The sequence below is a fragment of the Buteo buteo genome, chromosome 12 (assembly GCF_964188355.1).
Source record: "Buteo buteo chromosome 12, bButBut1.hap1.1, whole genome shotgun sequence".
NCBI lineage: Eukaryota > Metazoa > Chordata > Aves > Accipitriformes > Accipitridae > Buteo > Buteo buteo.
This window is the reverse complement of record NC_134182.1, coordinates 21,816,421-22,050,551: the sequence shown is the minus strand read 5'-3', so window position 1 is coordinate 22,050,551 and position 234,131 is coordinate 21,816,421. Positions and strand designations below refer to the sequence as shown.

Here is a 234,131-nt window from a genome sequence, read left to right as displayed (position 1 = left end):
GGAGTCCCTTGCTGCTCATGGGGACAGTGCTGGAGTTGAGCTAGCAAATACCTTCAGGTCAGTTTTCTTTTCCTGAGACAGGAGGAAAAAAAATGTTTATAAGTAAGATTTCTCTCTGGATAGGAAGGTTTTGCCAAATAACCAGTAGAGTCAATTCTTCTTTTTAACTTAGAATGTTTGGGGGATGGGGTGGGTGTGTGTCAAAAATTTTTTCTTTAAATCTACATTTAAATTAAAAAGGTATCCCATCCCAACCTGGCAGACAACCTATTTTTTTGTTTGGGGTTTGTTTTTTTTTTTGACCAAAGAAAAAAATCCATTCCATTTTCAGTCTGTCAGCAGATGGTGGGGGCAGACATTTGGGGGAATTTTTAGTGGCAAGATGAAGGGCTGTGAGGCTGCACAGGCACTTTCAAGAGCTCGGAGCTAGGAAGGGAGCACAGGTAAAAATGCTGGAGAGCTAAGTGCTCTGAAGCCTGGTGGGCTGTGCTCAGCACCGTGTTATCCCTGCTGTTATCCTCAGCACTGTGATAAGCAGCTCCAAGCCCTAGTCTCCTCTTGTAGCACTCGACTCTCCCCTTTCTCTAGCTCTGTTAGGCCAAGGTCCTGTCTCTGACCCTGGACCTCACTATGACTAGATTGCATAGGCCTACAGACAAGGTTTTTCACCAGGCCTCCCATATGTACCAGTAGTGAGATGTACCATTGACACCCCAAGCCTCCCCTGGCTCTGGTGTGGGGCCTGTGGAGCTCATGTTGGTGCAGATGTACCCCATAAAAGATGGGCTCTTCCAGGGCTTTGCTACAGCACTGGTACCCTTGGCTGGCAGGTGCTCAGCAGGCCTCTGCACTATCTCTTTCTAGCTATGCAGGCTGTAGATACACCCACTGGGGCTGCCCAAGCTGCACCATACAGGGAACCCAGGAACCAAACCAGAATCGGCTTAACAGCGCCTCCATCTGCCCACCAGCATAAGCAGTGGTCCAAACCTGGCTGTGCTCCCCAGTTGTGTGTGCAAGGATCTCATGTCAGGCCTTGCAGCTTTGAGTCCAATGCTGGCTGATGATACCTGCCTAGGCAGAGGCACCTGTGTGTGTTTGGAAAGGAAAGACAGCTTTGCTGTCCCAGAGAGACTAGTGACATAGGAAAGGCCAGCAACTCCTTCCCCTCCTTCCAGGTACATGGAAAAAAAAATTAACGAGAACATTTACCTCCAGCGCACTATATGCAGCATATTTTTAATTTAATAAAATAAAAAGAGAAAAAAAGTTGCCTTTCAAAAGTACCAAAACCTGCTGGTTTGTCAGTCAGGTTGTGTTGAGGAGAAAAGGATTAACCAGTAAAACCCAGGCTCGTGGGGAAAAGCAGCTTCCACTGCTCCATCCCCTGCTGCCTGGGGAGCAGGTGCCAGCTCACTCCATCCCCTGCTGCCTGGGGAGCAGGAACAAGGCACCGCAAGCAGACTCTGCCCTCTCAGGCCTCCAGGCACAGTGGGGCTCTGGCCAGGCCCCAGGAAAGCCAGGGCCAATGCCTCCAGTTGGCAGAAAGAAGAGGGGCTGTTTGTGCTTCTCCGAATGGCAACTACAAAGCCCAGAAACCGTGGCACTGAGACACCCAAGGCGATGCTGGGGCTTCTGGGCAGCGCAGCCTTTGGCCTGTGACAGCAGCAGATGTAACCAAAAAAGCAACCTAGAACAACTCAAAATCAGCCTGGGCTGAGGAGAGCAAAGAAAACTGTCTCAAAGCAGGGGCAAGAAGCTGATAAAAACCAAACTGGGAGGTATCGCCTTTCACTGCAGTGTGCCCTCCCAGAGCAGATCCCAGGCCTAGGGTAGGACAAGCTGGGAGTCCTTCCCTTAGCTGTGCCTGTCCTACCTGGAGCACCTCCTGGGAGGGCAGCTGAGAGCTCCCCCTCCTTGGCACAGGCTCAGGACTTACCTCACGTGGAGGTGTTTCAAAAAGAAAGCTAGTGTTTTGCTTGTCCTTTCCTCCTGCCGAGCTCTGTAGTAGTGACAGAAATGGAGGAGCATTAGCCAGAGGCAAGACAGTGTCAGAGAAAAAAGAGCTCCCTTGTTCATCAGTGACTTTGGAGAGAAGCCACAAGAGGTGGGGCAGGAGTACCAGCAGCCCCATGCTGGTTTTCCCCCAGTATGTGAGCCCCTAGGCTGGTGCCTTGGCTGGAAGTCTTTGACCCATTAAGGCAAACGGAAAGGTTTGGAGCTGCGGCAGCCTGGAGCATTCCCTGGGCTTGTTCCAGCCCCTTCCCCAGGAAAAGCAGGTGGAAAAGTGAGTCACTGGTCCAGCCTATCCATAGCCCACCCTGCTCCTCAGCAGGTTCTGAGAAATCAAGCAAGTACCCCCGAGCGGAGGCAGGACAGCAGGCATGGCGTAAATGCCATGGCCCCAGCTCCTTAGACCTTTTGTACAGGGGTCTCGCCTGGCGGGATCTTCTTACTACGCTTCTTCATGCGGCTGCGGGCATAGACACGGAGGAAGAGGGCCATGAAGACAACAGCTACGCCCAGCCCACCCACAACAGTGACAGTGTGCCCATAGATGAGGCAGGAGAGGAGGATGGCAAAGGCCTGGCGCAGCGTCATGATGATGGTGAAGACGGCTGCCCCAAACTGGTTGATGGTGTAGAAGATGAAAAGCTGGCCGCAGGCGGAACACACTGAGAGCAGCACAGCATGGGCCGTAAACTCCGAGTGGCGGGCCATGAAGCGTAATGATTCCAGCAAGGCACCCTGCTCCAACAGTGAGCCCACCGTGAAAAGGCAGGAGAAGACGTTGACGCCAAACATCATCTGCACGGGAGACATCTTGTAGGTGAAGAGGGCGTCCTGCCAGTTGGACGTGAAGCTGTCGAAGATTATGTAGCCGGCCAGGAGGACTATGCCTGAGAAAGTGGTGACAGTGGACACGTGCCTGTTGGGAGCACTGGAGAGAAGAAACATGCTGACCCCCACAGAGATGAGGGCAGCAGTCAGGTACTCCCAGTACTCATAACTCTTGCGTGATACCAGTTTGCCCATCATCATCACTGGGATCACTTTGGAGGCCTTGGCCAGCACTTGGGTGGGGAAGCTGATGTATTTGAGTGCCTCATACTGGCACCAGCTACTAAGGATGTTGGAGAGGGAGGCAAAGGAGTATTTGTACATAGGAGCCCCGTGACGTGGCTGCTTGGTCAGGGCGCAGTAGAGACCAGCCACCGTGAACGCTAGGATGCGGTTCATGAACACTAGGAACTGGGAGTCCTTGAACTTCTCACCAGGGTCTGTTTCAGTGGCACCGTACGTTCTCGTCATCACACGCTCCTGGAGGACACCCCACGTGAGGTAGGAGGCCTGCAAAGCAGGAGGAGCACAGGGAGAGTCAGGATCTGCATTGGCAGCTGCAAGAAACCACGGGAAAAACAGACCCCAGGAGATCCTTGCTTGTCCCAGCGTTGCCTCATCCTCTGCACGGCCAATGCTTCTCTGAGACACTGGGAGATGGGGCCACCCCCCACTCCACCCATCTGAGGGAACCCACTGTCCCATGTGGTTACAACCAGGAACATGCCGTCCCAAACAAACCCTGCTCGGTTTACAGCCTCTTCAAGGGGAGAGAAGCCTGCAAAGCAAACATCCTGGCGTACACCAAGCAGTTATGCTTTAAGCTGCCTGTTGAACCAGACCTACAGGATCAGGGAATGTTACTGATGCACAGTTGCAGTTTTGGTGCCAGCTCCCTGCAGCAGGTCCTGGCAGTTTTCCCAGTGGCCTCTGCATTGGTTTTCACTTCCAGCTCCCTAGGCCCAGTTCTTCCATCCAAATCAATTCTAGTCTCAAAACCCATCAGATGAAATTGTTCTCCAGGGATGATTGCTGTTCTGGCTGTCACCTCTACTACTTCTGGTGCAACAGTACCAAGCCCCTCACAAAAGTAACACAGACTTCCTCTCACCACACATCCCCTCCCAAGAAACTGAGGCACAGAGAGAGGTAAGGACTTCCTGGTGACCCGCAGCAAGTCTGAAAGGGCTGGCATAGTAGGCTAGAGAGTGCGTGTCTTCTGCTGGCTGTGGGATGTGTAGGTTTTTCTATCACAATGCCCACATTTCTATTTTAAGTCCTCACAGACCCAAAAAGCTGCCCTTCCTAATGATGCTCAGGCTGTAGCAGAGACTTGGGGAAACCAAGATTAAAATTTCCTGTTTATCTGTAGCTGAATTCAGTACTTCTCTCCAGTATTCAAATGCAATCCATCAAGGCAGGATGCATCAGCCCTAGAAGGTGACCCAGAGGAGAGCCTGGGAGAAAAAAGGGCTCAAACTATCTGCTGCTCTGACATGAGGGCCATAACAAGAGCAGCCCTAACAATCTGTTGAATCACAGAATTTTCCCTATCCATGGCTGCAGAGGACTGCAATCAGATGGACAGGAGGTCCCAACCCTGGCGACACCAGCTAAACAGACCTCCACAGCCCTTAGAGGTGACACAGCAGCTCTGGTGGACTATCCTGGTTGAGAGGCTGTGTCCCAGCCTCCAACCTTGCCCCGATCAAAGACAAGCACTGCATCCTTGGTCTTCAAGGAACTGATGGCCACAAACCCACTGCCCGCCTCCTCCTCCCAGAGTGGGATGGCCACACATGCATGCACAGGGGCCCTACCTGTAGACCAGCAGCGCAGAAGAGCAGCTTGAAGACCTGTCGGGCTGTAGAGGACTCTGTGGGCTCTGCTCGGGGTGGCAGAGAGCCATCCTCCTGGTGTACAGACTTCACCTCGGAGCCGAACACGCATGATTTGATGACAGGGAAGCAAATGCCTCGGCCTGAACAGGGTAAGAGAACACGGCGACAAAATTAACCACAGCCTGGGCACCACAAGCTGCACCAGCTTGAGAGGTGAAGCCTCCCTCCTTACTAGCCTCCACATCTGCTGGCACAGGGGCCTCTGAGAACTTTCAGGGTAGCACCTAGACAGCTCTGGGATGCAGCTCTGCGAGTGGCTCAAGCCTGGTCTAATAAAGCAGGTTGGGGAAACATCCTGTCAGCACTGAATGGGGTTGACCAAGGGGGTGCGGAGAGCTCACAGGGAGGCAGGATGTGGAAGGGAAGCTCCTGCCCTTACCTGTCTCCAGGTAATTCCTTCTCTTGAAGTACTGGATGAGGAGGAATCCCGGTATCACAATACTCGCGTAGCCAGCAGCATTAACAAAGAAACGGAAGAGCCAGAAGTCCCCCCACGAGCCCTGCAGGGCAGGTGTGATCTCTTCACCAGTAGCCATTGTAGGGAGGGAAGCCAGCACGAGGGGAAGGCAAAATCTGTGCAGAGAGGAAGAGGTGGGTGGTGGGCTACTGGTACATGGCCAGCTTCGCTCCGCATGCCTGCGCCACCCACCGCCCGGCCTGCTCCACCAGGAGGCAGCACCCAGGTTCCACCCCAGCAACAACAGTGATGACGGCAGGCAGCACGTGGAGTAGGAAATGCCCTCTGGAGTTGAAAAGCACGTGCCAGACATTTATGTTTGCTTCTGTTAAGGGTGTTTGCTCTGGCATAGGAACATGTGGACTTAGAAACTTGGATTTCCAGGATTAGAGAGAACGTTTGAACAATGTTGTAGCCATCTGGTTTTGACAACGCCCTTACTCCAAATCCAAGAAGCACCTCACCTTTTTAGGTAAAACTTTAGTGCACCTCCTGAGTGGAAAAGGTGACTGAATGGAAAAAGTGACTCCTACCTAGCAGCTTGTGTTCCAAGCGTGTGGCCAGAGTGGCCTTCCTCTGAGAGCAAACGGTTCAGAGCTTCCCACTCCGGCTCCACCAGGTGAGTGGAGGAGAGACGGGGAGGGTTTAGGCTGCCAGCCTCCCCCACTTCCCCACACAGCCCTGGAAGGGAGCTTGCTAAGGCATTCCCCACAGCTCAGAGGAAATTACCAGGGCTCACCCACTTGGCAAGACACAGCCAGAGAGCAAGGTTGGGAAGGAACTTTATTACCAACTGGCTGGTTGGGATTTTACCAGGATACCCGAGAAGGTATAGCTGATATTCTTCAGCTATAGCCCTAGGTGGTGATCTAGCCAGCTTTAAAACAGCTTTAATACTCCCGAAGGGGTTCTTCCCTCCACTGTCCCATCCCTCAGAGGCAAACCTGCGCTATTCAGGGACTATGCAAAGAACAAGAGCACCAAGTACACAACAAAATGAGCAAGCTGGCAAGGACTTCCTACATCCAAGGCCATCTGCATCCTGCTCTCGCACAGCAAGCTGTGGCTTCCAGCATCAGGGTAGGAGGTTTCCTTGGTCCATGCTCCATCCCTGCCTCAGTCTCTTCAGTAGAAAAAGCCTCCTGATTTGGGAGCCAGGTGAGGGTCCTGTGGGGCTGGCTACATAAACACGCACCAGAAAAAGTTCTGGGCTCCTGTGACAGAAAGGGCCAGAGATGTTAATCCCCTGTCCACCAAAAACAACTGAGTCATAGGAATTTAGGCCCTGTGAGGTGTACCTGGTCCCAGCATAATATAGCTGTGACCTCTAGTAGCCCTCACATGAAACTCAGAGACTTACAAACTTAGAGCTTTAAAGGCAAGAAAGTCCCCTGCAATTTCATGAACAAGCCCTCCCCACCAACCTCTCATCCCCTTGGGAAAGGCCTGAGGGGCTTTTCTTATCCTCAGTTGCCGTGGCCAGGACCCCAGAGTCCAACAACCTGACCTAAGCTGAGGCTGTGTTTCACCCTGAAATCTCCCTTCTGTGACTTAAACAACCCAGAAGCTCCCAGCCCAGGGAGAAATGCAAACAGCTGGGGGTGGGTTTCTGTGCCTGCTTCCTATTTTCCCCCTAGCCCGCTCTCCCCCGTAGAAAAGGCAGTTTGACACCTCCACTCCATCATCTCTCCTGCTGCAGGGGCATCATTGCAGTCTGTAGGCGTGCTGCAGGATACAAGAACAGGGCTTGGTGCAGGCAGCTGGGGCTGAAGCTGCCCATATGCTCCTAGGTTTGCCCATATTAAGTAACCCTGGTTGATGGCAGCAGCCTTCTTGCTGGGTGCAGAAATGCTGTTTGCTTTTGCAGAAGTCAGATATAAACAGTAGGGTCGGTTGCTGCACTCATGGGCCACATCTCCCTTCAACTCGACAGAGACCAAAAGCCAGCCAGCTCTGTTCAGTGTGACTTTGCCTGCTGTTACCCCGCTGGCCCCCTCGGCGCCACCACGGGAGAAGAATCAGCTCTGCCCTCCCACAGTGACCATGAAGAGAGGTCTATGGAGGGACAATGGCTCTCTCTATGCCTGCGCTAGCAATTCCCAGGCCCCGAGAGCTGACTCAGTGCAGCAGGCCCTGCCCTCCCTGCTGAGGCCGAGAAGGAACAGGGACACCAGTGTTACAGGTAGAAAGGGGGGGCCCGCACAGGGCAAGCAGGCGGCACACTGAGGCATGAAAGGAGCCTTAGTCTGGGGCCTGCAAAACAGCCAGAGAGCCGAGACGACAGACTCGGCTACCATTCCCCTCGGCCCAGGAGAGGCAGCTTTCAAACACACCGCTTCAGAGCCAGGCAGGGCCACAGCCCTCTGCGTGTGATGCAAAATTTGGGTCCCGGGCCAGAGGTCTGAAAAAAAAAAAAAAAAATCCCTGCCTGCAGTCCTGCTACTCTCGAGCACACCTCTAGCGCCTGGAAGGGCTGAGGTCAAATGCAAGCCTGGAGCTTACAAGTCCACGGCACCCCGCTAACAGCTCGGGATCTTACGCCTCCTCCCCGCCCCTGCCCCGCAGCCGGCTCAAAGCCGGGCCGCAGGGATGGCCTGCGATTGTCCCCCCAGGGCCAACCGCCGCCTCTGCCCAGGGGCTGCAAGCCGGGGCGGCCGGGCCGCCGGATCCACCCTCCGCGCCCCGCGCCGCGGGCAGGGCCTGGCCGGCCCCGGGGGGTCCCCGGGCGGGGGAAGAGGCGTGCGGGGAGCCCGCCTCCCGCTCGAGGGCTTTACTGCCCCGAGGCTCCGAGCGCCAGCGGCCTCTGTCCGGGGACCCGGCCCGCGGGCCCAGGCACGGGCAGAGGCGGCGCCCGGCCGGGTACGGGCCGAGCGGGGCCTCGGAGACGCCATCCCGCCCGGCGGCCACGTCCGCAGGGAGCGGGCCGGCAGCGCGGCGGCGGCGGCGGCCCGTCGCCCACCCTTGCCGAGCAGAGCGGCTGCCTGCCGCGGCCCCACCCGCCTGCCGCGCCCACCCCGGCACTCGCTACCCACCTGCGACCCGGCCCCGGTCCCGGCCGGCTCCCCTCGGCTCCGCTCCCGGCGGCAGCGGCGGCGGAACCCCCGCCCGGCGGGCGCGCAGCGGCGCCCCACAGCGCCCCCTGCCGGCCCGGAGGGGCCCCGGCCCCGGCCCCGGCCCCGGCCCCGGCCCCGGCCCCGGCCCCGGCCCCGGCCCCGGCCCCGGCCCCGGCCCCGGCCCCGGCCCCGGCCCCGGCCCCGGCCCCGGGGAGGCTCGGCGGCTGGAGGGGGCGGAACGGGCTGGCGCGGGCGGTCGCTTACCCCCGCGCGCCGGAGCGGAAAACAGAGTCAGGGAGGGGAAGTCACCGGCCCGCGGAGGCGCCGGCTGCAGGCCGAGCACCAGAAGACGTTTCGAGGCCTGGGCCCGAGAGCCGCGCCCGGCCCTCGCCACCGGCCCGCGCCGACCCCACAGCCTCGGCCCCAGACGCGCTGAACCCGCGCTTGGCGCTCAGCTCCAGCCGAGCCTGAGGCAGGGAAAAAAAACCCGCTTGCGGTGCAGAAGGCCTCGGACCTCGCCCCGGGGCTCGGGGCCGCCGGCGCCGAGCTCCCAGCCCTGCCCCGGGCACACACCACAGCCGCTGCCAGCGGCGGGCGCTGCCCGGGGGGGGCTGCAGTGAAGGATGAGGCCTTCTCTGTCCCCGGCCTCACGCTCCCCCGGCCCAGCAGCCCCGCAGCCCCTTGCCGGCCCGAGGGCCTGCTGCAGCCATCAGGTGGCCACCCAGTAACGTTTTACAAGTCATCTTTTTAAAAAAATCTGTTTTATTTAAAAATAAAATAATACTGCAGATCGCTCCCTTCTGCCTTTTGCCTCCCCTTCCCACCCAGCTGCAGCCCTGGCCCCACCATGCCGCTCTGTCCTGCAGCGCCGGTTGCTCCTGCTCTGGGCCAGCTGGGAGTGCCCCACGTCCCCTGTGAAAGTGGCACCAGGGCAGCCCCGTGGGGCACCCACTCCTGGCAGGTGCTGGCTGAGGCCCATGAGCAAAATCTGGCTTGTTTGCAGAAGGGTTGAGGCCCTGCCAGAAGGTGAGAGGCAAAGATTCAAAAGAAATGGAGCAATCCATTCCAGGGCTGCTGAAGAGACTAGGCAAGCTCCAGAGAGGCCTGGGGGGTGCCCATGCTGCTTTCCTGGCAGCATTCCCTTGCTAGCTGTCTTTCCAAGAAGGGAGGAGGAAGACCACGGCTCACTCCAGGAGCATCTCAGGCGATTGCGCCATCCAGGATTTGCCCCAAACAATAGCAGCTGCTCCCAAGCAGCAAGTGGGGAATTTCCCTGGCTGAGGGGGGGTCGGGCACGCTCCATGTCTCCATTCCCACAGCACCTTTGGCTGCTGGTTCCCTAATGCCTCCCACGTGCTCCTCTGGCTTGGAGAGGGGGCAGGGAAGGGTGGCGAGCTGAACAACAGAAGGGATGTGGAGATAACACTGTCGTCTCCTCCACTTTCAGCCTGGGGTAATGTAAAACCCAGGGAAGACCCATGCCCTAAGTTTTTTAACACCCTCCCAAGCCAGGAGATGGGGCAGCATCTTTCTGTCCTCTTTGCAGAAGAGGAAACCACAGCACGGTAAGGCAGCAAGATGTCAGGCACGACAGAAAGAAGCAGGGATCCACAGCCTGGCCTTCTGGGTCTTCTGGCCCCTCCTACGCTCCTTCTTCAGCTCCGAAGCCAGACGCTCGGCAGGACAGCACGGGAATGGAGCGCCAGGCTGGGATCCCCCAGCCTCAGCCTTGAGCACTCTAAAGGCTCTGCAAGCGGGGAAGCCCCTGCGTTCCCACTCACCTTTGCTGTGTGAAGGACCTGAGGGAGTGGGCAGGCTGGGGAAGCCCCTTGCAGCCCTCATGTGCCCGGACACCCAGGGTAATGCTCAGCCTCCTGATGCTGCAGGGGAGCGGGGTGAGTTAGATCACATGAGACCTCAGGTGCCCGCAGCAAAACCAAATATTTATTAGAGTGAGTGTTAACTCTCCTCACCCCACATTTATTCCAATGGCGTTTGAGGGTGCTGGAGGATGCTCCGTCCACTGTACAGTGTGAAAAGGAGTCCTCTCCTGCTCCTTCCCTGGGTAAGCTGGAGACCCCCACAAGTCAGACCCATGGCAGGGAGGGGAAATTCAGTCCTGCTGCTGGGCACAAATACTAAAAGAAAAGACTCCCCTGTGTAGTGCTCACCTTCTTCCCTCTGGGAAGGCAGCCTGAGGCCAACAAAACTTTTCCAAAGAGGAGGCGGGGGGATAAGTCTCCCACAGTGGCTCTGCTCCCATGGAACTGCAGGCAGGCAAGGTCCCAGTGGGCAGCAGGGCAGCAGCGCAGAGCGAGGAGGCAGCCCAACGGGCCAAAGGAGTCCAGCCACTCATTCAGAGCACACAACAGGCTTCCCTGAGATCTTCAGGTCATCGAAGGGCAGCAAGGCAAGGAGCTGCAAAGGCCAAGGGTGTGGATGTGTAAGGATCCAGGGTTATGTCTCCATCGGGCTGGGGTAGGGGCCCAGACCTGCCCTCCCCAGTCCTGCAGCCTCCCACCTCCTCAGGGAAGTGCCAAGAAACCCTGGCTGGGCTTTCCCTAGGGCTCGAGGCGACAGGCACCCACGCAACCCCAGAGCCGATCCTTGCACTCTATGGGGGAGGATGGGCACAGATAGAAACTCCTCCTAGGAGGTCCCCCCAAATCATCTGACTCCTGCACCCCCTGACACGCTTGCAGAGCCACAGGCCTCCCCCCTCGCAGACTCACGTCGTCGTTGCCGTCAGCCAGGTCCTGGGCTGTCTCATTCTCCATGTTCCTCAGCAGGGTGTCAGCCCCGGAGTGTGAAAGGATGGCAGCAATGGCAGCATCCTTGCGGCCCACGGCCAGGTGGAGCGGGGTACACCCATTGTACATCTGGGCGTCCACGTATGCCCCGTTGCGCAGTAGGAACTGGACAGCCCTGCGGTTGTGGCACTCCACAGCCAGGTGCAATGGGGTCTTTCCACTCGTGCCCTCCTGCAACCCGCAGACCAAAAGAGCGTGGGTGCGGGTCCCCTCAGATGGGCCCCACAGCACCCACCCACACCCCCTTGACAGGGTGCAGAGGGGACGGTCCCCACCCTGACTGCTGTCACAGCACCCAACAGCCTCTCCAGGACTTTTTTGTTCTGCTCCCTCAGAATTCAGTGCCTCCCAGCACTACAGCAGTGCTGTAGGCTGGAGGCAGTGCCCCAGGGAGCCACGGCACCGTGCCTGGCCTTGCCCAAACATCGCACCATGCCCAGCCTTACCCGAACATCGATGTTGGCACCGCTCTCCAGCAGCAGAGACATCATCTGGATGTTCCCTTTCAAGGTGCTGATGTGCAGACAAGCCAAGCCTGGGGCGGGGGGGCAGGGAAGCAGGAGGGAGAGCCACAGTCAGCCTAGACCACCCTGAGGCACGCCAACCCTGGCCCCGCGCCTGCCCTACTGCACTCCCGGATCCCTGCATACACAATGCACGGTCTCTGCCCCAACCCAGCCACCGGCTCTGCACCAGGCTGCCCCCAGGTCTCACCTTGCCAGTTCTGGAGCTGCAGGTCCTGGTGATGACCGTGGGGCTGGGCAGGGTCCTCCGTCAGGGCTGTGCCCTGCAGCAGCTGCTGGGCGCACTGCAGGCGCTGCTGCTCGCAGGCTAGGTGCAGCGGGGTGTTGCCGTTGCGGTCCTGCAGCCCGGGGTTGACTCCCTTGTGGATCAGCGCCTGGATCACGCTGGGCTGCTCCAGGTACACGGCAAGGTGGAGCGGGGTCTAGAGAGGAGGTGGGGACAGAAATTAGGAAAGGAGTGGATGCCCCGCAGGACACCAGGCGTGATGAGCCATGCCAGCCTACAGGAGCCCGTCCCTGTCCCATGTCAGCATGGCTGACACTGGGGGGGTGCAAACAGCTTGCTGCCCCCCCCCCCCCTCAGCTCAGGGATCATCCATGGGGGCAGATCTCACTCTCCCAGGTTATCTTCCTTGCCACATTCAAGCCGTGACTGCTCCACCCTCTGGGGCTGTCTGTAACATCCTGGGGCCTCATAAAGGACCCCTTCACCCTGTGGTGCTAGAAGCTGTCACACCTCTCTCAGGGTATCTCCCACACCCTTCTTCCCCTCCCTGAAAAGGGGCTGCTCACATGGGACCTTCACCATGCTCTGGAGGAGGCAGATAGGGGGTCCTGGGGAAAGGGCAGATGGATTGGGTATCTATCCAGGCAGCAGCCTGAAGAACCTGCCTTCCATCTTCTGCCTATCACATCCGCATACCTGGAAAAGATCATTTTGGATCTCCAGCACCTCTCTGGGCAGCTGAGCGATGCAGCAGAGTGCCACAGCTGGGACACAGTGGATAATGGCCAGGTGAACCAAGCTACAGAGGTGATAAAGGGAACAGGAGAGGAAAAAAAAAGAAAAATGAGTCCCAAGTGCCATGCTCAGGAGCGGAGATCCTCCACTGCCGCATGGAGGAATAGCCTCCCTGCCTCCCCCAGTCCCTTTCCCTTCCCACCATTTCAGAGCAACTCCATCCTGCCCCCTCCCTGGGGAAGCTCAGCAGCAGGGCAAGGCAGGAACATGGCCTGAGGCTCCCCAGGGCAGTCCTTCACTCTGATGCCCACGGGGAATGGACCTTCCTGTCCCTGCTAAGCACCAGAGGGTCCTCCCTCAGATCTCACAGCATTGCACGGAGCTTGGAGTTGGCACTGCCCAAAGCCAGGTCTCCAACTGGTGCAGATCCGAAGAGCAATTTCGCAGAGCCCACGGGCCAGGTTTCGTGGCTGCAGGGGGAGGTCTGGGCTCTGACAGCTGCCTGGGGAATTCCAGTTCCCCACTGCCGGCTGTGCACCGCACTTCTGCTTTCCCCTCCACGAAGGCAGGCAGCCAAAGCCAGGCAGGAGCCCGGCACCAGTCCAAGATCACCTGCACGGCACAGTCCCCGTGCCAGCAGATCTGCTGGCCCACAGTGATTTCCTCTTCTCTCCCCCACATCCTTCCCTTTCGGCACTGCCACGGCAGGGCTGGCATGCAGCCCACCAGTGCAGAGAGACACCGGAGGTTCGGCCGTCAGAGCTTGGTGGCCAGCAGGGAGCCACGTCCTCAGGATCATGGCCCCCAGGGCCACGGGGTGGCTAGGAAGCCTGGAGTCCCCCAGCCCAAGGAAAGGTCTGATGCCAGCCCCCGTGCATTCAGAACAGAAGTGAGAGTGCAATGGAGGCAGAGATGAGAGGGAATTTCCAGTGCCCTCCACTGACCTGCTGCGCTCCCGGGTGCCCCTGCATAGAGGGACTTGCCCCCACCACAGGGTAGCTCCCCTGGGCCAGCCCTGGCCATGGCGGGCAGCAGCGAGGAGCAGGCAGCAGCTCCTGCTCTGCAGAGCATGGTGTGCATGAGCTGAGTCTCCTGCCACCTCCTTGCCGTGGCGCTGGGGCCCCTGGGTGGCTTTTATCTCTGGCAGGAATCAGCTCCTAACCGAAGGCTGGGCTCTAAGCAGGCTCCTGCTTCCCACACCGCTTGGCAGAGGCAGGCAGGGATGAGGGACCAAGGGTGAGAGCTGTGCCAGTCCCAGCAAGACACCCCACTCACTGGACAGCCCAGCTTTGGGAAGCCACCTGCAATGTGAGGGATGGACAGCATTCCTCTGCAGACAGGAAGGCAAGACCTGGCCCTAAAGCATTGCAGCAAAGAAGCAGGGCTGGAGTTGCCTTCTCGCCAGCTGCAGGGGGGACATGAGTGTGCTGAGAAGCCCAGAGGCCAGTCCCCCAAAGTCCTCTATCCACCTCCTCCCAAGCGCTGCCTGAGGGTCAAGCCAGCATCTGGGACCCCAGGCACCCTCAGCTGAGCCCCATTTTTGGTGGTGAAACAAGGCCGGTTCCTCTTCGCACTGCCACCAGGGAAGAGACTGTGCCGGACGGGAGAGGCTGCGTCCCTGGGGAAGCCCCGGGTCACGCTGCGGCAGGGAATTCCCCGCTGGAAGGAGAGGCCACCCACATTTGCCTCCGCACCGCCATGGCGTGCCCCCTCGCTGCCGGCACTCCCTGGGAGAGGGGAGGGGGCTGCAAGCCAGGGCCGAGCAGCCGCACGGGCAGGGTCTGGCCACCCTCGGTAGACCATGGGGCAGAGGCACAGCCAAGGGCCGCAGGCCAGGCTAGCAGGGGGCAGGAGCGAGGGGCTGAGCTGGGGGACCAGCTGGAAGAATACCCCTCCCCTCGGCAGGCTCTCGCTGGCCCCAGCCCGGGTATGATCTGGGCAGGGAGATTCCCTGCTGGGTTTCGCATCAGGCCCCCGGTCCCTGCAGCGGCACTTGCACCGAGGTGTCCTTTGCCCGTTTCAGGGACAGCCCCCGTTTCTCTAAACCTGCTCCCAGGCGCCACGTGCAGGAGGAGGCTGCGGGATCTGCCTTTTTCAGGTACAGCAGAGATAAGACTGCTCAGACAGGGGACTTTCCAAGGCAATTCGGCTTGAACTTTAAACCTCTGCAGCTTTCACTTTCCAGAGCCACACTGGGCTCCCGGGGAAGAGAGTAGCGCCTGGGGTCGTGCCCCGCTGCAGCCAGCCCCCGCACCCCCAGGAATCCCCCCAGCCCCTCTGCCACGACCCACGCGATGCTGCGCCGTCACGTGGGGACAAGTGGAGCAGGCCCCCGGGGGAGGTGGAAACCCCGGGCAGCCCTCTGCAACCACCGGCACCTCGCTCTTCCTGGCTTGGGTGGCTTTGCAGCTCAACGAGGTGGCAGAGCCACTCGGGGCTCAGCTGACGCCAAACAACTTTGGGCATCTGTGCTGCGGAGGCAATGGGGGTGACCATCCCCACCCAGCGAGAGCTCAGGCTTTCACCCTGAAGCTGGGACATGCCTGCTTTGAAGAACTGCTTTTCCCCCCTCCCTCTTCCTTCTCCACCCGAGTGCAGCCTCCTCCTGTGCTTTCATTTCTGCATTCATTCCTGCCTTTCCTCATTGCCAGCTCTCAACTTCCTGAAATGGCTGCAAGAGCCATGAGCTACTTAGGGGAATCGTGGAGAGGCCACCGGGCTGGGATGAGCGCCCCGAGAGTGTGTGTGCACTGAGGCACTCTGTGCCACGGACAGCAATGCCAACCAGGAATCGGGATTGTCTTCTGCTAAGCTGGGAGATGTCCTGTGCACAGGAGACCTAAGGTGAAGGCACGGTGCAAATCTCCGCTTTCTTCCAGCCAAGGCCACAGGCGTGGCACGGCCATGGCAGCCGTGCGGTCCAGCTGCTGACAGGCTGCTACATGCTGGCATGCAGCGCTCATAGCTGAGCCCCAGTGCCAGGGTGCAGCAATGGAGATACCCGCTTGCTGCCAGACACCCCTCCTCACCCAGCCACGGCCCCGTGCCTTTGCCAGAAGAAGCTCTCCATCCCGCCATGCTCAGACCCTTGCCGTTCTCGTGGCTGCCTGCACAATTCTCCTCTCCCTTCCTCTGCTTGCCTGCTCCTTCCCTCCCCACGCTCCTGCCTGCAGCGATCCTGCCTGCAGCCACGGGGGTGGGTGCCCAGTGGGGACTTTTGGAAAGGGCAACAGGGAATTTTGGAAAGGGCAGGGGATGGAGGAACTGTGGGCAGGGGAATTGTGGCGAGCCTAGGTGTACAGACTGCTGGGCTCGATCTCAGCTTTTCCACTTGCTCACCAGCTCCATCTGAATTGCAAAGGTCCCACGGGTACAGGGCATTCCTGGCACAAGGTGATTTACCCATCATCAGAGAGATAATGATCCTGGAGCAGAGGCGTCAGGGCCATCCCTGGGGATGTCCCCAGGTCTGAGCACACCATGCCCAAGGTGGTCCTAGTTTAGGCACAGGAAAGCATCCATTTGCACAGTGCTGTCCACCTCCCAGGCTTCTGAATGACCTCAAGCACCTGGGAGGAAAAGTGTCCACATATGAGGACTGGAAGCAGGAGAACAAGTTAAGGGTGACACCCAGCTCTGACACACAAACAGAACTGATGAAGTCCCACCAGTTCTCCAGCTATCCTCCTCCCTCCCTCTAGAAAATAGGCTGACCATGCAGATCCCCCCATCTGTGGAACAAGACACCTTGTCCTCAAAGCAGCCTCTCCCTTCACCATCTCACCCCTGAAGCACCTAGGACAAGGAATCCAGCATTCAGTAGAATTTGCTTTGACAAATGTTTCTCCCTCTCTAGATAAGGTCCCTGTTTGCAGCAGGAACAGTTCACTCCCAGCTCCTTATTTTGGCTGAGCGGAGCAGTAGGAAATCATGCAAACAATTCACACAAGAGAAACTTGTTCAGGGGAGGAAATGGCCCCAGCAGCAATAGAGGAGAGCGAGGGAGGAGGAAAACAGCAGGGGAATTCCATGCTTACCCTGGTCTCCTGTTCCAGCCCTGCAACCTGCACTCTAACCGCTTCCTCAGGCATCAGCATGAACCTCTGTCAGCAGGCTCAGCAAGCACAGCTCCATCCTGCCCTACAGCCCTCTGCCAGCCCAGCTCCTTTCCTCCCCACATACTAATGTGATGCTGCCTGGCTCCATAAAACCATGACAGCTGCCCTCTGGCAGCTCCAGGGGAGCAGCAGATCCCAGCCAGCTGTAGGCTCATCCCTCTGCTCCTGCCCTGGGTCTCCTGTTCTGCAGTTTTCTTCTCCCCCTCCCTTCTTCCCTTCAGCCATTGGGTTCAGCCCCCCTGATCTTCAGCCTGGGCAGTAGCTGATTCCCAGCCTGCTGCTCCTGGGGCCAAAGGGAGGGGTGGGAAGCAATGGGTGAGCAGGGGAGACAAACTCTGCCTTTCCTGTGGTGCTCTGCAGAGGGTCTGGTCCCGGTGCTGGCAGATGAGGGGTGCTGGAGGTTGACTGGCAGGGGAGGCATCGCTAGAGGGCTGTGGGCACCTTGTTTTTCAGTGAGGTGGGGTTGGAGGAGGAGGTGGGGAGATGAAGGTGTCCCTGTTCACCCACATACAGAACCCCTGGCCTCACATCCTCTAGACTCTGCACCCACACTTTTGATCAGTTTGCTCCATTTCTGAGCAGCAAACATCCCAAATGGTCCACTGGCCATGGCAACTCCATTTCAAAGGCAGCAAATTCCCATTCTCACTCATCAGGAGGCAAATACACTCTCCTACAGTTTCTGTATGCACAGAGATATGTTGAGGTCAGAACAGGACAGTGCCTGGACTTTGCCAGAGGCTGTACAACACACCCTAGCAAGCCTTCACAGCCCTGCAAGTATCCTCACTGCCTCAGGATTTTCTTGTAATGAGGCACCAGCCATGCATCTAGGATATCTCAGTGCCCCCCTTCAGCCCTGCATCTGCCCCAGTCAGAGGGGCTTCCCATCTCCAGGATGGAGAGAGCATCCCAGGCAGCTCACTGAGGTGCACAGTAACCACTCTCACAGCTCAGACCCCATGGCCTCTCCTCCTACACAGTCATGTCTGACTTGTCTTTTATCCACATTGTATTAAAAAAACCCCACACCAATAAACATCAAAACTTTCTTTGTTAATTTAGCTGAGCTCAACCCTTTCCCAGCAGCAGCCAAACCTGCCTGCAGAATGCAAGGACCTGAAGCCCTCCCCACCTCGACTGATCTATTACAGCCAGGCAACAGGCTTCTGCAACCCAGGACATGGAAATTTCCAGACATTCTTTCCCTTCCTCTGTGCTGAAGTTCCCTGTACCTCTCTCCATCTCCAAGGCAAACCTATGCAGGCGGAAAGTCTGAAGAAACTTCCTCCAGGCCAGGCTGAAGTCATCTGAGCAGGGAAAAAAAAAATCTCTTCTTGCCTGCATGATCTCAGAGGGCTGCCAGGACTTACCCACCTTATACCAAGGCTGTACGTGACCCCTGTGGCAGCCAGCAACTTCTGGGGCATCCTAAGAAGCCTGTGCAGAGCTGCCTGCCCTTGCTTGGAGGGCACCAAGCTTGCCCTTGCTCACTGAACTCCTGAGCATGCACAGAGGAAGAGCTGAGAGTCCAGGCACAGGGAGCTGGACACAGCAGGTTACCTTCTCGCTCCGGCCAGCCCCACAGTAGGACTCATTTTCTTCTCTGCCTCACAACAGCGGTGTGCTAGGGAACAACCTGGGATGGACTCAAACTCCCTGGCAATCAGGCAAGGAGCTTCCCAAAGCCCCTCTGGAAAAACCAAGAGCATCCCTGCTTCCCATTAACTATGGCCATCCCACTGCTGGGCAGCTAGCAACAGCCCAGCCCAGCCGAGCAGAGGGAGTCCCAGCCCGACAAGCAACCAGGTGTGCTCTCTGCATGGGACTTCTTTAATCCTTCTCCTAAAACTGTGTCTCTCTAGTCCTCTCCTTAATTCTTTCACAGCTGTTTCCCTTTGCTGTCACATGCCGAGCATTTCCCCAGGCATGCACACTGGGGTACGGGGGTTCAGTAGGGCAAGCGCCAAGCAAGCAGCCACGCTGGAGCAGGCAGCCTGAATGGGGACAACCTCTATTCCCCTGCACAGGGAAGAGCTCTAGCACAGGCCTACGTGAGATGGGAGGGTTATGACTGGCACATGCCAGTGAACAGTTAGAAGTGGCTCTTTGCCCTGTTATACGAGCCTTTGCACTCAATGCCTACCCACGCAGGCGAGGGCTTAGTGGGGAAGGCCCCTTTGCTACCATCACGCGGAGGAGAGCTCAGAACATCAGCTCCCGTGGGGCCCCAATTTTACTCTATTAACTGTCCCGGAGCCCTTGTTAAGGCATCTCAACCCGCAAGTCACTGGCACGTGATTTCTTATCAGCAGACGGGGCAGCACTTGTCTCTGTTGGAAGGAGGAAGTCAGGCTTCCTCCACTCCCCTCCCTCCCCAAAACAGGCACTCGACCAAAATCACTCGGTCCCATTTTCCATCTGAAGGAGGCCAAGATCTCTCTCCTGTGATTGAGCTGGAGTCCCTCAACCTTCACCCCTGCAGAGAAGCCACACTGCTTTGCATACGGAGCCCAGTAGAGAAGACAGCCACCCTCCCACGGAGGTGCAGCCCCCAGCCTTTTGCAGCACGGCATGGCCAGAGGGCCCCGAGTAAGACTACACGTGCTTTACTCAGCTGCCCAAGGGCCCTGTCACCGTGGCATCAGCTACCGACAGCATAAGCTGGTGCGTGGCCCCAGGACTAGCATGGGCAAAAAGGGAAGCATGTTTTTAAGTTTAAGACAGAATATATAGTCCTAGAGATTGGAAGCTCTGCCTGATTTCCCACACTGATGAATCAACTCTGCCTCTCCAGAGTTGGCAGAGGCTGCCAAAAGCCCATGCGAATGGGGAGGTTTTCCCTTGTGCTGGAACACAACAGGCGATCCCATCACACACCATCCCACCCCAAAGGAGCTGGTCCCACACCCACCCCTTTCCCAGGACACTGGACTCATGCATCTGCCTGGCGAGGCCAGGAAGGAGGGGGTTTCCTCAGTGAACCCTAACAAAGGTTGAGCTTGTCTGGAGGCCGGAGCACAGCGACAAAGCTGCCTGAAGCCTGCTCTGACCTAGCCATGCCTGCAGCTGGAAAGCCCCTCTCTTCATTTCCATGCAGAGCAGTTCCATTGGGACTCAATTCAGCAGAAAAAGAGCTAGTTTACAAGGAAGACACAGATGCTTGGAGGAGACCGCTTGTTTCACAAGGAAAAGATGGATGCTTGGAGGAAACTGCTCAAGCTTGAGCGCACAGGGCTTGCTCTCTACCCGGCTGTAGAATAAGCAGGATGTGTATCAACGCCCTAAGTGCACCCACCATCTTCTGCCTGTTGCCCTGTTCCTCATCCTTGACGTTTCCTGCCATGCCAGCTCTGCTGCTCTCTCTCGGGGACTGATGTGCCGGTGCCTGATTACTGCAGCTCTGACTTCCCCGAGGCAGAGGGACTGCCAGTGGCACTGGGGAAGTGTCGCGGGGGGGGGGGCTGATGCTTGGGCAAATGATTCTTGGAAGACAGCACCCACACATTTCACTGGCCATCACACCCACATCTCCCCTGTTGGCCAATTTCCTTCCTGCAGAAGTGGGACCCCTTCTAATTTTGAGTGTGGGAAGAGGCAGTTTTAGTCCCATTGCTTCACCCTGCCCGGGTTAACGCTCCTCTCCCGCGGAGGCGGGCAGGAAGGTATCCAAGGAGGATCCTGCTGATGCTCTAACTGCCCAAGCACATGCTCCTCGCCTCTGCCTCCACCTCCTATACTTACCCCACAAGCACCAGGCTGACAAACACAGCCCCCTCGCAGGCACACCTCGAGGTGGCATGGGTGGGCGAGCCTTGGGGAGATATGGACAGCAAAGACTTCTGCCAGCTCCCTTTGTGCAAGCCCGGTGTTCCTCTCTGCTTGGTACCAGCCAGGGCATCTGGGGAAACAGGAACTACTTGGCCAAAGCCCCTGAACTTTTTATATTTTCAGAATTACAATTACAGGAAAGTGTTGTTGCCCAAGTCTTCTGAAATAGAATGGTAGTATGATTTTAATTCTTGGCCTGGAGCTGTTTTGTGGTAGACATTCAAGCAAGGCACACAAGGAAATGTGCCGCTGATGGAGATGAAAAGAAGGCAAAGAAGTCAATGGTTTTGTCTGGCTGGATGAAAGGGATGCAGCCTGTGGCCATCTGATCCCTTTTCTCTGGGGACCTTCTGTCACCGGATGAGCAATTGCTCCATAGACTTTAGTATTACTGTCAGCCCCAACTCGTTTTTGCATACAAAACTGGTGGCAGCTCAGTGAGTCTCTGGGTGCTCACAGTCCCCATTTGCATGGACCCAGCAGTGAATGTTCAGCATTTCTAAATATAAATGCCGCCTACCTCTGCCGCAGGGTCAGGAGGAGAGACAGGACTAGCAGAGGCAGAAATCCACAGCCTTGCCGCTCCAACCACAAGAATAGTTTTTTTCCCAGCGCTGGGAGCGGATCCCAGGAAAGCCAGCTCCTGCGCGGACATGGCCAGCCCGGAGCTGTATGAGCTGCACCACCAGCAGATTTTTTGCTCCCTCCCTCGCTCTTTACAGATTTCCTGTTCTGAACTGCACTGTGAGTGAGAGAAAACAGAAGAGCAACTGCAACCGTTTGGAGAGCCTCTCCTGCCTACAGTAACCAAGGCACCACCGATTAATGTTTCCCTAGTTAATGAGATTCTTGAGTTAGGCTCTGGCCAAGCAAGTCTGACAAGCAAAGGGCTCAGCCACCTTACAAGACAGCCCCAAGCCACAAAAGTGTCTCCAAGCAGCTGCATCTACTGGGCTTACTAAACAACAGCAAGCAGGGAGCCCTGGGCATACTGTGACGGACTAGCCCGGGGGGCTTTTCTGAGGTGTTACTTCTACAGCTCTGCTTAAAAGACCCCTGGCTCACTCTGTGGGCACCTTGGCTCTAGCATTACAGCTGGGAAAAGTGGCAAAGCTCCTCCATGCCAAGGAGTCCCAGAGCCAGCCTGTAGATAGGACAGGTCTAGAAAGCACTACCCAGGCGCCCAGCTGGGGAGCGTGGGAGGCTGGGTTTAGTGTAACCTCCCTTGCCATGAGACTTCCAGCCAATCCTTGGAGCAGATCCCACAGTGAGCATTGATGAACTAATTAGCAGATGCACAGGCTCCTTTCTAGCAGAGAAGTAAACACTCAGGCTGCCTCCCAGCTCATCTTCAGCTTCAGAACCAGATGTGTTCTGCCAGGCGAGGACAGAGCCTCCTTGCTGCTCCTGCTACTGAAGACATTTGCTTGCTCGTGTCAGTGCCTCTTAGTTTCTCTTCCTCTTGCACCATTAATCAGTATTAAACTCTAGCCTGGGTTTGGGGCAAAGCATGCCCTTCTCAGCTGCTGGCACACTTTGCTCATGCTCTGTGTGTGCACTCATGATGAAAACCTTCCATCGAAGGAACGTACGCCAGGAAAGAGCCGTGATTAGCTGACGGCAGTTACCAGAAGCCAAACTAAATAACTCCAGTGTGATACTTCTGCCCTTGAGAGGGCATTACGGATGTGGGAAGCCCCCCCTCATTAAGAGAAACACTCATCTCTGTCACAGAGGCTCAGGAGGGCAGCCCCATAGCAAGGCATGCGTCACAACTGTGCTGAAAGCTGTGGCTGTGCAGGTGGGTTGGCAAAGCAAGGCGATTTCCACCTGAGAACAAATAGTTCTTGGGTTGCTTGATTGAGCAGCATCTGTGGCCCTAACACAGACATCTCAGGGTCTTGCCCCGCATAGCCAATCTCGTTTTGGGTCTTGCTTACACGCCATCTTATGCAGCCAAGCCTTCCCCATTGCAGAGGAAACGTTGCATTCTCTGGGGAGGAGACAGCGGGGGGGCTTGGTTTGCTCCCACACCACCTTCTAGTCGCTAGTGGCCCCATAGCAAGTGGAAGTTGGCTTCCTGCGGCGGGCCTGTTCTGTGCCACGTTGCCGGGGCTGCCTCTCCCTGCTCACTCTGCTTGGACCCGGCTTGGATGCCCCACCGGGCGCCCACCTAAACCCACGCCAGCACGCCAAGCACCCGCGCGCAGTGCGAGGCTCTCAGGATGGGGGCTCGAGGAGTCCTTCACAGCCCGGCTGAGCGGGCGCTCCCCGGGAGAGGGCTGGGGACCACTGCAGACGAAGCCCGGCTTCTCTCCAGGCACCGGCTCCCGGCCGGCTGCGAGGGGCGAAGCGCGGGGCTGGGGCCGGGGAGGCCGGCGCTCACAAGCCGCCCCCGGGAAGGTGGGGAGGGCAAGGGGCCGCGGTCACTCACGTGTCTCCGTCCTCCGAGACGTAGGTGAGCGCCTCCAGCTGCTGCCGGCTGAGCCCCTCGGGCGGCGGCGGCGGCTCCTCGGCGCGGCAGGCGGCCGGCAGCCCGGGCAGAGGCTCGGGCAGGGCGCCGGAGCCGTAGCTGGAGTCGAGTCGCTCCTCGGCGGCGGTCTCGGCGAGGGTCTCGGCGGCGGCCGGGGGGATGTCGGCGGCGGCGGGGGTCTCCCGCCCGCCCGGCAGGGAGCGCAGCGACTCGATGCCCGAGTCGCACTGCCCGTCCTCGCCCTCCCAGCCCGCCGCCTCCTTGCGGCACTCGCCGCCCGCCGCCCGCGACATCGCTCAGCGCCCGCCGCCCGCCCGCCCCGGCCCCGGCCCCGGCGCCGGGGGGCTCATGGCCGGAAAGCCACCGAGCGGCGGCCGGCGCGGAGGCTAAGGCTCCGCGGCTCCTCCTCCTCCTCCTGCCCCTGCCCGCACTGACTCAGCCGCGCCCGGCCCCGCCTGCCCGGGATTTCCCCCCCCCCCCCGCCGCCGCCCCGCCGCGCTGCCCCGGCACCCCCCAAACGGGGGGCTGCCTCTCCCTGCCCGCTTTGTGCGGGGGGTGGCGCAGGAGCGCTAGGAGGGAGAAAACCCACCCGTGGGCACGGCACGCGTGGGCGAGGGCCGGCAGCCCGGGGTGCGCAGGGGAGGTGGCCACACCGTCCTTCCCTACGCCGGGCAGTCCGTGCCGGTGTACCCTGGATCCGCCTCCTCCCCTGCCCTGTTTTTCTGGGTTCTTTAAATAGCAGGCTGGGAGAGGGACCCTGTCAAGCTGGGCGGTGTGGGGGTGAGGATGCTGTTGCGTGCGCAGGTGCTGACTGGAGCCGCAGGCTCTGGGGGAAACGGTATGGTGGATGTCACTTACTGGTAGCAGATATAGGTGCGAACAAGACGCTTGCTTTTCCCGTGTGTGTGGTTTAACCTGTTTCACCCACGGAGACACCTTCTTGTCTGTCCTGCCTGTACAGGCAAAGGGAAAGGCCAGGTGGTCGCTACAGTTGGCTGTACAAGTCGCTTGGTCCAGCCGCTTCCCACCGCTTTTCTGTGTTGCGAATAGAAAGCCCAAAGCCCAGAGCGGCTGCCAGGGCTCGCACAAGAGCAGCCCAGGCACACAGATCAAAGCCGAAAACAGAAGCTCAAATGAAGGCCCAGCTCTCTGCCTGTGAATGGTTGACCAGGCTTCATTTCAGTGCTCTCCTTCCTAGACCAAACCTATCCAGTTGTGTTCCTCATGGATCTGCGCAGACACCATCTAGTTACTTCCCAGTGTCCCAAGCAGTGGGCTTTCCTCAGAAGACAACCTAGATAACTCTGAATACAGGTGGTGCTTTAAAATCAGTTTCCCTTGTTGCTTTTATTGCTTGGCCTCTCCACCTCCGCAGGGTGCCCATCTTTACAGTTCAGCCCAGCAGGAGGAAAAGGATCTATCCGTGCCACACACCTGCAAGGGAGCTCACCTGGGAAGAGCTTGGTGGTGGGTACGGGACCAAGTTCACAAAAACCACATGCAAAGCACCAATGACTTCCTCCTACTGCACTGCAGCTGCCGCTTCAGATTTGCGTCACTCCCCCAGCACTGGCTGCCAGGCCTTTATTCACAGCCTTGCTGCAGGCGAGCTACCCAAGAAAAGTGCCTCTGACCAGGCAGGAAGAAAGGTTTTGGGGTGTGAGGGCAGCAGGAGGCAGGCAGGGGAAGTCTCTGTTGGCATCAATAACTTTGAGTCGCAAGATTTCCTCCCATGCTTGGGATCTGTTTCAATATCTCCAGCTGTGTCCCTGGCACTGCCTGGCTGCAAGACTACAACTGCTAATGGAAAGGAGCTTCTCCCATATCTTAGCAGCTCTGTCCAACACAGGGCAGGGATCTGGGCCATATATTCATGTCACTTCCTCTCACACCCTGGCAGTGGCTGCATCCCAGCTCCATGTGCATCCACAGCTGATGTTCCTGACCCTCCACCCAGAATTTCTACTCTTTCAGCTTTCTGTACCCAACTGCTACAAGGTTACCCATCAAATACCTTCGAAAATGCCTTTGCCTTTTTCTCTAGTAACATACTAGATGTTACTAGAGATGCAGCTCCATCATGGAATGGTTCCTTATACACTTTGCATGGATAAAATCAGGTATTGGGAGAAATCCACTTTGGTCAAATCAGCACAAACCTGCCTGGTGATGCACAAAGATTTTGCTTCTCTGTGAATTAGTTGCTGCTTGGCTTTGCAGCATGTGGCAGTCACCCTTTGATTATCTTGCGATGTTCTGTTCCAGTTGGGGCATAGGCGTGGAACCTGCTTCCAGAGCTAGCGCAGGTTCAGGAGCGATTCAGGAAAAGCACAAAGCCTGAGGTAATAAGCCCTGGACCAGCTCTGCAGGGATGCAACTTGAGATCCACCACTTGGGACTCTACAGTTCAGTCCACTGCAAGCTGTCTACACCTCTGGCTACCAAGCAGCCCCTGAAGGTGGCCTTCCTCCGCTGCTGATGGGAGCTTAGCAGGAGCTAGTGATCTTGCAGCTTCCCTGAGGTGAGCCTTGAACTTTCTTGAGCTGGCTAGAGCTCTCCCAGGGCTGTGTGGTGGTGATATGCTTCAGCTGAGCTGTGGAGACCAGGCACTCCCCATTAAAATCAGCTATGCCACCCAGGCACCGAGGTCCAGCCACTCTGTGCTCTGACCTTCCAGCTACACCCACTAATACACAGCTCAGGCACCATCTCCTTACCACCTCTCTTCTGGTTGGGTGTGCTTATACTAACCCTTTGGACAATTTGACTGGAAAGTCTGAAAGATGAACTTGGCCACTCTGCCCTGTTATTTGCCTTCTGTCACTCATTCAGCAAGGCTTGGGGTCCGTTTCATGCTGACTTCCTAACAGAGAGCTTTTCTGCCTGGCTGTGCGGGTTTTGGACTTACTTTATTTTCAGAGACTTTAAATGTAGAGAGATATACATATGCACATGCACACTCATATATATAATGTAATGGCAGGTAGTGGTAGAGGGAGTAAAAACATTTAAATGTAAGATGAGGCCAATCTTGATGTTCTGATTTGCTTTTGAGGATTTTAAAACGGAAACTTTAATTCTGGGCTCTCTCCAGTCCCCCTTAAGATGTGTCACTTAAAACGATTAAAATTGCAGGGAAAAACCAAAGAGGAAGGGATCTGTTCCCACTAGAGGTCAGTGTCAACACACGCTGCTCCAAGGCACCCAGCGCTACTCAACCTCTCTGGCAGGAAACTCGGCTCAGAACGGCTCTCCCTCCCACCACACTGCGCTGCCAGGAGCACCAGGGCAGACAGAGCCTGGGCATGGGAAGGACTCCCCAGGCGACCTGTGACCCCCGGTACTGTCCCTGATAATGTCCTGTCCCCAAATGCAGCCCTCATTTCCTAAGTGAAACCCAGCTTTCTGCACCTGACTTCCTGAACCCAAGCTCTGCCCACCTTAGTTGCAGCCTGGCCTGGCACCAGCATCTTCTCCACCGTTCCTCAAGCTGTTAACTGGGTGAGATGCGGCTGACAGAGATGGCAAAATGGAGTTTATGCCCAGTCTGTGCCTGGCCAGAGGAAAAATAATGGTACTTTAATTCCCAGCTGTGGTCCTCTGCCATGTTTAAGCAACCTAGGTTACCCAAAATTGTTACAAGCAGTTATTGCCGCAGTAATTCACACCAGGCAATGTGACTGGTGCTAGGTTCCCCCACGCAGACTGTCCACCACACAGCTTTGGTCCCATGGGAGCACTGGACTGCCCTGCTCCGTGGGGATGCAGCCCTTTCCCACCGTCCCCCGCAACAGAAGTACTGACCCCATTAGAAAGGTGCTAGATCCCCATCTGAGGAAGCTCCCACTGCATTTTTCCACACCAGAGATGTCTCTGGGTGCCCTGAACAGCAACCCAGACCTCCGCCTGGGGCTCCAGCTCCAGCTTAGGGAGCTCAGCCGAGAATCCATGTGTGCTGGGCTCTTGACTGGGAGCAGAGGCCCTGGGAAAATGAGGAAAGCTGCAGGGAAGATGACAGGCTCTCTCCTCTGACTGCTGTTCCATATATCTGACAGCAAATCAGCTCTATGGTGCACCAAACTGGGTCACTTCACTTTCTGGCCTAACAGAGTGAAGCAGGAACATGTCTTTGAAAGCTTCAATGCCCAGAAGCAAGGCTCAGCTTTCTAACAGGCCAGGGCAAAGCAGGTCCTCCTCAGACACCCTTTTTTTTTTTTTTTTTGGGGCGGGGGGGGGGGTTGGGATCAGCCTAGAAAACGCTGGCTGCCCTCTTGTGGTAAGTTTGGCTGAAATCACAGGGTCAATGAATTTCTTCAAGGATGCTGCTCTGGGTACCTGCTTGCTTTTGCAGTAAGGGATTATTTCCAGTTGGACTTGTCCTCCTTGCAGCCCATGCTGGATGCCTCTCGTCCTTCTGCTGTGCTCTCCCATAACGTTACAGGACCCATCATGTCAATCCAGAGCAGATCAGGTTTGTCTACGTGTGGTAGGTGGTCAGGAAGTTGCCAGCTAATGCCCTCCCTGAGACCCACGATTCCCCCTGTTGCCCATAGTCCCGCAGTGGACAGGGCAGTTTCTAGCTCCTTCTGTCGTTCACTGCTGTGTGTCTGTTGTGTAGGATATTGGACAAGGGGATCAATTAATTCTTTAAATGGGGATCACACCTAAATCACCCTGCTCTCCGCCAGGGCATTTACTTCCAAAAGCAGAATGTTATTGATATAAAGGTGTACTAAAAGTCCTTGAGCTTACAAAGTGAATGAACAAAGCCCCCAGATATTTCAAAAAAATTTCATTCTAAATTAGATCCTCCTTGTGTAACTCCGGTCAGCTCAGTGGCTACAGTGCTCTCTACTCTCATCTGGGCAAATGAATGGCTGATAAGGCTTTGGTATGTATTTATTTATGTGGATGTGTGTGCAGCTGCGTATGCTCAGAGCTCTCCCAAAGGAGATGGCAGATGTGGTTACGAACGGGGAGGGGATGGCAGATGGTCTTGGAGAACTAATAATAAAACCATGCTTAAATAGATGGTGAAACTGTGCCCTAGGTGAGAAATCTCATCACCTGGGGCTCCCTTTATAGCTAGTGGATAGATAGACTTGCTTCCAGAGGGTGGCTCTGATAACCCCTGTCTGGCCACACTGCTTTAACTAAGAGCGCTCCTCCCTCCCGACAGAATAGCTGTGGAAGGCAGTGCTCCATTGCCATTCTATCATTTATTCATGACTCTCTAAGCACAGTTTATCTGGCAGCAACTGTCCAAGACAAAACAAAACCCTCAACTCGCCCAACCATCCCTCAGCTGACCTTGCCAGAGAGCACAGGATGGATGCTGCTGATGCTGCATCCTGGGCTTCAGCATCACCACTATGGACCTGATGGCCTTTAGAAAGGAGGACTGGCTAACTTCCATTTTTGAGTTGCTTCTGCTTGAGCTGCTTCCTACTTCACCTCAGCCCCTCACTGCAGCCCTGCAGCCCCCTGCTAGCCCAGTCCTTACCTCCTAACAGTGCTCCGAGTGGCTACTCTGCTGGTCCCTAGCAAGCTGCACAGTGCTGCCAGAAGTATTACTCATGCAAGCTCGGCTCTGCTCTCAGGAGAGTTAAACCTCCCAGCTGCCAGACTGAATTAGAGCTTGTGTCTCTCCACGCTTGCATCAGAGTGATCTGGGAACAGGCCTGGTGGAGCCACACTACTGTAAGCAAGTGAGGAGCCCAGGCAGGGGTTAGGAGAGAGGGGTGAGCAGGTTGGCTGGCTCAGGGTGGCCGGGAGGGGAGGTGGGGGTGAGCAAGCTGTTTGAAATATTCAGGTGCTGAGCAGGAGCACAGGGCATGCAGAGGGCAGGTGGCCATCCCCAGGGATGGAGGAGTCCCGGCGCCATGAATAAGTGATGAATAAGTCCGTGTTGCCCAGTTAAGGGGTGCTCATGGCACACCAAATGTGGGATCACAGCCATTCCCCAAGGTGGGATCGCAGACATTCCCCCAGACGTTGGCCTCACCGTCAGCCCCAGCCTGTGCAATGGCCCCTAAGTGATGCAGACAGTCATGTGGTGGGCTTTTCGCCCCTACCCAGAACAGCCTTTTCTCCCTGTCTGTCCAGGTCCATGGGGACAGTTGGGTGGAGAAGGGATGCTACCCCATACCAGAATTTGTCAGCTCCAACTGCTCAGTGCGAGGAAGGCAAATTGCAACAGAAACCTATTTTCTGCTTTTAGGGAGGTGACTCCCAGGACTGTAAGTAGGGATAGGCTAAATTCTCTGAGCCATTAGTTTCCGTGGCTTATTCCTTTCTGGGGGTGAAGGGCCAAAAAACTCAGGCAGAACAAAACATTTGCCAGGGGAAGATTTGGCCCAGTTTCTGAGAACTTGGGGTGGTCGCTGCTGCTCTGGAGCTGTATTGGACAAGATGTCCCGAGGGCTGTCAAACAGCATCTGGGCAGCTCTGAATCCCCTTTTTATTTCCAGGGGGATGCGAGGGAGGGCCCTGGGTGTCCTGCTGGGCTGCTGCAGAGAGAAAAGCAATTTAACCCGAGTCAGAAACTTCTGTGGAGCCTCACAAATAACTGTGGTGATGAAGAAATAGACTCTTATGAGGCGGGATGGAAAATAAGCAAACCGCACAGGCAGCCTGTTGTTGGAAAGGGAAGGATCAGAGCAGGGATCAAAGAGTTTCCAATGAATGCAATTCTCATCCGTGAAATGCACCCTAGAAGCAGGAGCTACAAACCCACCTACTTCACGAGGTTTAAGACTTTGCTCATTTGGGGACCGCTGGCATCTTGCCCATGGAGATGCAGACTCCTATGTGGTGATGCAGTACAGAAACTAGTTCCCCAGTCACAAATTAGTGACCCCTATGGGTTTCCTTCCCACAATAAAAAAGGGGACACCTGGATCCCTTCCCAGCAGACATGGAGTCTTAGTGCAGCAGAGGAAAACATAACTAATGGCACAGATTTCCTTGAGGACAATGATTGCAGAGGTAAATGGCACCCGTGCAGTCAACACCACTGACCAGAAATGGCAAAGGGATATTGTTTAACTGGAGCAAGTGGCATGTTCCTTCACGCACACTCCCCTTGTCGCATTAATAAGGAGTAATTTAATTGGAGGAATGCATTCTGGAAGGCTCAGGCAGCCAGCACAAAATATCATTGAAATTTCTAAATTTAATAGGCATTAGTTTCCAAGCTTGGAAAATCCTGCATCCTAACACAAGGGGATTCTCTGCTACACCTCTTCTTAAGAGACAAAAAGCAGCAGACTGCTAGGAGTCATTGATTGCTTTGGAACAAAAGGCTAAGTTTTGATAACACTTGGCCTATTGGACAAAATAAAGCTAAACCCAATGTTATATATATACACGATGCTGCAAAATCCAGTTTTATATTTAGGCTACAAGTACCAGCACAAGGATAGGTATCTATGGTCATCTGGCTTAAAATGAAGCCGCTGTCAACATTTTTCCAGAAATTAAATGCAAATTTACTGCATGGGTAACAACCAAAAACATATTTAACCAGGAATGAAAAGGCTGTTTTCTGTAATTACCAGAGGCAGAAGTGTGAGACCTTTTCTGGCTTGATGCATAATGGAAAATGAATGAATACTGCTAATATGACCTAGTGCTTTATGTCTGCTTGAAACAGAGATGAACGTCTCTGCAGGGTGGCAGATACAGAGTATGTGGAGAACAAACCTACTGATATCCCAGTAAGGGCACTACCTCTACTTCAGTTGCCATGTCCTCTTAAAAGCCTCCCTGCTTCTTTCAACCATTTTGTGGCATCAGAAATGCCCCTGTACCAGAAATGTCCCACTCTCCAATATGGTCTTCCAGTAGAGCATCCCAAAACCTACAGGAATAACTGGGGGGCATTCTCACATATTAGAGCAAAGATATTTTTATCTCTTGCCCTCAAGAGGAGGGTTGAGTGGTTAGGGCAGTGTGCTACAATTAGGACTGCTGGGTTCTCCCTCTGATGGTGACACAGAACACAATCTTGGACATTGCCTGTCATGCTTAATTTCCAAAAGGCCTATGCATCATATAACCTTATTTCTCCGATTCTTGGGGGGGTCCTGTGCTCTTTGTAACACATTGTCAGCCATGCCCTTGGGTTCCTATCTGAGGGTTGAAACCTGCCACGTGCCTGTTTCCCACAGAAAATGGCTGAGAACTTGTACAACTTCAGTTCAGATGGAGCAGGGTACAGGGCTTCTTTGTGACTTCTCAGCTCAAAACCAGTATAGCCAGTGATGTGTTTGACAGCTCCACGACACAGAAAACATGCTGCCAGGACCAGCATCCAAGATGCCTCATACAAAACCCCCTACTTCTGGCTCACCAGTATCTACTGAATTCACTGGTGGAGGATGAATTCACTGGCGGAGGATAAATTGCAGGGCTCTGTGTGGGTGGCTCCACAGGGGTGGCAGCAGCCCGCTTCCCAAGGGTTAGTCCTAGCACATAATGAGCCCAAAATGGGCACACCAAAGGAAGCTGCTCCTTGAGTCTGTGGGTGTGCTGTGGAATTCCTTGCCACAGAATGCACACAGCATCTACAAGTCCAAAGTTAACATGAATTCAAAAGTGAATGGACAAATTCCCTGGGCTATTCCACCGTGGGCTATTAAATGCAAAGACATAAACTCATATCACTTTTTTTTCCCCTCCACCCTTCTGCTTTGCTCTTTTTGGGTGACATTCCCATCTTTGAGAGAAAACCAGAGCTGTTCCTGGAGGGTGACCATCCCAGAGGCACCTCTTAGTCTAGCTGAGGTCACTTCCTCCAGGAGTCCCTAGCACTATAAAAAGCAGAAATGTGTATACACATGCAAATTATTTGCAACTGTCTATTAGTGTACATGCAATAGCTACAGTGCAGCTACAGCATATAATACATATAATAATACAGTGCAGCTACAGAAACCCTGACAGCTCTGGGCTTGTGCCTCTTTGCCTTGCTCTGCCATGGTACACACGCACCGGTGAGCTCTCCTTGGAGGCATGGGATCCATCACGTGAGGATGGGTCTGAAACCCTCGAGAGCCAAAGTCTGCCTAGAGGATTGGGCAGGGGGTGCCTGAGCTGTAGGCAGCGAAATTCAGGGCAGGCTGCTCCTGCTTGCTGCTGTTCCCATGGAAACAGGGGAAAGGCGAGAGGAAACGCTTCCCCAGCCTCTTTTGAAGATGAGCTCCTTCAGCAGCACCCCCGGCTGCCACACCTACTCCCATCAGAAGCAGCGGCTGGCAATTTCCCTCGGACGCATCTCCTTGAGCGAGACCATCAGTTCCTTCCCCATCCCAGGCAACAGAGTGGGCAAGAGCAAGCCACTCATCCCAATGCCAAGGCTGAGCCTCAGAGCTCAGAAAGAGTGAAGCAATTTCCAGCAAATTCTGCAGCTTATGCTTTTCCCCAGTTTGGAGCTGGGGAAGTACCTGCAGAGACACCCAATTACCCAAGACTGTCAGTCAAGGAAGCTGGGCTCTACCTGCAGTCTCTGGACCTAGATAAGTCTGGACCGTTCCTGAGCTCTGTGTGTGTGTCCCCTGAGGACGCTACTGTGAGTTTAGATTGAGGGTCTGAAGAGACTTTCCCACTCCTCCCCGCAACCAAGCACGTTATGTCTATGGGTGAAACGTGCTGCAGTCAGCTCTGTGATAGCTAGCTGAGCATCCTTGGGCCCGGTGGAGATCATAGCAGCGAAGACACTGCCCGACCTAAGGGCTTTCCCCTGGGTGCCGGCACTAGCGCTGATGGTCAGCCTTACCCCCCCCAGACCAGCTAGGGCTTCCCATGGATTAGAAGAACAGCTGGAGCTCACTCAAAGCGCTCCTGGTCCTCTGAGCTCTCCCACTTCATCCCGAGGGGAGGAAAACCCACGGAACCCCCCACCTCCCCGTCAGCATCCCGGCTGGGTCTGAAGCCCGCCCGGCCGCCCCGGCCAGCCTGACGCCCCCTCGGCGGGGCTGGCAGCGGGAGCCCTCCCCGGCAGCGCCCGGACAGCGGCTCCGCCGCCGGCGGGCTCCCGAGGGGCGGCCGCGCCGGGCTCCCTGCCTGCCTGCTTGCCTCCGGCGCCTCAAGGTCACCCGTCGCCGCGCCCCCACCCCACCCCACCCCATCCCCACCGCACCGCACCCCGTCCCACCCCGTCCCCCCCGCCTCCGCCGCGGCCCTCCCACCGCGGCTCTGCCCGCCCTCCGCCGCGCCGGGCGCGGGCGCGGGAGCGGCGCTGCGCTGCGGCGGGGCCGGGGGCCGGGCGCCGGCGGGCGGCGAGCGCTGCCGCCCTGCCGCGGCTGGGGGCCATGCCGCCGCGCCGCCCGCCCGCCGCGCCGCCCCGCCGCCCGCCCGGCGACCGGCGAGGCAGCGCCCGGCGGCGGGCGGGATAATGCGGCTGCCCAGCCCGCAGGCACCGCCAGCGGGGCGCCGCCGCCGCCATGTCCCCCCCGGCCTCGGCGGCCGCCGCCAGCGAGGGAGGCAGCAGCACGCCGGTGCCTCCGGAGGAGGAGGCGGAGGGGGCCCGAGAGGAGGTGAGGAGAGCGGCCGCCCCCCCCCGCCCGGGGCTGCCCCCAACCACCCTCCCTCCCCGCCCGCTTTTGCATGGCGCGCTCATTGACCGCCCCGCCGCGGGCCGGGACGGGCTTTGCCCGCACAGGTACGGACCCCCTCGCCGGGAGCCCCTCTCCCCTCCTCCGGCCCCGGGGCTGCGGTGAGGGCCGGCGGGGGGGGGGGGGGGGCGAGGAAACCCGCCCGTCGGTCCCCGCTGCCGGCAGGCTGCCCGGCGCCCCGGCGCCCCTTCGCCGTCGCTCGCTTGTGACCTGGGGCTCGCCGCGGTGCCTCCGGGGCTGGAAGGGGCGCAGCAGCCAGCGCCGGCCGGCGGTGAGGCCGGGGCCGGGGGAGGCTGGGGTGTAGGAGGAAGGGAGAAGATCACAAAAGAGATGCGCCGGGCGCCGCTTGCGCCTTACTGCAATGGCAAGAGGTTGGTACGCCGGGGAGAAATGGATGTGGAGACACCCCCGCCTCCCTTCCAGCGCCCTGGCTTGGGGGGGTGCCGGGGGTAGCACAGCGGCCTGGGTCACTGCGAGGGAAGACGCGGTGGGCAGCAGGGGGGAGGGCTTGGGGATGTGGAGAAGCCTGGGGTTATCGCTGGTGGCAGCTCCCGGCTGGAGGTTGGCTGGAGAGAGCAGAAGGTGCAGACTAGGGCAGGCCAGGTACCAGCACAGCCTTGCCTTCAGGTATGCTGCAGTCCCCCCCTCCAGCTGATGACTTTTCTGAAGTCCGGGCAGCAGATGCCAGAAAGCGTCAGGAATGGGGTGCTCTGTGCATAGGCAGCAGCACGGGGATGCAGGTGTGTGAGCCCCTTTGTCCGCCCCCACAGATCCTGCTTGCAGCTCGGGCTTCCCAAGAAGAGAGAAAGAACTGCACTGCCTAGCGAGACCCACCTTATGCCATGGGGCTGGCAGCCCACGGAGGGCAGCTAGGCAGCACAGGAAGGGCAGCGTTCTCCTGGTGTGGTGGGTTGTCCTCACCGGTGAGACCACAGCTCAAAGGGTAGCTTGGGGGGGTGCTCAGAAGCTGGCACATCACTTGTCCTCTGCTGTTGAGGAGCTGCAGTTAGCGAGTGCTGCATAATCCTGGTATTCTCTGCCTCCTTGGTTTAGGAAGAACATGCATGCCCATGCACCGTTACTCTATATATACAGACTTATATTTAGATATAAATAATTGCAGGAGAGGAATACTGAAGTTCAAGGACTGGGAAGCTGTACAAATACCATATACTCTGCTCTGCGGCTGTTCCTCTCTTCCTGCTTCCATTCAACAACCCCTGGTGCCATGAGCCCTGGCTCTCCAAACAGATCCTGAAGAGTGAAGCTGAACCGTGAGGCACTTTTTGGCATGAGGACATGCTTGTGCCGCACTGGGATGTGGTCTCTTGCCCCCAGGCCCTGGCAATGCTGGTGCTATGTTCAAGAGAGCAAGAGAGCACAGTGGTTTTTGAGAGTTACCAGAGCGAGAGCCAGTTTGGATGAAAGAAGCGTAGCAGGAGCAGTGCCTGGGTGAGTTTCCCTCGACTACAGTGTCCCCTGGCTCGCAGGGATTACGAGAAGATTGTCTGGGCTTTGATTGCTTCGCAGTGGCTGCCAACTAGGGTGTCAGTATAATCTTACCCCGTGGGAGCAGGCAGAAGAGCTGCAGTCCATGACCGGCACTGTTTAGGCTAAGGGCATGCTTCCTGCGGCCAGAAGCTATCACAGACTTGCATGAAGCAGCTGGTAGAGGAGAGGAAAGCTGCAGCCTTCCATGACAGTGCCATGCTTGCTGGTGTCTCATCTGATGCAATGAGGAGAGACCTTAGTGAGGAGCTTGGATTTATGAACTGACCTAGGGCAATCCTCTTGTCCCCAGAAATAACGGGAGGGGAGGGTGTTCCTGCTCCCCTATAGTGCCTGTGTAATGTCCTCATTTCCATCGGGACCAACTGCTGGTGCCAGCATTGCTGAGCATCCCGGCAGTGTGGCTGAATCCCACCTGTGAGGGTCCATTGGCCAGGGCTGGCAGAGAGCCAGAGGAGATATCTGGGGACTGGAAAATGGGAAACATGCTCTGTCCTGTTTGAAGATGCCTCATCTTGACATATCTCAGGTCACTGTATCCAGGAGCCAGGCAGGGCTTCAGGTGCTGCTCAGCTTGTCCCAGCAAGGCAAGTAGCAAGAGCTACTGGTGAGCCCTGGCTGAGTCCTTGTTCCCTGTTGGCATCAAATGCATGTACCTACACTTACTTAATGGTGGTGAGCTGAATCTTACTCAGCAATGCATTTCCACCTTGGAGGGTAGGAAATGCCAAGGGGCAAGCTCTTCAGCCTGGGAACAAGTGAAAAAATGTCCTTGTCCTGCCGCTCAGGTGGGATCCGATGGAAGAAACCAGTCCTCCTCCAAGTTGCTGTGTAAAATGGAGACCTTGGTACTGTTGCAGGAGCTGACTGCTGGCAGGGTTCCCTGGCTCCTAGATGCTCAGCCTTCCCCTTTCCTCTGCAGTTGGCAACGCTGCTGGCCTGAGGCTGAGCCAGCTTTTCTAGGCAGGTAGTTCCTGAATCTGGGCTGTAGGTGTGTGGGGTGTGATGTGGGTGTTTGCTGGGACCATCCTGACCAGGAGTTTCCAATGTCTGTCCAGGGCCTTGGAAGATGGTGGCCATTCCTAGAAATGACTGGATCCTCCCCACTTGCCTTGTTCTGGGGATTTGAGGTCAAAGGGAACAGGGCTTATTCATTTGTTGCATGATGTAATCAAATTGGCAGGGCGGAGCCATGGAAACTGATGCTCAGGAGTCCCGCTGGAGTCTCCTCCAAGCTGCTGCCACAGCCTGGCACTCAGGAGCTACCTGGGCCTCCAGGCTGCTGCTCTGGGGCTTTTTTGAATTGTTTTTTTCAGCCCCGAAGAGGGCTGTCTCTAGGACACCTAACACTGTGAACCCTGGGGCGTCTTGTAAAGTGGGGGCTTAGCATTCTGGGTGTGAATAGGAGATTTCAGGTGGGTCTCTGCAGAGAGAGGCAGGTGACAGGTGTGGGAGGTGAGGGCACAGGAATACTTCTTAAACAGGGGGACGGTAGAATGGGCCAGGGACAGGCTGTTTCAGAGAGGAGCTTGAAGAGCTTGAAGGATTTCTGAAGTTGTTAATGTTCAAAGTTGCAGGGTAAAGGTTGTAGGGGTGATGAAGCTATTTTGGCCTATGTGCTTGGCCAACGGAGTGCTGGGCAGGTTTGTCCCCTCGAGGCTTTTTTGAGAAGAGGATTCCCCAGATCTCAAAGGTGTCTAGTGCAAGCAGTGGTGGAGGCCCCCTCTTCTACTGCCTCTACCCTGTACGTTGCAGGCATCTCCATTTGCTTCACGGCTGCTCATAAGTCATCCCCTCCATCCCTTCCCGTGCATCCCAGAGCAGCAGCTGCAGGTGTGGGACTCCATCTCCTTTCACCTCAAGGGCAATGTCAGAGGCAAACGCTATGTATAAGGGTGGGGAGGCTGTAGCAGCAGTTCACCCCTTGCCTTTCCCAATGTGCATTACAGTTAGCGTCCAGGTGCCTGGTAAGGGTTGTCCCATGTGTTCTACATGGTGAAGTGAAGCACAGAGAAGGGATTTGACTGGGATCCCACAAAGGGGTTGGCCAAGCCATGGCTGAGCCAGTTCTGCCCTCTAGCACTGCAGAGATGCTTAGGTGCACCTGCAATAGCAGATTTGCTTACTACTCTCCAGTGCTCAAGTCTGAGCAATGGGGGAGGCTCACAGTGATAGAGGGAAACCCTGTCTGCAGTGAAGTAGAGCAAGCCTTTCGCCTCGTTCCATCAGACTGCAGCGGGCAGATGATGACGGCATTTATATCAGAGCCTGCTCTCCTCCCAGTGACACTGTTCTGGGACAGAAAGGATTTCCCTTTCCTCAGCTTTTTCATCTGCGTGTTTGCTATGCTGGACTTCTCTAAGGCTGGTTAAGAGCTTGAGGAGGCAACCTTATTCAGCTGCTTCTGCGGGGGGAAGCTGCGGAGCTGGTCGGTTGCTCCTGTGAGCCCTTTGCAGCCCGGGAGAGGAGCAGGGATGCTGCAGTTCCTACTGGGATTAGACTCGCAGCTGGCTCCTCCTCCGTCTCTGCTGTGGTTGTATCCCCTGTCATTGGCACTTGATCAGCTTTCAGAAACCCCACCAGTGTGGCTGATGTGTATGTGTTTTACCTCAAAAGCCTAGGACAAAACTGGGTTGTAAACAGTTTACAGCAGGGGTTAGCGTGACCCTGTAGAAGCGCTGCAGTATCTAAATGCTGCGTAGTCCTAGGAGGAGTCTAATGCATGGACTAGAGCCCTGCTAACACAGTTCCTGGAACCAAGCCTGGGCTGCATCGTGCTCCCTGCCGCCCTGCCCTGGGTGGGTAGCCGCAGTGGGGCTTGCCTGCATCTCTGCAGGGTGACAGCCAGCATCGCCCTTCTCCTGAGCAGGACGACGCAGGCAGTGCGGAATGTGAGGGGCCAGGGAGTGACTGGGAGGTGGAATTTGCTTTTCCAAGATGGACCTGGCCAAAGACCTGTCTCCCTGGTGCCCCTTCCCCAACCTGGCAAATGAGCAAGCCGAATGCTTTGCTTTATTCCTTGTGCTCCATTTGCAGATCCCCCTCCCCCACCGAACAAGGCACTGTTTCTGTGCAAGCCCTCTCACCCCACAGACACCCCAGGGTTAGTGTGTGCCTTGCATCAACTTGAGGCCCCCATTCAGACCCTCCCCATGCTCCAGGTTTGGTGGAGCAGTCCCCTTAGAGCCTCACAGCCAGGGCTGACGCTGCCGGGGAAGATTTGCAATGCAGAAGGCAGCTGTGGGAGAGGAAACCTTCAGCCGCCTGGGTAGTGGCACAGCAGTCCAGCACGGGAGAGCTGTGCTGCAGCTAAGCAAAGCCAGAGAGATCCGGGCAGGCTCTTGTAACCGCAGCATGGACCTGAGCAGGGAGGGTGCAGCTCAGGCAGCTCTGCCTGCTGGGTGGTCCCCCTTCCTCTCCTCACTCCCTTTTCTCTTACCCGGGGTTCCTTCTTGCCCCATGAAGTGGTGGGTCGCACTGGGAAGACTGGTGCGCACGTCTCCATGCCAGAGCTGCCAAGCAGAGTCGCCCCACATGTCTCCCTGTTACCTGCAGACCAGTGCTACCCCACCTGCCTTCCTTGGGCTCTGTGTCTCCGTCTCCGGCTCTCGCCTTCAGGCGGTGGCCGCAAAGAGGAGGGCTCAGCACTACTGATGCTTGGGATGCCCAGCAGGACGTGCCACCATTCCCCTTGCCACTGGTGGTCCCTCTGAATGTGCTGCCTGCTCCGCTCATTGCAGGCTGGCTGCTGGGCTGGGCGGGAAGGGAAGCTTCCTGCCTCCAGGAGAGAAACCTCTGTTGGAGATTTGGGCCAGATCCAGCCCTGCTAATCACAGTGGCAGAAGTCCCACTGGCATGGGGTGGGCCAGGCTTTGGCAAGGTATAGGGAGGAAAGACTAGCACGTGGGACTCTAAGGGACCAAGCCAGGGCTGAGGGGGTCTCCAGGGAGAGTAGGGGAGATTTCTTAGAGGAAAGGGGAGGCCCAGATCTGTCCCTAGACATGCTAGTGGTGTTGTGACCTCAGGTTCTTGCTTTAAATTTCCTTTTCATGCAAGAGTGAAAGTGACCCCCTGCTTTCTAGCAGTGTGAGCCCATTCAGCAGTTTGGGACTCCTGGATGAAAGACTCCTCCAGCCCGGTGCGCTCAGTAATGGAGGAGGGATGGGGTCAGGCTTGAACTTCACTGCTCTGAGTGGTTTCGTTACAGCTGGTGTTAGTCCCTGCAATGGCGGAGGTGAGCTCAGGAGCCGTGCTGCATGCAGCTGGGGAAGGAGAGCAAAGCTGGAAGCCTCTTACTGAGTTTTGTGGTGACTGCACAAGGTTGGGGTTCTTGCCCCCCTCTCTCAGGTCGCATCTTTGGAGATTGCTGGGTTGGATGGCATTTGGGCTGGATGAAGTCTTTTGTATAAGAAAGCAAATAACCTCTTTGCATGTTCTCCCTTTGGGTGTGGTAATGTCAGGTCTCACTGGCCAAGCTGGATCAATACCAGAGACTTCAGGGTGTTGCCGAGAGTGGTAGAGGTTTCCTTGAGTGGGTTTTTTTCCTGGGTCTTTGTAAAAAGCTGCATGGTTCTATGGCGAAGGCACCAGGGCAATCCCTTTTAAAAGTCCTATTGCTGAAGTCCTGCCCTTTCCTCACCATGAAAGACCCGTGAGCAGTTTTTCCAGAAGTATGCACTGTCACACCCCAAAAAACCCCAGTGCAGGCAGTGACATTTGCTGGCAGCTGTGACTGGCCACTTGCCCTCCCTGCTGTGGCAGATCGGTAAGGTGCTCTTCACTGCCCGCCTGAACACCTTTTAGGATGTTATTCCATATTCGTTTTCTCTTCCACCAGAGGCGGTTGCATTTCCATCATGAAAGAGTACTTTCCTGTTTGTGTGGTTTGTACAGCACTTGAGAAACACTTCAGAGCCCCTTGGGCTGCCAAGTGTTGAGGTGGTAATTGCCATTACCAAACAGAGGCCTTTCCAGCTGCAGAAGGTCCGTTTCTCTGCCTTCCAGGCACCCCAGGTCGCTTGTGCTGCCCTGGTGGGAGAAACTTGAATGTTGCTGTCGGTCGTGACTGGGAAAGGGGGAGAGACTTGAGTGAGAGCAGTGAGAGGCGTGGTGGGATGAGCTGTGGTGAAGTGTTCAGGTGGGACAGCCCATCAGTTAGAGCTGGCTGTGCTGGTGGGATGGGTGCCAGGAGTTGAGATATGCAGGGGAGATTCCCCCAGCCTCCATCTTGCTGTGTGCTTCAGTACCCCTGCCCAGGACGTGGCAGTGGTGGGGGTTACTCCCATTGAAGAAGGGGGATGCTCAGGGTGCAGCTTGGCAGAGTTGCCCTCTGCCGTTCTCCTTCATGTCCACCTGGGCTCTGGCCATCTCCCATGGAGGGGCAGAGCACTGCAAAGGGAAAGGGGGCTTGACAGCTGCTTGCACTGCAGGACTGTCATCCTGGGGGAGATCCCAGCCTCCGGCCTGCCTGCTGAGGCTAGGAGCCCCATGGCATCTGCTGTTTTGTCCCCCTTCGTGGAGCTACAGGTGCCACCGCAGCACCCTGCTACCTGCTCCCCTTCCCCCTGCTGCTGCAGCCTACTGACTCCTCTCTTGTTTTCTCTCCCCTTCTCCCTGGTCCCCCGGAGCAGCAGCGGCCGGTGAAGCAGTCTCTCAGCAAGTCCCTGTGCCGAGAGTCCCACTGGAAATGCCTGCTGCTGTCCCTCCTCATGTATGGCTGCATGGGAGCCATGACCTGGTGCCACGTCACCAAGGTGACCCGGCTGACCTTTGACAGCGCTTACAAGGGCAAGTCCATGATGTACCATGACAGCCCCTGTTCCAACGGCTACGTCTACATCCCCTTGGCCTTCCTGGTGATGCTCTACGTGGTGTACCTGGTGGAGTGCTGGCACTGCTACACCCGCAATGAGCTGCAGTACAAAGTGGACGTGGAGAGTGTGCACGAGCGTGTGCAGCGGATGCAGCAGGCAACACCCTGCATCTGGTGGAAGGCCATCAGCTACCACTACGTCCGCAGGACCCGGCAGGTTACCCGCTACCGCAACGGGGATGCCTACACCACCACCCAGGTGTATCACGAGCGGGTCAACACCCACGTGGCAGAGGCCGAGTTTGATTATTCCAATTGTGGAGTTAAGGACATCTCCAAGGACCTCATTGACTTGGAGAGCTACCCGGCCACGCGGCTCCGCTTCACCAAGTGTTTCAGCTTTGCCAACGTGGAGTCGGAGAACTCCTACCTGACCCAGCGGGCCCGCTTCTTCACCGAGAACGAGGGCCTAGATGACTACATGGAGGCCAGGGAGGGGATGCACCTCAAAAACGTGGACTTCAAGGAATACATGGTGGCCTTTTCCGACCCAGACAACCTGCCTTGGTACGTATCCCACTATGTCTTCTGGGTGGCGGCTCTGCTGACCCTATCCTGGCCCCTGCGGGTGCTAAATGAGTACCGCACCTCCTACGTCCATTACCATGTGGAGAAACTCTTTGGGTTCGACTATGTGGCAGTGACGCCAGCTGAGGAGCGCTCCTTCTGCCGGAGGATGCCCCGCGTCAACACAGTGGACAGCACCGAGCTGGAGTGGCACATCCGATCCAACCAGCAGCTGGTGCCCAGCTACTCAGAAGCAGTCCTGATGGACTTGGTGGGGCTCTCTGGCTGCACCAGCTACTCTGCTTGCCGGTATGGGGGCTACCGGCAGAACTGCGAGCGGTGCCACAGGACTATAAGCAGCTCCTCCATCTTCTCCCGCAGTGCCCTGAGCATCTGCAACGGCAGCCCCAGGATCCCCTTCAGCAGCAGCCGCTTCTCCCTGGGCCGCCTGTACGGCTCGCGACGCAGCTGCCTCTGGCAGAGCCGGAGCGGGAGCCTGAATGAGCAGAGCTGCCCCACCGAGCAGACCCGCCTCTCCAGCCAGGTGACTGTGGAGGAGGAAGACCCCCCTCCTTACCAGGATGCCCTCTACTTCCCCATCCTCATCGTGCATCGCAACGAAGGCTGCCTGAACCACGACCACCGTCACCTCCACCGCAACGGGTCCTGTGTGGAGACCTCACTGTGAAAGCAGAGGGCGGTGAGATCTCGTTGTCTGTTGCCTGGCCCGAGCCAGTGCAGGATCTGGGGAGAGGAGCGCAGGGGAGGGAGATGGCCTAGGAGGACATCCCGACGGAGCAGACACAGCATCTCGCTCCAGCAGCCAGCAAAAGCTCCCCCTGCCGTGGCTGTGACCTCCCAGAGGGGTGAGTGCTGATGCTCCCCCTGGCATGGCACAGAACTCTAGACCGACCACCACATGCAAAAAAAACCCAAACAAACCCCACCAAACCAACCCCAAAACCATAATTCATGGCATCAAGATCCAAAGGGGGGAATAAAAAACAGGCCTGATGCAGGGAGGGGAGTGCTTTGGCTCCCAGCCCTGGCTCCAGGCTGGCTCGTGCTCCAAGGAACCAGCAGCCACCAGAAAGCACCCTGCTGCACCTCTGCCCACCCCACTGCCCATGCTGGAGCGAGATCCCTTGCAGGGTGGAGGGGAACATGCCCTTTGGGAGCGGCGTGTAACTGCCTGTGCCTAAAGGTTTGGGGCATCCAGGCACGTGGAGCTAGCAGCAGGTTAGAGCAAAGGCTGAAAGCCACGCATCCAGCCCTTCTCCTTCCCCCCGACTGTTCCCCACCCTCCCCACTTTTTTTTTTTTAGACCATGCACCGACTGTTACTCTGTTCTCACTGCTGGGAATGGCACCACCTCCAGAGGATCCCAGGCTCAGCTCTTTAGGAAGCGTCGGCACGCCAGCTCTGAGAGTCGGCATCCCCTAGGTAAAGGGCTTTCTGTTTGGGATTACAGCAGGCAGGCAGCACTGGGGAAGAGATGAATGTGCAAACCCAGATGGAGCGGAGATCTGTGGCGCTACTGATCTGCTTGCTGGAGGAGGGCTCAGATGGAAAGAGAAAACAGGAGGCCCCCGATGAGCTGGGAAAGGGGGGAAGGATCAGGCATTGTGGCAATAGGTGGTGTGTCAAGTGGCTGGGGTCCCTCCCTGGCTTTTAAGTGAGTCCTAGTCGGTTCAGACAAGCATCAAGGCAGGCTATGGTAGGTTCAGCTGCAGTTCACCAATTGATAATAGAGCAGCAGGCTGGTGCATGTCTGTAAGAGTGAATTTTGCATGAGATCAGACTGGGCTCTGGCTGCAGACTCTGAGCTGCAGGCTCCTGGCAGGCTGGTTTTGGCAGAGAGCTCTGAGGGGCTGAGAGGGAGAAATACAAAAGCACGCTGGAGCGTCAGGAACCTGGGCTGGGGAAATGAGGAGCAAAGGGATTCCCTTTCTGTGAGGCCCCACTGTGGGAGCAGGACCCACAGGTGGGAGAGAGGGAGGCATCTGCTGTGGGGGATGCTCTGCAGAACAGAGGCTGGGGATATGCTAGAGGGAAACCTGCTTAAAACCGAGCGGTTTGCACTGCAGAGGTTTTTGCAGGGAGGTGTGAGGCTGTGAGAAGTGAGGTGGCTTCTGTGTAGCCCATTAACCCCTGGGTTCCTCTGCCTTGCTCTTGTCAGGGCAGGTTGGCCTGCTCTGAGCTTTGTGCTGCCCATTCTATCCTGCTGGAAAGGATTTCGGTGATATTGGGCAAGGAGCTTTCATGTCACTGAAGTTGCATTGGTGGCTGCAGTGTGCAGACACCCAGCTTTTCCTTTTCTGTTAACACATCCCCAGATCTCTCGTGTCCCTGTTCTCAGAAAAGCTGCCTCCTTTTCAGTCAGCTCTTTGGGGGAGTGCATGCCAAATCAGCCAGCGATTTCTCCAGAGAGCACTGCTCCTCAGCCTCACCGTGCTTCCTTCATCAGCTGGGGCAGACAACGGCTGAGAGCAGCAGGTCTTGGGTGACAAGAGCAAGTCCATTAGTGCCTGGGCATTCAAGCTTGGTGTCTGCCTCTGCTTCCATCGTAGAAGGGCAAGATGTAACAGCAAACAGCGAGGCATTGTATTTAGTCCAGCCCATCTTCCTCCTGCCAACTGTTAATGAAGGGTCTGTTTCTCTAGTCATGCTGCTGTACTGCTTCACCTCCTAGATCTTGGGGAGGCTGCAAATGCACGCTTTCACCACATCAGTCCTCTTTTGAAAATCATCCCTTGCTGGCAAGCCTGGAGCGGTCAGCGCCTGTGGGTGTTGTAAGGCTCCACTTGGCTTTGCTCCCAGAGCTTTCTGTTCTTCTGCTCTTGGTGCCTTGCATGTCCTGGTCAGCGTCTCTTGCCCTTTAAGTCAGCTTGTCCTGGATCTCAAATGCTAGACTCCAAACAATGGCAGTTTGAACAGGAAGTCCCTTAAAATGTCACTCCGTTATGATTCCATTTTGTCATCTGCCCTTACTCTTGCTACCAGACCTAGATGTTGGGTTAAATAAGAGGGTCCCTTTGAGAACAGAGAAGCATAAGGTGTCCGGTGTGGGCACATCACTCTCTGTGTTTTATTCTCATTATTATTGACGTGGATTCAGACTGGGTGAAAGCAGCTACAGCCCCCTTGGCTGCCCTGGAATTTCCTTGCTTTGTGATGACATTTGGCTTGCTGTGCACTTGTGCTTCTCTCTCCAAGGGCCTAATGTAAGCCAGGGCCAATGCTGAGGGTCCTCGTGACTCTGGGGAGATAATGGTGTGTCCTTGTATGTCCCAGTGAATCAGGATACGTTCAGTCAGTGGAGCTGCAATGGGTCATTAGTGAGGAATGTGGTCAGCTTGTCCTTCCCAACATATTCTCTTTGAAATCTCCTACACATTGCTTAAATTAGGCTGTGATGGCTTGTCTTTCTATCTCCAGCCTCCAAGGTACCTTGGACAGATGGATTTATCTAAGATTTGGCAGGCCTTTTAGTTCCCTGGGGCAAAGACAGTCCTCAGAATAGGGATGTAATCTGTAGGGTCTCTCTGCACCCGTCCTGTAGCACCTGCAGCAGAGTTCTGCTTTCAGGCACCTTGTCCTTGGCTCTTTCTGGGCCTTTTAATGAGATTGCCTCAACTTGTTCCTCTGGCCCCATTTTCACCCATGAAATCTTATTCTGGAGGTGGTCTATCCAGGTGGACACATGTATCTTTGAGGCACTTTGGCCAGCAGGATCCATGCCATCTTTCTGTTGCTGAACACCTTCCCCATGCACATAGTGCCAGCCACAGTCAGGTCCCAGATGTAGTCCCAGTACCACGGTCTGTGGTCGCCCCAGACCAACAGCACCCTGGGAAGTGGGACCTCTCTAGTCAGTGCTCCCTGCTGCATGTCAGGATTTCTCAGAGATCCCCTTCCTCATATTCGTGGCCCTGCTACCCCACTGCACCTTGTGGAGCTGCCCTCCATTCTCGCCGGGCTGGAGACCTTCCTGCCCTGTCTTAGGCTCAGAAACAGGGGATGGCACACTTGGGCATGGGAGGGGAGCAGGACTGGGCAGGAGCTGCCTGGTGGCTTGGCAGAGAAGTGGTGGAGCTGAAGAGGACAGACTGAAACTGGGGTTGTGCTCCCTGTCCTCCTCCCTGCCTGCAATGGCAGGGCAGCATGTCTAGCTAGGCAAGGAAGTTCATGGTAGGCAACCGGGCTCTCCCTTCCCACTCCTGGCACGGGATGCAGCTGGCAGAAAGGGCGTGCATGTACAGGTTGCCTCCTAAGTGTTGACGAGGGACCCTAGTGCCCTGGGCAAAGAGCAGCTGATTTAATTCTCCTTGCGGCCCAGGTTATCAGCACAGATATCCAGAGGCGGTCTGTCCCTGTTCTGGTGCACAGCCTCTCCGTGGTAGAGTGGTCCCATCTCCTCGGCACACAGACATCCACCCGCCACAGCTGCAGGCTGAGCAGCAGTCAGGCGTCTGCTCTTCCTGCAGACTTTGTGTCTGCTCTCTGCCATGTCTGTGTCAGTGATGACGATTCCTTTGGCAGCGCATTCGATGGCCCAGTCTGCTCCTCTCATGATAGCCCGCTCCCTTATATCTAACCTGAATTCTCCCTGCTGTATCTTAATCCCGTTACTTCTCCTCCATTGACTGGTGAGTCTAATTGGCTCTGCTCCTTTTCCCCATGGCCTTTCCAACACAAGCAGGTGTTATCTGGTAACTGCAGCCTTCCCTTCACCAATCGCAGGGTCTCCTCTCCCCCACGATCTCACTGGGGAAACCCTGGCTTGTCTGGTGTTGCAGATGTTTCCTCTGTGTAGTGAGTCTGTCCTTCCTGCTCTGAGCCCGGCCTGGGCAAGAGGAGAGGGCCAGAGGTGCAAGCAATACCTTGGTCTGTCAGGCTGGCTGTGTCCTCATTTCTGGTGCAGAAGATCTCTTCAGCATGTGCGAAGTACACAGAGCTGCTGGCCCCTTATGCAAGGAAAGCAGAACAGCCTGCATCACCCTCTGGAAAGGTGAAAGCCGGGTGCTTGTCAGTACGAGGGGGCAATAACTAGAGGATCTCTGCAGTCAGACGGCTTTGGTTTTTTCCATACATCACTCACCTGTTGCAGCTTTCCATGGGCCAAGAGTCAGGCTCAGCATTGCACTTGTCATCAGGCTTTCCTCACGTACCGGGCCAAGTGAGGCAGGAACACTGCCAGCTCCTCTTCCTGGCCCTTCATGGTGCTAATACCTCCCTAGAAGAGAGCTAGTCCTTACTGCTGCAAGGCTGGACAATAAGTTTGGGCTATTTGGTGTTTCCCGTTGCTGCCAGTATAGTTGTCAGGTACTTAAAAGCTCTCCAGCTTTCCTGAACTAGAGAGAGAGAATGAGCACGAGAGAAGCTCTGGATTAGCTGATCTTCATCTTCCAGAACACACTGGATTCTTTCCAGATAGTGCCTAGCACTTTGCTTGTGCAGAACCAGGCAGTGACACCAACCAGCCGGGTGGTACTTCTTGAGCCCACTGTGTATCATGCAGACCACACCAAGGAGGGAGATTTCAGAGAGGGGTTTTGGGTTGAGCAACTGTAGGGGCATTCATTAGGACAGGGAGAGGGAATCTCAGCTTACAGCTAAGGCCAAGCCTTCCAGAGTCACACACCAGGCGAATACTCAGGATTAGTGCTGGGGAAACTGCTGTTTTTCTGATGTCAAACAAGCACACCCCTCTCCCTTTCCACTCCCCATAAAATGCACATGTTAGAGACCCAGCCCAGCCCAGCCCTCTTTGTTGTCTCTCCACTCAAGAGACTGCAGACCTGTTTAGTAACTCTGATGGATGCCCATGGGGAGGGGACTGCAGGAAGAGGTTTATTAAGTGGAAGTTTAAGAAAGATAGGTAGCATCCAATGTCAGTAAAACAGTGCCTGCTGATTAGCCCGTGGGAAGAATAATACCTTTTAAGCTCTCCTTCCAGCCTTTCCAACCACAGCTTCAGTACTGCTGTCTAATATTACCACGGTGCTGCCTTACTTTTAGCAGGGTGGAACCCTGCTGCAATGTGCTCCTACTCTGCTGCAGTAGCTGTAGGGCATGGGTCTGAAATACTACACCACCACCAAGAAGTTGTGTTACCAAAGAGCTGTAAGTCTCAATTTGCGATATGTGCTTATAATCATCTTTCATTCATATTCGGTGGTTAGAATAAGGTCTGTATGAATATGATCTGCATCCAGATCATCTTAGAAATGGGACATGGTTTAAGTGTTAGCTCTATTTGGTAATGCTGCTTCCCGTGATGTGTGTGGGCCTAGAGTCTCCACTGAACCAGGTATGCGTGGGGACCAAAGGCTGGTTCATAGGACCTGGGAGCCCAGTGAGGACTTGGGGCTGAGCCTGTCTAGGGCTCTTTTCCTCGTGGGCATTCTGGAAAAAGGGGAAAGGAGCTTAGCCACATTTCAGGTAGAAATTAATGGGCTATGTTCATTCCTAGTGTAATTTTATTGAAGCCAGTGGTACTATACCAATGTGAACTTGGCTTAGCAACTTCTCAGAGTGGTCTGTCCTTGAGTCCAGACAAATTGATCTGTCACAGTGTTGATTTGATGCATAGAGTTCGTGTTGGGACTTGGCCAACATGAATGAATGTTGAATATCTACTGTCTCTGCAAGCAGTGGGTTGAATTGTTCTGCTCTACTGCCTCCATCACAGCTGCTCTGCCAAGGGAAACATTATGCCCATGGATGCGATCTCATCAACTCCCTCAAAAGCAAGCTAACAAGCAAATTGACCTCCACCGCACTGGGAGAGGAGCCTTCTCCCACAGGACCGGAGCCTTTCCACACACGAGGGAAGAGAGATCCCAAGGACAGAACTGAACCTGCAAGACCCCTGGCCTCATGGCCTCCCCTTTCTTCTTCCTTCTTCACCTCGTCTGTCTGTCTTGGGGGAGGGACAGTTTCTTTGTGGAGTTCAGCAAGCTCCTTGTCCTGCAGCTCATAAACAGGGTCTACTAACAGGTACATCATCCACCTATGCAACACTTCCAGAAGCTGCCGAGTTTTCAGGAGCCCATTACAATGTGCAGCGTGGCCATCCAGCACTGAGAATAAGCACAGGGGCTGCTGGAAAGCTAAGTGGGTTTTATTCCTCCCTCCCTCCCGAGGAAGACTGTTTTTGTTGGGGCTTTTTGTTCGTTCGTTTGGTTTTTGTAAACTTAATTTGAGCAAATGAAGCTTGTGAGGAATTGGTGCCCATCCTGAACCTTCCCCAGTCCTTTGAACTTCAGGAACGGATGGATCACCTACTGTGATTATAATTTAGCAGATTTTCTAGAACAAAGTAACTTCACACACAGACACATGAGGTTCTTTCACTCTCCATCAGCACAAGCTGCTTCTGCTATCTTAGCTACTCACATTAGTGAAAGAAAAAGCCTAGCTAGAATGTGGTGAGATGACTTACTATTTTGTATCAGTCCCATGGTCCCAATGTCCACTAGCAGCACCGTCAGCTGCCGTGCCGTGAATTTGGACTTTGGATGGCAGTCCATGAACCGGTCAGGGTGAAAAAATTTGGAAAAACCCAAGCCCGAGTCTATATGCGTCTCCAGAAGCAGATGCAGAGAAAGGATCAGCTGAAAGCAGACGTCACCTCTTGCTCAGCCCAGCCAGAAGCTGGTGGGCTCTGTTTGTGTTGTACCTGCCCTCCCAGGGGCAACCTGTCCCCAGGGGCTGAGCAGAGGGGAATGAAAGTAATGGCACATCTGATGAAGCAGCATGTACAGCACCGTTCAGCCAGCTGGGGAAAAAGCGGTGACAACTAGACCCCAAAATAACAGGATTTCACTTTGGAAATGCCAATGGCTTTTTCAAACTGAAGTGAGACTAGAAGGCCTTAACAGTTGTGAGAAGTGTTTCAGGTTGCTGTTCCTTGCCAAAAAAATCTAATTTTTGATGATGAGGTGGTTTTAAACACTACACTTCAGCCAGCTCTGTTAGAATTGTGCAGTACTGGTGAAGAAAAATGCTCAAGGAAGATTGGGATGGAGGCCCTGTGGCTTTGTAGTGGGGTAGTCTGATCAGGAATGGAGTCTGGAGTTTAAAGTCTTCCTCTGCCCCTGGAGGTGTCTGTGCCTGGCAGGGTGGGCTTCTGCATACTTGTGTGCACAGCCAGGACCTGCGGCCCTGCAGAGGGTTGGTGGGTTTGTGGCTTTGGTCTAGCATCACCCATCTGTCCTTGTGGCTAGGGCTTTGCAGGGTGACAGAGCATTGCTTGTTCCTCGTGAGAGGAAACTCCTGACCTGGTTTTTGTGAGGAGATAGTGTGAAGTGTCACATTTGCTGCAGTGAGTGGCAGGGAGCAGGGATAAAAGCATGGAGCAAGCTGTGTTTGAGAACAAGCTAATCCCTTGCTGGCTGCCTGAAACAGGAGAGCTGGTGGATCTGCTCCCTGGCCAACACTCTCCAGCTCTTCTCACACTCCACAAACCCGATGTGCAAACTGTCATTCCTCTAGCTTTAGCAGCTATTCCTTTAGCAGCTAGCTAAAGCACACCCCTCCCCTGAACTCCTACCAGGCCGTGCATTCACATCATTTTAGTCCTCTCCCTACTAGGTGCCGTGGGCCAGCTGTGAAACGCCAGCAGATGCATGATGACCTCAGACGTGCTGGTGGCCAGACCACACCATAACCTGCTGGTTTGCCTGTGCACCGTCTCCTGACAATGCTCCCTGCCCTGGCGTGCCTTGTGCTTGCTTGACAGAGAGAGCACAGCCTGCAGAGCATTGCAGCACATCCTGGCCTCTCTTTTGCATCACTTTCTGCTTTCCCAGAGAATTTCACAGCACTTCTCTGAGCCTTTGTAGACAGGGTAAGTTCAACAGACCGAAGTTAGAAAATAGAAGGCCTTGACGTTTTGGTGGTCCTGATTTCCAGAGCCCTGGTGCTGTCCCTGGGGACCATAGGCAGGTCAGCTGTCGTGGCAGTGCGGGACCAGGGGACAGCGTTGTGGTGAAAGCAGCGTGTCTGCTGGGCTAGTCTCCGAACATGGGCTCTGTGCTTCTCCGCTGGGACTGAGGGTAGCTTTGCTGTGGGCTGAACAAGGCGCAGCTGATGGAGGAGCTAGCTAAGGAGGGCAGAAGTCGCATGTGAATGCTCAGCAAGACATGTGGAGAGGAGGGGCTGTATGAGAACAGCTGTAAAAGGCTTTACAGATGTGGTGGTTTTTATGGGAGACACAAGGCAAGACGGGGCAGGAGCCTGCTGTGCTGGAGCAGTGGTGCTGGGAGGCAGGGAGGCTGTGGGGGAAACAGAGGCAGCAGGACACTTGGTGGAGAAGTCTGGGAACAAAGGGGGCTTTCAAAGCAGGCTGTGCATGCTCTGCCAGAGGAGACAAGCAGGAGGTATTTCCAAGCTGAGGTGCCCAGGCCAAGCCTCGCTGCATTGTCAGAGCAGCGATGTTGCCTCCAAGCCCAGCACTGACAGCTTGAGCACGTGTCACCAAACCGCAACGGCTAATGCAGCCACAAGGTGTAAATGTCACTAATGAATAAATTGCCTTGTGCCTTGGAGAGGCTAATCCATCACGGCGGGGGACAGGGATCTGACAGGCTTGGCTATTTCAGGCATAGCCTGTAGGGAGGTGGAACGCTTCATTTCCGACCCGTCCCCTCCTCCTAGCGAAGCTGATGCAGGGCTTGGCTCAGCGCTGCTCCCTAGTTTCCCAGCCACATGAGCTCAGGCTTCATCCCTCTTCACTGCGATCGAAGGAAGAAGCAGGAGAGGGTCTAGGTTAGCCAAAAGTGCCCTGTCAGCAGGGTGGTGCGTGGGCCCTGGCCAGGGCTAGGTGGTGAGGGAGTTTGGAGGCAGGCTACTGCACAAAGGGCATGGGTGATGTAGGTGCTGACAGGATAAAGCGGTGGGTCCCCAGCGATCAGGAGAGCTTGTGTCAGTTGTCTGGGGTGCAGGGCTTTGGCCTGCACTGTGCGTGTTTCGGGCCAGTAGTGCTTGGCGCCGTGTTTTACAAACATGCCGTTTACTCCCCAATTCAGTTTCACAGTTTGCCCCTGTAAGAGGCGACCTGGAAATGCTCCAAGCCTGTCCCAGCAAAAGCCCTCACCCAGTCTGGAGATGGCTCTACTATGCTGTCCTGGGGCCAGTGCACAGCTCCCCTCCATTTTCCCCTCTGCTGTTGAACCTCAGCCACCAGCACCTCAGCTGGCTGAACAGAGGGCCAGCAGGTACCCAGCAGGCAGGGACAGAAGCTCAGTGTGGACAAATCCAGCTCTGTGGGAGCAAAGGGAGGCTGAACGCAGCAACCATTTCCATGCACAGCTTCTGCCCATCCCCGCGGCACCCTGCTCCTCCACCCCCAGCTGGTGCTCGAAATCAACTTGCCGTCCTGTTTACGACATATGCCAGCATGACACCTTGCAAATCGATGCCTGGGTCACTGTGAGCAGAAGTCGGCAGGCTTGGGAAGCCAGCCACCAGCTCCTGCCGCCGTGCGCGCTGTGCTCAGAGCAGCAGAAGCGGGGCTTGCCATCTGCTGCGGGAGGAGCCAGCCGGGTGTCCCTGCTCTGGCCCGATGGGGCACCCGCTGGAATAGTCCAAGTGCAAGCCCTTGTGTCATTCCCCCTCCTTTACTTCCCAGCCACTCCCCGCCTTCCCCCATCTCTCTGGCACAGACCCATGGGTGGGGGGATGCTCCCAGCTTGGCTAGGGTCCCTCTGCTGCTGAGTGCCGCTCACACTGCACCGGTGGATGGCGGCAGGAGGGAAGACCAGCTCCCAGGCAAGGCGCTGGAGGTCATTCTCTCCTCCAGATGGAAGCCCACAGCTGACCCCCCTCAAAGCCCTGCAGTACTCCTTGGGGATGGATCTTATGGGAAAGCTAAGGGGTCCGTACTGGCCCTGCGCTGGGACGTGCCCTTCCCAGCACAGTGACCTGCTAGTTATCACTCTGCAAGGCAGTCCCACACCACAGTAACCGGACCTGAAGCTGACAAGTGACCTACCAACGACAGGCGTGTTCACACTCAGACTATCTGCTGTTGCTGTCAGGGCTTTCATTTTGACTACCGTGTATGGCTTTTGAAGTGGTTTCGACCCTTGAAAACTGGCAGATGGTGGACTGTTGGTCTTGGGTGTGGGCGAATGGTGCAGGCTGCTTCGTTTGGGTTTTGCTCTTTGGCCAAGAGATTTATGGGAGGGAAGGCAAAGGGTTCTCCAGGCAGCAGCTACCTGTCCAGGCATTCCTGTATGTGGCAGCCCAGGAGTGGGCTTGGAGGGTGCTCAGGTGGTGTCAACAGTCTCAGCCATTTGCAGGAACAGGAGCCGTGAGTATCCTGGAAAGCAAGTCAACAGTTGTTCCGGTGACAATATGTTTTCTCAAGCCCTTTTCTTCCTGTCTCTGTTCCTCACTGGCTCTGGTGGCCAACTCCTCCTCATGTGTCTGCTAGCATGTCTGAGGGATCTCATTGCTGCCCTCCCAGCATGAGCTTTCATTGCACAACTGGCTGACCAGATGCAGCCCTATACTTGGAGCTACAGGCAGGCTTGCCCAGGACCAGGCCACCCCCATTAAGCCCCCACCCCACCCTCGCTGCTGGAGCTGTTCCTTCATCAGCCTGATGCTGATCTGGGTCTTTTCTGCTGTTTCTGAACGTGAGTTCTCATCTCATTCAGGTGTGTCATTCAGTGGAAATATTTTGTAAATGCAAATAAAAAGAAATAAATCTATTCAATACCTCGGTCTCGAGGATGGAAAACAAGTAGTGGGAGATGCCCGAGTGGGGAGGTTTCACAGCTGCTGCTGCTGGTTAGGATTTCTTGCGGATGTAGCCCCTGGAACATCCGTGAATAGTTGGGAAGGGAGCTGCACAGACCTGTGAGGGCTTGGAGCTGAGCCCTGTCGGCACCCCTTGCATGGCCACTGCCACTGGGGATAGCCTTGCACTCCATCCTTTCTGATCTATAAGGGCGTGATACGGCACAGGTAAAGGTCCTGTCGGCTGGGTGCTGGCAGCTGGCGGCACTGTGGGCGTCTGTATCCATCAGGCAGAACAAGGCAGAAGCGGGTATGTGGTGAACAAATTCTTTTGTGAACACTGGGAAACAGTTTTTACTTTTCAACTCTGTCAATATGATCTAGCTCTGTCTGTCTCTATATATGTACAAACAGTATATCACAATGTTGCCTTTTTTGTTGGAAATATAAAAGTACAAAGATTGTAAACCAAATCAGTGTAATAAAAGTTTCAGATGATTCACTGAGGTGGCTGCCAGTGGTGGGTCTGTGAGTGCTGGTGCTGGACAAGGCTGGGAGACATGTGAAGCCCCTGTGTTGCTCAGAGGGCAGGAGGGGATGGAGGTTAGCCCGCTTGCTTAATTCCCTGCTGACCTCTCCCGAGTGGGGTGGTCGAAGGACTGAGGCAGTCAGATAAGTGCCTTGTCCTGTCCTCAGGTGGCCACAGCCCATGGGGTGGAAGGAAGCTGCTCCATTTTCCTCCAAGCCCCAGGAAGCTGCTCCGTTTTCAACCCTGGGGGCTGTGTGGGCCGGCAGTCTTGCAGGGACCCCTCTAGCTTGAAATTACGCAAACCACAGATTTTTTTGACAGGTTTGCACAGAAGAGCACTACTAGTTAAGGTAAACATCTGGTTGTAAAGAGTTCATCTGTTTGCAAAGCAGACTAGCACTGATCAAAGACATAGCAACCCAAAGCAGGAAACCACAGTGGAGAGACCTGTCATTTATTGAATTTATTTTGTTTTACTTTTCACCACCCATATCTGAGACTCGAGATGGATTTTGCTATAAAAACAAATAAATCCTTGAGCAGAGCAATAGCCAGAAAAAGTTGCCGAGGAACTAGAAACAGCGTTCCCTCTATCCACCGCACATCCTCCTCAGCAAAAAGCCTAAAAAAGCTGCCTGCCCTGAAGGTTAGGTCTGGACTGGACTAGACCATTTAGATGGTGGAGACTTCACCTTAGCTGCTTTACAGGTGGAACAACATCCAGTTGCCTGAACTAAGCTTGCTGCCGGAGCATGCAAGAAACGCCACAGGAGGTGGGATTTAGTCTCGAGTGCAGTGGGAGAGAGGGCTCAAGAGGTAGATTGCTTCTGTGATGCCACTACAGTCCCATGAGGTCTAATGTCTGTCTCGTATTAAGTCACAGGTTGGATGATGGGGATCTGGGAAAGGCTGTGGTGGCAGTCACAAGTTGAGTGTTTCTCAGAAATACTAACAAAACCAAGCCTCTGAAGTAAAGTATCTCCAACACTGCACCTGCAAAGCTCATTGCTCTCTGGAGCATTTTTTTCAGATGGGTTTGGCAGAGGGGTGCTGCAGAGACCCCAGCCTTGCCGCTTCCCGGTTGGCCCACACAATTTGGTGAATGAGGTACTCGGTCTCCTGGCCCACCTCTGCCAGGCGGAGGTTGAACTCGGTCAAAGCCTTGTTATCCGCCAGCCCTTCAAGCAGCTGCTTCCCACCATCCTGCAAATGGGTGAGAAGGGGGAGTTAAAGGAGGAGATCCAAAAGTGAAGTGTATTGCTCCCTTTGCTCCTCCCCAAGGCAATTTCTCCTGCACTTCCCTGCTGCCGCTGATGGGGAGCCGTGAGATGGTGCCAAAAGTGACAAAGGCCTTCGCACAAGCCCGAAATGTTGCTCACAGAAGTACGGGGAAGGAGTGTAACCTTATGCAGCACTCAGTGATATGACACATGCTAATGACTCCCTCTGGGTACTGTGTCAGGAGTCCTCAAGCTCAGGCTGGTTAATAGCATGGCTGGCAATGATAACCTGTGAGAAGTGTCTGCTCTCCCCTGTCCCCTGGTCCCCAGCTCACTGCTGACTGGGGACAAATGGCAGTGTGACCAGGTGTGCTGCTCCTCATCTCGGCAGTGGCAAGAGCCCCAGTACTGGCAGGCTCCTGCCTGGATGCCATTTCGCAGGCTGGGTTGGCTTTCCTGGGTGGAAGAGCTCACGCAACTGAAGTCCAGTCTGCACAGGACAGAAAATGCCATGTAGATAGCCTTAGGGAGGCAACTCGCTTAGGGGCATTTCCCTCCCTTACCTGAAGCATTGTTTAGGAATGCAACAATTTGACTTTTCCCCCCCCACAGCTATTCTCTTTCAGGTACCAAATACACCTCCTGCCCCCATCTCCTCCATCCAGGTGGTCCCCTCAACCCAGCACCCTGCCTCTTAGTACTTTTGCCAAAAAGGACAGAGCAAAAAGGACCTGGAAGGGGTCCCTTTTTAATGGGGTATGGAGGTCAGAATTTGATGCATCTCTAGCAAAGACAGACCCCTATTTCCCCAAAGATAATACCACCAGTCCACTTGCTGGGCTGCTGTGGAGCTTCACAAATGGGTACCAGGAGAGCTCATCAGCAGGAAGATGCTAAGCATAGACATTATTATTTACTAAGCTAAAATCCTTCTATCCTCTCCAACCTTTGCCCCCTTGTATTATTAAACTCAAATGGTTTTTCCATGTCTAGGGTCATAAAACTCAGAACTCACAGAAGGTTTTCTGCCATCAAATCCTTTAAAAACCGTTGTCAAACACATTGATGCCAATATTCCTGCCAGCAGGGACAGCTGGTCTCACACTCTATTGTGACAGTAAGAAAAATTGAGGCAATGCAGAAAGTTTAAAAGCCAGCATGATTACATTTGGCTGTCTAGTTTCAGATTTCTAAAGCACTTTTTGATCAGCAGAAGAGAAGCGATCTGGTTTGTGGCCATGTTGCATACTGCAGCTCTTAGGGATGTAGGAAGATCTGTGTATGCTCATCTGTCTAGAAAATGTAAGCCCGTGATTTAGGAGCCACTTATAAGCATCCAGACATGATACTTTTGACCTACCACACCACTCCAGAGCTGCAGGGTGAGTTAAACAAGTTCAAGAACCAAGCCAATTTTCTAACAGTCTCCTCTGAGCGTGTGACGGACAGGAGAGATTCTGGGAAGGGTGACACTATCTATGTGCTGCTGAGTGACAGATGGCACAGCAGCTCTAAAGCACAGAGGAGATGCATAAGGCCCATGTCTCATGCCGCCTATCATTATTATCTACTCCCACGTGTGTGAAGTGGCTGGGATTTTTCCCAGACATACTCCCTGGTTTTCAGTTTCGTGGGGGGAAAACCCCTCTCTGCCCAAAAGCCCAAAGCCTGGAAGCCGGATTCAGCCCTGCAAACAGAGCTAGATGTAATGAGTGAGACAAATGTGTGTGCCTGCACAGATGTCCTTCTCCTTCCTGCTGTCTGCTAGAGTCCCTTCCCTGCTCGCAACTGATTGTTATTGTAGCAAGATTGCAAAGTGAGGGATGCATTTGCCTCTGTGGCTTTGAGGCAGGGCAGGCTCAGCATCTGCTTTGCAAGGCCACCACGCAGGCTCACAAACTGCAGGGAGAAGGGGTTTCTCTTACCAGCCCCAGGTGGTTGCATGAGAAGTTGATGCTCGTCAGGGAGGTGTTCTGAGCCAAGACCTGGGAGAAAAGCATAGCAGTTGGCTCTGACAGGTTATTACTTCCCAGATGGATGGACTTCAGGGTGGTGTTGGTTAGCAGGGCACGGCCGATTGCTTCCCCGCCTTTGTCCTCCACGCAGTTGAGGCGCAGGTTGAGGGAGGTCAGAGTGGAGTTCTCAGCCAGGGCTCGAGCAAGAGCCTGAGCCCCCAGGTGATGGATCTGGTTGTTACACAGATCAAGGGTTTGTAATCTGCTGTGGTTGATCAACTTGCCAACAGCTTGTGCCCCCTTGTCCCTGATGAGATTGTGGGACAAGTTCAGCTCCACCAAGCAGGGGTGATCCAGTAAGTTACGGACCAGCAGCCTGGTCTTGTCATCATCCACTTTGCTTTGCGTCAGCTTGAAAACCTGTGGAGATAAAGGACAGGGACACTAAACCAGCCAGCACTTCAGATTGAGCTTTTTGCAAGACCTCAAGGGAGTTAAGCCTATGGTCCACTGGACAGCATTCATCTCCCTTCACTTCAGACACCTTTAGCCAGTAGGATCAAGTAATTGCTTTTATAGTGGGCAGATACTTCCAGCAGGCAGGGTATGCCACTGATGTGCCTGTTCTAGGGAGAAATGGTTCATCTCCTGGTGGGATCTCGACACTGGGGGCTAAATTAAAATGAGATAAAGCTGCCCAAATGTCTGCAGAGAGTAACAGCAGAACTCAGCCCAGATCACTGTCGAACACTGTCTGAATGAGCATGTGCACTGGTAGTAACCACAGTGCTCTCTGTGAAGGGCACTGTCCTGTGTGGCCAGGGCACCTTGATAGCTACAGGAGAGGTAATTTCTCTTCTGGAAGCCAAGCAGACAAATATTTCCCAAAGCACACCAATCTGTGGTGAGACTGTTCAGCCAGCTTGCTCTGGCTGCACTCTGGATAGCAAAGCCCACTGGTGTTTTGGGGGGGCTCAGTATCTGCACTGCGGTTGCCACAGAACTGAAGATGGTGTTAGTGCCCAGAAGGAGAACACCTCAGCACTCTAAGGCAAATGTGAGTATTTCCCCATGCTCTTCTTGGGAGTGTCTGCTCCTCTGGGACCTGTTGACATGTATTTACTGAGCATAACTACCAAAATTTCCTTATGAAAAACTCTGGGCTTCTTGTCGCCTCCATCCCAGAACTATGTGAGGAGTTAAAACAGGAGTGTTGCCTTCTCTTGCACTACAGGGAACGTGTTTTGTGGGAGCAAGTATTTTTCTCACCCCACCTCTGACAACCTGTTCTAACAAGGACATATGCAGAACAAGATACTCAGCACTACTCAGCAAGCAAGTTAACATCTCTGCACTCTGCCAGACTGCAATTTGTGAAAGGAAGGGAGCTGCCAGCAAGCAAAACTGGTCCCTGGGTTTCTATCCCCGAGCAATTTGAAGATCTAACTGAGGAAGGAAGGTTCAGTTTGGGATATGTTACTTTCAAGTTGTGGCACATCTTCACGGCAACAGCCAGGTTGCAGCAGTCCTGGTGGGTGAAGTTAAAGAGGTTCCACTCGAAGTTCATGCCGCAGTCCTTCACGCCATAAGTGAGATGAAGCTCTTCAAGGTGAGGGAGAGCAGTAATGAGGACTCCCAGGTCATAGTGATGTATGGAGACCTCACCGAATTCAAAATCACTCCCTGTATTGGAAAGGTCATCTGACTCCTCCTTTTGATCCATCTGCACTGGTGGCAGGAACTGATCAACCTCTAGTTTCCGCACATAGTCTTTGCAGAGTGGGATGAGCTCTAGGACCTGGTTGGGGTCTGTGGTGTTAGGGATGAAACATTTCAGGATGTTCTCCAGGTGACGTTCGAAGAACATCTGTTTCCAGCTGTCTCCATAGTTGGAGATGTCACATGCTTGCCAGCGCTCAGTGCAGCACCTCTTCCAGTAGTCCTCATCGCTTATTAGGTTGGCAGTCACAGCAAGTGGAAGGCCAGTGGAGAGCCTGTCCAGCACCTTCCTTTGGTGCTCAGGCAGGAGACAGTCCAAAATAGGATTCTCTAGAGGGGATAAAGAGAAGGAGAGCTTGGTGAGGGCTGTAGGAACCATGGCTGGCACTATGGCTCTGCCCGTGCCCCAGGCTGCGTGCCCATGCCCTCCCCTCTGCTGATACTGGCTCTCTAGTCAGTTGCCAGCAGCTGGTGCAGGGAGATAAGCTGGCAGAAAATGTGTAGGATTCATCTCCTACATTTCTGTGTAGGATTTCTAACATTTACAATAAAACATCAGCATAATTGGGTTTACTCCCATAATATTTGGGAACTGCATCAGAAACTTAGCTCCCAGTTTAAATTTAGTTTGAATGCAGTTTATATTCAGAGCAGGACTTCTGCTCCCAAGAGAGCTAATTCAGCCTTACAGCAATGGGAGAGCTTGGCTTGTCATTTGCTAAACATTCTCTGTTTGCCTTCTAAGCATATTGAAAGACAATATTTGAGAACAACTGTCTGTGTGCTTTTCATGCAAGTCCTCGTGCCTTTTTATTTTAACTCAGGTGTCTGTCTTACCCCAAATTGATTCCTTTTCCTTTCCACTGAGACACACTCTTAGCCTTTAGGTCCACCATGTTTAAATAAAAGTTGTCTTTTCCCAGGAGCTTTCTCCCCTCAGTCTCTTTCCTGATGTTCACACTAAGTTGCAGCTGGCTTCTGTCTGGTGGGGGTTCTTTGTGGTAAGAAATGCCAGAGAAAAGCCATGCATACTCATACCATGAATGCTTGGTGACATGTGCACAGTAGTGTTGAGTAACAGAAATCATCAGTGGAGAGGCCTATCTGTGCACGGGAAATCAGGTTTTGAGACACAAAGTGGGGTTAGCTTTATATTTGCTGTCTCTGTGGCATTTCCTTCCTAAGGACACCCAGAGTTCTACCACAGCCTCTTCCTGGAGTCTGTTCTCCAAGTGTCCTACAGCTGGCACTGCAGTGACCTCTACAAAGTCCCACAACAACAAGCAGAGGTGGGACACATATGAGCAGAACTGGGCTAGCTTCACTTGGGCTCACTCAGGCCACAGCAGCGGGCAAGATACAGCCGCACAGCTCAGGTAATGGCACGAGGGTCCCCAAAACACTGAGCACACTGCTTTTATGTGCATACAACGTAGGTCCAATCCATTTGGCATTGGACTGACTGACCAGGCTCATAGGACTGCAAGGGTGTGCCTGCTCAGATCCCCAAGTACCAACAGCTCCTGGCATAAGGTAGCACTGAGCTCCTCTGTACTGTCTTATGGTCCCAATGTGGACATAGCCTTAGACCTATCTTTGGTCTTTGCTGCCACTTCACTGAGTCAGCCAAAAAGACAGGTAGGCCCTTCTTTTCCCCCTCCCAGACAGTTCCCAGATGAGACATGCTTTCTCTGTTTCGCTATGTTTCATAAGTCCACCTGCTTCAAAAGCACATTCCCTGCCTGAGGATATAACTTGTCACATCACCACCAAAAGCCATGGAGAAGACCTGAGGCTGTGAGTACAATATGTATTCTGAGATGCTAGCTCCTCCGAGCAGGGAGCAATTCCCCATCTCTTTGTACAGCACGCAGCACAATGGGGCTCCATCCTTGAGTCCTACTGTAATGCGTGCATGAATCCAGAGAAGGAAACAGCAACTCCACAGTCCTGGCCATGGTTGAGGCAAGTAAGTCCAGCAGAGCATAGAAGGAAGAAGAAAGGATAGGACAAGGTTAGGGCAGAGTCACATCCTGGATAGCAGCCCAGAGGACTACAGCCATCCCTGGAGTGTACAAGTACATACTTAGCAACTAAACAGTTTGTTTAACTAGCTGCCTGAGGGGATATTTCTCCCCATCTGTTCCTTTGGCAGGGCTGGGTACCACGCTCTGCCTTTCAGATGCATCTGCCTGCCTTGTTGACCCTCTGCTCCCCAGGACTGATGCTCTGTCTCCGTGTGTGTGGCCCAGGGGAAATGCACACCTGCTTACTTTCAAAATTGTGAACGATGTGCTGGAGGCAGAGCTCAGTGAGGTGGGGGACAGTGGCGAGTGACCACTCGGGATCCTCAATGACACGGTATGTATAGTATGAGTCAGCTGTCAGGCTGGCCTGGGATGGATACAGCGAGGGAACGGCTGTGCTTCTGTCACCAGCTGCTGACTGCTGCATCCTGCTCAGGACCCACTTCTCCTTCAGGAGAAGCAACAGGAAAATTGCTTGAGAGTCACCACCACATTTTCCAGCTGGGCTGCCTGCAAAAGAAAAAAGCAACTTTAGAAAGAGGCCAGTGATAAGAGTGGTCTGCTCACACTGCTCTCCTGCAAAGCACTTGGCCTCTGCCCTTTGCCCGCCTCCTCTGCTTGGACTGATAAACACTGCAGCAAAACAACTATTATTCAGCCTTATCTTTATACGCTGCCCTGTACAAGTAGATCTCTAGGTACCAGGTGTAATAAGCAGATAATAACATGGTGTTAATTCAGAGTGCTGTTGAAGAGGATGGATAGGAACTGATTGTTTACTGTCTTTTCCAATAAAAGAAATAGGTGAAGCTGGCAGGACCTGGTTTTAAAGTAGAGGAAAACAATGGTTCTTCACACAGTCTGTGGTTGAACTGGGCAATTCCTTGCCACAGGATGTTGTGGATACTTAGAGTCTATGCAGGTTCCAGGACAAGCCCATGGAAAAGAAACCCCTTGAGAATGATTCAATGCACAGAAACCACACCTGGGTCAGCGTGAGTTGAACACAGCTGGAGATGAGGAGAGTGCTGGATGAAAGAAGCACATATACTTGCATTGTTTTCCTACTCTTCTTCAGGCATTTGGGATACTGGGCCAGACTATCCCCTGGTTTGATTCAGTATGCCTGTTCTTAGGACTCTATAAAGACAGATGCTTTACAGATGAATATGCTATAAGTGTATTCATTTTTTTTTCTACTTTTCCCAATTACTCTCCAGCTGAACTCCTTCCAAACATCCATTAACAGACGAGATGGGTCAGACCTGTTCCGACCACACTGACCCTAAGCAGATATGAGCTACGAGAACCAGCCTAGAGCAGAAGGCAGGATGCCCAGTCCTATTAGCTCTGCGGAGCTTTCCCAGACCAAAGTTTCCCATTTGCTGTTTCCTACCCCAACCTCAGGACCAGTGCTCTCAGCCGTCAGGTTCCCACATGTATGGTTATTGCCTGGAAGTCCTAATGGTTCCCTTACCAGCTCTACTGGTCCGAAAGAGGCAGAGGAGACACTAGGAAGGAGTCTTCCCCTTGAGTTCTGGGTTCAACAAGAGCGCCCAGGCTTGGTGAGTGTCTCCCAGGGCATACAGACCCATGCTGATCCTTACTGGGGCTAGCTGGACATAAGACGGCTGCAGCGCATGGCTGGGAGGTTAGAAACTGTGGGACACCTGAAAGAAGCATGTGGCAGATGGACGGATGGCAATGTCACAGGTGAGGTCAGCTTCCTGCAAGACCAAAAGGAGGTAACTGCCATGTAGTATCTTGTGCCACAACATCCCTCAGCTGAACAGCGCTTTGATCCCAAACAGCTCCTCCTTTGTGAAGGGTGAGAGCCAGACTATGCTCCCCAGATGAAATGCCTCAGGTCCTTCCCCTGCACAAGGCAGCTCCCTTCTCCTCTGCCCTCCCAGTTCGTGCTGCCTCAGCCAGCATAGGCCCTGCTCTCCCTGAAAGCTTTGTAGCTGGCTTTGCTAGTGTTTCTTCCTCTGCTCCTTTCCCCTCCAAAAACCATCTGAGGAAAGACCTGCAAAGGAACTGGGAAAAGGGGGAAGAGAGGCGATCTGTGAAATTCCAAGAACTAAAGGAGAGGAGCAAAACGATTCATGCTGTACTGTAGCAAAGGCTTCTTCAAATGCACTTGGAGCAGGTCCGAGAAGAGAGTAATTGTTTCAGAATGAGAGTCAGGAAAGGGTGGAGATGGCAGTGGCAGGGCATCTTCTGGCACAAAGCAGGAGGCCAAAGGGCACCAAGGGCAGGGAAGCTGTATTTCCTGGGAGGCACTGGTGTACAGATGACAAAGGCAAAGGCTGTAGAAAAAGGGAGTCTGGTCTGAAGAAGGGTGGGTGTGGAAGGAGAAGGAATGGGTGATAGGCAGATGTGAGGACTGGGAGTCCTTTCTCTGTGAGGCTCCTTGCCCCAAAAGGAAGGTGCTGTGATGGCAGGCCACCGTTGAGGGGAAAGAGAAGAGGTCTGATTCTCCACAGCACACTGACCCAGCTGAAAAGCAGTTCTTGTGCTTGATGGCCTTCAGCAGAAGGGCAAAGCACAGCCAGATGACAGTGAGGTGGCATTAGTAGAGGAGAAGTGACTGGGAAAAATGTTTTCTCTTTGCTCAGTCCTTTGTCCTATTCAAAAAGCATCTGTGTCACTCTGTCCCCCAGGCCAGTCACAGCTAATTGGAGCTTCTGATGGCTTTCCTGACCTTTTGGAAGCAATTGTTAAAGGCCAGCTGTTGAGGAAAGCCAGTGCAGCATTGGTGGCCTAGGACTATTTCATGGCTGCATTCCAGCAGATGATCTGATTGCCAGTTTACCGATGGCAGATCCATGATTTTTAGAGGGTATGTAACCCATGGCACATGCAGGACTGCCAAAGGGGCTCCCGGAGACCGAGTGGGAGACACAGCTGCCCTCAGAGCCGAAACACAGCTCTAGAAACAGCGCAGCCCCTCCATATACGGGATGAAGCTCACTGAGCAAAGCTCGCCTGCAGTGGGAGGTCAGCCAGTGTGTGCTACCTAGCTGTGGGCCAGCCCCAATGTAGGGTGGCCCCAAAAGAGAGGCAGACACCTCGGTGTGTCTGTGTCCGGGCTGCTGAGGAGCTTTCCCTTGACCTGAGCTGCACAAGTCAGCTCAGCTGACTCTGCCATCCCCACTCGGCATTCAGTGTGAAGCCAGCAAGAGCGAGGCTGCCGGCGTGCGACAGCCAGCCCCCAAAGTGTCTGAATCAACCCCATGCCTACGGTGCCCAGGGAGGCTGAGTCTGATGCTGAGTCACCGCTTGTGCTGCATCCATTGCCACCACCCCCAGCATGGTAAGAACACCCCACCGGCTGTGCTTACTGCCAGGAGATGGGCCTCTTTCACCACTGCATCCATCCCCTCCGCCTTGGCCGCAGGAGTCTCACCCAGCCAGAGCTAGTGAGCCAAGCTAGTTTCCATAGCCAGGTTTGCTAAGCATGTATTTAAACACTGGAGAAGTGTTGTAATTCACTATCAATAAGCCAAGTCAACAGTGTTAATGCATACTCCTTCCCACCCATTCTACATACACATCAGTCACCTATGCTGAAAAGGCTGTTTTAAATGATATACAACAAATGGGGTCATGTAGTAAATTCCCAGTTTATGTCATTTAACACCAAGATTAGGCTGAAATGTAAATGATACTAAAACTTCTAAAAAAAAAGAAATCACACTTCCCTTCCCAGGAAGAAGCTGACAGAAATCCACTCACACAGCCAACTTATACTGCTACCTAGCATGCCTAACAAACCTTGCTCAGTTGAACGTGTTTTGATCTGGAAATAAAAGATTTCTGCTCTTTTGATTCACACCAAAGCTCAGAGAAACCAAAAAAGAAGAGTTGCATGGAAACCGGTGACCTTTGGCTGATGCCTCCTACCAGCAGTATGGTGATTCAAGAAATGGAACAGCTGTAAACACTGCATGTACTGGAGAGTTTGTAAGTGCAGGAGAAATGCTTTCTGAGGATGGTTATGCCCCAGCCAAGATCGCATTCGCACTGAAGCTCAGTCTACCCAGAAATCAAGGAAGCTCTCACATGACTGCTGCAGCACCTTGAAAATGCCAGCTGTTCTGCAGGTGGCCTGGCCTTTCTGCTGTTACCTCTACTCCAGGCAGGCTAGCGGGGACATCGGCAAGCAATCCTGAGTGCTGGCTAACACCACTGATCCTGCTGCCACCTGCGTGGACTTGCCGCGCTCCCTTGCACTTTGAAAGGCTGATGCTAAGCGTGCATTAGGACAGCATATTGCAGGCTCTTCAAGGGGCTGAGTGTTGGCAAAGGGCTTTAAGTATGTTAAAAAAAAAAAAGCGTGCCGAATGAGGAATCTGTTTAGCTTCAGATATAATGGAATTTGTCCGTAATGGGAGATTGGGCAGAATGAGGCCAGCCGGCCATTTGGGAATATGGTTAATGTCATCACTGTAATCCAGGCAGTGCGAAGGGCCAGCACTGGGGTCCTGGCTATCTGTCGGCATGCCCAGGTAAGGGTCCCTGCCCAAAGGAGGTGTCAGAAACACGAAATCACGTTAGGACCTGAGCATTGCCCACTGCAGCCCTGGCCACTCCCGGCAGCTGGCTCTGTCCTGTCAGCCCCCGGAGACTCGGAGAGGAGTCTCTCGCCCCCGGGAGTCAAGGAAAACATTTGGCTGCCGCTGAACGCCCCCCCGCCCCGCCAGCCCCATCAGCCCCGCTCCCTGAAACGCTCCCTCCTCCCAGCGAAGCTCCTCTCCAGAGTCCCCGAGAGGGAAGAAAACTCATTAGCCCGGCCGCTTGATTAAGAATAAGACCTGCAAACTGCCGGGGGGGGGTGGGGGGGGGTGTCCACCGCGGCGACGCGAGGTCACCGGGAGAGGGATTGCCGGCAGCCCCCGGCAATACCGCGGACGCAGCCCGGGCGTGAAACGCGCGGCGCCCCTCCTCGCCCCTCGGCCCTGGGGGTTTCCTTTGCCGGCTCTGCCGGCTGTCCCTGCCCACGGCTGCGGGGGAAGGGGGTACGAGCAGCCCGGCCGCCTCCCCCCGGCCCGGCCGGCCCTCACCCGCCGCCTCCGCCGCCGCCGCCGCCGCCGCCGCCGCCGCCGGTCGCTGGGGACGCGGCCGTTGCCGGGGCGGGGGCGCTGGGCGGTGGAGGGGCTTCTGCGGGGGCAGACCCGGGGTGTGGGGAGCCCCCCCCGGGCCGGGCACGCGCGGCAGCCCGAGGACGGGGGCGTGCGTGGGCTCGTGGGGGAGCTGGTCCCACGTCGCGCTGGGGGGTCGCGGGGGGGGTCCGGGCCGAGCCGGGACTGGTGAGCAGAGCCCGCGCAGGGTGCGGCGCTCCGCGGGCGGCTGCCACACGCTCCGCCTGCTGCCAGGGGCTGCGCGGGGCGGCAGGAAGCGGCAGGGAGGCGGAGGGACGGGATCTGGGATGGCGCGCCCCCCTCACCCAGGCCCACCGAAGCTGCCGAAAGCCAGTGCTGGCGGCCCGCGGCGCTGGGCCTTGGTGGGAGCCCTCGTTTCCAGCGTGGAAGGCGTGCGCGAGCTGACCAAATGTCCCTCACGCCCGGCGCTGGCCCACATCGCTGCTCCGGGAGCCTTGGTGGGGGTGTTTGCTGAGGTCCCGTACAGTCCTGCAGCGGCAGCCGCTGCGGCATCTCGGCAGCGTGGAAAGAGCCGGGCAAGTGCTCTGTGAATGATTAGGTGGCAGTATTCAAATGGTGACTGCTTTGCTGTGCTCAATATACTTGTTTTGTTGCACGTTCGTATTGTAAAGCTCACCAGTGTTTGCAGCTTACTTGCTGAAGATATGCTGTCGGTGCCTGAAACTGGCTTGCTTCAAGGCCTCACATTTTGGGGCTGTTACCCCTGAATGACAGATCGCAGGCAGGTCTGAGGGGGAGGAGAACAAATCTGAGAACTCCACCGACAGCAAGAAGATCTTGGTCCATCTGCTGCGTGCCCATCTCTCTTCCTTGGCCTGCTCCTTTTTTCATTCTGCTAGCGAGCACCCTCTTGTAGTGCAGGGGAAAGACCTGAATCCTCAGCAAGGCAGCAACTGCACACATAATGCTGTGGAATATAGAGAGAGTAAACAAAGGGATGAAAACGTGCATCTCTCCTTTCCCATTTCTCAGATCTAAGCATTTCAGTATTTGCCAGTAGATTTTCAGACTGAAATGTGGCTTTTTTTCACTCCTTCAAAATGCTGATGTGCTCAGTAGCAGGTAGATGATGTGCGTAGCCAGCATGTGCCCTGTGGAAACATACATAAAACTGGTGCCAGGTGTCATGGTAGTCTTGCAAGTCCCATAATAGCTGGCATTTTTTGGGAAGCTGCCCTGACTTTCATATAAAATATACCTCCTGGTCATGAAGAAGATGTTACAAATGTGATCCAAGATTACCTGAAAGGCTCAGCAACAAAACAATAAATGCAAAGAGGCATAGATGAAAAAAAAAGGATCAAGATTTTGAGGCTTCTTTCATGAGTTTCAAAGATGGGGAGTTAGACTTCGCAGCAATGTACTCCTTTTCTAGGCGTGGCCTGATTTTGTCACTCAACTCCAGAGAAGACAGTGACACCGCCTGTGAGTCAAGCTGGTGTTTAACGCAGCGGGGGTGTCAGAAGCCTTGCAAAGCCCTTCACAGACTCTGGCCCCATACTGACCATGTTATTCCTGGGAACACATCTTCAGGGCTTTCGAGATCTTGAAAGGCAGAAATGAGAGCAATATAAAATTAGAAATATTTTCTCTTGCATTGATTTCCATGCATGTATTCAGCTTGACTCCTGCATTCCAAAGGAGATAGCCAAACCAGATCCACAGAAATAGCCCCCCTGAATTGCCTCCACAGTTGTGCTCAATTTCTGAGCTGAGCCTTTAACAAGCCATTAACACTGAAGTCTTTAGCCCACCTCATGGCTAATATAATACAAATGGCATGTTTTGAAGACTTCACAGTCCAATGGAGTCCAGCTGTGCCTGCCCAGAGTCACTGGTTCCCAGAAACAATATTGCCCAAGTATGGCAGTCAGTTGTTGAACTGGATGCAATCAGATGTTGAATCACATGATGAAAACAAGTAGTGCTAGCCAAAAAATAGCTGTGTTGTTAACTTTATTCTACCTTAGCATTTATTTCCATGTGTGTAAACATTACCATGTGTTTCCAGTGGGGTGTGCTGTGGCAGTTGCTCCTCAAATGCCAGAGAGTAGCTGACTGTGCGGAGGGTAAAACATCCATATCCATTCCCGTTCCCCTTCCCCCTGTTAACAGCTGAGGGAGGGGATGGTAGAAAGCACTGCTTCCTGGCCTTAGTGAATAGAGCATCATCCTACCAGCAAATCCCAGCTGCCTTCTGTATCCCTCCAGCTGCCAGATCTCAGATGCCCCCCAGACAACGCCTATAATGGTGGTGTGCGTTATTGGCTCTGCTGTCTTTGCCTGGAGTTTGAGGACAGTGTAACAGTAGTCGAACTTCATATCACAATAAATAAATAGGAGAGGAGCCAGGTCTTGCAGTGCCTTGTGTGGGAGGAACATATCCCACAGGGCATCTTCTGCTGCTAATGCGAAGATTTGGGTGCTGTTCTGCAGACAGAGCTATGGCTGTAGGGTGACAACCTTTTTTAGTGTCCTAGGCGTGATGGACTAGAAACATGTTACCCTATCGGGCTTCTCCCACTCTGATTTCTTTGTCTCTTTGAGGGCATTAGTAGGGACTTGCTGGGAGATGAGCCTTGTGGGGATGAAGGCAGCACCATGTCAGCCTGGGAAGGGGAGAGAAGGGAAAATTCTTGCTTTATCTGCCCACCGCTTAAAGCTCACAACTGGGTGTGATTTCCAGAGCTGTGGCACCAGAAGCTCAGGCTTTGTCAGAGAGCTCCAAACCTCTGCTCCATCCCCAGACAGTCTTTCATAGCACCACAGGCTGTGCTTGCTGAAGATCATCCAGGGAGACAGACTGGTGGCCTGTATGCAACCTGTGTGCTGCAGGGACCTGCAGCAGTGAAAAGACCAAGTTGCCCATCCATGGCTGGCCTGGGGAGCTCCCTCTTTTGACCTGAAACTCTGCTCTTACGTTTCCCTTCTCTGTGGCTTTCTTGGTTTCTTTTGGCAACAGGCTCCAGCAAGAAGCAGAGGCTTGCTCCTCTCAGAGAAGATGCTGGATGTGGCTTCTCTCAATCTAGGCATCTTCCACTTCAAAGGGAGCAGCTGAGAGAAGGGGACCCAAGTGGACCCTTGATCCAGCAGCTCAGAGCTAAAGGATTGCTGACAGCTGTGCAACACCAGCAGTGAAGCTGTGCCGGGTGTTGCTGGAACAGGGACTATTGCCAAGCATTGCCTAGTGCCAGAGCAGCAGTGGACAGTGCCCAGGCACAAAAAGGTGCCTTTCCCTCCTGCAGCCTGCTTTGCCTGGCCACCAAGACACCCCACAGCCAGGCAGGTCTCCTCTCCTCTAATCTGCTGCTTGGTTTCTCCCTGGTGGGGTGGCACCAGAACCAGCTGTCTCTTTGGGGACTGCACAAACACATCTGGTGAGGTTTTTGCCCATGGCAAGCAGCAGACTGTTCGCAGTGGCAGCTGGAGGTAGCAGGCATGGAAGGGACCCCCCCACCCATGCACATGTCCACCCAGTCAGCTCCGCTAGTGCATCTCCTGCAGCCCCTTTTGTCCTCACATCACACTGTGATGGCCAGAAGTCACCACACCAGTTCAGGATATAATTTTGAGTCCTCTATGCCATGTAGGGCAGCTTCTCTAGTTGATGCCTTCAAGCTGAGGCAACCCCCATCTGTCAGATGCGGTTCATCTCTCCAGAGGGAAGAACTGCGGGCGCAGCTGAAGATCAGGTTTGAGAGGAGGCAGTTGGTGTTTGATGCCTGCCTGACATCAAAGGGATTCACTAGGACAGGAGCCAGCAAGGTTTGTCCTTGGTGCTGTGGGAGTCCTCTTGCGTGGATGGCTTCTACCCTTTCAACAAGGAGCACAGTAAGTTGCCAAAACTCGGGGACTCAGCAAATTGAGGATGCTGAGGAGCAGGGACTGGCTCCAAAGTCCTGTCTCCAGGGCCTCCTCTGGCTGGCTCCCTGCAGCTCTTGCTGGAAAACACTGCTTAAAAGCAGCTGGTATCTCCTGGAGTCCTGGGGGAAGCAGCAAAAGAAATGGCATCCTGGAAGGAGGAAAACACCCCCTTGCACAGCCAGCACTGAAGGACGAGAGAGCAGGATGCTCTCCGTGCTGCCGCTCCTCCCAAAGCTTTCTGCTCTCCCTGGGTCCCAGCAGGAACTGTGCAGCTGCTGACAGCTATTAATAGATGGGGAGAACGTGGGTTTTGTCTCCTACTGCTTCCTGGGATGAATGGTAATTACCCTTAATTAGACTGGATTTGGTTCCACCTCCTACCTTCCAGCCCCCTTGCCTGTGCTGGCAGGGAGAGACGGGCCCATCTGCTGTGTGCGCCGGCTCTGTGGAGAGCAGGGCTTGGTAGCGGGAGTGGAGACTCATCTCCCTGGGATGTCCTGAAGGCCTTGCCTGCAGATGCTGTGCAAAGGGAAGGAGGCAGAGCCTGCCAGCTGGCGGGCTGCAGGAGCTCATCTAGCCCTGGCCTTTCTAATGGCACACAAGAGCCCTGCGGGGGGTGTGTGTGTGCATGTGAGAGAAATGATCCCACCAGAGCCTGCGGGTGGGTTGGATGCTCTCTCTTTGAGATTAATTAAAGAAACAAGGCAGGGGAAGAAATGATCAGGGGATCTGACCTGTCATTATGGTTGGCATCCCCACCACCATGCATCTCACCAAGGTCTGTGAAAAGGGGCATCCTTCCTCTGCTGCTGGTGCAAGCCAGTCCCAGGATATGCCTGGACTTGTCCCCCATCTCCCATGGGGCACATCCCAACTGCTGTGGGGTTAGTCAGGATACAACCTCACCAAGGGGGATGTTTTTTTCTTTCTTACGCCACTCCATCTCTGGTCTGAACTCTGAAGCAGGAAGGTTTCTTTCATCCAGGTTACTTTAGTGCAGATGCAAAAATAGTGCAGGAGGTTTTCTTCATCCACTGAGGCTGTGCCTCCCAGGAATCACATCCCAAGAAGATGGAGGCAAAAGTGGATGGCTGTTAAATATTTCCTGTACATCCCAGGCTCTGGCTCTGGGGCAGAATACCCTCTGCTCCAGTGTTTGCCCAAGATGCTTGGTAAGGCTGCACTTCATTAACCCCACCTCTGTGCCGTCCTGCCCATCTGAACAGCCATGGTATCTCAACAAATCCTTGCTGCTCCCCCAAAACTTGGATTTATCCCTGCTTGGTTCAGCTTAGCGGTTGGTAACAATTTCCACTGCGGGAACCCCTTTCCTTTAGTGACTCTTGCTGCTTGTAGCAGGGTGAGAGGAAAACGGCAGACACACTGCCTCATCCTGCCGAGCTAAAGCTCCCCAGGCAAGACAGTTTATTTACCTTTTCTTAGTTTTTAATTTTTTTTTTCCAGATCGTATGTTTTCTTGACTGAATCATGAAAACCTTCCTCCAGGAAAGATCTGTGCCCAGGGACCTAGTGGCTCCCATTTGCAAATGCCGCTCTCTTTGCTGCTGGAGCCCCCTCTACTTCCCTCGCTTTGAGATCCCTCCAACGTCAGGCCAGAAGACTCAGGTCCCTCTGCTGCCTCCCACTCAGCCCCTTGTGTTGCATCCAAATGCCAGATGGCACACTAGGCTTGGGCAGGAGCTGTGCCAGGCTCCCCTCCCTTTCTCTCCATCCTTCGATCTACAGAAAAGAGATGGAGAACTAGCACTGCCAGATTTCAGGCTGCCACGTTTGCCCCACCTTCCCTGCTCTTCAGCCCCAGTTGCAGTGGGATTGACGTGGGAGGTGCTGGCAGAACCCCAGACCAAGGGCTGCCAGGGAAGAGAGGACCTACTCTGAAGCTCTCCCCTGTGCCCAGCTCCCAGGCTATGCTATAATTAATAAGCAATGCCTAGGACATGACCACAGCAGCTGCATCCTCCACGCTCCCTTGCTCCACTTACTTCCTTACTTGTTGTTCGGCCGGGGTTGCTCATCACTACTTGGTAGTTCCCTGCCTGCAAAGCACAGGTCTGAAGGTTCACCAAACTTCTGTTGGGCAGGACATGCCCCAAATCCTCCCTTATTGAAATGAGAAGTGTCGGGGGATGCAACGAGCCTACGGAATTCCTGACAGTTCGAGAACAGCGCGACCTTGAGCAGCTTGTAGTGTATCCTTGAGAGTCTGGAAAGATCCGAGAAGACCAGTACAAAAACAAGATAGTGATAAGAAGAACCGTCCTAACGAACTCACCAATCATGAATTGTTAGTTACTAACCAAACCAATAATATACTAACACATACTCAAAAGAAGGGTATAAAAAGGTGTGTTAGAACAATAAAGTAGCCATTTTGCATGATCTATTACTTGTCGTGTCCGTCTCTACCGCGACAGAGAAGGAGGAGGGGTAAAGCAGAGCAACCATCCTGCCAGAAAGCGTCTCAGAGGCTGTGGGCAGCAGAAACGTCCTATTTGTGAGCCCTGCTGCAAGCGCACGGCTGTGTTTGGGCAGCAAAACGGACTCAGGGAGGATTTGCTCAGATATTCCCAGCCTTTCTGCTTCAAGATGGCTGTGTTAGTGCAACGCCTGCTGCTTTTGGCTCAGAACTGGGTGGCCCTTTGAGCAATCCCTCCTTTCCTGGAGGGACTCTGACACTTTCTCCTGGCACTTCTTGATACTTAGGGACGGGCATCTCCATTAGCACTTCCTGAGCTCTAGGGTCTCCACTGTCACTACGGTGTCACAACAATCCTCACAGATCCTGTCCCTGGAGCACACGTCCCCTCACTGCCACGTCGCTGCCACTCATCTTCTGGGAGGGGATGGGGAAGACATCTCCCTTTGTAGAGTCCAGAAGGAGACATGCACAGAAACAGGGCTAGCTGCAGCAGGTCGGGCCATGAAGGAGGTAATTAATGTAATAACGCTGGTCACTGAACACTTGTGATAGCCTTCCTCCTCTGCATCTCTATTCCTGTGAAATGAGGTGCTGTTGTGTCCTCACCAAGGGTGCTGCATGCAGCCAGCTCCCCTTAGCCATGCTGGCCATGTTCCTCCCTGCCCTGTGCACTTGGCCACCAGCTGCATGGCTCTCTGACATGGATGGTGTCACCTTGCTTGAAAAACCTGGCAGAGGGAGGGGAGAGGAGAGGAGAGGAGAGGAGAGGAGAGGAGAGGAGGAAAGGAGCTGGCTGCATTTTCACTTGGAGGAGGAAAAGCATCTAGTTAGTGACTTCTATTCCTGCCTGGGCTTATTGCAGCCTTCACGACATTCAGAGCAGGTGTGATGCTTTTCCCTTCCCAGGCTGTGGATGAGGGTTAGTGGGAGGCTGTTTTCCAGCACTCTCATGGAGATACTCTATTGGTTTTGCATGGTCTTTTTTTTCCCCGGGGTAGTCCATGCTTTGCATTTTAGCTTGTGACTCTGTGTCATTCCTTTCCCTGTCCCCATTTCCACCTCTCCCTGCTGTGGCTTGATAAACCCAAGGTGCTTTTGACAGGGGTAAGTGCTCTAGAGGCTTGTGGAGGGGGCTCAGGTCCTATAGCACAAGCAGTGCACAGGGAAATTTTGAAAAGCCCACGGCAGGCAGTGCAGCATCTTTCCCTCACGTGACCACCAGAAAGCAGCTCAGAGGACCAGGGGCTTTGTTATATTTGAAATGAGGTCATTGTCCCTGCTTGCCTTATTTACCTTCAAAGCCAGCTTGGTTGTGATACCCCTTGCGGAGGGACACCTGATACCCCTTGCAGGGGGCCACCCCTGCCCTTGAAGGCTGGGGAAGCTCCTCAGAGCCTGGCCCACAGAAGAGGGAGACCACTGGGGAGGGGCGTGAGCTCTTCCAGCACCCCTGGGACAGCTGGGCTTCGTGGGCTGGGGAGGTGGGTGTAGCTGGGGAAGAAGGCACCTCTTCCATCTCTCAGACCCTTGGTGTCCCACAGCAGCACCTCTGTATGTCCTGCGTCAGCAGTTGCAGGGTCTGGTGTGGGGCAACTTGGGCGGGGCAGAAGGGGGGCCCCATCCACCCCATCGCAGCGAGGGCAATGTCAGGGCAGTCGCTGTGGCGGCAGTCGGACGCTGATGGGGTAGGACAGCCTGGGAGCTTGCGCGCCAAGGGCTGCTGAGTTGACGCTGTCCTTTGGTGCCCTCTTCCCACCCAAGCGGGGCCTGGCACCGGCAGGGCTGGGGAGCTGCCAGCTGCCATCACCGTCCCTCCAGAGCTGCGCTTTATGACAGATCCGCTTCCCAGCACTGCGGCACCCAGCTCCCAGGCACTGCTGGCCCTGCACCGGGGTGTGGGGGACGCGGCTGAGCCCCAGCCCCCTTCGTGTTCCCTTCCAGGGCTCAGCCGGTGGAGCCGGGGAGCCCAAGGTGTCATGCTGCACGTTGGGGGGAGCTGGGTGCATAGGACCTGCCTCCAGCTGCAGCTATCTGCCACTTTTTGTCTGCCTGTCTCTACTGTGTCCAGCAGAATCGCAGGCCAGCTCAGGGAGAACCACCGGGCTTCCCTCTTGCGCCCCATTGCTGCTTCAGGATCGCACTGGCAAAGGGACCAGGGCTCAGCCCTGGCATGCTGCAGGCTCTGCTTGCAGCTGCTGAGCTGGGCTGCCTGGAAACCGCACGCGTGAGGGTTTGTTCAAGGGCTGGAGCTTCCCTGATGCCTGCAGGGTGCCTTTGAACGCATGAGGAGTGACCCAGAGTGTTCCCAAGGACTTCTGAAGTGCCAGTGATGTGCCAAGCCCGGCTGTTGCCTCTGTGCCTGGCCTGTCCCTGGGTTATGCCCTGTGGTGGTTTCTCCAGGCCAGCGTAAAGCCTTCCATCCCTGATTTCTAAGCCCAGCTGTACCCCTCTACTGAAAGGCCTCCAGCTCTGCCTGCTAGGGCCAACTCATTCCGCTTGGCTGTGCTTTTTGGCTGCACTGCTTGGTGGATCTCTTCTTCCACCTCCCGGGCTGGGTGTCCCGGGTCATGCTGCTCCCCTGGGGCTGGGGGCTCCAGCCACAGAGCCCTTGCTTGTGGTTTTATCAGCAAGGAGCCACCAGCGTGGGAGCTCCCTGGCCCTCAGATGTAGACAAGGGTGTCTCTTCTCCTGGAGCCTGACTCTGGCAGGGAGTGGTGGTGCCCATAGCAGGGACACCCCAGACATCCCACCCTGTGCTGCTGCTGTGGGGTCATGAGAGCCGGCAGCTTTTGGTTTGCTCTCGGGGCAACCAGCCCACTGCAGGGAGCTCTCCTGGCTCTCTGGACCATTCCAGGTGGGTGATTCCTGTGTTTCTAACAAGGCAGGGGAAGAAGATTAAAAGCCCAAGCGAGCAATGCAGCCAGGCTGAGCCAGGAAACGTCAGAGATGTCTCTGTCAACACGGCAGCCGAGGCAAGCGGGCAGGCAGGCAGCTTCTTAATTATTGATGGTGCTTATAAATAAACACTAGGACAGGGAGGAGGAGGTTACAGCGGAGCAGAGGAGCTGCTTCTGGGTGGGGGAGGGAACCTGAGAGCTCACTTGTTTTAAAGGTCATTTAGTTTTGCATCTCTTTCCCCCTTTCTCCACAAAACTCAGTGATATTTGAGTTGATGGATTATCTTCCTTGTGCATCTTCTTGCACCTGCCTAACTGGGCCAGCCAGGAGGAGGAGGAGAGAGGAAAAACACCCGCAAGTGGGGGCAGCGAGGGAAGGGAGGGAGGGAACACCATCTGAAATGTGGGACAAACAGGCAAACGAGGAGACAACAAAATTAGTAGAGCAGCAAATCCCAACCCGAGTGTAAATAATTCTTCACCATGTGAAAAGAAGATCTACGTAGGCTCAGATTTATCTTCCCATTCCTGAAGCTCAAGCCCGGGCAACCTCTGATGCAAAGCACGAGGGAAGTGCATGACAGAAGGCTGGGCAAGGACTAGAAGGAGATGCAGGGATCTTGGCTGGGGACTGGAATAGTAACCCAGTGTCTGTGTAGCCTCAGGGACTTTTGCAGCAGGCTTGGGGTGGAGTGTCCCCAAAAGACCAGACAATCTGATGTCAATAGCTCTGGGATAGGGATCCCACAGCCAGCTGAAAACACAGGAAGGGTTTTGGACTGGAATTGCAGCAGGACTTCAAGGTTGACAGCCCCCATGGGAATCTTAAGTGACTGTGGATGGTAGAACTTCACAACTTAGTCTGAAGCTCCCCAGCTTGCAAAAGTGACACACAGGCGCTGGATGCAATACAGACTCAGGTGAGATGGACCTCCTTCCAGTCTCTCCCACAGCAGACCGGGCAGGACAGGGTCTCCTTCCATCCCCTCTCCTGTCTCAGGGGAACCTGTGGTGGGCAGCAGCACCCCAGTGCCTGGGGCTGGTCATGGGTGTAGCTTTACTCATTCTCCCACTGGGAGCCTGCTCTGATTGCATGATGGCAGGGTGAGTGGCTCTGCAGCGCGTGGTGGATGCAGCAGTACCTGGCTCTCTGGATGGTGGGTCTGGATGCAGACCAGGTAACACCATGGCAGCCTCACTGGCACACCCTCAGTGCGGACATCCTGGGCCCCCCACCAGCCACCATCCAGTAGACTAAGACCCAGAATGGCGTAAATAAATCAAAATTAATCCCTCAATTTCTCTCCAGCAGGCTGCACCCTGGTCAGGAGGGTGGGCTCAGTAGCAGGGTGCTCCTGAGGGCAGCTGGGATGGTGGTGGCATTGGTGGTGGGGAGGATGGAGGGGGAGTGGGGCCCTTCTCCCAGCAACATGGGTTTTCCTCATGCTTTCTGGAGGAGAGAGGAGCTTGGGCTGCAGCTGAGCAAGTGGCAAGCCGCACAGAAATGCCAGCTGCAACTCAAGCTGATGAGCTGACTGCAAGGCGCCGGCGCTTTCACGCAGGGAACCGGCTGGCCGTGAAGGCCATGCAGCAAGGGTGAGCTGCCGGGATTCCCTGTGAAACGCCTCTCCTGCCTCATCAGGCTCTTGGCATGCTGCTGCGGATAGCACTCTGCTGTGGTGTAAGCTCAGCTCTTTGCCCAGCAGTGCTCCCAGGGAGCTGGGGGCTCAGAGTTCCCCTGCCCCTCATCGCCAGGCCCAGCAGCTGCTCCTCCCCTGCCTGCATGCCCTACACATTGCCTGTCCCTCAGCTGAACACTTCTAGGACAGAGCCATCCGCTCCTTTCCCAGGTAGCTGGGGTGCAGATGAGCAGCAGCACTAGCTCGAGGTGGCCCTGAGCTGCTCCCGAGGGATGGGATGTCCTGCCTTGCCACGAGTGCTCTGGTTTCATGGGTTCACCACTGTTGCCTTGTGTGTGGGTGCTGCTCGGTGTGGGTGCCCAGCTGCTGTGGAGGCAGGGAGCCTGCGTGGGGGGTGGTGTGATGGTGAGAGCCCACGAGAGACTGCGTGTAAGAGGTGTGTGTGGACATGTGAGTTTCTGGATTGCATTTGAGCACACATGTACATGTGTGACATGACTAGTTCAGTCCATGCTGTCACTACACGCATGTTGCCTTCTGCATGCATGTGTGTATGCAGGAGTGCCAGCCTGCACAGGTTAGTGGCTGTGCCAAGCCCGTGTGCTCATGCTGCAGCACATGCAAGTCCTGCCACATGCGAGATGATGGGAGGGAAATCACACCTGAAATCATATGAAGGGAGATCTGCATATGTGCAGGTGCAAATCCTTACAGCGGGTGCTTGGGAGGTGTGTGCTGGTGTGTGAGGGTATCCCTGTGCATGCAGGGGGACTGCTCCTTCTACCTGCTGGTGGGCTGGTCCTGGGGGTGTGCCTCAACCCAGGGACTGGGGGGCTCAGTGCCACGCTCAGCTGCGAGCTGGGAATGCACATACTGCTGCTAGCCCTGGGGAAATGGAAGGTGGTGTGGCTGATGGGTGCTGGGGAGACCCCAGCTGCTCCTCGTGACCCATTGGCCATGTCCTGCAGGCACTGGTGGCAGGGATGGGGTGTCCCAGCAGGGGAGGAGCTGTGCTCTGGTTCCCTGCACCAGCCCCTGAGCTGCTCTCCCTCCCCGCAGGGCTCAGCTTGGACATGCTGTGTACATTCAGTGTCTCCAGGCAATGCTCAGCTCCAGCCATGAGGGACCAAGCTCCAACGGCTTTTGAGCCTGTGGCTCAGCATGCCTTCGGCATCCTCTGCGTGGCTTGGCTCTGCTACCACTGCTACGATCCTAGCACCTTCCTGGAGTGAGTCCCATGGGACCCAGGGTGCAGCGCCTCAGGTCCCTAGAGCAGCCTGCCCCAGGGGTGCCTAGGGAGAGCTGGGCTTCTTGCAGGCACTGCATGCCAGCCTCTGACTCTGCAGCCCAGGCTATCGGGAGCAAAGCTCCTGGAGCAAAGCAGGTGAGAAGACACAAGCATGCACTTTCTGCTTCTCTTTTGCTGAAGTCAGGTAGTTGCTTGGGATTGGGGTTGCCAAGCCCTTGCATTGCACATGCCCTTAAGGGACCTTGGGGTCCATCTGGACTTATGGAGGTGTTGCCAACCTGACAGCACCTGTTCACAGCAAAAACCCCATCATCTCTCTAATTAGTTTCCCGCTTCCTGCCGTTCCTTCTGCGTGCATGTGTTTGGAGTTGCAAACGTGTGCCCAGGGTACTGCTCACACCTTAGATCCTTGATGACTGCAAGAGAATATAAGCTGCTATTTTGGCTGGAGACCTACATTTAAAACTCATGTTTCATTCCCCTAAGCCCTACCAGCTGAGCACTGCTTGACCAGCCATGGAAATACAGAGCATCCCAGGCAGAAATATGGCAGCTACTGTGGCTGCAGCATGGGGCATGAATGCATTGTCCTTCTGCAGCAGGGAAAGGGGACAATGGGACACAAGTCTGTGCACTGGGGGTTCACCAGGAGAACAGCAGGAAATTCTCTCTCCTAGGATCAGCGATGGCCTGGCATGGCCACAGCTCAAATCCCAGCATTCCTACTGCAGCAACCCACTTTACCAGCCTGGGGTGATATGGGCATCACAGATGCCTCCACAGACTACTCTTTGGTAGGGTAAGATCCTTTTTGTCCTTCAGTTACAGAGTACGTTTAATGCTACTGAGCTTATGATATCTAGTAAGATCATGACTTGGTTATGCTGTGACCTCATCGATAACCCACTTAAATCCTTGCAGGCTCAGAAAGAGGAAAGGATATACTGAATTTCATGCCCAGAAAGGCCAAGAGCAGCAAAGGAGGAGAAAGAAAACGGGCTCCAAGCTGGAAGGTCTCCCCAAGACTGCCCTGGCTGAGGCAGGAGAAGAGCCAGTGCCATCACAGCAGGCTGCAGCCCTGCTTGCTGACCAGGTTGTTCTTAACATTTATAGGAAGGCAGCGCAGCACTTCCCTAGGTGCAGGGAGTGCTGGGGCTGCTGCAGATGCAGAGAAGGGACTGAGGTTCCAGCTGGAGGTGCAGAAGTTGAGGAACACAATTACCAAACTGGTGTGGAAAAGGTATAGGACTGGCCTGATCCCACACGGTGCATGGCTGTTGCAGAGCAACTGCTCCCAGACTCAGGTCTTTCAGCTGACACCACAAGTAGCCACAGGCACAGAGAAGCTGGGGAGGGCTGTGCAGGTAGTTGAGTGCTCCCTGTTCAAAGATGTGCTGCTACCATCTCCAGAGCTGTTTGATGAGCTGTGGGACTTGGTCCTCAGCAGCCTCCTGCCATTTTAGGCTGCCTTCTGGAAAGCCTGCCTGCAGAAGTCACCTGAGACCACCCACAGACCCCATGTAGGATGGCCAGATTAAAACGCCCCTACTCTGCTTTAAGAGCTTTATAATCCTTGCTCACTGGTGTGCTTGCAGCGTAAGGCTGTGTTGGGCCTTTCCCATTGCCCACCTTCCAGTATTGCTTGGCCAAGCTGTAACTGCTGTCACATAACCAATACCTTTCAGTTCCCCAAATGGGATGGAATTGGCTGCAGGATCATTAAGCCTTCCCCTAGTGCCCCTATGTGGGGGTAGGGGCTTATTTCTCACTGTAGGGCTGCATCTGTCATCCTGAGAGCAGGGAGCTACTTTTCCCATGGGACATGGAGGGGAAGAGCAGACCTGGGGTGCTGAGCCATCAGGCCTTTGCTGCTCACTCACTGCATAGTGCTGAAAGCCCAACAGCTCCCACAGTAGAGATGGACCTCCTTCCAATGGCTCCAAGAGCCACCGCTCCGGTTGCCTCTGCAGCAGCAGCCCTTGGCCCTCCAGAAGATCAACAGCAGGGGCTCAACTTCCCTGTGAGTAAAGGTATTACCTTGAAGGTCAGTGCACAGACCCCTGCCCCGTAAGGGACTGGGCAAAAGTCTACAAGAGGTCAGTGGTTTCTAAGCTAAAAATCAGGCCAAAGGGGGTTAATTTTGTAAGGCTGCTGCTAACAAGCTCAGGCTCTACTTTTGGAGCATGGCACAGGAGCAGCTCAACCCAGCATTCCTCTCCTCCTCCCACACCTACTCTCCAATACCAAAAGGAGACATCATCTCCTGTAGCAGCTGTTAACACAGTAACACAAAAGCACCCCAGGAAAGCGCTTTCCCAGTAAGACAGAGCAGCCCTTCCCCTCCCCACATCTGGTACTGCTGTGGTGCAAGTGAAACACAGGAGCTGTGCAACACTGGGCACTAACACTGCTTTCAACTGACAGTACAAACCATCCCCTGGGACTCCATGCATCTGCTCCAGCACCCTACCAGCCTTGTCACAAGGTCCCTGAAGTGCTGGGCTGGATGTTCCAGCCCTTCCCTATGTACAGGTTCCTTGTAGAGATGTTACAAGCACCAGCAGCACCTCTGCATCCAGAAATGGCATGAAATTTGAGAAAGCACTAGGCTGCTCTGCTACAGCATACAGGAATGCAGGCAGGGTCTGGGGTGAGCAGCAACCTGCCCCACTGGCAGGGTGATGAAAGAAAGGGGCCTGTGCACCTCTCTGATGGCTGAACTCAGAGCAGCAGGGCCAGGTGCCCAGGGACCTTGGCTCACAGTCCCCTTTGCAACAAGCCCTGCTTTAAGCTCCCTGGCTGGAAGTAGTGTTTACTGAATGAAAGGTTGAAGGCCTGTGCTCTTGCTGCAGTTGTCAGTGCTTTGGGGGAAGAAAGGAGGATAGTGGGGAGCACCACCAGCCCTTAAAGGCTCCCTACTCCTGCCTCTGATTTCTCACATTTATGTCTGGCACTTATCCAAGTGCAAAACCAGCTCCTGGCACTTTGCAAAGATGACTAGGAGCCACATTAAGCCTTAGGGACCACATATGAGATTTTGGGCTGGACAGACGCTGACATAGGGAAGAAAACCGCATGTCCTCTAGTGATGCATCTAAGTCCACCTCCCTTTTTTCCCAGGTGAGCTGTTCACTGAAGAGAGAAGGTAGAGGAGGCTCTCCTCACAGCAACTATTCACCCACTCCCCCTCAAAAAGACAGCTAAGAAAAGTGGAGGGAGTATCTCATTGGGAGACTGGGCCATTCCCCACTACAACCTCTTTACCAATCCTTATCTATGTGACAGCCATTTCCTGCTCCCCATCCATCAGTATCACTGTGCTTCCACCCCTTCTCTCCCCCTCCCCAAAAGCACGCAGCTACTGCCTCCTCCACCTCACTCCACAGTGACAGGCAACCCTACCTGCTGGTGAAATTCATCCCTGTCAGCCTGCTGTTGCTGCTCACAGGGTGAAACCTGCTTCTATCACTATCCTGTTGCACCTTTGCCTCAGCTACCATTTGTGATCTCTATTTAGGTCAATACAGTACCTAAAATAATGGTGCTTTGGCCAAGAGCTCTAGACATCACTCTAACAATGAAGTCTGAAATGTCTTTATGAGTCGAGTTTGCTAGGTCTACTAGTGTTCATGAAAAGTGACCAGTTTAGGAGGGAGACCTGCTCACCTCAAGGCTAAGTGTCCTGCTGCAGGGAGTTCCGTGCTGCAACACAACAGTTCCCATTCACACAACTCACCAGATCCATGGTGGTTTTTAGGTAGGTGCTGCTATGTGAGAAGCCAGTAAGCAGTATGAGAAGAAAGGAGTTACAAGGGAGTGGCAGGAGGAAACAAGGCTAAGAACATTCATCCAAACCAAAGAGGCAGAGGCTGGGATGATTTTGTTCCCTCCATGCTTCAGTACTGCAGACGGGCTTCAGCACTACCTGTTGCATAGCCTAACAAGGCTGAGACTGCAAGCAGGGTGGGACTTCTCTTCCGATTTCTAAATTACAGTAGCTTTTTTAATCACAAGGATGTCCTGAGTTCTGCAGTAGGATAGGACTGCTTACACAAGAGTGTGTGCTGACTTGTAGGGCTGCAGGGACAGAACAAACCTCTCTGCCAGAGCAGGGGGGAAAGAAAAAACAAAAGAAACATCAGGGGATCACACACTCTCTGCCATTTAATGGTTTTAGGATAACACTGTGCCATCTCCCCCCATGCTCTCATGGGGCCTCTCTGTGCTAATCTTGTGGCAAGAACTGCACTGTTCCAGAAGCAGCAGGATCTGCTGCTGCAGCTGGTGCTTTCTGAGGCTCCATCCCTGTATGTCCGTGCTGAGAACAGGCAGCATCGTTCTGTCAGTGGGATCAGGAGTGGGGTTCTGCTGATCCCTGATGGCCAGAAGCCAAATGCTTCAATGCAGTGGCTGCAGCAACGTTCAGCGTGGGAGCTGCTAAACCTTTCAGATCAGCAGAGTATAATGTGTGCTCTGCACCAAGTGTCCACGTAGCTTACAGCTGGGCTACATACAGCAGTCCTGCCACCAAAGCATCACAGTTATTTCAAGAGTTTACTCTGAGCGAACTCCAGTGCAGTAGTCAGGGCTCCCTGCATGCCCTTGGCATTTCCACTGCCCTTAGCGACGACAGGAGAACCTCCTGCCTTCCCTTCCATCTGTGTACAGACAGCCACGGCCCAGTCAGCAGCAGAGAACACAGGGAGGCAATTCTGGGGAAGAGACACAGAGCAAAGTAATTTGGACTGTGGAGCACTCTGCAGTCTGGATAAAGAAAAGTAACAACATTCTCTCCTCACCCAGCTTGGGCCCTCGCTACCTGAGGTAGTCAACTGCAAGGACTGCAAAGCTTGAGCTTACATGTCAATGCTGTGTCCTGCTCCTGGGCAAACATGGCCTGGAGGATCCAGGGATATTTGTGCCCAGCAGAGACTGAAAGCATATCTGGTCCCAGCATGGTCATATCAGGTCCTACCCCTGCATGATTAACCAGCAGCACTGGGCAGAATCTCAGGAAAAGCCTCAACTGGGATCTGCTGAGCCGTGGGTCCAGCTCCCTTTTGCAGGCAGGTTCCCCATGTCTCTACCAGGGTTCTGCTTACCTTGGACACCTGACAGGCACAGAGCACCTCACCAGAAGCCTGAGGGCTGAGTAGCAGGACTGATGTGCCAGGAGACTTGTCACACAGCTGGTTCACTACCTTCATTAGGATCTAGGAGAGGCAGGGAGAAGAGAGGTCAGGCTACAGCAAAGGAGACTGGCATGCAGCAGAAAACATGCCCAGCAGTTCCCTCTTACTCTATGCAGCACCTGAGGAACCACTGGGCCAACAAGTAATGTGGATTACTCACAGAGAGGGAGTCAGCTGGGATAGTATCAACGATGACAGGTTGGTTGCAATGTTTTGCGAGCATGCTTTGCGCCTTCTCTTCAGCCTGGAGGAGGAAACACATAGAACTTGAGGGGCTACAGGTGGCACAGTGTGGGCTGGATGGGGATATATGCATGTAACATATGTACATAGGGAATGGAAGTGCTGCTCTGTGGGATAGATGGGAAATGCATGCTAGCAGAAGTCAAAGTAAGACTGGCAGACTGAAATCTCCACGTGGAGACCTGTACAACCCTCCTTCCTCAAAAGCAAGCAGAGATGAACCCCTTTCAAAAGTGGAGTAGACAGTGACCTCTTCAGTCCCCAGCTTCTCTCCTGGACCTACACATTGCTGGATGTCTCAGGAAGGCTCCCGTGGCAAGACGCTTCTACTTTATGAAAATGATAGTGCTTACTGAGAACATTAAGTCACCAATAAGCATTTCTAAAGGTCTTTTAACATAAATTGGCAGAACACAAATGCAGTGGGAAGCCACAGCAATATACATATGGCTGGGAGAAAGGCTCTGTCCTGCCACTGTCTTACTGCAGAACCTTGTAAAGCACACTGTCAGGGCCATCTCATTTTCTTCATGTATAAAAAGGGAGGTGATGCCTATCTGCCTGTTGGTGTTTGCCCAAAGTACTGATATGGGGCTCTTCATCTTCACAGGCAGAGAGACACAGGGATTTTGCAGGTGCCAAAACCCCAGTCAGTTCACAATTCACTGCCATTTTAAATGAGGGCTCTGGTTAATGCCAGTGAAATCAACCCAACACAGGGCTTATGTTGCACTGTGTGTGATTGTACCTTCTTTCTCCTGCCTTCTAATGGGACTCCAGTGACTAAATAGCTGTGAAATGTGACAGAGACACCAGGTCCACTTGTGTGTATGCCACACAGTGCTACTAGCAGGCTGCACGTTAGTGTGCTGCTGCCACAGTACCTGCTGCATCTCCAGTTTCTTGACGGCTGTGTTGGCTGTTCGCTGTAGCGCTCTGAGGATAGTCTGTAGTTCTTTTCTTTGCCACTGGGGCATTGGAGTGCTAGCCACCATCTGCAAGACAATTTGCTGTATAAGGACACTAAACTGTACCTAGTCATAAACTGCTAGTTCTCTGGGAGGTCAGGCTGGAGCCTGGCCTCTTCCCAGACCCTCCTATACCCCTGATGTGATCAGGCCAGTCAGTCACTGTGATGTGTAGCTTTCTCTTTTCAGCTGGGCATCTAAAGCCTGGGGAAGAACCTGGGAACCCTTTTTCACTGCTCTACCCTCCCCACCATTGCCTTCTCTGACACTCCCTCTGGCAAGAGGTCATCTGCAGCAGAGGCACCTGGACACTGGTAGAAGTCTTTGTGATCAAAGAGGCAACAGCAGGTAGCAACTTGCCCTTGCTATTGACCATGGTAAGATGTGAACCTGGTAGGGAAGAAGTCATGTGCCTCAAGTGTATAGAGCCCATGCTAGGATCCTTCTGTACAGGAGTGTAATCCTTACTTTGGTCAACTGTCCCACTTCTTTGGAGAGGTTCTGCATCTGAGGAATCGAGGTACTCCTCTCCTTCATTCGTAGGGAGACAGAGTCCACTTCCATAGCCAAGCACTGGCCTGCTTCCCGGGCCTGGAGAGATGGAAAGAATGCTTCAAATGCAACAACAGAAAGAATGAGCAGGTATGGAGAAAGTGGGGAGGCAGCAGGGTCATAAACACTGAAGTGCTGCTCAGGATATAGTGGGAAGACACCTACAGAGGCTTTAAGAACAACTGTCCCCAAGAGACTCTGAAATAGGAACATTCCTCTCTAGATTTGCAACCAACACTAGATGGTCACACCCAGGGGACCAAGCTGTTGTGCATTTATGTTTCTTCAGTATCTTGCACCAAATGATCAGGATTTCAAGAAAAACTTGGGAACCCCATTGTGGCAGTACATTCCCCCCCCCCCCCCCTGCCCCATCCTGCCAGCAGGAAACAAAACTTCTCCAGGAAGGGAGAAGGGGAAGGAAACCCTGGAAGCTGCAGGTTGAAATTTGAACTGGCCAAGCAAGATGCGCCAAGTACACCGAGGTGACCCTCCTGGCCAACAGGATTAAATGACCACAGGTCAGATTCGACAGGGGTATAAAAGGGGTCCCGCTGGAGGACATGTTGGCAGTCCTCCTCGGAGCAGCGGGTCTGCAGTCGGGGACTCCCCCTCGGGTCGGGGCACTGCCCGAGGTAACTCCTCAAGGGAGAGAGCCCTCAGCTTTTAGGTGAGTGATATGCACGTTTTGAGCCATCACTTTAAATCTTGGGGATTCTTAAGTCGGCTGTGTAGTATTTATTCTCTTTACATCATTGAGCCTGTGGTTTTAGAAAATGTTACTGGACTTCTAACTAACTTTTACTGAAGAATAAATCTGAGTTTTAACACCTGTTGGATTTGGTTAGTCATGCATCCGTAACACCCATTTATGTCTTGGTGCTCTTTTTTCATTAGCAAATGCAATCTTGAAACTACTGACTGGAGAAGCTAAAGGAACACTAAAACTAAAGGAACCTCGTCAGCTGTTCAAGCTTATTTCCTGAGTTCAGCTGATCTTGGTGTATTTCTTATTGCTTTCCCTAACACTAATGCTACTATTAATAAAAAAACCTAATACAATCTGTATGGTTTGGAGCATTTTCTCCCTGCCAGATCTTTGTGCCCATGGTGGTCCTGCAAGACTTTAGACCAGGACCGCAGAGAGTATATAAGAAAAGCCATGGACGGTGAAGACTACTCTGCCTAGCTAGGATACACATCCCTTATTTCAAGTCACTCCTTCATGCCTGCAATCTCCCTTGTCTGATTAACGCATGCACACAGCTTCTCTTGGGGGATCTCCAGGTCAGTACTTCCAGCAAGGCATGCAGATGCCCCCTGCAGCTTTTCATTCCCCTGCATGAGGAAAAGCCTTGCTAGGGACACAGATGCGCAGGGGACAGCCAGCCAAAAAGCAACAGATTTGCAGGGGTGGGCTTTGCCTTTAGTCTTCCCAATTCACAGTAACTTCCCAGTGACAGTGAGTCACTCTACTCTGACTGCAGCCTTAAAGGAAGCAGGCAAGCTTGTGGGGCCCCTGACACTTCCAGATATTCAAAGGACAGAGCAATCCCATGGACCCAATAGTAGGGTTCTTACTTTTTATACAGACCCAGCCAGACCAGAACCACAGTTTAGCAGGAAAAAGACTAAAGAAAAGAAGTAAAAGGGCTGTAAGAATGAGACCAGAGCCCTGTAATCATAAAGTGCAAATCCAACTGTGATAGGCAGGAGGTGAGCAGGAGGTGAAACCAAAGCACAAAGAATCACACCTTTAAATACCTACCTGGGGATTGAAATTTATAGTCCAGATGCTTCCTGATATTTTGTGCCAAGTTGTTATCTTGGAAAAGGGGGTCTGATGGGAGGAACGAAGGTCAAGGAGACAGGAGACTAGGAAAGGGGAAGTGGAGGTGAATAGTGAGGTACAGCAGCAGAGCTGAGTCCAGGGCTGAGGGAGGAAGCCAGATCAGGCACAGCAGGGAGGCTCCAGGCAAAGCAGGGGGAAACTAATTGCCTATGCAGGAACCTTACAAAGCTGTGTCCCTCTGGCATTGCCTTGACATGGCAGAAATCTCAGTTCCCTCTTTCTTACCTGTTTGGCTTGTCTCCCTGTCACTGCAATGACACGGCTAATCCCTTTTACAAGCTGACGCTCACTGATGATGGCCAGATCTTCCATAGCTCCTGTTTGTAGAAGGTGCCTGCAAAGTCAGCAGAGAACAGGAAAGAGAATAAGTTGCTCTCTGGGAACAGAAATCAGGAAGCCTGCAAAGACAAGTCTCAAGTCCAGCAGTCTCTCCCCAATCCCAATAGCTTCAATCCTTTACCATCCCTAAAACCCTGATGGCACCCTGTCAGGCAAGAGACAGCAGAGTTGAAGCTACTCGAGAGGAACCTCTGTGCTACCTGCCCAGCAGGCTGCTGTCAAATGGTGCATAACAGCTAAGTTCTGCTTTGCTTTCCTCTCCTTTCCTTCAGCAGTACAATGAATTGGGATTTTTCTCTTCTACTCAGCTGCTACTGAACCTTGTAGAAAGTAGTTTTTTCCTCCAACTCCACCACTCTCTTGTCAGACCAGCTCACAGACTGGCCAGTAGACTCCAGTCATGGGTTAGTTGTGCAGTGACAGGGCACTGACAACCTCCCCTTTCCTTCTTGGCTATTCAACACTGGATATGAAAACAACTACAGTGTCTCAGCTTCTGTTACCACAAGTAGTCATTTCAGACAGCTTCAAAAGAATTGATCATCTCCACTCCCATCTTGTCCCACTATACCCACAAGAATGATCTCATGACTAGAAATTGCTCATTTTCAGCTGTATCTGCTTAAAGGCCAATTTGTTCCTGGTTTGGTTTTTTTTTTGTGTCAGCATTGTCCTAAGATTGATTAACTCTTCTTCTGCTCTCATTACTGCTCAAAGCAGAAGAGGGCAAAGATAACTAATTAAAATAATCAGAGCAGCCTCAAAATCTCACAATGGTCTCAGAGTCTCCTGCTGGGTCCCCAGCCCTCCTGCAACCTCAAAGCCAAAGCACTGTAACTCTGGTGTGATAGGCCACACATCCCTTTCCCACACTCTGCTGGTGCTCTGCAGCTTCCACGTTGATTTCAGACTATGAAGCAAGGAAAACCGCTTTGCATTTCACTAAAGTTTTCTCACCCTCAGACTTCCAAAGCTTCCTAAATAGCCCATCCTGTCCTCAGAAGATCTTTTCGGTGAGGAAACTTAGTTGCACAGGGACAGAGAGTAGAGCTTGCAAGAATGTCTCTACCTCAGCCACCAGCGCCCACAAACACACCTTCTGACTGCAAGTAAAAGTCACTTACGTCCCACAGCAGAGCTCCACAGAAGTCTGCATTGCAGCCTCAGAGTTGCAGGTCAGCACACTCTCCACAGGGACCCCCAGGGACACTATCCTCACTGGATCTGGATACCCCTGACAGAGGAGACAGGGATCAGCAGCTAACAACATGGTGCTTCAGGGGCACTTACAGACTAACTGGCTTCAGGTGTCTGCCTCATTTTTCCCCTATTCTAGAGTAGCCTGGGTCAGGGGCAGCACTGCTTCTCCCCCACAGATAGTCACCAGGGGGAGAAAGAAACAACTGGGTGACACTACAAGCTTTTGGTGCAAAGAAACGAGCAGAAACCCTACACATCCCAGCCTCCATGTTTTACAACACAGTGTTCTGAGATCTCATCTCTGTTCTATTTTCCTTCCTGAGTTTTGGGAGTCAATTCCCTTGCAGAAACCTGTTCCGTCAACATCTCTTGTGGTCCAGATGATTCCTGCTGAAGGAGAAGGCTTATGAAGATGTGTGCTGCCATCCTGTCATACCTCATCCACTGCACGGAGTCCCTGAACTCTTCTTGCCAGCATGAGGGGAACCTCAGCCATATGAACAACCTCATTTCTTTTGATCACATCCTGGACCACTTGCTCCACTTGCTGCAGCTGCTCCACAGTCACAGGGCCCTGAGGAAGTCAATCAGCCACCTTCAGGAGAAGCCTCCTGCGAGGTACAGAACAAAGGAAGGAGAACTGGTGCAGGGCCCCCAGGCAACTCAGCTTGGGCACATCACTCTCCCTGTGTCTCATCTTCCCTACTTGTAAAAGGGAATTGTAAGCATCATGACCCTCTAACCTCCTCCTCCCATGAGGCATAAGGATTCTTGATCCAAGAGCATCAACCAAACTCTTCAAGAGATGCTGCAATGAGTGACAGGTTACCAGGGCCAGTGCTCAGCCTGACCCAACAGCTTTCAGTTCCCAACTGCTCTCACCTGGATGACCAGCACAGACATCAGATATGTGCCACAGCCAAGCTGGTGAATCTCTCAAAGACGCCTTTACACTACTCAGGTCAGTACCATGAGCACTGGCCTTGCTAAGTCCTTTCCCTTCTGACCCCCATTCATACCCTCAGCAAGCCTGCTTAGAGTCAGGTCAGTGCAAAGCGGAGCCAGTCATGTCCAGAGGGCCAAGTTTCATTGCTCAAATAAAACATAACCTATCTCTAAAGGAGTCATTATGGTGAGAGGAGAAGAATCCCTGGAGAGAAGGCCAGTACTGGGACATTGGTACTGCTGAGAAAAGAAAACAAAGTCCAGAGTAACCTTGGTATCGAAGTCAAAGCGCAGCCACTCTGCTGTCACATGGGACCCTCGTTGCTCTGTGTTGTCACCCAGGACGCGGCGGAGTGCAAAGTTCAGCAGGTGGGTAGCGGTGTGGTTCATCATGCAGGCCAGCCGCTGGGCCTGAAAGGACAGACAAGTTGGCAGGAAGTGCTGGTTCTCCACAGCTCAGGGGAGCAGGGGATGGCATGAAGAGATAAGGGAAAGGTTGCATATGAGGGGATGGGGGGAAAAACAATGGGTAGTACAGCTGTCAGATTAATTTATGTCACAGGGCAGATCTAACTTCTTTTCCCCATGGGATCACATCTGTAAAACAGCAAAGGTTAGACTGGATACTTCTAGACAGACCAATGGCTCATAGAAGATTCACTTGTGAGGTCTCCTTCCCACTGCACATCACAATGAAGAGCAGTCTCAGGAATACAAGGGACAAGGCTCTACTGTGCCCAGGTTACTCAGGACATCACAAGACTCTCAAAGCAAGGCTGGGAAAAGGTTAAGAGCAGTGAGTTATCACCTCATCCACAAAGAGCTGCACTTGGTCACCAGCACGGAGGGTTTCAACAGCAGTGACCTCATGGATCACATAACCACCACAGAGACGAACAGACTTTACAGGGAAGAGTATGTCCTGAGCAGAGAGACAGAAAGATGAGTTAGGGCACAGGGAAAATCCAAATACCTGTGGTAGGTGCCTGTTTGATCCAACTGGGAAACACAACCCCCACTGATTGCTAAAAGACAGGGATAGAGTGGGAAAAGCAGGGAGAAGCTTACTGCAAATGTAACTAGCATGCCTCAGACCTTCCCTGCACCCAGCCACTTGCTGCACAACATGTTGAGGCTGTCAGCTTGCAGTGGAGGGGCAGTAACATCCCCCATGCTGATGAATTTTCCTAACAAGGATGCTTGTCCATGAGAAAATGGACAGCAGCTGCCAAGGCATCTGTTTTGGGCATCCGTCTCAGGCATCCAAGGTGCCATTTCTCCCTCACTGGGCTGGCAACAGAAACTTGATCCTTGCTTCAGCTTGGGGAGAAGTGCTGAGCAAGGCACTATCACATTCTGCAAGGCTAAAAAGGCAGCATCAATGCCCAAGGGTGATTCTTAAGAGCTGGAATATGGGAAGGAGAAAAAGCTGCACCCCATGTAACTTCCTAGGAGAGTGTCAAAGCTCTCCCTCGGGCAAGGCTGAAGAAACATGCTGCAGAAGTAGAGGTCCTCCACGATGCTTTTGGAGGCATAAGAGTTTTTGCACTGGGTCTCAGGTTGGGCACTGCTTGCAGTCATCCAAGACTGGCCAGAAACAAGTTACTCAGCTCATGGACTCTCTGATCAGATTGCCTTCTCTCTGCATTACAACCCCAGCTGGCGAGAGTGCAGCACACAGAAGGGAGACCCAAAAAGACTTTACATTCTTCCCCACCAAGACAAAATTGCAAAGGGCTGAAAGAGACAAACAGAGCAGCAAGCACACCTCTGTGAAGTTACTGCTGCTTCTCCCTCACCCCACCAACCCTGATGCAAAGCCAAGGGAACTGTCATGAGTCAGCAGCTTGCAAATGAACAGAGTAAAAGAGCCCACCACTTGGGGAATTCTGCCTGGCCTCAGTACCCATGGCAGCCTTGGGTTCAGGCAGCAAAGGGTCTTACCTGCTGTCCTAAATGTATCATGTAGCCTTGGTCAGAAGCTTGCCCGCCCTGCTCTGCATAGAAGTTAGTCCTGTCCAAGATGACACCACAGCGTTGCCCTGCCCCAACCTCCTTCTGGAGAGACTGATCTCTGTACAGCATCAGGACAGTGGCCTGGCATGGGCTGAACTCTGTCAGGGGGAGGAATATGGCAGCATTTAGTGCATACACCCTGACAGGTTGCAACAGGAAAGGAGAGGGTCACTCCATCATGCCAGCCCTGCCAACACCCAGTCTTACCGAAAGCTGGCACTTTGCCTTGAGAGGAAAGCAACAGCTATTGGCAAAAAGGACAAAGGATCTGTTATTTGGAACTAAGTCACCCCTCACTTGCCTAGTGACAGACCTGCTGAGTAGCAGGTAAGCAGGCAGGGATGCCCAATCTGGCTCTAAATGAGCCTGATAGAACAAGATGTGGCACAGACACACCTGCAGCTTGCTACCCTGCAAGCTTGGCAAACCTGCCTGCCTTCTCTGAAGAGATGACAGACTTGGTGGACAAGGAATGACAGGGACGTCACCTTCCTTGATGCAGCAAGCTTCTAACATGCTCTCCTGTAGGCTCCTTGAAGCCAAATTTGGGCAATATGGACTGGACAGGTAGACCATAAGGTGGATGTATAACTGGCTGTGCAGCTGGCCCCACAGAGAATTGCTCAATAGTTCAATGTTCAACTGATATTCAGTTACTAGTAGAGCTATTTTGTGGCTGCTATTAGAGCCAACACCATTTAACATATTCATTAATGGTTATCCATGACAAGATGGGATGTACCCCTATCCTGCTTGTGTATGGCAATGAATTGGTGGGGACTGGTTGACACATTGAAGAGCAGGGCTGCTTTTCAGAGGCATCTCAGCAGACTTCAGAAATGGACTGACAGAAACCTTGGGGTCCTCAGGAGCAAGCTGAACACAAGTCAGCAGGGTGCCCCTGCAGCAAGGAAGACTGCCTGCTGCTGGGATGTATGAACACAAACATAGCTAGCAGGTCAAAGAAAGTGGTTATTCATCTCTATTTAGCATTTGTGAGACTACACCTAGAGTGCAGGAAATTCTGGTTGTACATGAAGGAAAAAAAACCTTTTCACACTTAGACTGATAAAGAACAGGAAACAGAGAGGATGTGGGATCTCTGTCCTTAATGATACCAAAAACTTAAATGGACAAGGCTCTGAGCGACCTGATCTGAATGTGAAGCTGACATTCCTTTGATCAAGAGATTGGACATCCAGAGATCCCCTCCAACCTGAACTATTCCATGATTCAGAGACTGAGGAGGTAGAACAGTTCTAGCTTGGAGATTTTAGCCAATGTCACTGCTGAGCTTTTCTCCTCCATTGTGCTCTTGCCATAGTATATATAGCTTGAATTGCCTCACTTTCTGCTTAGTGTGGGTGGCCAGCAGCACACTGGGTAAGAGGGAGATGGCTGTACACAGCTATCTCTAATTGTTTGTGACAGCCACACCACCTCTTACTCTCTGTGGTTTAGCTTAATGCTTTCCCTAGAGCATCAGCAACCTCAGTTACCCTAAACGATAAAAAAGCCTGCACTGGCATCTAGTGGCCTGCCAAAGAAGTAGCAAGTGCACGGCATTAGACACCTACCTTAGCCCTTTGCATAATTATTCTGCATTCTCCCTAGCACTCATGCCCAGGAGCCTAATTGTTGGGGACAAACTCATCTTTATCAGAAATCAACAATCCCTGCTTCACCACTGCACAGTAATACCAGCCCAGAGCCTTCTGGGGGACACGCCGACAGCAATAAGAAAAGCACCTACTTTGGGATGAGGTACAGGGGCAGAGAAAAGATGCAGTAGCAAGGTGGACAGGTTTGAACCACAAAGTACATGTTCTGCATGCATGAGGTTAGGCAGTAAAAGCAGTCTTGTGAGGGATTCAAGCACCCTCAGGCAGAGCATGCCTTACAGATGGGACCTGGCCACTTACCGTACTGCCCATGCTGCCCAAGTGTGTAGGCGTACTTTGGAGAGTCATCAGTAGCAGGCACATTGTTGCTTCGCAGCTGAGCCAGTGAGTGCACATCAAGGCGTGTGTTTGTGTCCTCCATCTGTCCTGCCCGTGGGCCACCAGCCTTCCGCTACAGCACGAGAAAAGGCACAGTTAGATGGGAGATACCTGGGGGCACTCAAACTGACAACTGGAGCTGTAAGACTAGGAACAACTTCTTCCACCTTCCTGGAAAAGGCTTGTTTAGATCCAGGTTGATGGAAGTTACTGCTAAACCAACCCCATTCCTTCAAACCCCACAAGCACTCAATACCACCCTGTGCTAGCCTTGAGCCAGGCTATAAGCAACAGCTAACACAACCCTCCCAGCACAGCTTGCTGTGTAGCCGTGAAACTTCCAGGCCATTAAAGCTCAGAAGAACAAGGCCCTGAACCGATTACTGCACAGGAGGGCAGTGCAAGTCTTCCAGCACTACAGAGACCAAGGAGATTTTGTAAACTCTTCATAAATCACATGCTGTTTGGGCTGTCTAAGCTGGCTCTGATTTGTGCAAGGAGTTGGACTATCTGACTGAGGACAGTCCTAACCTATATAATTCCATGACAACCTTCACGCCAGCAACAGTCAGCATCATAAAACGCTTCTACTGATCTGAAGAGAATCACTAGCCAATACTTTTCAGTGCCACACCCATGAGCAAAGGCATTGTGACCACAGTGCTGTTTCAGACCCAATTCCCCTTCAGGGAAAAGACACATGGCCTTGTGGTGCATCTGAAGAGCCTCAGCAGTGAAAGGAATTCTGCCTCCATGCTCTCAGGAGAAAGGGAAGGCTCTGAATTATTCTGACAAGGCATGACTCTCTCTTACCTTTGCATCTTCTAGAGCAAGTTCATTAAAAGCAGCTGAATCCAAACTGATTCCCTTTTCTTCAAGGATCAAGTCAATCAGATCCAGAGGGAATCCCAAATTCCCATAAAGAGACCAGGCTACTTCAGCTGCAGGACAAAAAGGACATGAACTCTGTGTGAACACAGAAAGCAAAGGCATCTCAAGATTGCTTGGATGGGACCAATCTAGTGTGTGCCTTGGTAACCAGATTCACCTGTGTTGTGTGCAACTGCACTGGTAATGGGGAAAGGGAAAAGAAGCCATGCAGTTGTTCTTGTATGGGACTGAGTATTAATGATGCTCCACAGCCCCATCCCTGCTAAAACTCAGTGTAGCACATCTAGACAGGCAGCTGTGCTGGTTGGGTCCTGAGCTCCTTCTTTCAACTGTGTCTTGTAAGGACCTAGTTAATCAGTCAATAAAGCAGCAAGGGATTGTTTCTAACTTGTCTGGTGCCTAGTGTGTCATGAGAACAATTGCAATCTGGAGAAAGGAGCAACATCTGCTCCTCTGCCTGGGGCTAGAAGGTCACTGAAAACACATGGGGGAGGCAAACATCCACCAGTTTTGACTGCAATGCTTGTGAGGACCTGGATCAAACCCTCTTTTAGTGCAGCTTGTCAAAGCAGGGACACTCACCCGGGAAATTTGTGGACGGCTCCATTTGCTGCACTGTCCGCTCAATGATACGCCTCCCACGCTCAAGGGAGGACTGAAATGCTGCCTCGTTCTCATTGATGACATCCATGATCTGCCCAAGGATCAGAAGGGATAGCCATAACACCTCAGGTAGCTCCCCAGCTCAGCTCTGCTACAGTCAGCTCAAAGCAAATCAAGTATGTGTTTAACAGGGGTACTGTGTCTGCTTGAACTAGCCTTTTTGTTCTGTAAGTATCCATCACAAAATTGCCCCAATGCATTACTAAACAGTGCCAAAGTCATTGTGCTTCCTATCACCACTCCTGTCAAGGGAATGTTGACCATCCACCTGGGGAAGGCTGGAGGCTGACAAATGCTCCCTGTCAGACATTCATGTCTGTGACCCAATTAAAACTGCATGGCTGGAACAGCCAGAGAAATTGCTAATCACAGTTGCTGTCAGCAGAAGCAAGCCAGGACTAGCCTTAAATCACCGATCGGCTTTGTCCAAGGGTACCCAGGCTAGGACAGGCTGTACTTGCACTCAACGAAAGAGCTACCCTAGCTTTTTTTAGGGCAACTGCCACCTTCTACAAGGACAAGCAGTCCCTGCTAAGAATCTAGTAGAGCACCCACAAGGAAATCTGCCACAGATACTTCTCGTGCCCAGGATACAAACATGTTCCCAGCCCATCTCAGCCCGCCCATGAGAACATGGTGATGGAGGAGGCTATGCAAACTCCTCCAGCTAAGTCCCAAGGAAAGGCTGACTTCTGCCCCTGAGAGCAGTGCCTCACAAAGATAATGAGAGACAGGGTTTCTCTCCAGGGGATTCCACACTGCTCACCTGGTCTGCATTCTTTGTCAGCTCTGGATAGGCATCTCCCTGTGGAGTGAGCCTCAGTTAGTGATAACATCCTCAGCATCTTCTTCGGGGGACCTCACAGCATGCCACAAGCATTATAGAGGTTTCTCAGGCAGGTGAGTGTGAAAGGAACCCTAGCACACAGCCCCATGGACAGCAGCACAGGGGAAGAATCACACATGGACTTTCAGTTGCTGTCTCCTGGGTATCTCCAACCTCTGCTAGCCCCTCTTGGGGGCACAGCATCTCTTGGCAAACACATCCATTTACAATGGGAAGAAAGCATTGTCTTTTAGGATGCTGTTAGTACTCACAGGGACCAATTTCAGATGGCTTTAACCAGATACAACAGCTTGGAAGCCACTGCCCTCAGGAAACAGCAACATGTGCTTGTATACACTTATACACACACTTGTGCTGACCGTACTGCTGGTCACACTAGGCCCCCTCCCTCCCATCACAAATGACCAGGAGACAAGAGATTTTTTTACTGCTGTGATGCATAGCACAAGCTACACCCTCCTGGAGCATCTTTACATCCAAGATTGTCTCCTGACAGTGTACAGGAAAGGGACATGGGGCTGAATTGACACATGTGACACTTCTTCCCCCAAGGCAGCAGTTTTTACTCACCAGCACTTCCACTACAGTAGGCACCAGGGAGGCCAGGAGCCCAGGTGGAGCATGAAGGACTTCAGAGCAAAAGCGGACAGCCCTGCGCAGGATCCGACGCAGCACCAGTCTGAAAGCAGGGCAGGATTCGCCAGGCAGCCATGTGAGCATCCCTGCCCAGATCCCACATCCAGCGCAGTCCCCCCTCCAGCTCCTCTGGCCTCATCTATTGCCACAGGCCAGCTGCTCCCCACACTCTACACCCATCCAAGGATAAGCCTGCAGATCAGAACCACTTCCAGGCGCTCACCTTCCTGCCTCCCCAAAGCTCGTGCACTCCCCCATCTTGGGCTTACACCAGAACCTCTACCCTGGCTGTCCATACTCATTTCTAGACCTAACTCCCTCCACCCCATGCCATTTCCTTATGTCCTTACTCTGCTCCAGAGAAGCCTGGGTAGATGCCATCAGTGATGCACACGCACAGGGCGCGCACGTGATCTGCCACCACACGGTAGGCCATATTCACATGCCCAACATCAGCATCTCCGACCAGGCCTTGGTATCTGGGCCCCCCACAGCCCTAAAAGAGAAAGTAAGGAGACAGATCAGCAGAAATTAATGGCTGCAGGAGGAAAAAGTTTCAATGCAAGAGGCAGCCAGCTACACTTGACATCATGTTTCTCAACTACCTCTGAACCTTGTGCATCTAAGATGTACTCATTAAATCCTTCCAGAGCATTATATATAAAGACTTCCGTACCTAAGACAGGTCAGCCAATGCCCTGGCACTGCGGAATTTAAGAAACTTTGGAGGAAAAATGGATCAGCAGTGCTGATACCCCAGCAGATTTTCAACCTGGAATTCTCCCCAGTTTCCCTAGAATGCTGCTCTGGACCTGGCTTGACACAACTCCTGTCTCAAAATACTGCACAGTAACACGTGTAGAGAAGGCTGTACTATGGTACCAGACAAGCAGTCTGCATTCAAGTGGCTTTTGCTTAGCTGTGACTCTGAGCAGAAGCACCATCACCTTGTGAATGGCATCCAAGATGGGAGTGAAGAGATCTGTGTCATAGTTGGAGCGTTTGTTCTGCAGAACTGTCACCAGCCTTTCCAGGCCCATTCCTGTATCCACGTGGTGCTGCGGCAAGGGAAGCAGATTCCCCTCTATCTCTCTGTCAGCCACCCAGGAAAAATAAAAGGCAAAGGAGAAGCCAGGGTCACTTCAGGGGCAACGAAAAGGAGCAGGTGAGTCAAAGAGAATGGGAGAGTGACAGGGGATGGAAACAGCAGGTGACCCCACAAAAGGAAGCTCAGGGACAAACCAACAGCAGCCTGCCTCGGCACTGTCAGGCAGCCAGGATCCGACCCTCAGATAGCCAGGATAGACTGTTACATAGGGAAAAAGGCCTTCCCTGAACAGGGGCCCACGGCCTTCTCCTCCTTCTGCAGGTTTCTCCAGCCTGCTGCAGACCTCAAGAGACCTCTGGGATGCAGCAGTGAGGGAGAATAGGCAGCAGAGGTTGAAGGAGGACAGGACAAATAAAGCAAAGGGGACCAAGAGCCACACTCGACACATCTCCACAGCTTCCCTCTTGCTCCTGTACTGCCACCTCCCAGAAAGCAGTGAGATGTCTGAAAATATACATGTATGATTCTGGAGTCAGACAAGCAGGAAAGGCTCTGGAGTTCAGACCAGATGCCTGGTACCTGCTATACTGCATGAAGACCAGGTTCCAGATCTCCACTACATCGGGGCTGCCCTGGTTCACCAGTGCTGCAGCATTTCTGCCACCACCCACGTGGTCATAGTGGATCTCTGTGCAGGGACCACAGGGACCTGTGTCCCCCATCTCCCAGAAGTTGTCCTTCAATGGAAAAGGAAGCACATGACTGGCAGGCACCCTGGAAAGGCAAACAGAGGTGGCAGTGCTAGGGCATGCACACAAAGCACATAGTAGCCTAGATCACAGAGAAAGTTGGAAGGGAGGAATCCTTTCTGACTACTACAACTCAGTAACCAAACACATTAGGATTCCTTTGCTTCTGTTCACACAGAGTTACTCTCCTTAGCAGGAACAAGCTGGACCAAACCAGACAGGATCCTACTCACTGCCCAGAATAGCTGGCAAACACAGTCTGGCTCCTGCTGACAGAGGCAGGCTCTCTACTGGGTCTGTGGAGCCACCTTCCTCCTTGGAAGGAACTCCAGCAGAGCTAAGACCTGATCACAATGGACAAGGCTGAACACCAACAGTGGCACAGAACTGGCTGCCTTGGGTTCAAAGCCCACATACAGCCTGGAACAAGCTCCCAAAGCACGGAAGTGCTCTCTGCAACAGCTTCATCCTCACACTGAAGCAGCCATTGCTAGCTTCAGTGAATGTACTCTCCACAGCTCATGATGGAGAGGAAGAAAAGGATCAGAGATCCTTCACACACTTCACCTAGGCCAGCTAGTCTTAGGTACACAGCCCCCCAGATTGATAACATCTGAGAAACAGCTTAAAGGTCAAGTGCCCCAGAGCACTCAGAGCCCAGCTGACTTTTAGCAGCCCAAACAAACCAGAAACAAAATGAATTTAAGACACAATTTTTGGCCCCTACATCTGATTCCATCAACTAAATAGCAAATGGGAGACTACAGAGACTGAAATGTCAGCATCTCCTGCTCAGAATCTCTTCTCTAACACACTTACCCCAGGCAGAGCCATACATCCCTGCACTCCTCGTCTGCGCTCAGTCCCAGTGAGGAGTCTCCAGCAAAATAGGTGACGTAGAGACGATCTTTAGGAATCTCATAGACCTGTGTCAAGAGCTCCCAGGCCATGCTACATGCCTCCTCCTGACCAGGCAGGGAAAATAAGCAAAGCACAGTAATCCAGGATGCATAGTGTTGCAGGAAGGCTCTTTAGAATGGGAGTCAAACACCAAAGAAGTTAATTTCAGCTGCTCTCTCCCTTTCAAATTTTAAGGTGCACTGCAAAGAGCAGGATGAGGGTCAGGTGAGTGAGACAGCTCACTCCTGCCTGTGAAAAACTAACATTTTTAAATTGTTGGGAGACCCTCAGGTTTGCAGCATGGTCTACAGCCACGTGCTTACTAGCAGTTACATGTATTATTTTCTTTCCAAGGAAAAAATGTATTCACTAGCAAAACAACTAGCATCCTTTATCCTTCTTCCCTTTTCAAACTTTCTAGTAACAAGCATTAAATGAACGGGAAACCTCTTTCACCACATTAAATGGTCAACACTGGCATTCACACAAAGAACTTTGATTTGTGCGTGTTGTTCACAGCTTCAAAAGGCTGAGCGCTTTAAGAGTCTGCAGGGCACATTTAGTGATTCAGCACACCACCTGACTGCCTCTGCTCCAGGCCACAGAGCTCCCAAAAAGTAATTTGGAGCTTACTAAAATGCCTTTTACAGACAGTCCTGTGGCACTACAGCACAGCTCTGAAAAAAAGGCCACATTTCCCCCTGGGGAGGGTTTGCTCCTATCGTCTCACCTTAAAATAATCCCCAAAGGACCAGTTCCCCAGCATCTCGAAGAATGTGTGATGGTAAGTATCGCGGCCCACATCCTCCAAGTCGTTGTGCTTCCCACCCGCCCGCATGCACTTCTGGCTGTTCACCACCCGCCGGTGCTGTGCCAGTTCGCTCCGGGGGTGCACCGTGCCCAGGAAAATGGGCTTGAACTAGAAATCAAGGCAGAGAGACACCCGCTGTTGCTAGATGCCACCCAGCGCTGGGAGCTGCGCCTGGGCCTCCTGAAACACAGACACGGCGCTACGAGAGGCGAACCGGAGGGCAGCCCGCGCGGGACCCCATCCCACCGCAGGAGACCTCCGTGAAAGGGGCTATCCCAAGACGCGGCGGGCCCGGGAAGCCGGTGGAGGGGACCTTCGGGGGCGGGCCGCAGGCGGCGAAAGCCGGAACCCCGGGCCGAACGCAGGCCGGTGGAGGTGGGGGGAAGCACCTGGTTCATGCCCGCGTTGACAAAGAGGAGGCGAGGGTCGCCGCGGGGCCGGACGGGGGCCGAGGGCAGGCGGCGGTGGCCGTAGCGCTCCTCAAAGAAGCGGAGGAAGGCGGCGCGGACCTGCCCCGCCGGCGGGCAGCCGGCAGCCCCGCGGCGGGGGCTGCAGCGCCAGCGCCACGGCACCGCCAACAGCAACAGCCGCCACCGCAGCCGGCCAGCTACCGCCATAGTGGCCGAGGGCGGAAGGCGGCGCCGCGGTTTCCGGAAGGGGCGGGGAAAAGGCCGGAGGGGCCGATGGGATAGCGGAGGACCGCTATGGGGCGCGGCTGCTGAGGGGGTCACCGCTATCTTCCCGCTGACTCCTAGGGCGCACGCGCAGCCTTTTCTCGCGCTCTGGGTTCGATTAGCCGGCCTGTTGGGTGCTGCGCGGCCGCTACGCTCTCCTTCGTCTCGCGGGAGCGCCGGCGCTGCCGCAGCGATTGCTCCCGCCTGTCGGGGCGGGCGGGCGCGCGCCATGGCGGCGCGCGGGGCCTCGCGGCTGGCCTGGTGCCTCCGCCGGGTCGGGGTCAGCGGCGACTGGCTCCTGCTGGAGGCCGGCACACAGGTGAGCCGGGCCGGGTCGGGCTCCCCGCGGGCTCCGGCCCCTCGGAGGAGTCGGGCAGCCGAGGGGGGGCCGTTACCGGCGCCGCCCGGGGCGGCGGGCCGTTACCGGCGCCGCTCGGCCCCAGCCCCATCGTGGCGTCCTCCTCCCCGGGCCGCGCGGGGCAGGGGGCGAGCGGCCCTCGGCGCGCTTTGTTTCGGGAGCCGCGTTGTTCCTTCACGCCTTTCCCGGGAGGAAGAAGTCCCGTCCCGTCCCGGTTAACGAGCAGCCGTTGTTAATTGCCGCTCGGAGGAGCCGGCCGCTCACCCCGGTGCACGCCCGGCCTCCCCGCGGGGCGGCTCGGCGGGGCGCTGCCCGGCGCTCCCAGGGGCCGAGGCGGTGGGGAGCAGCGGCCAGAACCGGCGCGTTTCAGCACCGGTAACGTGCGAGGCAGCGGAGAGCGGGGTGCGGGCGTGAGAGCAGGCGCCTCAGTCCGATTTGCCAAGCCTTCGGTCGTTAATCTTTTTTAAGACGATGTCGTGTCTAGGTAGGAGTTGCTTGTGACAGAAACGTAAAGCGGGGGGTGGGAACCCTTAGCCTAATTAACAAGGTGATGCTTTGGCGAGGCTAATGGTAAGCGTGTTTGAGTGTTGTGGCTTAAGTCATTCAGGTGTAAACGAGGTCACGTTTTAAACCTGTTTCGGTATGGAACAGGAATAACCCTTTTTCAGTGATCATGTTTTTTAATTGGAAAGCCCAAATGGGTCCTTGGGCTCTTCCCCTCAAACCCAGCAGGCAGAGACGCGGGTTGGGGTGCTGTAAGAGGATTGCCAATCTAGTGCTCGGAATCAGGAGGTTAGGCATTGCGGGTTCATGTTGTACCTAATACCTTTCTGTGTACATGTTGCAAGAGGTACCCCTCTCAACTCTTCTTTCAATGCTAGGCAACTCTTTAAGCAGATGTATAGTTTTATTACTCTCCCATTATGGATTTGAAGCCAGGAGGTGTGCAAGTATGGTCCGTGAAGGCCTTGAGTTGTACATCTGCAAAACTTGCAGCCAGGGCTCTGTTAATTGTGCAGAGAATCTCGTTCAAGATGTTATTACTCCGATCATCCGCACAGCCCTACAGTCCTTGTCACAGGCAACAGGGGGACTGACAGCATCCCAGTACTACAGGCTTGCCGGGCCACAGGCTGGTATGTTAGCACAAACTGCTTTCATTGGGGATTTAAATGTTGGTGCCAAACTGCACTGCTGAGGTCTGGGGATGTGCTGTGATCTGCTGGTACCACGTGGGCAGCAGGGAACTAATGTCTCAGCCCCCCCCCCACCCCCCCCCGCCCCCCGATGCTCAATGAACTCAATCAAGGGGAATTTTTGTGACTGGCCCTACCTGGGCTTAATTGTATCAGATGTGCGTGACTGAGTGTGAATAACAGGAGTCTTTATCCACCTGAGTCTCTGTACCTCTTACATATGCAATCCAAGTTGACAGAACACTAATATATATCAAGCATTTAAGACGTAGGGACCAACGTGCTTAGGTCTGCTTTCATGATCTTAGTTTGCTTCCTTGCATTTAGTTGTGATGTGGGAGTCCGAGTTCTTGCTTTAAACTCAAGGTGAGGCCTGCTCAGGTAATGTGTAGTGAATGAACTTCTCTTGACTGCAGCATCTTGCCATCTTGTAGGAATTGGAAGGTGTGACACAAGTGAGTTGGGATTGCAGGAGAAAAGAAGGGCAGCCTTCATCTAAGGCATAAAAACTAGAGCACACTTTTATAATACTCTTCATCCGATTTAACTGTGGGCTTCTGGTAAAAGGTGTTTGTCCTGCTTTTTGTGGCTGCGTGTTCCTGCTGTATTATGTTGGATCCGTGCGGTTGTCTAATGACATAAGCTAACTGAAAAATTTGTGCAACACACAGATGAATAAGAAAGGTGTGTATGACTATCAGATCTTGCAAAGGAGGCAGCGGAGGGAGGGAGAGCAGAGCCATGCTTTAAATGGCAGTCTGCAATTAGATCAGATTTAAGAAGACACTGTGAAACGGTACAATTAAACTACATCCCTTCTTCCAGAAGATACGATTAGAGTCTAATCAGATTATTTAGATCACTTTCACCACTGGTTATGAACTGCATGTAGCTCAGTTTGAGCCGTGTGGTTTACAAAACTATTGTGCATTTAGGGCATGCTTACATGTCCATTTTCTTGGTGGCACTTTTCTGGGCTATTTTTTTCCTGTGTCTTTCCTGTTCACAGACAGTTAAACAGATGCAACTAGTGAAAGAAGAGGGTAAGAAGTAATCTTTAGACCCGCAAACAGTTGTACTGGTTAGAAGAAATGGTGTTTAGTTAGGTAATGACTGAGGTGGGACACGGATGGATTGAGAGTGGCTTTGAGCAGCTTTGCTGCTGCAGAAGGTTTCCATGAAACCAAGGCTGTAACCTCCCTTAGCACAATCAAATTTTCCTCAATGGGAGAGAAAGAGAATACTTCAAACTTTGTAGATTTCAATTTTCTATCTAGTCTTGAATTTAAATGCAAAAAAAAAAAATTAAAATCATATTATCCCAAACTCTTTGGAAATATCTATAAGATGCTAATCTAGATAGATTTCTGCTGTACTTAAATTGAAATGACATATATTGAAATGACATTGTACATTGAAATGAAATAAACTGAATTTACCATGTTGTTGCTGATTGCAGTTACTAAACTACTTTATTTCTAGGTAACTGTAGGCCGAGGATTAGATCTCACGTACCAGCTGGTGTCAAAAACCTGTCCCTTGATGATCTCTCGTAAGCACTGTGTTTTCCAGCAAAATGCAGAAGGGCAGTGGACTGTCAAGGATAACAAGGTACAGAGACTGATTAAAGACCTTGTACTCCAAGATTCACTGAAGAGAATGCCCTCTTTGGGCTCAAACAATATATGGGTTATGATATAATATCGTATAAATGTGATAGAAGGACTATGGGAGTGCATCTTGCCAGTTGTGCACTTCCAGCAGGAAGCTTCAGTCTGCTGCAGTTGGGATGCAAACCGTATTGCTTTCTGTATATAGATTCATCTCTTCGTTTAGCATTTTTCAGACAATTATAGTCTTGCCAAGGGCACTTTGCAGTCTGTGAACCTGTTTTTTGTTGCTTTCTTAAAAAAAAAATCCTATGAATTTTGGCAGTATTCAAAAGGATAATATTCTTGTACTGCTAATGAAAGGATAAACTGATACTCCTTAATGTAGTGACACAATTGCTTTAATACAATCAACTACAACAAGAATCTATTGTTAGAAAAACCATGCTTCATGTTATGCTCAAATGAGTTTCTTCTGAAGGTCCTCCTCAGCTGATTAGAATAAAGTGTTGACATTAGAGTCCTCAGCTAGGTCTCACTTTGACTTCAGTAATGTTTTTTATATCACAATCTCTCCACTTTCTCATTTGGGCTGAAAACTATAAAATCAGTAACTTGCTTTAAAACAGCACTGGTAGAACAAAAATGTTCAACACATCATGCAGATTTGACTGTTGTTTGGGTCAACAGCTGATTAGTCAGAAAGGAATGGAGTAGCTACTATTAAAATTACACTACTCTTAAACAAAACTCTGTTGCAGTACTTGTATAAACTTGAAAATGTAACAGTTGTTGCATGATTGGAAACATCTGTGGTAGATTAACTATTAATACTTCCTCTGTGTTATTACTGCTACCCATTTGTCAAGTTGTTCTACTGAATCTCCTTGAGATATGTCAGTTAATGATTCTGTAGTTCGTCTTGAGCACAGATCAGTTTTGCTGTTTTTCAAAACTATTTCTTGAGTTAGTGTCTAATTTAAAACCCCTTTTTCTGCTTTGAATATTCTCTCTAGAAGAACATTTTCTTTCTTGTTTATATTCTCCCTGTATTTATGGAGAACTGTCTCTTTTTTTTTCTTTAAGCAGTATAAGCTATGCTCCTTTTTCTTTTCTAGTTGCTTCTTGAATTTCAGGTGCAATAATTGTCAAGAATAATTACTGCAATATTCTATGTTATCTTCTTTTTTTTGTTAGTTCTTATTACTGAAGCTTTTGGGCAGTTTTTTTCCCCTTAGAGTTCATTCTTTTCCTTCTGCACAAGCACATATATTAATGTTGTTCTTAGTGCTTGTACACGAAATCTGTAATGCAGGAATAATGCATGGTAGATAATACAATGCATTAACTGGGATACTAAGCCAATACATTGGATATTGCAAGGTTTATTTAAGGAGGTGGCTTGTTCTGATTGCAACACTGAAGAGGTTGGATATGTTTACAGTTGCCAGAAATAACTTGCAGAGGCCTCTGTGACTGCATATTAAATTTTGCTGATTCCCTTTTCATTTGCAGAGTCTAAATGGAGTCTGGCTTAACAAACAGCGCCTGGATCCCTCAAAAGCCTATCCTATCGCTGAAGGAGACCGTATCCAGTTGGGAGTGCCTTTGGAAAACAAAGAGACTGCTGAATATGAGTATGAAGTAATTAAAGAGGAATGGGAGAAAATCAGACCATTTTTAGCCCAAAGGAATGACCTGGGGAAAGTTAAGAGTTCAAGAACTAAACGTAAATTTAGTTTGGAGGAATTGGAGACATCTGGATCAGAAGGCCCTTCAAACTCCAGATCCAAAAGAGACAGAGTATCCTGTGACAATGAACCTTTGGGTAAATCATGGGGAAGGGTAGAAGAGGCCAAACAGTTAACAGAGAAGATGGATGTCAAGCTGCCTTTTCCTGGACCAAGTGAGGAGGATAGTGGTCCAGCACATAGTAGCCCTGTCCACTCTGAGAAAGCTGTGTCTGTCCCCCATAAGGATCAGAAAGGCTCTAGTCTTGCACAGTCATGGACTGGCTTGGAAATGGTGAGGAAAACTCTAGTAGATATAATGAAGTTAAAGGTCAAAGTGCAGGAGAAGCAGACAGCGGTTCTGAATGTGAAGCAGAAGCGCAGGAAGTGTGCTCAGAAGGAGATCCTGGCAATGGAGCAGGAGCTGCGGGAGTTGCAGGACCAGCTGTGCATGGAACAAGAGCATCATCAGCAGCAGGTGGAAGAGCTGGAGAGGACATTCTCTAAAGAGCAAGAGAAGCTAGAGGTATAATGGTGGTAGTCTTTTTGGCCTGTGTTTTCTCATTTTTATGGAATGCCTAATATAAGACATTGATCCAAAATAAGATATTGAACCATACAGTAACACAAATAATGTTTGTGTGAATTACTCCTGTTAAAATTGTCATGGAAGTATTTCACTTCCAGGCATGGGTACCAAAAGAAAGTGCAGAGGCAGAAGGGATTGGACTCCATGGGGAATTAGGAAAAAGGTGCGAAATAATTTTAAAAATTTTAACAAACAGGTTCATTACAGCAAGATAGTAAAGCATTTCAGTTAGTAAAAAAGCATGTTTTTGAATTAAAAAAAATCAGAAGTCTCTGCCTGATCTCCTGTGGTTACAGAGAGAACAAGTTGAAAAGTATTCACCTTAAGCGTGAATTTCTCTTGGTATATGGCTGAATTAATACCCAGTTTGCATAGCAAATCCATTCCTTTTCCAAGCAAGTGAGTTATTGTATGCCTTAATCCCTGGAGGGAGGGAGGGGGTTTTTTCATATTTCAAAAAAACGTTTCTTGCAATCTCTAAGTGCTTTCAAGCAGTATGTGTATGTTAAGTAGCTTTTTTAGATAACAAACTGAAGTCTTTCTATTTGAGTTTGCTCAAAATATGGTTTAAAGGAAGTAAGAATTAATTTTGGAGTGAGTTTTGTAATTTATCAGTTCCTTTAAAGTCTGCTGCTAAAGGCAAGATACCTGTATGAGAAGTACAGAAAGTCTGGAGTTGTACGCTTAGGCACAATGGGAAGTTCAGCTGGAGCTGTAAGTATGTCTGACCTCTCTGAATGTGCTCAAAGATAGAGTTGCAGCTTTTTCTCATGTTTAAGCTGTTGCTGACCTCTTTGGTTCTACGAACATGCTGGTGCCTTTAGAGCTAGAGTAATGTGGAGGTGTTCCAAGTATGTAACTGTAAATGATATATCCATTTTAACTCTTCACAGTAAATGATAGCTCTAATTTGTTGTACATGTGTAATAATAGAGTGGGACATCTCGGGGTTTGCTGAAAAACCAGCGTTGTTTCTTTAAGCATATTCTCAAAAGAGAGTGTGCAAAGTAGTCATTTTCTGTCCCTTGCTTTCTTCAAGTCTGTGTTTTTTGTTTTGTTTTTTTTTCTTTTTTTTTTCTTCCCCCTCCCCCAGGGAATAAAGTGGCAACATGGGGAGGAGAATCTGAAGGAGCAGCTGGCCCAGGTCCTGCAAGAGGCAAGTAGTTATGAGTCTAGGTTTGGTCTAACTGTGTAACTAAGATATTTAAATCTTTCTCACTGCTGTGGCCTCTTGGTAGAAGACGAGGACTTTGCCTTAGGTGCAGATTGGATGATCTTCATCTATAGACCAAGTTTCTGTCAGAAAGTGGCCGACCTCGCTTTGTGGGAGCTGTTATTTGCCAGCAAATATTGTGAGAATATGCACTCAGATTGAAGGCATTAAGTAGCTGCCATGTTTTGTTTTTTTTTTTTATTTGAATTTGGTCTTTGGGCTGGTGGGCTTTTTTGTGAGGTCTGTCTGCTGGGTATCTGTTTTGGGGTAGTTGTTTTGGCAATTTTAACCAGATGAAAAAAATTTCACTCTTAGTTAGGAATGTTTTTGAAAGAGATTGCCATGCACTTAGGTTTCCTAGGCTTTTTCCAAAAGGCCTTTCCTTTTGGAAAGCTAATCTGAAAACAGCTTCAGGTAATCCTGCATACAGCGACAGGTTTTTGTGATCCTTATGTGTCAAATACCCCTTGATACTCAAACATCTCAGATGCACTCAAAATGGTGACCGTAAAATCCTAACTGAAATGAAAGAGTAACCTGGGGGAGGGAATGAGAAGTGCCATGACACTGGGAAGGTCATAAATAACTGGCACTACATTCCAGTTTCAAGTTAAGGCTAAACTGCCTTAGCACCCCAATTCATATATACATATGTTACTCTTTTAGAAAAGAGGAGATCAGGGGAAATGAGTACACTGAACCTCATGATTATGGCCACGTATATTTAATAGGATAGCTTATAATGGCACTCTTATAATTTCTGGGATGGTATTGTTATAGCATCATGCTTTGATGGAAGAACTGAGCCGCAGTAAAAAAGATTTTGAGGAGATAATTCGAGCCAAGAATAAAGAACTGGAAGAAACCAAGGTAAGGAATAACTGAATACTCTGGTTTATTCATAAGTGAAACCTGATATGCTGCAGCAGAGGAAATGGTTTATTTAACATTTGTCTTGAGTGTACTTTGCCTCCCATAGTGAAAGACTCCTGTATTTTGATGTGGCAGCCGACTCTAGCTTCCAGGATTGGGAGAGGATACACCATGCCCTGTTCATAAATTAGTGTTGAACAGTCCTTACTAGATCTTTCTCAATCATAAAGAAAGCCCAGAGCACCTGAACTGTGTGTTGTGCAGAAGTGGGCCCATTCCACCCTTTCTTAAAGAAAAAAAAAAAAAAGAGAGAGTGTTTTGAAACGTGAGGTGCTTCATTTTCAGTTAAGAGTGCATTCAAGTAAACCTGCAGTGTTCCAGCAGTCCTACAAGGGAGTGTGGGGTTAAAAAAACATGGAATTTGAATAATGAATGAGATAAGCCACATTTCTTCCTGCTCTCGACACAAGGTGATGAGTGGAAAATAATTAAGGAGATCCTTTCCTGTGTCTTTCTCCTGGAAATTATTACATTATCCACCTCTGGCTGTTTGCTTTGGTTTTTTTTTTAATGTCATCTTTGCAAGTCTTGCTGTTTCAAGTATAGCTTCAATAGGAAGAATTTCTCTGTTATTTTTAGAAGATAGACCAGGTACCTAGGAGCCTAATTTAACACCAAACAAAAAAAAAATATTGGGTAGTTAAATGCAAGGAAATGTTTAGAATTCTTATGCTTCCTTTTTTTAATATTTGAGGTATTTTGCTCTTTATGTAAGACATCAAAAGAACTCTTCTGTTGACTTAAGCCAAACTCATGCCAGGAAGAGGTTGAAAGAGATTATGAAAAGATTGATCCAGTTGGTAGTTTCTTTAGGCTGAAGGGAATTTTGGTAACAGCTGTTCTTGCTTGTAAATTCTCTACAGCGGGTGGGAATATTCTCAATACTGCTGTGACTACAAAGAGGAGAGAGGTTACAGATCTGGGTATATAATAGACACAGACTTGACATGTGGAGACTTGCAGCTGTAAGATTTTCTACTTGTACTACCTTCCCCTGCACATGCACTTCCTGCCAATATTATATTGAGTAAAACCTTGTTCTTTGTTGATACATGACCATATGTACTTTTCTGCTAGGAGGAGAAGGAAAAGGTGAGAGCCCAAAAAGAAGAGGTGTTGAATCAGATGAATGACGTGTTGGAGAATGAGTTGCAGTGCACTATCTGTTCTGAGCACTTTATTGAGGTATGTTTAAACTGGTATGGGTTTGCCAGTAAAGAGACTTGAGAAGCTTTTCCTACTTCTATTAAAGCAATATTCAAGCTTATTTCTTTACTTTGTTAGTTTAACAGTTCCAACAGACCCACAGTGAGTTGTGGGTAAGGTTTGGTCCAGAAATCCATTCTGTCTGCCCTAACTCTTCTTCTGGGCAGCAAGTTCAGCTTTAATGTCTCTACCTGCATAGAGATGAGTGCTTAATCCCAAGATGCTTATAGGCTTACAGCAGTTCTGGGTGTTTTTGAACTGGTGCTCTGAGCTGCTGCTGACAGCCTGCCTGAGGAAGAATGATTTTGTAGTGGACCATGCTTTAAGTTGACTAGAGCTGGACTGCTTCAGGTTTAGATATAGGAAGAGGTTAGTAAAGGAAGGGAAGTGTAGCGTTCAGTCAAGTCCTGAACCGTTTATGTTGTTTAGATAAACTCTTTATTTGAGAAATCGGCCTGCTTTCATTTGATTCTAGAAGTGATAGACTATGCCTGAAATGTAGACTGTTATTTCTGTTTGCGTTTTGCTAGAACTTTGGTTTCATTACATTCATTTCTACTACAGGAAACCTGATGTGTTAGCCTTGTTATAATGACTTAAGAGCTAGCTGAAATTTTAATTTCTGGTTTCTCAGTAATTTAAGATGCTATTCTGCAGTATCTGAATTTTTCCATAATTTATACTTTTCAAATTGGGGAAACTTATAATAGAATTACTTCTTTTCATCTGTGTTTCTGACTTGCTGTGATCTACTGTGAATCCATTAACCAACTTGTAAAGCTTGTCTGCAGTCTGGCATGGGAGAGTTTTTGTGTGTAAACCCTACAAAGGCTAAAGAAAAGGGGCTTTGGGCTCATCCCCACCCTTCCCTTATGGAAAGTGTTCATCTAATATTTTTCTGACTTCAGTATTTTTTTTTCTTGACAATGCTTGTGAGAGCACGCTGATAAGTAACCTTCCTTCGAATTCCACAGGCAGTCACTCTGAACTGTGCGCACAGCTTCTGCTCCTACTGTATCAATGAGTGGACGAAACGTAAAGTGGAGTGCCCTATCTGCAGGCAGGAGATCAAATCAAAGACACGCTCTCTGGTGCTGGATAACTGCATTGACAGGATGGTAGAAAAACTGGATGTGGAAATGAAAAAACATCGCCTGACCCTTATCAGAGAGCGGAAAGGTGAGAGGTGGGTGGATGTGGCATGATGAGTACAATCTCTCATTCCATTTATTTTGTACAGCTTTGGCACCTATATACCAAGGAGATGCTCAGGGAATGCAGCAGTAACACTAGAAAATTAATTTTAAGATATGTTGTGTAACTAGTTTTACTGCACAGTAAAGTAAAATTAGTAAAAAGTTTGGAAAAAGACTTCGGTATGAATTCCGCAGTCGAGCGGGGCAACTTAACCACACTAAAGGTTATGCTGTTTCAAAGAGATTGCTAAATAAAAGCAAAACTACATAGAATGGGCCTTGAAAAACTTATCAGGCACCTTTTGATGGACTATTGACTACAGCATTGCAAAAACTCAGCAGAGCAGTGCCTGATGAGAAGCTCTGAATCCTCTTCTGTGTGCTAGACTTGTGCAGGAAATCACTGAAAGGAACGTTGGTGCGTGTCGTGTAAGTGTATGGCTGAACTGGCAGTTGCTCTGCCATGTTAATTTTTGTGGAACTAAAGCCACTGTGGCTTAAATGCGTAACCTCTTGCCTAGTTGTAGCTAAAAGACTGTGCATGACAGTGATGGCTTGAAGTAAAACTCCAGTATGGGGTATTCCCATTCTTGCTTCCCTCTTCCAAGTTTGTTTCTAGAACGTTTGACACTGGTATCTAGGTGCTGAAATGTTGAAGTCTTTTCCTGCTACCCCTTAACAAATTCCATTGCTATGTTCCCTTAAGTAATTGTCTTGTTTTCCCCTCAGAGAAGTGAGTGCATGATCCTTCATTTTGCAGTGTGTGAAGCCTTTTACCTAATGAAAGGTGTTTTTGAAACATTTCACATTCTCCATGGTGACACAGAATGACATCGCTAAGCAGTGTTAGTTCAAACCTGAAATTATAACCTATTTAACTAACTCAGTCTGATTCCCTCAGGAAATGCTATGCTGCTCAAAGGCTGTCCAGCTTGGCTTTGTGAATTGCTTTCACCTCTGCAGAACTGACACTGCTCTTCTGTAATATGCACCTCTGCAGAGTATGCTGTAGCACTATTGAAGTGTCGCATCAGGTAGCTAATGGTCATTAGATGAAGTGGCGCCTTCATTGGAGCCCACTTCACTTCTGTCTGTATGGTAAACCAGTGGTCTTCATGCTTGTTTGAACAAAAAGGAAATCAGCTCATAGCCTACCTTCATATGCAATAGATGCTCTAATTATATAAATGACTATTAGTAGGAAATCATTTAGCTTCACTGTGACACACTTCAGGAGGAAGGATGAATTGTTTCTGCGCAGTCTTTTTATTCAGTGAAGGAGACGTTTTGATTGAGACAAAGATAATCATGTGTCTATTTAAACATGAATTCCTACGAAGAAACCAGCTGAAAGAGAAATAATGATGCAAGTGGCACTTGAGAAGCTCAGTCAGAGCTTCCCAAGGGCCTTAGCAGAATGGGCACCAGTGGAACAGCTTGCACTCTTTAAATGTATGGAGATTTTGATGGGGCTGTAAGTGTCCTGAACAACCATTACTTGTTTGAGAGCTCCTTAGCGCATTTTGTTCCTTCCCTCTTACTTATCTGGCAAGGCACTGTAATAGTTAGCAACTTCCATTGCCAACTGTGTGCCAGCGAAGGGATGGAGAGTGTCTCCTCACTTGTGCTCTCTTAACAGGAAAAGGCATATAGGAAACTTATGAAAACAAACAGACAAAAACCCCAACCCTTTGTCTTTTAATGCTGAAAATGGAAAAGAAAAAGGCCTATGCCCTGCAGCTTGAAAGAACTATTGCAAACCGACAATGAGAAACTATAAGTTTCAAAGAGAACTAGTAATTTAGTATTTTGGGTACAGTGGTCACTGTTAACTTTTGTATCTGTGTGTTTTGAATGCAGAGAAACAGAAAGTGTTGGTGAAACCAGCCACAGACAATGACAGCGGTGTCATTTCTTCCATCTACTCCATCTTGTTGATGAGCAGTTGTGACAGTGAGGACGGTGAGGAGGATTCTTACTATAATGAAAGCTACTACATTCTCTAAACACTGTTACTGCAGACTCATTTGCCCAGAACCAACCTAATGGTGTTTGGTTGACTACTGCTGAATGAGTGGACTGTACATCTGGAAGGAGAGACTCTATGAAGAGGCTGGAGCTAAGAACTAGCAGCATTTGGAAGAAGGACCTTATCTTTTAAATGAATGTACAGAAGCTTGATCTCTAAAAGATAATTGGGATTGTGAGAGAACAAACTGCTGTTATGCTGGATGGTTGACATACAAAACCTAGGCTTCCATGATCACTTGTGACCTGCTTAGTGTAATGTAATAGTTTGTATGCATCACTGCCCTTAGTGAATGACATGTTTAAATGTGTACATCAGCTTCCCTTATTTCAGGCAGCAGAGGGAATGGCCCAAGCTACTTGAGAACTTGGCCATCCCCACCAGCAGGCAGGAGCAGTATATCAGGAAAAAGTGCCAATGTGGGTTTTCCTATTGAATTTCATATGGCAGCTAGAGTCATCCCAGGCCTCTGGCAGTAAAGGTAACAAAGTGTAGATTATGGACCCTGTCAGCCTTAAGTGCTTAAACGCATTGTAAGCTGAGCTGCTGGCCATCAGTTTGCTCTGTTGATGTTGCTCATTTTCTGTTAGATAGGGATGGAGAAGATAAAAGCTTCCAGAATTCCTTAGCTAGTGCTCTTTTCATGTAGTATCTTTGGTTTGTTCCCTCTTCAGGCTTTTGCATAAAGGGTTTTAGAATTGTGAAGCAGTGCATCCGGAAGTTATTAGCAACGACTTCAGAAACCACATACAGTTCTTGTTGGCAGCAGAGAGGAACCTTTACCTCTTCAGAAGTGCTGCTGTCTGAATTAGTGAAATGTCCCGTTGGCAGGGTAGGAAAGCAGCATCTGTAGACAACCACAAGGCACAGAAGGAAGCATTTAGTTTTATTGTTTACAAAACATTGCTGTTGAGCCGTGGGTTGTACTACCCTCACAGCATATCACTTATCCCTAAAAGACTGAGCAAGTCTTGCCTCATCCTGTCATTAATTTTTCTGTGAAGTTCCATTTTCAGTGGCATATGCTTTTGACGTCGCTGTTACATGAAAAAGACTGTTTTACACTGTGAGAAGAGGATGGGGGAAGCCCTTCTCATCTGTAAAATTTCTTTCGCTATTTGTAGGTACTTTCTTGTTTCTATGTTTATTTTGTTTAAGAAGGAAAATATAAATCCATTTCTGCATTAGTCTTCCTTGGTGCAACCACTGAGATGAATGTTTTTCTCCTAGTTGTCTTAGATTTTTTGAGAAAACACAGACTATCTCACTTCATGTTTTGATTACTGTAAACAGTGTGACTATTTTAAAGTTATTTGAAAGGCTTCTGTATTTGGGATTTGGTAAAAGACAACCCAACTCTTCAAGGCTGTGGCTACCCTAATAGACATAATCATACCTCTTACCTTCTTCCACTACAGAAAGATCCCATTAAAAAGGTGTATGAATGATGATGCTGTCCTAAGGAAGTAGTGCATTCTGACAGGTTTGATTGGTAGGACTTTAAACAGAGGAGGTAGGTCTGATCTGCGGGCCAGGCAACTTTCTTAAAATCTTACTGTAAGGTTTCTTTTGTGAAGGAGTCATTACATCTTGAGTTTTCCTCTTTCCTTTTTAATGTTAATCTTCTGTGTGTGCTCTAGAAAGTTTCTTTTGTGAACATCATGCTCTCTAGGATGTCAGAGAGGAGGGTTCCTCAAAACGCTTGTGAAATAGGCTGACATTGGAACGGCATTCCTGATGAAGAGGAGTAGGAGGAAAATACTCTGCTTACCTAGGACTGCAAATTCTTCTACTGTGTATCTCTGTCCTGTTGCTGTGCTTTTTTTGCTCCTTTCATTTCACCAACATATTTATTTTGTTATGTTGGTGTTTATGCATATTGCGGAGAAGGATAACGCTTCTCCTAGTAATGTAGTAGTTCTTTGGTGTGATTACTGAGTGTGTCCTCTCTTCACTAGAGTATGAAGAACATAAGTGGTATACCAAACCATTTCCACTGTTACCGGTAGGTGCATAGTGTGTAAAGGTCCACAGAGAGAGGTTAAGTAATAATACTGTTCACTTGCAAAAGCATTTCACTGACAAAAGCAGACCTCTCCTCCCAGTTCACTAAGTTCATCAGTAAAACTACTATCAGATACAGAGCTGATGACTAGACATACAGAAATGTCAGGTGAACTGTTGAGCTTCTGGAAAAGATGTCCATATTTGTAATACTGTGCTCTCCTTTGGTCTAAGGTCTGGATCCTTTCTTCTACTTGATTGTGCAGCTGAATGTCCCCTTGGAGATATCATGCCTGGAACTGTTACCTGTTTTGGCATGGCATTGAGCACTTTCAGTCTCTCATCCAGGATTTAGGTTACAGTTCTGAGCTAGTCACAGTTGATGCACAGCAGGCTTGATGCAGGTTCAAGACTTGCTGCTTTCTGTTGGAAGATAGCTGTCATGTAGTGTGATAATCAAATGCTTTCAGAGCAATATATTGTTTATCAACATCTGCAGGAATAGTGGGGAAGGAGTGCTAATGGATTGTGGAATGGGACTATCACAGAGGGATGGTGTGCTGTTTAATTCCTGCTGATCTATGGATTCCAAGATCAGTCTGACAATTGCTTTTCTGTTGCATGTGTAATCTACCACATTAGTGCTTGGTGAGCCTTAGCAACAACTGTTATTTACCTTTGCAGAACATGTAACAGGCAATTTAATAATTCAGCCATGCCCGCATACCCCCCCCCCCCCCCCCCCCCCCCAATTTAAGTGTTTTTTTCCAAAGATATGCTCTGACTAGTCCATGTTTTGCTTCCTGGTCATAGTCCTTCTTACTGCCAGTCCCTTTTGCCATAACTTCATGTATTTAGACACGTACCTTACAGCAACTATAGATAATCATAAACTACACTTCCCAAATAGTATACTCCTGTCCCTTGGTGCTGCCATGTTTGTTTTGGTTTTTAAGACTAAGCATTTGTGCTTGTGTGCTGAGCGTACAGCCCCCTGGCTTTCAAGCTTAATGCGAAGCACAAGACAGCTCAGTTAGCGTTTGAAACCCTCATGACAAAATAATCTATAGCTATGTATTAGGCTTTTCTTGTGTGAAAAGCTTTATCATCACTGGCTTTACAGAACCTGTTCTGGCTCCACTGAAGTAGCGGAGCTGTAGGTAATTAATGGTATGAGGTGCCTGGCGCTGAGCAGGCTATAGGCTGTCCTGTAGGCAGACAGCTGCTTCGGAAACCTGCGCTGCCTCCAGCCAGCGCGGCCGGCGGCAGGGACCGGGTCGTGCGGCCGGCGCTGCCGCGGGGGTGCCCTTAGTAGGTAGGTCTCCTTCAGAAGCACAAAAAAGCGCCGTTTTTCTCAGAAAGTGCCACTTTTAAGGCAGTGGCCGAGTTGTTAGTGCGTTAACACACTTTACATACATTTTTATATACACAATGGTTACAAAAACTACGTATGTATAACGTTTTCCGTAGAATTTCAATATATTTTCACCCCTACCTCACCTCCACCGCGAAGGACTGAGGCGGCCGGCTACCTGCTTCCCCAGAGAGCCGGGCCCTGCCCGTGGCCCGCGGCGAGAGGCGGCGGCCGTGCCGCGGCGCCGCCGGCGTTGCTTAGCGACCCGAGGGGCCCTCGCGGAGGGGGCGCCGGGCCCGCGGTCGGGTTGAGGCTGCCCGCGGCGCGCCTGCGGGAACGGGCCCCTCGGTGCTGGCGCGGGCGGTGCGTCACTGTCGCGCGCCGGCGGGGAGGGGAGGACCCGCGGGAGAGGGCGGGGCGGCGGCGCCTCCGAGCGGGGAAACGAAACCGCCGGTGGCGGCGCGGGAGCGGGCCCGCAGCCCTTCCACCCCGCCGCCGGGGCCCGCCGAAGCCGAAGCCGGTCCGAGCGACCCGCCTGCCGCCGCTCCGCCTCCTCCTCTTCCGTGAGTACCGCCCGGTCCGGGGCGCGGGTCGGCGCGGGGCGCGGCTGCCGGCAGCTCCCGCGGGCTCCCTGCCGCCTGCCCTTCGCCTGGGGCGGCGGGTCCGCGGCTCGGCCCGCCGCGCCCGCAGCCGCCCGCCGGCTCGCGTGGCCTCTGGTACCGGGGGCTGCGGGGCCCCCGGTCGGGCGGACCCTCGGGGCGGCGTGAGCGAGAGGCTGGCTGAGGAGCGGCCCGCAGGCTGCCGTGCGGCACCAGCAAGGGCTGTGCCCGCGAAGCGCTGGCTGGGCCCCCGGTCGGAGGGGTGCTGCGCGCTTGCGGAGCGCGGATCATGGAATCCCCCTGGGGTTGTGCTCCGAAGGGGCTTTGCCTCACAGCTGCCCCTCTCCTGAGGGACGGGGCGTCGCTGAACTCGCAGTTAGTTTTGCGAAGTTTGAAGTCTAGCAGGAAAGCAGGTGCGCGGGGGGACCTTAGTAGGGTTAGGAGGGTGGAGATCTTGAGAGGAAGCTACCAGTGTTAACCTAATTAAGCGTGCATTAACCTAATAAGAGAGTATTTCAGAAGAAATAGAAAATTGCTCTCAGTTTGTCAGAGGGAAGTAAGTAAAGGAGAGAAAAGAAAAAAAAAAAAGAAAAATCCTAAATTGACAGAAGAGCAGATAAATATGAGTTGGCTGTAAATGAACTTTGTGTGGAAGGGAATAGTGCTGTAGTGCAGTGAAGGAATTAGGGAATTAGCCGTAGTGCAGTGAAGTTGTAGGATGATTTTGCAGTCAGAGTCATGGGGGTGACGAGAAGCTCAGCATGACCCAGCGATGTGCGTTTGCAGCCCAGAAAGCCAACCGTATCCTGGGCCGCATCAAAGGAAGCATGACCAGCAGGTCAAGGGAGGTGATTCTCTCCCTCTACTCCGCTCTCATGAGACCCCCACCTGGAGTACTGTGTTAGTTCTGGAGCCCCCGACATAAGAAACACATAGAGCTGTTGGAGCGAGTCCAGAGGAGGGCCACGAAAATGATCAGGGGGTTGGAGCACCTCTCCTGTGAAGACAGGCTGATAGAGTTGGCATTGTTCAGCCTGGAGAAGAGAAGGCTCCGGGGAGACCTTATAGCCAGTACCTAAAGGGGACCTACAAGAAAGTAGGAGACGGACTTTTTTACAAGGGCATGTAGTGGTAGGACGAGGGGTAATGGATTTAAACTGAAAGAGGGTAGATTTAGATTAGATGTAAGGAAGAAGTTCTTCACTGTGAAGGTGGTGAGACCCTGGAACAGGTTGCCCAGGGAAGTTGTGGATGCTCTGTGCCTGGAAGTGTTCAAGGCCAGGTTGAACAGCCTGAGCAGCCTGGTCTAGTGCAAGGTGTCCCTGCCCATGGCAGGGGGGTTGGAACTAGATGATGTTTCCAACCCAAACCATTCTGTAATTCTGTGAGTAAAGGAATTGGTCTTAAGCTGCCCTGTATATGTTTGTGGAAACAAGTTCGATAACAGAGGGTTTGAATTGGTGGCCTAGGGCATCTTTTCTAGCCTGGCATTCCAATGTAGAATAATAACCACCAATAGGTTTTTATTGCCTTTTATCAATAGCAGGGAGGTTTAGCTAGTGATCTAGGCTTCTGAGCCTTTTAATTTTCACCTGCTTTCCTGTTCTTTGGTTCTTGTTCTTTGCAGGCCTTCCCAGCTAGCTTCTATTAACTCTGTCTTAAATGTTAGTCGTTTCTCTGGGTTTATGCAAAGTTTATCAGCCACATCCAGAAGGATGATATCTTGCCAGTGATTCGGTGAAAAACAAACACCCCCCAGCTTGTGCGCACATATTTAATAAAGTTCTGCTATAGAAGTCATGTAGGAAAGCTCTTTTATTAATTAACATTTGCAGAGGTGATGCCAGAGGTGTTCTGAGTCTCTTGTGAGAAATTGGTTCCACCTTACGTGTTCTCCATGAGATCGATCTTATTTCCTCTTTTTTTTTTTTGTGTGTGTTTGAATAAAATGAATCTTTGATTCAGTAGTAGTAACCAGCTGTCATGTATTTTAGTTACCTAAGTGCTGATGTCTGGGTTGTTTTCATCTACTAGCATTTAATGGTAAGTAGGTTGTAGAAATGGTTTGAAATTGACGTCATCAGCAATAGGGAAGCTTCTGCATAGATTTCGTGTTTGTTTAGTTAGACTAGCTATTAAAAGAGGTAGGTTCAAAAGAAGCCAATACTTTTACCTAAAGCAAGCCTAAGTTGAGAAGTGTTAATACTGAATAGTCCATAAAATGATCTATACCACCATGCTGCTGCGTCTTACCCTTCAGCATGCAGGAGAAAGTTAATTTGCTTAACGTTTACCAAGTGTGATCATCTTCTTTCAGCAAAAATGAAGAGAAGAACAGAACCTGAATTTAGCAACCCCCAAAAGAAGCAGAAGAAGAGGATAGAAGACTTGGGATTAACTCTCAGTTCTACTTCAGATGATGAAACTCAATTTAGTAATCATACTACTCAAGGTAAGGTTGGAGATAAGGTATATGCTGCTGTGGGGAATCTAAATAGTAACTAGGAATTGAACCCATGTCTCCTAAATCCTAATTGATAGCCTGAAGTTCTCTTTAGGAGAAAAACTACATTACTTCTGTTCGCCACCTTGGATTTGTGTGAATTTTTTTAAGCTTTTTTAAAAATCTCCTCTAAACAGTTTGGTCTGGTAATTTTATGCATTCAGACATAGAAAATAAAACTTGAAGTAGGTGACAAGTGCATGGTCCAAAGCTGTAAAGATTCTTGTAATATATGAGCAGCATTAATCTTTTCAGTCTCAGCAGTTATTTCTGTTTTGGAAACTTGCAGCAGTGAGGAGTTGTGGGTGTTGTGCTGTAAAGAAACTTCATAATCCCTCATTGTTTAGAAAATAAAAATAAAAAAATATTGGTAATCTTATCACATTTTTCCAGATAGGAGGAATTGAGATGAATACAAAGGGCAGGTTGACTGGGACTCCTGACATTGTAGCACCATCTCTTTTGCTGGGTCAGTGTGCTTTTAGGGGAGGGAGGGGGGAGTTGTGGGAGCTCACAGGTGTTTGATTTCAGAAAGAAAAACTGTTTCAGAGTTAACTAAATTAATTCCCTACTTTTTCTCAAGTCTGAGTGTGCTTTCTCACCTGGAGGTTGGGGTATACCAAAGATGAGGCAAGTGCCCTACACAATAGGTATCGCTGTTGCGGGGTGCTTTAAACTCTCCCAGGATGGCACTTCAGGTTGCCGCACAGTCCTGCCTGCTATTTCTGAGTCTTGGGCTTTCCAGTGGTCATAAAGTGTTAGTGAGAAAGGGCCTGAACACATAAAGAAGCCTTCATCTTGTGAAAATAGAAAGGGATGTGTATGGGAGATGGGCGGGTCAGTTTGGGAGTAGTTATAGTGACAGGGTATGGTGTGTGTACCTGTCTGGCAAGGCTGGAGGTCAGTGAGGAGGTTAGCAGTGCAGGGTATCAGGGCTGGGTTAGGGAATGCTGTGTGCACTCAGGGCTGAGCTAAAAAGTTCAAACCAATATTTTTTAAAATTTTTTTTCCCCTTTTGATTATTGAGTTCATATATGGGTCAAAATAGGCTGTGAGCCTTAATGTTTAAGAAATAAGTTGGTACAGTTTAAGGTCAACATTTTGGATAGGGTTAATTGTTTAGTAGTCTGTTACACCCATTGTGGTATCTGAGGAAAGAAAGACGGTTGAGGGAGAGAAGTGATTTGAGATCTGATCTCAGCTGAGCATGGCCTAGCAAATGTTAAGAGCAAGAATAGCTGCGAAGGGACTTTCCTGAGATTTGTGTAGTCAGTATTGTGTTTGAGGCACATCATGAGCCTCTGGAAAATAAGTTGTAGCTCAAAAGCAGGCAGCAAAATTAATTGAAGCTGTGTACTGGAGAGGCAGAAAGAAGTAACTGACCCTAAAGCAAAATCCTTTCTGATCCTGTTCATATCTAAGAACTTTGTGAAGGAAAGAGAAACGTAGCTTGTGACACACGTTTGAAAATCAAGATGGATATATAATATTGCAAACACAAGTTAAATCATAGCCTTCCTTGTTTTCATCTGGAAGCCTCAAAGGCTGATACTGTAAAACTCTAGTGTAGTAGTTATGTGGGGCACAAGTCCTGAATCTTAAAAGCTGATAGTTCAGCAACAAGGATTGAGCACACATTGAAAAGGTCTCTGTAAGGGTATTTGTAAACTAGGTTGGTGTCTTCTGATGTTACCTTTCACTTGGGTTTGTATGCATCAGTAAACCCTAGAGGTGAAAAACTGTCTCATTTGCTGTAGTGAACTTGTGGATCCTCGCTACTGAGGTGGGTAGTGGAGTCAAAGTTTAATATGGGGACTAAGGGATTCAACTCTCTCTTCTTTCTGCAGTGTTGGCCACTTGGTAGATGCCTGTGTACTTGATGTGGATTTTTCACTAAGTTAGGGATGCGTTTACAGCTGTAGTTAGGTAGGAAACTGAGGAAAATACAGTATGTTTTATCAAGGTGTCAGTAATTGTCATTATTCTTGGGAGGGAATCTCTGTGGACTTTCTCAGCTCCTCAGGATCATTGCAAAGGTCAGGCACACCACAATGTACTATCATGGTCATGCTGTGACCTGCTTTGCTGCTGTAATGGGGTTTTCTCAGCCCTTTGGGGGGGCTTGGAATCCATTGGCTCAGAGAGGTTGTGTGCATCCCTGAGACAAAGGGGAGGATAACCAGGTGATGGTTCCACAGCGTATTTTATATTACACCTGTATGCTTCCTGTAGCACATTTGAAATACTGAAATGTCCTTTCTATGTGTGTGTTGAGAGGATTTAATGAGTCACATTGTATAGTTCTTAATGTGATTACTGAGATGTCTTTCTTCCGTTTTCTTTTTATTTTCATACTCGCTTTTCTCACTTCTTTTTTTGGTTTGTTTTCAGAATCTTCCAGTAGCAGCAGTGGGTCTGACAGTGAGAGTGATGAAAAAAGACCGGTCTTCAGCAATGAGTTCAAACAAGACTCTCTTGTGGAGGGTACTTCATCTCGCTACTCAATGTATAACAGTGTCTCCCAAAAGCTCATGGTAGGCCAAAATAGTTTTGGACCGAACTATTAAGACCTGATGAGAGCAAAGTGAAAAGACCAGTCTGTTTTATGAGATTTTGATTCTGATTCTGATCCTCCCAGTAGCATAGTTCTCTGCTTCTTTCAGCCAGCTACTGAGCAATTGGGTGAGGCTGAGAGAGCTTGGTTGAAAGGGGTCTGTTAAAAAAGAAAGTTGATTCATGTTCAGTGTCTAGGAGCAGGGAGGTGACTGTGAAGGGAAGGATCTCTGGGTCAGGCAGCTTGCTGAGCTTGAAAAGAGAGTCCTACTGTGTGTTATTTTGCAATGCTTGAGTTAACAAATGCCTTGTAAGAAAGGCCTTAACAAATTCTGTCATCAACATTAATTTCTTTGGTCTTGGAGGCTGGCTGGCATACCCTTGTAGAATTATTACTTTAATTATTAAAGGATTTCTTTTTCTTTCAAGTAGTGCTGCTCTGCTTTATGTAAGGCCCGAAATTTCTTGGAAAGTCAGGGAGTTGTGAATGATAGTGACTGTGACAACTGAACTTTGAAGGTGATCACCAACCCCTTAATTGCACAGTGTTAGTGTGGGGAAGAAAGTACTTTTAGGAAGTTCTAAGAAAATGGTTGACTGTCTCTGTCTCACGGTAGTCCCAAATTCAGCAACTTGTTCCCGAGTTTAAAGGCAAGAGTAGGCTGTAGAGGAGTATCTTTCAGTGCATGCTGTTACACTTATTTCCTGATGCAAATGTTGTCACTGTGGTATTGTGAGTATCTCATAATCCTGAAAGAATTTCCATTCTTGATAACAGAGAAACAAAATTTTATTTCCAAGGGCAGCGGAGAAGATGAGATGTATAGTTATGTGTTACTTGAAATGTGACAGGAGGTTTGGGACTCAAGGGGGAAATGAATTTGGGTCTCCTTTTATTCTGTGCTGGTGCTGTACTCACAGGAGCAGGGGTCAGCAATCTTTCCATGGTGGTAGGCCAGCTTGTACCTGCCTTTGCCAAGTTAGAAGTTCAGTCTTCTGCTAGAAGCTGGGAAGTGCTAGCTGCTACTAGCAGTGGAAGCAGGGAGATACTGCCTCTCAAGGAGGTGGAATGCTGCTGACCTTCTACATGAAAAAAGAACTTTCAGCTCTTGCTGAGTTCAAAACTCAATGGGATCCAGAGGCTGAGAGTTGCTGATTGTGCCTCTCTGTAGATAAATCCTGTTGCTGATCATTCAGGATCTGTCCATGTGCATTTTTGGCACTGGACTGCAGTTTGCTTATCCTAGCACAAGACTATCTTTCACTTGGAGAGTTCTCTCCTGAGCCAATTAGGATGTGTGCTTTCAATCACCACAATACAAGAGCTTTTACTACCGAATTTAGGAGGCTTTTGTTTGTAAGGCCTCATAAATTTGAATATAAAGGTTGATGTGATGTCAGGTCTAGTTGAATGATTTGGTAGCATTAGGTAAGTAGAAGGGAAATAGTCCTTGATTACTAGATGTTCAAAATTCTGTCCTCAGAAAACTAGTATATAACAGGCTTGGTGGCTGTCACATTTGGTTTATGTATTCCAAGATCTGGTTCAAAGCCAGGTAGCAGAGGCAGTGGGAAAACACCATGTACCTTTGTGTAAAACCTGTCAGATGTTCTTGTGTTGTTTCTAGTACGGATTGGTAATGAACAATGGTTTTATTGCTTCTCAGAGGAAGGAGTATATGGATAACATTAATTCAAAGTGTAACTTAAGGATTAAGTCTTTTATTTACTTATTGTCTTGTAGATGCATACTGGAGGGAGTAAAATTGACTGCATTCATGCTTTTTGTTGTTGTTCTTTTGTTGCTAAAATTTATGAAGGGAGAAGCCTGAAAAACTAGCAGTTAATCAACATACTTCTTTTAACCTGAGAGATGGGAATGCGTTTCAGGAGCAGTGTGTCTTGCATTCCTTCTCTGAGTTTTAGGTGAAGTTTTAACTATGCTTGAAATGTATGTGAGTGCATGTTCACAACAAAGAATATCATCACAACATGAATTTTTTCCAGTGCCAGCATCTCTTGTTTTATGAACCTTCCATGCTTACTGAACACTGTGATGAATGGCTCCAGGCTCCTCACTACTACTCCCTCTGAGCAGGCTGTTCCCGCATTACCGAACCTTTTGTAATTTGCTGTTGTCTCAAACATCATTCTTCAGATCTAGTTTTTTTCGTGTCCTGCCTTGGTGAAGTGAACTCAGTATTAAGTCCTGAAAACTACAACTGAGATTAAAAATGCTCAATGTCTTCAAGTCACTTCAGGGTGATGTGCCATTTTCCCTGCTAGTCTTTGGCCCCAGTAGTAGTACATAAACTCAAGTCCACTTGCCTCAGTGTGCTCCCTTTGCTTTCTTTATAGGCCAAGATGGGCTTCCGGGAAGGAGAAGGTCTGGGAAAATATGGCCAAGGCAGGAAGGATATTGTTGAGGCCTCCAATCAGAAGGGAAGGAGAGGCTTTGGGCTGACCCTCAAAGGATTTGATGGGGAGCTCAATATTGATTGGCAGGATGAGCCAGAGGTAAGTACTTACTGTTTTGAATCCCTCTTCTATTGCTGTATTAAGGATTTGCTCTCTGGGAATGATCTTTAGTGTTGTCTGATACAACTGGCTACCATTAAGTGGCTCTGCTGCATAGACCCAGGCCTTATTTCGTCCCAGAACAGCACAGTAAAACTTGTTTTCTGTCACATGTATTAATGTTCTGGCAAAAAACTGGTTTTAGATGGATTGTTGCTGTGGTCTGTAGGATTTGTTTCTGAGTTTGCTGTAGTGAATGTGATTGAAAATTGTTATCATGCGCTTTTGGGTTACCATTTTTATTTTGTATATAGTGTTATGTATGATTAACCCTTGTGGATGATACTACTATAATAAATATAAGAAGGTTAGTAGATCTTAGCAGCCTCTCTTTGTGGAGGAGTATCACTTTGATCTTAACTGCTAAAACAATTCCTTCCCAAGATTATAAAAAATGTTTGAAGCCTGAATTAAGTAGTGGAATGAGGGAGCCTTTCACAAAGAACTAGGAGAAAGAATGTGTAAAGCACCACCAGGAAGTGTGGTTTTTTTGGCAACTGTCTCTTTTGCGGTATCTCTAAAATGGACTTTAAGAGTACTAGATTTTTGCTTTGTCTTGATTATTTATCAGACTCTAATGAGGAAAATGCTGTGGGGTTTTTTGTGGTGGAGGTTTGTGGGGTTTTTTTTTGGTTTTGTTTTTTAAATTTTAAATCCAAACAAATAAGACATTTTAGACTAGGAAAAAATGACTGTGGTTGGCTCTAAAGTCATGCCATAACCCCTTATGTTAGGATTGGGGGGCAAATTTGGGGGAGCGATTACAAAAATTGGTGTATTTTGCTAGCAGAAACGTCTTTGGCTCTTTCCATGTCTTGTGTTTGCAGCCCAGCGCCTACGAGGAGGTGGACTGGTGCCTTGAGTGTACCACAGAAATCCCTGATGCCCAGGAGCTGAAGGAGTGGATGACTGTGGGGAAGGTAGTTTTTTACATCTTAGAACTTACTAGCCTAAGATGATGCAGGAACTGCGTTTCAGTAACTCAGCCTGAAACAATTGCCTTGTCAGAGAGTTGTAGAATAACCTAGGCTGGAGGAAACCTCTAGAGATTGCTAGTGCAGCTTGCTGCTTAAAGGAGGTCCAACTAGATCAGGTTGCTCAAGGCCTTGTTTGGTTGAGTTTTGAGTATCTCCAGGGATGGAAATTTCACAACCTGTTTGGGCATCTGTTTCTGTGTTTGATAACACAGTTGACAAAAGAAAATTTCTGTATGGCTAATTGGCATTTTTTGTGTTGCAGCTTGTGTCCATTGTTTCTGGTCCTATCGCTGTTCATCTCGAGCAGTCTAGATCAATCTTCTCTATATCCTGCCATTAGGGTACTTGTAGACAGCAATAGGATCTCCGTTTCTCCATTCTGAACAAACTGTTCTTTCAGTCTCTCCTCGTATACTAGGTGCTTCTGCACCTTCATCATCTTGGTGGCCCTTTTGCTGGGCTTGCTCCAGTATGTCTGTCTTGTACTGGGGAGTGCTAAACTGGATGCAGTATTCCACACGTGGTCTCAAGATGCCTGACAGGGGAGAATAATTCCTCAGCCTGCTGGCGATGCTTTTGCTAATACAGCCTAGTAGGTGGTTGGCAGCCTTCATCCATTACTGGTATAGGTTGCATTCTGCAATGACTGATACCATGTTTGCTAATTGTTATTTGTGTTCTCAACCTGTTCCAGAGAAAGATGGTGATTGAAGATGAAACAGAGTTCTGTAGTGAAGAGCTTTTACGTAATGTCCTGCAGTGCAAGGTGAGTCTCCCTCTTTAGAGAGGAACTGAAGTTTTGGGGAAGCAAGTTAAATAAATAATTGAAGAGGATTGAGTAGTTTACTTAGGTGATTGGCAAGAGCTCAGAACATCCTGTTTCACCTCCATGCCACTGGTATGACCTAGCATCCTGGTTGTTACTGTATGTTCAGCAACCTGTTTTGCACTTCAGGCTTCAAAGAGATGCATGAAAACAGTCTCCCTTTCTTAGTCCATCTGGGAGGCTGAAGACTTGAATAAGCTAAGGAAATAAGATCCCTTTCTTCTTATGTGTTCCATCTTCCCTCCTAGATTTTATCATGCCCTTGTAAATTGCAGTAGAGTGTGAGGGTGTGTGTGTATGTGTGAGAGAAATACCTTAGGCTGGGACTGCTTTTGAGGTGGCTAACCACATTATCAGGCTCTGGAGCTACAAGTACAGAATTCTTCAGTGTCACTAAATTTGCTTAAGAACTGGTGTGGCTTAGTGTCGTGGTTTAACCCCAACAAGCAATTAAGCACCATGCAGCCACTCACTCACTTCCCCCACAGTGGGATGGGGAAGAGAAATCAGAACGGTAAAAGTAAGAAAACTTGTGGGTTTAGATAAAGACAGTTTAATAGGTAAAAGAAAAGCCGCACACACAAGCAAAGCAAAACAAGGAATTCATTCACTATTTCCCATCAGCAGGCAGGTGTTCAGCCATCTCTGGGAAAGCAGGGCTGCATCACACATAGCGGTTACTTGGGAAGACAAAATGCAGTAACTCCGAACGTCCCCCCCTTCCTCCTTCCCCCAGCTTTATATACTGAGCATGACATCATATGGTCTGGAGTATCCCTTTGGTCAGTTGGGGTCAGCTGTCCCAGCTGTGTCCCCTCCCAACTTCTTGTGCACCCCCAGCCTACTCACTGGTGGGGGAATGTGAGAAGCAGAAAAGGCCTTGATTCTGTGTAAGTACTGCTCAGCAGTAACTAAAACATCTCTGCATTATCAACACTGTTTTCAGCATGAATCCAAAACATAGCTGCATACTAGCTACTATGAAGAAGATTAACTCTGTCCCAGCCAAAACCAGCACACTTAGAGGAAGAGTGAATTTTATTATGTGACAGAAAAACATTCTGTATTGGTGAACCAAACCCTGCATGGAGTTTGCTGTCTAAGGAGAGAAGCATGAGGATGGGAAATGCTCATGCCTGCCTATCCCTCAAGCCTGTGCCAGGTCCAGCTCAATTTTGTTTCTGTTTGTGCAGAGTGTATTTGATGAGCTGGATGGAGAAGAAATGCGTCGAGCCCGAACAAGGTCTAACCCCTATGAGATGATCCGTGGAGTTTTCTTCCTGAACAGGTTTGCAGAACTTCTGGTAGTGTAGCCCCTTTGCCATTTAGTCCACTTTCAGCCTTAGGAGCCAGGGTTGAAACTTAATAGATCCCTATTTATGTGTTCACAGGGCTGCAATGAAGATGGCAAATATGGACCATGTCTTTGACTACATGTTTACAAACCCTAAGGACTTCCATGGGGTGAGGGCCTCTATTTAACTTTCAAACAGCAGTGCTTTCTCAGAGAATGGAGAAGGTGGGGAGACAGGAGAATCCTTAGGATACTAGCTGGGAAAACAGGTGCTTGAAAGAGACTTCTCTGAGTAGTGCAGTTTATGGTGTGTCTAGTTTGACTGATGGGAGCTGTTACTGGGTCAGTAGAATTTCCTCAGTTTCCTTTTCCAGAGGCCTTTGATAAAGGAGCGAGATGCAGAGCTACTCTACTTTGCTGATGTGTGTGCTGGTCCTGGAGGCTTCTCTGAGTACGTCTTGTGGAGGCGGAAATGGCATGCGAAAGGCTTTGGCATGACCTTGAAAGGACCAAATGATTTTAAATTAGAGGACTTTTATTCTGCTTCCAGTGAGCTCTTTGAGCCTTATTACGGTATGTAGTGCATGCTTGAGTGTTACCTGATGTTTTTGCGTATGCTGCAGCCTCTGTATCAGGAGTGGGGCTGGTATTGATACCAGCATGGGGATCTAAGAGAAACCTGTTTAGAGGGAACCATTTTGCAAGGTAGAAGGGGGCTGTCATCTGAGGAAGGGATTGAGGTTGGTGAGCTTGAATATCAGGTCACATTTCTGCACTTATTTCCAGTCTGCCCTGGGAATGTGTCCCCGATTGTAATAGTTGATACTTGAGTGCTTTACTTATCTGAAAATTGTGGAGTGCTTTAAGATTGCTTGACAATGTTTTTCACACTTCACTGATGTCAGCCTGAAACACAGTGAGTGAGATGACTTATCACAGAATCACAGAATGGTTTGGGTTGGAAGGGACCCTAAACATCATCTACTTCCAACCCCCCTGCCCTGGGCAGGGACACCTTCCCCTAGACCAGGTTGCTCAAAGCCCCATCCAACCTGGCCTTGAACACTTACAGGGATGGGGCATCCACAACTTCTCTGGGCAACCTATTCCAGTGTCTCACCATCCTCACAGTGAAGAATTGCTTCCTAATATCTAATCTAAATCTACACTCTTTCAGTTTAAAGCCATTACCCTTGTCCTATCACTACACTCCCTGTTAAAAGAGTAAAAGAGTCCCTCCCCATCTTTCCTGTGGGCCCCCTTTAAGTACTGGAAGGCTGCTATAAGGTCTCCCCGGAGCCGTCTCTTCTCCAGGCTGAACAACCTCAGCTCTCTCAGCCTGTCCTCACGGGAGAGGTGTTCCAGCCCCCTGACTTGCCCAAAGATCTATTAGTAGAGCCAGAGATAGAAACCTTACTTGCCTGACTGGCAGTATGCTTCTATATCAGACCTCCCTAGCTCTGCTTTGATAACTGATTGTGGTCTCTTAGTAAAGATGAATAAAACAGATTTGGGCTAGAGGCTGTATCTGAGTCACTGTGACTAAATGAGCTTCTTAATCCAAAGAGGTTTAAGCTAACATGTTTTACCTTGCTTTGAGACAGACTAAGTAGGAGTACACAGACAATTGCTGCATCTCACCTCATGGATAGTAACTTGTTAAGCTTGCTGAAATGTTTGAGCCCTCTATCTGCATAGTCTCTAGGAACAGAAAGGGAAATACAAGGATTGCTAGTATTCCTGCTGCTTATTTCAGACTGTATAAAGGAAAATCCAGTGTGACCATCTTGTAGAGAAGAGGGTTTGCTTTTCTGTTGTTGTTGTGCCTTTTTTTTTCTTTTTTTTCTCCCCTTCCTCCACCACTGACTCTTGTTGACTGCCACTTTTGACAGCTGACCATTAACTGTTAGAGAATGGTTAGCACTTCAGGATGAGATCTGTTAAAGAGAAGGTTCATGGCAAGGGCAGCAAGGCAGATAAACATATTGTTCTAACAGTTGCAGCATTTGGATCTCTATAACTCACTGCAAACTGGTTTTCTTACGGAGAGAAGGAGATACCTGGAGAAATGAATAGCCCAATGACTTTGATGCATTTTCTTGATCCCTTTCTGTCTGTTACACTATAAAGTCTAGTGAGATGTGTACAAACTCTCCTCTAGTGATGGGAAGGAAGTAGATTGCTGTGATACTTCTGTTGTGAAAAATGGTAACCAATTCTAGCGTCACTTCACTTACTGACAGGATGATTGATGAGGAATTTAGTTATCAAAGCACTATCATGCATCCTGATCTCTGCTGCTTTCTAGTCCTCCAGTTCAGTTAATAGAAGCTGTAGTTGTAGAAGATTTATAGGGACTAATACCAAATAGAAGTTCAGGCTTCTTCAAAGCCAGAATTGGTGAGCTCTAGAATAGACTTTAGATTAGCTTTCTAAAACACCAACCTGGGGGACGATGTACCTCTCTTTAAAAAGAACCATATGGGAAAACTGTACGAACATTCATGCACAAACACTATTTCCCTTTCCCTACTCTCTTTTTAAACTTGTTTGCAGAGGTTTTGGGGGTTTCTTTTTAAAATTCCAAATTACATCGTGTTTGGAAATAGAGTATTGTGTTTCTTTGGAATGATTTGAATTCTGAGTAGAAGGTTGCCAATGCACAATGTAAATAATTTTGCCTTGTCTGTAAAAACATGTTATTAACAGGTGAGCTGTGCAGTGAGATTGAACCTTACATTTTTAATAGGATCAGCTATGTGTCATTCCTACTTGGATGAGAATATTATGTTATCATGTAGTCAGTTCTCATCTCAGGGGGAGGGCAGTGAATGATTTGTCTTTTGCTGAAGCTAATGTACAACTCATCATTTGAGCATGGTTATTATATGGCTTTGTTTAGCCCTGACCACACAATCTGAATAATTTTGCTAAATTCACAAGCATCTTTGGTAATGAACAAGGGAGTGTTATTAATGCTTAGTTGCCTGTCAAGGTCTGTGTAATTTTTGACTAAATATTGATTGAATACAATAGATCACCTGCACATACTGATCTTTTGTCTGTACTTGCAAACATGTTAGTAATTATCTCCTCTTTTCCCCTTAGGAGAGGGAGGGATTGATGGAGATGGAGACATCACTCGCCCAGAGAACATTACTGCTTTCCGGAATTTTGTTTTGGACAATACTGATCACAAGGGAGTGCATTTCTTAATGGCTGATGGGGTTGGTCCATTTCTTTTTCTTCCTGCACTAATGACCAAACCTGATACTTCAGTCTGCATATAGTAGGATATTTTGACATGTATCCATAGTTACGATGTGAAATTCTTCGAGGCTTGCCATTAAAATTCCTGGTGGCAGTGTTTTTTATCTTAAAGAAACAAATTATCATGATTGCATGATTTAGCTATACAAAATCCTTTGCTTGACCAACAGATTTGTGGAGATACTAATCATATGTTATATGCTTTGCAGGGTTTCTCAGTGGAGGGTCAGGAGAATCTGCAAGAAATCCTAAGCAAACAGCTCCTGCTTTGCCAGTTCCTTACAGCACTGTCCATTGTCCGGACAGGTATGTTTTATCCATTAATCTTCTTCCTCCTTCTCTAAGGTGTAGGTGGCATTGCAGAAGGATGCTCTACAATTTTTTATTAACATGCCACGAAGTCTGCTCTGCAGTGAGGCTAAGTTGCACAGAATTGAGTGTGTATGCATGTATCCTGAGATGGTTGTCACAAAGCTAAGAGAACTGGTGCAGAAAAATAAGATTATCTGTGTCTCTTGCTTTTAATTAAAAAGCATGAGGTAAAATGCATTAGTTTAAAGCTTTTACAATGTGTTGTGTTACGTAGCTGTCTTGGGCTAAGGTCACTAGTGTGATAACTGGAGAACATACCTGATTTTTATGGCACTAGCTGGACCAACTGCTTCCTGACTATTCTAGCAGGCTGGTTGGAACAGAGTGCTGTTTATCCAGTTCATCCTTCCCTCTAACTTGTGGCTTTTCTCCTTTAAATCTGCCATCTCTGTGATAGAACAAGATGATATCTCGCATTGTCTTAGCTGTACCTCATTGTTGCCAAATGAAGGACATTACAGCTCTATCTGGTTTTGATGGCTCCTCTCTTCTCCTGAGTTTAGTTAGCATTTGGCAATAATTTATCTTGTCCCTGTGTTTAGAAGTACTTGAGGCAATGATCTACTTAGCAGTAGTCTCAGATGTGATATGGTAAAAGGAGCAACCTTCTTTAAGTCTTTCCTGTCTGGGTAGACAATAGCTCTGTAAGACTGACAGCTTTTTGCTTGGGGAAATTGGGAATCTTGTTTGAAGGCAAGGGGCAACATAGACTCTTTTCATTCTAGGTGGCAAGTTATTCTGTTTAGGTAACATCTGTTAGTTTTCTCCTCCAGCCTGAGGTTTCTTGTTGCACGTATCAGAGCTCCTCTTCCATTGAGGCTTTTGCATAGCGTGCTGCCATGCCATAGGGCACAGTTTGGACCTGGAAGGGGAAGATGAGGTGTGGATAGAAGGTTTGCTTGTGAGAAGGCATGCATACCGATTTGATCCTGTTCAGGGAAATGCTTTTCTTTTTGCTGCAGAGATATGGGAAAGATGGTTCATGGAGCCCCATTGGCCCACTTCATGACTGTGTTTTAGATGCTGTTTAATTGCACAAAAACACTCTTACTAGTTCTACAGAAGAGAAGGTTATTAAGGTGCCTGTTATCAACTTGTTTCCTTATAATCTGCTGGTATCAGTGTGCTCCCTCTTTTTTTTTTCTTCCAGGAGGACATTTTGTCTGCAAAACCTTTGACCTGTTTACTCCATTCAGTGTGGGACTTGTTTATCTGCTGTATTGCTGCTTTGAGCGAGTGTGCATCTTTAAACCAGTGACAAGCCGCCCTGCTAACTCGGAGAGGTGAGATTCTTGAGCATGAGGGACTACTAAAGAAACCCTGTCCTCTAAATACAGTGATAGATGGATTTGGGTAAGTCTAGTGGAAGCTCTGAGACCTGCCTCAATTGGTAACTGTCTTGGAGGAGGAAACATTTTAGATTCTTAGCAAATTATGATATTTGCCAAGGTAAAGATGATATTTGCCAAATTACCCTTTTGGGGAGAAAGCAGTGGAACTGAATATGTAACAAGTTCTGTTTTGCATGAAACAACTACAGTTCCAGTGAAGCTAGAGCATGTTTTGTATGTTACCATTGTACCTGTCAAGTTTAGCAGAATTGATTTACTACTTGAGGGAGATCTGTAGGGTTTATCAGTAGGGTTGAGTTTCTCAGTCTTTCCAGAGCATAGAAAATGTATAATGACTTTGTAATAGGTGAGATTGCACCTTCCTTAGGGATACCCAGGAGGAAAGAATTCCTGGGATTTGGGAGACTGTCCGATAATGGGAGTGTGGCAGGAAAGTTGGCTGTGTGGAAGAACTGAACCCACATGATCTCTCTGCCTTGCTCTGCAGGTATGTGGTATGCAAAGGATTAAAGCTAGGGATTGATGACGTGCGGGACTATCTCTTCATGGTGAACATCAGACTCAACCAGCTGCGCAACTCTGATGTGGATGTGAATCTTGTTGTCCCATTAAATGTGATCAAAGGCGACCAGGATTTCTATGATTACATTGTCCAGTCCAATGAAAAGTGAGTGCCTATGGGCAATGAGGGCTGCTGGCTGTAGGCAGGTTAACCAACATAGCTTTCAGTTGTAGCTTCTTGCACTCATGAAGGTACTTGTTGATGCTGCTACACTGCTCTGCTTTTGCTCCCTGAGAGGCTTAGCAGAGCAGAGGGACCCTGTGCAGAGAGAAGTGCTGTATACTGTTAGTGACTGTTTGGCCTCTGAGTACTGTGTAGAAAAGAAAGGAGGCTGCTGCCTGGTTCTTTCCAATGGTCTTCCTGTCACTTTGAGTCATGTTGGCAATGATCCATCACTGCTCTGAGGATCAGACTGGCTTCCTCCTGTTGTCCCAGCACTCTTCCTTATTTTGAACAGTAGAACAATCTTGGTGATGATTAACTTGCTTCCTGACTGAAACTTGTCCTCTCTTTCAGCCACTGCAAAGTTCAGATAAAGGCACTAGCCAAAATTCGTGCCTTTGTTCAAGACACGTGAGTACATTCCTTAGGCTTTTGGTGAGGACTGAATTAACCTACTGTAAATGAACTGCTTTGCCCTTTAATATGTTCTTGATTTGAGCTGGTACTTGGCATGGCCTTTGGAGCCAGGAAAGTGAATTTAGGTAGCTCAGTTTGTGTCTCTGCCTGAGTTATTTGCAGAAACATGTGGGTGGCTAGAGGAGTCCTGATGGTCTATTATCACCTTTGTTGCGAAGGCTTCCATGCATTGCATGATTTCCAATTACCATAAGTGGGCCTGCTTCTTAGCAGGAATGTAAGCAGAAAATTAACTCCCAGCTGATATGTTCAATTCTACAGTAACCATCTAAGTTGGGTGTTGTTCATAGCTCTTCATTTTCCAGGGGCAATTCAAAGCACCTAAGTTACATACCTAGATATGAATTTCTTGCATAAAACGAAAGCCATTGCAATGTATAGCTATTTCCCAGGCACAACTTTTCTGTTCAGGTGTCACTCGGAGACAATACATAGTAGAAAGTTGAGTGAGTCTGGTAGCCAGGAATTATCTAAGAGTTAATCCTAACATTGACACCGTTTTTTGTGTAGTCTTCACCAGATCTTCATTTCTATTTGTAAATAGGGCTATGTACCCAGCTCTTGTAGATTAGCATGAGTTCATACTAATACATAACTTATTGAAAATATTGATGCCCAGTGGTACTTTAATGGGATGGAGTGGTGGCTTCTAATCAGTAGTGCAGACCATGAAACAAAGCTAAGCACGGGAATTGGAGATGGGTAGAGGGTGGGGAGGGAAGGCAGCATCCTTGTTTGTGTAGCCTGTTGAGGAACAGTGCATGTTTGGTGTTCCCAAGCCAGACACTGAAAGATGCAAGTTTTTTAGGGCTGGGATACCTAATGCTGCAAGAGCAAGGAGGCTTCACCATCTTAACAGTCTGCCGTCTTTCTCTAGGACACTGATTGAGCCACGGCAGGCTGAAATCCGAAAGGAGTGTCTCCAGCTATGGGGGGTAAGTAAGCTGCCAAGCAGGGAAGTCGTGAAGGTGTCCTTGCTATGGTGAAACAAGAACGGAGCTGCAGTACAGATAAGACTTTCTAGCCAGAGGTTTAATACATTGTCTTGTGGGAAAGTTGGAGACCATTTCAAGCTGTTTATGTAAGCAAACAGGATGTTTCTGATTCATTGTGTGTATGGCTTAACTGGGCAGGCTCCTTTGCTGCTGTTGAGAATATTTCATCGTACACAGAGTGAACTCAGTACCTAGTTCCCAAGCAGCAGAGCTCTCCAGAAGGTCTTGTTTTATGAGTCTGCATTTTCTCTTTCCTGAGCTTTTGATTGCAGTGTGGCCATAGATATGGCAGTCAGTTTCATGGGCTAATTGTGTGTCTTCCCTGAAACAGTATTTCATCGAAACATGCATGACATCAAAGATTTAGCCTGAAACTTTCTGAAGTTGTCTGTTGTTTCCTGTGAGATGTGGTATGGCTACACTATGTTTGCAAAACATGTGAGACCTTTTATTTGCCAGATAACCTCTCCAGCAACTAGAATCCCAAGAGCACAAGTTTCAGGGGGCAGGATGTTCTGTCCTGTATTGAAGCAAGGAAGGTTCCTATGAATGTGTCAAAGAATAACACTTAGTATCAACTGTTTGGATTTGTTTTCAGATTCCTGATCAGGCTCGTGTTGCTCCTTCATCTTCAGATCCCAAGTCCAAGTTCTTTGAGCTGATCCAGGTAAGACTTTACCCAGGAGCTTGTTCTGAGTCCTTTCATACAAATAGAACTTTTCCCCATAGGAATTAAGAGATTAAGAAGCTAGTCCCTGGATTATTGTTCTATGTAGAAGCTGCATTTACCTACCTGTTGATGTATTGTGTCTAACTTGCCTTTTTCATGCTTTGCTCTTTAGGGCACGGACATTGATACCTTCAGTTACAAACCTACTCCACTGAATTCCAGTACACTGGAGAAAATTCGGCAAGTGTTAGATTACCGGTGTATGGTCTCTGGAAGTGAGCAGAAGTTTCTCTTGGGGCTAGGGGTAAGTGCTGAGAATGATCCAGGAGTTTTGCTGGTTCATTTCAATGCTACTATTCCGCCTTGCAGTTTCATCCCATCCTTTCCTGTTCTCAAAGACCAGAAAGGATCCCCATCAGCAGTCCCTGAGACTGAAAGAAGATATTTTATGTTTCTTTCTCCTGACTTCACTGCTTTTCACACTAATTAACTCTGTTTTTTGTAATCGCAGCCTACACAGCGACCTGTACTCTTACTAGTGTCTCTAATTATCTTCATGGTCCTCTTAAAGGTGTTCTATTTCTGGTTCTTTGTGCAGGTATGAAAAGTCACTGGCAGATTAGAATCAGTGTTTTTGTTCCTTTGCTGTAGAGATTAAGGTTCTTCCTTAAAACTACTGACAAAGAAACTGCCTGTGACAGCCTAGGACAAAAAGACTCTCTGAGGGCTGCTCTACAGTTAGTCAGAGGTCTCTCCTCCACCCCTGCCCTCGTGAAGCTTTGACTGAATCTGACTCTGCCTTCTACACACAGAAATCACAGATCTACACCTGGGATGGTCGCCAGTCAGATCGCTGGACAAAGCTGGATTTGAAAACTGAGCTGCCACGAGATACCCTTCTCTCTGTGGAGATTGTTCATGAACTGAAAGGAGAGGTAGGAGGCTATTCTTTCCCTTACCAAGTGGCTGCAAATATAATGAGAAGTTTCACCTGTTCTCTGCAGAATAAGTGTTCCGTCTGTGCCAGGTGCAAGTTTTTTTGTATATGAACTTCCAAGAAACTATTTTGGATTAAGTTCCTTCTTTCTGTCCAGTGCTAGAGATATGTGCTTTTAACATTATTTTGAAAACACTTTGGAGTTGACATGCTGCTGTTGTCCTACGTGCAGCAGCAGATGACATTGACAACATGACTTAATATGTTCTGTGGCTCTTTGGGTACATAACTGCTCAGTAGTGATTGTAGGCCTTGGGGAAAAGATTCTCATGGTATAGTCACAGTGTAAGGTATTGCTGCCTGGGAGTTTCCCTGTCCTCTGGTACCTCAGATGATGATGCTGCAGTGCATTGAGCTTGTGCTGTGGTTCCTGATACGGCACAGAAAGCTGGTGATGGCAGCTGTGGTCCTGCCCTCTCTTCCTCCCCTGAGACAGAACTGTGTAGTTAAGATACACCAGTTCTTGGAGGATGGCACGTTACTGTACAATGGGCAACAGGGAACTTGTGTGCTTCTAATATCTGGAAAGGTGCTTTCTTGCTAGAAGAGGATGATGTCCTGGCAAAAAACGGGCTATAAATTACAGCTGAAATAGCAACAGTCTGAATAGTAAGTCTCTGTATTGCCTTCCCTAGGGGAAAGCCCAGCGAAAAATCAGTGCCATCCACATCCTTGATGTCTTGGTGCTCAATGGCAATGATGTTCGAAAGCAGCATTTCAACCAGAGGTATGTAGGATCTGGAGAAGCTTGCTTCTTGTACATGAGTAGAAGTGACTGGGAAGCAGCATTCATGCTAAAAGCAGAATGCTGGGCACAGGGAGACAAGTGCATTCAGCTGAAACACTGCTATAAAGATGAACTGTGAATGAACCTGCTCTGAAGTGAAGTGCCTGTAGTCTTTTCCAACTGTACCTTCTCTGTCTGTGAGGGCAGGTCTAGCTCCTTTCTTAGTCTGGGGTGAGCCAGGCACAGTCTGGGTAAACTGAGCATCCTGGGAACATGAATGAGCATAGCTGGTAACTGGTTGAGGGAGAAGGAACGAGCCCCTCTGTTTCCTTCCTCAGGAACATGAAGTCTCTACTAGTCCTACTTTCCTGCTGATAACATCAATATGTTTAGCAGCATGTGGGCTTGTAGAGGAAGCTGTGGTGACCTGTTCCTAATGGGTAATAGCCAGTATCACTGGGCACTGAACTGGGAGGGCAGGGTGAAAAAAGTCTTGCTTAGTACCCATTCGGCTAGCAGTGGAGGCAGTCTGCATGTACTGAAGTGTCTAATCAGTTATTCTGCTGAAACTGTTACCTACCTGCTCTGCCAAAGATCTCGCTAAATTGCTGGATTCTCCTTCCATTTTCATTCAGGATTCAGCTGGCGGAGAAGTTTGTCAAAGCTGTTTCTAAACCTAGCCGGCCAGATATGAACCCTATCCGGTGAGTGACAACTCCTTCCCTCAGCCTGGCGTGCTTTGGTTTCAGTGTGTGTTTGTGATGAATATAAGGAGCTGAAGGAGAGTTAAATTTCAAGCTGAAATTCACAGTTCTGTTATGTTCAATGGAAAGAGGCTAAAAGCCCTTTAAATATCTAAGAGGAAGGTTGATAGTGGAGAAGTTGTGCCCTCCTTTCGCATATCAGTCATGTTTTCATCATAGGTGGATTGGCTGATGCTGATTTCAAATATATGCTATAGTAGGTCTAATACCCAGTTACCTTAATCATTGCAGAGACTTCTACGTCCTTGTCTGCCCTGAAGAGTCAGCAGCAGTACAGAGATGCTGACTGTTAGTAGATAAATGAAGTGCTGACCAGCATTTACAGTCTCCAAATGGTTAACCTGAGGAGAAGGCTTTAGTTACAATCCCAAGAAAGTTCCTGACAAGTGGCTTCAGCTTTGGTTGCCTCCTGGTGTTGCATTTCATTAAATCTGCTACAGTGGAGCATAAGAGCATCATTGTGCTGGGTATCAGATAGGTATTGTGAACAAAACGGCTTCTGTTTCAGAAGCTAGAAGTGGTATGATATTGTGAGAGAAGCCAGAGGAAGGGAAAGAAGATGTTCTCCTTGGTGGCTTAATGAAAGATAATGAGTGGTATCTTAATTAAACTCAAGACAAACAGGTAGTTGCAGTAACTGGAGGAGCTCAAAATATTGGGGAGGGCTGAAGGAGAGCTGTAGAAATGGGTTATAGAGTAGTGTCCTGGTTTCAGCTGGGATAGAGTTAATTGTCTTCCTAGTAGCTGGTACAGTGCTATGTTTTGAGTTCAGTATGTGAAGAATGTTGGTAATGCTGATGTTTTCAGTTGTTGCTAAGTAGTGTTTAGTCTAAAGTCAAGGATTTTTCAGCTTCTCATGCCCAGCCAGTGAGAAAGCTGGAGGGGCACAAGAAGTTGGCACAGGACACAGCCAGGGCACCTGACCCAAACTGGCCAATGGGGTATTCCATACCATGGGACGTCATGCCCAGTATAGAAACTGGGGAGAGTGGGGGCCGGGGGATCACCGCTTGGGGACTGACTGGGTGTCGATTGGCCGGTGGTGAGCAATTGCACTGTGCATAATTTGTATATTCCAATCCTTTTATTATTACTGTTGTCATTTTATTAGTGTTATCATTATCATTATTAGTTTCTTCTTTTCTGTTCTATTAAACCGTTCTTATCTCAACCCACGAGTTTTACTTCTTTTCCCAATTTTCTCCCCCATCCCACTGGGTGTGGGGGGGGGAGTGAGTGAGCAGCTGCGTTGTGCTTAGTTGCTGGCTGGGGCTGAACCACAACAAGCGGTCCTTTGCTCCTGTGAAAAGGTGTTCAAACTGTGCTCTTTGAAGCCTGATGCTTGTGGCAGTGTGTGGGAAATGGGTGGCTGGGGTGTAAGATCAGAGGCAGTGCTTTTGAAACTTTCCAATTCTCTTTCTGTGTCTCGGAACAAGAAAAATAAAAGCAGTTTGACATAATGATAAGAATGATGACTTCAAATCATGTTTACTGATTTAAAAAAAAAAAAAAAAAAAAAAAGCTCTTTTTACCCCAGGGTAACTAATGAGTTTGTGGCGTCGCTGAGGTTAATAATGGTGAAGATCAGGCAGTTTTGAGGCCAGCATGCTGAGGCCAGAACCTGCCTGGGGCTGACCTTGGTGAATTTATCTCATGGGAAAACAAAAGTACCCGACTTTCATTGTTCTTCCTCTTCTGTATACTCAGCCTGAGGTAAAAATGCACAGCTTCCTTAGCAGGGAGGATGCTTGTATGCTGCTTACAGCAACCCAGCCATGAGCATGCAGGTGTCAGGTTTTCTCAAGCCAGTAGAAATAAGGCACTAGAGCATAACACTGAGGAGAAGGGTGAACCTCAGTCATGCCTGACCACCTCATGCTGTACAAAATGAACTGTTTGGCTGCTTTCTGTAGCTGGGACAGAAGAAGAGGGCACTTCAGATTTTTTTTTAAATTACATTTTTGTCTTTTTCCCCCCAGAGTGAAGGAAGTGTACAGATTGGAGGAAATGGAGAAGATATTTGTGAGGTAAGTGACTGGCACAAATGAGAGACTTCAGGGCCCATTGAGGTTATCAGCCACCAACACACAGGGATGGGAGGGATGTGCTGATCTATGCTTGAGGAGTCCTGGAGAAAGAGCTGCTAGAGCTTGTGCAGCTGGTGGCTGTTGTTTCTGAGATGCTGCAGACTCAGAGCATCATCCTACTGAGTTCTAATTCCGTAGATGTGGCCAATTCACTTTACAACAGTAGGAGTAGCAACAGTGCTTGAGTTTGTGTGCAGAAGTGTCAGTGGCTTCTCAAGTGGCTTGAAAGATGAAGAGTTCATACTTGAAATGGGAACCCCATTTGGATTAAGTGTGGTAGATCATCACAGATCCTTCATTGCAACACTTGATTTGCTACCTGATTCTAGACAGCTCTGGCTGGTTTCTCTAGCCATGTGCAGGAGGCAAGAGACTGAATTCTCCAGGATGTGATTATTTTATCCTGTCATGTGTGGTGCTGTCAGTTTTCACTGTGACACTCTGAAGAGGGTGTGCAGGTGGCACATTGTGTGCCAAGAGAGTGGTAAAGGAAGAAACGGGGAATCTCTTATCACTGTCTTCTCTCAACATTTAGGTTAGAGATGAAAATCATCAAGAGTTCAGGGGGAATACCCCGGCTATCCTACACTGGCCGAGATGACCGGCACTTTGTGCCCACAGGACTCTACATCGTACGGACCGTGAATGGTAGGAAGATAGAGTCCCTGCTCTTGTTTAACTTTTCTTTGTATCTTCAAGTAAAAAGTATTGACCAGGCTTGTTTCTGGTGTAATTTGATAAAAAATGATGGGAGTATTCCAGTGGCTGGAGACTAACTGTTTGCATGTAATGAGGGTAGCTTGGATTTGGATAAGATTTAGCGTATTTATATGATAGGTTTTTCTGTTGTGGGTTGATTACCTATTATGTGGGTAATTCCATTTATTTACATGACTGAGGGCTTTCTTTTTTAATGAGATTGTAATTTTTCATCAAGAAGATACTTTCCATAGTACATGGAAATACCCTATTTGGAATGACAACTTTTAAATGCAGGGAGAAGGGAGTTTTCTCAGTGAATAGAGAACACCTTGGGAAGCAGGTCTTCTTGGGGGAGGGAAGGAAAAAGGAGTAAGAGAAGGATCACAATTATTCTTATAGATTTCTCCTCCCTGCTTGCACTGTATGTGTATTTATACTGTGCTTTTTTTCCCCTTTCCGTTTTCTGTCTGATCCCTGTGACTCTTCTGCAAGATCCCTGGACAATGGCATACAGCAAAAACTCCAAGAGGAAATTCTTCTTCAACAAAATGACGAAGAAAGCGACATACGACCTCCCTTCTGAATCCATCGCACCCTTTCAGTGAGTACAAGCCAGAGCTGAGGCTATGGAAGGATAGCTGTGTGCAAATTTATGTGTGTGTGTCTGGGTGTTTGGAAGGGAGTTCCAAGTGTGCAGTGCTATGTTCTTGCAGTCGTTATCAGTGCAAGCGCAGCTTGGTCACCAGCAGGGTGTGCTGCAGAAGCTAGGACCTTCTCAGACTTTCAGGAAACTGCTGATCTGGATTAGTGGATTTTGCAATTAATTGCTATGAATGACACACATCATTCAACTTTGTTCCCCTGTCTGCAGCAGAGTATAAGTAACTGCACCTCCCTGCACACAGGAAAATGGAAACTGAGCCCAGCAACTGCAATTTGCTGCATCTCTGTATTTTAAGATGCTTGGTTGGAAGTTGCTAATTTAAAAACAAATCCTAGTTCATTTAGCCCAGGCCCTGGAATAAGTTGTCGGTAGCTGGGAGCTGTTTAAGGAGAGAGTGAGAGACAAAAGCAGCAGCTCTTTGGGAAAGGATGGAGTGGCTTGTCATTAACACTGTGGCTGCTGAACCCCATCTGTATCTATTGAGTACTTCGCTAAGGCCATGTCTTAAGTACAGCATATCCTCAGTCTGTGTGACACCTCAGGGCTCATATGTAGAGATGTACTGCATACCCTGCCTTCAGGCAGTCTCAAGAGATGCCGTCTACCATCACTACCCAGGACTGTGCCTCTTGAGTGAGAGCTTGGTATGAAATAGGGCTCCTGATTTTCTCACTTTGAATCTCCTTACCTACCTTACAGCAATGCTCTTAAGAATCCTTAAGTTTTCCTTAACCAGCTAAATGGAAGAACGGGCTTAAAAAGCAGAGGCATACAATGCTTTTTCCCTCCATGTGTCAGGATGGGGTTAGTTCTGCTTATGTACTCTGAAGTAGGCCAGCATGAACCTGCATGAATGGCTGAGAAGGTGGAAGGAGCACTTGTGTGGGACTCCAGAAGGGATGTGTTGTGGTTAGTGAGTACTAATGTCTATAATTAGCCATTGACATGTGCTCTTGTCGCTGTGCTAGTACTGCTTTGTTAGAACAGTAGCACTAAATAAGCTATGAATATTAAATGTGAGTAATTGTAGAAAACTAAAGGCTGCTGTGTCTGCAGTAATTAGCAGCTCTGTTTTCATTATGGCTTGGACTATGTTGATGCAGTGAGGGAGGGCTGTGCTTGATGGATGGAGTGAGAGATGGCATTGTAGGACCAGAACTCTCAGCAGCCAAGTGGAGCTCAGTTATTTCACATGAGGGGAAAGAGGGGATGATCCTAGCCACTTTTCTACAGTGTGAAGTGCTGTTCGTTTGCAAAGCTCCATAGGACAGCTAGTACTGATTCTAGTAGGTTTGTGGTGAGTGATTAGATTGCTGCATGCTGCTGCTGGCAGACTTTCTAAATTCTTCATTAAGGCCTTTCCATTGCCTTGAAATGACAGTTTCATTCTCTCAAAAACTTTGAGGGAGGTAAGTTTTTCCCTAATGACCTGTCTCCTTCCAGCTGAACTGAATGTTGAGTTAAGCTAGAATCAACAAGTTTGTTTCCATGGAAATCTCTTAGGCTTGTAAGTTTCTGTACCTTAAGGGCTGTAGAGTTTGTAACATGAATGAATGCACTGGTCTTTTTCTAAGACACCGCTTAGATAGAATATCTCTCTGTGACTCCCATTGCAAGGGCAGCTGTCTCTGTAGTGCTCTTTGTGGCTAGGATGACAGTGTTTTCCTTCCCTTCTCTTGCCAAACTAATCTTGCTCTCCTCTCTGCCCACAGCATCTGCCATTACAGCCGCCTCTTCTGGGAGTGGGGGGAAGGTGTCAAAGTGCATGACTCTCAGAAAAGGCAAGATCCAGAGAAGCTATCAAAGGAGGACGTCCTGTCTTTCATCCAAGCACACTACCCCTAACCCTGCTGTCTTGAGGGGTGCAGGGGGTGCTGAGCCCAGCTTGGATTCTTCAGGGACTGATGAGACTGGGGAGGCTCCACAACTTCTATCCTAGTCTTCTCCAGAACTGATTTCCTGGAGGTGGTTGAACCAGGAGGTGGTATGCAGAAGGCGCAGGATGATGCTGTACCGTGGCAGTGTATATAAGAGCACAGCCCAGGTAGTGCCTGCTGCCGGAGTACCCATGGTGACTCCTGGAGCCAAGGCCTAATGCCCTTTTGTCCTGACCTACTGCATGCATGAGGCCAAGGGGCTGGCAGCTTTCTTTGCTCCTGTTCAAACGTTCAGCGAGGTTTGTGGAGCTCTGTGTGCCAGAACTTTCCAGGCTTGTGCTTCCCTGGCACTGCGGGAAGGAGCGGAGATGTCTTGGTGGCAAAGCTGGGCAACAGCACATTGAAGCAGCCCTGCATCGTTCTGGCAGCTATCTCCTTGGCCTTCTCAAAGGCCTACACTACCCAGTGGAGGGCGTTAACTCATTGGGGAATGCTAGCTTTGGGACGCAAGTATGTATTCTTGTTGGTGTCTCCAACACTTCTGCTTATCAAGGCACTTGGCTGGCCACTGGCAATTCCTATGTGATGGTATCCTGTTGGACAAAGGCCAACACAGGAGATGAGTAGAGTTCCTGGCACAGATATGATGTGCTTAGTGCCAGGTATTTCTCAGACTCTTAGAAACTGGCTGCTGACAAGGATTTCCCCTCTCTAGGTCAGTGACTGATCCTGACCCAACAGCCTGGGGTTAACTTGTGAACGTGTCTATGCCTCACAGTACTTCTGAGATCAAGGTGCTTTGATTCTTGGTACTCAACACTATTACCCAAGTCTTCAGGGTGGAACGCGGACGTAGGAGGGAAGGCACAGGAAGGTTGGGATGCTGGAGGTCTTTGGAGGAAATGATGGGAACATCTGACTTCATTAAAAAACCCAGGGCTTCGGTGAAAAGAGATCTTGACTTTGACCATGTTGGTTAATCAGAAGAAATCCTGTCCCCTGACTGTGCCCACTGGAAAGGTTACCAGATTTTCCTTTTTAAATGTCAGAGTGGGCTTTGAAACCCTCTGTCTCATTTGGCCCTGGAACTGCATCTGGGGTGAAGGCACAGAGCTGTGAAACTCTCAGCATGGTATTTGTGTGTCAACAGATTTCTCCATGCACTTCTGTGCTGGGCTCAAAGTTGTCTTCTGTTGCATGTTTTACCTTCGCTTCTGGTTTCCATGGCACTTTTGCCAGGTCTTCCACATAAATCAGAAGATAACACACAGTTGACTGCTTTTGGCCAAGCAGCAAAATTGCCCTTTTTTTTTAAACTGTTTTTGTTGTTCTTGTCTTGTTTTTAAACACAGATTGGCAGTAGGGAGGAAACTGATTTAGGGGTTGTCTGAACTGTGCCTTAAAGAAAGCTATAGTTCTCCTAGAATCTATAGCAGTTGTTTAGATTGTTTCTTTCTCTTCACGCCCATATGTATGATTTGAACAAACTTTATGTAGCAAGACATGGAAGTTTTCACTTGTAGGTGCATGGGTGCCCTGCACCCCACCTGAAGAAGCCAGAACAAGGATGACATGTTGCAGAAGTCCCACCCTCCACCCTCTAAGGCCCAGCATCATGTGTAGGTTTTGTGCTCATTCTCAGCATGCAGTTGAATGTCATCCTACAAGTAGGCTGTGCTCTCTGAGCTTGGAGCACTTCCATGTCTTCACAAGCAAATTGTCTCCACATACCCATGTATTAATTCTTTACAGTTTGGTACAAATTAACTTAGCAGCTGCAACTCCTTGAACCAGAGAAAATTATATGCAGGCTTGATCACTGCAGAACCATGCCCCTGGCTAAAGGAGCAGCACAGAAGTTGGGATGGTCTGTTGGTCAATGGAAACTGGGAAAGAAAAGGCTTGGGAGCGGATGGGAGGTTAGCTTACAAGTAGGTAGTCCTGAATATTGTGCAGGGGAGCTATTCTATTTCTTCTCAAGCTCTGACCAAAAGTAAAGTGGGTCAAAGCTGTTTTTTCCATATTGGTGATTATTAGTCCCCAGAGAGAGTTAGGTCTACCAAAGCAGTTGAAGAACTGCATGGTTAATGCATCCTCTTGGTGACCTGTAGGCTCCTTCTGCTCTCAAACATCAGTAAAACATGTATGAAAGAAATGGTGGTCCTTCCCCCCTGCAAAGAACGAGAGGCCTGTCACTGGCAGTTTTATTTTGGCAAAGGCACTTCCATGAGGGATGAGGAGGAATCTCTCCCAGTAGGCAATAAAGAACCTCCCAACTGTGTGGTTTCCAGGCTTGTATGCAGCTGGCTTTTTAAATCAACCAGTAATTTGAGTTCTGGTGCTTCTTTGGACTGCCTTGAAGCTGTTCCAATGCCAGCAAAGCATGCTGCTCCCTTTGTCAGGCTCCTTTGCTGGGTCCTCCAGTCAGGGCTTTGGTCTCCTGCAGGCTGGCAGACCGAAGGGTGACTAGGAAGTATGCTAGGGCGAGTGTAGGCCTCTGAGGGTGCAAAAAGACCTGGTTAGCCTGCAGGCTAGCTTTTATGAACAGATACTTTCTGTTTACCCAGTTGCCTCCAGCTCCTGATTTTAATTTGCTTTTATTTTTAATTTTATTTTTGTTGCACTGAACCTTGATTCTGAATCCCCCTTCAAGAAGGCAAGCATGAGCCACCATGCTACTTGCTTCCCTGCTGCAGGGTAAACAGGGAGTATGTTGGGAAGGGGGGGTGAGGAAGGTCTTGCTGAAGGGAATGTTTATGTACATTAATTGCACAATGTATTGTTACTAGGCTGTGTATCATTTTGTGTTGACTTCTCTGCTTTCATTGTCTCTATTACCAATACAGCCTCTTTAGTTCACAACAGTGTTTGTTTACTTTGCTTCCCACAAAATGCTGGCCCGTAGTGTGTCTTAGTGTGGAGACAGAGAAATAACCTTACACAGTTAAATTTTCAAGGCAGTCCCCTTTTAAAGGTTTTCCTGGCAAGTTAGAGCACACTGAAGGCTACCTAGTGTATGTCACTGCACAGAATGAGCAGGGACTACAGGAGACAGTCTCCAGCACTCCTCTGCAGCATCCTAGGCTGCTTTTTCACTCAAAGGAAGCAAACACTCAGGTAGATTTCCAGGCCACAACAGACCAATAACCCACTGCTGAGACCTCGCTGACCAAGTAAGTTAAGTGCCTAACCCAGTCTAGGCTTACTGTGGTGCAATGCGTACCAGCAGGGACATGGTAGGATGAGAATAAAGTAGTGGCTGAGAAACATGTTACAAAACAGGAAAAAAAGAAAACCAGGAAGTTACAAGGTCAAATTACTTTATTTAAAGCCTTGCAGAGGCACTTCCATCCTTGGGAGTCGATAGTAAATTCTCTTCTGCAAGTGTTGATTCTCAGAGGCACAAAATAGCTACCAAGCTCTGATGCACTGGAGGGGTAGGTAGATCTTCTCAAAGCCCAAGCACTCAGATCTCAAGTTGGATGGTATCTGCTTGCAGAAGAAGAGATACCTACCTCTCATCTGTTTTTGTGCAGGTAGGATTCCTTTGGTCGTGTAAGTCAGTGTGGAGGAGTAAGCATCTTTGTTTAGCTCAGCTCTGGGAACACATGGAGTCTTTAGGTCACAACACCCTTTGATTCAAAGAGCTTGGTGTCCTTTCAGCTTATGGCTGAGTCACAGGAACCAAAGTGGTGGCCTGTATTCTGACTGGGCTAGGCAGAGAGCACTTGTCTGCAACCATAGAGGTCCTCTTCAAAAGGGAGGATGTATTGCCTTCCTGCATATTGGGTAAGATGGCACCTTAAGCTCTGCTTGACCCTATTTCCAATTGCAAGTGTGCTGTTATTTCCGGTTTGTCTTCTGTCCCCCTCAATTCTCAGGAGAAAAAGCTTCCCTACAATGAGGCTTGGAAAGGATAAACAAGAACAGCAATTTGAAATGCTGATCCTCACCCTTGGGGGAGGCACAGTAGAGAGAGGCGGAAGAGCTCCTTGCAGGAGAGTCATTTGGTCAGCAGGGAGAATTCTTGAGTGCAATCACATTGTCCAGCAGGCGTAAATAAGAGCAATCAGCAACCCCATGGCCACAGCAAGGGCAGCATTCTTGCGGTTTTCCTTACGAAGCATGCTCAGTTCTTTCTCTGGGAACAAACAAAAGCCTTGCCTGTGAATGTTCTTTTGTCTTGAAGCTACATCTCCTTTCAAAACTGTCTTAAAAGCACAATGCTACCTTGGCCATGAGCAAATCTGGGATCAGTATGCAAAGCTGCCAATTACAAGATGTGCTGAACAGGAAGTAAACTAGCAGGAACCCTTTCATTTGCTAACTCTTATCCTGTCAATCTCAGTAGCTGTGCTTGGAAATACTTCAGTGCCAGACCAGTTCCTGTTTGCAAATGACCTTGTTCTAGGACCTTACTAAGGACAGAATGGGTCATTAGAATAATTGCTTGTTCCCTAAGAGAATGAAGATGACAGAGGTTAGAGAGCTATTTCTACTATCTTCTACACATAACAGCCTGACACCTTTTGCTAGTGCTTAGATTTACTTAAATACAACTGTGGCCACCTTTGAATGTTGGCAGAATCTGTGTTTCCTTGTGCTGCAGAAGGATGAGTGTGGAACAGGTCTGAGCCTGGACAGTCATTCTGTTGGAGTCTGCAGCTTTTTAGAGACAGGTCACTTTCTCTGGCCCTGGTTTTCAAAAGAAGAAACATGGATGCAGAGAGGAGGAAGTGGCTACCAAAATTATGGAGTCCTACTGATGTCCATTTCTGTTCCATTTGCTTTACTAAAGATGAGAACCCCATTCTTGCTAGTTCTGTTCCACAGGACTTTGCTGGATGGTATAGGCAAGAAGCAAGGCCTACAGCATTACACATTGTATGGCCAAACAGCAACAGTTATTCTGCAGGGCAAAGTTGGGTGCAGACTGTCTCCAGAGCCAGACTGCTCTTGCTGCTGAATTCAGCTGCAGTGACTGCACAGGTTACTGCCTCTAGTTTGCACTAGCAGCCTCCAGCAGGAATGCCCTGGTGCTGCAGGTTTCCAAACTGCTGCTGGTATCAAAAGAGGCTTTTAGCTGTTCTTTCTGCCCCCATTCTTCACATAGTACAAGCATTCTCATGCAACCACAGAGCAAACTGCTTGAATCTGCAAGGCTACAGAGGAGGTGGTAGGGGCAAGAGGTCACATAACCCCAAGCACAGCAGTGCCAGCTTAAACTGATGAAAGCAATGCCATTGTCAGAAACTGCAGTTCATGGCCTCAAGTGTCAGCTGGAATAAGCAGAGATTTAATCAGAGACCACAGCAGTGATCTAAAAAGACTGTGTGCACATGCACTGTCTGTTCTGTTAGAGGAGAAGCAGCCATCACCATCAGGTGAGGCTGTTGGTGCTGTCTGAGCAGCCTGTCAGATTGCTCTGTTGATGCTAGCAGCAATAGCTGACTGCTGGTAAAAGGGTGGCAGTGACATGCAGAGTCTTATGCCTCTGCTGTCTCTAGTGGTAGGCCCTTAGGGAACTGCTTTGGATCTGTTTAAAGTAACTGTTAGTCTTCTGGAAACAGTCCTTTAAATGACTTAAAATTACAAATTTGCTGGCCATACCCCAGCTTTCAACTCTCCAGGCCTAAAAGAACACTTGTGCTTCTTTCCCTCGTGTGAGCTCTGGTGCTTGCACTGCTGCAGAGTGCTGTTAAACAGTTAACACACTGATCAACACCAGGAGCCTGAGACAGGCAAAGCAGCATCCCTAGTGGAATGAAACTGCTGTCAAAGGTGTGGTAGCTCAGAGGGACTCTCATTTTAACTGTCTACAGCAGGACTTGCAGCAAGGAAAGACCCTGGCTCTCTGGAATTGCAGGTGGCACATCAGTGTGAAGCCCTGTGCTTGTGTGTTGAACAGCCCCAGACAGTGATGTAGTGAGAACCTTCCCCAAGGAAGGTATACTTTGCTACACTCCAGACAGCACTTGCCAGCTTGCTTAGCAAGCCTCTATTAAAAAAGAAAAAAAAAAGAGAAAAAAAAAGAGAGGGAGGGATGTTAAAAGCCACTCAAGTCAATCTGTTGGCTAAGATTATCCAAGACTGGTAATTTGGGGTATGTGAAAGAGGCATCTTTCCCCCCTCATTAGCTGATGCTTCCCCCCCCCCATGATAGCACAGCTCAAGCAGGAGGCTAGACTCCTATTATAATATGCTGACTAGGTTTCCCTCAGTCTAGCTCCCCTTGGTTGAACCTAAATTCAAACGCAGAAGTCAGAGGTGGCAGGAGCTTGAAGATGAAGCTAAGCTGCAGCACTGATCCCATCCAGCCCAGAGGGACCATTTTTAATGAAGCTCTTACCATAGTTGTCCGCTTTGGTCATTAGGAAGTTTCTCTCTCTCTCCAGTGACTTTCTGTAATGAGAAGAGGAGTTCATTACCTGTGAGGCACAACACAGCCTATTTCTTTGCTTATATGAGGGAAGAGAGACTGTCCCACTGCCGGGGATATCTGCTTACAGAATGAGCCCCTCACCCTGTACTGTGGAGAGATGACAGTTTAGAAACACCCAGCTGTGCAAGAGAAGAGATGCAGCAGTTTTAGATTATTTTTTCCTTCCCCCAAACTGCCTCATATCTCTCCTTTCAGGACAGTGTCAGTGTATGCAAGCAGGCTAGAAAGGGGTCTGTGTGTGAGAGCCCCCTACTCTGTTCCCCCAGGTGGGGTAGGAAGTTCTCCCACAGCTACAGGATGGGGCAGGGCCCCTACATGCTCTCTGCAGGATGCTGCCCCCCCAGCACATGTGGCTCAGTGCTGGAATGCTAATTCTTCTCACCAATTGAAGCTGGGAGCCCTTTGTCAGAGGTATCCAATTTACACAAATTGATCAACTCAAGGAAACAAGCTGAATCCAAGCCCAGTAACAACCAGTTAAACAACCTGTTATTAGACTGAAGACTCAGGATAATAACAATAAAGAGTAAGTCAGGCCAACCCAGCCCTTGTCTTGCACTGCATGACATGATTAATTAATACACAGTTTAAAATACAAAAGCAAAACAAATTGCCTGAAAGCAGCAGCTTTTCCATTATGGCAGTGAGGACATGGTCACTCCTTTCAGACTGCGCATATAAATAAACATGCACTAACAAATTATCTCCTGGTTCAGAGCAGACAGAGAAGGCAGTAAGTGTAACAAAGTTTGTTGTTTCCCTTGGGGCAGAGCAAGAACCTGTAGGAGGAAAGAGATCCAAATCTATGTGTACAGCTAGTTAAGTAAGGGATGGCAAGAAAGCAAGCTATGTCAGAGCAGCAGGAGAAGAAACAGCTCTTAAAGGCAACTGGGGAAAGGCAATGTGGAGTGCAGCCAGGAGGAAGTGAGAAGACAGATTTATCAACATGACTGAGCTGCTACTTAGAAACTTGCCTTGTGAATACAGTCAACAGAAGAGGCTTTGAGAATAAGACATGAAGAAACCATGACAACTGAACTTCAAAATGGGAAAGCAGAGCTCTCCTTTGTGTACTGGTCACTGAATCAATAATTTTGATCATGGTACCTTCCTCCATGGTTTTTCAAATGGTCTGGATTAGGGCAACAGAATTTCTGTTTCCATCTCCATGCAAACTGTAAAATTCAGAAAAGGCCCCAGGAATCCCTATTCCTTATTCTTTGCTCTACACCCTATATTTCAGAGAGAAGTCATACAGATATATTCCATCCCGTCAAGTTACCCCAACTGTAGGTTTGGTTGTTGGCCACCTAAGTACCAGATAAAGAATACAGTCAACATAAGAATAATTTAGGCCTAGAATAGGACTGTTGAGATGAGGAGCTAGAGAGACGAGGGATAGGAGGACGCAAGACCCTGTCCAAATATGCATGGGGATATAGAACCCCAGTAAAGGGCAGCAGGGGAAGAAAAAGAGAGAGAGTGGAAAGGAGGAACAAAGAAGTTAAGCTGAGGCTGCTAAGTATCAGGGTGTGGAGATGTCACCACTGCTAGGATAATTTCTAACTGGGTTCTGTAGGACAGTACTGTAGAGCAGACACCAGGACCAAGAGGACCTATGATTGAGCTTCCCAGCCTTTTTTGCTAGGAGCAGAGCAGTAGGATGTTGGTGACTGAAAGAACGTCCTCAAGCGGAAAGATTTGAGAATCAGCTGGGAGATGTAGGATCTCTTGCTTCACACTAGAGAAATAGCAGGTTCTGCCTGTGTCTGCTACAAAATCCAGGTTGAAGTCCTTGCTTGAGTCCCAGCTCTAGAAGCCTACAGTTGCCTCTTCTATGTCAGTGACAGATTTCAGGGGAATTGTCCCTCTTCCCTTTCCCAAGGAAAGCCAGTATGTCACTGCATCCCTACATCCAGACACATTTGCAACACAGGCACAGGTAAGAGTAATTTCCCTCAGCCTCTTTTGCAGTTGCATCCTAGCCTGGTTTGGCGCCCTCGGTAGTAGTTGCTGGACATCTCCCCTGATTGAAGTCAGGCAGCTTCAGCAAGGCTTGAGTAGCAGTCTGCAGTGAACCTTTGCCAGACTCACAGAGCTGTTCCCTAGCAGGCCAGGAGCCAACTCGGCAAATGAACTGGCACGTTTTGGGCACTGCTTGGCAAATGAGGCTGTTGACAAGATAAAGCTCTCTCCGTGTATCACTGAACTACTCACCCTGGCAAGTTCCTCAAGTAAGCTCCAAAGGTGGGGGAAGAGACTTTTGTCATGGGGAACCACACATTCCCATTCCTTCAAGAGTCCTTGCTCAGTACTACAGCAGGATGATAGCTAGCTGAAGTACACAGCCACAGCTGTGAAAGGAGAGGGTCATCAATACCTTCCTTCAAGGCTGAGCTTCTCCCTGCGCAGTTTAAGATCCACCTCCTCCATGCTCTGTCTGCAACGTGCCAGCTTCTCCTCCAGTCCATCAATCTGAAAAACACCACACCAGTCACTGTCATTTCCTCTCCCAGCTAACATGGATCCATCCCCACTCAGATGGGAAGGGTGACAGCTCAGCCACTCCACCTCCTTCCTCCCCAACTCAAGGGAGAAACAGCCCTAGCTCTGTGTAGACATCACAGCACAGAGAGCCCAGATCAGGCTGTATTATACCCCAGGCAACTGTGACATTGTAATCCCAGACAATGCCAAGCCAGCTATAACACTTCTGCTTGTGTCACTGGCCAGCACCTTTTTGCTAAGATCTGATCCTGTTCCAGTCTGTTGTAGTTTCTTTGCATGTGGCTCCACAAGCAAAGATGTGATCTAAGGCATCTTTATGCAATTAAATGAGGATAAAATGAGAGAGACTGGCCTTGGCCAAAGCCTGAGGGACAAGGTCTTGATTTAGAGCTGTGAACAGATGCAGTTCATGGGACGTGACTACAAAGCACCCTAAGCTGTCTGGTTGGGTAAAGAGAGGACAAAGGTGAAACACTGATACCTACCATCTCTTTTACTCAACTAAATCTACAACAGCAACAGCAGTCTGCACAGTATGCTCAAGAGAGCATTCACCACCGCCTCCACACCTCTGACCTGTACCAAGTTTTGGCAGCAACATGTTCCCATGCAGAAAACCACTGGTGTTTTCTCCTTGTGTCTCCTCGTCAGGTTTCCTAATGGCCACCCTCCCTCCATGTCCTCCTGTGGAGGGGAGTAACTGTGGATATGTACAAGAGGGTTGATCTACTTGTGTGCAAACTGATTGCCCAGAAGGGAATCCTACCACAGACAATGGTTCTCCTGGGAATCATTCCTCTTTTCTGCCTGGCAACCAGAGCATAGACATCTTTAGGAAAACTCTGACTTTCAGGCTTGCTTCCAGCAGGAAAACCGTGGGACTAATCAGATAATATGCACAAAACATCCTAGCCTGAAAGAAAATGTCCTTGGTGCCCTGAGGTGGCAATGACCTCTCTTTTTAGCTACTTAGTGCAACACTCCTGCTGTGTCTGGTTCTCCAAGTAAGGCCAAGGCTGGCTAGATGGCTGGCAGCATGCCTCTCTGTGGTGGGAGCCTTCTCAAACCAGAAGCTAAGAGGCAGCACGGTCCCACGTAAAGTACTGAAGTGGAATGACACACCAGCTGCCTGGACATCAGCCTCAGAGGTGGCCCAGAGCACAAACACTCCCAAGAACAGTGATACGGGAAACAAAATCAAAGGCAGTGATCCCTAATTACTGCTGCTTTGGGGGATCAGCTCCATCCTGAGCTCATTAGCAATCTCACACCTTCTGCTCAGGAAAGGCAGGCAAGCATTATAAACAAGCAGGATGGGAGAAGAGGCTTAACATAAAGGGAAGAACAAAGCAGACCACAAAAAGGAGTTTAGCCAGTCAGCTGAATAGTCTCACTGCAAGCAGCACAGCAGAGCTGGGGAGGGGGCCACATATAACAAAGCTCAAATCTTTGCACCTTACCAGATACCAATTTCAAAGTCCCTTGTTATTAGGCAACTCTGCCAGGGCTGTTGAGATGCCAAGCTTCCCAGACGTGGCTGCATAGCCTGCCCTGAGCCCAAGGGGAGCACCAAGGCACATCACCTGATCCCAGAGCACAGGGCATAGCGCTTCTGTGTTTGGCAATGCTTGGGTTTGCCAGGATGGGAACACAGATATTTTTGAAGCATGTTAGCTGAAAATGCATTGGGTCAGGGCAAAGTTAATTGTCCTCCACCATATCCAGCTGTGCCAGTTAAGAATGTTAATTCCAGCTGCGCATCACTATCTGTCATCCACTAGAGCTCAGTCAGCAAGATGCATTGCTCCAGTCTGCTTCAGGGCCAACCAAGGGCTTCATCCAAGTCAGTTCTGACCATGCTTATCAGCAAGTTAATTTAATGGCAGAGGACAGTGGAGTGGAGGTTGGGTGTCCGTCCAGTCCAATTTAAGAATGACCATCTCCCTCACCAGTTCCTACCATTTGCAAATGGCTGTGTCTCTGCTCCCTTATCTGTTGGAAACCCTCACATACACACAGAGCAAAAGGTACTTCAGCATGTATTACCTGGCTCCTCTGTAGCCAGTAAACTTCTTACAATGCACCATACCTCCTCTGGAAACACATTTAAAAATCATGTTAAATAACACAATTTAATGAGAGCTTTGGTTAGTCAGCTGCCAACCTCACCACTAAATTATCCATGTCATTGCACTTCCTATCCTCTCCTCCAGAACTGCTCCTCCTGCTTAGTTTGCAGTTGCTCTCACTAGTACATTCTCTGCCCATACTTCCATCCTTTCATGAGATGTAACAAGAGGATATTCCACCAGCTCTGCCAATGCTTTTACTTTCTGCTGACTAAAAATCTCCAGATTCCACATAATACTTTAAAAGTTTCAACTGGTTTTACTGCTCTTAAATCAAACCCATAGTTTCGGTCCCCTGCTGGAGAGCAATAATTTGCTAATAAACCACATGCCCTAGAACTGCATCATCAGCTTTGCTGAGCTGGGGGCACAAGAGACAGAAAATAATAAAAAAAAAAGTAAGGAAGGAAGAACAGATTGCTGAATGAACAAAATATTTTTCCTCCAGAATCTATTTCTTTTCTTCAAGCTAGTCTGGGGCATTAGGGGTTGTAAGGAAAGACAAGAGTGAGGATTCCCAGATGTTATCCATTCACTGTGCCTCAGTTCCCCTACTTATAAATTAGGACAATATTATCTGCCTCCTGAAGGTGGCTCATTTACACAAGGAGCCTCAGACACCAACCCAAACTATGGGCAGAGCACTGTCTTGTTATGTCAGTGCCATTGCCTCACTTTGGATTTAGGATCTGTTCCTGCAAGCTAGGAGTCTCTCAGCTGCTCAGCCATTCAAGTAACCTTCACTGTAGGGCAAAGGAAAGAGAGAAACAGAAAATAAGCACAGGGAGAAACCAGAGCAATGCCTGGGAATTACCGATTACTCTCTGGGCTGCTGAGGAAACTCCCAGGGGTCTGTAACCTGTAAAGCTGTAGCACAAGAAAACCGGTTGAGCTTTGGCATAATTCCTTGCAGCAGCTCTCTAGGAGAGCAATCCTAGAAACAGGTGCACACCTGAGCTTGTTGTGGATGGAAAGCTTTCCCTCCTACTAACTAATACATGAGAAGGTTAGTTGGGGTATGTACCTAGGCCTCCTGGAAGCCCACATAAAAACAAAGAGCCAGGTTCACTTAGCTGAACCATCACTGCACATCACACTGGTTTATCTTTTTAGTGGCAATCTCAGCACAGTGGCTTATAAGTTGCAAAGACAAACCCTTGCTCCTTCTCACTCTCCGTGCCATGAAGAAGATTCTCTGGGACAGAGCTGAACTGCAGCATGCAGAAAGCTCACATGGCAACTCCTCAGGTTCACATGGCCTGCAGCAGGGACACATGACTTCACTTGAAGCAACATCTTTAAGTAGTGTCAGTTAAAAGGGGCAAGTGAAACAGGTGCTTCACAACCAGGTAGCAGCTTGGGGCACAGAGAGCTACCCTTCTGCTCCTCAAAAGCCACTCCAGAAAGTCAAGTCTCAGCAGCTCTGGACGCACACAGGGATCTAAGACCAGATGCCTCCCTTGCTCCACAAGGTATGACAAGGCATTGAGCCATTTTTGTTCAATTCTGGCAATACTCGCTTGCAGTCTAGAGAGCTTTTTAAACCAGGGGGACCTGGAGCGGATTTCAATCCAGACTTAAATGCTTATTACAAATCTCATTTGTTGGGACCATCTTGAGCAGGGAGCCCAAAATGGCTTACATAAAGGCAGAGACAAAAAGAGAAGAGAAAAAGAAGCAGCTTTGCTTACAGAGTTGAGCTGGATCCCTTTTAATACATTTAATACATGAATTAATAAAAGCTTTCTTTCCAGTAGAAAGGCTAAAAGCGCTTTTCAAGAACTGGCATCCACCCTCCGCTTTTATGAATTCCCTAATTAAGATACTGGCAAAGAGCCATATCACACATACGTCAACATCCAACAGCGTTAGGTAATGAGGTTTTCGTCTTCTGACCCTCATAAAACAGATCAAAGCCAACTGAAGAGGTGGGGGCAAAGAAAAAAAACCTTCCCCGAGCAGTCTTCTCATGCCTTGTCACCTGCCAGCACACTTGAGCCGTTCTTTTCACAGAAGAATTAGTGGTTCCTGCATCCACAAATTTGGCTGGATTATTTAAATCAGTCCAGCAGAGACGAGTTTTGTTTAAATTCAAATGCTAACTTGTAGTTCATGGACACACTTCCATTTTCATCACACTCTTGGAATCATTTTGCATGCTGGCAAATCACTTTGCAGATGCTGTGCGCACAGTGTGCTTGGAAATATTTAGCAGACAAGCTACTACACAGTAGAGGATGATCCACCAGCAAAGCCTAAGAAATGCTGCAGAACAACCCTCTGTGTTGGTAAAGGAGAAAGGTCTGGATCCTACCTGCATCTCCTCCTTCAGCCTTGCAGACACTATCCAGTTAGCCCACCCTGCCTCAGCTCAGACCAGTGGCTTTGCAGGACAGCACACAGACATGACCACATGGCACCACCCACAGCTTTTTGAAAAATCCTGCAAGAACAGCTTTACTGAGTAAAGACTATGTTGGCCTTTTCCCTATTCATTATGCTCTTGCATAGACACTGATCAGCCACTGCCTTGTCAGAAGCAGCAACATACTTAACAATACTTTCTCCAAACACACACTTGACATTTTGCAGCTCAGGCACTGCCTGAGTGCAGGGTGTTCTCTTTGAATTTAAAAACCCCACTTTTTTGTTTCCATGAATTTTTTTCAGTTGTTGTCTGAGCCACAAGTATATTTTTAAGGGTTACAACATCCTCTGGCAAGGAGTTTCACAGCACAGCCACAGGTTATGGGAAGAATGAACCCCTCTTGTTTGTTCCGAGCTCATCATCTGCTAGTTTCATTTGATAGCCCTAATTTTGTATTGACAGTGAATGTTCATTCTTTGTTTAAAGTTACAAACAGCATGCAGAGGATACAGACCTATACTAGGTCACCTTGCAGTCATGTTTTCAAGCTTAAAAGAACCTGGTATGCTTAGTTGTTTCTTGCATAGAAGTTTTCCACACCTTTGATCATCCTTGTCACTCTCTTAAGCTCCTTCCATTTTCAATATTTTGCTACAAAACAGACCAGTCTTCCTAGTTTCATTTTCCTGACAAGTTTCCTCAAGGAAGTTCTATGCAGCTCAGCATTATCAATAGAACTGCCTGTTGAAAGACTACAGAGCTATATGAAAGAAGCAGCCTGAGTTTAAACCACCACATTATGGAGACACATTTGTATCAGTTTAAACCAGGTCATATCAGTTACAGCTGCAATTTGTAAGTGGAAGCTAATCTGATAAGTGTCTATATAGAAAGTTACATTCATTTAGCATCATGACTTCAGTTAAACAAGCATGACTCTGCCTAGATTAGGCCTTTCAAACCTAGCCATGCATCATGTCATAGTAAGACTAATTTGGAAAGTTTTCTTTACAATCATAACAGCTCAGAAGGTAACACTGAACCAAATAAAAGTTTAAATTACAAAATCAGTATCTTGGTTGTCATGCATTCTGACACCTGAAACACAGCCCTCTCTTCCTCTGGCTTAAAAGGATATTGTTTTCTTCCTCCTAACTTCTATTCAGTATCTTTCATATCACTGCAAGGGAGAAGGATTTTATCTTTTAGTAGTATCTTTGCACCGAGAGGTTAAGTTTGCACCTATAACACACAGAAGAACAGTAGTTTTATAATCCTTTCAAAAGTAGCGTGTTCTATTGTGACAACTCCTAAAAAAAAAAATAAATCTAAAGCTACCACAAGTCCCCAAACACTTTGCCAGAATTTTCTGTAGCAGCTAAAATCAGTCCCTTTCCATTCTGTGACCAGCATGTTCCTGACAGGCTCACCCTTTTTACCACCTCCCTCTGGTAGGGTGGTACGGTGGCCCCTACCATCTCAACTCTCCTTGTCTGTCACATCTCAAGCAACCACCACCAAAAATTCATTATTTCAACTCTCACTGCTAGGTTCACTGAAGAGAAGCTTGGACAGTCAGCACACTCCCCTCTGCACCCCCTTTGGTGGTTATATTTGGGTTGGAGTATCCAGAAATGTCTGTTTCAAGCAGAACTAGATGAAATAGACCAAAAAACTACTATAAACCGAACTCCCATTCATATTACACAGTAGGACACTCACCTTTACTGGCTAATGAAGCACATATGACAAGCCCCAAGTCCTTCCCCTGGCCTTTCCACCCTGGCTATCTTGGTCTGCTGTACATATGCTCACATGAAAGACTTCAGGACAGAGAGGTGACCAGCGAGATTCACTGGATTGATTCTGTCCCATTTCAGCCATCTGTCAGGAAGGTTCAGGCTTTTGCTGTCCCCAAATTATCCACAACCCACAGACTTTAACTATGGGCTCTCCACTGCCTCCTCCAAGTCAGTCCAGATAGCACTGTTCAGTGCAGGAGCCAGAATGAAATATGCTTCAGAGAGACCTTAACTAACATGCCTCAGTTTGTTTATACAAATACAAAGCTTAAACAAAGCTTACCAGCAGACCTCCTGCCACTCAGGAAATTACAAAACACCCAAGCACAACAATAAAAAGACAGCTTTAGAAGGAAGGCATACTCTTAAAAACCAGTCTTTCCCCCTTCTCCTTGCTGTGACTTACAGGCACCTCACATGACCGTTTATTGCTGGGTTCCTCAAAGCAGCAGCCCATGCCCAGCACACTGCTGACTCTCCACCGCACACACACAGGCCAGGCTGTGCACAATTTGCTAGCCAGGAGCAAGAGCTTGCCGCAGCACCCTCCACAGGCACACACACTCACTGCCTCTCCCTGCATTGGTTCAAAGACTCAGCAGAAGCAAGGGCACCAAACGCCATCGCTCGGTCAAAGGCCTGGGACAGAGGACGGGGCACCGAGCTTTCCGATCGCGGGAGGGCCCAGCACAGGCCGTCCCGCCTCGGCCACCTCTGCTGCCATCGCACATTAAGATGGCGGCCGGGCCCAGCACCAGCGCAGCCCCCGCTGCCCCGGCCCTCCCCGACACCCACCGCTCTCCAGGGAAACGCTGCTTCCGCAGCGAGGGGGGGGGGGGGGCGGCAGTCGCCTCGCCTCGCCTCTGCTAAGCCCAGCCGTGCCGTGCCGTACCCCGCGGCGTCGCCGTCGCCACCGCCCCCCAGCCCCTCACCTCCCGGGCCACGCTTAGCCCCTCTCGCCTCCTGCCCATGGTCCCCGGCCGGAGAGCAGTCGCGCATGCGCAGGCTCCCACGCCGCTCCATAGCCCCAGCGCGTCCGCGCGGCTGCCGCCATCTTTATGAGGGGCTGCGCTGTGGGGCGGCCGCCATCTTGGTGAGGGCGCTTCTGCCCGGCCCAATTCGGCGAGGCAGCCCGGGGGTGACGGCAGCTGTGTCAGTTTGAGCCCGTTTTGAAGACAGCCGAGGATGTACGGCAAGGTGGTGGCCCGCGGCAGTCAGAGCGGCGCCTGCTGCTTTCTGCCAGCACTGGCCACAGCCGGCTCTGCCTGTTCCAGCAGCGGTGGATGAGGGATGGTTGGAAAGGACCATCAGGCTGGGAGGCCGAGGTGGGACTTCTTGGTCCCCCTCAGATCTGCCTTGTCCTGCCTCGCTACCCCTCAGAGACTCCTGCTCCCTCGAGCGGGGCATTGGCAGGGGGTCTCCAGTGTGCTGTCTGGCCAGGCATGCCCTCTGGGCCTGTCAGAGGGCAAATCCGGACCGATTAGTTGGTTTTCCCCCCAAGGGGAGCCAGCTCGATCCTGCTTCGAGTTTCTGTGCTGCACAGGCCACTCCAATCCAGCTTTTGCATTGCTGGGGGTCTGGGCTCACCTAGGAGGAAGGCAATCTCGCAGAAAAGCAAGGCACCGACAGGACCGCTGTTGTGCTGTGTGTTACAGTCACTGAGAACTTAAGAAGGTAGTCCTTGGGGCTTCCTTCCCAGACAGTAGCTTTATGATAAAGCAGCTGCAGGAAAAGACAGCTGTTTCATCTACCAGGAGATAGCACTTTGTGCACTCTAGCCAGTTCATTGCAAGATGCTAATCACAATGTTATGTATGCATGGCAGCTTTTGTCCTGACCCAAGAAAGCTTTTTATGAAACACTGCTATCTTGTATTAAAAAAAAAAGGCAAGAAACACCATTGAAATGCACATCTTCAGGGTAGGACAAGACTGCTACATGACAGAGAACAGCAGAGCTATTTGCTGACCAAAAAAATGGAAGGCTGGGTGGCAGCAGCATTTACTGGACACACAGACTGAATTTTCATTTTGACTAAATACCCTCTGCTGACTGAAATTTTGCTAGGACAGCTGTACTTTTCTCTGCTTCCCAATTTGGTACTTGACACTATGTTATGGAGCCTATACTGCTGAATCCAAAGGAGCCAGAACTCCCACCTCCAAGATGAGACACAGATAACTGCTTTCCAAGCAGAAGCAGCTCAGTCAGAAAGCAGTTAAGCTAAGTAAGACCCAGCCAGCAGCTCTGGGAAAGCACAGCACCAGGGGGAGGGAGAAAATGAAGAAGCAGGAGAACGTTATTTTCTTCCCCTCTTAGACAGAAGACTTGCTTAGTGAGTGTAAATACAATCTTAAAATGCATAGAGCTTTGAAGAAAACCCATCTGTTATGGTTTGCAATGGGATGAAATAGCCATCAGTTCAGCAGAAATGTTTTCTCCTTTACAAAGGTGAGTATTGATTCAGGGAAGGACTGTCAATTCTCACATACACACTTCTCCACAGAGACATGCTATTTTGCAGGCAGATGAGTGTGACCTTTGTTGTCACATCTTTCGGGAAGACAGAAAAGGGGAACTAGTTCCTCCCTCACAAGCAAGCCACCATTGCAAGCAGCAGTTTTCAATTCACGTGGTACTCTTCCTGGCCCTCCTGAATCCATCAAGCTGATAACCTCATTATGCCTGTCACCTGGTCTTGGGTCTCCTGGTTCTGCCCTCAGCTGGCACCCTCTCTTCAGCCTTTCCTGTGTTACATCTTCATTTCCTTTGTAATGTCATTCGGGTCATCTACGTGCTGATGCAAGAAAGAAAAACTGTTCCTTTCCCTCACCAAATTTTGTAATCCTTTCCTTCTTGAACCCTGAAGAACAGATCTGGAAGTTTTTCACATGCAATGACATCAGCTTCTGTATGTTAGAATGTCCACAGACATAAGTGTGAATTTGAACTACTCCATATCAAGTGGGTGCTGACTGGCCATGAGCATATTTAAGCTGGAAACCAGAATTTTCTAGCTGTGAGAACAATCCGATTATGGAACACACCTCCTGCCAGAGGGGTGAGAGGAAAAGAATGAAGTAGTTTTTAGTAAGCTCTTGAATGGGATAGTCTAACACAAAGCCTGTAAGAGGAAGGTGCAGGATGTGATGATGTATGGGTGAACACCAAATACCATATCCAGTAATAAGAGTGGATAAGGCCGTGGTGAGACCCTGCTCAGAGTCTCTGATTAGGCTGTCCCTACTGTGTTGGGGGTCACACCCCTGCAGCCAAAATGAGTGATGAAATGATGTTAGAAACTAAAAATTACACAAGTGTCAGTCTGAAAGGAACATTTTGAAGTCATGCCATCTACATGCCCAGAGGCAGGGTCAGATACACTGATGACACCCAAGCAAGTGTTTGCCTTACCTGCCCTTAACACACACCAGGGGTGCTACCACCTCCAGAGTACCTGTTACACTGCTCATTGACTGATAGCTGGGAAGGTTTCCCTCCTTTTTATGACCTGAGCTTGTTGCATCTTGATCTATTCTCAGGACACATGGGGAACAATTGATCAGCATCTTATAACAACCTTATATATTTGAGGTACATTATCATATTCCCTCTTCTGTTTTCTCACTGCTGGACTCAATCCTCTCCTTTCAACCCTATGTATTTTGCACCTCTTACACTGTTTGTTACCTTCCTCCAGTCCAAACCTAGGCTGAGCGTCTCTTACTGAGCCTCTCTAACTTGGGAGTATTGAGAAAGCAAAAAATTACCTCCTTTGTCTTAGAGGCACTATGTCCTAGTAATACAGCCAAGAATGAAATTTGCCTTTTCATGCAATACCTTCACAATGGTGATTCATATTCAGTTCATGGTCCTGTAACTCCTCAGTCTTTTTCTTCAGTGCTGTGGTCTATCCAGCTGTTCACATTTCTTTACTCATGCATTTAATTTTTTCCCCTTTCCAGTGCAGTATTTTGTACCAGTTTTATGGAATTTTAGCTGGCTGATTTTGACCTGTTTCTCCAATTTGTCAAGATAATTTTTTTTTCCTATCCTGTCTTCAGTCTTGCAAGGTCTTCCAGACTTGGGGCCAGCTATGTATTTTATAAACATACTTTATTTCGTCATCTAAGTCATTGAGGAAACTAGTTGATAGATCTGGTCAGGCACCCCTGGGACTGATCTTGGTAAGTCCTCCTGGTCTGATGGCAAACTACTAATAACTAGCTTCAGAGGACATACCTGTGACAAATATCATACAGGATTGTTTCAAAAAGCCTTACTACACATCAGGATAGTCTGCATTGCTGGACCTGCTCTCTCCACTATTCTAGTTACTGTGGCAAGGAAACTTAACTGGTTTGAACTGATTTGTTCTTGGTTTTCTCTCTGCTGGCTTTTTCTTATCACCTGTTTATCTTTAAGTTATCACAAATTGATTATTTAATAATTTGTTCCACATTCATTGAGGAAGTGGAAAGGTAATGACTGAAGGCTGAGGAATCAACGTTTTCAAGAAGGTTTGGGGACACTTGCTGATTTTTATCAGGGCTGTGCTGACTTCGAGGGTAATTTAATAGAACAGACATTAAGTCTTCACTAGTAATTAAGTCTTTACTAGTAAATTAAACAATGTCAGGGAACGTTCCCAGAATACAAATGCAATCATCAGAATTAAGTGTCAGTACACCCCTGGCATGTTTTGGCTTGGCCCCACTAGGACTGTCCCAGAGAATTTCCAGGCATGACTTGGGAGTTATCATAGGCAGAGGACCATTCCCAATAGGCTTTTGCATGAGGTCACCCTGTTTCAAAGGTGAAGAGAGTTTAATAATATGGATGTGAGCCATACGGTGCTAGTTTGCAGGATGTGTCTAGAAGATTGTTCCTGGGCACTCCTGATTTACTACTTTCCTACCTCTTTTGCCTTCTCGATCTGCAAGATTCACTGTGCTTTCTAAGCATAAATGAATCAGTCCTCTGACAAGTCTGAGAGGAAGCTGAGGCCAGACATTTCACTTTATAGATGTGAAGAGTGAGGCAACATCTGACCCAATCTCTGCAGCAAGTAGCTGGGCTAGCACTGAATCCAGGGGCCTGACCTCTTATCCTTGGCTACACCATGGGGAACAGTCCTTCATCCCACAAGCATGTCCTTCCCCAGCTGTCAGGCAATGCCTCATGAACCATGACGCAGGAGGGCACCTTCCAAGGACCTTCTGAGAACAGTTTTCCCCAGTGTAGCAGGTGTCCAGCTCTAGCCTAGTGCCAAGTCTCCTCTCCCCTCCCAGCCCTGCTGTACCAAATTCAGCTGATCACTGGGATCACAGAAGGAAGGAAGTCACTGCCCTATGTTAAGGGAGAAGCCTGTCTGCAGGGGAAAGCCGAGCTGAGAGAGGGCAGGCAAGGCGAGTCTTCCTTTGTCTGTACACTTGCACCTGTGAAGAGATGGAGGGAAGGATCTTGCTGCTGAGGGTCAGCCAAGGATGGGCGATCCCTGGGACAGGACAACTCCCAGCAGAAAGAAATAAGTAGCAAATGTCACCATGGGCAGAGGTTGTGTGTTGACCTCCTGGGGGAAGAAAAAACTGAGTGCAAGGGAGGCAGACAACAAGCTGAGAGGTGCTGTGAGCTAGAACTGAGCTGTGGATCTTTGTTTTTCCTCCACTTCCCTCCTGTAGGACCAATACATAAATTTCCTCCTTTCTCCCCAAGCCCTATAAGCAGGGATGAAATTGCATCTTTGTGATGATGACCAGGGGACACAAATTCCAGTGCAGATATGTGTGCCCCCAGCGGGGACAACTGCAGAATTAAATGCCACCAGGGAACAGAAGAGTGACAGAAAACACTGTCAGATTTCTGTAGACTGAAAGATGGTCCTGTAGCGTGGGGTATTTGTGATGGGTTGACCCTGGCTGAATGCCAGGTGCCCACCAAAGCCGTTCTATCACTCCTCCATCCTCAGCTGGACAGGGGAGAGAAAAATATAACAAAAACTTGCGGGTCGAGATAAGGACAGGAGAGATCATTCACTAATTACCGTCATGGGCAAAACAGACTCAGCTTAGGGAAAATTAGCTCAATTTATTACAAATCAGCCAGAGTAAGGTAATGAGAAATAAAACGAAATCTCAGAACACCTTCCCACCACCCCTCCCTTCTTCCCGGGCACAACTTCACTCCCAGATTTCTCCACCAAGCCCCCCCCAGCGGCACAAGGGGGACAGGGATGGGGTTTACGGTCACCACACGTTATTTTCTGCCGCTTCACCTCCTCAGGGTGAGGGCTGATCACACTCTTCCCCCGCTCCAGCGTGGGGTCCCACCCACGGGGTCAGTCCTCCACGAACTTCTCCAACGTGGGCCATTCCCACGGGCTGCAGCTCTTCACGAACTGCTCCAGCATGGGTCCTTTCCACGGTGTGCAGTCCTTCAGGAGCACACTGCTCCAGCACGGGTCCCCCACGGGGTCACAAGTCCTGCCAGAAAACCTGCTCCACGGGCTTCTCTCTCCGCAGATCGGCAGGTCCTGCCAGGAACGTGCTCCAGCGCGGGGTTCCCACGGGGTCACAGCCTCCTTCAGGATCCCACCTGCTCCAGCGTGGGGTCCTCCACGGGCTGCAGGTGGAGATCTGCTCCACCGTGGACCTCCCTGTACTGCAGGGGGACAGCCTGCCTCACCAGGGTCTTCACCACGGGCTGCAGGGGAATCTTCGCTCCGGCGCCTGGAGCATCTCCTCCCCCTCCTTCTTCACTGACCTTGGTGTCCGCAGGCTTGTTTCTCTTACATGTTCTCACTCCTCTCTCCTGCGGCTGTTTCTCACTCTCCCAACTTTTTTTTTCCTTCTTAAAAATGTTATCACAGAGGCGTTACCACTATCACTGATTGGCTCGGCCTTGGCCGGCAGCGGGTCCATCTCAGAGCTGGCTGGTATGGGCTCGCTCTCTCTCGAACACAGGGGAAGCTTCCAGCAGCTTCTTACAGAAGCCACCCCTGTAACCCCCCCCGCTACCAAAACCTTGCCACATAAAACCAATACAGTATTTTTTTCCTCTGGGAAGAAAAATGTAGAGAAACCAATGGACTGCATCTTCAGTTTGTGTGCATCATGTTCTCTGCTCCCACCCTGACAGGCTCCACATGGATTCTGGGAACAGCTTGAGATGATAGAATTAATTAAATGAAATTAATCAAAACAACCTACCTGGAGATAAAACTGGCATCGGTGAAATGCAGAGTTGGGCCAAGAAGGGATTCTGTAGCCAGGGCTAATGCCTACCCTCATCAATAGATTCTGTTTGGATGAAATTCTGTCCCCTACATGCCTCGGTCAAACATGAGGCACTCTGAGGAGTTGTGTGCCTCATGGAAGATCATGACTGTCCATGCAGTGCAGTAATTGCAGTGGGAACAGATGGAGTCCTGCTTTTCACAGAGCCAAGCACAGCATGTAATCACAGATCTTGCTTTGAGGCTGAATGAAGCTGAACTCAAAATCGTGCTGTGTTAGTGTGGAGGATGCAGGAGAACTGGAGCAATGGCTTTTAGAGATGTGATCTAAGAAGGATCTATGGGTCCAGTGGGTGTGTCCCACTCTGCAAACCTGGGAACAGGGGTACAGATTTGTCCAAATGAATTACTGAAAATTGGAGATTCCCCTCTGCTTTAGTCCCTGCCTGTCCCCCCAGGACATGTCAGCCCAAGTTTTCTTATGCAAGGTGACAGTTTGGAGGCATTTTTTTGGGCCTGTCCCAGCCATTGCTGTCCTCCCATAAACACACTGCATCACCTCAAGGGCCTAAGAAGCTGTGTGGGCATAGTTCCTATCTATTGAGCAAGGATAAGAACAGTTACAAGAAGAAATATCTGATTGAGTGTGAAGTACTCAGATATATTGCGGGGATGGGTCCCTTATAAATATCTGAGAACACAGAGAGAGACCCAAGCAGCTTTATGAAGTGCTGTGTTATTGGGGCCATAACCCTGTGGCCGAGTTTATTCTGCAGCCAGCAGAGGTGCATCCATCACAGAGATGGGCACAGTGGTGCAGAGGCAGTACAGGGTCTCGCTCGTTGCCCGGGAAGTCACAGGGAGCTGTGTATTTCTGAATCAGGGCATAGCTGAGTGGAACAGCATGCCCTACTTTTAACATTTGGCAAGCATCAGGGAAGGAAAACATGGCTGTTGCAGTTCCCCAGGAGAAGTTTTCTTCTGACCTGCATGTAGGGTCTTGGAGAGTCTCTTGAGGAGACCTCACTGGGCTTCCATGCCACTTCAAAATTGGGTGACTGGCTTTATAGCCATGTTTTTAACTTGTGGTCCCTCAGCTACATTCAGAAGAGCCTAAGCCCTTTCTTGGAGGCTTATCCCCTTGAACAGGCTCCAGGGAGCCAGAAAGTACTTATTTGGCAAATGGGCTGCAGAGATTTAGGGTGGTGAGGTTGGCCTGATGAGACGGAGCTCACACATGCATCTGTGCTGGCATCAGAGACGGCAGCTGCGTTTCTGGTCCCATGCTGGGCAGCTGGTTTCTAGCTCAGTCATCTGATGACCACAGTCTCTGCTCCTGCCCCAGTCACCCTGTTTTCACCTGCTCTACCTCCTTTGCTTGCCACTGTCAGGGCCAGTGCCCTGATTCTCTTCTGTTTCCATCTTGACTTTCCTACTCAATTTATGTGTCATGTTTCCTCATCTTCTTGTCCTAGGGGCATTAAGATCTCTAGTTTCAGATGATGGTGCTATGAAAGGCATGAGGAAGCTGAACCATATCTGCTGTCAAAAGCACCATGTTCTCTATCGAGATCCAAAGGGGGACTTGTCCTACAAGGTTCCAGGCGCTGTTAGAGTAGTGAAGTGCTCAAGGATTTCATAGCCTTGCTGACAGAGGTGGGAGAAGCCAAATATATGCCTCTTCCTACACTGTCTCTTCTTGCAGGCTTGTCATGTGGCAGACAGGTTGCTGAGTGCTGCGGCCAACCCAAACAGAGCTATCACTTGTTATGAGAGAGGACAGCCATGTAAATGTATTCCCTGGCTCAGACACCTCGCTGTGAAGTCAGGCTGAGTCTGTCCCCATCTGCGGGGACAGTGAAGGACTTGCCCTCTAATGTGTCTTGTGGCTTTCTGGATGGTGGGGTGCTCATTGAAAAGAAGGTGCCTAGTATTTATGCTAAGCACTGTCCTTCCCAGTCGCCCTTCTGCTTCAAAGCTCCTCTTGCTTAGCTTGGTGCTTGCTACTCGTGGGCAGGCCGCCATGCTCCTAGGAGGATGTGGCTGACCCTTTGTTTCTCGTTTCCCTTGGGCAATGGGAGAGAGGCTTGTGAAGACAGGGGGTGCTCAGGGCTCCCTGAGCAGGGAAAAGAAAGCAGTTTGCTCCTACACCGAGATGTCTGCAAATAGGAGGTGACAGCCCTCTGCATCCCTGCATGCTCTTGTGTTGCTTAGGTAGAAAGAGAGTGATTATATCCTTCCAGGTCTCTGCTGAGCTCCAAGGGAACATGTGTCTCGCTGCCTCTGATCAAGGAGCTACTGGGGAGTCTGAAAATAGCATTATTTCTCCTGCTATCATTTCTGCTTCCTCAAATGACTTCCTGGGTGATTGGTGGAGACAAATGCTCCAGAAATGGGAACCTGCAAGGAATCTGAATGCCCCTGAGTCTGAGATGGCCAAAGAGCTGAAATCAGACAGACAGACAGACACATCATTAGCTGCTAGCCTGCATGTGAAATGAATTGAGAAATCCTGAGCTGGGATCTAGCTGGCGCCCTAATGAAGACTCCCCTTCATTCTTGCAAGCAGACAATAAAAAACAACCCAGATACACCCCCAGCTTCCCCAGGCATTTCTGTTATATAAGTAGTCCGGGTCTTGATCAGTGTTTCTTTGATTATCTCTGTGCGCCCACATAAATATACCGTGTGTGCGTACACACAAAATCCATCTATTTATCCACCCCACAAACCATTTTGCTGGGAGACAGCATGGTCTCCTGAATTTTTTATGGCTCCACTTAGGTTGGAAACAATCCAAGGGTCAAACACTGTGCTGTATCTCCAGTCACCTTGCCAGTCAGCACAGAGCATGGGTCTCTGATACTTTCGGAATCTCTGATCACCCACAGGGCACTAAATTACAGCTATTACACTGCAATTCTCTGTACAATTTTATTCTTTGATACACTACCTGCCTTTGTCTGTCTGCATAGCAGTGAAAGTGGTATGCATTATTTACCAGGCTAAGTATACTGCTGCTGCTAGTGTTGGGGTGGGAAAAAAAAAAAAAGATAAGAGAACTGAAACAGGCTTGAAATGTAAAAAGATGGCACAAATACAGATTCCTCAGAAATGGTTTTGCAGTCAGATAAAACTTTCTGAGATTTTGCAGTCCCTTTTGCCTCCCTGCACAGGGGTGTGTCTGTGGCCTCCCAAAGCTCTTCAGTAAGAACAGAGGTACTGGGGCAGATTGGGAGTCCAGTCTGGCCAGTGCCCTGGCTTCAGGAGGACCCCATGGCAAGCACTGTGCCTGATGCAGAAGGAGAATGAAAGGCACATGGTGAGGAGAGCAGGATGCCACTCTTCACCTCACGGGATACTCCAGGGCCTTAAATTGGTCTGTGTTCCTTCTGTTTTGGCCAGAAATCCTTCTGGGCACCAAGAAGCCATTCCTGTGTTACTTCAGTTGATATAGTCCAGCCTTTCTCTAACCTAACCATGGTTTGTGTTCTCTCCAGGCTGTCCCTTGAACCTACTGGGACAAGGATTTGGGGAATAAAATCAGTTGCAGAAGATTTCCATTTAGTGCTGAGATGATCCAAACAGATCACAGTCCTCTACTTTGGCAACCTGAGAAAGGCAGGTGATAGCTGGGCTTTGTTGGCCTGTGTTGACTGCTGTGTCCTTTGGTCTTCCTTCCAGGGCAAGGGTCTGTCTGCGTGGCAGCTTTTGGAGTGTGCCTTGACAGAGCTGGCCAGGTGATGCTGTCCCTGGCTGACCTGCTGAGAGGCAGGTCCAGGCTTCTCTGCAGTGTAGACAGCTGGTGGAGGTTCCAAGGCAGAGCTGGCTGAATCCTGGCAGGAGGGCAGGAGTGAGTGGCAGCACCAAGGCCAGCCCAGAGAGGGAGAGCCTGGGAGAAGCAGGCTTGCTGTTTCCGTCTGGTGAGAGGAGGTGGGATGTTACACAGTGACTGAGATGTTGCTTTCCTTCCCAAATGACCTGCAGATGTTCCCTTCACTTCCCCCTCAGTGGCAGCACCAGCCAGACCAGCTTGCTGTGGCTCTGGTTTAGGCACTACACAGAGCAATGGTCAGACAGCACCTTATCTATTAGGTTGTGAGTACTGTTAGCTGGGTGCTAATCCTGCAGGGAGTGCAAGCACCTGTGCTCAAGCTGCCTGTAGGCAGAGCTGAGCAGAGTCACGCACTCAGACCAGCTCCTGGTCTTTTATTTGTTGAGATAAGCTGCAGCCAAAGTGGTTTCAAATCTAGTCTGTGGTCAGGAAGATGTTTGCTCACCGGCTGAATGTCATGAGGCAAATGTAGAGGGGAGAGAGAGCTGGGGCTCTGATTATTGCAGAGCTGGTTGAAGTGGCATTGGCCTGTATTGTGACAGTCGGTGCTCTGATTGTTTCCACTCTCCCCAGTGTTTGGGGGCTTTATTCACTTTCTCTCCATCTGCTTTCCATCTGAGCTGGCCCCATTATTGCTCAGCAATATGAAGTAGATTGCAGGTTGCTTTCTCGGTTCAGCCCCCAAAGCAGTCCTTACAGGAGATGGATTTCTGATTGAAATCCTCCCTGTCGATTGCTGCTGGGATTCTTCTGAGACAGCATGAAGATGCTTCTTGTGAAATTGCTAGCAAGAGAGGGCTGTATTTCCACAAGGCTCAGGCTCCCACTTTCTTCCTTTTCCTGGCAAAGTGACACTGTCCCCATTTCAGATGTGCTTTGCACCCCATTCAGCTTTTGCAGGCCCATGAAGCAGGAGTGTCAGAGCAGCCCATGGAGGAGTGCCCCCAACCCTCTCCCCTCAACAAGCAAGACTGCGGGCTGTGCCTCCCTAGACAGGCGTCTTCCTGAAATCAGTGCTAAGAACTGAGTATTTTCCCTTTCCTGCTGAGGTGAACCAGCTCTGGGTGAACCCCGACGACTGTGTTTCTGACGGACAAAGCATCAACTGTCTTCCCATCCCTTGTGGGGAGCTGGGCTCAGGCCACTGGCTGTGGGCTGCACTGGACAATGTTGCCTGCCCTCCCTTGGGCCTGAGGAGTCCTGACTCTGGGAGCAGGAATTGAACCCACACTTGGATGAGATGCTTACACGGTCTCTGCCCTTGCTGAGAGCCTATTCCAGCTCTCTCCTTAGACCCAGCCTCTTAGCATTGCTTCAAGGTTGACAGTGTATTTTTTTTAGCCCAGTCAAACTGTGTTCAAATGGGTTCCCCTAGGAGGTCGGGTGAACCTGTGCATACAGGTTAAACACAGTCTAAAGATTGGATGGGGTCCTGTGTCCAAGCTATGCTGTGGGGATGCAGGACCATCCTTTTTGTTGCTGGTTCTGGAGGCTGCTCTGACAGAGCAATGTGGATACAGTCCGAGAGACTTTTTAGTTTAACTGGGAGGCGGTCCAGGCACAGTTTGATGTTCTTCTGCCTTGTTTCAAGGGTGGCACCTCAACCATGAGGATGCTGATGTGAAAGGGAAGTTCCCTTTGCTGCAAGGTTTTCCTTCCGTAGACAGCAGAGGTTGTGGCTGTGTGAAGCAGGCTAATAGCCTTATTACTTTTTCTTCTCAGATTGTCTGGCTGATTAATGTAAAGAAGTTAAGCATCAGCACCATTTTCTCCATTCCGTCCTTCACCTGACATTCTCTACTTGTGTCTCAGACCTGAGAAGAGGTTTAAATGTCCAAAAGCTCACCTGTCAAGCAGCTGGAAAAATGATTCTCCTGCTTCACGTATTGGGGATAAAACAGCTGCCCTAGTTGGGCTCATTCCTCTCCCAGGAGCAATATGACCACTCCATGCTCCCCTGATGGCTCTGAACCTGGGGCAGCTTGCACATTCCAAGATGAGGCCAGATACAGCTAGCTGTGTGCTGCTCCAGGCTATGTCTCACAGCCATTGCCTTGGCTGTGAGCGTGGCATTGATAGGCAGTAGGGAGACCAGGGCATGGAAGGAAGCAGTAGGGGAAAGAGGCTGCAGCACAAGGCATGCATTTTCTTTTTCAATTTGGGATTTGAACTATGTGTGGCACATGCAGGTGGGATTTGAATGCTTTTTGATAACTTTACAAAAGGACTCCACTGTTCCCAGATTTCACAACCTGGAGAGAGAAGGGAAGTGGCCAAACTATTTAGTTCCAACCTCCAATGGCCAGTCCTTGAAATGACATCAAACGTATTGCTTTAGAGATGCTGTCACTGTTTGGAAGAGGCTGGAGAAGTGCCATGAAACAGGGGAAGACATCTATAGGGGAAACAAATAGTCAGACAGAGCCATTTTGTGTACCAGCTGCTGCTAAGACTGACAAACATGGCTTAGCCATATTTTGCTCTCAGGTGGAGAGCACTCGGTTGTTTTCCACACATGTTCATCTCTGCAGTTTATCTCAGAGGGGAGTGCTTTGTCTCAGCTGACATGCAACCCAGTGAACACCATGCCTTACTGATCTCACTCGCACTGGCAGATGCTCTTTTGAGGGCTTTAGGATAAACTGACCTGTATCTTACTGGAACATGTTGAGACCTTGGCCTGGAGCACCAGTCTCTGATGTATTAAGGTTGGTGTAAATTCCTTTAAAGGAGGACCCAGGCTGGGACTTGGAGATGTTGAAATACCATGAAAGAGTTAGGTCCTAGAGCACTCCTGCCACTCTGCTCCTGTGAGGTGGGTTGCTCGCCATGTGAAGAAGTTTGCAGATGGAGGTAATTTGGTTTCTTCCCTGAAAAAACATGCTGTTCCCCTGCTTCACTCTTTGGACTCTGGAGGTCTCTGTCAGCAGCAGAGCTTGCAGTGGATTAGAGACAAAGAGCCAAGGAAGGGAACCCTGTTCTCCCAGGATTTCCCACATGCAGATCCATGGGAGTGCACTGAAGGCAGCACTTTCCTGTGCAGGCTGTCCTGACTTTAGGCAGCCCTGGCAGCTGACAGCTTTGTCCAAGTGCTCTGTGTCCAGTGGTGCCCAGTGTGTGAGCAAGAAAGAGATGGTGTGATGGAGAACCCAGCTTGTGGCAGCCCTAACTCTGTGTTAAGCCTGACTGCTTTTCCCTGCCAGCCCTGAGGGACTGTGGGGACTACTGGAACATGAAGGTGAACTGATGTCAGGGTGAAACATGGGGGCGGCAGGTGAAGCAGTGGCTGTGAAACCCTTGGCTCTGTGCTTCCTCGCCATGGGGACAGAGGGGCCTTGGGGAGCAGAGGGTGCTGCAGAGCCTAGCTGCAGGAGGAATCCCCAACAGCCAGCACCAGGTGCATTGCCCTGGAGGAGCCTGGGGCACAGCTGGGACCTACTGTGTCCTTCTCTCTGCTAAGGGAAATGCTTTTTCCCCAGCAGGCATATGTTTGGCATATGAAGGCAGCAGGTACACCAGCTGAGGTAAGACCCACTCTGTGAACTGTCTGCATTGAGGCAACACTCCTTCCAACTCCAAATGTGCTCAGTGGGAGACCTGACTTTTGAATTAGCAAGAACAATTTTTTTATGACTTGTCTTGCAGTCCCTGAGTGGCTGCCAGCCCTGCAAGCAGCAGGGACCCAAAGCTGCCATTTGAAAGCCCAGACAATGGGAGACTGGCAATGGAAACACTCTGGATAAGCTGCTTGGAGAAGCCCTCCGAGCCATTCAATTTGGAGACTGATATTAGCTAATTTCTGTCTCCCCTTGCTGTTTATTGTTAGGAACCTGGAAGCAGACACCTCACCCTTTTCAACCGTCTCCTGGCTCTCCCCCTCCAGTCTCCATCTCCTGTCACCAGCATCCCAGGCACCTCCAGGGAAATGAACAGAAAATGTGTGCATGGCAGATCCACAGGCCTTAGCAAGCAAGCAGACACCAGGAGCTGGTAGTGGTTTGGTTCAGAGGATAACATCCCAAATGGTAGCGCCAGGAACACAGATGTGGGCAATACTTGCTATGAAAGCAAAATTTACTCAGCAGGATGGTAGTTGCAGTTCACAAGGAGCCAACACCTCATTAATTTTCTGCTGTGTGTAAAATAAGGCTGTTAATGATATTTAGTCCTTCTTTTGCACCTTCCCTTTGAGGAGCTTGAAAGCATTTTCCAGACACTAATTAGCAACGGGTTGCAGCTCCTTGGGAAACACAGCAAAAACATAATCAGTCTTTTTTACCTGGGGAAACTGAGGCATAAGGACAATGCATTTCCTGCATGATACCAGGAGAGCATAAAGAAGCAACTGAACAGGTTGGAGGCATGGGGGGGAAACAACCAGCCCTGTTTGCTTAGGGCAGGCCAATGTGGGAATGCAGGCAGCATGGGGCATCTGCAGCCACCTCCTGAGACAACTGTCCCAGAGTTTGTAGGAGCAGCTTGTGGGACTGTAGGAAATCCTGACCCTTGCCATCTGCCTCTCTCAGCTTGAACTGCGGTAGCTCTGGCTGCCCTTCCCTGGCAGAAAGCTGGAAGCAGAGATGAGTAAAACTGTTTCGTCTTTTGAAAGACAGGCTGAACTGAGTATCTGCCAGAATGCTTTGAAAACTCCTCTACTAAGTGTCCAAGTAGGAAGGAGGAGTGAGGAAGAGAAGAAAACCCCCTGTCACTGGGTGGCTGGTGCCTCTCTAGAATTACTTTGTACAAGCTTTTCTCTTCTCGCCACGAGCTGGGGACTTACCAACATGCTTCTATTTGGTGGGCTGCAAACCCAGCACATTCAACAGCAGACAAGCAACAGACAAATCCCCCCTCTCCTACCCGGTGAAGACACGAAATGGAGTACTTTAGATTGGCAGAGTGGTGGGAGCAGGGATATGCTCTCCAGGTGACAAGGCACTGGTCTTTAGGTGAGGCTGGGTGTGTCTGAGGTGGATTTGATTCCTTGCCTCTGCTTTAGCCTGGCTGTGAGAGGGATGTGTGGATGGGAGACAGGCAATGACTCTTTTGTGGCTACTCTGGAGGTTCCTCTTTCAGAGCTTTATGGGCACAGTGGGTGATTTGTAGGCCAGACAAACAGTAGCTCATGCCATCTGCATAAAACTGGCTATAGGACTTCATGCTAGTCCCCGAGGTCTGTTCCTTGCTGCCAGCGGGGAGGATTTGTCTCTCCTGCAGAAATGTTCCTGGCATTTGATTCTTGGCTTTCTCACCTCTGCAGTGACAGACTCAGTGTTTCCCGCCTGCCCTTTCACTGAGCACCGCTTCCACAGGACCTGTTGTCCAGGGGCTCTGCTTGGGTAGTCACCCTGAGACCTAGCATAAACCCTGCTGTGAAGGAAAGTGGGATTTTAGTCACAGGAGGGAGATGGGAAGTTATTTACCTTTTTCCAGTCTTATCTAAGTTCAGTAAGGGAGGCCTTTCATGCAAGGAAAAGGCTAATTGTCCTCTGCTTTATTTGGGTGAGAAGAAATTCTCTTGGAAGAGTCTATTTTCTATTTAGAAAAAATCTTTGTCAGCTAGTATTATTAAGGCCTGGTGAATGCATGGCAGCTTCTGTGTGAAATGAGTTTGGCAAGATCATTTCACATCCTAGGCTGTAGGTATAGGTGTCAGAAACCAGGAGCTTGTCTCTTGCCTGGCTGGGGTCAGTGAAGAATCCAGCAGCCTTTGGGATCTGGGGCCTTAAGAACTGGGGCCCAGATCCAGTGCAAGGCAAGGCAGACGGAGGGAAGCAGGCAATGTTCTTCCTCAGCTTCTCTGGAGACAAATCACAGGCTTTCTGGAGGTTTCAGCTGGCTGCCTTTGGGGCTACACAAGAAAGCCCAAGAAGAGGCATTTCAAGGTCTGACAGGCTCAATCTGTAGGTAGTGCAATGGCACCATGTCTTCGCTACCCATTTTAGAAAGGTTGACTGACTAAGGGTTAATCGCTGCTGAAAAGCCTCCCCCAGGTAGCTCTTACCCTACTATAGCAACAGCATGGTTGCGGTATCCTCTGATCCATTAGAACCTTATCTGGAGTTCTTTATTCATCTTCTAAAATCCCTTTAATTCTTGTCTTCCCAGAAGACGATCAACCCTCTTCTGACTTCATCCTACTTAGCCGTGTATATAATTGCCTATAGTAATCCACAAAAATAGTCCTGATACCTTGCTGCTTGGGTTATAAAAAATCCACTTTATCCTCTGTAGGAAGAATATTTTTATCTTTTCCTTCCTTTTTCTTTAGACAGATTAATAATTTCCTGGGTTTATCACAACGCCCATGGGTGTTGAACTATTCCCCATGCCTGGTATTATACTGTACTGTTCTTTGATGCTAAGTTCAGCATCTCTTCCCATATTTTAATAGCACTCCATCAAAAACAGTTCTTATTTGCTTTGCATTCTGCTCTTAGTTCCTTCCTATGGTTTTTTCCCCCTCTAATATCACATAGGTTTGATTTGTTCCCTGTGGGTGACCCTGTGATGTAACTTGGTGTATCCCTCAACAATACCTGGGAGCAAGGACTACTGGGTTCAGTTGTGCTTGGTGCATGAGAACAAGCAAGTATCTGCCACTCACCTGGACCTGCAAAGACGAGTTGATTGGTACCTCACCTAGAAGCACTTGGCCCCATAGAGCCCTGGATTAGGCACTCTGGCTTTCAGACAGGGAGAGAGAAGGTCACAGCTAACCCAACCTTCTTCTGGGACTCATACATCCACTTCAGCCTCTGCAATCCACCCCTGAGAGCAGGAAGCAATGCTTGAAACACAGCCTCTCCTCACACTGGCTTTCCACTTCTCATCTGTCCAATGCAATAACTAGGAGCTCATCAAGCCGTGCTGGCAGCTAGAAAGTTCAAAAGAGGAAGCATCTGTTCTTCACACGTTATGTAGCTAAGCAGTAGAAGTCCATGCCACAGGGTGTTGTGTGTGCTTAAACTTTACTTATGTTCAAGGGCAGGTTGGATAGGTTTGTGGAGAAGGAATCCAAATTAGTTTACTAAATATACAGAAACCAAGGTAACTGGTTAGATGGGCTTTGGTGTGACCGAGCCAGCCTCAGGGTGTTTCTTACACTTCTCACCCCATGGGGGAAACAGTTTGAGCTCCCAGTGGTGTGCTGGGGAAGGTCAAGCCCAAGCTTCACAGGAGCCACCAAGCTGAACACCAGAGCTGGTGGCAATAGGACATTCTCTAGTCCTTCTCTGGCGGCAGAGGTACAAGGCACACTTGGGCTTGCCACGCCTTGGCTGTGCCTCTTACCTGGTGTGCTGAACTATGGTTGCAGTGAAGGCAGCAGCGCTGTTTCCCCCAGCTGTGCTTTTCACGGTGACTGGCTCTGGCGGCATGCTCTGAAAAGGCCTAGCAGGGGGAAGGAGGCAGGTGGAGGTTGCCTGGTTGATGCATTGCAATGCTCTTAGCTGCTCATGGAGCAATAATTGTAGCTTATAGGCTCTGCAGGGATGTTTTAAGGATCTGCATTTTGTGCTCACACATGCTGCTTAATTCACATGTTAATTTTTCAGTTCCAAATGGAGATGGTATTCACCCACCTGCTTCCTTGGCATGTTGGGCTGCCTAGGTAATCTTAATGAAAGGTTTTGCATTCCTGGGATTAGAGATGGTCCAGAGGCAAGAGCTTACGTTATCAGCTCTAGGCAGGGAAAGGTGGCCTTAGCGTGAAGGCCTAGGAGATGTTACAACTCTTCTCTTCGGGACAGATGGTAAACTACATCCCTGTGCCACACTCTCTCCTTCTGGAAAGAAGGGATAATGCAACATTCTCACAGGGAGCCATCAATGCTGATCTCAGTAAGCAGTGGCAAATGAGCCTGAGCTCTTCTGAGAGAAGAGCTGAATGCAAAATGGCACAGAAACGTGTCCAGTGTCCTCTGTAAATTGATTAGAGTCGTTAGCACCTAAGTATTTACTCTCCAGCTTCAGATAATGGAAGTTATTTTATAACTTTAGCTTTCCTATGAAAATGCTAAAGGTATGGGTGACACCAAGATGACTAGGTGAAAACTGGCCAACTCTTCTGTCAAGGAGGGATACTTTGGTCAGATTTGCAAGAGAAAGCAACAGCCTCATCTGGCAGAAAGCAGGCTGAATTCTCCTTTCCTCCAGAGACATCAAGCTTCTTAGGCCTTGGGAACTGGCAGATGGCTGAACAATGCAGAGATGGAAAGGAAAAGCACTTATAATCTCTTCTACCAGAACACTGGAATTATCATATGAGAATGGCTCTGCCGTCCCTCAGCCTGGTATCTTTCCTCTTTTTCTTCTCAGCACTGAGAGTTGCAGAGAAGCCACCATGGTAGGTATCCGTAGGCTAGAAGAGAGCATGTGCCCAGGAGACATCTCCTCTCTCCCCTTCTAGTCAAGCAACAGAGGTCCTACACTGGGCCAGGAGGAGTTAAAATCCCTTCCAGAGAGATTTTATTCTGTCAAGTGTAACAGTGGATATTTTCATTATTCATATGAGTGCTGCTAAGCCTCTGTCCTCAGTAAAATCCTGTGGCAGTGAACTTCACAGGTTAATTATTCATTGTGTAAAAATAGTCTCTCCTTTTATCAGTTCAAAATGCATTGCCTTTCATTCTAATTGCATGCCCTCTGTTCTAGTGTTATTGGGCAGTCTATATGAGGGAATGATTTACTTCTACCCATCCAGACGTTATTTTGTACCTATTTTTTCAGTCCCTTGTATTCATCTTCTTTCTATATTACCCTGCCTCAATCTCCCTATTTCTCCCCATTCAGAAGGCTCTACTGGCTTCTAATTGTTTTTGCTATGCTCTCTGTTCCTACTGTGTCATTTTGGAGGTAGAGCTGCCATAGTCAAACCCAGAAAATGGGACTTACCCCTGTGTGTCCCAGGCTTCAATCCCACAGAATCAAATAGGCCTGCACTTGGGTGACACACTGACAGAGCAGGGACAGGCCATTATCAGGCTTTTGTTCTTTGTATCTCATCCTTTATGCACCCAGATGCTGTGTTGACCTTGGTGACACATAGCCCAGATGGCATTGGCCTTATGGACACCCTTTGGGGTGCCACATCTGGCAAGGAAACGTGTGCTTCCTATCAGCATTGCTTGCTGTGCTCCACTCGTGCCTGTCATTAGAGTCCTGCATCATCACGGCTGTGGTCCTCCAACACATCACAAGGCAGGAGACTGCTCCAAAATGAAGTTGGCTTCAAAGTCATGTTGCTGTAAAGCCTTTTTTTTTTTTTTTTTTTTTTTGTTGAGTTTCCTTTTATCTGTGTTTTTAAAATGCTTAGCAAATGCAGCTTCCAGCTTTCTTTTCTGTAATCATGTGGTTTGAAAACCTATAGGGAAAAGGCAAGCTGAGATGCTCAGGAAATAGCATGCCTCCAGGAATTGAGAATTTGAGACTCCCCCTCTTCCTATCCATTAAATAGTATAAGATGTACAGAAGAAAGGTGAAGACTGATAACACAGACTCAACTGGCTTTCCACAGTTTCCTCCAGGACTGATGAACACAGACACTCTTGTGTGATCTGAAGAGATGGCAGAGGTACTCTTGTAATAGAGCTACATAAAGAGAGGAGGAGATTGCTAAGGTCTTCTTGCTGCTGTGATCACTTGTTAATTCTATTACCCATATAGGTGCTGCTGCATTTGAAATCCCTTGCCAGATTGACCACTGATTGTGTTTTGGCAGTTCTTTGGACCTGTTTTTGATCTTAATAGCTGCTTACATCTTACTTTTGACTGCTTTGCTTTCAAATGGTGCCAGTCAGTGTGAGGAGTGTGGACGGAGGCTTTTTGAAAGTCCAAATAAACCACCTCACTTTTCCTTTATCTGCTGTTCTGCTGACATGCACAAAGCAACCTAGTAGATGTGTGAGGCATGAATACTTTTGCTGAAGCAGTGTTGGTTTGTTCCTGTTATATCACCACTGTCATCTAGATGTTTTATTCTTTGCACTTTAATTATCTTTTCAGCTAATTTGCCTAGTTCAGAGTAAGCCTCATTGGTCTGTAATTCCCAGGATCACCACTAATGCCAATTTTAAAGATAGATAAGCTTTTACTGCCCTCTAATCCTCCTTCAATACAGTAGCTTATTTTAATGAAACATCATAAGCATTAGAAGACCTGGATAAGCCATTGAGGCTCTGTGCCTTCCTGATCTGTGGATGCATTAGGTTGTTCCTGCATCTACTCTCTCAGCCTCTCAGTCCTTGGCAATCCCTTTTCCATTTTGCTTGAAAACAGTGACACTGGACTAGCCTTATCCTCTTACTCCCTTGTCCCCCAAACACGTGCTGAGAGGCATGCTGAGGAGAGATCACCTTCTTTCCCTGCAGTGTCTTTCCTCGCTCTAGCAGTCCCTCTCAGTCCCTTGCAGTTGACTCTTGGCAATGCTTCCTGCTCCCAGCAATGCCTTGAACAGAGATTTCCCAGCCACTTTGATCTATGGACCAACAGTTGTGGTCCCCCAATGGTGGTACAGACCAGTACCCACCAGAGGTAAGGCCTCAGGTGGCTAGTGTGCACTCCTTATTCCTCTTTACATCCCCAAGGAGGGCATGAAGGCTGCAGAGGGAAACTGCCTTGTTGCAAAGCTCATTTCTTCAAGGCTGAGTCTCTGCTATTGCTTTTGTGGTGCTCTGTGAGGCTTTAGGGGCCAGCATTTCCCCAGGTCAGCTCCACCAGGGCTGCAAAACTGCTGCAGGCTGGTGCCAAGGTAGGACCTGCATTTCAGACAGTGGGAGCAAAGGAAGGATAAACTGTGTGAAGTGACTTTCTGGGTCTGCAGACTGCTGTTGTCTTGTTTCTTGTTTCCTTCAGTAGTGCTGAGCTCTCACAAGGTGAGGGGAAGAGCCCCAGAGAAGAAAAGTTCTTCAGGGTTTGAAGACTGTGGGTTTGGTAGCTGACTCAGGTAGAGGGCTCAAGGGCTTGCTGGGGGTCTAAGCCAGGGGAAAGGCTGTGCTGTGAATGCTGGGGAGATAAGACAGAAATCTTTCCTGTTGGAGGCTCAAGGTGATCCATGGTACCTCCAAGCCCAGGTGCAGGATGCTGAAGAAGATTTGCGTGGGCTATGTCAGGGGCTAGCACAAGAATCTGTTGTTGCCCAGCTTCCCTCAGCACCACAAAGAGGGTGATACACATGCTGAGGGCCTTACAAATGACCTTAGGGGTGAATAAAGGCTGGGGCAGATCTCTTAGGAAAACTGGATCCTTTATGACGCATAAAAGGAGGCAGGTATATTGCTTTTTCCTTCACCTCCTGCCATGCTGAACTGCTCTTTTCAACTAGGATTGATTTATCTACATAAGAATGACATTTAAGGGCAATCTGTTCACATTTGGTACATAGCAATTTATAATCCGTATCTGCACCTTGTTTAATCCTGCTGCTCTAAAGCAAGTGTCTTTATCATCAGCTGGAAGGCTCGGTAAGTGAAATGATACATCTTTGCTCATTAAAAACACAACTCCCCTTCTCTGTGATGAGTATGTAGCGTAAAACATTTTAGCATCCCATTTGCTTTTCATTTTCTCATGCTCGCTATCTGTCAAATGAGTCTTTTGCCTCTTAATATACTGATTTTGTATGTGTATGCAGCTGCCTTTCAACAGCCTTCTCCATTTCTGTAGGCTGCTATATCAGAAATCCAATGGTGGTTTCTAAACAGTGACTCAGATGACCCCCAGCTGAATTTTCTCCTACCTTTTCCTGGTAATGTCACACCTAGGGACTTTAATATATGTGTCTGAGACCTCTTAGTATCCCATTTAAACATATACTCTGTCTTGCTGGCAGAAGATAAGCTGTGGTGGCTAATAACACATCTAAATCACACCATGATCATCAGCAGTGTCATATCTACCTACCTCTGTTTCCAAACCTATCTGGAGATTGGGCAAACGTGGTTTAATACTGTCATCTGATGTGATCCACAGGAGGCAACCAGCTCATCCAGCTTGGATTGTCTAATGGTTAGGGGTGGGATGGAGAAGGCACGGAACGTTCAGTGCTGAGCAGAGCCTCAGCACTTGCACTTCAGCCAGCACAGACGGAGTCAAGGCAACCAGCACAGTCTGGAGGGCAACGCAGCTCCCCAGAAGGAAATGCCACACAGTGAGCCTTGCATCTCTGCAGGCTGCATTAGCAAAGGTGGGATTTAGTTGCCAAAATACAGGTGCCTCGAGCTGTTTGAGACACCTTGGGGCATGCAGGGTGTTCTCACTGGACCCACAGCCCTCTGAGGAGCAGCCCAGGGAGGCTGGGAGTACACAGAGCCATCATACTAGAGTCGTGAATGGCTTAACTGTGTGGGAAACATGTTACCTTGAACTCTTATGCTGGGTTCAGCCTGATTCTGAAGTGGGAAAATTATTATTAAGATCAAGTATTAAGTGGTCATAGTCATTGATATAATGACAGAAGTCATTGATATAATCTCAGGGTACGAACTCAGACAATGGTATCTGAACATCTTCACCCTGCTGCATGATGTCAAATTGGTTTGGATGTAGAGAGCAAAAGATTGAAAAAAATTGTAGAGAGCTGTCAAACTTAAAAATGAGAGTCCTTATGAATGCTATTAGAAATGCCCATTTTTGTAAGCACTGAACAAGCATCAGATGTGCTGCTTTGCTCAACAGGACTTCTAGTGCAGAGGCGGGGAAAAAAGCCACAAAATAAAGCCATGTTCTGATATCCCCTGCAGAATGCCAGATACATCTTTTATATCCATCCGCCTAAAGCCTGCACACAGTCAGTGTCCTGAGGACATATGCTGATGACAAAACTTCCGGAGAGCTGGATTATCACACAGATACTTTGTGGACTTTGTTTCTGTGTGTGCATAGAAAATAATCCGGCAGCAACATGTAAGAAACTTGCCTGAGTAGCCAAGGGACAAATGAGGACAGTGTGTTTAATTTTAACTGTTGATGCTACATGCTGTCCTCATTTGTTCCTCAGCCAAGCTACTAGCATGTTTTTCTCTTAATTTGATCTGTTACTCCTAACCTACTTTATTTCTAGCACAACCTTTCACCACAACAGCTACCCATCTGCCAGCTGAACAACCTTTCTTAAAGCAGGGAATAAAATAAAACATCTCATTCTGTGCTGGAGTTCCCCAAAGCCCTAGACCAAACCTGTGGGTGGTGCCCGTAGGAAAAGCAGTTCTAGTGCCACCTAAGAGAGTCTCTGAGCATCCTGCATCCGCTGAGCACGAGCCACCGAGGGCTGCTGCCTTCTCATTCCCATCCTGGCCCTTCTCAATTTGCTTTCAGCTAGAGACAGCTGTATTACACTATCAGCACGTTCTCCCTCTTTAGATGGCCAGCTGAGAGCAACAGGTACCAGACAGCCGAGTGATCACATCAGGGTGGAAGCTGACTTCAAATGCTGGATGTGGTCAGTTTGGGAAGCATGGATAATTTGCATTTCCAAACTCTGAAAGACTTGCATGCAAATGACAAGCAGCTGGCATGGAGCTTTGATACATCCTTCAAACTGCGAGTAACACCTGATCAGAGATTAGCAAAGGTAGTATCTCTAGTTAATAAGGGCGATAAATGTGCTCTGGGCATGTACATGGCCATGTCTGACCTCAGCAATATTTAAAGCTTTTGAGCAACTTTTGAAGGATGGAAAAATTAGCAGAGGTAAATGGAAAAGGTCATACAATGAAACATGAGTTTTGCCATGGGCAGATCATGGCAGAGCAATCTGATATCATTCTTTGAGAAGGCAGCTGATTTTCTAGACAAAAGAGATGTGGGAGATCTATTTATGCTTCAAATACATTTTTGATGGGATGCCACTCAGAAACCAGTGGAACTGAAGTATTTGGGGATCAGTAGAGCTGACAATTAGGCTAAAAAACTGGCTCAAGAGGAGCTGACAGCAGAACATGTTTCACAAGAGTGTACTGATCAGGCTTAAGGGTCTAGCGGTGTTTCTTAGGGATGAATCCTAGGACTGATCTAATGTTTTCATTAATGGAAGCATAGGTGTCCTCTGGTAGAATTTGATATTCACACAAAGATGGGAGACATCAGCAGGACAGAGGAGGAACAGAATATCATGCAGCAGTAACTGGGTCACTTTGAAGACTGGAATAATAGAGAGGTAATAAGGTCTGATACTGCAAAATGCAGTGTCAAAGTCTGAGAAACTGCTTATGAAAAGCTCAGCTATAAACTCTGGGTCCATGTCTTTGAAACAGGAAGACAGAGATCCTGGGGGTGCTACTGCATCATATTGGCTAGCAAAAATGATGACTGTTTTCTCATCAGAGTGTACAAATACCTGAAGGGAGGGTGCAAAGAAGGCAGAGCCAAGCTCTTGTCAGTGGTGCTCAGTGACAGAACAAGAGGCAATGGGCAAAAACTGAAACACAGGAGGTTCTTGAACATCAGGAAACACTTTTTCACTGTGAGGATGACCAAGCAGTGGCACAGGTTGCCCAGAGAGGTGATGGAGTTTCTACCTTTGGAGATATTCAGAAGCCATCTGGACACAATCCAGGGCCGCCAGCTCTGGGTGGTCCTGTTTGAGCAAGGGGTTGGACAAGATGACTTTCAGAGGTCGCTTCCAACCTCAACCTTTCTGTGATTCTGTGTGAAAATGATACATCCAGGAGAAAGGCAAATGCCAGTCCTCTCAAATAATGTATTTCCTGCAAAGAGTGGGAATTACTACTGCCATCAGAAGGGCTGCTTACAAACAGAAGTAGGCTGGAAAAAGGCTTTGTAAGCATCGGAAAGCAGTGAGGTTCTGCAATAGTTTCTCAGCAGGTGTAATGAGGAGAAAAAGCTCCAGTGGCATTTAAGAAGGAACTTGTCAACATGTAAGAGAAATATGGTCATTTGCTTGCCAGAAGGAGCAGGGGATTGGGCTCAGGTATTTCAGTTGCAAGCCTGTATTTTTAAACTGCCGAGAAGGACAAATCCACCTTTTAGGGTATTTCTCCAAACCTGAAGCTTCAGAGAGAGTCCCTTGGCATCAGCAGGCCAGTGTTATGTTCTATATTCTTTCATTTTCTAGGTCATCATCTTTAAGCCCTTGCTGAAAGTTCACCTCTTCCTGTTGGCTTCCTAAATTCGGAAAAAGTACAAACATAGCAGACTTACAATACAATCTTCCATGCTTTTCTAGGTTGCTGTAAGTCTAGGTTTTGGGAAATCAAATGTGTCACTATAATTGGCCTGGGCTGCCTTCCTGATGCTCCCTGCTCTCTGCCACAGATTTATGTAGTATTTCCTGTTATCAGAGGGTTATCTTTTCCCATAATGTACCAAATGTCTTTAATGGTCCTCTCTGGGAAAATATCTCCATTCAGCAGTTTCACACCTCTGGGCAACCTGCTAAGAAATGTAACACTCTGACATGTGTGTCATGAGCAGCGAGCTAAAGCCCCCAGTTCTGCACATTGCACCAGGAAATAATTGTATTCCCACTTTGAATTTTCCTGCTCAGGCATGGTGGCTCACACCCTTCATGGGTCGCTCTGCTTCCACCTTTGCTCTCCTGGAGTTGTCACTAGCCTGCCTGGGGGGAAGGCTGGCAGGGAGAGAGGCAGAGGCATGCAGGTCCTGTGTCATTTGGAGGTGACAGGAGCTGGGGGAGAGGGCGGTCAGGGACATGTCTGTGAGCTGACTCCCAGGTGTGGGCTCCATTGTCCCTCTTTCTGCTTGCTGTGCCTCTGTATACAGCTGGCACGGACCTTGGCATGTGCTTTGCAGTGCAGAGCCTCCTGAGCACCAGCCAGCTTGCTGCAGGACTCGGAGTATTACGGAGCTGAGGTTTCCAAGAGAAGCTGATTCCAGGCAGGTCTGGACATACCCACCCCAGCCTCTACAGCCAAACTTATTGCTAGAAGTTTATAAACACAGGAGGGAGAGAGAGGAAATTCAGGTACCTTCATCCAGGCAAGGAAGTGATCAGTGCATCCTAGTGCCCAGCCCCACAGTCAGGTACTGGTCAGTGTTACATCTTCTTCTGGGCTAATGGAGGAGCTGTGGCATAGAGTTAACCACAAGCCAAATGGAACAATAAAACACTGATTATCTGTCAGCTGAGGAGGATAATTTCTTTTTTTTTCCCTTTGGTATGGAGGTATGTATTTTACTGACAGCTTCAGCTGTAAAAGAACAACAGAAATATGTTTGTGCTAGGAGACAATAATCCGTGACACGCTGGAGATCTGTGCTACTCTGCTCTCTGCATCATAGATAACAGCAATGTCACAGTGCATCTCCCAAGCCGAACAAAAACACCACCACAGCAGCAGCCCAGATGCGGCAGCTCAGATTAACGATGCCATTGCAATCATGACTATTACTCAGAGATATTCTCCTTTCTGTGAATATGCTGCATGCGTTCAGCTTTCCCAGCTGTGGTATGTGGTCTGGTCAGCTGGCGATGCAGGCTTAGAGAGGCTGAGATGTCAGCTTTCGGTTCAGCTTTCTAGTGCTGCTGGGAACACACAGAATCTGAAAAATGAGAAAGGATCCTGTTTGCATCACTTCTGACACTAATGGCACCTTGTGGCTATGGTGAGTCCCACCTGGCCAGGTAATGGGCTGTTATATGCTGGATAAATTCAGCCTAGACTGAGTCAAGCCTGGGTACAAGTGATGTTCCAAGCTTGGTACCTCCAATGGTTGTTGCAGGTGTTTTAAGCCTGAACTACCAACAGCACCATGGACAAAACCATGTGGATCACATAGCCCTAAGGGCTCATGACCCTCACAAACCTCTTCTTGCTTTTCTCACAGCATGTAATACAGGCTGACTGTATTACAGGATAAACTTCCCCAGGGTTAGGTTATACCTTCAGGTTTCTTTCTGTCTCCCTTGGAAGAATCCATCACCAGCCAGTGCCAAGGACTTGTCACACTCAGCCCCTCAGTTCCTCTCTTCTCATAGAAGCAGGCTGAGCTGCTGCTTCTTAAGACTCAGGACATTGTAGAGAATATTTCAAGACTCATTGCACCAAAGCCTCCCTCGCTTCAGAGCTTTGATACGGAAAATATGGAAACAAACCTGAGTTTCGCCTTTTCTAATTACTGCTTAGTGCTTGAGATGTGTCTCTCACATTTCTGGCTGCCATGGGAAAGTGGTGATGTGGAAAGCTGATGTGTATTAGAAGAGCTCAGATTTGGCTCCCTGTTGCTGCTGGCTCCACTTCTCTCCACAGAGCCTGTAGTACACCCTGAATTTCTGTAGATGTTGCTGCATGCCTGCAGTCTCCCAGCAAGGCTTTTCACAGAGGGAAGCCCACAAATCCAGAGTATCTGGAGGAAGCTGCACTTTCAGAGGGGCTTCTCTTTCCTCCCTGGGCTCCAGAAAGCAAAGATATAGGCATGGAGGCTGGTCTCTGCTGTCTGACATTGAGTCTTGAGGAACCAGCTAGCTAGGATGTATTGGGATGGGTGCTGAAAGGTCACTATGGCTAAAGCTGGTGGAGTTAAGAGTTTGTTGAAAATCATTGCTGACCTCACATGCTGGCAGCATGTCTGTGTTGCATTGCCTGTGCCACTGGGTTCCTCAGCACTGGCACCACAGTGGTGGGTGGTGCCTGGTCTGGAAACACGGCTGTTCCTAATGTCATCCTTCCATCTTGAGGAATCAAGTGCACTCCCCAGCATGCCCCAGAGCATCCCACAAGTCTAAGCCTGGCCTTCCTCAGCATTGTGTGTACCCACCCTCTTGGGTTACAGGAACCCACTAGCTCTGAAGCATGAGGTCTGGGGGCAGAGGAGATGCCTTTTTATAACCTTAGACAGCCGTGGCCTCTGCAAAGTAATCTGCAGAGTTACCAGCTGAAACTCATGGTGTGCAAGCCCACGCAATCCCTGCAACAGGTCCTGCCCTGGGGATATTAGTTAAAGCCAGGCTGGAGATTGATGTGACTGCTCTTGATTGAGGGCAGGTAGGCAGGAATCAGCTGGGTCCTGGGAACCCAGAGTAAATCCCAGCAGATGGGAAATACTCCTTTGTGACAGATGCAAGACCTTAGAATCAAGGAACCTTCAAAGACGATTACTCTGAGTTGTGATCTGTGCCAGGCACGCACAGAGCAACTAGAGAGACTCTTGCATCAGTGCTGTCAGTGCCACATATCATTGGGCTCCTCAGCCCCGTGGGATGGACGGGGACGGGGGGACGGGGATGACAGGGAAGGGACTGGGGCAGCAGGCTGCAGCTGGGGAGGGAGTTAGGCTGCTGCACAGCTGTTCTCCCCTCCCACCACCTGCAGCAAGTAATGCATGGGGTAATGGAGATGGTGAGGCTCTGTCTCCTTCTTTCTCTGTGCCCCTCCCAAATAAGTCCAGCTTATTTAATTAATACAAGTCTCTAATCTGCAAACACAGGAGAAATTTCTCATGGGAGAAATTACTTACTCTAGTTTAAGAAACCAGACAAAGAAAGATGGTGATGGGTTTAAAGAAACAGCCATGACTGAAAAACACACAGCCAGAGCTGGAACAGAGGACTGACATATTCATGTCAGACCTGACCAGGATCTGCTGGGGCTGATCTACACTACATGATAGGCTTGGCATGAGTGCTTGAATTTGTTTGTTTGTAGGTATTGTTTATTTTCAATGCTTATGTCCTAAAATGAAGGGTATGGTGTTTTGGGGAAGCTGGCAAGTCACTGATTGTCACTGTCCTGGAGCAGGGACAGAGCTGTGAGCCCTGAACTGAGGCTGACAGTGCTCAGAACAATCAGAGGCAAATGCAATTGGGATGCTGTTATAAAACTATGGCACTGTCCTAAAATGATGGTAGCCGAAGGTCTTAGCACTATGTGAAGTATCTGGCAAAGGTTGGGATGGAGGGGTTAGCCCTCCTCACCTTTACCTCTACGTGTCCAAGCAGCCAAGCCTGACTGCTGGAAGGGGAGTATCAATATGTTGAAGGGAGTGCAAATAGTTACAAGGCCTGAGGAGTTGGTGGTGCCACCCTCAGCAAGCAGGGCACGGAAGAAATGCACCCCTCTGGCCTCCTCCATATAGTTGTCTCAGTTCTCTGCTCCCTGCCAGTGGCGTAAGTCATGGATGTCCTGAAGAGGCTGTCAGACTGGGCTGCCCAAGAGGAGAACCTGGCTGGTTTGATAAAATTGTCACTTCTGCCTCAACTCAGATCCCAGAGCTAAGGGATTTTTGTTCATCCTGCCTGCCTCAGGCTTGCAAGGATATGTGGCTCCTATGGAGACTGAAGTGCAGGAGCAACCAGTAGAGCAGAGCTGATGGCATGCACTCGAACGGCAGCTGCTGTGGAGGAGGCACAACAGGACATTCATGCCCTGCAGGTGTACACGTTCACATCCCATGCAGGTGTGTGGGATCCAACTAAATGCCCATCCAGCTCAGCATCTCAGCAGCTGGTGGTGTATTCTTGGGAAGAGTGTGAGGACAAGTGTGCAGTGCAGGTTCTCCAAAATACTCTCCCAGCTCCCAGCAATCTGAAGCTCAAAGACTCTCTGACCAGAGCTGCTTGGTTAAGCCGTCAGTAGGTTTGTCTTCCTTGACTTTGGTTCGCTGCCTTTTGAATCCATGTTGATCTTGAGCATCCCCAACACCCCGTGGCAAGGAGTCTCACAGCTTAACAAAGCACTGCATGAAGAACCACCATGTCTTGTTTGCTTTGGACCAGCCGCTTCCTACATTCATTGGATGCTCCCCCACATAATTCTGGTATCAGAAGAGACAGCAAATATCTCTAGCTTTGGCAAATGCACTGAAATCTGCCCAGTCCAACCTAGATGCTGGCAAGTTTAAGGGCAGGCTTAGGCTACATTCAGCTTGCATGCTGTGGATTGCCCATCACTTTTAGGATTTGCTAGTTATCTGGACTTAGATGTCACCCTACAGCTTCATCTTTAGCAAAGAGAGAAAGACCTCGCCAGATACATCTGCTGTCATGAAATCCCAGGCAAGAGTCAAGGCACAAGCTGCTCAGGAGGTCCTTGCTCTGCAGGCAGAGCTCGAAGCAGGACTGGATGAGACCACAGCTGCGCTAAGCTCCTGGTATCACAGCCCCCCATGCCCCTGTGGGCTCCCTGCCCAGCTGGCACATGGCAAGCAGATAGGATCCCTGTCTGGCTGTGCCACTCGTGGGGCTTGAAAACCTTGCCTCAGACTGGGGATGAGGCAGAGGTAAGCCCATTCTTCCATGCATGTGCATCAGGGGAGAGATAAGGCGGTTGGCCGATGGGACTGAGCTGCTTTCTGAAGGGCTGATGGTGGGTGGAAAGCACTCATGCCCTGTTCACCGAGCGGCAGGGGCAGCAGCTCATCTCCCCCCTGGGTCTTGTGTCCTTTCAGCGCATTAGCCCTGCACACAAAGGGAGGCTGCATTGCACACCAGCAGGAACTAGCCTGGCCTTTGAGCAGCACAATCACCCCTTTCACTGCTTTCAGCTGGCTTGCTCCCCTCTGCACCCCCACAAGGGACTGGGAGCAGAGCCTGGGGTGCCGGGAGCCTGGGGTTGGGGAGCCCTTGTCCGGGAGGTCTGCCACCCTGGTTATCTGAAGTGGCTGCTTGGCTCCTTTCAGATCAGCAGTTCTCCTTCCTACCAAGACCTGCACCACTGAAATTGGTGATCCAGCTACTGCAGCACCTGGGGGAGAAATCTTGGGCCGATGCAAGGGCATGGTTTTCAGGTGGGTCATTGCCTGTGCTCACTAGTACCTCCCTGTGCTGGTACCCAGAGGGGCAGCGGGTGCTCAGCAGCCCTGCCAAGCCAGATGCTTTGACCTGACTACTCCCCTGTCGGTTTGGGTGCCAAGATTTGGCACCCCTCTTTGGGAACGGTGCTCTGGTGTGCCCGTTCACTCCTCAGGGACAGGGAATAGTGACCTGGCCCCTCTCCCTGACTGGTCTGTGAGGTGACAGCTCAGCTCGGGAAGCACTGATGCTCGGGACAACGTGTCGTTCACTGCCTTCTTTCCTCTTCCCTGTCATGTATTTCAGGGCCTCTATTCACTCTCACCAGTCATTCATGCCCCTGCACTGACATGTTGTTTTAGAAGTTGGCCCTCACTTTGGATAGCCCCCCAGATCACCCTTGTTTCAGAGGTGTGCACTAGGGAGTGAAGGAGACAGGGAAGCAGCCCTGGCAGGCACAGATACCAGCATCAGTTAGGCTGCAGGATAGGCAGGTCTTGGGGGGAAAAGTGGTAGAATTTGGTTTTGGTTTTCTTTTTTAAAGAATACCTTAGGACCTCTAAATCCTGCTTGGAAATCTGCTTTGTCAAAGGCCAGCCCTGCCTCCCAGAATCTGCTCCCTTTAGTTTCTTTGTGCTTCTGAGCAATCTGCTCCTACACATGTTAAGAAGCACTTAGCAAGCGACTAAAACAAAGCCTCAGAAAAGGAATAACCTAAGGATTTAATAAACTGCAAACGAAATTATATACAAAAATTTCCCAGGCAGTTGAGTTTTCAGTGATTAAGAAAATACAATTTCCTGTAATTAAATCTTAACAAGAAATGTTATTAAAAACACTCTGTCCCAGCTTTTGTAATAATTGCCCATTCCCCCAGAACAGTAAACAGAATTAGAGTCTGCAACACACACTGTAATCCATGTGTCATTTTGATCGAATTTGCCTTAATAACTTTATCTGGAGAGAAAAGTTGAATCACAGTGTCTGAAATGGAAACCCCTGCACGGCAAATGTGACATGTGGCTGCTGCTGGGGCTGGGGCAGGGGACAGTTAGGGTGGAGGGGATGCTGGCACCTGCCAGAGGTGGTTAATGCTGGCAGGGCTGCCCTGTACTTGCAAGGGCTCCCTCCACAGCTGCTGCTGCACACCTAAGCCCCAGGGCTTAACAGGCTTGGTGCTCCTCTCTGTGTTGTAGGGCATGTACCCTGCTTGTGGCTCTACCCCTCAACATCTCCATCCCAAACTTCTTTGATGCCCTGGCTCCTCCCATGGTGCCCCAAACCTCCCTCCTGGGAAGCCCTACTCCGCAAGGGTCATTTGCCCACATCCGTGGTTTCAGCCCCTTCCCACATTGTCTCTCATGCCCAGTGAAGCACTCCTGGTGCTCCCTTTCACACAGCGTGTGATCGCACCGCTGCTACCTGTGTTTTAGGGCTGGTGCTGGGCTTTGTGCCAACACATCCCTGTCCCTGCTCCTTGGGTCTGGCTACCGGGGATCTCTGACCGTGCAGCTTCCGCACCTTTGCCCGTGCTGCTTGACCCCCCTTCCCTCTGCTTGCCCATGGCTACAGCCCACTGTGCCATTTCTGCCCATGCCCCCTTCCAGCAGCAGCCCCATCCTGCTGGCCCTCGGTTCTTCTCCTGCTTTCAGGCTCCCCAGCACTCGCCCAGCACTGGCTGTCCCTGGCTGCCCCTGGCTGCAGGCAGAAGGGAGGTTTTTCTCCCTGCCCGGTTGCTCTCCCCAGTGCTGCTGGCAAGGCGTTGTGCATTTCTTCTCCTATCCCTTCCAAAACCTCCTCCAGAACACTGGGGCTGGGAATAAAAGTCGAGCAGAGCGTGGCGTGGGGAGTGCTGGCACATCCTTCTTGGGTGGCAGAGACTAACCAGGGGCTCTGTCAGCTGGCTGACAATTTCCAGCCTAACCTGAAATCAGTCTGACAGCAGTTGGGCAGCCCACTCACCTGGGGGGTAATTTTTAAAGCCGGTAATTGGCTGTCATTGCTGTTGTGTCAGGCTATGCCACTTGCCCTCCGGCAAAGCCTGGGAAATGAGTGGGGAACCTGCTTGCACAGAGGATGAAGGTTTCTCATGTGTGCAAGGGTGGCCACAGGTAGAGATGGGGCAGCGGCTGCACACGCTGGGCAGGGCTGTCCTGGATGCTGCTGCTCTGCATCTTGCAGTGCTGGGGAAAAACAAAGTCCCTGCTTTGAACAGGAACTGTTAGCAGCCAATGTGAAAGGGGAAGGGATCTTGTAAGCAGCTTTACTGCAGAGAGGTGCTGGCAGATTTTTCTAGGAAGGGCAGAGAGACTTGGAAAGTGATGGTCTGGTACCAAAGGGAGGGGTGCGGGCTTGAATTCAGAGTGGTCTTGCTTCAGATGCTGTTCCCAGCCACAGGAAGAGGCTATTTTCTTTTGGAAATGTTGTCCAGATGTGCTATAGGGCTGCAGAGCCTCTGCCAGCAGTGGCAGAGCATGGCACTAAGCAAAACCTGGATCTACTATCTGCAGGGACTTCTGACATTTCAGTTGTTGTTATGTTCCCAGGTAGAGGTGAAATGTAGAAACTGGGAAGATTTGAGGGGAGCAGAGAAGCTTTTGAACTACTATGCCATTTTTGTCAAAGGGCAAACATCTGGACATGCTGTACAATTCTGTTCAGTAGGACCTTGCATTTTCCCACCCAGCTTTGTTGCCCTTTAGAGCCGTAGTTTAAGAACCTGCTGTCCTTGTTCTCCTCTAGTGATCCAGCTTCCCATCTAGCTGTACCCCAACCCTCGTGCCTCCTATGACACCGTGTAACTCATGGAGGCTCTCCTCATTGTGCTGCAGGAGATACAGGCCAAGCCAAGCAGAGAGGACTCAGCTTCTCAAGGAGAATCTGAAGCCTGAAGTATGAACCCCACAAGGCTCTGTACTTACAAGGAAGCATGGGTTCAAGCCAGAAAGACCTCATGAACCAGTTGCGCTCCATCCCCTGGCCCTGTCAGTAGGTGCCTGGCTGTGAGAAGAGGACAGATCCTGCAAAGGTGATGCTGGTCAGCCAGCATGGCAAACAGGGGGAGGATAGATGGTGGAATGCTTCCATCTATCTATCTATCTATCTACCTACCTACTTACCTACCTATTTTTCACTCCAACCTCCCTTTTCTACAGTTACACCAATCCATCCATCTCTCTCTAGCAGAGAAATGCCCCATTACACTGTTTGATGGTAGCATCTCCCTCTCCAAGTAGTGTTTCTATAGGGGCAATCATCACAGTATCAAGGCATCACCTGCCTACACAAGAAAAGTCTCAGGAAGTGCTCTGCACCTGTGAAATATGGTGATGAACCATTTTCTAGCTCTGAAAACCAACAAACAAACATACAGCAGGTGCCCTCTCTAAACAATGGCTTCTTGCAGAAACTAAGTTATTGGCTGTACAGGATCCAGTGGTCCCGCTACCCTGCAAAAGCTGTGCACTCCCTCTGGACTCAGTCCTGCATTATTTCAGGGAGGTGGCAGGGCAGACTCTGCAGCCCACATACTCCATGAATGTATTTTGCTGGCCAATTTCTTATCTGTCAGACTCTAAAATGCCTGCTGCTGTCAGAGTGTTTGAACAAACTGCCAAATCCTCGCTCCATGTCACACTGCTGGCATCTGTTGCTTGTTCTGGCAATAAACCAGTTTATACTGTCACGATCCAACCCAACAGTTCTCCTGAGTCTGTGGGATGGCTCAGGAAGGCAGTTTCCTTTTCATAAGGTTTTTATTAAAAACAACATTGGAGAGAGGAGTTTCTGTGCTGAGATGGTCGAAGCAGTCAGGGGATTGGTTTTTTATAGCACATCATGCAGCCGGTATTTATGTGTGTTCTTCCTGCAGGGAATGGCCTTGATTCTTCTCTTCCTTCCGCAGGTGTAAATGAGGAGTCTTTTTAGTGGAGTTACCCTGCTGTGAAGCAGGTGTAAGCGACAGGAAAATCAAGCCCCATCTAAAAAGAATTGGCAAAGATAAGGTCTTGGGAGCATGTTGGAGATTGCTGCTTCAGTAGGTACTTGAGGAATATTCTCTGTCAACCCAGACAGTGGGGCCGTCAGCAATAGAAACCAGGTTTAAATAAAAACTTCCTCAGCTATTCAGTGGAAAGCAAGGCTACAGCAGGGCTAGGCTTCAGATACCAGGGCAGCCTCTGTGGGAATCCACTTGCCTCTCAGGGGAGGGCTTGGTGTGACCAAGCAGCTCTGATGAGAACCTGGGGGATCCTGAGGCTGGTTTGAGTACAAAATGTCTTTTGGAAACAGGCAGCTCTGAACCTTCCAGCAAAGGAGAAATTCTTTCAAAAAACCCAGTGTCACGAGTGAATCAGACACTGCTTTGAAATTGAACTTCTCCTTCAGTTCTCAACCTGAGATGTGCTGGGGGTTGAGTTGATTCACGCTTGATGGGTCCACAGCAGCGTTTTTAGCTGTGAGCCCTCAGGCGTACAGAGGAATGTTGCATACCCTTGTCTGGAAGTTGGGGTCCAAGGGTCTGGGAAAAGTTTGTTCGGATCAAAGTCAGCGTGGGGTCCTCTCAGCTATTACCTGCTAGAAGTCCAGCCCAGGGCAATGAGATACTCTTGGTCTTTCACTTTGTGCCTCTGTCTTTTGGAAATCTGGCCTTATTGCCCACTGGGAAGAGAAGTGGTTGGAAGCCCATCTAGCTCCAGCCGCTGGAGTAGGAGGGTTTATCTGAGCAAAGGAGAAGACGTACAGCTGGGCCATAGGCAGTGCTCCAGGAAAACCCTGATTGGATTATGAAAGCTGGAAGATTAACACTGAGACCTCAGGTAGCACTTGTAAGGAAGGCAGCTACTATACCTTCTGCACACTGTGCCTTTGCTGGAGAAGCCTAATGCTAACCTGCTGCCCTGGGCTACCACCTGCCATTATTAAATAGGACAGTGACCTTTTAGAAACTGATCCTAAAACCTTGCCCATCTAGTGAACCCACTTACTCTTGGAGACCCACCTCTAGGAGATGTAAGTCAGACTAGAGCTGTGCTGATACAAAGCTGTAGTGTCAGAGGTGCTTATCCATCAGGAGACTGTCATGCTGATTTCTGTGCTGAGGGTGTTTAACACCACTGCTGTGGTCCTGCCCAGCAGCGTACAGGCTCCCCACCTCACCTTTTTCCCCTGGCCTCACAAACAGCCAGTGCCTGAGCTGACTTGGCTTGTACCTTACCTCCGAACTTCAGCATCCATTGCTCCTTCTTCTAGGCAACACAGTCCCCTCTCTCCTCCACATCTTCTAGGGAGGGTGCAGCATGATGTGATTAACAGTAGAAAGCTGGAAGGAAAGACGGCTTTTCTGTAGTAGCAGATACAAACAAGAAGACCTACAGAGATTGTGTGCCTGGCTCAGTTTCATTAAGGTTTTTAGCTTTCGGCTCATGACAGGTGTTGAGTTAAATCACTCAGGTTATGTTTTATAGTAATTAAAAAAAACCCTGAAAAACTGAGAGATAGTAAGCCATTTTCAGGAATTCCCCTCCCTTTGTGTTATGGCAAAATTTTAATTATCTTGCTCTGCACTTTGCACTGATCTTTGGACATTAAAACTGAGACCTTAAGCTAAGGATCATGCTCTAATTTGGCATCGCTGTTGCATAGCAATTCAGCTTCCTTGGCACTTTTTTGCAAACCTTGAATTCTCCTTCTAATCCTGCACTGGCTGTAGGGGCAGCAGAGCTCTCTGCTTTGGCCACGGCTCTTTTGAACACCATCCACTGGCTCCCTCCCTGTCCTAGGAAGCTGTGCAATCAAAGTGACACTCTTCAAAGTCAGCATACCCTGCAGATGTATGCATGCAATTAGTAACCTTCCTACCCACCTGAATTTTTGGTATCAATCCTTCCTTCCCTTTGAAAACATCTCAAGAACAATCCCCCTGTGGCCTTTATCATCCATCAGAGGCCCAGAGACCCTATAGAGTAAGAAGGAATGTGAAAATACCTGTTTTTCTCTAAGTGGACCCAATGCAGTGAAGATCTGTGGGACTTTGAAGCTGAGGAACTCCTCACCAGAGGATGTGAAGCTGCCAAAGTTTATATGGGTCCAAAAGGAGACTGGACCCAGAGGCAGCTCCCAAGGAGTACCTGTGCTTGTCCTCCACCCTGACACCCCTTCTTTCTGGCCAATGGGTGGGCTGGGCTGATGCACACTTGCAGGCACACAAAAATGATGCATGCACCTGTGTCCTGCTTCTCCACCCGTCTGGGGGTCAAGTACGTTCCTGCAGAGGGGTGGGGAGAGCAGGCAGGTGCATGAATATATAAAGTTGCTGCAGGTCAATGTTACAGTGCTCGTTTTCTTGAAGCCACAGCCAGCCTTTAAAGCACAAATGTGCCTGTCTGCTTCTGTTCATTTGAATTTTGCCTGGCTGTTTTTTGAAAGGTTTGAAAGGGCTCTAAGTTTGTACTGTGTTATGCATGTTCAATAATGCATTTCCTGCTCACAATGTTTAAATGGTTATCTTCATTGTTATTTATTAAAACATCTCCAAGAATGTCTGGACATTCATGGCTCTGCATCTCAAGTGATTCATTAAAACACCCACTTTCCATGTCAGAAACTGCACTCTTGCATTATATTCTGATCTCCACCACTGAGTGGGTGAGAGACCCCATGTAAGGCGGGATAAAATCTTTATCCCACTGCACATCTACAGGACAGGGGTGTCTGCACAGTCTCCTGTTGACGGATGTCAGCCGAGACTTTCAGTTCTCCCCTCTTGGTTACATGTGAGCAAGCTCTCCCCTAGTGTTAATGCCTGCTAGCAGGGTGCTGATTTGCAGCTGTCCTACCCCTGTCTCCGCAGCATGATTTAGGAATGTAAGTGTCACACCTTGATAACCCGGCTACATGGCTTCTGGATTAGAGCTGGCTGGTGCTGAGCTCAGATGATAGGCAAGCAGAGCTGGCAGGCAGAGTCTGCACTGATACGTGCAATAATCACAATGGAAACCTCATGTAAGAGCAAAGATAGTATTTGCAAAAGCAGGGAAAGCGCGCTGTCTTCAGTCAGCAGTCCCCTCTGTTTGGCACTTGTGAGATCGCATCTGGAGTACTGGATCCAGTTTGGGGCTCCCTGAGAAGAGGTACCAACAAACTGGAATGAGCCAAGAGGAGGGACACTGAGAAGGTTGCGAGCTGGAGCACCCGGCATGTGAGAGGAGTCTGGAGAAGCAGGGACCTGTTTGCTGTCTTCAGCTACAATGGCTAAAAGAGCCATTGTAAATAGGATGGAGCCGAGTTGTTCTCAGGGATGCACAGCAAAGGACAAGGGACTCAAACTGCTCCAAGGGAAATTCTCATCAGGCATAAAGGTAAAAAAATTGTCCCCATGAAAGTGGTCAAGCGCTAGAACAGGTGCCTGGAGAGTCTGTGGGGTCTCCATCCGAGATATTCACAGGAGGCTGGACTGGGTGACTTCCACCCTGAATTCTTACCTGGCTGTAGCTGTCTTGACTGCTGCTTATTGGAGGCAACATTTCATAACCAGCCTTCTCATAACAGTCCCTCACTTGATCTCCAGACAGAGCTTGCTCCTCGAGCTATACCTTTTGCCTCCTGCCACCCTTACACAAAACACAAATAGTCAAGGAAGACATTTCTTCCTTCCCAGTGCCCAGACTTGCTGGCAGGCTTCACTGCCTAAATTTTGGTCTCCCAAATGCAGACTCCACCTTGCTCTGTTGCAGGTGAGACCTCCCTCACCTCAGCCAGGTGTCCCAGAAGAAGCTTTGCAGGTCTGGGAATCAGGTTGCAGAGTTCCCCAAAATCTCTGGAGGAATGACAGTGCCACCAGATTTTGGCTTGTTCCCTCTATACTCCAATCCAAGAGCGAGCAACATCAAATAAAGCTATCGGCAGCTGGGCTTGAAAGAAGCAAAAAGAGGCATCTCCTCCCAAAAGAGGTAATTACTCTGCCTCACTCTTTGCTGCAGGATGTTAAGCTAAAGTTTCCATTAAGTCCGAAAGAGGGAAACCCACGGATTGTGACTAAGCATGAAGAAACTGCCTCTGTTTCAGGAAGTCTCTGTGTTGAAAATGAGTGGAGAGGAGGGGAATTAAGAGCAAGTTTTGTATATGCCTGCCCTGCTCTGCCATGGCCACTGTCAGGGACAGGACGCTGGGATCCTGTGGGATCCTGTACAGATCTTCTTATGGAGGGAATGGCATCTTCCTCACCACAAAACTCACCCCATTGCAAAACGGCTAACAAAAGACCTACTAACCATCTTTTGTCAGGCCTTTAGCTAAGACAACGAGCAGCCTGGGTTTCTGTGTTTCTTGGGAGAGTGTGCCACTTGGATTTCCAGGCAGATGTGCAGTCTCTTGCTCTTACCTGGTCAGTAGCGATTTTTGATGAAAGTGACATTTGACTATAGCTGTGCAAATGAGCACTGCTTTGGTTTGCTACAGGAACAGCAGCATTAAGAAAAACCAAACCCACAACTAGGGTCCATTGTGAAATGCATTGTTTTTCAGTTCCCTGCTGAAATGAAAAGCAGAAAAATCATCTTGTGTTGAGTAAATGACTCAGGTTGAAAGCAAATGTTCTGCTTAGGGATCTAAAAAGAAAAAAAGGTCTAATGGGCTATTAGAAATCTGTAAAAATAAATGGTTATTTCAACAAGAAAACCTGAAACAGCTAATTCAGAAAATGTTGAAATGGAGCCTTTGAACTTCTCAGTTTTCTTCCTCTCAGTTGAAATAATTGAAATAATTCGCTGATTTTTGCAGTGATGCATGAGTTGGCTTGGTCAACCCAGAAATGTATCTTTCAGTGAGAAACAGTGACCCTGAGAATTGGCTCCTTCTTCTGCTCAGGACCACCCCTAAAATGTACTCCTGCTCCAGCCATGCCAATTTTCAATTGCTGCAGCTGCACTGCTGTCCTTGCCACTAATTGGCTCTCCAGCACATCCACGAGACACTGCTTCCCTGGTGAAGATCTTCTAAAAACAAAGCTGTTGCAGGGTTGTCTGCCTCATTTCAGCCTTCTCCTCCTCAAGGGTCTTTCTCACTTTGTTTCTGTAGTGACTGGGTGGCTTTAGGTATGCTTTCAGCTGTCCGGCATGCAGTGCTTGCCACGGTCTCTGCCTTGCTGCCTGGTGTGGAAAGTGGCACTGCAAAAAAGCAAGAGCAGCAAGGGTTGCAAAAGCCTTGTGGAGGCCTGTGTTTTTTAGGAGGGGTTATGGAGTATGCCTCATCTGGTTGGAGGTTCCTAGGATCCCCTGGTGCTCATGCCGACCCCCAGGATATCTCCACATAGCTGGTGTCAGCTGCTTTAAGAGAGGACAGCATGGATGCTGAGCATTTGTTTTTAATCTTGCAGTGCTAGGTGGCTACAACTATATGGAGCGGTGGGGTGCTGTGGATTTAGAGGTTCACTCAACAGCAGCACATTTCAAGCACAGGCGAGAGCACTGGATATGTCCGTGCCATCATGGTAGCTCAGGGCTCTGCACACCAACTCAAAATCCCTGGTTGCCCGCACTGTGAGTCCTGTAACTTAAACTTGAAGCCTGCACATGGATGGCATGGAAACAGCCAGCTTGAGCCTGTGACGGGGTCCCCGCTTGGCAGGCATGGGGAGATGAGCCGGGGCAGAGTGAGATTTTGCATGCTCTGCTGCAGATGGATCACATGTCCTTGGGAAAGTAATTTCCTCCATCTGTGTCTCAGCTCCATCTCCTGCAAGTGGAGTGCGGCGAGGGTAACCCGTTTCCCTCGGGGGCTGTGAGGCTGAATTCGTTAATGTCCATGAGGAGTGCAGCGGTGTCGGCAGGAAAGGCTCTGGGGAGGGCAGGGTAGTGATTAGTCACTTTTAAACACCCTCTATGCTCGCAGGGATCTGGGCGCTTGCTAAACGAGGTTCCAGGCAAGCAGAAAGAGTCACTTCTCTTAGCTGCTCTTCCTCTCAGCCCCCTCTCGCCTCCCAGAGCTGAATGCAAAATTAACACATTTATCACATGCCATCTGAAAAAAGAGAGAACTCAATTTAGAACAGGCTGTATTTGCAAACATCTGAGCCCCAAATAATGCAAACAAACAGTTGCATGACTACTCCACTATTGCTTTGCATCCAAAGCCCTTCGTTAGGGTGGAGCGTGCTGCCCCCTTGCCTTGCTTTTCACTGTCCACACTCAAGTGTCCAGTTACTCCAGCAAAAGCTTTTTAAGGGGCACCTAATAGGATCTCAGCCAATGACCCATGAACATCACTGGCTGCCCCAGCACCCTTGCCTGCTGCATGGTGCTTCCCATGGTGGTTTTCTCTACATGCTGTGGCTGCGGTGACCTTGGTGCTCTGATCCTCAGAAGACAATTTCTTCCACAGCAGAGTCCCACCTCCAGACAGCTGGAAGAAGATGAGAGTGGCTGCATTGCCAGTCTGGGAGAGACACTTTTTCTCCTGTAGGAAAAAGTAGAACCTGATTTTACCCGCATTTCCTAATAAGAATCAGAAAAAGTGGTGGCCCTGGAGGCGAACGCCCCGCCTCTGTGAAGCACGTAAAGTGCAACAGGAACAAGCTCCTCTTCCAAAATGGCACTGCCAGTGCATCTAGCTATACCCTTCTGAGGTCCTGGTGGGGATGAGGAGCAACCTGAGCTGCCATGGCCCTCAGAGCTCCCAGCTGACACTATCAAGAAGCTCAGCTTCCCAGTGTATGTTGTGGCAGGGTTTGTTTTGCTGTGGTGTGGGTCTGCCCCGTGGGGCTGAGGCGCAGTGAGGTGTCTGCAGTGGAAGAGACTTCCTGTATGGAGATCTCAGGGGATCTGAGCCTGTGCGAGGGAAGGCAATGCCTTAGGGACGTGTGAGGTGACTTGGTGGAGAGTCTGTTAGACCCCGTTCCCTGCTGTAACCGACCCATGCAGAGACCTGACACTGGAGGGGTCACTTTCAGCTGGGTTATTTGTACAGGCAGGAATGGATGTTAAGGTGCAGAGGCAAGCAGGGAGAGCTGTTTATTTTTAATCTATGCCAAGCCTTCAGAGCCAACTCCCTTTGCCATGCTTCTTTCTCAGTTTTCCCTCTGTCCCACCCTCCCTCTTGTTGTCACTGTCACAGGTTCACAAGGATGATAGATGAAAGGCCTTAAAAGCAGCTGGTTTCACATTTCATCATTGTCACATAACTTGCTTTCCTCTTTGCCTGAAACCGCTCCTGCTGCCAGAAATGCCCTTGGCATCCCAAGGTGTGCTCTTCCCTCACTGGCGCCCAGCCAGGGCTCACCCGTTGGAGTCAGGTGCCTCTGTAGTTTTGCAGAGCCCCCAGATACCTTGAGAGGATTCATCACAGCCCTTGGCTTCCGATAGCTGGAGATGACAGCATTGACTTTCGTTGTGGGACGAAGGGCTGATGTGAGCGTGGCAGGGATGTCCACGCAGAGGAGACCGAATGGCTCTGATGAGGGAGGGAAGGGAGCTGGACTGGGAGACCCTGGTGGCCCAGGGACATGTGGGAGTGCCTTTGGGACCTGTGTGCTTGTGCAGCTCAGCCTCCTGCTAGCTGCATGCTGGGTAGCTCTGTTCTGCTCACAGGGAGGGGTGGCGGCTGTGCTTCTGGTGCAGCGGGCAGGAAGGTGACTCCTTTGGGGGGTTGGCACTGGGTGTCTGGGGTCCCCTGTGGCACCAGAGAGGGTTGCTATCATGGGCAGCAGCACCTGTGATGTGGGGAGCAGAGGAAAGCAAGTCCCACAGGGACCACAGCGCTGGCACCCCTAATGCCCGTGGATAACCACACCGTGTCTCCCTGTCACCTCTGTGTGCCCAGGCACAGCCAAATCTCGCTCTGCATCCCCCTGTGCTGGCAGGCTCAGGTCCAAACCATGCCTCCCAGACAAGCCCTGATCCTCAGGAGGGATCTGGGCAGGGACTAGTTAGAAAATATTTCCACTGTTGCTTCTCAAGTTTCCCCTGCTTGCAGTGCAAGCAGGTGAAAAGCTGGGTTGCAACCCCCCTAGCAGATTGCTGTGATTGAATGCCTAAGGAGGGGAGGGGAGGGAAAGGAGGAGAAGAAAAGAAATGATTGAATAAAAAAAACCCTAAAGTAAAATAAGAATCATTGTGAAGCAAGAGAAGACGTAAATTAAAACCTGCAAAAGGAGGCAGAGAGCAAACACTTCAGCCAGGTCTGAGCCACCACCAGTTATTTATTCAGATAACATATTATTAGTGAGGAGAGACACTCACATCTGATATATATCTCCCAGTCCCAGAGAAATATGAAAAGGCAGCTGGCTCTGCTCCTATCAGAATCTTTCCAGATGTTTTCAGCTGGTGTCAGACGTGCTGCCTGGCTTGACAAAGCAAAGGAAAAAAAAAAGATAGAGAAAGATGGGAGAAGAAATGTCATAATCTTATTTTTAAAACACAAAAGGAAAAAAAAAATCATGGCTTCCCATATTAAATATTTCCCCTGGCAGCCTGTGGTGTAGTTGTCATTAATAGCTGAAACAGCAAGAGAGATAGCAGAACACAGGGCTCCTATTTACCATTGTTAATCAAGCACTAATTGGTAGTTTAGACATTCTTAAATTATTGTGGGGAACATTTCAAAAGTGTCAAGAGCCCAAGATCCATTCTCAGAAGTGCCTTCCAAATCCGATTTCAACATATGAGTCATTTAGATGCTTTTGAAAATTTTTACCTGAACGGTCACAGCTGAGACTGGAACACAGATTTTGGTGCCAGGCGCTGCAGCACAGAGCAACGGACATGCCCTGAAGGTTTTGATGAACGTGACGGAAGGTGCAGGAGGAAGCACAGTCACCCTGTTCTACAGCTGGGGGATGAAATTATGCAGAGATTAAGGGTGGTGCCTCTATTGCTTTATTAGATAATTCTGGAAACAATCGAGGCTGGTGTGTGTCCACACACTAGCTGTGAGCGTGCCACCTCACCAGCCCTTGCAGCCTGTCTCTCGGGTGGCACTTGCTGATGCCCACTGGCACCTCCAGGCTCCTGCCAGGCCACAGCTGCTCATTTTGTGCTTTGGTGATTAACCAGCCCTGCTGTGAACCCATAGGGGTTCTCAGGTGATGAGCAGGGAAGGTGTTGCGCGAGGTAATGCCTTACCTGTGGAGATCAGCTAGTCTGTTGTTAATACTGTCTGTGGGGAGGGGGGCTGGAAGATGTTGCAAGACCATTCATTCTGCCTTTTGTCAGGAGAAAGAAGGAGTAAGCTGTGAAAGGAGCATCGAAGATAAACACAAGCAGTATTAAGGAGAGGCAAACATGGAGCTGGGATGCAGCCGGAGACAGTTACCATAGTTACTCCCCATGCCTGCAAGGAGGGAGGCTCAGGCAGCTGCCCACTGCTTTGGCAACTCAGGGCAGACATCAGTCTGCCTGCCCTGGGCTTAACCCCTTAGCTGTGCTGACCTGGGCAAGGAAAATGTCCCTGCTACCCTAAAGCTAGCAGCCTTGAGGGTGATGGGACGCAGTTGGGCACTCAGGACCAAGAGGTTTTGCTAAGGGATGGGCAAAGCTGCAAGAGTGCAAAGAGCATCCAGAGGTTGGTTGCAGACTTAACTGGGCAGCTTGTGGTATAGATGTGGGCCTGGGAAGCCTAGGGGAAAAGAGAGCTTCCCTTGTGATTCCAGGTTTGGGATCAGGTCAAGATTCCCAGGATAATTGGCATCTCCTAATCCAGTTGGGGAATTGAGCTTAGATCTCTTTAGGGCCACTGAAAGAGGTACATGGAGGATCCCATAAACTGTTCACTTATCTTGATTATGCAGATTATCTCTCTGCTTTTGGGGTTCCTGGTGCCAAAGAAAATGGCCAAACTTGGGCTATGCTTTGGGCCATCAATGGAATGACACAGAGCACACTTTACCTGCACTCAGTATGAGCCTGAACCCCAGAAAAGGCAGCTGGAAACTTGAGCCATGCTACTGGATCACTATGGAGAAAGGGCAGTAACTTTTCTCCGGCAAGAAAAGGCCTTCAGGTCACATCAGCTGACGTGCAGTGACACCTCCTTGGCCACTGACTGGCTTTTCATCTCAGAGTAAGAAGGAGAGAGACATTTACATGCAAGCAAGAGATAAGCAGCCTACAAAATGAACCACAAGGCCCTGGAAGTTGCCTGTTCATGTCCCTCCCACTGATGGCCCCCCATAGCATTCCAGCTTGGGGCTTGTCTCCTGATGGGCAGCCCCAGCATCAGCCAGACCCGTTTGTGCCAGCTGCCAGCAGTACCACTGCTGCTTCCCTTGGGTGCAGGGCTCGCCTCAGACTATGATGTGCTGCGTGCCTTGGTGCAACAGGGCTGTCTTGAGCTCAAAGCTAGAAAGTCTGCAGATACAGAGATGTGATGCAGGGCTGGCCAGAGAAGCTGTCAGCTGGGGAGGGTGCCAGGCAGCTCTATCCCCCGGGAAGGGGGTCAGCACGGCACACAGGATCCCAGGGCTCAGCACCCTCAGGAGGCTGTAGCTGAGAGCCGGGTATTGGCTGGCTGGGACCGTAACCATGGCAGCAGCAGCTTCTGCATTGTAACATGGCTTGGGGACACTAAAAAAACCCAAAGGTACCAAAAAGAAAAAAAATTAGAAAGTAATAATTATGTAAGCTTGCTGGCAGATCAGGTTTGCTGAATGCCTTCCACCTAGGCAGGGCCCACCCCTGGGCACCAGCTGAAGATGTGATTTCTAGAGGAAACCAAGCATGTGCTCTGGGAAATCAGGTTGTGAGCATTCAGCTGGAGCCAGGGAAGGGGCTCTGCTGGCTCCTGTGCTCCTGCAAGCTCTCATTACACTAATAGGGAGCATGGGGCAGAGACATGGGTGCTGGCACCCTTGCTGCGCGCTTAATAAAGTGCCTGAAGCTCCTCTATGTATTTTTATTAAAAAAGTGTCAGTGCCTCAGCAAAAGGCGGGGGGGACGACTAAATTGCTGTTAAGCGACGTGTTGAGACATGAAATCAAGCAGAATGCTACATTTTTAAATTAGTTTTTGACAGTCCTTTCCCCAGCGTCTCACCAGGCTGCTGCGTCCCCTCCTTCCCCATCCCCACTGCAGCCCCCTCGGTTGGGATCTGCAGTGCCAGTTTCTCCTGTTGTGGAGGTGGGACAGCCACACTGCCTGATGGACCCTGTGGTCCTGGAGACTTAGGTACCTGGTGAGAGCTGGGGAAAGCACCATGGTGGGTACATCAACACGTGTGGAGGCTCCTCTGGGCTTCGCCTGCTCATGTGGGTGCAGAAGCTGCTGTGTGAGTAGCCCGTGCCTGCTTCACCCCAACATGCGGCTTATGCCGGGGTGATGGGCTCTCACTGGGACTGTCTCTCCCAGGGGCTGGATATGATGACTATGCCAAACTCCTGCTTGACCTATGTGGCTCGATGATGATCCTAAGTTTCATAGCTCTCCAGGATGTGGCTGTCCCATTGCCAAAATCAACTCTTGGTCCATACTTACAGACCAGACCCATGCCCAGCTGCGCACCCCTTGTACCATCCACATTTTGCCATGCCCCTGCTCTCCTGCACTGCAGCAGAGGCTGGGGTGATGGATGGGGTGTTACTTGGAGGGGATATAGATGTGTGGGACTCTTTCAGCGGTGCTGTAAGCAGAGTGAACTCTATGTCTGGAGAGGCAGACTTGTTCATGTTGCTCAGAACTTGCTGGAGGACACCCCCCCTACCACTGACCCCCCAGGAGAGATGAAGCGAGGGGTGAGGGATTCAGCCCCAAATCCCAGGACTTGCTTTGCTTCAGCTTGTCTGGGATTTTCACGTAGGGGGTTTAGTGCAGAAAAAATGGCTTCACAAGTTAAGAGTCAGGGTTAGGAGCCTCATTAGCTGTCATGGGGAAGACAGCAGCGCTGGAGCAAGGAAGGGTGGGGAATGAAGGGAAGTTCAGAGAGAAGCAAAGCACTGGATGTCTTCAGGGTCACTCTGTCCGTCCTTCCCCAGCCTGCCATGCTGCAGGGGCTCTGGCAATGTCTGTCCAGGGCTTGCATGTTAGGGCTAGGGGTTGTGAGCAGAGGGCTGTGCCGCTCTAACGCTATAAATGCATGCAAGATGACGTGCTGGGTTTCCACTGCCGGAGCTGCTAGCTCATGGAGGGGCAGAGAAGGGCAAGGCCAGCAAAAGAAGGGAGACGCTTGTAGCAGGGAGCAGCGAGTCAGCAAGGGAGGTCTCAGGAGTGAGCAAAGGCACTGAGGAAGAGCAGGAAGCCTGCACGGCTGTCCCTCACTGCAATACAACACATTGAGCGCCCTGATGGCAGTGAGCTGTGTGTGCATGGGTGGGGGTGGGGGATGAGGCGGGGAGCAGTTCCCTGAGGGGCAGGTCTGCAGCAAACCTGGCCGCCACTGCAGCAGCACCCTAGGCTCTTGCTAATCTGTCCATGTCATGTCAAAGTGGTGTTAATGTGTCCTGCCCTGCTTGCACTGTCAGGGCTGATCTCAGCTGGTGTTTCTACTAGCTGCAGAGGCAAGAGTGTTTCCATTACAACGTGACAGCATGTCCCTTTCCCCATCCCTTTGACCTTGATGTCTTCTCGTTTGCCCTCTTTCATCCCGTGTTTCTGTGTTGGACAAGACAGTATTTTTGATCTTCACATGATCACAGAGGGCAGGAGGAGGAAAGTCTGGGGGATACCTAGAAATAGCTGATGCAAACTCAGGGATATGCCTGTACATACCCAGCTAGGAGCCAGCATGCACCTCCCTGGCTCTGATATCTCAGCATACGCATGGCTATGGTACCTCTCCTGCAGTGAGGCAGGGGGCAAGGGGTCCAAGCAAGCTCCATAGCACACATACCTTCATCCCTGGCCAAGGAGCAATGTCTTTGAGCTTAAACTTCCCAAAAGCATCATGAGCTGAGATCTTCCTGCTCCTTGCCAGACCCTCAGGGCTCTTGGGCTGCATTTCTGGGTGCAGGGAGCCCATATGTAAAACTGAAAACCCCATCTGCATCGCAACCCTTAAAACTTCTTGGGTCAGAGACATGAAGACAGTCCCCGGTGGGAAGGGAGGGGGCAGGCTGTCATCTCCGATGAGGAGGGTGCCACAAAGAAAGGAAGAGTTTCCTGCCTGACACCCTCTTGCTTCTCCCATCCATCACTTCTGTTATGGACTATTAAAAATTAACGGAATCATGTTCGGCATTAACACATGTTGCCTTTGTTCTCCAGGCTCCCAGTACCCATTTGCAGGGCTTTTGTTATGTATTTTTCAGCACTTTGTCTCTTTAATTGCTCACTTCTCTCTGATGTGCTGGGCTGTGGTTTGCAAGTCAGCTGCAGGGAACAGAGGGGCATTTTTTATTGCTCCAGACTGGAAGACCATGAAAGAAAAGGCTCCACAAGTCCCAGCTATTGCAGCCAAAGCAGGGCCTGCAGTCTCTGGAGCCTGTGATAGATGCTCTTTGCCTACCAGTGGGCAGACAGCTCTGGAGTCTTTAATCCATTGTGGGGGAGAGGCTGAAACTCTGAAACTTAGGCTGCCTTTGCTCCTTTTCACCCCTTTCCTCCCACACACAGTCCTGCTGCTTTTCTTGCTCTCTGCTCTTGAGTGATGTAGCTGTTTTCGGCACCCAAATGTGCAGCGTGGGGCCGGGCTGCGGGTGCTGCTGTGCTGGAGGCCCTGGGCTCAGCTGCTGGCTTCACCACAGGTGCTTGCATGGGAAAAAGCAGCAGGACCATGCTGGAGGTATCCCCACAGCCCTTTCCTGATACTGGTCCCTCCTCGGAACATAAGTGCTGCCTCTGCTGGACTTTAGCTGGGCCAGACAGGCCTCCTAGCAGCTTGTAAGGTCTGGTTCCCCATAAAGAATGGATGCAGCATGGTAGTTCCAGCAGCTGGGCTGGGACTGAGCAAAAGGCAGCAGGAGGTGTGAGCAGCTGCCCCATGTTTGAGATTGTGGTGTAGGCGTCGTTGTTGCTAAAGAGAGGTGGTCTCAGGCCCTGAGATGCTTCCTTCTGCTGAATGCTCCAGGGGGATGGGATGAAACCAGAGGGTGGGCTCAGTAGGAGGCACATAGGCTGCTCCTGTCACTAGGAGATCTTTGTCTCTTACTGACCCTGGAGGAAGCCAGGAAAAGAGGTCATAGGATAGGGTACCATCACTGAGTCTCCTGGCGCAGCCCATCACTTGAAGCTACCAGTCACTCTGGCAGTCAGCTGGAGAGCATGCAGAGACAGGTCAGCTCTTTCTGTCCTGATGCAGAGTGACTCAGGCCTCTGCCCGCAGCTCCCCAGTGGGATGCTGAGCAGAGCTGACAGGCAAAAGCAAAACATCTGCTTCAAACCCTTGCTCTTTGCAAGCTCAGCAAGTCACCAGCCAAGAGCTCACCTCTTGGAAGAGAGGTACCTGACAGAGAAGTACCAGAAGCTGGGGTCTCTGGTTTGGGACCAGGGGAGCAGGAGGCTGTATGGGACTGAATCCTGCCCTTTGGCAGCTTAGGCAGAGAAGAAAGAATTAGTTTCCCTTTGGGTATGGGCAATTAGTAGCACTAAGGTTGGGACTCAGCTCTTTGATCAACAAAAAAATCCTAGACACTGTGTTTCTGGGCTTAATTCAAGGGTTGCTGACTGCAGTTCAACAAGCCGTGCTATTATGAAGGGCAAAGATAATTGGCTGTTTCTTCTGCCCTGAACCTCTGTGAATCACCTTGGTGGAAGATGATCTTTGGTCTCAACTACCCTAGTTAGTCTCCTAATGTTTCTTATCAGAAAGGTAGTAGATCCTCAAAGCGCCCATGTCATAAGAGAACATCAGTCTTTTGGAAGGACTCAAGCCCCTCTGAAGATGATGTAAATCTTTCCTTGACTTCATCAGGCTTTGGATCAGGGCTGGACTCCTTGCGGTCTCTGCATGGCAAGGTGAAGTGATTAAAAGAGTGCCACCGTGATTAAAAGAGCCAGGCAGGGACCCAGCTGCAGTGGTGATGGCACCATCACCACCATTAGGAGGGGAAAGGCTAGTGTCAGCATTCCCTCTAAGAGCTTTAATGTCCAACATGTTGAAATTTAATAATTAAGGAGGTGCTTTCACTTTTTTTTTTAATAGTCTAACAGCACGAAATAAGCCATTCAATAATTAATTGACAAAGTTGAACTGCACATGCCAGCACCTGAGCTGAGAATGTGGGCTCAGCCTTTGCAGACAAATGAAGTGAGAAGTAATCGCTTGATAAAGAAAAGGAAGATATTAACATAAGATTTGTCAGGTCCCTCATAGGAATTCATCATAGTGAGTCTGTGGCTTCGAATGGGATTTGTGCTGCTAATTCATCACTAATTAACACTCTAAATTGGCCCAGGCATGAGGGGAGGGAGGGACCTGGGATGATTCTAGACATCAACGAGAACAAGAGGAAGGAGAGAGAAAAAAATCTTTATTGGTAGGGGATGATTCAGAGGGAATAAGGAAGAGACAAAAATGAACTGCTCATGCTGGACAACACCTGCACATGCATGTTTGTCATTGGGAAATATCTAGCAATGTTGACATCCACACGGATGATCCCAATATGTCTGAATGGCGACTCGGTTCCAGTGAAAGGAGTCCTAGCTGTGCTCCTGGCTGACTCCAGTCCCCTTCCTTCTCATCATTCTTTGCTGTTGCAGATGTTACAACTGCTCTGGCTGGGTGAGATTAGCAATTCAGCCCAACTCTGGTCCTCTGCTGCCCAAGCCTCGCTCCATGTACAGTCTGTAGAAAGAACTAGGTGCCACAGTGAGAGTAGGCACCTCTCGTATGCAGGCTGAATGTGACTCTGAAGTGCTGCTGTAATACGTTAAATAACAAATCCTCGGAGCTGCCACATAGAAATGGCATCTCTACGTACAATAAGAGGTGGCACCCTGAAGTTGCCCCAATAATTTAAGCCTGTCTCACCACGTTATTTATCTCTCTGTCTCTGTATATGTGTTAAGTGACTTGGGTCTCTCCTAATTATTTGTTACCACGTAGGACAGCTCCACTGGGAGAGACAGCAAGGGCTCAGTCAGCATGCCCTAACGTGGCAATTAGGGTGCTAACTAAACTTGGGGGTGTGCTGTTCCCCTCCATATACTCTGATTCCCTGGCTATTAGAGGAGTGTCACCTTTTCAGTGATTTTTTTTCCTTCGCTTTTTTTTTTCTTTATGAGAAAGCTCAAAAGCCTATTTCAGCATGATAAAAACACTAAAACCTTGAAAAATGTTCCTGAGAGGGCAACTTATTCCTTCCCAGCTCCAAGTTTATTCCCAGGGCAACAGATTAGTAATGTTTAAGGCTGGAAAGGATCACTAGTTTAATCAATAGATTAAAAAAGATCACAGCCGTTAGTGCCAGACTTGGATTTTTACACTGGCACTACATTTTATGTGGTCGCCTCCCCATCTGTGGCATTTTATAGCACTCAGGATACCTCTGTGTTACCCTAATCTAATTTATGCTCTAATCTTATGCTATTCACCTACCCCTTTGCTATCTCTTCTCTCCTCAGGTGTTCCTGGATCTGTGTCCTGTCATGTTTCCATCACTCTCAGGATGTACCAGGTGGAAGCAATCCCATGAGAAGCTGGCAGTGTTTGTGTGACATCTCCCAAGGCAATGCAAGGGCAGTCTCTGTGCTGTGTGCTCTTTAATTCAGGACAAGCAACTCCTAATTTTGGCTCGAGGCTGACCAGGGAGGGCTGATTTGTTTCCCTGGACACTACAGCAGAATTCAACTTGGAGTTCTGAGCTAAGCCTCTCCACCTTGAAGGTGATGGTGTGGACAGAATGCAGCCAGGCTCAGAGCACCTGAGCTGGCTGCCAGAATCTTCCTAGATGGAACTGCTGTGAATGGGGTAATTTCTGGTTACGAAAAGGTATTTCTCTGCTCTGTCCCTTTCCCTGTGTCGTGGTTTAGCCCAGCAAGCAGCTAAACACCACACAGCTGCTCACTCACTCCCCATCCCACTGGGGGTGGGGGAGAGAATTGGGAAAAAAAGGTAAAATTCATGGGTTGAGATAAAGACAGTTTAATAGGACAGAAAAGGAAGGGGAAAATACTACTGCTACTACTACTGCTGCTACTACTACTACTACTAGAATTAAAATATACAAAACAAGTGATGCACAATACAATTGCTCACACCCACTGACTGATGCCCAGCCAGTTCCTGAGCAGCAGGCCCCAGCCAGCTTCCCCCCAAGTTTATATACTGAGCATGATGTCACATGGTATGGAATATCCCTTTGGCCAGTTGGGTTCAGCTGTCCTGGCTGTGTCCCCTCCTAGCTTCTTGTGCTCCTCCAGCCTACGTGCTAGTGGGGTGGTGTGAGAAGATGAAAAGTCCTTGACTTAGTGTAAACACTGCTTAGCAACAACTAAAACATCAGTGTGTTATCAACATTACTCTCATCCTAAATCCAAAACACAGCACTGTACCAGCTACTAGTAGAAGAATTAACTTTATCCCAGCTGAAACCAGGACACCCTGTCTTACAGCAGCTGAGCTACTTCTTTCTCCCCACCCAACCTATTTTTGATCTCTGGCTCTCCTGATGGTGATAACTCTGGAGCACTCAGGAAGGACAAAGCTGCAGACTTCAGATGAAACACACTGCTGACAGATGCTGCTCAGAGGCAGGGAGTGCTGCAGAAAGGGTGGTGGCAAGAAGTATTTCTCTGTCTCTTGTTTGCAAAGAAAAAGACATGGATATAAAGAACAAACTTGCTTTCTGAGAAAGTCAGCTCCAAAGGTCCCTAAATTTGTGGAATCTTTTTGCTGCCTCAATGTGACTAGATATGCGGGTAGATGGATTGGGATGCAGCAGCAGGACAGGCTACAGACAGAAATGAAGGCACTGACAAATTACAGTGTTTCTTTGGCGGAGTTTATTCCAGAGACCTTGCTGCAGCTTCTAGGAAAGGAGTTACCCTTAAGGGAATGCAGCAAGTTTTTGAAGTCTTGGGAGGTAAAACCTTTCATAAAAATGCAATTGGCTTCCAGCCAGGACCCCTCTAAAGAGCATCTCGGTACACTTTGGGCTTTGGGTTATCTGTGGATTGTATGCACAAACATACCCCCTTCCTCAGGTCTTATACACTGAAAAGGAAAATATAGGTGGCAGCTGTTTTTATGACTTCTGGATTTTTTGAGAGAGAAAAAAACACAGGCAAACCTCATTGGAGAGAGCCACAACTCCATTCTCTGGCTTCCTGGCACAAGTCTCTAGAAGAGTTTTCTCTAATTCTGCTATAGATGGCTGGCAATTTCTATCCCAGCCTTAAATTAATTGGCATTGAGGATCACTGCTTTGTTATGTTACCAGATGGGAAAATGAAAAATCCCCAAAGGAGGTCTCCAGTTCCATATTTCTGTCTCTGGAGAATCAGTCTTCATGAGGTCCCCTTGGGCATTGCTGATCTAGCAGAAAGCGTTCACAAGTCTTTGTTTTCTGCTGATCAACAAAGCTTCTTCCAGACTTCCTCTTTGGGTTTCAGGGTAAGTTGGGAATCTTAACAGGGTTTGGGCATCATCTGTAAGCCCAGAGCACTTATGTCATCTGGTAAGTAGCTTATTGTATATCTTCTGCCCTAGCTACAGCATGATTTCTGTGTTGGCTTTGTGTTTGCTCTTGTAGTGATGTAAGTGATACCCCATTTCCCATGAATTCCATCCCTGGATTAAAAAAAAAAAAGCATCTACTTCTGCAGTGGGATTTTTAAGGCAGAAGAGCCAGAGAATGGGCTCTGCTCTGTGAAACTCCTTGGGAGCTGTGACTTGCCACACTAAGGAAGGTGGTTGCAATCTAGGAAGAAATACTTGAATAAAATGGCTCTGCTTTTGGTGTGTACTGGGTACATGGCAACTGGTGGGGAAGAGAGTCATGATTGTGGATATTCCTGTCCCTCTGGGTGGGATTTCTGCTGTTTGCCATGTTCTGTGTGCTGCAGCATTTGAGCAGGATGTATGAGGATGAAGGTCTCTGGTGCCTGGAAGGCAGAAGGTCTCCAATGAATACTTGGATCAAACAGGACTCAGCCAAACTGGGACCCATTGCATTAGAAGAGACTCCAGATGAGGAGGTGGGACTCCACTGGCTGACAGGGATGCTGTTCCCATGCCTGTCACGTCCCAGAAATACTTCCCTCGTCTCACAGACAAGAGCCCCAAGACAGATCTCAAAGTGCTAAAAGTCCTGAACCTTGCCCATTTTAAATGATATAAATCAGATTCCCACTTTCCTAGCAACATGGAGGCTGGAGAGTCCTAGTTTTATTATTGCTTTACTGTGCCAACAACTCTGCATCAAGCCTATTAGATTTACATTCCTGCTTTCTGAATAAGGGAAGCAGGTAACAGTACGGTGTACCTGGAAAACACATCTGCAATATTAGTTTAGGCTTGTGGTTCCCTGGAAAGACCCAGTGAACTGCAAGCAAAAGCAATACATTGGAGTGTTGCAAGAAAAAGCAATACATTAGCTTAGTACCAGCGATAATGTTTCCCTGCAATAGCCAGCTCAGGCGGCTCTAATAGCTTTCTACTGACTTTCTGCTGAAAGAATGACTCTTAGGTCGAACAACAGAGATATATCTTTGGATAGGGGAGGTTCCCTCCTACCAGAGGCTGCTGTGAGCTCTGTCAGGGACACTCCAACACTTCCAAACCAGAGAATCTGCAATCAAAATGACCCTGAAATATCCACTTCAGTGACATTGAGAAGAAACTTTACAGCTTCATAAATCAAACTGCAGTGAGGAAAGGAAATAGAGGTTGCGATGCCTGAAACTGGAGGGTTTAACCAATGGAAGGAGCACCTTGGGCCATAATGCTTGGAGTCAGCTTTATCAAAGTTTTAGGAGTAAGTGATGGCATCCTGGCTGTGTCTGATAGTAAGAGGATGGATTACCTGGTAAGGTCCGGGACAGGCAGATCTACAGCTGAACAAATAGGACTGAACATGCAATATATATCAGGCAACTCAGCCTCTTTTCCTCCCGGGGGGAATGCCAGCCATCTGCCATTTCACTGAATCCAGTTAGAATTCAAAATAATGGGAGTGACTTGTAGAGTGGGGAGATAAACATATTTTTTATAAGTAACAGCAGAAGGATCAACTGCAAGGGTCTGATCTGCCATGGCTTTTGGCAAGACTCTGGCATTACCCTCAAAACTTCTCCTGCCATGCCCAGGGGAGCATGATGTGTGGCACTGGAAGGAGCCCTCCCTTAGCCACATTTAGTATCTGCTTTGCCTCTTTCAGCTGCTTAGACAATTTCCTGCCATGAATAACCTGTCCAGGAGCGCTCCCCATCTATCTCCCTGGGGGCTGGTGCCTTCTCCTCCCTCCTAGCGATGGGGATCAGGCAGGGGTTGGGGATGCTGCCGGTACCTTGCAGAGCCATGGTGAGAGGTGGAGGAATTTCCCACGGGTGGCACCACAGAGCTGGCACCGATAGGCAGAGTCGACAGAGCCAGACCATCCTGGGAGAAGCAGAAAAGTGTCACATGTGCCTGGGGAGAAAGCTATGGTGTGCCATGGCTCCTACTACAGCCCTGGCTGGGGCACACCCTGGGAGGGACCATGGTGTGGGGTAAGGCACAAACGACAGGAGCTACCCAAACCTCCTTGGTCCTGTCCCCTCACCTCCCTCAGCAAAGCGTGCCCTGGCCAAGAGGAGCCAAGGTGGAGCGGGATGGGGATGTGACGCAGAGAAGGGGTGACCCCGCTCTCAGCCGTCAGTGAAGTTTGCTGGCAGTGGTGGCAGTGCTGTAACTCTCTCCCTTGTAAACAGCAGTTCCTTCTTTCAAGCAGATTTAAAAGGAAATCCAAAGCGCATTTACAAGCTCCCAGCCCATTAACGAACAGGTTCATAAAGCAGCGAACAAAGGGTAATCAATATGCTGAGTGCAGGGGAGAGGCAGCCTGAAAGCATTTGCTAATCAGGGGGATGCTGCCAGCCTTATAAATAAGATGGGTGTCTCTCTGATAGGGAGTGGACCCAGGGACTAATTCGGCACCTTTCATCTCCAGTCGCCCCTAAATGACTTTCTCCAGTAATAAGCCTGCCGCTCCCCTTCCTCCCCAGCGCAGAGCAGAGCAGAGCGAGGAGGAGGAGGCAGGCGGAGCTGCTGCTAATGGTGACTTGCCACAGGGATCAATAGATGGGAAGCAAATTAAGTGGGCTCCCGTGGGAAGGGATTTGTCGATACGCGGGGTGGTGGGGAGTGACACCAGATTGGATGACTGTACCGCTTCACAAATACCAGCCTGTAATAAACCCCCGAGGGAGCGGGAGGAAGGGGACCTTCCTGCCTGTCTGGGATGCTGCTTTCCCTCACCTTATGCTCCCATTAGCATACACACAGCTTTGATTTTTCCCCCTAATGAGTTCTCTTGCTACCTCTCTCCCTCTGTGAGGTGCTGCTCCCTCCAACAAAACTTCTCCTGTAGATGCCCCTGGGAAGAGGAAAGGGTCGATGGAGCCCAAACACCCCACACTCAGGGCCCCTCACGGACGGTGGCCTGGGGGGCTTTGCCTTAGGACATCTCTGAACCCCTTCCTAAGAGGCTTGCAGCCTTCCTGCCCTGGAAATGTGACATGTGCTTGGAAAAAAAGCCCTGGCCTCTTTTTTTAGCCTCATGTCCATCATGGCACTGTGCTGTGAGGGGGGGAGGTGGGCGAGGGAGGGCTTGGCCAGGCATTCCTCCACCAACCCCTTCCTTCTTCCGGGTCTGGGTGAGGAGGGACTGCTTCTCTGGGTGATGAAGCTGGCAAAGCACGCTCCTTTCCCTGCCAAGCCTGAAGACTTGGTCAGTCTTTGATTTTTTTGTCAGCACTCCCAGAGACTGAGGTGTCCTCAGGCCCCTCTGCCAGCAGCTGGCACAGGAGGCTGGAGGAGGAGATTGCTGCCAGCCAACTGCTCCGCAGAGCAACCTCACGGACGGGGGGCTGCCACAAGTCTGAGGTTATGGAGCAAGCATCTGCAGCAGAAACTGATGCAGCCTGTCTGGACTGTTGCTTGACCCTGAGCTGCTCCGGCTACAAAATCAGGAGAACAACCCTAACTGTGGGGAGGGTCTCCTGCCTTCACTCCTCACCTGCACATGGGGAGCCTGGCACTGCGGGCATTAGTCCTGGGGTTCTGCATCTCAGCTGGAGCCAGCAGAGCAAGGCAGGAGGAGGGGTAAGGAGCAATCGCCTGCTGGACCAAGCCTGGCTTGAAAGGGCAGGAGCTGCAAGTTGTGGCACCTGCTGGAGGTGTTTCGAACAGGAAAATTGTGCACAAGTAGTACTTTTAACAACTGGAACAGATTTAATTATCTTCATGGTCATGTTAGGCAGCCCTGGCAGGAGGGTGGGTGGGTAGGAAGGACAGCAGCAGGAAAAACAGTGGGCTAAGAAAAGCAAGTCCTGAGCACATACAGACAGCAGGATGACCCTGCTGGAGTGTGAGTCATGTCTGCAGAGAAGATCCATATTTAGTACCTCTCCTTCACTGCAGACTTCAGGGTGCAGCATAGCAAGGCATCAGTCAGCTGCTGAGACAGCCAGGGACTGGATTTCCCAGGGCAGTTAGCCAAGTGAAGGGAACCTTGGACTCCTGGAAGCCACCTCCGGCCTCTTTGCAAGGCAAACCTTGCATTTGGACAATGCAGAGCATTCCTCCTGGAGCTGATCAAGGAGACCCTTGTGGTCCTGGTGCTGGCCCAAAGCAGAAGACATGAGAGTGGCCTGAGTCCAGTGAGTTTTGTGGGGGACACCCAAGTTCCCTTGGGAGGCTGGGGAGCAGGTGGGTGTGCATGTGCTGGAGTTACATACCTGAGCACGCAGAGGTGGGCGTCCCATGCCTCTCGCTCTCACCACAGGTGGAGGAAGAAGCAGGACAGAGGCCACCAGCCTCTTCTGTGGCAGGCAGCCCAGGCAGCCTTCTGGCAGCAAGTGATCTGAAGAAGCAGGGGCGATCTCCCAGTCCACTGCCTGTGCTGCTCTGGCGGGGAAAGTTCTCCCTGTGCTGGGGAGGGCAGCCCCTCCTCAACTGCCTGACAGCTCATGCCCTGGGGGGGCTCATGTGGTGCAGATCCAGCAGTGAGTTCAAATCACATTTAATTTTGCCTGCATGCACAAAAGAGAGAATCCCATTGTTTCTGCTACTGGCTGCTTGACTGGCTGCCCAAACAAACAGGCAAGATAAAGTGACCCTGGGCATCTCTGCTGAGCTGTGGCCAAGGCTTGATTGAGCAAATGAACCTGCAGACAGAGAACAGAAATGTTGGGGATTTCTTGGCTGGGCAAAGGCATGTGAGCAATCCAGCCGCTATGTGGGAACGAAGCATAAGTTTACAAAATACTGTGTCCTTGTGCGCTGGGAAAAAAGAAGATAAGAAGAGCCTGGCCTGACAAGCAACACCTGGATGCTGAAGAATAAGATAAGTAACTGCATCCACTGTGACCTTAGCAAGGTTTCATAGACAACTTTGAGAAAGTTCCCATGAGAAAATTGCGGAACCTACATAGCTGCAAACCACAAGTAGGTGTGTTTTAGTAATGAATAAACATTAGCAATGTACCAATAATATTAGGACTAGTAGGCATAATTATCGTAAACTGTATAAATATGAGCTATCCGTGCAAGTAAAGTGAATCACATCTATCACTCATATTGAGTCGACTTTTGTGCATTCCTCCGCCGCTCGCAACCCTCAAATCTGTTAGGCCGAGAAACAGACGGAGGGCTTCTCAAATCTGCTCATAAGACTCGGCGGAGCAGACGGAGACGGGAGAGACGAAGCAGGCTTGACTGCGGCCGTTCTTCCTGACACAGAAAAGGCCAGGGATTTGCTCTGCCTTGGCCATCCTCCCTCCAAACACTGCTGGTACCCGAAGGAGCAGGGTCCCCTAAGCACACTTCTTGCTGGGGGGCTGGGGAGGCAGGAACAGGACCAGCTTTATGGTAGGGGGAGAAGGGAAGGAAGTCCTCATTTGGGAGACCCGAGCACCGAGAGATCAGCATCTTAGTTGCAGGAATAACAGCATCTCTTTGGGAGGCACCATTTGTCTGGCCACTGGGACTACAGCTTGTTCACCTGCCCCCCTTCTCTGCTTCCCGCTCTGCTCATGGTTGAAGTCCCTGGTGTCTGTGGGCATGCTTAGGAAGGTATGCTCAGGACCGTGCTGTTAACAACTTGAAAATGGTCCTTCCATCCCTCCTTCTGTCTCTCCCTCACTGCCTTCTGCACCCTGCTTTCTCATCCCTCTATGTCTCCTTCCCATCTCGTTGGTGATCTTTGCCTGCCTTCCTCATCGTCCCTCCTGTCTCTCCCTCCTGTTTAATCTCATCCTCCCTCTGCAGCGGAGCTGTGCCTTTCAAGTAGCCTATTGAAGGGACTTGCCAAAGAAGCTGTTAGTTGGAAGCAAAGCTGAGGCCTGTGATGCTGAAAACAAAAGGTGTGGTGGTGGAGAGCAGGGAGGGAAGAGCCGGTCTGTGTTACACAGCTCTTCTCCTCTGCCAAGTTCAGAGTGACCCCCTCACTATGCATCAATCAGCCGTGCTGTGACAGCCATTTGTGAAATGAGTTCAAGCAGTCCCATTTGCATTCCCTAGCTAAGATGGTGACTCACAGAGCCCTAGCCGCATTGCACTCCCCCCCCCTTCAGCCCCAATATGAGAAGCCTGAGCATCTGCTGGGGTTTCTACTCCTCTGGAGGAGAACAGCTCTTGCTGGGAGTGAGGAGAGGGGAAGGTGTGTGAGCATGAGGAGAAGGGACCTGAGAGAAATCTAAAGGTGACAGCAGTGGCTGGCGAGCTCCTGGCTCTTTCAGGCTGTTAGGAAACAGGTGAGAATGAATGTATTGTCCCAACAACACCACATTACCTTGTTGACATAGCAGGGGCTGAGTGTGAGGCTATCTCATCTCCTGGTCACTGTTAGCAGTGAGGAAAAAAGGTCTGCGTACAAGAATGGAAAATAAAATTGGATTGGACTCCCTGCCTCTCTGTGCCAAAGCCCCTTGAGGTCTGGATTTGGAGACAACTTCTGCTGGGACAGTTTGGCAGGATCTTCTGGGCATTATCGCTCTTCCTCTAGGAGCAGTGAAGCCTGGCTCCTTCCCCAGCACCATCCGAGCAGTTTCCCTGCACAAAGTTCTGCCTTAGCAAAGAGCCAGCATGTGCCCTTAGGTCTGCTTGCTCTTTCTGTGGCATCCATGATCACGGAGTGCCTTTGCTTGGGCAGATGGAGGGTCCCCACAGGGTGGCTGGAGTTCTGTGTTCAGGGCCTATGTACTGCAGCCAGTAAAATACTGTGATGCTATAGGTATAAGTCCATATAAGCAAGTGTTCAAGATTAAAAAAAGGCAGCCTTGTATCACTCTTCACCTGTTAAGTCCTTTGAGATCCTTGAATATAATATTTTATATACATGCAAAATAATTATTATTTTGCAAAAAATTATTCATTTCCTTCCATTATACTCACGTGCACCAAGGAGTACGTTCCCATTGCCAAGCATTTGTGCATAATCTCTAGAGGGGCTTGTCTGATGTGTTTATTCAGTGTAAATAAGTTAAATGCTGGGGAATGAACAGTTCTACTAATTTAATTTATTCTTGTAAATTTAATGCCATTCTAGCCAAATGTGCCATCAAAAATGTGCATTATTTTGTTCCTCTGCATGGTCACCATTGACATTCAGAGAATGCATCTGAAATCCTAGTGCATGGCTGGAGGAAATGGTCTTTCCAGCAACCTATGGAAATATTGTGTGGAATTTCAATATTTGTATATCCAGAATGACTACTTGTGTTCTTATAATAGAAGGATCAGTGACTGCAGTTGTAATGCTGAAATGTGCCCACTGTGAGAGAAAGTACAGTTTCTTAGCTTTTCTTACTTCTTGCATATGGATTCCTTTGAGGCTTAGAGTCCCTATGCTTGTTCTCTGCCCAGAGAGGATTTTAAAGTAAAGAGGAAAGGGCCAAGGAAAATCTATAGGTTTTTCTGTAACTGTGCTTTGTGACTATTGTAAGAATTATATCTGGGCATAACTCAGCACCACTCAGGCATATTTTGGTCTAGTTCAAGTGGTTTTATAGCTCTTATGGAGAACTGACAGCAATGAATGAACTGTTTGTGAGGACACTATTAATTGATTTGGAAGTCCTGAGTGCAGGAGTTTCTTTTTATATCTGAGTGTTATGTTTCTTGAAGTTCTTCATCCATGTCTCACACCACAGTGGGTCATATACCTGCTGCAAATCCAATGTGATCCTTTTGAGCCTGTTGCATGGCAGTTCAATGAGATGGTTCAGAGGTGGAGGAAGCTCCTGCTAGCCCTGCCGTAGGTAAGAAAATAAAGCAAAGCAGAGAACATCATTATGCTGTTGCCCACGTGCTGAGTAGGGTATACAGTTCTGGCTTCTCCAACTCAAATGCATTTTATATAATAGAGCTAAAAAAGGCTCAGAGCAGGGCAGCAGCAAGGATGACAAAATGTGGGGAATGACTTGAGTGTGAAAAATTATTAACTAGGCTAGGACTCCCCTGCCTGGAAGAGACAGGTGACGAGCTATGAAATCATGAATACCATGGAGAAGGACAACAAGGAACAATAGTTCTGTCCCAGCATCAGGACTGGGGGGGGGTCAGAAGGAACTGGTGGGCAGCAGTTTCACAAGAGAGCAGAGGAGGTGGCTCTGGGCTGGGGGCATTGCTGAGCTGTGAAACGTCTGGGCAGCGGGCATCTGGACATCCCAAATGTGACTGGACAACTCTGTGGAGGAAAAATCCATTGTGAAGTATTAAACACAGGAATGTCACATGTGACTCAGGACATTTCGAAGCCAAAGGTGGCTGGGAGAGTAATCTGGGGAAATCCCATGGTGTGCTTGCCCTGCCTTCATCTGCTGCTGGTTGGAGACAAGCTGTTGAGTGAGACAGGTCTCTGGTCTTACCTGATATGACTGTTATTGCACTTTCATCTCCATTGCTCAAAAAACACCCTATGGCAGTCAGCTCAGCTTTAAGAACACTAAACTTCAGAGAGTTACGTAACTATTAACTGCTTTATCTTCATGCCATTAAGTATCATTAGGTCCCTACTATGGGTTTAGCAAAACCGCAATGAGCCAAGAGGGAGAAATAATTGCAGCCCATATGCCTGAAATCATCCATCCCACTAAGGACTGCAATTCAGCTCATGAGCCGTAATCACATCAATTAACCTTTGTTCCATTTAACATTAGGAGGGCCATGGAATTACAGTTTTTGTAATTAACCTCCTAAATAGAGATGCATCCAAAACAAAGAGAGATGCCTGGGTCTCCCAGGCCCGTGCAAAGGCAGGGAGAGAGAGAGAGAAGGGTTATTAAACAAAAGCAAAGAGGGATTAATGTCCATTGAGCTCTGTTGTTGCCTTGCAAGGGGAAGGGCTGCTCTGAACCCTCTGGGCTTGGGAGACTCCTGGACAGGCAGCAGGGCTGCACCAAGGGCCTTGAATCCAATGCCAGGGAAAGGAGGGGCCCTGGATCAGGCATGGGAAAAGGGGGAAGCTCCCAGGGCCTAAGTAAGGGTGAATAGAGGAAGCTCCCTCCCCAGAGAGGTGGCCTGTGCGGTACCCCAGCCCCTCTGGGAGCAAGTGCCTAGCTGAAGACCCACGGGCTGCTTAGGACCTGGTCTCTGCTGCCCTGTCAGAGGGTCAGATGGCAGAGCTGGCCTCAGGGAGGGGAAAACCACGGAGCAGACTTTTAAAGAGAAAAATGGAGAAGATTCACTCAGCAGCAATGGGAAAGTAATTGAGCTAAACTGAAACGTAATTGGAAAATAATCATGGTGAGCAGCAGTTTAACACATTTTATTGTAATCTGAACAGAATTTGCTTTATGAGTTTGTGTTCAGCCCCATCTTGGGGCTTGTGGTGTGCTGGATATAGTGTAGACAAAGGACTTTTTCTGTGGCTTGGGACTGAAGCCAGAAACAGACTCTGCTCCCTCATCGTCACTGTCACTCCTCTCTCCATATGCAGTGCCAGGGCAGAGCGGGAGGAGGAACCTGGTTTCTCCAGCAACACGGGAGAAGGATGGTGGTACCAGGCACAGCAGGACATGGCAGCTGCTGGCCGGGACGACAATGCTGGGAGACCCCAGTTGCTTACTCCATGTTAGTCAAGAGTATTTTCTGTCCATGCTTTCTGTGTGCTGTTCTGCTCCAAAGCTGCTTATGCAAAGCATTCAATAAATACCCCCTGAAATGTGGAGGAGATGAACAAGGTAATGTGAAGAATAATGAAATGTCCCTCAGCCTCGGGGGAAGCAGTATTGACCAGCCATGGAGAGAGCTTGTAATGAGGCCCACTTTACCCAGAGAGAACAGTAATAGCCTTCCCCTCTGCAGCCCCCGCTCACCATCCCTGTAAATTGTGTTTGCTAAAGAAAATGATTTGTGCAGGAAAGGAGCCAGGCAGCAAGTGCGGACTGGAGAGGCCAGTGTGGAGGGAAGGAGAAAGGCTAGGGGGAGAGCCAGGGGCCAGATGTGGCTCCCCAAGGTCGGTCACTGTTGCAGACAAGGTCTGCTGTGTAAAATGCCCCTCTGTACCCTGCTGGCCCAGGATCCCAGGGGCAGGAGACTTTGTGAGTGTGGGAGACAGAGCTGGAAGCAGGGAGTGTATCCTGTGCTCAGTGAGTGCAACCCTCGTCCCATCATGTTTTCCCCTTGCCTCACCCACGTCTCTGTGTCCAAACCTCTGTTCTTTGTGCAGATAGTGTGATCTCTGCACCAGTCCCACTCTGTCCTGACAATTACCCCAGCTTCTGAGCAATGCCCCTGCCCCCAGGCCCTGCTCTGCTGCAGGAGGCTCGCGGGATGCCTCTGGATTCAGTGCATTTGATGGTGGATTCACTGGCCACACTCCTCTGGCCCTTTTACCCACCACTGTCTGCTGTGGAGATCCCCTGGGCTGTGGCAGAGCATCCAGCAGAGTTTGTGTTCCTGGGCAAACGATCAGCCCCAACAGGAGTGTAACCCAGATAAGCTGCATGCTCAGTGACAGGGCTGCAGTTTCCCACCCGCAGCGGCTCTTGTTTTCTAGACCATGACCTGGGGTTCCCAGCAGCCTCTCCCACACCACATTTCATTTCCCCCACCTCCATTTCAGCAGTCATGGAGGTTTCTAGAGCGCACCAGCTGCTCACCTGGTTTTAACTGTGTTATCTGTTCAAGGCAGCATCCTGTCTACATTAACCTTTACTGTGTTATCCCTGTGCCTTCTATTCCTCATTTCCATTCCCTGCCCCCTTGTTATCTGGGGAGGCAACAAGTCTCTGTCACTTTGCGTTGCTGTTCTTCCTACTAATTTCTCTGCCTTTTACTGTCAAAAGCTTCCTTTGCACGCTCCCTCCTTGAGCAGCATCCCAGTTGGGACCGGCATCTCATTAGACTGCAATTCCCTTTGCCTTGGTCCGGTGTACAAAGTGCCAGAACATCTCAAATTGAGCTAAGACTCTTGTCTCACAGACAGCAAGGTCACTGCAATCCAGGGAGCTCCTAAGCCTCTGTGTATATGAGGCAGCCCATGTTCACACAGTGCAAAACGTAGCTCTGCAAACTTTAGAGCTATCTGAGTCCTTAAGCTGGTGCATTCAAGCACCCACACAGTGCAATATTTCTTTGGCAGATGGAGGAGTAAGGGTTTATTTTTCTTTTTTGTTATTATTGTATCATTTATTTCCTCAGCAATGTCCAGAGGAGAGACTCCTTCCTGCCTCCATGGCATGTGAGAGAAGAGTGCAGAGAAAAGAACCAGACAGTGAAGAGCTGAGATAAAGCAGGAACCTGCTAAGAGCTGCTGGGAGATGTGAGACTTGAGTGTGTGGTGGATCACAGATACAAGGTGATCTTCTTCCCTGCTACCCTCTGATTATAAGGTCAATCCAAACTGGTTTTTTCAAAACTTTGTGGTGTCCTCCATGGTCTCACCCTGGCCTTTGGTGAGTCTCATCATGAGCTGTGGACAGTCCCATGCTGGCACCCTCAGGGGATGTCTGTCTTTCCCCTCCAGGCAGGGAACAGAGGCATTAGGTTTCACTGTGCCCTGGAGAAAATGCTCTGGAAGCTGTCAGCCTAAAGCAAATTGTAAGAGCCCCCTACTGTGTTCAATCTGTTGATTAAAGCAGCAGCTGATCTTATTGTCATTCCTAACAGATCAGCACTGAGTTTTCCAAAGCTGGTGCTGAGCCCATTGTTAGCTTGGCTGGTTGCAATGTTCTGAATTTATCCTAAGGGTTTGGGTTTGTTTGTTTGTTTGTTTTTTTCCTTACGGTTTTGATCCTGCTCAGAAAATAACTTCTTTCTCATTTTGTGTTCATTGGGGTTTCATGTGGAGGGACCTGCCAACCTGGCAAAAAACCTTTGGTCAAGAGTTATCGAGGGATGCTGAAGCAAATCAAACTAAACCAAACTCCATGTAATCAGGAAAATCTAAGCTAGGGCCAAACCAGACCAGATTCGAAGAGACCCCATCAGGCCAGCCTCAGCCAGACCAAACCAGAGATCTAACTTGACTTGAGCAGACCAGACCAGACATATTTGAATTAATATTTGAGTTAAGTAGAATAGAAAGGCTTTTGGGCAGAGGAATAGAAAGGCATTTTCTTTCCTGCTTCCACTGACTCCAGGAGGAGCCCTGCTCTGCTTTCACTGCTTAGGTGCAGAACTCCCTAAGGTGAGATAGCTGCTTGGAGAGCTTGCCACAATGCCACAGCATTTCAGGGGGTGGACACTTTTCTTTCTGTAGCAAAAGCCAAATGAAAGCAGAGACTCATCCTCACCCATTATTTACTGCCTTAGGAATCTCTGGAAACAACACAAGAAATGGTACCCATCAGTATCACAGCACTGATTGTGAATTTTCTGCTATGGTTGGTGCCTGATGCTAACCTTGATTTCCTTCTAGCTGGAGGTGACACAGCCCTGATTTAAATGAAGGGGTTAGGAAGCTATGTGCCTATGCCATGTGATCACAGTCAGCAGCACTGGTTTGTGGCCTTGCTGCTCTCCACACAATGAGGTATCCAACAGCAATACCGAACAGGAACAGTGAGTGTTACGTGGAACAGCTCTTTGGAGACTGGGTATTTACCAGACTGCCATTATCCATTCAAGTCTCTTATGACTTTTTTCCCATAAAAACAAGGAAACAAACAAACAACCCAGAAGAAATACTTTTCTGCAGTCTCAACAGTTAAGATAAAATCTCTGTTTTCAGACCCTCTCTTCTTCCCCATGCTTCAAGTTGAGCTCGTTACTTTTCCCAGCTAATTAGCATGCAGCCTGGAGGTTCCACAGCATCAGCTAAATATAAACCATCCTTTTATTTTTTCCTTTTGTTTGAGGGCTGTTGACAGAGCTTTTTGTTCATTTGAAAGGTAGAGGATTAGCCATGTGAGTTTCATACCTCATGTCTGTTTCCTGTCATCAGAGGACAGTGGATCCCATCCATTAGCCAGGCACACATCCAAGGCAATGCATTGGGCAAAGATTCAGACAGGATAATGTCACAGCCAGACTCAAGGGAGTGAGCTCCTGGGCTCTGACTTGGCCACAGTCTAGTGCTGGGGACAGGAGCTCAGCTCTCGTCAGTCCTGGCTTTTCTTCCCTGCCTCCTGACTGTTACAGAGAAGTTACTGTCCTTCAGTGTGCTTTGTGTTCTCCACATGGTGTTTCAGGAACAATCCTGCTTGGAAAGAAGAGTATCTGAGGTCTATGAAAAGGAGAGTTGCAGGGGGGGCTGATCCCCGTCATCAACCTTTTGGTTTAACCAGCTGGTACCTGTAAAATTCTATGAGATTTCCTAAGAAATTAGCCTCTGGCAGACATAGGGCAATGATATGTGTCCTCTCCATGTGCTTTCAGGCTTCTACTAACAGAGCTGGCCCCTGTATCTGGCTTGTCTGCCAGTTTGTAATGCTTTAGAAGCAATGACATTCCAGACCGAGGAAGGATGAACACAGCCTCTGATGTTAATTTCTCATCATTTGGTGCCCCCTGTGTCCTTTTTATACCCATTAGGAGGACAGGGTGACATTAAGGGAGCCACAGGCTGCATTTCAAAGCCTAAGGGATCCCATCTTGGCTGAACTGTAGCTGACATTTCACCCATCCTGGGCTTTAATGTGCAGCAAAGACCCTTTGGGCATGATACACAACCTTTTTATAGAGCACTGAAACAGAGCATTCTCCAGCTGGGATAATAAAGAAGGGGATTTTTTTTTTCAGTGACTCCTGTTGGAACACATTATGAAACCCTTCGTGAGAGGCTTTAAAGCTTTAAGGAGTGCCTTTAAAATTAATTCAAATGGAGTGAGACTTGGCAGAGAATGAAGTGGAAGAAGAATGTGGGGGATGGAGAACCTCTAAACCAAGGGAAGTCATTCCTGGAGCATTAAGAAAGACATCTGCAGGATCAGATCTCTTTCCTCCTCCTAACCCACGAAGCAGGTGGCAAGACTCAGATTTCCCTCCTTGAAGTTGACACACAGCCGGCCAGTTTAGCACTTGAGTCATTGGTCTGGTTCGTCCCAGCACACACTCACTACCCTCCAACCACAAACCTCTTGGTGTGGACCCTCAAGGTGACCAGGTGATTTGGCTCTGCTGTGATCCCAGATGAATATCCCTTTGGGCCTACACCACCTCTGCAGCCAAAGGGTTCCCACTCACATCCAGCCCACTCTACTGGCAAGGCTCCTACTTATTTCTTTGCTTCCTGTGGGAGGTGGAAACAAACACTGCCATCACTTACAACATCTGTCCTTCTCTCTAGGGCTGTCTTTGTGACTTCTCTCCTTTTCTACCCAGTTCCACTTATGTCCTGCCTGTGTCCAGCATCACCAGTGATTTCAGCATGGAGAAGAAAGTTAAAAAATGGAAAAGACCCCCCTTCCCAGCACACACTGTTTTGCAGGAAATCAGATTCAGGGAGTCGGAATCAGTTTAAGAGGAAAGACCTTCACCCTGTTGAGTTGATACCTCACCTTGCCTGTGTCCTGCTTGATGTTGCTTCATCCCAGCAAGCCCAGAAATTTGGGCAGTCCAACTTACATCCCAGTCTCCTGCTGCTGACCCAGGGCTGTGCTGCCCTCACATGAGGACAGCAAGGAATGAGGGACAAGTCATCTGCTGAGGGGACAGCATCATTGGCAGGCAAAAGAAAGGGACTTCTGTCCCAGATGTTTGTCTGACTGGCAGCCAGGGCTGTTGGATGTCCAGAAATCAGTAGGTCAGTGCTCAGAGTGTTAAGACTAGTAGAGCCAGGACTAATGTGTTAGAGGCTTTCTGGTGCCCCATAGTTCGCCAGAGAGCCTGCTGAAAGAGAAAGCAGGTGCTTTCTGATAAAGGGTTGTTTTCTGAGTCAGGTTAAAGGGTTACTATAAGGAGTAAGGGATGAAATTTGAAAATAGGGTTGAGCATGGGGATCTGTATGGTAAGGTCTCTCCTACATGTTGAAGTCTTCTTCAGAGGGAAGAAATAAAAATTAGTCTGGAACTGAAGCACAAGAGCTGGACCCTGCTTTGGCCTTGGGAGAGGGAAGGAGTAAGAGAATAGTGTTTGGGGACCTCCATGCTCTGCCAGCAAAGCCTTCTTGTGCAGTACAGGTCTTGTGTAATCTCTGGGCTTTCTAACAAACAGCAGCATAATGGCACATCTGTGGTACTCAAAACAAAAACAGAAGCTAGAAATCCTATAGCTTGACTACTAGCCTGACTCTGCTATCTTTTCCTTAAATCCAGCCTCATTGCTACACTAAAGCCACTAGTTTCAAAACCTCCATTCCTCTGTGCCTCCTCCAAAGTTGATCCGTATGTTAACTGTGCAAGCTAGGGTTTTCAAAGCTGGAAATGTGCCTTGGCCTGTTTTAATGTTTCATCTAAAGTGGGTCATTCATTTCTGAGGAGAAGATTAGGGAAAAAATGAACACCGCTGCTTTGACCACACTGAACAAAATTCTGACAGATGGGTGGCTGGAAAGTGCAAGCTTGTGTGTTGGAGATGGGAATCGATGTTTGTAAAATACCACTCAGCCTAACTAGAGCTTCCCCAGTGAAAAGCCATGCATCTTTGAAAACTCCCCAGCCCATCTATTTTCTGTAGAGAACAGTTGCAGCTGAACCACTCTGTCCTCTGAAGCGCCTGTGTATGCTAAGGTTGCTCTGCCTTCCCATGGCTCCTGCAGTCCAGTTTGACAGCACTTCCAACATCTACGGAGTGATTTTTTTGGTGCAGCTGTTACTCTGCTGTATCCTGGTAAAGTTTTCAGTCCACAAAGCATCCTACAGCACTACTGCTAAAAGATGTCTCCCCACCTCACTGTGTTCAGGAGGAGTCTCTCCTGGGAGTGCGGGTGGGTGAGGTAAGGCAGGAGGTAGCTCCCTTGCTGAGAGCTGCCCTGGCTGCTGCACATGGCGAATGTGGGGAAGGACTAAATCAGGGAAATGCAAAAAGGAGAAGAATGATCTCATGCTGTCCACCCCGAGGGACTGGCTTGCTTTCTTCCTTTATCACTGAGCTCCTTGCTGTCAGGGAAAGGTTGCATAAGGTAAGATGTTCATTGGGAGCAACTTGTTCCTCCTTTTCTGAGTAATGAGCCTGATTTTTGCTGTCTATTACAACCAGATGGACTCATGCTTCAAACACATAAAATCCCATGTAAACCCTGAAAAATCAGACTTTAAGAACTTTGCAAATCTAGCATCCCAAATTAATGATAATTTTGAATGAATTTGGCTTTCTTTCTGTCCCTCAGTTCATCAGGTATGAAGATAGTAAAACCACCTGATTCAACAGGGAAAGTGCTGATGAATAATTCATTAATACCTGTGGCACTCAAATGCTGTCATGAACAGAACTTAGAAAAGGCTTTGAGGATGGGCTTTGTTTCCTGCAGAAGGCTGGGAATGAGCTGGAGCCAGAGGGGCTGAGGCAAAACTGGGGGGATTGCAGCTCTGGGAGTCAATGTGAGCAGAGGGAAAAGACAACCTGTCATTGTGATCCCTCAGTCTAGAAACCTTCTCCCTGGTTCCTCTGAGGAGAGAAGGCATGGTGGTACTTGTCTTGGGGTGCTTGGTGATGAGACTGAAAGGATGCCGAGGAACAACCATGCTGTGGTACCCAGGAATGGACCAGGTGGGGCTAAATGGGCCATCTCCCTCACAGCATCCCATCCTGTAATTCTCTCCTAGAAAGGAGCACAGAGCTTCAGTGGGAAGAGGCAAATGGCCCTCCTGGGGGGAATGTGGTATTAAAAAAAAGGAACTCCATTGAGCCCTGGCTCCACTCTGTGTGCCAAGCTGCAAGGCAAAACAATGTCAGCTAACTCACCCGTCACCATGCTCCTGGCCTCCATTGCTCCTGCTCCTTGTCCACCACACACCCAGGTGAGACGGGGAACCAAAGGAACCTTAGTAGATATAGTAGATATATGAATGTAGATAGGAATTGTTTAATAATTATCTAGCTTATAATGAAGTTAAAGAAGTTTCAATAGAGGTAGACATGGCCCAAGGGGATGAGAAATGATGTTTAACGCTTGCATTGTTGAGGCTGGCTGGGACAGGAGATAGTCCCTGATAAGAAGCAGCAGTGACTCCAAGAACCAGCCAAGACCAACCTTGTGATTTGGACAAATGCCAAGGGACAACTGAGTCTGCGCAGGGACAGAAGGTTAAGAGTTCACCGTGAAGAAGACATACAGCCTTCATCTTCATGACCACCATAAGGAGGCACTGTGCAAGCGCAGTTGAGAGGAGACTATGGAAATGACTTCCTAGAGCTAATTTTTTAATATGAAGCGGGGATAGGTAATGCCTATGTATAGGCGTATTGTGAAACTCTATGTATATGTAACACTTGACTGTATAAATTTAAAGTGAACTGCCAAATCAGGCCCACACGACTTTGGTGGGACTACCCCCGTGCTGCTCAGCACTGAATGAACATACCTACTTTACAATCTCACCGATTGTGGAGTCTGTTTTCCTCATGTCACAGGTGTTAGACTGAGAGCGGTCTGCTTGTGCTATCAGCCTAAATGCAACTAGCCTGTGAGGGAAGGAAGAACATGTGTTAAATATTAAGTAGCATATAGCCATTAAGCACTTTTGAGAAATTTCAGTTTGGGTGTAAAAACTCACTGAACTGCTAATCAGTGGATTATCTGCCAAATGGTAGTTTACATCAACAGAGTGGATTATATGCTTGTGCACACAGTGCGAGGCAAAATCATGCCCAGAGCTCTGCTCCTTAGATGGGCTCCCTCCCTCTGTGTCTGATCCCCACATAGACAGTTTTCTCAACCCTCAACACTCTCTGTCATTTCCCTTGGTGCCTTGAGATGGTAAGTTATTGAACGGTTTAATGTTAAATACTGACCCTGCAAAAGGGTAGGAGTTTTCTGAGTGGTGGCTCACATATGCAAAAAAAGGACAGGGTGGTTGGTTATAATGGGGTGGTTCTCCAGCTGCTGGGCAATTCAAAGCATCTGACATACTTCTTCATATGGCACAGTGATAATATGAACTCCCTCTATCCTACAGAAGTCCATTACTTATCAAAGAGATCAAAGTGATCTAAGTGATGGGAATAATCTGTCTGGAGGATTGGATGGAGGTAATACACATCCTCAGGTGATCCAAGTGTCTGAACCCAGGTGACTCCAATCTCTTCCATGATATACCACTAGAAATATCAGGACATGGATCTGCAAGTGTCTCTTGACTGTGTTAGCTCCTGGTGAACAGCCAAGGTCAGGTCAAGCAGTGAGCTACTACTTTGCACCAGGTCAGAAGTTACCTGCTTGGGAAAGAGGTATGCTTTGCAATACCCTGAGCAGTTTGAGCTAATATTTGATCCAGAAAGTGCCACAGCAATGGGGTTTTCCACTGGAAAGCTGCAGTTTATTGAAACCCAGAGTGTGTAGCAGTAAGAGCTGACTTCAGTGAACAGGGAAAAAAAATATAAGCGCACAAGTATACATTTGCAGGGAAAGAAAAGTTCCCAGATTGACAAAACATGATCAAATACCTGGGGCTTTCAGTTTGCAGCAGCTTTCCATTCTTGAAATGTTAGTTAATTCATATGTAGAAGAAGAAGAACAAAAAAAGCCATGAAAGCTCTAAAGGTTGAAGAGGCTGTACAAATAAAGGTTTGTAGCCTTGGAGCTGTCAGAAAGGCACACTTACCACCCAAGAGCCAGGCTGTCTGGCAGGGGAGTGATATCTCCCATCTCCTTGGAGGAGGGCCAGGGCAGGCTCTCAGCCCTGGACAGGCAGCCAGACGCTGGCCAAGGGCTTCTCCTGGGCACCCTCCTTCCAAAGGGCCATTTGGCTGGAAAAGGACACGTTGCCACTGGGCAAAGGGAAACATGCTGCAGCTTCCTTCCCTGCTGCTTTCCCCTCCAGAGTCACAGCTGGATCCATCCCTCTCCCTCTCAGGCTGAGGGGAGGAGAGAGGGGAAGACATGCCAGCAGGGAGGGCTGGGTGATAGCAGCCTGTTTGTAACCCTCGATAAATGCCATGGTGCAGCCAGCGTGAAATGAAGAAATATTGCTTCTGGTAAATATTTATTTTATATCAGAAATTAGCATACCAAATGTAATTAAAAACAACTTTATGTGCACATCCCTCCCCGCCCAAGTCTGTCAAATGACATCTTAGAATAACTAGTCATAAAGAATGTGGCCTAATTAGCAAGCGTCTCAGCCTACTGTTGCTGTTTGATAATTACCCTACAATGAGTTTCTTAAATTAGGATTTCATTTCCCCTCTCTGCCCTTCTCCAGCCAAAGCCAGCGCTGGCTGCTTTACATCCTCCCCACTTTTATTTTACCTTTCTCCTGCTGAATACCTGAGTGCCTATGTACCAGAGCCAGCCTTGAAATCCCTTGCTTTGCTGAGCTGGAGACATGAGTGACACCTGTCAGCAGAGGCAGCCCTGTCACACGGGGTGGTTTTTGGAAGGCAGGTGCTGGGCTTTCACCTGCACTCCTCAACTCCTCATCCAGGCACCTGGGAGCTTGGCTGGGGTGAGAAGACCAAGGGGATGGGGGGAGACAGGAGAGAGGCATAGGAAGGAGCAATTAGAAACGTCTTAAGACAAACAGGAGAGTAGCTCATCCTGATCTGCCCTGCGGCTGCTTAATTGCTCATGCTGGGGCTGCTTGGGGAGCACCGGCATGCAGTGAGCCTACTGCCTCCATGCACCAGGGCATGCTGAGATAAAAACCGGTTTTAAAGAGGGCTTACAAGTCTTAAATCCATCGGAAATGACCCTTCGGTGGCGGGGAAGAGAAAGAACCAGATGGTGCCTTGTGAAAGCCTTTCTTCTCTTGTTGCTAGAGCAAAACCAAAGCTGCCTTCCCCAGCCCTGCACAGGTTCTTACTGAGCCTGGGGAGAGGGACTGCTGGCTGCCAGGAGCCTGAGGTTTGGGGACACGAGTGGCTCATTTTCTCCTCCTCAGATTTTGGACTATCCCCCTGTAATCCCTGCTGCTCGTGCTCATGTACAGCCCTGTCTCACCCTGGCCCCCTCCTCGCAGATCCATCCCTCCCCGAGAAGCATCCACAGGCTCCCACAGGAGACCTAGCAGGGACTCACCGCCTGCCTCAGACAGCTCCAGTCTGCCTGTCTCTGCCCGAATGAGCCCCTTGCTCCCCTTCTCCCTAGGGGAGAGGACGAGGTGCTTTTAGGACCTGATTCATCTGACTTATTTTAGACATTGCCTTTAGTATGAGACAAATTATGTCATGGAAGGGTCTGTTTTCTTCACTGACTAAGCAGAGACCCCAGGGTGACTTGATCAGATAAAAAAAAAACAACAGTGAAATGAATCCCATTCTGAGATCTTGTTTTCCCACAAATAGAGGCTAACCAAGAAAAAGCAGAGGAGAGGGGCAGCTAGTATTAAAGAACAACAGAATTAACTATAATGGGAAGCATTTCCCAAGAGGCTTTTCAAAAGAGGCTTTTCACCAGCACACAAGAGAGGCATTGGCTTTGTCTGGGATGCTTTAGCAAGAGGAATGAGGGCACAAAGAGAAAAGATTTTGGAGAGAGCAACAGCTAAAGGGCCACACTGGAGCTGATTTCCCCGGAAATTCAGAAGTGATGCTGAGGCACCCCCAGCTCCATTGGCACCCACCAGTGGGTGGCTTTGATAGCTTGGTTGGGAGGGGGAGGTGTAAGGGAACCAGGGACTTTGGGGAGTAACCTTGTGCATGTCTGGGAAGGCCCTAGGGGCACCTATTCAAGCCACCCCACATCTCTAAGGGCAGAAGAAAAGCTTTGTTCTACTCGCCCCTTCCATCCCACGTGGGACCAGAGACCTCAGATCCCAGCATGGGTCACTTGCTGGTGGTGCGCTTTGGGTACAGTGACTGTTGAGAGAAGCTCAACAGGAGCTGGGAAGAGAGGCTGTGGTGATTTTGCTGGGTCCGCAAATGAGGAGGGGCTTTGAGCAGATACGCCACTGTAGGGGCTGTGACCCTCTTTGTTGCTTGCCAATGCTGAGTCTTGCTTTGTGTGGTCTGAACCTGGGTTTGGTGTCCCCAGAGATGGTTCCCCTGCCCTGCCTGGGGCACACTGGGACTGTTGCATGTTTCCAGCCCTGGAGTCAGCTCCGAGGCTGGGCTCTGAAGGGCCATAGGTGCCATGAGGAACATGAAAAGCACCATGCTGCTGGTGGGATGAGGTGTGCTGGCAGCCAGAAGGAGGGTGGAGGGCAGGAAGAGAGGGGAAGGGAGCTGGCTGGCTTAGCAAAGCCTTCCTGAGACTCTGCAATAACTTCTGTCCCTGTGCTGGCAGTGCTCCCAACTTTATGGAGAGCTCTTCCTGTTCTTGGAGAGGGCAGAGAGGATCTCCATGCTGACATTGCAAATGCAGCAGCCGCAGGCACTGTTTTCCTAATTGCTGTGCATGGCTGGGTCCTCTTGGGGATCCAGCAAGGAGGGCTGTTGAAGATAAAGGCGGCTGGCGTTTCATTTAAGTTATTAGAGAGCTCCTCAGGGAGCTGGAGGGGAGACAAAGTGAGAGGGATGGAGGGGGAGAGGGAGGGTGAGGCAGCAGGAGAGGAGAGGAGAGGAGTGAGGAGACAAGGAGGGAGTGAAGGAAGGTGTGGGCAAAACAGGATGGAAATACGGTGAAAGTATCTGGAAGGAAGAAAAAGAGAAAAGGAAAGGAGAGAGAAAGGGGGGGGG

The 234,131-nt window shown here is 49.8% G+C and overlaps 7 protein-coding genes across 24 annotated transcripts; 3 read left to right on the top strand and 4 right to left on the bottom strand.

The window, feature by feature from the left end:
* Positions 1-1,220: 1,220 nt before the first annotated feature.
* On the bottom strand, positions 1,221-8,361 carry SLC35B2 (solute carrier family 35 member B2). Of its 3 annotated transcripts, none has more exons than XM_075042971.1 (4): positions 8,232-8,361; positions 5,122-5,315; positions 4,662-4,822; positions 1,221-3,351 (listed from the first exon to the last, which is right to left on the bottom strand). In XM_075042971.1, the coding sequence occupies exons 2-4, from the start codon at positions 5,276-5,278 to the stop codon at positions 2,413-2,415; spliced, it is 1,257 nt and encodes a 418-aa protein (XP_074899072.1). In that variant the 5' UTR covers positions 5,279-5,315; positions 8,232-8,361; the 3' UTR covers positions 1,221-2,412. The 3 variants fall into 3 exon arrangements, with proteins under 3 accessions (XP_074899072.1, XP_074899071.1, XP_074899073.1); XM_075042970.1 differs by lacking the exon at positions 8,232-8,361 and adding an exon at positions 6,223-7,792; XM_075042972.1 differs by lacking the exon at positions 5,122-5,315 and having other exon boundaries at positions 8,232-8,290.
* Positions 8,362-8,477: 116 nt separating this feature from the next.
* On the bottom strand, positions 8,478-23,359 carry NFKBIE (NFKB inhibitor epsilon). 2 transcript variants are annotated; one of them, XR_012652505.1, is made up of 7 exons: positions 22,931-23,359; positions 12,509-12,611; positions 11,777-12,008; positions 11,509-11,597; positions 10,985-11,233; positions 10,226-10,670; positions 8,478-10,132 (listed from the first exon to the last, which is right to left on the bottom strand). XR_012652505.1 is itself a non-coding variant. In XM_075042973.1 (6 exons), exons 1-6 carry the CDS (start codon positions 23,260-23,262, stop codon positions 10,605-10,607), a joined length of 1,071 nt encoding a protein of 356 aa, XP_074899074.1. In that variant the 5' UTR covers positions 23,263-23,359; the 3' UTR covers positions 10,177-10,604. The 2 variants fall into 2 exon arrangements, 1 of the variants encoding a protein (XP_074899074.1); XM_075042973.1 differs by lacking the exon at positions 8,478-10,132 and having other exon boundaries at positions 10,177-10,670.
* Positions 23,360-33,414: 10,055 nt separating this feature from the next.
* On the top strand, positions 33,415-53,712 carry TMEM151B (transmembrane protein 151B). Of its 2 annotated transcripts, XR_012652504.1 has the most exons (3): positions 33,415-33,507; positions 40,725-42,916; positions 48,168-53,712. XR_012652504.1 is itself a non-coding variant. In XM_075042960.1 (2 exons), exons 1-2 carry the CDS (start codon positions 33,415-33,417, stop codon positions 42,159-42,161), a joined length of 1,530 nt encoding a protein of 509 aa, XP_074899061.1. In that variant the 3' UTR covers positions 42,162-43,509. The 2 variants fall into 2 exon arrangements, 1 of the variants encoding a protein (XP_074899061.1); XM_075042960.1 differs by lacking the exon at positions 48,168-53,712 and having other exon boundaries at positions 40,725-43,509.
* Positions 53,713-54,179: 467 nt separating this feature from the next.
* AARS2 (alanyl-tRNA synthetase 2, mitochondrial) lies at positions 54,180-100,408 on the bottom strand. 10 transcript variants are annotated; one of them, XM_075042954.1, is made up of 22 exons: positions 100,171-100,408; positions 99,701-99,889; positions 98,890-99,035; positions 97,901-98,095; positions 97,221-97,365; positions 96,624-96,769; positions 96,208-96,316; positions 95,557-95,595; positions 94,710-94,821; positions 94,050-94,177; positions 93,159-93,309; positions 91,165-91,334; positions 90,029-90,142; positions 89,491-89,631; positions 88,712-88,849; positions 88,200-88,309; positions 86,962-87,070; positions 84,801-84,923; positions 84,249-84,359; positions 83,282-83,365; positions 83,032-83,142; positions 60,966-61,184 (listed from the first exon to the last, which is right to left on the bottom strand). In XM_075042954.1, the coding sequence occupies exons 1-22, from the start codon at positions 100,396-100,398 to the stop codon at positions 61,125-61,127; spliced, it is 2,859 nt and encodes a 952-aa protein (XP_074899055.1). In that variant the 5' UTR covers positions 100,399-100,408; the 3' UTR covers positions 60,966-61,124. The 10 variants fall into 10 exon arrangements, 9 of the variants coding, with proteins under 9 accessions (XP_074899060.1, XP_074899059.1, XP_074899055.1 ...); XM_075042952.1 differs by lacking the exon at positions 60,966-61,184 and adding an exon at positions 66,342-66,746; XM_075042950.1 differs by lacking the exon at positions 60,966-61,184 and adding an exon at positions 82,051-82,641.
* A 183-nt stretch (positions 100,409-100,591) lies between these two features.
* On the top strand, positions 100,592-114,120 carry RNF8 (ring finger protein 8). Of its 2 annotated transcripts, none has more exons than XM_075042948.1 (8): positions 100,592-100,774; positions 103,492-103,620; positions 105,135-105,875; positions 107,032-107,094; positions 107,932-108,021; positions 109,162-109,269; positions 110,265-110,476; positions 112,347-114,120. In XM_075042948.1, exons 1-8 carry the CDS (start codon positions 100,685-100,687, stop codon positions 112,384-112,386), a joined length of 1,473 nt encoding a protein of 490 aa, XP_074899049.1. In that variant the 5' UTR covers positions 100,592-100,684; the 3' UTR covers positions 112,387-114,120. The 2 variants fall into 2 exon arrangements, with proteins under 2 accessions (XP_074899049.1, XP_074899048.1); XM_075042947.1 differs by having other exon boundaries at positions 100,594-100,774; positions 110,265-110,469.
* A 2,154-nt stretch (positions 114,121-116,274) lies between these two features.
* CMTR1 (cap methyltransferase 1) lies at positions 116,275-145,742 on the top strand. Of its 3 annotated transcripts, none has more exons than XM_075042946.1 (24): positions 116,275-116,436; positions 118,790-118,924; positions 121,367-121,459; positions 123,887-124,045; positions 124,933-125,025; positions 125,777-125,848; positions 127,102-127,196; positions 127,300-127,372; positions 127,577-127,775; positions 130,311-130,429; positions 130,682-130,778; positions 131,995-132,127; positions 132,684-132,863; positions 133,275-133,331; positions 134,275-134,332; positions 134,991-135,059; positions 135,235-135,366; positions 135,875-135,997; positions 136,695-136,786; positions 137,422-137,490; positions 139,530-139,577; positions 140,173-140,285; positions 140,832-140,940; positions 142,716-145,742. In XM_075042946.1, the coding sequence occupies exons 2-24, from the start codon at positions 118,889-118,891 to the stop codon at positions 142,846-142,848; spliced, it is 2,352 nt and encodes a 783-aa protein (XP_074899047.1). In that variant the 5' UTR covers positions 116,275-116,436; positions 118,790-118,888; the 3' UTR covers positions 142,849-145,742. The 3 variants fall into 3 exon arrangements, with proteins under 3 accessions (XP_074899047.1, XP_074899046.1, XP_074899044.1); XM_075042945.1 differs by having other exon boundaries at positions 121,367-121,509; XM_075042943.1 differs by lacking the exon at positions 116,275-116,436 and adding an exon at positions 116,615-116,885 and having other exon boundaries at positions 121,367-121,509.
* A 452-nt stretch (positions 145,743-146,194) lies between these two features.
* Positions 146,195-159,181, bottom strand: CCDC167 (coiled-coil domain containing 167). 2 transcript variants are annotated; one of them, XR_012652502.1, is made up of 5 exons: positions 159,062-159,181; positions 151,703-151,797; positions 149,230-149,282; positions 146,834-147,021; positions 146,198-146,369 (listed from the first exon to the last, which is right to left on the bottom strand). XR_012652502.1 is itself a non-coding variant. In XM_075042949.1 (4 exons), exons 1-4 carry the CDS (start codon positions 159,098-159,100, stop codon positions 146,918-146,920), a joined length of 291 nt encoding a protein of 96 aa, XP_074899050.1. In that variant the 5' UTR covers positions 159,101-159,181; the 3' UTR covers positions 146,195-146,917. The 2 variants fall into 2 exon arrangements, 1 of the variants encoding a protein (XP_074899050.1); XM_075042949.1 differs by having other exon boundaries at positions 146,195-147,021.
* Between the last annotated feature and the right edge of the window lie 74,950 nt (positions 159,182-234,131).

Coding starts and splice junctions, on each gene's coding strand:
- NFKBIE (XM_075042973.1), bottom strand. CDS start 23,262: ATGTCGCGGGCGGCGGGCGGCGAGTGCCGCAAGGAGGCGGCGGGCTGG. Junction 12,612..22,930: donor GTCTCGGAGGACGGAGACAC/GTGAGTGACCGC, acceptor TCACCTCTGTAG/CTTGGTTCACCTGGCCATTA. Junction 11,234..11,508: donor GTGCCAACATCGATGTTCGG/GTAAGGCTGGGC, acceptor TGCGGGTTGCAG/GAGGGCACGAGTGGAAAGAC.
- AARS2 (XM_075042950.1), bottom strand. CDS start 100,398: ATGGCGGTAGCTGGCCGGCTGCGGTGGCGGCTGTTGCTGTTGGCGGTG. Junction 99,890..100,170: donor TCAACGCGGGCATGAACCAG/GTGCTTCCCCCC, acceptor CTTGATTTCTAG/TTCAAGCCCATTTTCCTGGG. Junction 96,317..96,623: donor CCAGGCTTCTCTGGAGCAGA/GTAAGGACATAA, acceptor CCCTGCTTTCAG/ACTGGTGCTGCGTCGGATCC.
- CCDC167 (XM_075042949.1), bottom strand. CDS start 159,100: ATGGGCAGGAGGCGAGAGGGGCTAAGCGTGGCCCGGGAG. Junction 151,798..159,061: donor GGCTAAGCGTGGCCCGGGAG/GTGAGGGGCTGG, acceptor GGTGTTTTTCAG/ATTGATGGACTGGAGGAGAA. Junction 149,283..151,702: donor AAGCTCAGCCTTGAAGGAAG/GTATTGATGACC, acceptor TTCTCATTACAG/AAAGTCACTGGAGAGAGAGA.
- CMTR1 (XM_075042943.1), top strand. CDS start 116,762: ATGGAATCCCCCTGGGGTTGTGCTCCGAAGGGGCTTTGCCTCACAGCT. Junction 130,430..130,681: donor ATTTCTTAATGGCTGATGGG/GTTGGTCCATTT, acceptor TATGCTTTGCAG/GGTTTCTCAGTGGAGGGTCA. Junction 134,333..134,990: donor AGTGTCTCCAGCTATGGGGG/GTAAGTAAGCTG, acceptor ATTTGTTTTCAG/ATTCCTGATCAGGCTCGTGT.
- RNF8 (XM_075042947.1), top strand. CDS start 100,685: ATGGCGGCGCGCGGGGCCTCGCGGCTGGCCTGGTGCCTCCGCCGGGTC. Junction 103,621..105,134: donor GGACTGTCAAGGATAACAAG/GTACAGAGACTG, acceptor TTTCATTTGCAG/AGTCTAAATGGAGTCTGGCT. Junction 109,270..110,264: donor GTTCTGAGCACTTTATTGAG/GTATGTTTAAAC, acceptor CGAATTCCACAG/GCAGTCACTCTGAACTGTGC.
- SLC35B2 (XM_075042970.1), bottom strand. CDS start 6,308: ATGGAGCATGGACCAAGGAAACCTCCTACCCTGATGCTGGAAGCCACA. Junction 5,316..6,222: donor GGATGCAGATGGCCTTGGAT/GTAGGAAGTCCT, acceptor CTCTCTGCACAG/ATTTTGCCTTCCCCTCGTGC. Junction 3,352..4,661: donor TCTGCGCTGCTGGTCTACAG/GTAGGGCCCCTG, acceptor CCTGCTTTGCAG/GCCTCCTACCTCACGTGGGG.
- TMEM151B (XM_075042960.1), top strand. CDS start 33,415: ATGTCCCCCCCGGCCTCGGCGGCCGCCGCCAGCGAGGGAGGCAGCAGC. Junction 33,508..40,724: donor CGGAGGGGGCCCGAGAGGAG/GTGAGGAGAGCG, acceptor CCCCCGGAGCAG/CAGCGGCCGGTGAAGCAGTC.